Here is a 254,454-nt window from a genome sequence, read left to right as displayed (position 1 = left end):
GATAGGTTACACCTACTCACAAATGAAATTCTTACAGGACAAAAATTATTTCTGCGATGTACATTGTGGTTGTTAACATACAAGTCTGAACTAAGTAATTATACAATTTCAAAATCTTAGAATTGATGTTAATTATGGAAAACCTAAAAATTATTATGAAAGGATATAATCATAATACAAGCAAGCAGACAAAGACACATAACCAGATAATGGATCTGATGTTTCATTTTATTCAAGACAACAGGAGTTTACACTGTTTACAGTTAAGCCTGAAGAATGAGAACACAGTAACTCTTATAATACTGCAAGTTATGTCATCTGACCACTGCTATTTAATGTTTAGTTTAACACTGACTGGTTAAAACGGACACATTAATTCATCAGCAGCTTAGAGGTATTATAGAATATTACGCTCTGAAAATGAACAAATATAGCTAGTTACTTGTCAGTTTTTACAATCCCAGTCACTCAAATACCACTAAATATTACATTAAGTTTGCTGACAAAAAAGAAAAAAAAAAAAAAAAAAAAAAACCTTAAAATATTTTTTAAAAAACATATTTTACAAGAAGATGGTTCCAGTAAGAGCTTTAAACAATTGAGGCAATTAAGAACGGCATCAGTGACTTAAACGAGATGTAATTAAATTTTGAACAGTGGCTTCACTTATCAACTGTTTGTATGCTGAGGTTAAAGCCAGCCTTACACTGCTTGGTTTTTCACCCGGAGTTATTACATGCAGGTTATGCATGACTTACTAATCAAAATAGTAATTCTGCACAAATATGCTGCCGAGGCCCTTGTAGACTGGAGCGAAGTTGTAGATAAGAGCCTTTTCCTCCTCGCTGATGTTGGGGAACTGGTGCTGATTTTTCATGGCTTCGTACAGAAAGAAAAGCAACACATAACGTCATGATCAAAATGTAATATCAGGCAGAAAATTAATGCAAATAATACATCCGTGAGTGCAATACACATTGGTTACTGAAATTTTGGCTCAGAGTTCTTATTAAATAAAGCATAAAGAAACCAAAATATAGGATGCACTGTCCTACTTTTTTCAAGAAGTGCTAGACTGCTGAACTACTTCAAAAAATGTCAATCTTCTGCATTGAGGGAACTAATCGTTCTGGGTATTTCTAATTATACATTTATTTATCATTTGTTCTTTGAAGTGCCTGGTTTGCACACTAAGCTGCTTGCAGTGATTTACCCATGTATATAGCTGTGTAATTTTTATTGGAGCAATTCAGGGTAAATACCTTGCTCAAGAGTACTACTTCAAGAGGTGGGACTCAAACCTGGGTCCTTCAAATGCAAGGTGGCAGCTCTAAACACCAAGCTCCCCCCCACCCCCACATACCCTCGGAGACAAAGAAGATGGCAGTGTAGAAGGAAGCTTTGATGGCCGAAGGAGTGTGTGTCATGCCGGGCTTGTCTATCCACTCAAACGGACTCTTCTCAGGATGCCACTGAACAGCGTAGAACGGGTAGCGGTAAGCTGCAACACAAACGCCACCAGTCAGCAATCCCGCACAGAGACAGTGGCACTCTTAAGAGGAACTCGGTCTAGAAGTTCATTTAATACCATACTATTTACCAACAAAAATGTAAATAATTGGCTTCTTGCTGTTCAAACAGATTTAGGAGAGTACTCCGAAAGCACCATGCGGCCATTAGTAGTTGACAGCAATTTATTTACCGACCGTTAAATGTGTACGGTGAAATTTCCTAAAGAGTATAGGCGCAACAATACTGATTTGCAACAGTGCATTGATGAACTATTCAGTTATGTAGCTGTGAATCACTAGTTACATCAATATGTACAAAAAGGGGGAGGTATTTGTATCAGCCATGTAACAAACTAAAAGCTGCTGAACAATGCTGCATTTACTCATTCCGCTGACGCTTGTCTCGGGAGCATCTTAACGGGACTACGCCAGGAGGCGAGATTTGAACCTGCAACCTCCCCCACCGAAAGCAACAGCAGTAATTGCTACTCCGCCTTTAACTGGTTTCAGGATATAGTGCACCATAAGAACCAGGTGTGTCATGGTCTTCGAATCAATATTTTAACTCCGAGTCTACGATTAGTAGCCGCACCAATCGGACCCTGTGACGGCGCGCAAGGTGCCGCTCCGTTCCACGTACCTTCCATTGTGGAAATAAACTCCCTTCTCCCATCCGTGTTTGTTGACAGGACCTTATAAAACCTCTTTAATTTTGCATTCCGGCTATAATTCTGTTGGAGACACACGGTAAGTTTGAGAGCAGCGAAACCATTCTCACTTTCCTTTTATTGCAAAGTTGAGGAGGAAGAAGCTGCCTTCTAAGTAAACAATGCTGCAAATATTCACTTACATTGTGCCACAGGTTTTTAAATGGAGGTCATTTCCAGACAGAACTCCCCAAAATACAGTACAGAAAAATGTCTACAAAAAAAAAAAAAAAACTTTATCCTGGAAAAAAGCATAATTGATAATTTAACATTTTTAAAGCTAAATGACTAAATGTACATTTTGAATAAATGTACTTTAGAATACTGTCCCTTCCCAAACATCCAAGGCCCCATTCCTAAAATTTGCACACCCCTGCAATACCTTTGGAGTCTCTTGTTAGGGATTTACCCCGTTATACTATTTGATCTGTGAATACATAGGTGAGAGTAAGAGACTGATCAGAATGTCAGAGGACATAAAAGCTCATTTCTGCACCAAAACGCATCACTGCCAGATAATACACAGAGGGGTTGTTTCACATTTCATTACCATAAAAGCCCTCTTTATTTTATTCAAAATCTGTTAAATGCAAGCAGAGTTCTGGTTTGATAATATAGTTAACGGAGTAAATTATTTTTTGAGATCTTCGACATGAGTGCTTTAACGCAGCTGTGGATTATCAATTTCACAACCAGATGTCCCAGGTACCTGCACTGAGAGACTCCAGCTGTGGAAGTTAGATGTGATATTCTCCTCCGACAGAGACTGCAGCAGGTCCTTTGGGAAGTTCTTAAATAGTCTGCTGTTCTGTGCAGCTTTACAGAATACAGAAAAAAAAAAGGACAAATCACTGCATGTTACATTAAGTTTTATTCATAAATTGGTGTCCTGGCTTGATGTTTATCCTCTAATTAAACAGTTTTATGCCATTATAACAGTAACAATATTCCATCACCTATACAGACAATATTATTAGGTTTCAAAAGCTGCAGACAGGAAAAAGTGTGTGCTGCAGTAATTCAGCTCCACTATTCAGAAAAGTACTGTAGCTTACTTTGGGCTAGTAAACAAACAAAAAATAAATAAATAAATAAAAAAATTTGCCACCACTAAATGTCACCCTAACTTGACAGAGAAGGAATGAATGAGATTAAGTAAATGAGTTTTAGAGTATTTAGCCTGTTCCCATTTGACAATTCTTGCCACCTTCCTGCTTTAGCTGAACTCAGTGCGGAAGATCAATTCGGTGTCATTAAAAACATGCGCTTTTTTCCCCTCTAAGGATGAAAATCCATGTAAGAAAGGGACATTAAAAGGGAAATAGGGTCCTGTACCTGGAACGAAGGCAAGCGGCAGAGCTACCGCCTTCGTGTCCGTCAGCGTCAGGAGGTTTTTGCCACTGGTCAGCACAGTGAGCTGCTGGAAGCCCTGACAGGTGCCCCATATCGGGAAGTAATCCAATGCATCATTCGCCTGTAGGAGTGAACAACGTAAGACTATGAACGTTACGATCAACACCGAAAAAATCCTGCAAGGCTCTCGGACGTCTTTTATAACAAAGGAGCGTATGGGTGTGATCCCACCCCAACACCTGAAAAGGTATTCCATTAAAATTAGCCAACTGAACTGGGGAAAGTTTAAGAAATATGCATTTGGATTTATATACTGGTAAATAATGCATATAGAAAACTGACTATACATTACATTAATAGATTAATGTTCCCTCCAATTGAGTGTAAAAAAAATAGTTAAACTTCAGACAAGGTAAATGTTTTATTACCTTTATTGCTAGATCATAGAATATCTTTGACACTCTGCTGAACTCGGATTTCTGCAGATCAACATCTCCCCCCGGAAGCAGCAACCTAAAGCAGCAGTTACAATCTTTGACATGCAGCAGCGCATAATGTCTTCACAGAGATGCATCAAATAATTAAGAATACAGCATTAAAGCGTACCCGTTTATGGAGTTGAAAATCTTGACGTACTCTTCGTAAGTGCGGTTTATTCTGGAAATGAGGTTACAGCTCAAAATTTGCTTTGAAAAAAGACTTATATGTATATATTCATTCATTTCACAGACAATTTTCTCCAAAGCAAATTCCAACAAATTCTATGTAGTGTTACAAGCCCACACACCTTATTCACCAAGGTGACTTACACTGCTAGATACACTACTCACAATGGATCACTCATCCATACATCAGTGGAACACACTCACACACTATAGGGGGACCTGAACAACATGTCTTCAGAGTGTGGGAGGAAACCCACAGGGAGAACATGCAAACTCCACACAGACTGAGCAAGTATTGAATCTCTGTCCTCTCACACCACCCAGGAGTTGCAAGACAGCAGTGCTACCTATATATATATATATATATATATATATATGTGTATTATATACACACTCACGCATGCTTTTTCCAACTTACAATTATTCACCTATTCATACAGCTTGGTTTAGGCTAAGTATCTTGCTCAAAGCTTCTACAGCAGGAGGTAAGACCCAAACCTGCAACCTTTGGGTCCAAAGGCAACAGCTCTACCCACTACACCACCAGCTGTCCTTATCTGTGAGCCAAGGTGTAGGTACCACCCCCCCTCAAGAGGGTACCTGATGGGCACGACCCGGGCACCCGCTGCCTCCAGGTACTTCACGTAGGAGGCCGCGATGTAGGAGAAGCCCTGCGCGTGGGAGTCCCCGGGGATGTTCTCCTGTGCGGGAACCCCTGCCGCCAGAACATCCAGCAAGGATCAGATAGGTTTGAGACATGTGGCCTCCAAGGAGCGGTCCTCAATCACTCATCTTACAAGTGTCAGGTGTCGGGGGAGCAAAATAATGTGGTCAGAAGATACCCCATAGAGCTGGGCAGTAAGTACTCCGGGGCACGTGCCCCACCCCCACTGCCGCGCCTACGACCCGAATTAATACGCATAAAGGTGACAGCTGGAAAAATTCGAGGAAGGTCGTTATTCTACATATTAAATGTTTGTGTGCTAAAAAAAAAAAAAACATACGGCGCACGTTCAGTGTTTTAGCAACACATCTTTTTCTCTTAATGGAAGATGAAGCAGAAAAACAGGTGAGCAGATTATTTACTCTGCCTGGCTTATGACTCATCATGTTAATAAAAAATGCATGATGAAGATTAAATCAAAACCGCTGCACTGGTGACGAGGGACAAGACTCCAGGTCGTGGTTGTTTGTGGAAGGTTCGAGAACCATTGGGAGAAGACCTTCGGGGGGAGGAAAAAAAAAAAAAATCCGCTTTGGAAAAATAACTGAACAGGAGAGAGAACAGGAGCGGAAGCACAGTATTATCAGTATTACGACTGGTTTGACAGTAAATTGGACAAGAAGAAACGCGCAGCATCGCTGTTGTTGTCAATCAGTGCAGGCTTGTCATGATGAATGCGCTATCCGCGCGCGCGCACATGCACAAAGAAGTCAAAACTAATACTATGATAAACGATGCGAAAATATGACCCATGAATCACGCATGTCCTATTATGAGGCTGTGTGAAAACGAATCATGCGCAGACTGTCAGGTACAAAATTACACCGCAGCGCGAGTTCGAATAATAAGCAGCTGAAATATTAAGATATCGCCGCGATGGATGCGAAGCGCACTTGACTTGTGTTAATTTGCGAGCAGGTTCCGCACTCACCGATGACGGGTCTGTAATTGAGCTGCGAGGCGAAGGCTGTAGAACCGGCCGGAATGAGCAGTAAAGCGGCCGAGGCCGCCAGCACGACCAGGGAGCTCATGAACGCGCACTAAAGGCTGGAACGCTCTCCTGACACTTGATAGCGGCGCTCGTGCTCGTGCTCGTGCGCGCGGAGCCTATGCTATGCGGGTCCTGGCGTGGCCAGCGGAGATGCTCTGATTATACCGGTCCTCTTCTCCACCTCCACCTCCAGCACCCAGTCCCGCCCCCCTAACTATGCCATGGTGCAGCACTGCAGGTGGTCTTTCAACACCGATTAACTCCTGCGGGAGCCAGCGAGCCCTCAGTCGAGTCGAAGGATCTGGAATAACCCCGGCGATTCCGTGAGCAATGCAGTCCAGGCTGATGAATTGCTGCACAAATTTTTTGTTGAGCATCGGGACTCAGTACCGTAGTAAAGTGGCTCCTAGGAGCAGGACTGAGAGCCGCTTAGTTTACCACGGTGAGTCCAAATGCTCAACATGTACCTGTGTCACAGATTTGCTTGAACAGCTTTGGGAGGAAAAAGAGCAAAAAATGTTGTGATTATGTCTTATGCAGCATTCCCCAATTTTTTTGAAAAAAATGAATTAGAACTTGTAAACAAGCATGATATGGTCCCAGATGAAAAGGAAGCGACGCTAGCAATGAGAAGGAGCCACATTTTAATCACATTTGAATTGGTTTGTAATCGTTACAGGTTGATCCCAGAAGGGGCCCTTCTGCACCGCTCTTCGGCAGGGAAGTTTCATTTGTTGCAGCCGTGTACGTAAGTAAAATTAAGGAGTCCGATGAGAAACTGAAGAGTAATAAATGCAGGCCTTCCTCTCATCACTGAAAATCTGCTCATAAAACTACCTCTTAATTTTTAACATATTTGCATGGTCTAGTTCTTTTTAGAAGGGGGTGCAGTGGCGCAGTGGTGCAGTGGTGCAGCGGGTTTGACCGGGTTCTGCTCTCCAGTGGGTCTGGGGTCCGAGTCATGCTTGGAGTGCCTTGTGATGGACTGGCATCCCGTCCTGGGTGTGTCCCCTCCAGCCTTGCAACCTGTGTTGCCGGGTTAGGCTCCGGCTTGCCACGACCCCGCTGGGGACACTCACTGGAGTTTGGAGAATTCGATTTTAAGAGTTCAGTTCCCATGATATTGACTTTATATATTTTCTCAGTGCATGCTTTAAATGGATAAGTAAGGCTTTCTTTTGCCTTTTCCACTTTTAGGACTTCATAATTTTTTTTTTTCCCTTAGAATGCATTACCAAGGTAAGTCAAAAAGTATGTGCAACAATGTTTTAACTTTGCGATAAAAATGATGGCCGTTTTAACTCAGCCTTCTAGATAATGGTTTTACACTATGATAAAAAGTCACAATATTCTTGAGAAACTTGTGAATGGACACACACCTGAAATGCGCATGTGTTTTTTAGGATGCAAACTACAGGCACTCAAGTTTGAATTCTTCTTATATGAGAGTTTATTATGTTATGATGTGCAATTATGGAGTGTTTCTTAAGCCTGTACATTAAAACTATGATGAAAATAATGCTCATATTACATGTATGATCACAGATATGGAGCAAGGTTGTTACTTTGTTACTTTGTACTGATATAGCAAGAATGCTGTACAAATAGGTAAATCATTGTAAGAAGCTTGTACAAAAATTGAAAGTCGATTTTACAAAGGCAGCAGCTACACAGACAAATCATTTCCTTCCTAGAAAGTACCACAATTTTGTGGTACTCCAAATCTCAGAAAACTAGGTGTACTGTAGATATACTATTTAAAATATTTGGAAAATATTGAATTTACTGACAATTACTAAATTCACTATGCTGCAAGTATAGCATCTGTCCATTGTCATCAACCACTTGTCCAGAGGAAAGCCGGAGCCTTCCTGGCAACATAGGACACAAGGCTGAGGGGGTTGGGGGTACACCTTGGATGGGATGCCAGTCCATTGCAAGGCACCAAGCAGAACTTGAACCTCAGACTCACCAAACAGCGAGGTAGTATTGCACCACCACATCTGCATGTATAGCACCTTTGCCCCCATTATTAACTCTGTGATCAGCAGTTAAACAGATAATTTTTAATTGAAATAAAAACTTTGTTTCAGGTCCTGCATAGTTATCACTGCTGGAGGAGACAATGAAGGGGCTCCTGGATTTGGCCAATGAGCTGAATCATTCCATTCCATTCCATCTTCCTCCACTATCCGGAGCCGGGTCGCGGGGGCAGCAGTCTAAGCAGAGTCCTCCAGACTTCCCTCTCCCCGCACACCTCCTCCAGTTCCTCTGGGTAAACCCCAAGGCGTTCCCAGGCCAGCCGGGAGACATAGTCTCTCCAACGTGTCCTGGGTCTGCCCCGAGGCCTCCTCCCAATGGGACATGCCCGGAACACCTCACCAGGAAGGCGTCCAGGAGGCATCCGGAACAGATGCCTGAGACACCTCAACTGGCTCCTCTCGATGCGGAGGAGCAGCGGCTCTACTCCGAGCTCCTCCTGGGTGACTGAGCTCCTCACCCTATCCCTAAGGGTGCGCCCAGCCACTCTGCGGAGGAAACTCATTTCTGCCGCTTGTACCCGCAATCTCATTCTTTCGGTCATGATCCAGAGCTCATGACCACAGGTGAGGGTAGGAACGTAGATTGACCGGTAAATTGAGAGCTTCGCCTTACGACTCAGCTCCTTCTTCACCACAACAGACCGGTACAATGACCTCATTACTGTGGATGCCGCACCGATCCGCCTGTCAACCTGCCGCTCCATTTTTCCCTCACTCGTGAACAAGACCCCGAGATACTTAAACTCCTCCACTTGAGGGAGCAACTCCCCCCTAACCCGGAGGGGGTAATCCACCTTTTTCTGGCTGAGAACCACGGCCTCGGATTTGGAGGTGCTGATTCTCATCCCCGCTGCTTCGCACTCGGCTGCAAACCTTTCCAGTGCACGCTGTAAGTCTTGATTCGATGAAGCCAACAGGACCACATTCGTCTGCAAAAATCAGAGACGAGATCCTGCGGCCACCAAAACAGACACCCTCCGTTCCCTGGCTGCGCCTAGAAATTCTGTCCATAAAGATAATGAACAGAATCGGTGACGAAGGGCAGCCCTGGCGGAGTCCAACATGCACCGGGAACAGGTCTGACTTACTGCCGGCAATGCGAACCAAGCTCCTGCTCTGGTCATACAGGGAACGAACAGCCCGTAGCAGCGAGCCCCGAACCCCATAATCCTGAAGCACCCCCCACAGGATGCCACGAGGGACATGGTCGAATGCCTTCTCCAGGTCCACAAAACACATATGGACTAGTTGGGCAAACTCCCATGAACCCTCCAACACCCTAGTGAGGGTATAGAGCTGGTCCAGTGTTCCACGGCCAGGGCAAAAACCGCATTGCTCCTCCTGGATCCAAGGTTCGACTATCGGTCGGATTCTCCTCTCCAGTACTCTGGCATAGACTTTCCCAGGGAGGCTAAGGAGTGTAATCCTCTATAGTTGGAACACAATCTCCGGTCCCCCTTCTTAAAAAGAGGGACCGCCAGTCCAGAGGCACCGTTCCCGAGCTCCACGCAATGCTGCAGAGGCGTGTCAGCCAAGACAGCCCCACAACATCCAGAGACTTGAGAAACTCAGGGCAGATCTCATCCACCCCTGGAGCCTTGTCACCGAGGAGTTTTTTGACTACCTCAGCAACTTCAGCCAGGGTAATGGATGAGTCCCCCTCCAATTCCCCAGCCTCAGCTTCCTCTACGGAAGGCGTGTCGGAGGGATTGAGGAGATCCTCAAAGTACTCCTTCCACCGCCCGAGGACATCATCAGTTGAGGTCAGCAGCGCACCACTTCCACTGTAAGCAGTGTTGGCGGAACACTGCTTCCCCCCTCTGAGTTGCCGGACGGTTTGCCAGAATCTCTTTGAGGCCGACTGAAAGTCTTCCTCCATGGCCTCACCGAACTCCTCCCAAGCCCGAGTTCTTGCCGCGGTGACTGCCAGAGCCGCGTTCCGTCTGGCCCGCCGGTACCTGTCAGCTGCTTCAGGAGTCCCATAAGCCAGCCAGGCCCGATAGAACTCCTTCTTCAGCTTGACGACATCCCTTACCTCCGGTGTCCACCACCGTGTTCGGGGATTGCCGCCGCGACAGGTGCCGGAGACTTTATGGCCGCAGCTCCGAACCGCCGCCCCAAAAATGGAGGTGTGGAACATAGTCCATTAGGACTCAATGTCCCCAGTCTCCCTCGAAACCTGGTTGAAGCTCTGTCGGAGGTGTGAGTTGAAGACCTCTCTGACAGGGGCCTCCGCCAAACCTTCCCAACAGACCCTCACTATGCGTTTGGGCCTGCCAGGTCTGTCCAGCTTTTTCCCCCGCCATCGAATCCAACTTACCACCAGGTGGTGATCAATTGACAGCTCAGCCCCTCTCTTCACCCGAGTGTCCAAGACATATGGCTGAAGATCAGAAGAAACGACTACAAAGTCGATCATCGACCTCCGACCTAGGGTGTCCTGGTGCCAAGTGCACTGGTGGACACCCTTATGCATGAACATGGTGTTCGTTATGGGCAAACCGTGACTAGCACAGAAATCCAATAACAACTCACCGCTCGGGTTCAGATCAGGGAGGCCGTTCCTCTCAATCACGCCCCTCCAGGTGTCACTGTCGCTGCCCACGTAGGCGTTAAAGTCCCCCAGTAGAACGACAGAGTCCCCAGTGGGAGCGCTTTCCAGCACGCCCCCCAGGGACTCCAAAAAGGCCGGGTACTCTACACTGCCGCTAAGCGCATAAGCACAAACGACAGTGAGAGACCTTTCCCTGACCCGAAGGCGCAGGGAGATGACCCTCTCATTCACCGGGGTAGACTCCAACACATGGCGGCTGAACTGGGGGGCTATTAATAAGCCCACACCCGCCTGCCGCCTCTCACCTTGGGCAACGCCAGAATAGTGGAGAGTCCACCCTCTATCGAGAAGAGTGGTTCCAGAACCCAAGCTGTGAGTGGAAGTGAGCCCGACTATATCTAGACGGTATCTCTCAACTTCCCGCACCAGCTCAGGCTCCTTCCCCGCCAGTGAGGTGACATTTCAAGTCCCAAAAACCAGAGTTGGCGCCCGAGGTTTGGGTCGGTCGGGCACTCGGCCCCGACGACCGCCCAAATCACAACGCACCAGCCCCTTACGGTCTCTCCGGCAGGTGGTGAGCCCACCGAAGAGCAGCTCCACGTCATGGCTTCGGGGCTGAGCCCGGCCAGGCCCCGTGGGCATAGACCTGGCCACCAGGCGCTCGCATGCGAGCCCCCTCCCCCCCCCCGCCAGGCCTGGCTCCAGGGTGGGGCCCCGGTGACCCCATACCGAGCGGGGTAAATGAAAGCCTTGGTTTAATTGTCATCATAAGGGGCTTTTGAACTGCACTTTGTCTCGTCTGTCATCCAGGACCTGTTTGCCTTGGGAGACCCTACCAGGGGCATATAGCCCCAGGCAATATAGCTCCTGGAATCATTCAGGCACTCAAACCTCTCCACCACGGTAAGGTGGCGGTTCAAGGAGGGGTGACCTGAATCAGATTCTTAAAATATTTCATTTACCCCCTTACCTTCCTCTCCAAAACATTAACTGTTAACATGGACCTCCCCTCCTCCTCCTTTTGCAGGCGCAAAAAACACATGCATCACTGTCTTTCACGTCTCTCAATTCCACCGCTGTTCCTGATGGTGACACTGAGACTTCCACTCTTGTCCAATACCACTGACCATTACAGAGGACCAGCTGAAGAAAGGACTGAGGGGACCACACCTTGGCAAAACTGCAGGTTCTGACAGAATCAGACCCTGAGTGCTGAAACCATGTGCCAACGAGCTCTCTGTTGTCTTCATGCACCTTTTCAACTTGTTGTTGAGTCGGCTGAGACTTCTCTTCTTTGGAACATGTGGAGTTAAACTAAGTGCATTAAACTTAAAGGCATTAGTAAGCTAGAGGCTATGTAACGACTTGGTGAATGGGTCACTGCGACCGTTCCTTGAAAAAACACTTATTCAGAAAATGTGTATGAATGCAAAACAAAGGGTGTTCACACATGTGTTTAAGCCCATAAAAGTAGAGAAAAGTACTTCTTGCATGTACAAGAGATTAAGGTCAAGGTGACGCTGAGAAAAGGAAAAAAAATGGGAAACATCGAGTTGTGAAATTTGAAAAGAGGAAGACAAGACATGACATAAAATTAGGTGAAAGAGTACATGTGTAAGACAGAGCTGAGCCTGGAAAAGTACCATGTAAATGCCCATTAATGAATATGTAAATGATTGCATGAATTAAAAGAGCAGCCAGAGACTGATCGGGGAGACACTCAATTTCTGGGGTTCTCCCACTGGCCGATGTTGTGTTGAAAAGTCTTTGTGTGTCTGACTTTATTTCTTTCAGTTTCTCCTATGGCCGAACGGAAAGAGGAAAATTTTCTTTGACAAACACGTCCTACCTCATCCCAGTTTCAAAGGAGAGGAGTACTTATGGTCTTAATGACAAGACCAGCGGCTCTCACGTCGCCTATTATGAAGACCTTTGAAAGGTTGGTGATTGATTACATCAGACCTCTTGCTAGAGACTACCTGGATCCCCTGCAGTTTGCTTATCAGGCCTATGTTGGTGTAGATGATGCAATGATCTGGAAACCTCACAGGGCTTATTCCCGCCTGGAGAAAGCTGGCAGCATCATGAAGCAGGACTCTAAATGCACCTATGGTCTCTTGGATTTCAGACTACCGAATAGGCAGACCACAGTTTGTCAGGCTTCAGGACTGTGTCTCTGACATGGTGCTGAGCAACACATTTAAACCACAGTGAACAATACTCTCTCCCTTCCTGTTCATCCTCTACACCTCTGACTTTGAGTACAAGTCTGGGCTGGGTCACTTGCAGAAGTTCTCTGATGACTCTGTAATTGTATATTTGGCATATTGATGAAGTTAATGAAATGCAGTACAGATGTCTGAGAACTTTTTTTTTCCCCCCACCGTGTAAAGTGAACCATCTCCAGCTCAGCATCGATAAGACAAAAGAGCTGGTGGTTGATTTTTGCCATGTTAAAGAGGAGGGAAATGCCTTGTAACCTTATAGTTGTTGGAATTGTTAATCTATTTTGTTACTTATTTTATAATTTATTTGTTATTTATTTTGGTTGGGTATAACAGTAGACCTTGTTATCTGTCATGTTCAGCTGCTGGATGTGTGAATTTCCCTGCAGAGATTAATAAAATATTCTATCCTGGCTTAAATGGTAGTAATAATGTTAACCTATGTGGTACAATCAATAAGATCTAAAACTGGTTGCTGTGCCACATGCACCAATGACTTGCAACCACAGCAGCGCCACATTGCAGCCAGATAGCTTAAGAAATATTTATTTTGCCAAGAAAGCAACTGACCAAATTCCCTGATTTACTAGTTTTTCTCAGATTTCTGCTTTCTTTGTTCATGAGACTATTAAAATAAGTTTTTTTTTTTCTGTCTTTCAGATAATAACCAGTTTTATTCATATAATAAACTGGAGTTTTTTTAAAACATTTATCAAAAGCACATTTTCCATAGGCCTTTTTACGGTACTGTGAAATGTCAAATAACTAAAGATACAATTCTATTTGTATTGTAACACTGTGGCCTTGGAACATTTTAAAACCGCTTTAGGTTTTGCATGAAAATAATATGAAAATGTTCTTTCAGCTTGTATAAAAATAAAAACAATACTACAACTGTGAAAACTGGTAGTTTTCAAAATGTAATTTTGTTGTACAAAGAGTAGATCTGGAGTTTTGCTTAAAAAAGACTGTGAAATATAAACAAATACAAACCAATAAAGGCCACTAACAGCAATACTTAATTTTCCTTGCCTACATTGAAGGCCATGCACTGCTTCTTTCTAGCTTACTTTAAATGTTCAATGAACACGTATAAATAACCATTCACTATAAATGTGATTAATTAAATTGGTTATTAACTTGTAGAATTTCGTTTAATAAATGTGATCTCATTTTATTACACACACACACATTTTCAGAACCGCTCGACCCATACAGGGTCACGGGGAACCGGAGCCTACCCGGTAACACAGGGCGTAAGGCCAGAGGGGGAAGGGACACACCCAGGACGGGACGCCAGTCCATCGCAAGGCACCCCAAGCGGGACTCGAACCCCAGACCCACTGAAGAGCAGGACCGGGTCCAACCCACTGCGCCACTGCGCCCCCCTCCTCATTTTATTATTTCATATTAATTAAAAGATACTGTAGAAAGACTTCTACAAGACAGCAGAAACAACAAGGACATACAGTGGTGACCTGATAATTAAAGTGTATCATATAATATTAACAAATCTATAACAATAGCTCAGAGCTACACTCGCTAGGCTCTTCAAATGACGTCATGCCAATCTTTGTGGACTCATGTCCCTGGTACTCTCGCGAGAACTGACATGGCGGTAATACCGTTCTCATTCCTGAGACTTCTGGGAAATTTTAAAAGATGGCGGACGAAGTTGAACAGGTTTGTAAAATCTTAATGCCTTAAATTATGATGGGTATTAATTCATGTAAATTAAACACATTTGACTCGTTTCCGTGACTAATAGTCCATCAGTTACCAAGGAGATTTTGCTTAGAAATATAAATTTTGCGTCGAATCCACCGATTTGACTGCTGGAAACGACATTTGATTTGCTGAGCTCGAACGGATGGCAGCCGCTGTGTGTGAAATACACCTAGTTTCTCTGCAGTTATTGTAAAATATATGTTTGTACTTAACATTAATTTTAACACTGCATCATACGGATATTTTTATGTGTGGTTCTTATAGGTTGTTAGTGAGGTAAGCGGCTCGAGTTAGCTGCAACAACTTCTGAGTGAGTGAGTCTCGAGCGAGAAAATCAAGCAGAAAAAACAACGATACGATTTTACACAATTTTTTTTTTTTGCGTTTTGTGTTTGTGTTGCAGCAACAAACAACCAACACTGTAGAAGAGCCGCTGGACCTCATTCGACTGAGTCTGGACGAGCGGATCTACGTTAAGATGAGGAATGACAGAGAGCTGAGAGGCAGACTGCATGTGAGACATTCTCCTTCCTTGATTTTTGCTATAATACATTTACATTACATTTACATTTATTCCTTTAGCAGATGCTTTTCTCCAAAGCAGTGCACATCTCAGAGAAAAATACGATGAGCGCATTGCCTCAACAGAAAGAGACTTGGATGCAGACACATGATGATTCTAAAGCACAGTTAATTTGTCACATTCCACCATATGAACCAGTTTACATCACATGATTAACTCCATAAAAGGTTTATCCATTTTTGAACAGTTATCTCAGAATTATTGAACATAAGCATTTACACTTTCATTATGCACTTAAGAGATCATGGGGAAGTGAGTGAGAAAGAGGTGTTTTAAGACACTTCTTAAATGCAAAAGATTCAGCAGTTCTGAGTAAGAGGGGGATGTCGGTCCACCACATTGGAGCCAGAACAGAAAACTTTTGTGCTTTTGATTTTGAACCTGTTGTGCATAGGACCACCAAGTGGGCAAGGGTGGAGTACTTTAGCGGTCTGGCGGGCTATCAGGTCTTGTAGATATCGGGAGCAGTTCCATTGAAGCTTTTGTAGGCTGTAACAAAAGTGTTGAATTTGATCTGGGCAGCTACAGGAAGTCAATGCAGAGAGACGAGGAGGGGCGATGCATGGGAATGCTTTGACAGGTTAAACACAGCTCATAAAGCAGCATTCTCTATCAGCTGTAGAGGTTTGGTGGCAGAGGCAGGAAGGCCAAACAGGAGAGAGTCACAGCAGAATGTCTGTGCAAGTCTCGGTTGTGGCTTTGACGTGTTGACAGACCAGCTTGTCTGTCATTATTCCCAGGCTCTTAGCTGAGGAGGCAAGCAAAATGAGTCGGTTGTCCAGTTTGCTAAATAGTTCTTGAGAGGAAGACAGGCCAGCTGGGAGATGAAGGATCTCTGTTTTGAAGAGGTTGAGTTGTAAGTGGTGATCAAACATCCTAGGAGCAGATGTCAGCCCTTCTTGAAAGCAGTTCTGAACCTTCTTTTGTGTGTCGAAATGCTCTGTGCAGTATATGTTGTAGTGTATTCAAGGCAAAAAGTATTCGCAAAGTAAAGAGATGGCAATCAAATGACGGTCTTGGATGAAATATTGTTGCAGGCAACTCATCAGTCTAAGTTTGGAATTAACAATCATTTCACAAAGGCAAATTGCACAACTTTCAGGCATGTCAAGCTGTTACAAAGAAACAGATTAAAAAAAAAAGAAATACTGTAACACAGGACAATGTTTATACAGCTCCAAGATAATGGGTAAAGAGATGAGTCTTCAGAAGTTGGCAGAATTTTGGAAGGCAGGTGAGACTCCTGATGTTGAGTGGAAGGAGGAAGGGTGAATGGTTCCTTGTTCTTTGTGTGCTTGAGCGGAAGAGGCAGGGAGAGGAGGCAGAGCAGATTACACAGAGGACAGTAGGGAGCCATGAGAAACCAAAGTTAATGAGGAGTCACTTTATAATGGTCTCAAACTGGATTTCATTGTACATGGAAAACAAATGTTTCTCAATATATTGTTCATTTTTACATGATGTGCTCATTCTCACTTGTTAGAATGTTTTGCAGTTTAAAGCAAAATAGCATCGGTCTCTTACAGAACCTTTGCTGTGTGATAGGATGCGGGTTTAAATATGTTGCAGTCTGTGTGGAGTTTGTGTTTGCCATATTTGGGGTTTTCTCCCAGATGGTCAGTCTTCCTCCCATAGTTCAACAACATGTTTCAGGTGAATTGGTAACCCTAAATTGCCCTTAGTGTGTGAAAATAAAAAAGTGTTCATTTAAAATGGGAATCAACAAACCTAACCATTATATGCCCTTTCATTGGTGTGTTCAGTGTCACAGTAATCTATCTATATGGGGTATTTACTTTTTTAGCTGCTCTCGGATGGTGTCCAGCTGGCACGGTGTGCTGTGTGTCTGGCTTCCCTTTGGTAATAGCTGTCTTCTTTTCAGGCATATGATCAACACCTGAACATGATCCTGGGAGATGTGGAGGAGACTGTCACCACGGTGGAGATTGATGAAGAGACATATGAAGAAATCTATAAGGTATGAAAAACTGGAAACTTTCCAGGTCATTTGAAGTTTCCTGAACTGGAAAGTTTCCTGCTAGACAATAGGAATCTATAAAAAGATATTAACTTTGTTATCTTTCTGGTGCTCATTTAGGCATGTTTCCATCACTGCTAGGAATATTGATGGGTTGCTGTAAATTAGGCCTTGGGTCCATCTCTGCCTTACTCTATGTGGACTGAAATTGCATCATGATTTGGACAGGTGTCTTTTTATTGTTTGGTCTTGATGGATTTTCAGTAACAAAACAGTAGTGCTTCATAATAAATTACAAAAAGTCTGACTAAAAATGAAATTTTTATTTTTATTCAGTATTCATCTTTTAGACATGATGATATTTACTGTAGTTATGCTGATGCATAAAGATGTTTATATTGTCTATCAAAAACAGAAATATATTGAAAAATCTTCTCACTGTTATGATACTGTCCATCTGCGTGATCATTGGAATTATCCACTTTAGTGATCTACCACAGTTGTGTTGCAGCTGTGTACTTGCTGCGAGTAAGGCAGTCTGTCTTGTTGTTTATGTAATATTAAAACCTGTTTAAAATCACAATTTATTCCACATATACAAAATGTTTTCTGTGCTGACTGTTCAGCATCATACTTGTATGTTGGGTTTGCATCTCAAAACCTTCCACACTGTGACATTATACATGACTGAGGGGTCATTTTGTGAAAGCAGGTGTTTTCTCTTGCAGTCTACGAAGAGGAATATTCCCATGCTGTTTGTTCGGGGGGATGGTGTTGTCCTTGTGGCTCCACCACTCAGAGTGGGGTAGATTCTGTTTGTATGAATTATTAGCCTTTTTTTTCCTCAAATCAAGAAGGATTTACTTTTGGGCTGCACCCAAACTAAGCAAGGGTTTAATAAACATTTTGTTTATGATAAGTATACGCAAAAGCAACATAGTAAAGTTTTTACAGTTGGAATTGAGTTTGGGGTTGTACTATTTTTGTATTTTTAGTTTGTTATTGAAGTCAGTTGCATTGTCTATGCACAATAAAAAAGCAAAATCAGTAAAAAAGTTGTGAATTATTCATTCAGACTTTTCCAAGGATGTTATTTTGTGTAATAAAAAGTAAATTTTATTTTTACATTAAACTGAACTTGCCCTATTTCCAATGCGATTACTGAATGTTTTTCTTTGTATGTTAAACATTCACCGTTATTGTACTAAAAGTGCAGCAGGCTTAAAGCTAAAGGGGTGAAGAAGGTACTAGGTTTCTCACAGCGGGTAGCTATAAAGATAAAACTTTATCTTGTGAATAAGTGATTGCTGGTTCAACTGCATTTGTATCCTGGAGGATGTTTCTCCTCAATGACCTTCTAAATATTCAGCACTACAGGCTGGCAGAGTTGAAGATTGTAAAGATCCTTTAGACTGGAACATCTGATTACTAAAATCTAGTTACTGGCAGTCTTCTTGGAACACTACTTTGTGAGCTAGTTTTAAGCAAAATTATGCTTCACAATTTACGTTGAATTGTTACATTGAATCTGCAGTATAGTGACTTGAATTTTCTGTGCAAGAATATTAGCTCCTTTAGTTGAATACATTTGGTGGCACAATTGGGAAGTACAGATGCCTCTTTGCTGTGCTGTTGCTACCTGGCTCAATGTATGTGGATTTTGCATGTTTGTTTTGGTTGTCAGTGTGCTCCTGTTTCCTCCCACAAGTCCTACGTTTTTTTTTTTTTTTTTTTTGGATTAAACTGGTGACTCTAGAAATTTGGCTGTGTGAATGATTGCCTGTGTTTGCGCTGCAATGGTTTCTCATCCCATGGAGGCTAAACACTGCCTTATGCCATAAACCTTACCTGGGAGGCCCTAGACGACCAAAACCTAGTATTAGGTAAGTTTTGTTGTTGAAGAGATATTTAGTAAGAACCTTTCATGTCAATTACAGCTCTCGACTATAGCAATTTATACTTGCTATAGTCGATGGTACTTGCATTTATTCATTTAGCTGATGCTTTTCTCCAAAGCAACTTACAGTGTTAAGGTTACAATTATTTACCCATTTATACATCTGGGTCATTCTACTGGAGCAATTTAGGGTGCCTGCCTCAAGGGTGATTGGCCAGTAGCTCTGACCTCAATTATGATGAAGTGCTTTGAAAGGCTGGTCAGAGACTTCATCACCTCTTCACTACCTGACACTCTGGACCCAGTACAGTTTGCATACCGTCCCAGTCGCTCTACTGAGGATGACATCTCATACCTCCTACAAACAGTTTTGACCCATCTGGACACCGGGAGGGGAATTTTGTAAAAATGCTGTTTGTAGACTACAGTTCAGCAGTCAACACTATAATTCCCTCCAAACTCATAATGAAATTGGAGGACCTGGGAGTTTGCCCATCCCTATGTCAGTGGATCTCCCACTTCCTTACAGACAGACCACAAGTAGTATGAGTGGGCAGACATGTTTCATCCACCCTTGGCATTGGAGACCCCCAGGGTTGTGTCCTGAGACCCCTGCTGTACTCACTGTACACTTTTGACTGTGTGGCCACTTCCAACTCTACCACCATTGTTAAGTTTGCTGGCGACACTGTCATGGTGGGCCTGATCTCTGATAACAATGAGAAGGCCTACCTGGAGGAAATTAGGAACCTGGAGAATTGGTGCCAGGAGAACAACCTCATCCTGAACATGAGCAAAACAAAGGAATTCATGGTGGACTTCAGCCAGAAGCAGGAGAGGAGCTATCACCCCCTTAAAATCAACTGGGCCCCAGTGGAGAGGGTGGGCAATTTCCGTTACCTTGGTGTTCACATCACAAAGGATCTTATGGTCACGTCACATCAACACCCTGACAAAGAAGGCCCGTCAGCGTCTTTACCATCTTAGATGCTTAAGAGACTTCAAATAGCCCTCTGTGGTGCTGAGGAATTTATACATCTGTACCATCGAGAGCATCCTGACGGGAAGCATCACGACCTGGTTTGGGAATAGCACCAAGCAGGATAGGTAGGCTCTCCAGAGGGTGGTGTGATCAACTGAGCGCATCATCCGCACTGAGCTCCCTGATCTGCAGTCTATTTACAGCAAGCGGTGCTGGACCAAGGCCAGGCAGATGGTGAAAGACCTCAGTCACCTGAACACCGGACTTTTCTCCCTGCTGTGGTCAGGGAAGCGTTTTCACCCCCTGAAGGCCAACACAGAGAATGAGGAGGAGCTTCTTCCCACAGGCCATTCGGGCTCTTAAGCAGGATAACACCATGGAGTAGAGGCTGGACTGCGTGGACAAGGAGCACTAACTGAGCCAATGATATGCTCAGATCCTTGTCCGCCCTGCTCCATAACATTGCATACATTGCACTTTTATGTAACCTTTAATATTCAATATTGGACTACACATTGTATCCAGCTTTATTATTTATTCTTTCCTGTTTTCATCATTATATATTCCTCATATTTCTGAAGAGTGTTCCTAGTTTCTACTTGTTTGTATCGCCTTATTTATGTGTACCGCGGACAGGAGGAAAAGCATTTCACTGCACGGTGTACCAAGTATGGTTGTGTATGTGACAAAAACTTGAAACACCTTGCTCAAGGGTACTATAGCCGGAGGTGCGGAGCGAATCTGTGGCTTGTAGATCCAAAGGCAATAGCACTAACCACAACGTTACCAGCTGTCCCTACTTATAGCAAGTGTTTTTCTTTCTTCTATCTATCTATCTGTCTGTCTGTCCGTCCATCCATCTATGTTTCTATTCTGTTAAATGAAAACCATCATAAATTCAGTCCATCATTTCATAATCGCTATCTCATATCAGAAATGTGATGTAGAGATTGAAACTTCCAGAAGATGGCAGTATTCTATTACCTACAACATTGGTCATCTTGATGATTGAACCGTTGGAAAAGGAGCTAATGACTTGTGATAGGTTCTAAAATAGATTATTAAAATGATTTTGGTTCATTTTCTTTCTGCACACTTAATGTTAATAAGGATGCATTAGGATTCAAACTGGTTTTGGGTACAAAAATGCAACAGTTGAAGCATGGAAGATGTATGAAAACAGCCCTGTTAGGAAGTTTTTCTTTGTCAGTTTATTTTCCAAATCCATATTTAAGCCAGTTATGTCTTGATACATAGAAAAAATTGAATAATTAATAATTAAAGTAATTGTCCTTACCAGGAAACATAAATCGGATGCTGAAGTTGAAATAGATTTGGTACTTTTGTGTAACCGAGGCTGTCCTTTAGAATGACTTTTTGGTGAAATGGGTGTTATTTTCCAGATGTTATGGCCGTGTATGAGAAGGAAATGGGTCACTGTTTTCATCCATGAGTAGAAACTTCCCACAGACCAAAAATATCCTGCTCTAAGTGCTACTAAAATCCAGATAAAGACTGAGGTGTGGCCAGAATTATATTAGTAATATACAGTATATGAACATGATAACCCTCTGGTAGCCAGGGCTCTGGTGCAAATGCAGCATTAGCATTAAAGTTGTTTCTCAAACAAGGTTTAATTTTTAAATTTTTTTTTAAACTGTGACAACATGGTATATTTTAACATTTTTTAAGTGCGTACTTAGCGCTAAAGCATGTCGTCTGGTGAAATTACACATGTTGGGTGATATGTACCTTAAGGTGTACTAAACCCTAGAAGAAAAGCTTGATCCCAAAGGCAGTTGGAAGTATTTAAGTGTTTATTGATTTTCGGTGAACGCGGAAATGTTTAACCTCAACTGTCTGAGGCAGTATAAAAGATAAATAGAACAGGAGGTTGGAGGTTAGGTTTTATGAGAATATTGAAGAGCCAGAAATAGTCACCAGATGGAGAAGGAAGCGGGTAATTATTTAAACTATACACAGAAAGCAGGTTATGCAGGACCAGTTCGCCACTGCACTGTGTCTGTTTCTGTACTTTATTCATTATCAGCTTAAACAATGCGATACGAGAGGTTTTTGAGTGTAGAGTTATTAAAATTACAATGATACTTATGGAATTCCATGTGGTCTGTGGTCTCCTACCAGGAAATGTAAGCTTCTGTCCAAAAATGAGTGCCATGCTATTAACATATTTTTATATGTGTGTTTTATTGTACGGTTCCAGATGCACCCTGTATTTACAAAACTGCAATGAGGAATGGAAATTTACAGCTGTTTTTTTTTTTTTTTCCTCTGGATGCCTGAAGTATAATATCCACTAGCTTATTTCTTGGATGTTTGGCAAAGGTGAATCCTGGTAATTTCATTAACAACAGAAATATACTGTATTAGGAAGTATGTAAGTACTTCTGATGAACCAAAAGTTCTTCAAATAATGGTGTAAATTTACAGACTTCACAGTGAGATATTGGTATCATGTAGACTACATAAAGGGGTGTCAAAGTTACTGAATAACTGCAGTTATTAAATGGTACTGACAGCTTTCCTGTATGCACTGATTTTATGTAGTGACAGGTTTTCTCTAAGGATTTTTCAACCTTATTTCCCTATGCTGGACTGAGCTGTTTTGATTTAAAGCAAAAATTCATAAAAGGTCACTTAGGATGCTTTTTTAATTTATTCCTTGAAATGAAAAGCATAATATAGTAGTCCTGAGTAGTCGTTATAACCTCTTAGCTTTCCAGTGGAGGAATGAATTAAATTCACTCACTCACACACACACATTGACTAAAGCTGCTTGTCCCGAGTAGGGTCGAGACGAGCCGTAGCTTAACCCAGAAAGGCGGGGTGCGAGGAGATGCACCCAGGATGGGATGCCAATCCGTCGCAGGGCACCCCAAGCAGGACTTGGACAGCAGGCACAGGCCAAACCCGCTACCGCCCCCCGCGCCCTCCCAAAGAAATTCAGTGATGATTTATTAAGATATCTCTTAATGATGACCAAATTAAAGCATTTTACCTGCAGCTCGCTCTATGAGGAAGCACAGAGAGCCCGTGAACAGACTTTCGTCAGTTTCATTGAAACTGTTTTTTTTGAACCTGAAACAATAACAAGATGGAACAAACATTACTGTCACTGTTTTTACATTTACACTTATTCATTTAGCAGGCGCTTTTCTCCAAAGCGACGTACATCTCACAGAAATACAATTTGTGCATTACCTTAGGAGAGAGACATAGTTGCAGATGTGTAATTCTTAAGTACAGTTAGTTTCTTGCACCGCATGCACCAATGATCATCTCACGAGTAGCTGCATAAAACTTTATCCGAATATCGACAATAGCTGGTCACCTTCCCAGTAATTTTTTTTTTGAGATACATATAATCATTTCCGTTACAATACAGTACTAACTGCATAAAGGATTGATCTGGGCATGATCTTAAAGTTATAGTGCATATATTATATGTGTGTATATATAGTTAGTTCTTAACCGCTTGGCGTTTGCAGCACGTGGCATCATGTGGACTTGTAATGTGAGAGGTGTGGATCAAGCGCCAAGGTCCTGCTTTAGTGCGTTTCGCCAGGGCACCTGAAATCACCTGTACTGCTGCAGCTTTTGGTAAACGTTAATCTCGCAATCTAACCTTACAATATGGTCTACAGTAAGTACTTTTGTTTGTGACTCCCCCCCCCCCCCGCCGCGACTTTACAGTAGCGTCTCCAGACAATATATTTCTTTGTTCTGCCGCCCCAACCCACCCACACCCAGGGTATTTTGTAAGTATAATGCGTTTAGTTTGCTGGTTTATTCTGAGCCCCTTACTGCTCTTATGTACAGTAGACAGTGTGGAGAACATTACTTTGTGGTGTCTGCCCAGCCCGTCCCCTGCTGTTTTGGCTTGCTGAACTGCAGATGTGTTTCTGGGAGCTATTCATGGAAACATCCCATAGGATTTCGAGGAATGTGTTTTTCCTCAATGTGAACTTGAAACGGGAAGTTTTCCCCAAGAGTAATGGTCAGGTTTTTATTTTGTTTGTAGACCTCATAGACAAGTAATAAATAACTATTTCGTGAAAGACGGGATTTGAAAACACTTCTCGAGCGAAGTGTATCTCTTGTCTGGTGCATTATGCTTTTCGTCGAGTCGCTGAAGTGCAAAGTCCACACTTTTAACTTTTGCTTTATTATGTGCTAGTAATTCACTTTAAATTGGAAACTTGTCAGGATCAGCAGCTTGTAGAAAAACAAGTATTGTACAGCGTTTGCAGGAGGTAACACAAGCTGTGTGCTACTCCAGCTCTGGTGTGACACTGCTACCGGCTAGCGAGTATGGACGCTTGCTTCTAGGGTTAATTTGGACACTTGGACCAGTATTAAGACCTGGGGAGGCAGCATTTGTCTTCCTTAGATCCATGTTTGACTTAAAACACTGTATGAGTCACTATTGGATGAGGGACATAAACATCTCGGAAAGGACTGTTTATAGAGGCTGCCTTGACCCGGGACTCAGACATCCTTGGAAGTTTGTGTCCTCTAATCTTGCCACGGCCTTCAAGTCTCCCTCAATCCATTTAAGTAGGAGACCGTCTCAAGTGAACCAGACAGAAATAGGGATGGGGATTGGCAGAAAACGTGTCATTATTAACTCTTTAATCTCGTCTGTAGAATTGTTACTCCCTCAGGAGGAAAGAGATCTACTATGTTTATAAATAACAAATGCATACATTAACTGTTGAGAGGTGCAGTTACTTAAGAAAAATGTCATCCCAAAAGTAAATTCTGTATTTTTTTATTGCAGGATTTAAAAGCATAAATTGTCCCACACATTTGGAAATGGACCCAAGATGGTGTGCGCAACTCACACACTAATACTGTAACTATTCATAGTATGTAGTCAGTGATGTGCAGCAATAATGGTCAATGTACATGTAATTGTAAACTCACAGTATGTTGATTTTGAAACAACATTCATTTCACTGACACTTTTCTCCACAGCAACTTACAATGTTAAATTATCTATTTATACAGCCGGATAGTTACACACACACACACACACACACACTGGCTGAAGCCGCTTGTCCCTAGCAGGGTTGCGACGAGCTGGAACCTAACCCAGCAAAACAGGGTGCAAGGGAAACACCCAGGACGGGACACCAGTCCATTGCAAGGCACCCCAAGCAGGACTCAAACTCTAAACCCACCAGAGAGCAGGACCCAGCCAAACCCGCTGCGCCACCATGCCCCCACCGGATAGTTATATCACAGTAATTTACGGTAAGTACCTTTCTCAAGGGTACGGCAGCAGTAGGTGAGATTTAAACCAGTAACCTTCAGGTCCAAAGGTAGCACCTCTTACCACTACACTATCAGCTGCCCTCAGCAAGAAGCCTGAAGTGCGGGAAGTTTAACATGTTTAGGAGTTAACCAAAGTGAATGTATTCATGTTTTGCAGCATAGCCTATAGATTTATTTTGCATAAACAATAAACCCTGCTCCATTTCTGAACGTTGCCTCCTTCCAGCGAGTACATCCGAGTCCGCTACAAATTGCGGGAAATTAAGCCATGTAAATCTGGAAAAATACTGCTACAACGTCAAAGATTTCTAGGAACTTCCCACGATGTCAATATGAAGTATAAAGTAAGAAGTGTTTGTAATTAACTTAAGTGTAGCAGCTGTTGCATCATGACCAAACCGCAGTCATTCCACAACACTGTTATATGTTGTGGCTGTGTAATCTGTTACTTGTGCATGCGGTCTCAGTTCCAGTCATATATGATGATTTAAATGCCCTTATGCATTCTTGAAAGTTCTGTGCTCACCACACTTGAGCTGCTTTTCGAAAATCACTTTATTGAAAATTATGTGCCTCGTATGTTTTTTTTTTTTTACTGTTTGCACTCGCATGACATTATTTTTCCTCTGTGATTGAGGAAATTTGGACGCCTGTGTAAGTGGAGATATTTATGATGCTGAAGTCTCACCAGTGCACTTCTAGAAACCACAGTGATTCCACTGAAAGGGCTTTCCAGAGATGGGAATCCAGTGTATTGTTTGGGAAAGCAAGAGCTGAAACAGCTCCTCTCACTTCCAGGCTCCTCGTTGTGCTCAAAGCTGAACGTGTTTGTCTGAAAGCTCCCTACCACACAGCAACTGACACTGATAGACAGGAGGGACAGCACTTGTCAGAGGAGTCTGTATTTCCCCTAGAGGGCAATGATGTGCCTGGCTGGGCTCGAATCATCTTCCGTCATACTATCAGTTTACAAACATATATTTATTCATTTGAGTGATGCTTTTCTCCAAAGCAACTTACAGTTATTTTTAGTTATTTTCACAGCTGGCCAATGTTACTGGAGCAATTTACTGTAAGTACCTTGCTCAAGGTTGCTATAGCCAGAAGTGGGGATTGTACCCATGACCTTGTGATTCAAAGGCAGCAGCTGTAACCACTATCCTAGCAGCTGTCCCATACTGTACCGTACCGTACCACTTAGAATCAAAAGGGGTACATCACCACAAGATGCCATTTCTGAACAAGGACTGAAGCTAAGATTAGTAACTTTTGTAGATGTAACTAGTTGGAGGGTAGTAGCAAACCTCCTAAAAATTGCTTAGACCATTGTAATATAAAAATACCAATATTTAATGTGATATCCTTGAAGTCAGTGCCTAAATACAAGATTGGTTCATGTAAAATTTCTGTTGTTCATTTATTTACTTAGCAGACACTTTTCTCCAAAGCGACTTCCAATGAACTCTATGTGGTGTTATCAGCTCACACATCTTATTCACCAAGGTGACTTACACCGCTAGAACACTACTTATACTGGGTCACTCACGCCTGCATCAGTGGAACACACTCTCTCTGTCACTCACATACTATGGGGGAACCGGAACAGCATGTCTTTAAACTGTGGGAGGAAACCAGAGCAGCCGGAGGAAAGCCATGTAGACACAGGGAAAAGATGCAAACTCCACACAGACTGAGCGGGGATCGAACCCACGTCCTCTCGTACCACACGAGCACTGTGAGACAGCAGGACTACTTGTTGTACCACCTGTGCATTTAATTGATGCTATTCCCCCGAAAAGCTCTTTTTTATATTGTTGCACAGCAAGATACTTACAATAACAGCAGTTTAATTAATCAATACAATTAAATTAATTTAAATAGCAGGGCAATTTGTACTGAAGTAATTCAGGGTAAGTACCTTGCTCAGGAGTACTGCAGAGAGGATCTGAACCGAGGGACCTCACCACTTCACCACCAATATTTACATTCAATCAAAATATTTATGAGCATCAGTGAAGCAGTGCTCCAATGTTTATGTCCAGTACAAAAGCGATGCAGGATGGCAGTTATCATTTTCAAGCATTTTTAAAAAATTTTTATTAGATTTGATTTATTCACCGTCCGCCGCCCCCCCACTGGCAGCAGGAAATCTTATAAACAAAGCTGATTGCAGAGTTGTGATGTATAGGGTAAGGAATCAATTTTGTTTACAGAAAACAGATGAAGTACATTGAGAAAGTGGTTGTTCCCACAATTAACTTCCTGCTATGCAGAAGAGATGAAAGATTTTGAATGCTTCGAGGAGATAAAAGCTGTACAGTGCAGGCTGTACACAATAATAGCTGATAACACCACTTCCTTTCATGTATTATGCTGCCCAGCTTGTTTTGTGATATCATTGTTGCTAATGAACAAAACAGTCGGAAAGTATACTGTTAAAAGGAGATTTGGAAGGAAGCGACAGCCTGCTTTAACTGAATGAAAGGAAGATTAAATCTGTAACCTTTAAAAGTTTAAAAAAAAAAAAAAAAAAAAAAAACTACAATAGCAATCAACAATCCATTACAATAAGCAATCAACATTAGTGGCCGTTTAATCAGGGAAAAAATATACGGGATTTGCTGTTCATGTATAACGTTTTTCCTACCTCGGGTTTTTGTAAAAAATGACCTATTATGACTTTGAGGACACCTTTTTAAATCTGATCTGACAAATTAAAGTTACCTGTTTAGGGATTTTGTTTTACAGTTTGAAGGTTGTTGGTTTAAATCCCCCCTACTGCTTATCCTTTCATCAAGGGCCTGAACGGCTACAGTATTTATGGTCTGTTGTATAAATGGCTAAATCATTGTAAAGTTTCTTCTCTAATGTTGTATGCTGGTTTTTTGGTAAAAGTATCAGCTAAATAAAGGTTAATAACCTTTAATAATTATGGTTAAATAATATTTATATTTTCTACTCATAAAGGGTTTATAGTTAATTACAACAATCTGTATAATTAACATATATTGAAAGTACTTTTTATACTTAGTGTCACGGAGTGTATTTATATATATATATTGATTTTTTTGAATATGACAGTTATTGAAAAAAGTTATGCTGAGAGCCTTAGAGGAATTTCGGAAATCGGAATTGAAGAACGTTTAAGTCACAGAAGTCATGTAAACTTTTCCGACGAATGTAACATGACAAACTAAGATCTAGCAGTCTAACCTAGGGCAAAAACTGAATTATAATAAAATGGAAAGGAAAATACTGTCTGTTGAGAGAACTTTTAACAGCTTCACACACTCTTATTTACTGTAAAGATGACTGGGAAATTATGTAATGCTCTCGTGTTTTTAGTATTACTGTCATTACAGGACATAACCACCCCTGTCCTGTGTTGAGTTCTTACTTGATTGTTTTGGTTCAAAGATTTCAGCAATGGATGCATGTGCTGAAAATAAGACATTGAAGATTGGTTCACAGAAGTCACATGATTTGGAAGGTATGTTATATAAGCGTCGCAAAGTGCCTTGATTCATCCTTTGTTTATTGTCTTATCTACTGTAGAAATGACTGTCACATAACCACCAAGTTCTTCATGTTATTGGGCCTCATTAAGCATGGTCATTATTATGACATTTGCAGAGGAAGTATACAGATGTGGAACAGCGACAGTGAAAGAAATGGATTTAGACAGCTCTGAAAAGCATTTATTCATGTATAGCAAATTTTACACTGATACCTACATAAACATGTCAGAGTTAGTGAAAAAAATTAAGAAACACAAACATATTATTCATCACATGCACGTACACTCATAGAGCTCTTTATTAGGAACATTATACTAATACTAGATAAGGCCACCCTTTGCTCTCAAAACGGCCTTAATTCTTCGTGGCATGGATTCCAAAACATGTTGTCAACATAGACCAGAATATCAAAGGAATGTTTCCATGATTGCATCACGCCATTTCTGTCGATTTATCAGCTGCACATTCATATTGCGAATCTCCTGTTCTACCACAGCCCAAAGGTGTTCTGGTTTTGATTCAGAGCCAGTGACTTGGAAGGGCACTGAAGAACATTACACTCATTGTCATTTTCATGAAACCAATATGAGACGACTTTTGCTTTGTGAGATGGTGCATGATCATGCTGGAAATAGCCGTTAGAAGATTGGTAAATTGTGGCCATAAAGGGATGTACACAGTCAGCAACAATACTCAGGCTGTGGCATTCAAGTGATGATTGATGGTATTAACGGGCCTAAAGTGTCCCAAGAAAACATCCCCCATACATTACACTACCACCACCAGCCCGGAGTGATGACACAAGACAGCTAGGGTCCATGGATTCATGTTGTTGATGCCAAATTCTGACCCTACCATCTGTGTCCCTCAGCAGAAATCAAGATTCATCAGACCAGGCTATGTTTTTCTAGTCTTCAGCTGTCCAGTTTTTGTGAGCCTGTACTCTCTGTAGCCTCAGATTTCTGTTCTTGGCTGACAGGAGTGGAACCCTACGTGGTCTTCTGTTGTTGTAGCTCATCCGCCTCAAGTTTGATGTGTTGTGCACTTTGAGATTCTTTTCTGCTCACCACAGTTGTAAAGAGTGGTTACCTTAGTTACCGTAGCCTTTCTGTGAGCTCGAACCAGTCTGGCCATTCTCCTCTAGCCTCTCTCATCAACAAGACATTTCCATCCGCAGAAATGCCACTCACTGGATATTTTTTGTTTTTGAACCATTCTGGGTAAACTCTAGAAACTGTTGTGTGTGAAATTCCCAGGAGATCAGCAGTTACAGAAATACTCAAACCAGCCCCTCTGGCACCCACAATCATGCCACAGTCAAAATCACTGAAATCACATTTCCCTCCCATTCTGGTGTTTGATGTGAACATTAACAGAAGCTCCTGACCTGTATCTACATGATTTTATGCATTGTGCTGCTGCCACGTAATTGCATGATTAGATAATTGTATGAATTAGCAGGTGTACAGGTGTTCCTAATAAAGTGCTCCATGAGTGTATACTGCATATTTTTTTTAAGCATGTGTTTTCCTGAGTGGAATGGTGGTGATGGAGGAAATGTTGATGGCTCACAATTCCAGGGCTGTGGGTTTTAATCTGGCTCAGTCTCTGTGGAGTTTGGCCTAGGTGCTCTTGTTTCTTCCCACTATTCCAAGACAAGTGTATCAGGTGAACTGGTGACTCTAAATTGCCTTTTGTGTGTGTATGTGAGAGCTAATGAGTGTGTGTGATTGCCTTGCGATGAACCAGCATTCTGTCCAGGGCTTAAGCCCTGCTTTGCACCCTGTGCTTCTATGTATCAAATCAAACTCAAACAGACTGCGGGATAGCATCTCTTTCCAGGCTGTTAGACTCCTGAACAGTCAATCAGCATCCAGATTCAACAACTCATCTGGTTTTTGTTAAATAGTTTCACATAATAGTTATTAGTGTTACCCAGATCCTGTTGTGCTTTTTTTTTGCATGTTTTTTAACTTATTTGTAATCTTAGCGTATGTTGTTACTTTTAGTATCCCCTCCACAAGTTTTGTGGAAAAAGACATTTCATTGCCAGCAAGCACTGCTGTACGCTGTATTCTTGAGCATTTGTCACATAAACCTTTGACTGATTGATTGATCACCATGACCCTGCCCTGAACAAGAGGTTATTGGTATTGGATGCACTGATGTTTCTTTCCTCTGACCCCTGATATTATGTTAGATGTAAAGGTTGGTTAGATGTGTTTAGATTAAGGTGTAAAGAAAAAGTTCACTTTTACTCTTCTTTATTAAGGTGGTTTGACAGTACAAATTTTTAATTTTAAACCTTACATTTAAGGTCATAGAAAACATATCAGGAATAATTAACTTATATATATACAAGTGCAGAGATAGTTCTCTGTACACACTGTCTTTAATTTGACCGTGCCTGCCAGGACAACTCCTGCTTGCCAGTAAGCAAACCCACGAGAAGTGAATGTGCGTCTCCTTCAGTAAGGAGTGAATTAGTTAAGGTTTGCAAACAAGAGCAATAGCAAATTAGGCTTCTACAAAATAAAACTGGAGCAATGAAAAAGGTAATTAAATTGCCAAAGCCTATAGAGAGTCATGGGATTTTGGTTTAGCAAGCAATTCATTTATGATGTTACAATCTGTTTTGCACTTAACAAAACGTGTTATGTAAAACTGGAAATCTGGAACTAGTTTAAACTGATTCAGCCAACAGCCTTGGGAACTCAACCGCTTCGCTGCACATGTAAGTGCAGAGTGGATCAAAACAACATCGGAGCGAGGGTCATCTTCCTATACCACGTTGAGCTCACATGCTTTGTATTCTTATTGAATGTTCTCTTTAGATGTCATTTTCTACAGAGAAAGTATGCCAGAGTGCAATGTAAACAGAGCTAACAATGCATTTTTTTTTCTTTTTTTTTTTTTTTTTACATTAACTGTAAAATGCAGGCAGCTTAGCCAAAGAAAAACACTGTTAAATTGCATGCATCAATTCTGGTTAACCAAAAGTTAACACACATTTTGTTTTTGTGGAACGAGTGCCCTTGGCTTTCATCGGATGGATTTTCGGGGGCTCTGGGTTTAAAATCCTAATTCATTTTAATATAATTTTCATCAATCAACGGTCATAACTAGAATCATGTAATCAAGAGATATAATTTGATGGGTATTTGTATAAAAAAGCAGCAAGGAAGAAAAGAACTGGAAGGAAAGTAGCCTGTTTCTCAGATGTTGCAACGGCTCTAAAAATGCTTATGTGTAGCTGTTATGTGTATATATGATATATGCACATAACAGCTACACATAAGCATTTTTATGTGTATCCTATATATATGTGTGTATGTACATATATATATATATATATATATATATATATATATATATACACACACACACATACATATAGGATATGGAAATGTGCACATGCGTATGTTTTTGAATGCGTCTCCCACGGTGCAAAGACGGCTATGAGTGTGTGTCTGCGTCCTACCAAAACATATTGCTCAACAATGTAGGCTGTCATATAAAATGTTCAATACGAGTCTAAATGCTGGAGACATTTAAGATAATACCCCAAAGGAATTTACTACAGCCTTTCTGTTGGAAAACATCATTTAGCCGCAACTTAATTAGTTGCTTACTCTGGGAAAACAAAAACAAAAAATAAAAGAGTAAAGACAGAAGACATGCACATGCGCGTGTCAGGCTACATTTTATGTTTATATTTTGCAGACACACTGGGAGTAACTTTCATTACCCACACACTTCTGGCCTGCTCAGTGCTCACCACAGTAACTGAGTAAACAGCGGTAGGAGACATGTGACTATAACAGAGACATCAGCCCGTGTAAAATACAGCCTTGGCTCCAAGTTCATTGTCCAAACTGCCATTATTGTCCAAACTGCAGTTTGTCTTCATCTTTGACCAGCAAACCTAGAAAACGAGTGCTCTGGTGATGCATCCGCAAAATGATGCATTTTACTCCATCAGACTAAGTTTTCAGGAAATAATCAGTAGTATTTTTGCTTCACTGGCCCCCATACTCCTGCTGAGATTTCATTTTTTTCAGTATGAGACCCCATAGTCTCAGGAACAACAATTAGTGTTTAAATTTCTCGTTATCCTGTTTCCCTGGTTATATTTTAAAATTTTAATGCATTTTGCATGCTGTAACAGACTTAATAGAGAGAAACAGAGTAACGGACATGTATCCCATCACCACAGTGTCAGGACACAAAGAAATCTTCACTTGACTTCACCGTGGTTTATTTTGACTCCTGTCTGTGACGCTGGGACCAGAGCAGTACAACATCAGAGTTTGAGGGAAACGGTGATCTTCATGTTGACACTTGCAACGGTGGATAGAACTAAAGGCTCTAGGTTTGTTCTCCACTGTGACTAACAAAGTTGAAGGACAGGAACTTCAGCTTGACTGAATGTTATTGTTACCATGGACTTGTATTTTTCCACTTTAAGGAAGTGTCATCTAAGAAGTCTACTGGGGCATGCGGGCACTGTGGTGATCACACTTGTTGCCTTGCATTCGAAGAACTTGGGTTCGAATTCTGTTTGTACTCTAGTACCCTTGAGCAAAGTACCTACTGTGGATTGCTCCAGTGAAATTTCCTTAGCTGTATAAATGGGCAAATAACCATAAGTAACTCAACATGCAGTCCAATGTTATATGTTGCTTTGGGGGAAAAAGTAGTAAATAATAAGTCTGTGTACATTTCACTGCGGCTTTGGAACATCCATGTCGCTGAAACTGGCTTAACCTCTGGGTACCTGTGACTTTTCTCAGGGGTAACTAAGCATCTGTCCTGTCCATTCCTTGCGTAACTCAAAGTGCTGCTCCTCCCTTGTGAAGAATGCTGTGACTAATAACGACAGTTGGAGGGCAACAGTCGGGAGATGAAAGAGTGACGTCTTTAACTATACAAGTAAACTGTGAGGTTGAGACCTACCCGCTTCGATCAAAAAAAAAAAAACCATTTTGTGCTATGGGAGAGGAAAATGTAGTTAGAATTTTAATCACAAGCGCTAGATGTCATTCATAATTTATCCCTGGACTTTTAACAGGATGCTACAGAGATGTGTCAATAACATGACACAACAAAGCTGTAAAGCTGTAGCTATTGCTCAATAAAAACCAGGTGAAAGGTGACATGCCCCTCCTATTTTCTCGTTATGTTTCTTTTTCATTAAAATTTGTATTCGAAAGACCTGACTCTTTCTATTATTGTTCAATGAACTTGACCAATTACTTTTTTTCCTGTCATTTTCCCACCTTTCTAGGAGATTACGGGACAGCTGGTAGTGTAGTGGTTAGCGTTGCTGCTTTTGACCCCAAAGGTCGGCGGTTCAATTCCCACCTCTAGCTGTAGTACCCCTAAGCAAGGCACTTTCCCTGAACTGTGCTAGTGAAATTACCCAGCTGTATAAATGGGTAAATAACTGTAAGTTGCTTTGGAGAAAAGCATCAGCTGAATGAACAAATGTACATATTTACCAAGTTTCATTTATGAAAATACAGTATGTTGTGCATTATTGCTTCATAAAGATGAATATTTATGGTGTTTGTCCAAGTATCGTTTTATGTTTTGCTGATACCGAGGAGACATTATCTGAATAAGCCATGATCATACCAACATTATTGCTGTTGAAAGATAACTTAGGCTTAAAACTGACAGCAGCACAAGGCAATGTTTGCAAACATAAATGTTTTCTGTCCCTTTTCTTTTTTCTTTTAATTTATTTTACATTGAAGATTCAAGATTTAAGATCCAAGAGTTTATTGTCATGTGTACAGTAAACAGTTCGTTACACCATACAATGAAATTCTTACTCTGTGAATCCTCTCAGCAGCCTGTGACATAAATTGTAAGGACATAAGGAAAGAAAAACACGAGGCGCAAATTACAAATTTACAAAAATTACAAAATTGAAGTTCCACAAACAATAATAGTTTGACCCTTTTGGTCTCACTCACCTGTACTTACTGTACGTGTGATTGATCATCATTTTTAAACCTGGATTGTAATTACTGTATTTGCTTTAAGGAGATTACTTTGACGGGATATTAAGGAGGGAAAAAGGTGTCCTGCATGCCAGTGCCGCTCTGGACTTCACACACCTGGATGCCCTCCATGTCTCCAGTCAGATCACCATGGCCGTAAGATGTCCTGAAAGCAAGGTGAGGCGATTATGGAGCAGCAAGGTCAGTCTGCATGACAGACGGGCAGAGCTAATGTTATTTGTCATTTACAGTCTGGGTTACCCTTGAGGCCCACAGTCAGCTGTGCATCCAAGTTTTGACTGAAAAAAGGATTTGTAAAATGTCTGATTTGAAATAAAAATTCCCTCTTCATACTGTTTTCAGATTAAGCTCATTTAGGGATTACTGTGCACTGTAATTGTGGTTTTCAACTTAAATGCTATATCTGAAATATATATATAAAACAGGCCTTCCGGAGGTTTATGGATACATACTGTAGCTAGAGCAACGACAGCGAATGTGGTTTTTCGAATACAAGCACAGTTGTTGTGTTTTCAGCCAATAAGTCTGCTCTTGAAAGATCATTAAAGCAAGATTGAATAACCCTATAATCACAGCCCCCTACGTACCAGAAAGTAATAAGCTAACACTCAAAGTGATTACATTATTAACTGTTGTTTTCACCTTGTGATGTTGTAATAAACGTAATCGACCCACAGATCTTCCGCTTACATAGCACACAATTGCACTCTGATGTGTTGTTTTTATGACATAAATATGCAATAACGTCTGCCTTACCCTGAGGTGGGCTTTTGAGTTGTTGGAAGCATGTTGAGCTGCAATGTTACATACACTGAAGTGAGTCGTCATACCGCTGTAAAATCTATCGTAGCGCAAATAATTTAAATCCTTTAAACTGCCTGTACCGAAGAAGTGAAATTTTTGCATCCTTGACTTCCTACTGAGACTTTTCTGTGGCTGATATGGTGTTTGCACCATGCGAAGCTAAATCATATGTAGGAATTTTCATTTTCACGCAGTACTACTGCCTTTTCTTGATATTTTTCGGCAAGTCTTAAAGTTCTACTAATGGCGTATTCTCTTCTTGATGCTTTTCGTGAGTAAAAAAGGAAGCCTTATCTGGTTCCCGCTTTGTCTACGGCAACAGTGAAAGCATCTGCTCAAGAGGATTTACACTGGTATAAAGCAACTCAAGCACCGAGGCCCTGTTTTGCGCACTGACTTGAACTCGGTCCGTCTTTGGTAAACAAAGGTCGATAAATACCCACACACTAATTGTCGGGCTACCAGTCGGCGCTCCGGGTTCGGGAAGACAAGACGCCCCAAACCGAACGCTGTCATTAAATTGTTTTAATGAGGCGTTGGATGTGGAGGTCATATGGAACTCATCTTGTGTGCAGACTTCTCAGAACACGCTCGCTCCCTGCAAGTGTCATTTCCCATACTTGCGGAGCACTTTATGGGGAGCTTTGCCCTCACTGGCAAACACCAGAATGGTTTTTTTCTTCAGCGGGAAATTAACATGCCATTCTTCCGATAGCATGTTCTAGCACAAGTATTTCATGGATAGAAAACAGCAAGCAGGAGAGGATCAGAAGAGCAGTGGAACTCGGCACTGTTGTGGAAACGAACGGCCTTTTCCTTAGGGCATCCCGTCTCAGTGGGCCTGTGTCGTTGCTGAAGGCAAACCTTAATTACTCTAGTTGAGCTTATTGTTCTTCTGGTCAGTTTCTGGCCATAGCAACTTGATTGTTCTTCTTGCTCTTTATGGTTTTTTGAGCCCATGGTTCCTGGAACCCTTTGAAGTTACGCCAGCTATGGACCTCCTATGACCTGTTTTAGTCAGAAATTAAGTGAACAAACACAATAGAAAAAAAATAACCCACTTCCTGCAGACACCCAGTCCTCACAGAAAAACAGGTACTGTATTTTCTCTAACGGCAAACATCTACTGTGCGATGAGGAAGAAAAAGTACTGTAAGTAAAAATATATACTTTTGCACTACTCTATCTGTACAATTACTGTATTACAGTCATTGAAAGATGCAGAAATAAAGCAGGTATAGGTGTAGAGCAGGCCACAGCTTTAGAGTAACAGGTACGACTTGCAGGGTCAGTCCCACACAGGTGCATAACAGTACAAAATAACAAGCCCAACATCAACACTTAAATTGGTACAAGTGTACTATAAATGTAAATATACTGTAGCTCTTCCGCACCGCCGCCATGCATTGCATGTCACACGAAAGAGTCTCATTAGACCTTGATAGTACTCACATTAATCCTTGGAAGAGACTTTTTTTATAATCTTTAGTTTTCAGGAAGAAACAATGGCATCAAATGTTAGCTGCTTAATTTGATATCAAGTTATTTTGACCTAATTTCACGACACAATCAGTATTACCCCAACAAGCTTCTCTTTGTATCTCTTTCATGTCATTTCCTCAGTCGTCTTCTGTTCAAGGTATTGCCTCACGAATCCTGCAGGTATTTAAGCGTCTCTACCTGAGGAAAGCTCACTTTTCCGTGTTTAAAATTTAGCGTTGCATCCGATCAGCTTCCGGCCACCCGAGCGTTTCCCCTTTTGTACCTTGAGAGAGACACGAAAGGCTGTGTTACAAGACCGCTGTCAGCACGTTTACATTTTTACGTGTTTAACGCATGCTTTTCTCCGGAGTTACGTACAAGTCGAAGAATTTTTTACAAGCCATTCCAGATGGCCGTTCGATGCAGAATATGATATGACTTCTAGGAATGTAGGCTAAAGGCCATTTCTTTGTGCATGCTCTGGTACGCTCGCAAAGCTCCGATGAGCAGCTCCGCAGTCGTCACTTAGGGCCCGTAAAGCGCAAGTGACGCGGCTTTATGTGTGTTGTTTGGGAGCTGATGTGAAAAATGGAAAGCTACTGGTTTATTCTGAGATGCGCGCGCTAGTTGTGCGTGCTTTGAGAGCGCGTCGTCGGAGCCGGTGGAAAAGTACAGCCGAGCGGCACAAACGATATGTGTTGTTTATAAATCAGTAAACCTGAGCTGAAGTTATCATTGTTGACACTAAAACATGCCTTGTTTTTCCATTATAAACATATAAACAACTATAGCAATTCCAGTAAATAAAGCGACGTACATATATAAGCTCATGATCTCAGAATGTGGACGTCAGTCCATGAATGTGTTTGTTTGTGAGGGCAAGTTTTGCATTTTGCGTGCTGAGTGCAACAAACCGCAGACCATTTAGTGAATGGGCAGAATTTTTCAGCTTGCCAAAAGTTTGCGTTGACAACTTTATAGTTTTACTGAATTGCTTGTTTTGAAGCAAAGGTCTAATGGAAAAGCAGTATGGTTTGTGAGGTTAGGGCAAATAATCCTGGGAATTTCCTGCCTTCTCATGGTTTGTGACACACTTCATTTCTCTTCGTTTGAGATTCGGTCAGACTTACATTGGCCCTTCTAGAACATGCTGATATTCAATTAATTAAATGCCATTTTATCTCTTTAATTCCTATAAACTTTTGAAATATATGTACACTGCTCTGTATCAATCTATATGTAATCATAAGAGTATTTATGTCGTTAGCATATGAAACAGATGTGTCCCCTAACCAAAGCATCCCAGTTCCTGTAGATAAGTTGGTACTTGGTGCTGATGGCTTTGGTGGAGCTCCTCAGTGAACATTGACCTAAAGAGGTCATGATGTTATTTGGCCAGCGATTCAGCAAAATGAGGACCAGGTCAGTTCTTTCAAATTTTATTTAGATAATGCAAATTAGAGGTATGTAGTTACGTGTTTATATATTTAAACTCAGTGACTAAGGGGGGATGCAGTGGTGCAGCGGGCTTGGCCGAGTCCTGCTCCCTGGCAGGTCTGGGGTTTGAGTCCTGCTTGGGGTGCCTTGTGATGGACTGACATCCCGTCCTGGGTGTGCCCCCCCCAGCCTTGCGCCCTGTGTTGCCAGATTAGGCTCCGGTGTCCCGCGACCCTGCTCGGTTTCAGCCAGTGTGTGTCAACAACCAACACTACTCTTCACACATTTTAGTGAAGTTTTCACCTTATTGCTGGAATGTTGAGGACAGAATTCCTAAGCAAACCATACAAAAGACTTTCAAAATGGGCTAAGACTGCTGTGCTGTTTGGCCCTTAGCATTAAATTGGTATCAGGATTAATGGATTGGGATAGGTGCTGGGTAATGGACTGACAGTCAGTCCAGGAGTCATGCTGATTTATGATTGCATCATGCCGTTTTTGTTGTATAACAACTGTTATCCATAATTCTGGACTCCATCCAAAGCAGTCTTCGCTTTCATTCAATGCTTTGCATTACACAAACAAAGGTGCTGTGGGTCAACTGAGATTTCTGGTAACATTTTTTTCCCAGAATGAAGGAAGGCCTTTGAGGGGAATGAGGCATATGGTCTCGGATTAACACGTAATTATGAAAGAATACCAGTATATGACATCCAACCATAACATATGTACAAAAGTGAAATGTCTTACAGTGCAAAATGAGACCTTGTTAACATGCAATCATTAACATTTGGTGTGATTGACAGTGATTATCCTGCCTAATCAGTCTGCCACGCAACAGTAAGATGAATGTTATTTACACTGGGTTACTAGGTCAATGCGAGTTATTATCAGTCTCCTCTGTGATACCTGAAAATGATTTGACAGCGGTAATAGTCTTAGTAACAGACAGCACATTGAGCTAACAGAGAATTAGGTCACACATAACCAGGGTAGAAACAATAGAGTGCTCGGATTAGATGGTTTAATTTCCACATAAATGGATTACTGCACTGTATGTCTCTGTATAAATGTGTGTCTGAATGGGATGTATTCTCTCTTGGGAATTTGATGAGCACCTCATTGAGGAGAGTAGAAAAAAGGTCAGATTAAGCATGATGCAATTTAGAAGAAAAAGGAAAATAGTGGGATCCCATTGCACAAACTTCGCTGAAGTCCATGGATTATGAACGTAAATTATGGCGGAAGACATTAATCAATAAACCTACTATTCGTAGTAATAGTCTGGGGAAGTTTTTGCCTCTTTAGCAAGGGTTGTATAAAAATGATGTGCTGTGTGTGACCGTGGCAGTATTTCATATATAATTTCCTTGTTTTGCATACATATCATTAAACTTAACCAAATTACTATTCAACGAATATGTTGCATTTTCTACATGTGGGTTACATGTGCAAAGTTGTAGTATGGCTTCACTTAGATTTTTTTGTCATTATGATTTAAAGATTCCTAATAAAGGTCTGCACACGCCTAAAAGCGGTCAGTGTTTTTATCCAAAGCTCTGTCTGTTGTTGAATACACTTTTGCAATACTCAGTTTTATACTGCTTGGAAGAGAAAAAACCTTTACCAAATGCACAAATGTAAATGTAAAATTGTGAATTTAACATTCATTGACTCTATTTGTTTGAACATGTCCAAAACTTATACAAATGTTGACAGTTTTGAAAAAGGTCCCTTCAAAGCATCTAAACACAACCTTTTGATAAGCTGGACCATATAAATCGGTTCATTGTTTATCTAAGACTGCTGAAAACACGGAGAATTTTATTGTGTAAATGGACCGATTCTTTATTTTATTGATGTTTCGTGAAAGCCTTTGTGGTGTGTTATTGTAATTATTATTATGGCTTAATTATACAGACTGCATTCTCCAGTGCTTCCCGTTTAACAGGAGTGCAAGAGCCCTGCTTTTTTTGTGTGCAGTACCCAGTCTCAGCATCCCCCAACACTTTGTCATCTTGTCCAAAGCAGTTAAAATATCACCGCCTTTATGTTTTTCAAAATGTTTGAAATTCCAGAGCGATATTTTCTTACTTTAATGGGAAATCATCTGGTGAGTAATTACATTTCAAGAAGCTGTATTTCTAGTCCAGAGTACAGTAAAGCCTGCCCACTGACAGATGAAAGAACTTGGTTTCATGAAATATCAGCAGCGGGTTTTGCGTCTGGCCATTCCTAAAACCAGTCCTCCCAGACACTACGACTCCTTTGGTAACTGGTCGAATCAAAAAGTTCATCCAGTTTGTTGTTTCTATACGTTTAATAATCAAATGCTTCCTGCTTACTTCTTCATGCAGAATGAATCATATTTTATGTTTTAAAAAGTTTAATACATTTGAATTTAAGTTGCAGAGTCCCGGAATGTGCGGGGAGCTCCGTCACAGGACACCCAAACATGACGTCAGTTTAGAACCACTTGAGTTTTGACCGTGCACACAGTTTCTGAACACGGAGAGAACATACACAGCTGACAGAGACTGAACTGGGGAGGACTTCATCTTCATAAGCCTCGGGCTGCGAGGCAACAGAATGGCCATGTTTTGTGTACATACCCTGGAACCAGCTATGTGTTTCAAATGCTTTGGCAAATACGTCATACCTCAGAGCTCCGAAGTTAAACTAAGAAAATCTTGGTAAGTTATTTGATTGTTAAGGTAAACTGTAGTAAAAGTAATGTTTATCGAGGAATCAGAGCATCCTACTGCAGTTTGTATCCCATGGAGCAATGGCTGTCCGTTTTTGTCTTAGTTTATCTTTTTTTCCCTGTAGTCTTTTTTGTCTTTTCACACTGGAGGTATAATCCGCTAGCAATGTACGTCTGTCGCAGTCTCACTGAATATCCAAATCTGGATAGCCCCGAAGAGCAGGTTTTTCACAGCCTGCCTTGGGTGTAATGTACGTGACTTTTCTCCCTGACAAGCCGAGCTTTTGTGTATCGGCGACTCATTTACAGAACGAGACATTTCTCAACAATGGAAACACACTAGTCTCTTTTAGCAGCAATGGGGCATAAAGCATTGTGAAGGCATGTTGACATAACTAGGTAGGGTACTGCTTCTCCCTGCGATCTCTAGGAAAACAAGACTCCTTGGAAGGACTCCCAGATGTATAAATGTCAGCAAAACAGAGAATGAAGAGTAGGAAACTGTTTGTTTCGGTCTCTAAGTGATTGCTTTAAGGAAATTACCCTACAGCACCTTGCTGGTCTCCAAGGTACTGAGAAAATCAGTGCTGGTGGGTTTTCAGAGCAGCATTTACTCATGGTCAAGAACGTGTATCACAGGCCTTAAGTTTAGAATCACGGTTTTAAAATGTGCTTACAGGGAGCAGAAAGAGTGGAACAGAAACTGTGAGGTTTCCATGGCTTCCCTTGTTTTACCTAGCCACACTCAAAATGCCTTTATAAATCATGTTATTAATAGTAGTATTAATCATGGCGGCACAGCAAGTAGCGCTGCTCTCTCACAGCACTTGGGTGGTCTGAGAGGATGTGGTTTTTATTCCCGTTCAGTCTGTGTGGAGTTCGCATGTTCTCCCCGTGTCTGCGTGGGTTTCCTCCGGGTGCTCTGGTTTCCTCCCACAGTCCAAAGAGACAGAGAGAGTGTGTTCCACTGGTGTATGGATGAGCAACCCATTGTAAGGAGTGTATCTAGCAGTGTAAGTTACCGTGGTGAATAAGGTGTGTGGGCTCATAATACTACATAGAGTTCATTGGAAGTTGCTTTGGAGAAAAGTGTCCGATCAATAAATACATGTAACTCATAATGGCATGAAATCCTTTATATCTGTGAGGCCAAATCTTGCTTTCCTCACCAATCAGCTTTCCATTGTGCTGGACAGTGCTGCTTTTGGCTGACCTTTCATATGCTAATTCTAGGGAAAACCTGTATCTTTGCAAGGCTTTCAAGCTTGTGTGTACAGGTGCAGTATCAAGTTATGTAACTAAAGCCAAGGTCACTTGTAAAAAGTCAGAATTAGTAGGTGAAGTTCAAAAAAATAAAAGAAGCTATTTCCAAATTTGCAATGCGCGCACACACACACACACACACATCATCTGAAACCGCTTGTCCCATACGGGGTCTCGGGGGAGCTGGAGACTAACCCGGCAACACAGGGTGAAAGGCCAAAGGGGGAGGGGACACACCCAGGACGGGCCGCCAGTCCATCGCAAGGCACCCCAAGCGGGGCTCGAACCCCAGACCCACCCGAAAGCAGGACCCAGTCCAACCCACTGAACCACCGCGCCCCCCTATATTTGCGATGCAATAATATGCAATAAATAAAAGGTTAGTTTGGAGGCCTGCGGACAAAGTGAGGTTGTGGATGTCCGAGTGTGGAATCCCGTTCTTCCACTGAGGAGCTTGGGCCAAGTTCTACTTCTGTAAGGTCAGTGTGACTGCCAGATGAATATGAGTGAGCAGATATCTGAGGGATGAAAACAAATTTGGAAACATTTATTAGTAATGAACTTGTGAATAATGAATTATGAGATTCTCGCTGTTTTCATGCAAAAGCAGTATTGCCTCATCGAAGGTATATTTTTTATCAGTCACCGCTTTATTGGCGTCCTGTAAAATGATAAGATAATACACTGTAGTGCTGTTGGGACAACAAGTAAAAACACCATCCGAAGCACAGCACACAGTTTGCCTTTCCTACACAATTCACTAACCTTTACACAGCAGAATGAACCCCAGTAATAATTTTGTAACTGCTTTATGGAACAGTAGGCAGTAGCTGTGTTTAAATGATCGGCTAAACCGTTGGATGGCATAATTTATATCTACAAAAGTATGATGCACAATAATTTCTCGTCACTTTCACTTACGCCTTGCTCGTTGTGTGCTGTTCATTCATCAATGAGTTCAGGAGATTGAAATACAATAGGAACAGCAGAAGCACACAGCTGGACAAACAACAACAGCAGCGCTATCTTCGGTTCTTTGAATGAATCATCCCGAAATAATCCACGTGTTATTCTCCCCACAAAACGACAGAGTGTGAGGTAACATTTGGATTGCGATATTTCACAGAAGACCCAATGTTTCTGCTTGTCATTGCTTCATTGTTTCCTGCCGTCAATGATAAATTATTTTCGCTCGGTGATGATTCATCCAGGACCCATCCCGATGCTGTCTCCAACAAATGGATCATCTGTCCTTAGCCACAAGTCTACGCCAGCAGTCTTCAGATTTTCATCAACGGCTACGTATGTCTTCATACGTAGTAATCTGAATGAGCGTATATTTATATTTACGTATTCAAATCATTATAAGCATCTAAAGGTGCTGTCGAGACCTGAGATTAATTTCTCGGTGAACTTTGGTGTGACGTGTGCAAAAATATCCTGCATTCTGTGAGCCAAATATAGCCACCTAATGGTGCTGCCAAAAACACTGAGCTCGACTCATGTGCTCCTCCATAATGTGAGCATTTTGGAAAATAACTTCGTGAGGCGTTGCCTGCATCTGCGCTGCTCTGTGAGGAATTGTTAAACAGTCCATGATCAAACACGTTTGTTGACAACAGCATTTAGTGTTCTTGGATTACATTCATTCATTTATTTATTTATTTATTTTTTTATTTATTTATCAAAACACCCTGATTCCGAGGACATGTGGACGTTGGTGTGTTCCTTCTTGCTCCCCTCCCCCAGCTCTCGTTCTTTGAAGCTGACGGCTGATAACCAGTGTTGTCATTCAACGTCACCGGATTCCAGGAAGCAAGATGGGAGTCAAGTGGAGCAAAAGGACGGGCCCTTGGTGGGTTTGTCCTCGGGGTAAAAATGACTGGGGCTCTTCCCAGAGCAAAAAAAACCTTATTGGTTTATTGCTCTTTTCATTCCATAGCACCAAAACAGGCAGTCGTAATAAGAATCCTGGGAAATGCCACTTTTGACACCTACCGTATTTCTGGTTATAATGAAATGTTTGTTTCCGTGTCTTCAAAGCATTTGCACAAGTGCAGAAAAGTGGTTTAAAAAGCTTTTGTGGAATTTCGCCAACTTTTCTCTTTCTTACTCATGATCTAGGGAAGCAAGTAACAGTGGTTAGAGCCGCTTCCTTCCACTCAAAGGACTTGGACTAAAGTCCCCGCTCCTGCCGTAGTACCCTTGAGCAAAGTACTTATCCTAAACTGATCCAGTTTAAAATTACCTAGCTGTATGAATGGTCAATTCATTTTAAATAGCTTAACATTACAAGTTCCTCTGGACAAAAATTTCAAGTAAATGTGAACCTAATTAGATTTGGGGTTCTGTCATTGTTTGGTATTAGATACGTAGCAGCTCACATTTTTAGGTCGATGCCAAGAGAGTTCATTGCCTTTGGTAATTTCTGGAAACCTTTCACAGTCATCTTTCTGGAACCATTTCTAAATGGAGAAATTGAAGAATTAGAAAGCTCTTTACGATCATGAAACATATAAACGTAAATTACAAAAGGTATAACTAACAAAAGTCAGGATATTGTCATGGCTGGTTCCGGAAGGAAGTGGCGGACCCAAGCGCGGAGTGGAATTCGTGGTTTATTCAGGGAAATCCGAGAGATGTGGTCACAGGACAGGCGATGGGTCTTCGAGGCGCGAACGTCATAACACGGACAATCCAAAAGGCAAGGTCGGTAAAAGGCAAGAGGTCGTGGTTGATAAGGAGGTACAAGGACGAAGGATCAGGGTTACGGGACAGGGAAAGGACTCAGGGATCAGGGAGGAGTAGAGCACTAGTCAGGAGGTCACAAGCAACAAGACTGAATAAGGTTCCACGTCAGCTCCTGCTCTGACACTACCTTTTATGCCTGGTGTTACGCATTGGTTTGGTGGTGTGGGCGTGGCAGATATTCCCTCAGATTAACAATTCATTTCATGTGTTCCCCATTCTACCTCAGTCTTGGCAATTAACCAAGTAGACAAGGCCATAAATACTATAAGCTCTTTTGGAAAAATAAAACTACCCTCTATGATACTTGATACTGATTTAAAGAAAAACAGAAACAAACATCAAGAGAGCACCAAACTTCATTCTATACTGTGTATTCAACGGCTTTCACTCCCCATAAGTGCTTGTCTAGTGCAGGGTCACAACGATGCAAGGCTATCCCAGAAGCTCTAGGCACAAGGCACAGTAAAACCTGGACAGGGTTAGCATGCACACACTAAGGGCAATTTAGAATTACCACTAAAAAGGAAACCCATGTCTTTGGACTGTGGGAGGAAACCCTAACCCTAACACAGAAAGAACATGCAAACTCCACACAGGCCGAGTTGGATTTGAAGCTATGGCCGAACCCAGAGACCAGACGCCGCGAATCACCAGCATGCCACCATCTTCGTAGGATTCAGTGTTTGTGGCCAGCTCTGAGACTTAATTCATAACCATTTACCAAAGAGGTCCGGTAAACCTCCCTACCATTTACCCAGAACTAACACTCCTTTCACATACGCAAGAATGATTTCATCCTGTAATTGGTAATGGTATCTGGAAAGATATCAGGAAAGATAAAGTTTGTTTTCCAAATAGAACTCACCCATGCATTCATTAGATACTGCAGAGCATGTCTTCACAGGCGAAAGGGGTGTTTATTATTATTACCACGCCCAAATGCTGTCGGAAAATCAGTAGTAACACCATTTCACTGTCGCCAAACACAAAAATACATCCTGTTCACTTACGGTCCTACACAGAGCCTGTGTCAGAGAGCTGAGGCTCACGGCAAATGTGAATTTTGCCTTTAAAATGCTCAGCACCTTGCTGCAATCAATTTCGTCCCGCCACAAATGTTTGGAGACATCATTTGAACCCTTTCAGGTGCCATGGGTTAAACTGCTCGCACAGCTGGAGCTTTATGCCCCATTCTGAGCTCTTCATTTCTTCCTTGATCTCTTGTAATAGCAAAATTGTAAGCTTCCCAAAGGAGGAAAACAACCACATGATCTCTTGAACACAGTGGTGATCTGTTGTGTAATATCCCTGCAAATTCCAGTGATCTGTAATATAAAAGAATGAAGAATAAACCCTGGAACCCTCTTTATTTCACATTTCACATTATTTCAAGTTATTTCTCGATTTTTCGTGTTATTTCATCTTTGTTGTTTTGAGTATAGGGTTATACAGCATTATATAACAGTTTATAAGTGTGCCGAGTATAATTTCTTTATTATTGCGTTGTCACCCTTTCTTCTGTCATCCCTTCTGCAGTTGTGTGATGCAGTTCAGGAGTGTTTTATGTATTTTCTTTACAGTTAAGTAGTGTTTCGTAATAAAAAGGATTCCTTTTTAATATTTTTTCTTTTGCCGTCCGATGGAAATTGCGTAAACGTCATTGGATTAACACTGGAAAAGAAAAGGATGAATAGATTTTGTACAATACAATTTCCGTACCTTGGAAAAAACAATAGTAAGAACTTCTCTATTGGAAAGGACAGCTAACTTCTGCGCAAGTTGTGTGCATTGTTTCCCAGTCTATTTCTGTGTAGCACTCAGGTCATCAGTCTTGCTGTACAAGGCCAGCAGTTTCTAGATGTTTTCCAGTTCCGTTTATGACATTTTTCTCCAAAGCATTTTACAGTGTAAAGCTAACTACAGTTTTTTTACCCATTCATATAGCTGGGTAATGTTACTAGAGCAATTCTGGGTAAGTATCTTGATTAAGGGTACTATAGCACTCAAACCCACAACCTTTCAATTGGAATACAGCAGCTCTGGCCACAGTCAGAGCCTTAGTAATGATAGTGAATGTTAAATTGTATTATTCAGATCCATGTTGTTGGTAGTGGGGGGCGATGTGGCGCAGCGGTGCAGCGGGTTTGGTTGGGTCCCGCTCTGTGTCGAGTCTGGGGTTCAAGTCCCGCTTGGGGTGCCTTGTGATGGACTGGCGTCCCGTCCTGGGTGTGTCCCCTCCCCCTCCAGCCTTATGCTCTGCGTGTTGCCGGGTTAGGCTTCGGCTCGTCGCAACCCCTCTTGGAACAGGCAGTTTCAGACAATGTGTGTGTGATGTTGTTAGTAGTTAACTTAAAGAAGCACTTAAAACTTCCAGCAGAGAGAAGACTTGCACACACACTGGTCCTTTTAGGGTAAAACTGAGAAATCTGACTGCAGATTCTTACACTTACCTTTTAATTTGGAATTTGCAGACTTTATGTCTCAGAAAAGCAATCAGCATGAGCGCTTGTTTAGCTGCAGCTTGACTTCACAGCAGCTGGAGCGTAGTCTCGAATGAAATTTGAATTGATGTGATGTGCTGTAGGAATGATCAAGCTGCACATTTTTGAATGTTTGAAGATCTAAACATTCTAAAGGAATTTATAGGGTATATTCAATGATTTTGCTAAACTAAGGAAATTTTAGTCATTGGTAACATCTGAAGAATTGGACCCATAAGCAGCAAAGAGCCTGGGTTTTACGTTTTACTTTCAGAGCATGAATTTCCACCCGCATACCCATGTTGGAGGGTCACTGTGGTAAAACGAAATATTAGTAAATATGCCACTGAGCTGAGAAAGAGCAATTAATTTTCTACACAAACCATTCTCAGAGTCACTAGGGATTATTACTTTTAATTTAGCCAATGCCTTTGTCGAAGGCAACTTTCAATGCTAGATACACTATAATACACTACTTTCAAGTATCTACCCCATCCACATAAAATATAACATGTAACAAACACCATGGACCGCTAAGAATCAGCCTTTTGCCCGGAACATGTCTTTGGACTGTGGGAGGAAACCCAGTCAAAAAAAGAGAGAAAATGCAAAATCCATGGAGACTGAGCAGGGAGGGGATCAAACCCATGTCCAACTTTACAGGCCAGGCGCTGTTAGGCGCCCACACTACCCTGAAGCTTCTGTTACTTATGTGTGAGAGTCACTTCTAAGGTTTAAAAATGAGCGCTCAACCTGTATTGTACCGTGAAGCTTATTTTCATTCACTTATTAACTTAGTTTTCTGCTTATTTCATTTACTGATTTATTTTTCTTCTTTATATGCTTAGTTACACCACATGTGTATGTATGTTGAATGTATGTATGCATGTGGTGTTGTACATTTTATGCAGCCTGAACCAGAGTGACTTTCCCTCTGGGATTAATAAAGTTTCATTCATTTATTCAGTCTTCAGGGATTGGACACCACTAAACATATTGATATCTGGCACACTTCATGATCAGGTCCTCATAATAATGCACGTAATCAGATCGAATTTGACTCATAGTGACCACTGACACTGGTTTCCTTTTATCCCCTTCTTCCATGCATATCTTTGGGTTGAAAGCACAGGGAGAACATGCAAATTCCACATGCGCTGACCTTGCTTTGCCTGCAGCTCCACAATCCCTGTCGTTGTTAATAATGATTTACTTACCACACCCCTTCTGTGTTATTCTCTTTCCAGGGTATCGGAACTATTGTCAGTTATGTACCAAGCCCCATACCAACTTTTGAAGGGGTGCAAACAAATCTCCAGCAAGGGAACGACATTAAAAACTGGCTACTAACAATTATGAAGATAGTATTATACTCAAAAGCCCATATTCAATGTTAAGATGCCCGAACTGATCAGTTATATCGGACGTCTTCTCACAGTACCGCATGATTGAGCTTTGCTCAGTCACTGGCAGGAATATTAACACAACGAAAGAAAATAGTTTTTCAAACAACATATGGCTTTGACTTTTGAAAACGCTCTTCCACAATGTTTTTCAGTTTTACCTCTGCTCTACTTATGTTGTGGAACAGAAAAGTCATTTGCATACATTTGACTTGGAGTTATACACAAACTTAATAGTCAAATGCCACAATGGTTTTGACATTACCCCTGAGAATCTGGTCTCTTACTTATTATATAATTGTATTGTTTGTGAGATACCAAACAAAATTAATCTTGGTGAAATTATTACACCCAGTATTCATGGAATCTTCCAGAAAAAAATGAAATTCCTTAAAAAAGTCTTGTTTTGCACCCAATTTCAGTAAGTGAGCAGACATCACTAGCACCAGGGATTTTAAGAGTTGGCTGAGAGTAACATCATAGCACTAATAGTTACTCTGTGGCGATGTGCTGACATGTAATTACAGACGATTAGTCCTCATCAAAACTTGCTGTACGTGTCATGTTTAACAAAACTAAATTAAAGGGTGTTTTGAAAGTATATAGTTTATTCTACGTTCAATATAAAGATATGTCATATATATATATATATTTCATACAGATAGAGAAAGTACACCAAGAAATTGCAAATATGTCCATAGACATGGGGTGGGGGCTCTAGGAAAAGGTTACAATATATCACAGTCATGTTCATATAGCACTTCTTACTAACTTCCAGAGGGGTGTCCACGTACCCCAGAACTCATTAGAATTGTGAAACAAATCAAGTGTCAATTTTTCAAGTGAGAGCCATTTAAACCCTTCAGTCATCTACATATTTACAGAGGGAACTTCTGGTGTCGATCTCAACATTAAGATACATTCTATCCAATTTCAATAAGTGCTTGTCCTAAGCAGGGTCACGGTGATCCAGAGCCTATCTTCGAATGATTGGGTGCAAGGCTGAAGCGGGTCGCATAAAATGCATTTCTTTGCCAGACATTTGTGTCCGATTTCTCGTTCAAGCAATCTGGGTTTTGCACAAAGCAAGCTGCACACCTATAGAAGTGTGTTCTTGACTGCGCGTCTGAGGTGTGGTCCCTCAGACCACATGAGCTGCACTCTCAGCCTTATGATTAAGCTCAACCATAAGGTTAGAACCACTTAGCGATGAGTCGCTGGCTATTGCTCTGTTGGTGAGCATTTTTGGATCGCGTCCAATTCAGTAACTGATAGCATCAAAGCAAAAAAAAAAAAAACTGGTTCACTGTTTATTTCATGTAATGACATAAACATAAACTCATACATTTACTTTAGTTTTGCAATCATTCACCTAGCAGACACTTTTTTCTCCAAAGCGCCGTAGAACGGAATGCAAAAAAAAGAGCGTTACGTGCATTTTTCTCCCATTCGCATCCGAAGAATTTCCAGCACAGTTTGGGTAGAAAACGTTAAAATGGAAACAAGCTGTGATTAAAAGTGCGCTTTTAATGTGTTTACACCGAGATGTCCGAGCTGTAGACAAAAAAAAAAAAAAAAAAAACGCGATCGCGCACCAAACGGAGCGGGATGGTGTAATAACGGCAGGCTAGCTGTTTTCGGATTCGCTTCCGAGTTAATCCACAGCAAACCGTGCGTAAAAAAGTGCTGCCAGCACAGCTGTGCGGTGCGGTGCGGTGCGGTGCGCTGAGTGCTCAGCTAGGAAATAACACGAGAGATAATTCGAGAGCGCCCGCCGCTGCCGAAAGCCGACCGCAAGAAGCGCACCTTGCGCTGCTAATAAAACTGTTAACGGCTGTTGTGGCTTTTATTGAGGAAAGACTCTTCTGGCTGCCAAGTGTCTGCTGCACATGATAAGCTATTGATATCGCAGCGCCTCTCCCTTTTCCTGTTTAAAACGGAACCCTTACTGCGCACTTTCGCTACGTTCGACCTTCGTCTTTTTAAAGCTCCCGAATGCATCGCGTTTAAGAGTTATATATTAGTGAAAACACGGCTGACCCGTGGCTACGTGGTTCTGCCCCCGTTCACGTTTTTGTTTTTCTCTTTTTCTCCCCCCCACCCCCGAATTTATTAACGGTCATGTACAGAAAGGTCACTCGGGGTAACAGCGCAGCGCTACGGGGAGTTTCCAAATGCGAGGATATAGAGGCCGCAGCGTGGCACGGTGCGCTCCATGCATGCACGTCGGTGGTGACCTTCCCTTTGTCACCTAATACGTCCTCTCGGGGGAGATTAGGGGACCGCAGACATGATTCACCCCTGATGTCAGGGCCAATATGCTAATTCGTTCATTTCTCCGGATTAGAACTTGGAAGACGAAGGCTTTGACCTGGACGTGGAGGTATCCTTGGCTGCGGTTCGCGCCTGAAAATTTCCGCGTCACCTCACTTTCCACCCCTGTCGATGTCGAGCGCGCGGCAGGCCGCCTGTTGTTTTCGTCTCCTTTCCGCTTTCGTTTCGTCTCACCGTCTCCGTCGGCAGCATCGCTCGCTCGCTCGCTCGCAACCCCCCCCACCCCGAAGAGCGAGGACGGTTCGAGCTCGAGTCGTGTCGGTTTCCCGTGCTCACGGGGGAGCTGTGCCGCGGCCCTCGTCCGCGCCGCAGGCCGCGTCGAGCGTTTGTGCGCGGAGCTGCGTTGCAGCAGATAGCCATCGGCTCGACCGAGCGCGTATCAGGGCCGCACACCCTCTCTGCCTTCCATGCTCGCTGACACGTACTGTCTGGGGAGGTGCTGCAGAAGGCAGATAATTGTGAGGCGACGGGGAGACATTAAAAAAAGGAAACTGTAATCGGAGGAAATTTAGTAATCGACTCATCAAAACACGACTGTTAAACTGTTTACCTCCAGTTCATTGTGAGTTTATCTTAGATACCCCACCTGTTATTAAGCTGAAAACAATATAGCAAAAAAAAACAAAGTTATTTTTAGGTATAATTATAATGCTAACTGGCGTAATAGCTGTGCTTAAACAGGAAATGCAATGGAAAAGACAGGATGATATAAATCATATCTCATTATGTTATGCAAAACTTTACAGGGATGCGGCGTGTCAGTGCACATGTGCAGTTTTCATTCGCCCCGTCTATTGAAAAAGTTGACGAAGGTTGTATTATTAGCTCTATGCTGCGTGTTAAGCGGAACGTCTGTGAGTACAGCACACGTATTTTCATTTGTGTTCTCCGACTTCTACTGACATTTCTCCTCTACGTGAACAATGCATTTGAAATTTCATACAGGCAATGAGCCGAATTACTGATGAATCACGTCAGTTTCCAGTTCGGTTTCGACGAGACAGACAGACAATGTGACCATGTGACCGGATGATCAGCCCACTCATCCTGAAGTCAAACGTGTTCACATTAATATCTCGACTGTGTTTTTGACGCGGTTGTAATTCCGTTGTGTCGGAGCTTTACGTTGCAGCCGAGGGCAGCTTTTATCTTTTTGGTTTTGCAAGGAGCAGTTTCCAGACTGAGGGACGACCTCCTTCACTTACCGCTTCTTGCACCTGGCGGCATCAACAAAAGGCCGGAGTGAAACATCTGATTTGTCTGCTTTGCGAGAAGATGACACTATATCCAAAATCTGAAGTGCATTTATAACAGAAAAGAAAAAAATGTCATATTTTCATAAGTTTGTTGGACCCTCAGAACTCTCATATGTGAATCGTTATACCGCATATTATTCATCATTTGCTTAGCTTATTATGGACTTACGTAACACTGGAAAAAGTAAGTAATAAAAGTGTAGTGGTTAGCGCTGCTGCCTTTGCACCCGTAGGTTGTGGGTTCAAATCCAAATGGGGTAGCACTGCAAGTCGCGCTGTTGTCTCACAGCGACCAGGTGGTGCGAGAGGATGTGGGTTCGATCCCTGCTCAGTGTGTGTGGAGTTTGCATGTTCTCCCCGTGTCCGTGTGGGTTTCCTCCCACAGTCCGAACACATGCTGTTCAGGTTCCCCAACAGAGTGTGAGTGACACAGAGAGTGTGTTCCACTGATGTATGGATGAGTGACCCATTGTAAGTAATGTATCTAGCACTGTAAGTCACCTTGGTGAATAAGGTGTGTGGGATGATAACACCACATAGTGTTTGTTGGAAGTCGCTTTGGAGAAAAGCGTCTGCAGAATAAATAAATATAAATCCCATCTCCAGCTGTCATACCCTTGGGCAAGGTACTTACCCTAAAATTACCCAGCTGTGTAAGTGGGTGAATAATTGAAGGTAAGCAGTTCCAGAGAAAAGTGTCAGCTAATGAGTAAGTATGACAACTTTCTAGCTGACTGGAATACCTTGACACTTTCTTGTATTCTACAGTGGCTTTCAAGAGCAGTTTTTACTCAGCTACAGGAAGTTTGTATTGTTTTATTTATTATTTACCAGTAAACAAATAACATCTGTCTCACTGGCTGAGATACAAGCTATCAAGAAAACATAGTTGTGGTTTATAGTTACCTTTATTCATTTAGCTCAGCCTTCTCTGCAATTCGACTTACAATTATTTGCCCATTTTTTGAGTTGGGTAATTTTCTGTCGCAATTTAGGGTAAGTACTTTTGCTCACGGGTACTACAGCTTTAGACAGGATTTAAACCTGTTACCTTTGGGTCCGAAGGCAGCAGCTCCAAGCACCACACTATCAGCTGTTTTGTGCTATAGATGCTTCGAGTGGACAAGAATACACGCATCGATACTCCAATTATTGATTCAATATGATAAATGACATAGCGCTGGCCAATTTTTATTTATTTCGACGGCAGAAAATACAGTGTTTCTCGAAGAGTAGAACATTGCATTACTATAAAATTATTAGCATGTGTTTTTCTTGCACTCAACAGTTATAATTGTGTGAAATGGTGCTCTGACAGATAAAGCCAAAATAAAGGTGGAAAGGCTGCACGGAAATGATGCAGCGGCTAAAATTACAGATGCACGTGCTGCAAAGTACCACTTGTTATCGTTAATGGGGAAAGGTGATGACAGTATGGTTGAAATTCTCTGAATGCGGAGCCTGGAGGATATCTCGATCTAAAGTCAGAACGCCGAAAGGGAGCCGTGGAACAAGTTCTCATAAACCATGTGTTTCGGATTGCAACATATTACATTCTTACTAAACAAAAAAGGGTCTAAATCTATGAGAATTTGAAACTTACAACTTTTTTTGATCAGTTGGCCCAAACAGCAGAATACCAACAACATGAATAAGCCCAGGATGAAGAATCTAGAGGGCTGAACGAATGAACAAGGGACTGACTTCTAGTTGTTATTCCATGAACAAAGTGTCAGAGTTCTCAGCAGAGAGATACGGGATGTGTTTCTCCTGAGCCTCTCTTAGCTGATGTCCAACTTAACCACATGCCGTTGTAATCTTTGTATCCAAAAACATCCGGTTAGGCTCTATCCATCGTCTACAACCAAAAGAGCAGTAAACTGGGAAGAAAGACGTTGAAAAGACCTATAAAGACCTGCTCCAGCTCAATGATTATTATAGCCTCTGAAGGAATCCAGCTGAACCCTGGTAGCCTCTCTCCCTGGAAGCTGGTCTGGAACTCATTGTCCAAATGGCTACTAGATTTTACGAGAGCCCCTGGAGGGAGGCAGGACCTGTACCTCGGCACAAACACCACCTAGACTGTCTCATTCCTGCTTTGCTCTTGCAGGATAACCAACAGTCGGATGGGCTTATTTAGGTTTATTTTAGCTATGTCTCAGTACAAGTCTCAGGTGTAGCTAACTGGCTCTCATTGCCGACGTGTAGTAATCAGCTGAAATGTATTTTTTCAAAACTGCACTGCACAGTTAATTAGTAAGCATAATTATCAGAATATCATTATATCATGCTTTCAGTCACTAGCCCAGCGCGTTAGACCTTACAGTTGGGGTGAAAGTAATTTTAAGGCTGTGTGTCAAATATTTCGATCTCGTTTTTCCAGACAATGCTGGTTCTTTAACATCAAATATTCCCTTAATAGTGGGGGGCGCGGTGGCGCAGTGGGTTGGACCACAGTCCTGCTCTCTGGAGGGTCCGGGGTTCGAGTCCTGCTTGGCGTGCGTTGCGATAGACTGGCGTCTCTCCCTGGGTGTGTCCCCCCCGCGCCCTGCTCTGCCTGGCTAGGCCCCGGCTCGCCGCAACCCCGCTTGGAAGCGGCTTCAGACAGTGGGTGTGTGAGTGTGAGAAAGTATATATAGGACTTAACCCTGTCATCAGACTTTCCACAAACATATTTATGCACAGGTGAATCTAATCCAGCTCACATGATAACACGCCTGCAGTCTTTTTTTCTCACAGTAGCTGTTCAGTAATAGGCCAAGTTGCAATGTCGTGTGATGCTGCATGTTACAAATTTTACCCTCTGTATACTGTTGACAGAAAAGCTCTTTGGTTTCACTGACTTCTATGAGGCAGCAGAATAGATACTCATCAGTGCAAATGATTTAATGGGTATCACCGCCGCGTCCTGAAATAAGTTACGACGGGGGGGTTTGGCTGTACACAGAAGTTGTGAAGCAATGAAAGTGTTTGCTGGAAACATTGCACAGTTGCTGTCATGTAGACTTCTGAACAAACTTGTCACTCTATACAGTCACTCAGTATTACATCGTAGAGGTGAAAAACACACCATGCGTGCGAACGCGTAAGCTGAAGACTGCATAGCATAATGGTTGCCAGGAAACTAATTTTTAAGATTTTTCCACAAGTAAAGTTATGTTCTGGAAGCCAAACGTGCAAAATGATTGCAATGACTTTCTTACATATAAAATTTCCGTGGTCCTTCACCTGTGGTCACAAAGGAAAGATTTATTTGACATCAGAGTCCCACCTGATTTCTGTTTAAATGTTTACCGTAAGAGGAAGCCTGAGCGACTAGGGGCCAGAAATTTTTTAACTGAATTAAAGACTCGTGGGAAATCTGTGCCTTTTGCCTATCTGTAGGAAGTTTGGTGCGCAGCACACTGGCGGTGAAAAACATGCCAGTTTGCAGTTGTGAAGCCTGCAGAGTATTGCCAGATCTTATTAGCACGTATCCACGTGGTCTTTAACTGTGCGTAAGGCAAAGACGTTCAGCCACGCTCTAATAAAAATGTCACCGTGTTTAGCACTAACACGGTACCGCGTCTCAGCCATTTTGTGGCACGAGAAACAAACCTGGTGTGAAATTCCTTGAAAAAATACCAGTGAAGAAACAGCACGCTGTGATTTAAAAACAGGATGTGTTGTAACACCAAACCACAGCACCTCCTCCTCGCTGGCAGCGTGGCTTTCTCTTCTGGCGGCTCTCCAGAGCCGGACGGCGCTAGGCAGCAGCCCAGCCTTGCCACAGGTTTCTGGGTGACTTAATCGGAATATGTCTGTCTCCGAGCCCTAGAAGAAACCAAAGGAAACAGCAGCCCTTTTGTCTGCTGTTGACAGAGCCCTGGTTCAGAGCACCCGTTTCTCTTCGCGGACACAGGCAGCCACTGTCCGTCCAGGGCGTGGACGGCACGGGTAATGAAGTTGTACGTCTACCAAGATGTTTTTCTTCGTAACGTTCTGGTACTCTCAAAACCTGACCTCCGTTATGCGATATGCTGCAAGGCCCTCTTGTCCTCATGTTTATTAAGCTCGTTCTTTTCATCTGGCACATGTAACCCCGGATTCTTCCAAGATCCATTAAAGCTATGAAAAAAGAAAGCGGTCTTATTTATATTTAACTAGTAGTACAATGCGCTGCTTCTGCTCTTTTTAAACAAGTCTGTTTAACACTTGTGAACTGCCCATCGTGGGAACCAGTACTGGAGCAGTAAGAGTACACATGACGGAATACGTACTCCGTTAGAATGTTTGCTCTATTTAGCGCGCAAGGTCAATTTCTCATCAAAAATGGACAAAACTGCTTTTACGCACACAAAAAAAAAGGTAAATGAGAGTGCAAAATGTGAGATGTGCAGAGGTTTACATTAGTGTAATTTATACGAGTTAAGAAAAGAAATGAAATGTATGAGAGTGTACAGGCTAAACTGAGCAGAACCGTACAGAATAAACTTTAAATCAGTGCCAGTTTAGATTCCGCTGCCAGCGCTCACATGGCTAGCCGATGAGCAATGCTTAAATGTCCTCCTGTGCTGCTCATGCCTTGCAATAGATTTTGCATGTTTATTCATTAGCAGGCCCTCTGGGCTGGGGAACCCACGACATCACCTTATAAGGGTTCCAACGCCATTGCTTGGCGAAAGCACAGCCCCGCTGAGGAATGCTCTCACACAATTTGATGACACGCCCGTGAACACAATGCGCTCAGCGTGCAGAACAGCCGGCGAGGAGGTCACACAGAAGGGGGCACAGGGTTGAAACATGAAGAGCGCATGGAAAAAAAAAAAAAAAAAAAAAAAAAAAAAACTGTAAAGGTCAGCACGCAATGAGTCGAGAGCTCACGCCAACTTCAGTTTTCCTTGAAGAACCCAGGTGATGCTGAAGCTGCAAAGATTGGTTTCTTGGAGTTTTCACGTCCAAAGTGCAAAAATAGTGACACGGTAACGTAATAAATCATGCCGATGGTTAGAACAGCCCTCACTCTGGGCACAGATTTCCAGACCCGCCCCACTGGCATCAAGGGCTTTGTATCATGTTTAAAGCACACCTGTCACTCGGGGTTTGTGATTACAATTATAAGTCCACTCAGCTAGCTGCTCGCCCTGTTGGAGGAGCCATTAATGCAACTGGTAATCCTCCCATAACCTTGCATATGACTGGCAGCAAAGCAGAGAGCCGTCAGAGAGAGAACAGATGGACATGAGAGAGTTCTTATGGCTGGGAGGCAGCATGTCTTAGAATAATATCACAACGTACTTCTGCTGGCCTCATTCAGGTTTGGCCTACAATAGGCACTGCTGATAATTAATCTCATTCTCATTGGGATGAATCAGGCTGGAGCATTGTCAGTTTGTCCCCGATTAGTTATCATAAGTGCAAAACAAGATCCAGATTTCATTTTCTGGGACTCGTGTTGATGCATTACTCATTCTGAAATAATTTAAATTAATTCAGATTTGAAATACATTTTGTTTTCGTAAATATACGCTGGTAGCCCATAAAGAAAACCCAGTCACATGGTACGCCTAAGCCAAAGAAAAATATATCTGTGTGTGTGTGTATCCTGGTGTTCTGGAATGTGAAACACCAAAATAATTCATTTTTCAGCCCAGTCAAAATTTATACAACAACCAAGCAGTGTAATTTCAGTAATTGTCTCCAGGTGTTCAAAATTCAGTACAATACATGCTCCTGTCAGCCAATAGTTTTACATCCCCTAAAATTCTCAGGGCAGAGCTCCAAGAAACAAAAACACATTCCTGTGAAAGTGCATTTCTTTATCTTGCTAGCAATGAATAAATAAATCAATAGATAAACAACAAATAAATAAATTGATAAAATTAATAACTTGGGGATCCATTCTTTCGCCGGATGGAAACCTATAACATATTCTTCATAGATATAGTATTATTATTATTATTATTAACCATTATAATCTGACACCTTTGTCCAAAGCTACTTACAATATTATTTAAACAACTTTACACATGATTATATATCCCCCAGGGCATTCTCACTAAATCAGTTCAGGTTAAGTGTGAATAGGTAAACCAGGTAAACCTTCTGATTGCAAAGCAACAGTCCTAACCACTACAGTACATGCTGCCCCAGAGTATATATCTTAGCATGTACTAGTAGGCATTTTGAAATGTTATTTCTAAAAAGGCACCAAATTTTTAATTTAAGATGAGAAAAACAGGAAATACTTTTCATAGATTTTCTGGTATGCCGTGAGTATAAAGGAAAGCTGTAACTGGAGAAACATTTTCTGAAATATGGAAAGAATGCCGACATTCATCAGAAAACAAATACATTAGAAAGAAATCCAAATTGTATATTCAAAGTATGTGAGTTATTTTACTTTGTAAGGCCTTTTCTAATAAGGTGCTAGTCAACACTTAGGTACATGGAAAGCTATTTCCTTTCTCTTTGAACGACTTTAAACTGGCTGCACGAAAATATACCAACTATTCACTTGTAACAGATTTCCAGGTATGAGTCAAAGGTACAAAAGATGTTTTGTTCCGCCGTAAGCATTTATAATTTGTAGCTTGTTAACTTGGCTCTTATCAAGAGTTTGTTACTAAAGTTAATCAGTGTTGGCTGTGTACATTGGTGTAATACTGACCTAAAACTGCTCGACTTTTTATTGGCAGGGGTGGAGATCTCAGAAGTGTTGAGAGAGCTTTCTAAACTTGGAAGCTATTTGTTTCTGCTTTATATTGACCTAATGAAATGTCACCAAGATTAACCCAGCAGTTTACTGGAACTTCCTACTGTAAAGTGGCTGTCAAGGTTCACGCGGTTCAGTGCGTCCTCGTCCGTGGAACACCAGAATTGAGTGTAGTCGCAAGTAGGCGTAGTGATTCCAGTTCAAATAATACTCTGCCGAGAATATTATTCTACTGTACCCTACGACAACTTCAGCAGGGAAAAAGAAATACAACACACGGCTATCTATGGTGCGGCACAGGTTTTCAAGATGCATTACATAAATTGTCTTGACATTGACTATTTAAGTGATGCAGCAAGTGAAGACGGGGCCTAACGGCTCCTGAGCCGCTCATGTGGACAGAGGCTCAAATCCGACTTAGGGCGTATTCAATGTGTGTTCTCCCTTTGTTCACAACCCAAACCATTTCTGTACCCTCCTTACTGAGGAAACCAGTTGGTTGCTAAGTCAAATTCAACTTGACGGCACTTACAACACCTATGATTGCTTTGAATATAGATGCTCCTCGACTTACGATGGTTCGACTTCCGATTTTTTTGACTTTACGATGGTGAGCCGGCGATAGAAATTCAATAGAAACACACACACACACACATTTTCAGAACCGCTTGTCCCATACGGGGTCACGGGGAACCGGAGCCTACCCGGGAACACAGGGGCGTAAGGCCAGAGGGGGAGGGAACACACCCAGGACGGGACGCCAGTCCGTCGCAAGGCACCCCAAGCGGGACTTGAACCCCAGACCTACCGGACAGCAGGACTGTGGTCCAACCCACTGCGCCACCGCACCCCCTCAATAGAAACAGTACTTCGAATTTTGAATTTTGATTTTTTTCCTGTGCAAACGATATGCGGTGCGATAGCCTCTCGCGATGCTGGGCGGTGGCAGTGATCCACATCTTCCAGCCCACGTGGTCGCTATACAGATACCCCCCCTGTATCACCATTGTGTTTTGTGCATCCATAATGTCACAAACATGCCCATCTGTGTCTCCTGCTACTGGCGAGAAGAAGAAGAGGAGGACAATTACTCCTGAGGAGAAACTCAAGGCAGCAAGCCTGTAATGCCCATTGTACGAATGTTAGGTTATGATGTTCGGTAGGTTATGTGTATTAAATTAATTTTCGATTTACGATATTTTTGACTTACAATGGGTTTCGTGTCACGTAACCCTATCTTGTCGGGGACCACCTGTAAATAGTATTTGAAAAGATTCTAAGGCAGCGTCTAGATAAGTAAAACTGAATGTAAGAGGTTTTGGGCTGTATTCATGATGAATCCCACAGTTTAGTTTAGCAGTTTCTTAATGATGCAAAGGCATGATCCAGAGCGCTGCAGATGCAGGCAAATAAGTGAGCTCACAGTACTGAATCGGTAATACAGCTTTATATGTTACATTTACCCATAGATGACAGTATTGTTATATGGTATATGCCATTTAGAAATATGATTTCACATTAGTGTTTTACAGAAGCAAGAATACTTTGCCTTCTCCTTAATGATATTGAATTTTAATGATTACTGTCTTCTCTTTTAGTGCTTATCTCTACTCGTTGCATGTGTTATCAGCTCAGGGTATCAGCCCATACAGTGCTTTATTGTCTGTGTGACCCAGTCCTGAACTCCAAATATTTATTGCTTAATCTGTTATCCGCCGACACATAATGTTTGACAGAGAAATGCAAAAAAAAAAAAAAAAACTACAAGTTAATCAGTAGCATTGCATTTATTTAATGAAAAGTACTTTAAACATTCTTTTAATTTCCAAGGTTGAGTACAGTATTGTTATTGTGTATTTAATTTTGATCTTTTCTTTTAAATGCTTGCAATGCACAGTGATTTGCATTACACTGCCTAGTATTCAGTAAGATCCAGTGACTGGAAGACATGCATGCTTTCAACAGTGGCATATCTGAAGGGATGTCATGACCTCATGACCTGTTTGAGCCCCATTCTAGATTCTCATGCCCCCCTGCCTGTCTTATGTGACGCCCTTCTGGATCAGCTTTCAATTTGTGCAGCCAGATCCTACCAGGTTCTCCAAAACACATCTGCTTGTCTGCTGCTGCAAAGTAGGGGAAAGCTTAAAATGCATTGTTAGCGCTACTGGTTTTGGATCCAAAGGTTACTGGTTCCACTCTCACCTACAGCTGTAGCACCCTTGGACAAGGTATTTATCTTAAATGGTTCCAGTAAAATTACCTAGCTGCATAAATGGGTAAGTTGTTACAGGTACATTAACATTGAAAATCACTTTGGAGAAAAGCATCAGGAAAAGAATAAATGTAAATGCTGCTCTTGGCTCTGAAACAGTACATGCAAGGTATGTCTGAACTCATTCACCATGGGATACAAATCATAGCTGAATTCTCATTTATGACAGGTTCTGGCCTACCCAACGACTCAAATTGTCCATGACTACATCATCTCCAAGATATCATTGGCTTGGTTTCATATGGACATGTAGCAATTATGACCCATAATTTCACTCTTCCCGGAATTGTTGGTGCAATAGTCTGGTCATACTAAGGTAAAGTGTAAACTGTTCCAATACCTGGTATTTTCAATAACACTATATAAAGAGATGTAAAAGCTAGATAATGAAAAATAAATTTTGGAAAAACATATGCAGGTAGGGGGTGCGGTGGCGCAGCGGGTTTGGCCAGGTCCTTCTCTCTGGTGGGTCTGGGGTTCGAGTCCCGTTTGAGGTGCCTTGCGACGGACTGGCGTCCCGTCCTGGGTGTGTCCCCTCCCCCTCCAGCCTTACGCTCTGTGTTGCCGGGTTAGGCTCCGGCTTGCCGCAACCAAGCCGCCGTTTCAGACAGTGTGTGTGTGCACATATGAGGGTAGGTCAAAAAGTGTCCCCAGTATTAGATGTCTGGTTAAATACAAAATATTGTGTATAATTTTTGACTGTACCCTACAGATTCCTTTGAAATATAGTGTTGACTTTCAAGGGCACTATGGATGGCCAGGAAAACAACAGATGCATAGCAGGGTGAACAATGCATTATAGCTCAATCAAACCAGGCCAACACCAGAACCCCAGATATATAAATCCTAGGTTATCATACTCTAACGACCCATGTTACTGAAGAGCGTCATGTTCGAGTGGGAACAGATATTCATTGCAAATAGGTGTCAATAATGGCAACTGTGGGAAAAATGTAAAACAGTTGTCCAACCGCTGTGGGGGCTCACAGGGATTATAAGAGGAGTGTGAGAAGGTTAGGAATAGCTGAAAAGGGCTGGAAAGGCTGGCCTGAGGTGTAGGCCGTGAGAAAAAAACAGTCCTCGTACCGAGAGCATTATTTGCATTGAAACGTGCCGATACCCCTTGCTGCGTGCTGGTGCTCCAATAAATGCTCATAATAAACAGTGTCCGTGCATCCTTCTTTTCCCCATCCGAACCCGGAGTACTGCTCGCCACAATACTTTGACTATGCCATGCAAACATTTTTTTTTTCTTTCAAAAAGATGGTAACGCTTGGAAAGGTTTTGGGAAAAAGAAGAGGACTGTCAGCAACCAGACGAATGGACCCAGTCATAACAACTATTGATGCACCATTTATAAGCCTAACGACACATGTGGAGGACAGAACTGTCTGGAGACACTCTGTCTTTGTGGTCACCAAGACTTGACGCCACTTAACAAAAACAATGGCGGTAACTGTATTGAACTGTACCCTTCACTATTAAAGAACATTACAAGACCGCTTAACTCCAAAGTGCAAAGAGCAGAATTTTATAGCATAAAATGCATAAATTGGGTTTGGAAACTTCAGTGTTTTAAAGCGAGTCGTTACAGTTACAGTCAAATTTACAGCTATTGTGCTGGACAGAGCCTTGGCTGGGTTACTTTTTATGAAAAAACTATGAAGAATGAGGTCAGACCAGTACCCCTGTGCTACCTGCTGAGAAGTATGACACAGGCGTAAAAAAAGGTGTGCGTCGCCATGGAGACAGGGCTCCATAAATCTCCACAAGCCAGTAGATGAGCCCTTAAATCTGAAGAGTTTAGTGACATTCCCGCTAAATGGATACGGAAATTCTTACTCTGCATGTGATTCAAGATGTTTTGCCTTATTCCACCTCATTTTTCATTTTGTTGGAGAAAATAAAATCTGACATGAACAGTGTTCTGGCCTGACCTACTTTGCTTTCATAGCAAGAAAAAGTATGTTCTGCTGAGCTTCAACAGAGGTTCTAAGTAGATTGTGATATTTTATATTCAGAATACTGTGCAATTAGACTTTACTGCAGAATTTGACACAAGCCAATATGTAATGAAAATTTGGGAAGAGCATTATTGTTTTTTGTTATAGAGGTGATTTGATTATAAAGCTGACAGCTTTGGAAATAAAGTTTTAATTACTATTATTTTAATTATTCCATTTTTTACTTAAGAAATTAATAATACTGATAGTGAGTGTTTTCGTAAAATAAATTTCACTGTAGCTTATAGTAAGACTACTGTTTACCTCCGCCTGCAAAAACACTGAGCCAACAAACCACTGCCAGCATAGTTTTGCACAACAGATTTGTCATTTCTGTGAAAACACACACACACACACACACACTTTCTGAACCACTTGTCCCATAGGGGGTTGCAGGGAGCCGGAGCCTAACCCGGCAGCACAGGGCGTAGGGCCGGATGGGGAGGGGACACACCCAGGACGGGACGCCAGTCCGTCACAAGGCACCCCAAGTGGGATTCGAACCCCAGACCCACTGGAGAGCAGGACCCGGTCCAACCCACTGCGCCACCGCGCCCCCCTCTGTGAAAACATGATATTTTAATTACATTTGCTATAAATAATGATTTAGCATGACCTGACACGACATATTAATCATGAAACAAATATTTACAATTGCATCTTTCATAACAGAATCTTTAAAATGAGCTGAATAATGGGTGATCAGATCATATGAGGGTACAAAAAACAGAAAACAAAAAATCCCATTTTGCAATGAAGACTGGAGCCTTTTGGATACTTTTTTACAACAGGCCTTGGGGTTAATTGGTTAGTGGTCATTTCTAATGACATAGTATGTTTAATTTGTTACCCTGATTTGATTTTCAATGCTCTTCCAGTAAATCTATATAGAAACAAGACCTTTTAAGTATCTATACAGACCAGTTCTACATGTTACATCCCATATGCCACATATATATTCTTTGTACATTTAAATATAAATACATTTACAAATTATCTTGTAAATTATGCATTCAGCATTCATTGTGCTTAATTATTAGACAGAAGTCTTTCTGACAGTGTTTCATCAGCACAAAATCCCATTTTATTGATGTATGCCCCATTATACACAAATCATATACTACACACACACACACACCTTCAGAACCACTTGTCCCTCACGGGGAACCGGAGCCTACCCAGCAACACAGGGCGTAAGGGACACACCCAGGACGGGACGCCAGTCCGTCGCAAGGTACCCCAAGCAGGACTCGAACCCTAGACCCACCGGAGAGCAGGACTGCGGTCCAACCCACTGCGCCACCGCACCCCCCGATCTCTTTAATATTTACACTAAAACTTTGTGACCTCTGGGTTTTGTTGTTTAACAATAATAATATTACTTGCTTACGATCCGTGAGTGTGCTGATGGAAGAAAGACCAATGTGGTACATTACACAGTGTCTTTGTGAATTACATGCTTTACACAGCTAAGTCAGTGAAGCCAGTGATAAATGCAGCCATGGAATGTTGGCACATGCAGCGGTCACGTTTCCTGAGTGGGTGTCAGCCCAGCATTCCATTACAATGTTGTATTGGACTAATGGATGGCGCCACCACTGTTTTTTCTGTGCATTCTCTTGCCATTTTTAGCAGATATTAAAAAAAACGGCATCTTTCTTTGGTCAAGTCTGGTTATTCAGTTCTTATTTTTCTTGAAAACGCATGGTTTAGATTGACTGTTTACATTTACGTGTAATCCTTTTCCCAGTGCTTTCTCAAAGCTGATGTACAACACAGGGTATACAATAGTGCATTCAGCAACAGAAGAATGACTTTAGATAGAAACACACTTTTATCAAAGCACAGATTGTTTGTTTGATGCTGCCAACTTGCTCGTAGACATTACGCAAATAGCCGCCTACAGAAGCAAGTGCCCTGATGATCATAGAAGAATACATTTTTGCACCTGTCATGAGATTTGGAGAGAAGTGGCTTTGAAAGAGGTGAGTTTTGAAACCCTTCTCGAATGCAGAGAGGTATTCCTCATTTGACTGAAGGGGCAAAAAATGAGAACTGATATCTGTTCAGCTTTTGGCCACTCATGAGTGGGACCAGCAATCAACCAGAACCAAAGGTGGACAGTGCTCTTTCCTGGGTGTATGGGCAGATGGTCCCTTGACCATCTTGTAGGTTGTAAATGGTGTTGTCCAGTAGCCTCAGGAAGTCAGTAAAGAAAGAAATAGCTGAAAGATACCTGACAACAGACTTTGAAGGTAATCTAAGCATTTTACCAAATGTTAATGTTTTAGAAAAATATTCATGAAAATTTTTTAAGAGGTCTTGGCTGCACGGTATAGATAAGAAAGAATGTTGTTTGTGCAGTAAATTTGCATGTCTGTTCAATCTGAGCTGGGCTTTACCCACAGAAACCCTGACAAGTTCCACTGGATCACACCAGACTCAGGTAGGGCATTCACCCTCTAAAATAAATATTCATAAATAAGTTCCAAATCCAGTACATTTGATATGTGTGACATGTATTCTCCTGTTTATAATTTGAAATATGCTGAGAATATGTTGAAATTAGGCCAGGTACTCATACAATCATCACCTCCTATTGTTCTATTCTTCGCACAAACAGTAAAGGTTACCAAACTTGGAGCTTTGTCAACTGTGTTGAAGTCAAGTTCCTATGATAAACAAAGGACACTGTGACCCAGCTGACCAGGTAATGGTGTGAACCACAGACGGTTTATTTTCTTCAGCAAATGTCCCAGTGCCCTATGTGCAGATGCTTGACTCAAAAATTACACAAAAACAACAGCTGTTTTCTTCAGATGGATTAAGATAACAACATAAAAACAATGTTTCTGTTTCTACCATCTGTTTTCAAAAGACTTCTTCAGGTTAGAGCTTGAAGAACTTCATTTCCCATAATTCCCCCCTTTTCCCTTTGCCATTAGTATCCATTTTACCTAAGGTAAGACATGCATTTGTTTCTCCCTATAAACAGCACATTATAATACACATATTGTTACTATTCATAATTGCAGTGTATATATTGAAAATAGTGTGACATAGTGGTGCAGTAAGTAGTGCTACCGCAGCACCTGGGTTGGGTGAGAAAACATGGGTTCAATCCCTACTCAGTCTGCATGGACTTTGCATGTTCTTCAGGTTCAAGTGGTTTTTACTGTCATTCCTCTATATAGCTTGTGTACAGTGGAAGGAAATGTCGTTTCTGCAGGGACCATGGTGCAACACAGAACAGTACGCAAGACTACGCTAAAAGCAAATGCACAACAGTGTGAGACGAGAACATGAATCTTCCTGTATCTATGTGGGTTTCCTCTGGGGACTCCAGTTTCTTTCTGCAGTTCAGGTGAATTTGTGACACTGAGTTGCCCCTAGCGTATGAATGGGTGAGGGACTATGTGTGGCTACCCTGCAATCCCCAGCGTACCCCCTCTGTCGTTTTCCCAATGGTTTTGCGATAGGCTCCGGATCACTGTGACCCTGCTCAGGACAATGGGTTATTGAAATTGGATACATGGATGAATGGACATTCATTGTAAATGTTACATACCTTATTTAACATTCTCTTTACTTTTACATATTTTTTATAAACATAATCTTTTAATTACGAGTTGAGTCCATGAATGGGCAGATCATCTGGGGTTATCGGCACCTTCGATATCTATGCCGTAATAACTTTACTGTGCAGTAAGCTTCCGAGACTTATCGCCGACATAAAAAGAACAATTGGTTATTGTTAGTCTATTTTCTTCAGCGCAACTCATTAAGTAATGCAGGATAGTGGGACAATTGAACATCACTGATCTGGATTAAAAATGGGTACCTAGAAAACCAAAGCCAAATGAACTGCAATGGCCTTTTCTTGACCTTTATTGAGTGATGGTGTTACCTTTAAATGGTTAGCAAGCTTCTTTACGTGTGTGATTACTGCTTTTTCTACTTAACTTTATCTACAAATTCTTACTATAGTGTTTTGAAGCTTTATTTTATAGTATGTGAAATAACATCTTCTTGATTAGTCGGAAAATGTCTCCTTCAGCACTTGAGGTCTAAACAGCCAAAATACAAGACCGTTAAACCTAAAATTTTCTTTAAAAGTCTGCCAGTTAAACAACTGTTAGTAAGAAAGACAAGTTTTGTTTATAGAAATCATGTTGTAACAGAGCACCGTTAGTGTCAGTCATATTAAGGCACCAAAATTTTTGTATTTGTCACTTGGTCTTTTGTATTTGTTGTATAATCTAAAGTTAGAGATTAACATACTGTGTTTTCACTTAGGGACAATGATTTTGTTTTATTCCTAATTAATGTTTATTCTTAAAGCACACAGTTTCATGGGTAAAATTTAATAAATATCTTTAGCTAAATAAGACAGTACGTATCCAACACTCAGGGGCTAAGAATGCATTTGCCAGTGTGAAAAGATTTTTTTTTTTAAACTCTCTCACTGCTGAGTAGATTTTCATCCCCAGATTTTTTTTTTTCCACCTTGTAAAATAGGTGTTCATATGAATCAGGGAAATTAAACGGAATGTAATCCTTGTCATTAAAGTACAGTACTAATTTCTGCTTTTTCCAATTAATCAATTAATCAACCAATCAATCAACCAATCAGGCAAACATTCCTGCACCTGGATGAGCCAAACATAGCTCATCAAAAACAAGGGCAACGTGTTCCAAAATAACACGAAGAATACCATTGTTTGAATTAAACAGACATTACACAGGAAAGGACTCCAAACCCTGACACTGTCTTTTTACCTTTAATAATTTAACTCCTTGAGTGAAAACGAAACTGAACTTTGTTCTTTCAGCTACTCATCTCGTCTGATAATACACTAGGCAGCTGTCCCCTGCAATGCACAAGTTGTATTTAAAAGAGACAAGTAAATAAGAGAGTGCTGAGGTCAGTTTGAGTAAGCATTCAAAACACCATTTAATTTAATAAGGCACGTTATCCTGTCACACACAAAATGCAGGTGCAAATGAAAATATAAAGCAACAAGTGCAAAAAAAATTTCAAGCATTTCGAGATCACTTGACTTTTATATTTATGATGGCTGCATGGGTTAATGAAAATTGTAAGTATATACAGTATGCTCACATGATGTGAAGTTAACAGTATGTTACTTTCTCGCAATAAAACAATCAGATAGATTTCCAGTGCAATAAAACTTCAAGCGAACAGATAAGATATACTGTATAAGTTGGGTACTGTTGACAAAGCTTATTTAAAACTAATTTACATAAGTTAAAAAGTTTTTTAAATGATTATTAGTCAATAATTCAATACCAGATTCCATATTATGGTCTTTTCCGAACACAACATTTACTCCTGAGACATACTTGCCTATTGGCAAATTGTCATTTTAGTTTATCTTCTGTGTTACATTTCAAGTTAAATGGTCTGCAGTTGTCCAAATGATAATGTGATTATGCATTTCCATCTCCAATACTCCTTTACCTGCTTTACATCCTGCCAAGACTGTTGCTGCAAGAGTCACCTAAAAACAGCAAGAGCTGTGTCCTTGAATAATTCACTAACTGAAAATACCACCTCACCAACATACTCACTGTCTGTTTGTGTCCAGATTATTCACATCCATGAACACAAATAGTTGTTTTGTGAAAAAAGGAAAAACTGGGCTGAAAGAGCAAGGTCAAATGCAGAGGAATGCAATTAAAAGGTGAGGAGCAGAACATCAGCCCAGCTAAGAGGGCACCCCAAGGCCTTTGTCCTCATCTTGGGAACGAGGGATTTAGACAGCTGACTCACAAACATTCTCATCGTTGGATTAATTCCAACACTATAACATGGGCTATTTTTACTTTATTGTAGATTTTTTTGTGTGTTCCTCTAAAATCAGATGATGATGTAAGAGGAAATTGCCTTTAGTTAGTGTATCGCCACTCAAGCTGAAGTGGATGAGAGCAGGGGAGACTGAACGGCTGCATTATGGTGTCCCATGTACATTAGAACAGAAAAAAATATCCTTTCATAATGCAGTGACCCAACACAGTCTTTTTCATGGACTTTTGGGTCATGTAACCAGCATCAGCATGATTGAAGAGATTAATGAAACATCGTTGAAGACGCTCAGCTTGGCATTCAGTCAACAGCCATATTATTGACTTGGGATAACAAATGCTGCCATGTGCATCCTTTTCTGTAGCTGTGCACAGTTTTTTAAAAGTGTTAAAGCAAACAGTGTACTGGACATGGGCCTTTGCATGCAGTTTGACAGTTCAAGTCTCAAAATGTGTCCTTTTAACATATTCATCTGTATTCATGGATAAAACTGTAAGCCACTTTGGAGTAGAGTTAGCCAAGCTGCCCAATAAAAATATAGATTTTTTGACTTCTTTCATATAGTATTTCAGTCATGGATCAGTTTGTTTTATTTTACTGTGCAGGTGTAAGGTAAAGACAAGTTTATACTGTGTTTATCAGCCATGATTAAAACTATGAGCAGGTATCAAAATCCTTTCAAAAGGCCAAAGGCTTGATAAGAGAAAAACAGCGATTTAGAAAACCAAAAGAATTTATTGAATGTTTTGGGTAACACTTATTTGCTAATCTTAGCAGGCACTACCTAGTGATGGTGGATCACTTAGAATGACAACCAATTTGAGGAATCTATAACACTGAGAAGGCTCAGGACTTCATGGAGTACACAGGTCATTGTTTCAGATGTTCTACCAGGTTATTGTAGTGGGTGCAGTCTTCTATGCAGCTGTATGGAGGCAATTCGTGCCATGCAAGAATGCTATGCAATCTGTGGCCTGTATAAAAACTACTGCCGTTAAGACGGACTTTAAGATGGAAAATCAAGTCTGTGACAATATAGAATTGTGATAGTGAAAAGTATGCGTAGCAAAGGAAGTGGAAGCAAGACAAGATGGATGTTGAGTAAGTGAGCACCATAAATTTACATTTCACTCGTAGCATGGATTTATACCATTTTCTTGGTTTACCATTTTCCTTCTTCCAGCATGTTTTTGGCCTGCAAACATACAAATTCCATAACGCCTGAGTCGGATTCAAAAATATGTGAGCAGCTCATATGCTGTGAAGCACAACCATCACCTGCTGTGCAACCGTGCTGCTATGAAGATAGATATTGCTGGGGGGGGGTCTTAAAATGGATCATGGATGCGAAATACAACTGTATTGTAGTAAATATGGTGCAATAGTGGTACAATAACTTTATAGCTTACAAAAACTGAATAAAATTAAGACTCTGGGCTAACTTTAGAGCAATATTTGCCCCTGAGACCAGCTGCTTAAGTGTCCATGGTGATGAGATCTCAGTTGTCAGCAGCTGGTCTTCATTACTCTGGCAGGGAAGGGTTAGGCAGTGAGAAGCTGTCCATCAGGTTTAACCCCATCCCATGCCATGAGTGTATCATCCACCATCTTACAATAGGCTGTCTAAATTACTCATGCCTGTTTTGACATGCTGTTAGCACAACAGATGCAAAAAATTACATTCAGACACTCGAGAAAACTCATCTAAGAAGAGAACTGTAATAAAAAGAGAAATCAGAAATTTGTTTTGAGTTCACTTCTGACATGTGAAGATAAGCAACAGAAGTAAACCAACACTGTAGCCCTGGCCATCTCATTTTTGCATATTACAGATACACAAACATTATTTTTCAGTTTATAGATTGCATCCAATTTTGTGTGTAAAACAAAAAGATGTTGCTTTTTTGGAACTGATTATATTTCATCTGCTGCGGAAACTACGTACAGTATATTGTGTAGACTAGCAGAGGAAACAAATCATATGTTATAGGAACAGGACAGCATCGTACAATATAATAAGAAAGTCAGCAGTAAATGCAGGAATTATATTAATTTATTTTTATAAATGGTTGTGTAGGGGTTCATAAAGTACCACTCAAAATCAGTTTAATGGAAATAATATTTTATTTGTGTTCATACCCAAAGGCAGTCAGTAAATGTTATAAGATGAAATTGCCAGAGTAGCCATGGAAACCTCAGAACTGAGTCACAGTATGATGCTGGTCTTGTATAACATCCTGTTTTATAAGCCTATCTGTAACGGTTGAATTCCTCTGTAATGTGTGTTCTTTCCTTTTAGCATATTTACTGTTGTACCTTTTCTAATCTGTAACATAATTGCTCCGTTATAGATTTATGCACATTATCTAATTTGCATGTTTTCATTTATTTTGTCAGTAGGAATTGGGAAGTGGAATGCTTAAAATAATATCAAAAATGACAAATAGTATGGGGTAAGCAGAATTACATGAAGAGAAAAATGTCCTGTGTAATACCCACATAATCATTTACTGAATAGAATATATAGATATTGTCAGCTTCATGAATATATTTTTCACTGATGAGCATTTGCCAATAATCCAATTACATATTTATACTTTATTCTGGCCTACCCATTAATTTTCTTGTAGTGAGCAACATTTGCATGAACTGATGACAATCTGATCAATTTGTTCTCTTGAAAATATTAAAAACATGCCCAGCATGCAGATGTACATACATGAGCCTATAGTGTACGTCTGAAAGATGTGTTTTTGATGCGATATATTCTGATAATTGGTACATTAAAAATAAAACTGCTGAATTTGCCTGCTACCACAGAGGCATCATTATCTATTACTTTTTATTCGGTGGACATCTTTGCGCAGACAGAATCGTTTCAATATCCTGGTGCTTCAGAGAGTCCTGAGAAGCAATCGTGAGAGTCTTACAAGTACGACACTGTAATATGCTGTGGCCTTTCTGACATCTTTCTAAATCGCCAACAGAATGGTAAATGTGCTATCTAGGGAGCAGCCCGGCTTTAAACTGATTACACAATGATTCCTTCCCCCTCATGCAAAACTTAAGTTTGTTGCTTGTATATGAAAATTACGATAACATGCTTATGCAATTGAAATCAGAGACTTATGCTGCATAGATGTGTTTCCGCTTCATGTGTAATCACGCCAGGAGGCCTCTGAGGGAGACTGCAATATTCTGTCTTATTTTAGTAGCATGAAAGGCGGCAAATCTGTACCCCTTTGTACAAATGGCAACTCTAAGGGTTTTGACAAAAAATAAATTGTGTGTGTAAATTAATTGTTCAAGTGTTCCACTGTAGCGGGGCATGGTGGTGCAGCGGGTTTGGCTGTGTCCCGCTGTCTAGCAGGTCTGGGGTTTGAGTCCTGATTGGGGTGCCTTGCGATGGACTGGCGTCCCGTCCGGGGTGTGTCCCTTTGCACCCTGTGTTGCCGCGACCCAGCTCGGGACAAGCGGTTTCAGGCAGTGTGTTAGTTCTCCAGGGTAGTTTGGCTAATATCTGTTTTCACCAAATATTAAAAATATTTTTGGTAACAGAAGTAGTTTTATTTACTGTATGTCTGTAAAAAGGAAAATGACAGCTGCACAAAGCATAAGTTACCCTCAATGCCACAGTATGCTTTTGCATCATTTGGATTATAAATATTGAAAACACAAAAAAAAGTGCATAAGCTTTAAGAAGGGTGAAGTGTAAACATATTTTAAACTCTACAGCAACAATTCTGGATGAGAGGTAACTGATCGTCCTGCATCTGTCATTCACCTTCTACAAAATGCTATTCCTCATTTAGTGTGCAATCTGTTTTTTTTTACCCATACACCACTCCATTGCACCGGTTTGTCCATCAGCTCCCATCACATCTAGGATCCAGTTTTAGGACCCCCCCCACCGCAATGTAATTGTCTCTAATTTTATCCATTCAGTCTTCAACATTAAGCATCCAGACTCACTTCTCTCTTTATCGCCTGTGTGGTCAAGGAGCATGTTCTATTTTACCTGTTTAATATTAATAAAAGCTCTATATGCAGCTACTCTTGTAATATATGCTGTTAATAGTATCTGACAAATTGACTGTACTCAAGAATCTGTTTGTCACATACCCCTGGGGTTTTCACCTCCCAGCCTTGTGTCCAGTGATTATAGGATAGACTCCTGATCTCCACGAGGCCTGACCAGGACAAGTGGATAGTGAAAATTAATAAAATAAATTAATTTTTACTTTTATTACAACACCACCTAACAGGGAAATTCTCACAATTAACTGCAGAATCCCTCTCTGCTGAGCTATTCATAAAATACAGTATAACTTTCAATAATGAATATTCAGTCAAATGACAAATTCATTCGTAATGACATTGCTTAAAGAGAATTTTATTTATCGCTTGAAATTTTGAACTGATTTAAAGGTTTTCATTTTCCATTTTAATTTCTTTTAGCTCCTTTTCCAATTTTTCATGAGCGTTAAAGGTTTTTTCCACTATGAGAAAAAAGAAAATACAGGATTTCCTACAGGTGCTTGCCTGGGGACACACTGCTGTGAGATGTGCAGGAGAAGACATGTCACGTGCGGGGAAAAGGCTGTATGTGCTGCGTAACATCAGCAATGTTTGTTTTTGAACTGAAAATCCTGTTCTTTTAAAGTCTTTCTTGGAAGTGCGAGGATATTAAGCAACAAATTGCCTGTACCTGTAAACCCAATTTATCATAATTTCTCATAATTTGAGCAAAAGGCGAGGGAAGACTGTGGTCTTCTTCTATAGATACTGTGCTTGGTGTTCATCCTCTCCTTGAGACGAATGGTGTCTACTTTAATCCAGATGCCCCTGGAGGATTTTCATGTGCTGTTCAGTTGCTTTAGTGACTAGCAACAGCAGAGATACACATTTGACTGGGATTTTGTTTAATAAAATTATGTTGATGTAGGTTTCCAGCTGAAATCTGATATTTTTCTTTGACATTGGATGGTTTCTTGGTTCTTCTTGGTTCACTGGGAATTGAACAGAATTTCTATGTTTTCAATGGTCACGCAAGCATTTCTTGTAATTCTGAGTCACCTGGACTCATGGACACTATAATGCTTATGGTTGTAGAACAGAACTTCAATATCTTGTTTAATATTAGCAGGAGGTCAGTTCAAAATAACTCAGAAATCTCAACAGCTGAAAAGGCATGTAAGGAATTTTTAAACGATATGAGCATAAAATCATTTAAATCTGAAGATGGGGAGCAATTCTGTAAATATTTACCTTTACCATAGAGCACTTTCAGTATCCATACATTTAGATACATTTGAACTGGTATTCCTTGGAGAAATTGTGTACAACACATCAGAATACCATTGCTGATGTCTATTGGTCTTCACAGTCCTTGGCAAACTACCATGACCTCAGAAATTAGTATTCTTTACGTTCGTTTATGTCCCATTACAAAACGAATGAGACAAAGAAAACTATCAAAACGTTAACACGAACACTGTTTTAATTCTCAACATATCAATGGCACAGTGAATTGACTGAACTGCAGACAGTAACTTGTGTGTAAAGTTTGGGAAGAGGCACAGAATTAGTTCAAACTAGCAATAACATGTATACGTATAAGTGCAACCCATACACTCCATTTCCCTACCGTGCACAATATATGGATGCGCACACACACACACACAGTCTGAACCGCTTGTCCCATACAGGGTCGCAGGGAGCCGGAACCTAACCCGGCAGCACAGGGCGTAAGGCTGGAGGGGGAGGGGACACACCCAGGATGGGATGCCAGTCCGTCACAAGGCACCCCAAGGGGGACTCGAACCCCAGATCCGCCGGAGAGCAGGACCCGGTCCGACCCACTGTGCCACCGCGCCCCCCCTCTATGACCGTCACCACACCCCCCATGCACAGTATATGACTAAGCGTTTAATGCTGTCATTTTAAAGAATATATTGAATTTTAATTTCCCCTTGGCAGAAAAGTAAATAATGTATAACTTTGCCAACAGTTTTGCAATCTAAAGTAAAAGAGCTTAACTGTTAAACAGCTTACTTCAAAGAATGCTTTTTCTGCCATTTAATAAATCCCCATACGCATGGCAACTGATAGCTTTTGAAAGGTCAAGCATTTAAACAGAGCAGAACAAAAACCCAGAGGAAAAAAAAAAAGTTTTCATTCAGAGTGAATTGACACATGCGAAACACAGAGACACAGCAGGGGGTTGAGTAAAACCCATAGAAATATTTCAGGTACATTTATATCACCCCAAAAAAATTGGTGGAAATAAACACTGATTATGTATTTATGATAGTTTTGTGTTATTATTATTTTTGTACTTACAGTTACTAGAGCTTCATTTTGAAAAATATAACCAGAAGAAACTTTGACCCTGGAGAGCAGTATCTTCAGAATAACTATTCTGTTTTGGTCCTGTGGATAATGCATTGTGCTACCTTGCGGCAGCATTACACAGGCAAAAAGTATAGTAAGACATTTCACTTTTTTTTTTCTTTTAGAAAAATGTAAACATTGTTTATGCATGTTGTTCATATGATTTATTTTAACTGAACTGGAAAAAATGTGTCTCAAAGTAAGTATGAATTATGAACTGGAAAGTTCAGTTGTGGAAATTGTGATAACTTGGCGGGACAATGTGAATTGAGTGTGAGCTGGAGTGGGGTAGAGTTTACACTCTTTCTCAGAACAGTACAGTTTTCTAGGTAGTGAATTCTAATCAGTTGTCTTATGGAGTCATGTTGGCGAATTGTTGCTGAGATTATTGTGCAAATATTTACAGTCATAGAGCGGGGGCGTGGTGGGGCAGTGGGTTGGACCGGATCCTGCTCTCCGGTGGGTCTGGGGTTCAAGTCCCGCTTGGGGTGCCTTGCGATGGACTGGCGTCCCGTCCTGGGTGTGTCCTCTCCCCCTCCGGCCTTACGCCCTGCGTTGCCGGGTTAGGCTCCGGTTCCCCACGACCCTGTATGGGACAAGCAGTTCAGAAAGTGTGCGTGTGTGTGTTTATGGTCATAGTGTACATGTTGTGGAAAGGATTTCTGGGTTAGGTTTCCACCTGGAAACTCTAATGAATAGATTGTCTGGGGCTGTATCTTGTGTGTTCATACCATCTGTATTTTGTACCAAGGTGTATATCTTTACCTGCCATTGGACATGGCAGATAAAACCCTTATTGATACATTCAAACTCTTATCCTTTCCTCCCTTGATCAGACTTGTCACAGACTCTATAAGCGTTATGTTTTCCATACTCAGATTTGAAAGATATAAGTTTGATTTCCTACTTTCCATTTCAACATTGTTTCTTGAGAGGTCACATTGTAATGATGATGTTGAAAGAGAAAAAAAAAAACAATGTGTACAGTCTCTATATTATATACAGTTTTAGCAAGGCTTCATACCTGTTCCTTTAATGTACTGTGGGAAATATGGGATCATGGCTTTGATATGTATTGGCTGTAATAATAAATAGCTTTCTATCTTTTTCAGTGGTCTCCCTCCCTTTTCTATTAGTATTCAGGAACAAATTTCATTCACAGAATTTATCTTACTTCATTAAACCTTTAGAGGATTTTTCCAGGGACATCTTGGTAGTGATTTAAATGTAAGGCCTGTCTTGACACTTTGATACATCTCTTCTGGCAATGCAATGGGATACGTGTCACGCGGAATCGAGGACGCGGGGGCAGCTGGAGCCAAGTCCAGGATCGGTCGTCAGGAACCAAGGGATCAGGGAAGTTCTCATTGTTGGGAACAGGCGAAGAGTCAGTCGAGCGGCGGTCAGAGCGAGAGCGAGAGTCCGAGGACATGGCCGGGGGACGAGGCAAAGGGTCGAAAGTCGGGAAACGGAGACAGGAAGCAAGGGCAGAGGAAGACTAGAACACAGTGCAGGAGGGACGGTTGTCTCAGCGAGATTCTGTGAGTGTACGGGAGCTGAGGAGGGTCTTTTAAAGGCGAGCGCTCAGTCAGGTGCTTGATTGGTGTCAGCTGCTGTCGATTGTGGTGTGGGCGTGGACATACTGTAACGACATGCTTACTAGAATTGTGATTATTAAGCTTTATTAAGGTCTTTATTAAAAGATCATTATCACAAAATATTATTTGTCCATCCCTAAAAACCTGTTAAACCACAGACAAAAGTTTGTTTTTGTTAAAGACACAGAATGTAGGTTGATTATTTTTATACTGTCAGGGACGAGGGCGGGAGACCGAGGAGCTGATGTGGACCCAGTCGCGGGTTGGTTTATTGCGGTACAAACAAGGAGCAATCCAGGATTGTAGTCAGGGACAGGTGTGGGTCGTTCGAGGTGCAGACATTGCTCTTGGGATAATATCAGGAATCCAAGTCAATCAGGCGAGGTAGGAGATCTGAAACCAGGAAGGGAGCAAACAGGGAACGAAGGGCAAAGGGAAAAGAGGGACTGGAAGGACGAGGAGGTAAGTGGGGTTCTTTTGCTATCGCAGGAGAAGCGAGTTGACTCGAGATTCCGCAACCAGGTGAGCCGGGCCGGCTTCTTTGATACCCTGCTGCTCTGATTCAGGGCAGGTGTGGTTGATTGGCTCGTGGGCGTGACATGCACATTTTGTTATAAAATGTGTCTTATTGCTTTGGTTTACAAAAGAAGCACCCTCCAGAAATGGTAAATAATTCAAGTATATTTCACACTTCAACTAGAAAAGTAGACATAGTGCTGCATGACCACTCTTGCTAAATAGTGTTTCCCTTCACCTTTGTGCACTGCTACATGTATTTGCATTTTATGATTACACTTTTTCTTTGTCTGTGTTTTGCTGCCAAGTTCTATTCTGTTGCTGATTAAAATGAATTTATATCTATCGCCCTGACTTTAAACGCAGGCAAAGAGGAAATTCTCCAGTCACTCAATTACAAGGAAATACTGTCCTTTCTATTGACTGGTTAATATCAGATTGTCATTTCCTTGTTGCTTGAGAGAAACACTTCTTACTAAAAACATATCAACCATTTACTGTGTTCACACACACTATACTATGATGTAAGTCTTTCTTTCCCAAACCTTAGACTTCTCCTTTGGGTGCTTTAGGAGGAAATTACTCGTCTTTGTGTTGCGTGACTGCAGCAACTTTATTGAAATTCATGAACATTTACTCCCTCTGTTTTTTTACCTCTGATTTTGGACATTTAGCGAAGATTAATTAAACTAAATTCCGCTTTTCTTCAGCTTAAGCCTGAAAGGAGTTCTTCTTCGGCTTTCTGACTGAACTAAAGTTAATATCCAACTCTTTAGAGTCAGGTATTTTTTTGACAGGTTCCAGCTGATATTCCAGGCTTTTTATACATTCTTCTACTGCACTGATTCAAATAATCAACCTCATTTCTGTTGTCCATAATTGACCATTGTAAGGTAAAAGGTTTCCAGTTAGTGAACTTGCTCAAGTCTAGAAAGAAAAGAAGTCTATCCTGAGTTTTGTGCACCTACTCTTGCGGTGAACATCGGTGCTTAAAGTGGAAAGAAACAAACTAGGTTTATTCAAGAATCACATGTCTGCAACTATGTCTCTCTTTCTCCTAATGTAATGCACAAATTGTATTTTCTATGAGATGTATGTCGCTTTGGAAAAAAGCATCTGCTAAATGAATAAATGTAAAAAAGAAATGTTTTTTTTTTTTTTTTTAAAATGAAAATTATAATAACATTGTCTCAATGAGAATATTATAGCAAGTTGTATGGAAGATTGTTTTTTTTTTTTTTTGGTACAAAATAGGTCATTTATCATGTGAGGCAATTTTCAAAAGTCTTAAACTGTCATGTGAATATTACTCCTTTTGTTGTAGAGAAGCCCCACTCCCCTCAGATAACAGAAAAGGGAAGGATATTCACATGAATATCCACTGTGACCATCATGCATCATGTTGTGATGTAAGTCTGCTGCAGCACCCTGCAAGATGTACCTCTTGGGGCAGAAAGTAATTTGGATAGTTGTAATTTTCCAGAAATTACTGATTAAACAAATGATGAAATTATCCTAACAATAATTGTTGGCTTACATGGTCATGTGATTGCTTTGCTGAAAAAAAAAAAAAAATGAAAAACAAATTATTCATGTTTTTTTTGTATTCTGTCATTTTCTTACATCTGGTTTTAGTCATTAAACTGATCCTTCTGAAAATCTACTCCTCTCAATGAAAGCTGGGAAAAGCTCAGTTAGGAACATGTAAAGTCCTAAGCGAATTAGATATAGCTATATCTTAGTACTCTATACACAATATGAATTACATTTCGGAATGGGAATTTGGGATTTGTCCAAAGCTTTACCTTTCCTATTCATTTTTGTTTGGTTTTTTCAAAATAAATACATCCTTTATCTGCTGTCTGACTAACAGGCTAATTGTAGTACTCTCTCATTTTTGCTGTTGACTGTGCTTCATCAGACATTCTTGTTTGTATAAGAAATGAAATGTGAAGTTTTTTTGGAAGGTGGCACAACGGCATAGTGGATAACTCTTCGGCCTCACAGTTTCCGGGCTGTAGGTTTCAATCTGGCTCTATCTGTGAGCGATTTGCATGTTCCCCTTATGTCCACATGGGTTTCCTTCCACAGTGCAAAGACATGTGCTTCGGGTGAATTGATGACTTTGAATTGCCTGCATTGTGTGTGTGTGTGTCTGTATGTGTCTGGGTGTGATGCCCTGCAGTGGTCTAGTGTCTCCTTTCATTGTGTATCCTGTGCTTTTTGAGATTGAGTCTGAACTACCTTCACACTGGAGCAGTTCTGGAAGACAGATATACAGCATGCTTTTTTACCCATGATAACTATGTATTACTGTACCACCTTTTATGAAGTTAAAGAATAAGAAATTGATTTTAAAATGTCTCTAGCGATATACCTGTGCCAGACTTGAGATTCAGAGAAGTAATAATAATCTGAAACTACCAAAATGCATCTCTCAGAGGGAAATAGTATCTTTAGTCCACAAAGTACCTCTTGTTGTTCACTTTGCTTCACAGGATTGCTCCAGTTTGCTGTGATTTTCTTTAACTGCCTTGTGAGAATGATTGATTTGTTTGGCCTGCTGTGAGCTTAGTCACGGCAGCTTTTTACAAACTAACTGCAACTAGGCTCAGAATTGTTTCTGAAATGCACTAGACTTACTACATTATCATTTTGCGTTTTGGAATTCACCAGTCATGTTGTTCTTGAGGCAGGTGGGAAAGATTAAAGACTGTAGGGGTCAAATAAATTGTTCAGGAACATGAACAAGCTCCCAAAGTTTGGCTCATAATCAAGTAGTTAATGCCCTTTTCCTGTTTTCCCACTGAAATGCACAAACCACTTAAAATCAATAAAATCAGGCCTTAATTCCTTCAAGTGAAGTCAATGAACTGAACTCAGGCTTAATGATCTGGCACTCCCCAGGAGACCGGGCAATTAGTGCAGTAGGAACTTTTGTCTTATAAAATGTGACATTTTTTTGTAAATAGGTGAATTAAATGACTTCAGATGCCAGATCATCTCATTTAAAGAGCCATATGATGTGTAGGCTTAATAATGAGCTATATTTTATAGGCTTTTGTAACATATGATTGAGTATGAACTAACTCAAAATTGACATAGCATTTAGACAGCAGAGCTTTTTGTAAATGATGAAATCTGAAGTGATAGAAGCATGCATGACTGGAATTCAGAAATACAAAGACTGTGCCTAGGTGGTCAAAACAAGGCACTAGTTAGAAAAGGATAAGCATATTTTTGTGATACATTTTAGATATATTCTTTCAACAGTACGTTTTCAAGCTAGCATTGGCACTACCAGGTGAAAATGCATTGCACTTGTTACCAGTTTCATATGCAAGGTGCTCATTTACCTGTTACTTGCCAGAATAGATACATGCTGACTAGGAATCTTACTTGAAGCATTATTTTAGAGTTCCCCAGTGGCAGCTCCATAAATAGAGAGGGGCAGCTCTTTTCTATTTTTGGCATGAATGCATGTTTACGGTTCCAAATAATTTCCCGCATCAACTGCTGTTATCACACTAATCACTGCTTTAGGAAAAGGTTTGGGGCCGATTACTTTTTCCATTTGGGCAGGATCTCGAGCTGCGATGGAGTTTGGAGAAAGGGTCCCCTTCAAAACTCCTGTCTTTACAGACAAATTAATCTTTTCCTCAAAATTGAAGCTATATATTTGTGCTACTAAGACTTACATGGCTTGCACTAATAGTAATTTTTGTAAATTTGTGATTTATGCCCTCTGTTCTCCTTGTGTTTTTCTTGTGTTTTTCTTTCCTTATGTCCTTATAATTTATGTCATAGGCTGCTGAGGAGATTCACAGAGTAAGAATCTCATTGTACGGTGTAACAAACTGTTTACTGTACACATGACAAACTCTTGAATCTTGAATATGCTTGCAGTTAAATTTGGTGAATACATATCTTACATTTATTTAGCTGATGCTTTTCTCCAAAATTACTTGTAATGTAAAGATACTTAAATTTATTTACAAATTTATACTGCAGGTACACTGTAGGATAAGTACATTGCTGAAGGATACCACAGCTGGAGCTGGGATTCAGACCTGTAGCTTTTGGATGCAAAGGTAGCCGCTCTTCTTGCTATGCAAGCAACTGCCCTGATAAACTGTAATAACTAGCCTCATTTAAAACAGTGATTTGTTAGGTGGCCTTTATAGAGATTTTTCAAAGCAAATCCCATATTTTAGGGCACCAAATTTCAATTTCAAAGCAACTGAAGTCTTGGGTAAATTAAGTAAGAAAGAACACAACGTGACTGTCGTGTTTACACATGCTTGTGAGGTCAAATGAATCAAGGGAAAAGATTTTGTCCTTGCAAAGATGAGTGGTAAAGATGAAACTTTCCTTCATTGAATGTTTGTGCTTTCTTATATTCTTCCTTGTTGATTTGTGATGAACAAATCTTCACTGCTTTAGGGCTACTTTAATCACGGTAGGCAATCTCAGTTCAGTTTCATTGTCACATCCTTTTACATTGTAGGTTCATGCCATTCAAGCTCTACCTTGAAAAGTGGAAGAGTGTGTTGATGCTAAATTGGAAATAGGCAAAAGCACAGTTATGTTGTCTTTTGTAAAATACCACCTCTGTGGATCGAAATATTACTCATTGTTGTTCAACGTTCATAAGGAGACATCCCCTTACCTACATCCAAACTCAACATCTAGTACTCAGAAGATCCATAACAGCTTTCATCTGCATCTCTAACTCCTGCAATTGTAGACCCCAACCTGACTGAGCTATTCTTTCCCTCTAATTATAAAATTACTCTGGCATTGTTTCCAGTGTCCGTCTATCTACTTGGAAGTGCGTTTATTTCTGCTTAATCTCTCTTTTTGGCAGCACTAGCAAGTCAGATGCTTAAACCTCACATGACAGAGGCTGAGCCCTGGTAATATGGGATTAAACTGTACATGGTCACGTAAATAGGAGCCAAAAAAACACAGCAGAGCGAAAGGTAAAAATAAAAGAGTTGCTTTCCTCTTTCTCACCTCAGCCTCTTCTTTTCACCTTAGTCAGGGTTAACATTATGATTTCCAGGCTTCCAGACATAACATATACCTTTGTATGCATAAACATTGCTTCTTTGTAATTAGTCTGTTGGTAGGACACCTTACCTGTTAGATATTTCTTTACACAGCTAAATACACCTTTACATTTCCTCAACGTACATTTTCACATTAAGACACCAGTCCTTTAGTGTTTGGAAAACCTTTAAAGAGGCCAACTGGTTGCAAAGATTTAATCAAGTCCTGGCTTTACAGAAAGTGTTGCAAAGCCTTTTTGGCAGTTTTTGTAAACACAAAGGAGAATCTGAGGCTGGGTTTCATTCCAGTGTCATCAGAGATGAGGCCACAGTGATGTGCCCCTACTTGTACCAGTACTTTTATCCACTTTGCAGGCCAACAAGGGGCCACGCTCACACTAAACACTTCTGCTCAAAGGCAGACGGCACCTACAGCCCACTGTACTGCAAGGGGCATTGCTCAAAACTCGGTCACAGTAAGTTCTCGTACCACAAAAAACATTTGCCGTGATTATCCAAAAATTGGATTTAATATGCTATTATGGATATATTTTTCTGTCTCATTTTTTATGCATTTTCCTGCAGTTTTCAGCAAGCTATTTTTTACATTTTATATGTAGTAAACATTTTGGTTATATTCATATCCAGCAGTATTGCACTGTTTTTGTTTAATGTTGATGTTTGTTGGTTGTAACCAACCATAAATTTGTTCTTGTATTATTGCTTTCTTACTGTAAAGCACTCTGAGAACCTTCTGTTAAACACTGTGTAAAATGAAGTTTGTTGTCGTTTTTCTTCATTCTTACTAAAGGTGAAGCAAAATCTTTTTAGTCACCATGCTGTACAGTCATTATGATGTAATATAATAAACCACTACATAATTCACAAATTTTGAGCAAATATGCAGTTACTGTAAAAAAATGTTTCTTGTTTATTATTTCTTCCTGGTTAACTCAGACTACAGTTTTTTTTTTTTTTCTTTGTTGCAAGACTAGCCATTTAATGACATGTAAAGTGAAAGCAAAAACTGCAACTTCCTTCAGTTAGGCATCTTTCCTAGCATGTACACCGAGTCAGTCACATGGCTGACACCAGACCAGAAACAGGGAAGTACTGTGGGGGAACAATATGAGTCTGTTGCATGTGAGCGTCAAAGAAGATTACTCTTATTGCTACCCAGATGCTAACTTTACCGACGGGCTTCTCCAAGGTGCTAAGGTCAAGGAGAATCTCCTTGTCGACTTTCCACAGTGATATTTATACACAAGCCGTGACCCCTCTCCAGAAGAGAGGGAGCAAGGGCAGAGGCTTGGTGTAAAACCAAAACTAAACGCATTTATCCGTAGTACACTCACTGTTAGAATAGTACAGTGGTAAACTGAATGGATGTAAAGTATTTCTGCATGACTGAATTGCCTATCTAAGTTTAGACTAAACTCCCATAAATCAAAGGAATATAAAGCTGTATTGCGTGCTTGAGTTTTATTGGAACAAGTGATACTGCCTAGAAATGGACGGCTTGGGGACATTTAGATCGACTTTCAAAAAGTTGCACTCATCCCTTTATGGTACTGCATAGCGTCTTAAAAGTTTACATTCGCTGTTGACATGATGAATGGTGTATTTAAAGTAAAATAATGCAAATACTTGTTACTGTTATTTACAGGCAGCCTTCTATAAAACAGGAACCGGTACATGTTTTACTTTAGTCAAAGCAAGTTTTCTTTTCTGTCTTTATGTTTTTTGTGATGTATTTCCATTGTTTCTTAGATGCCATTGTACCCAAAGCTCTTCTCCTATATAATTACATACATTTTTTTTTTCTCTCAAGTTAAAAGCTTTGTAAAGCAAAAGGTCCTTTCCTTGATCCTTACTGACTAAATATTCTTCCTTTTATCATTCTCATATATCATTTATTTTTTTCTCTGTTTTGAATTTGAACGATTTGTTCAAGAACAGCACAAATATATGTCAGTCTTTTTACTGCAACCACGAGGCGGGGGGGGGGGGGGGGTCGGGGGGGGGCTGTTCTGTTATTTCCCCTTTTTACTTCCTTTTCAGCACAGTGGAAATGTACTGGCACACTCATGAAAAAAACAACACAAATCTGTAGCTGTCTAACATGGCTAGAATCTCATCTATACTTTGTATTTCTGTCAGGGTCTTATCAGAAATCATGGGAAAAATCACTTAATTCAGGCTATGGGATAATGGATTTGTGTTTTGAATGCCAGTTCTGTCAAATAATCAGAATTATTGTGTGTGATGATTAAAATTTGATGCCAGTTTCAGACAAATGTGCTATTATGTGTGCTAACAGCAATTTATATGAGACGCATTGACTGGTGCAGGTACTGCAGCATGTAACAGATCCCTCTTAGGGGACATCTGCAAATGAAAAATGCACTTCTCCTGCATGATGCTCTCCAAGATGTGCTAGAAGTAGAAGTTTCTGACACTTTTCCACGGAAAGCACTTATGACACCCAACCTTTATTACAACTTTGTTCTGCAGGGGTGTCCAACCCGTGGCTCGCCATCTCACATAATTGTTAAAATTAGATTATCATAACAAATTATGGCTCACCATATTGATGAGTTAGCCACTATTGTTGAGAACATTTTCAAAATTAAAGGTTATTGTTATCATTATTATTATTTGACTCACTCACTATTTTTAACCGTTTGTCAAAGTCAGGGTGACGGTTGTCCAGAGCCTATCCTGGAAGCATAAGGTGCAAGGCTAAGCAGGGTACACCCTGGACAGGAGGCCATTGCCATCTTTATATCAGACAATTGACTTAATAATAATTTGTCTTGTGAATGTAGTTAATGTATTTTTCGCCCTTGTCCAAAAAAGCTTGGACTCCCCAGCAGCACTTGGCCTGCTGGAATGCTTATTTGCACTATGATCATAATGGCAAATCATCTTTAACTGTAATAAAGTAGATGCTAGAAATGCATGGTGCATTTGATGTTTCCGAATGGGTTTGTATTATGTCAACGATATTTTAGTTATCATTGCCTTATAGTAAACTATGCAACTAAAATGCAGCCTATAGTGAACCTGTCTATACAACATATTAGTGTTAATGCCTATGAAGCAGCTGGAATGAGGTTTTTGGAAAATATGGACTTGTATTGTCCTCAGTGCCTCAACCTGTACTCACATGTAGCAACATGAACATGCAACTACTGGAAAAATACTGGATGTCGCAAAAAAAACATGTTTTCAATGCACAGGGTTGTACAGCTATGAGGGATCAAGATGTCAAAGTATGTATACGTCAGTGATTCATAGGGTTACTGCATAACTTTGGAAAAATAAGTTCTTGTTGATGGTGATTCAACACCCCACTCACAAATTTCAGAAGACCTGGCAAATAAGGTAAAAACACTCATATTGTGCTTGCAGATCTGTAAAGCCAACACATCCTATTGCTTCTGGGTGAAGTACATTCTTATATCAAGAATATTCTTGAATTGATTAGGTCAAAAGCAATATTTTTTTTATCGATCATGACGTGCCTATTTGTTTTTAAATTGTCTTCATTTTTCATTGATATTTAAGTGGAAAAATATTATGTATTTTGAAACTAAGCTTCAAAAGTCAGATGACACATATGTCAACAAGGACGTGAACCACGTTTATACGGAAGCAATATTTTACTCTGCATTTCAGTAAATACTGATAGATTTGAAGAGAAGCTCCTGAAGAGATATGATAGTTTTTGAAATCTGAACACTCACAAGGCACATTGCATACATATTAAAGGTGTTTTAATCCTCAGTCACAAGCGCACACTCAGTCCTGCTCCTCTTGGACTACTTTTTTGTGCTGATCAGTTTGCACAGAAGCAGCTTTTAGCACTTGTAATTTATCTATTGTTTTCTCAAAATGGAATTCATTGCATATTTTTTCACCTGTTTCCATCAAGCCAAAATCCTGAACTACATATTAGGATGGTCACATGAAAAGGCCACCTGGTTGGCAAAAGCTACAGGAAATGTGACTCAAGAGTAACTATGCAGCATGCCAGGCAAATGTTGCACAGATTTGCAAATTTGCAAATTGCAAATACATAGTTTATGTGGCTTTCTGTGGAAATCATTTCTTCACTTTTCATGTTCATGCTAGACTCTGATTTGAATTTGTATATTATGCTTTGAGTAATAACCAAATAGTGCTCTGTCTTTTTCTAAAAAGCTCATTGACTTCTGCTATTAAAGATCAAAAATATGTCAGAGAAGTTGAGAATACTCAGAGAGAATGTTATGTCTTCAAATGGAAGTTCTTTGAAAAAGAAAATATAGTAATTGAACAGGACATATATTCATAAGATATATACTGTACTATCTAGATAAATCATATCTAGCTGGATGATATACATCCATATACACACAAACATTTTCAGAACCACTTGTCCCAGACGGGGTCACGGGGAACCGGAGCCTACCCGGTAACACAGGGCGTAAGGCCGGAGGGGGAGGGGACACACCCAGGACGGGACGCCAGTCCGTCACAAGGCACCCCAAGCGGGACTCGAACCCCAGACCTACCGGAGAGCAGGACTGTGGTCCAACCCACTGTGCCACCGCACCCCCTACATCCATATATAGCAATAAAAAAATCATTTAATGGGCTATGAATGTACTAATATGCTTTCAAAGTACTCTGTACATCTCTGACTTTGTCATAATCTCTTAAGAAAATAATTTTTAAACTGATGGTTTGAAATATAACGTTTTTTTATGCAAAGATTTCACAAGAGAGGGAGACTCCATTAGAATCTGGTCTAAAAGACATCACATGATAGGGGTAAGTATCGTGTGATGAACAACTGTTTCTTTTTCTTAAAGAAAAAAATGTCTCCTGGGGTGTTTTTTTCCATTTAATTTGCCTTAATAATTTTAACAAACAAGCTGACTGTTTTGCTTTACCACAGTATCTACACTGATGAACTCCATGTAAAATGTGGTGCATGTTACTAGGAAATGAATAGATCATGTAGCAGATTGTCAGAAGTAGTTTGTAAAGCTTGAAATATTCAATGTTGCCATTTTGTGACAGCAACACATTAAATAATTCTGACTGTCCAGCAGCAGTAACCATTCCTAACACTTTTCTACATAATGGCACGATTCAGTGTAATGCGCTATGCAGTCTTGTATCTCTTTGTACTGGAATGTTTTATTGCCTTGTATCCACATAATTAATGGAAAGGTTAGACGTGTCCTGTAACAATGGATGGTAATGGAGATTGCCGGACTTTTGCGAAGGGGAGTAAAACCCTGTTCAGCTGTGCCTCTCTCCCAGTCAGTGCTAAAGGCTCACCTTAGCGCCACACACACTACACCTGAGTAAAATAAGGATGTGCAGGGTATGATTTTATAGAGCACACAACTGCAGCTTTGGATGTTTTTGAGAGGTGGACACGAGCTTGTTTGTGGATGGAGGAAAACAGGATAAGAGGTTTCATAACAGAACCATTGCTGCTTGTGGGTTCATTGTTCAAGGCAGTTCAAGGTAGATTAAATTCTTAAAAACAGTTAAAAATTAGCAAAAACATTGTTTAAAGTCAACGTTGTTTACTTTGGCATAAGGAAATGAAAGACAAATGTGAATTTGTGTCATTTGTTATTATTGTTGGTTTGTTGGTGGTAGTGGTTTTTAGCCATAAGCCATTTTATTCGTTCACCTTAAAACATAAATATGTAATCTAACGTACACAATTTTACCTGCAGTTGCTTATGATTTAACTTTCCTGACAATATAGTTTTAGACTGTAAGTACTACAATCTTGTATCAGAATATATTGTGTTTAATACATTTAAAGTACTGAATTGCTGATTCCAAGTCTTTTTACAATTCTGTGATATTATTCACACTATTGGGAGACTGATTTTCATTATTTTAATGTCATCTTTGTGAAAAGCACAGGAAATGTTCAACCACACAAGGCAGGCCAATTATATAATTTCTTTGCTATCACAGGCCTGATTTTAAAATGTTTTGCATAGGCAACCAAACACTTTCCCTCAGTTTCTTTTGTCAGGAAAACACCATCTGGCATTTAATATATAAAGAAAAACGCAACAAGTCAGTTTTTAGTATTTTTCTTCTTTAATTTCTTGCAATCCCTTTCCAAGAGTGAAGTAATCCAATTCAATAGCTAAATCATAAGATAAATAAGTTGTGTTATAATAGCTTACTCATCCACTTTTGATAACTGCTTGTTCTTGTCAGGGTCATGGTGGCCTGGAGTCCACGCCAAAATCAATCGGTGGAAAGCTCAGGGAGGGTACAACTTGGATGGGATGACAGTCCATCGCAGCAGTAACCACACACATTTATTCTGAAGTGAGAACTTAGCTGTATTACTTAGAACAGGTAACGTAAAAGCTGACTGATGTATGACAGAATGTGCTGTATTAAATAAGAGCTGATCTACAGCAGACAGTATAGAACGGCAGAAACGAAAGTGGTCCACTGAAAAATTGGCATTTCATGGGAGCTTCTCTTTTTTTGTCATCGCTGAGTTCATGTCTGTTTGTCCACACAGCTCAGACTGGAAAATGGTGATTTTACATGATGACATATTTTGAGTGCCAGAAAACCTGCAGAATATATATATATATATATATATATACAGTGTATACACTGCTATATTGTCAGTGCAACATTATCCAACCACTTTTTGTAATTTAATTCTTATTTATTTACATTTTTTTCTATTTATACTAGTATTTCTACTCTTGTCTTTGTATACTCTGTAAATATGTTATTTATTTATTTATTCTGTAATTCTGTGTCAGCTGTTTGTTTGTCTGTAAATACTGGAAGCATTTAGAACCACAGCAAATTCCTTGTGTGCGTCAACACATCTGGCCAATAAAACTCATTCTGATTCTGATTCTTATATCCAGATCATTTGATAAAATCTACACCAAACTTTGAATTTGACACTGTGCCTGAAAAAAAATCGCTAAACTGTGAAAACCATCTCAGGGTCTAGCGTTGGACTGGTTTCCACATTGCCATCTTGGCTTGTTGCATATATTGAAAACAACCAAGCTACTTGTTCACGTGAAGCACAACCTGTCCTTTCCTTCTGCTCCCGAGAAGCATAAAATCAGTCCTCCTGAGAGGTACAGTAAATTTGTGTTTGCTTTTGTTGCAGGATAGACAAAAACACAAACCCCACAGACCATGATTTCACCACGGTTTTCAGTGCTATGGTCATTAAATCACCAAGCAGCGAGACAGAGTAGTGTAGTGGTGAGCTGCTGCTTTTCACACAAAAGACACAGGTTTGAATCCCACTTCCTGCTCTGGCACCCTTGAACAAGGTGCTAACCCTGACTTGGCCACTTAAAATTATCCAGCTGTATGAATAGTGTAACAACTTACAAGGAACTGGGGGACCAAAAATATTAGCGATACTGTCTGGTTAAACACAATATATTGGGGACACAGATTTATCACTACCTATTTTAGCACAAATATGCAAGATTGACCAAAAGTATATCTATAGGCCTACTTGAATTCCCCTTACAAGTGATGAGTAAGACTATCTGAAAATGTGCATACTGAAGAAAGGGCATGGAATATTTTCTACATAATAAAAACTATCAAAGCTAACACACACACGCACACACACACACACACACACACACACACACACACACACACACACACACATTTTCTGAACCACTTGTCCCATACGGGGTCGCAGGGAACTGGAGCCTACCCGGCAACTCAGGGTGTAAGGCCAGAGGGGGAGGGAACACACCCAGGACGGGACACCAGTCCGTCGCAAGGCACCCCAAGCGGGACGCGAATCCCAGGCCCACCAGAGAGTAGGACCCAATCCAACCCACTGCGCCACCGCGCCCCCCTCAAACCTAACATTGAATACTAATTGTTTGTTAATAGTTAGTGTATTTTTTTCTTGGAAAGTTAATGTACCATAAACCTGAAAACATTTCCCTGTAACTATTAATAAGGAGATATGTAAGGCATACACACACACACACACATTTTCTGAACCACTTGTCCCATACGGGGTCGTGGGGAACCGGAGCCTAACCCGGCAATTCAGGGCGTAAGGCCGGAGGGGGAGGGGACACACCCAGGACGGGACACTAGTCCATCGCAAGGCACCCCAAGCGGGACTCGAACCCCAGACCCACCGGAGAACAGGACCCGGTCCAACCCACTGCGCAACCGCGCCCCCAAGGCATATATCATAAGGCATATATTGTTAATGTTATCACAGTCGTACAGTATACAGGGGGGGCGCGGTGGCACAGTGGATTGGACCGGGTCCTGCTCTTCGGTGGGTCTGGGGTTCGAGTCCCGCTTGGGGTGCCTTGTGATGGACTGACGTCCCGTCCTGGGTGTGTCCCCTCCCCCTCTGGCCTTACGCCCTGTGTTGCCGGGTAGGCTCCGGTTCCCTGCGACCCCATATGGGACAAGCGGTTCAGAAGGTGTGTGTGTGTGTGTACAGTATACATATATATATATATATATATATATATATATAAATTTTTCTACTTAAAAACAGTGCATGTATAAGGTGAGTGCTCGTGAAGTGTCATCGAAGAACTCCGCTAATGTTTACAACTGTCAACACCCACAGCTGCTGGTTATGCTATCTAAAGCCTGAAAGACTGCAGGTAAAGTAGTAAAAAGAATAATACAAGGCAATTGCATCTATAAACTTCGGGGTTAACAGGGTTTCACTGAGTGAAAGAGATACTGTAGCCAAAGGAGGCTCTGCAAACAATGAAAGGTTTAGGACTGTACAGAGCCAGACCATAAATAGTTTTGCTTGCCTTCGATAAGGATTTTCTTTTTTTAAACATCCAATCCTTGAATGAGTTACAATGCACAAAACGGGTCTGTTTCAGTGTTTCAATATCCTGAAATGTTCAGGATGACTGTTGACATCCAAGTGCTAAAGCGAAACAAAAATACATGTGATGACCATTAAAAAAAAAAAAAAAAAAAAAAAACAACAGTTTCATTTTCACAGAAGAGATTACATTTTCCAGAAGCCTCAACAACTCTTTCTACATTACACGTATCCCCACTGGAAAGAGGTTTTCTCATTTTGCCAGAACTACAAGCAAATGCTTTATTATCATGTTCAACGTGCCCGTTTGAAACACTCGGACACACGGCGCACCGTAAACTCTGTTAAGAACGCGTAAGCAATGCGTTCTGTGACATTCAGCCCTGGTGACTGTAAGTAAAAACGCGCAAATAGGGCCTGAGGGGTTACATCTGCTGTTTGTGAGCGTCTTCCTGAATACGTGCGTGGGAGTGTGTGAGAGAACGTTTCCATCGCTAGCGGTATTGACAGCGGTATTGGCAGTGCGCGTGAGAGCGAACGCGAACGCGAACGCTCATGGGCGGGAAACGCAGCACCTGTCACTTTAAGAAGACGCGCTCGCCTCGCGCGGGGAGGCTGGCCGGTGTTTTTCCACTCATGCTCATGTCTAATGGTCACCCATTTTAAGAGACAAAGGTCAGAAAGAAAGCCTTATAAATTAAATTTACTGCCCAAATTCAGCATTTCAGCGCCCCAGCATCGGCACACACACAGACGACCGAGAGGACCTTCCACCCAGGAATAAAAAGGAAACCGTCACAGGTAAAATAAAAAACAGGTTACAGGCAAGACATGTCACTGACTGTATTTTGTATTATTATCAGCAAAAAAGTAATGAGTATTTATGGCAATTAATTAATTTTTAATTTTTTTTAAAAAAACTTTTTTTATGAAGACGCTTGCGACACCTTTCCTCTCTCTTTTACTCATGATAATGCATATTTTTATTTATTCTCCATCCCTTATGATGATGTTGATGCTGTTTTCCGCGTTATATCTTCGGATTCCTCAGTCAGTACTTGCTGAAAAAGTGAACTTTTTTTTATTGTGTCCAACACGTACGAGGTTTGTACGCAGGAAACCAGCAGAATTTCGGAAAGGTGTTCGCTGATAGTACGGTACCTGTGTGCTGTGTGTGTGAAACTTGTAGAGCCGGAGTCGGAGACGCGGCTGGCGAACAGAAAGATCGAGTTATACGATATGACTTGTTATTGAATATTTTTGTATGGAGGGCAATGATCTTGTGTAGCATTGTTGTTGCGGAGGGGTAACAGGTTTCTGAGTGATGATGCTCATCGCTGAACACCACGCACGTACCGCCGTCCCGCTCATCTACTAGTCTACAGTTAACGCTGTGTTTCATCCTCCTTAGGCTTACACTCGTGCAATAAGCACAAAATATGTAGGGGGCCAGCGGTTGCGGCGGGATTATTAATTGAGAGACGTTGTTTGGAGGGGGTATTAATATCGTAGGCACGATATATATAAGATTAAAAGTGGTGAGAGGGGCTCTTACGGTGCATTTCAGTACATGTTGCCTTGTTTTCCTGATTCTACAGCGGTCTCGTGCGTTACGTTACGGAGGCATTACGCCGCCGCCGGTACCTCGAAGGGGGACAGCGCACGTGCGTGTAGTGTTTTTTTGTGCGTGTGACCGAGTATCGATCGCAATTTTGTGTAGAGTGCCTCTTAGTCTCCCCTTTTTTTTTTTTCCGATCTTCGTTTCTGAAACGCACCAGCAGTCCCACCTTCCGCTTTCGTCCGAGCCCGCAGCAGCAGTGCCGAAGGCTTCCTGTAATTTAGGCGACTCACCGAATAATTGTTGGTATGGAGTGCGTGATACTTCCTCAGAATTTCTCACATGACATTCGCTTATTTTTTTCTGCGCCTGCCTCGTTCTAAACCGTGTCATTCACGCACATCTATATATAGATAGTATAGATTAAATAAAATTTAAACACCAGCAGCACTGACTGACTTTGCGTGACGTTATCCCTTCATCATATCTAAGAGCACATGTACTGTAGTGGTGCTGCACTACAGAGTCATTAGTGTACAGTATCGGTGAGTTATTAAGGTACACTTATGTCATGAGTTACTTCTTAAGGTACTGTACTGTACTGTGGAGTAACGTACTTAATTTATTGGGGTACTGTACTTTAGCGTTATTACGGTACATTAGAGAATTACTGCAATTATAAGGGTACTTTATAGAGTTATTTACGGTATAGTACTCGAGTGACTTATTAGGTGCTGTCTGTGTCGACCGTTATTACGCTACAGTATTTAGGTGAGTTGTGAACGTACTACTTCAGTACTTTAAAAATTTGTACAGTAAGTCAGACATAGATACTCCTATTACAATAGTATTGTATTGGTTAAGGTGTAGACAGTACTTTACAGACACTAGCCTAGCGTATTACAGACATAACTTTGGGCTGTGAGTGAGTGAGTGAGTGAGTGAGTAAGTGGTAGTCGCTGTGGACGGTTAACGAACAACAAGACGACACCTATAAACTTGACAAACGATCTTTTTTTACCCCCCTCCCCCACCTCCCCGTGACTGTCACCGCCACCCTGACGTGACGTTTCAACGCCGTCAGTGTGTGCGCGCGCGCTCAGCAGCCCGTCTTGAGGTTATTGACACAACTTCGCATTTTTTTCGGCCCTCTCCAAATTCTTCCATCAATAATTCAGGCCTCATTCATTCTAGTTTGTTCCTTTTTTTGTTTTTTAAACGGGTTTCATAACTTTGGACCGAGATTGGTCGAGACAGATAAGAATGCAGCAAAATATAGGTGGATAGACACACACATACATACAACATTTAAAAAAAAAAAAAAAAAAGTATTAGCATTAGCGGTAGCTGTGGCTCTGCAATTTGGCCTGAAAATGAAAAGCACACAGTTGTGGCAGGTAGATGTCGCGCCTTCCACCTCGGCAACGAGGAACACCTGCGGCTTGATCAGGGTCCAGGCCCATAAAGGACAGCCCGGAGCTCAGGAAGCTGTGGAACCACGTTCAGCCTTATTGCTCACCAGCGCTGCTCGCATTGCCCTGGTTACCCTCCCTGACTTCCCTGTCCTAGCGCCTGTTCCTTGGCCCTCTTCCCCCCGACTCTCCTTGTTTCCTTCGACCCATTGCCCGATCTTCAATTCACGGTTTTTGGATTCACCTCGTAACGATGTCTGCTCCTCGGTGACCCTCGCTGCTTTTCTGACCGCGACCTTCGGATCCTCCCGTCGCCTCCTTGTGCGCCTCTGCGCCGCACCTGGGTCTGATGACCCACTTTCTGGATGGAAACATGATAGTTGAAACATGACAGTACACTTATAGAAAACAAAGAATTACAGCGGTGGCCTTTGGTTCTTTCGCATCAAACGTGCAAAAAAAAATGTCTTAATTTATTCCTTCATGATCCGTTAGTGCTTGTCCAGAGCAGGGCCACAAGGGTGTGGAACTTAGCCTAGAAGCACTGGGCCTGAATTGGGCTACACCCTGAATGGGACGCCAGTCCACTGCAGTGCAAACACACACATGGATTTAGAGTTATCACTTCCCTGGAAGCATGCCTGTGTGCTCTGGGAGGAAACCAGAGCAACAGAAACAGGGGAGAGCAAGCCAACTCCCCACACACTGAGCTGGATCTGAACCCAGATTCTTACTAAAGAGCCCAGGAGCTGTGTGGCACCAGTTCTTCCCTCTGTGCTGCCCTCCGAAACTATATTCCATATAAATCAGTATGCAGTTGTGGCATTAAAAATGATCGCATTGTCTACATTTTTAAAACTATAACCAAAGGGTTTGTAATTACATTTTAACAGTACATAGAGATGTACTGTGTTTTGCAAAAACAAGTGTAAAGAATTAGGGAAGCCTTCTAGGTAAACCTTGTAGAGCCAAACAGAGCAAATTCCAATGGGTTTTCATTTCCAAATCAAGCATTTTTAAATCCAAAAATTAGTTATATAATATCTACAGTCTGCTGTACCAAAAGGAAGTAGAGGAATCCATGCTGGAATACCGAAGTGCTGCTGGATTCCAGTCAGGAAAGAAAAAAAAAAAACACTTGCTTTCTACTAGACAGAATTAAAAAGATGTGACTCCAAGTAGCACATGTGTACTATATCTCCCGTGTTCTTCTCATGAGATGTTAGATGTTATATTTCAGTCTTTTTGTTAGCATTGCCATTAAATATCATTTGCATGAGTGCCTCTTTGCTGCTGCCCTTCAGGGAATCAGAATTTCTGCTGAAATAAAAATAGTTTGTCATCCTTACAGCTCAGATACCACTACCTCTCGAGTACAGCTTCCTGTGCAGCCTTCCTGTTTTATGTGCATGTCTGAGAGTGTGCACAAAGTGAAATGTTATTTTTTCGTTTTTTTCCTGAAGGTGTGTGATTGCAGTGTTTGTAATGAGTTGTTTCCTTAGAAATGAATAGATAGGATTACTAAAAATCCATAGGTACATGGTGTGGTCTGTGATTAACTAGCACAAATTGCCAAGGGGAGTCAGTGTATACAATTATAAATGCGGGTAATTTTGCCTAATAACTAGTTTTGGTTGCTGGAAAGATTGACATACTGCCAATACTGGAGCTCTCTGCCATGTGCATTATTTATTTGAGAATCGGCCAATGGAGACCATGTTTTCACTGTTATTGTTTTGTAATGGCAATGCACCATTGTCTTTGGTGGAAGTATCACTATTTTTAATTATTTTTCACCTCATCATGCTGAGAACACAAATAGAAAACTTCTAGAGGTTTATGAAAATTAGGTATTGAAAGAAATGTGAAATATGTTCTGATAGACTACGCTGAAAACATGGTTTTTATGTTTTTGAAGGTTCACAGTGCTTAAAATCTTTGTGATTGATGAAAAAAATCTACTGTTTTGTTCAGTATATAGTTTGACATAAGCCAAGGATGCAGTTCATATGTATATTGACATAAGCTATTTTTTTTCTTTCTGCAGCCCACCCTGTGGTGTACACTATGGTGACAGAACCCAAAATATGCATTGCACTGATCTGTTTTGGAGTCTTTGCTCTTCCACTGTCCACATAATCAACGCAGTCCAGGTACTGTAAGCTGCACTGCGTTCTGCAAATTTGCTTAAATACTTAAGTAGTTGCTTCAGAGTACATTTGACAGTTTACTTTTTGTTTAAATCAGTTTGGCTTTCTGTACTCTTATTTCATTATTTCATAAATTGGCATTCATGAAAATTGTGACGTTGGGCAGTTTTAATATTAATGCTACTTTGTATTGTTTAAATGAAGAAGAGAATCCATTTATTTTATGCATTAATAAACTAAGTAGGTGTGTGAACACCATCTTAAAGTGATAAACCAGAAGTTGCGTAAAGAGTGCTGAATGACTTATAGCTTAGATAATCACAGTCAGTCTCCTGTGAAGTGCCTCCTTACTTATACCTTTAATTACCTCCTTTATTTCCTGGGAGTTGGGGATTTACTGTCTACACACAGTGTCAATTATGGTAGATCCTGTAGAATTACCTTCCACTGTATGCTGTTAGGTGTTAAAGAACTTGATTTTGAGAAAACAGCTTTCAGTGGAAGCATTCAGCTGTACAAATGGGTAAAGTTGTATATCGGTTTCTACATAAGCACCTTGAAATTATAATGAATTGTTAAATAAGATAAAATATGTGTGGATATGTAGAGCCTTGTTCATGTGAAATGATAAGGTCACTTTAGTACTTTGAGGTTATAGCATTTCTTATGAAATATACCAGTAAGTGTTATATTAATTGGGCTGAGTAATCAGTGTAAGATGGATTCCAAATGCAAAACAAAATGATAATATTAGGTAGACAAGTGCCAGTTAAAACAACTGATGCTTTGGTTTACAGAACAGACAGATAAGCAGTCTGATAACTGATAAGGTACTAATAACACTGACATCAGTAGGAGCCTAGTGACAGTATAACATCCCATTCCAGCTTTACTTCATTGACAGTTTATTATCAGTATGGTGCTTTTCGCATGAGTTCACTGCCAGAAATAACAACGGAGAACCATTAATGCACTGCTAACTCTATTCATAGGGTGGCCTACATTTGATGAATAAACATTTTGAACTTTTTGTGCAGTTACCTAGAAATATCGCAGATTTTGCTGCGTTGCAGTGAGTTGCAGATGACATATGACTTCTTTCAGCACATATTGAATTTAAAATCACTGTATAGTGGTGGGGGTGCGGTGGTGCAGTCGGTTAGACCGGGTCCTGCTCACCAGGGGGTCTGGGGTTCGTGTCCCGCTTGAGGTGCCTTGCGACGGCCTGGCATCCCGTCCTGGGTATGTCCCCTCCCCCTCTGGTCTTGCGCCCTGTGTTGCCGGGTTAGGCTCCGGTTCCCTGCGACCCCGTATGGGACAAGTGGTTTCAAAAGTGTGTGTGTGTATAGTGGTTTCCGTAGAAGTTTCCCATAATCGTCCTTTACCTTTATTAGTAATAACTCATCACAATGAGGTACTTCTAAGACAATGTTTTTGGTCAAGGATGAACAGCCTATGTAATGGGATGCATCGAAAAAAGGAGCTTAATGCAATGGCCCTTAGGAAATGTACATGGTCTCAAAATAGGGGCCTTATGTAAGTGCCTAGTTACTCCTGTGAACTCCAGTCCTAAAGTCTGCCTTTTATACCCGCACAGAGTGTGTATGAATTAAACTTGCATGACAATGTCTCGTGGTCAAAGCCCCCTCCCCCTTCAACACACACCGTCAGCAGTGGACCACAGCCACTCAGCTGGACCTTAACAATAGTGAAAACACCTTCTTTGAATAGAAGCAAAACATTAAGAATTCTTACAGAACATTTTTGTTGGAAGAAGAACTGAGTTTATTTGCTTAGTGCTGTTTATGAGGGCCCCTCAGACGTGTGATCTAATGTATCATTAATCTTGAAGAGTTACAGAGGGACTCTCAAAATAAGCACAGGCTTGTCACATCAGTTGTTTACCTCCTTTGTCTATTTGTAGACTTCTGTGAAGTTTTGATTTCCTGCATATTTACATTAAGCAAAATGCTTTAATTTTATTTTTGCTTTGCAGCATCAGTTTGAGTTGTTTCTCCTTAGGTGTTTTTTCCTTTGTGAAATGTATGACCTATGCAAACACCGCTCTTCAATTCCTTGCCACAAGCTTAAAATAAACATTTCCAACTGATGCACAATGCCCCTTTTTGTTAATGGCTATACAGCCACCATGTACAAGCAGTGGAAACCGCTCTGTTCAGCCCTCTGATAACTTGAAAGAAATGTTCTTTTAAAAAACTTTGACCTGAAGTTACCCATTTGAGCATTTCTTCTGTATAGATATTGTTTTGTCTTGAGTCTATTTCTGGTTCTAACACTGCAAAACTAAATACTGTATTTAAAAATATTTTCCATCATGTGATGCATGATTTCTTTTAGTACTGTATATCTTTATGTAATATTGTTACAATGATCATGAAACAAAGTGAATGAAAAGTTTCTGACAAATTGCCTAAACAAAAAAAAAAAAAAAAAAAAAAAAAACTGGTAACCAAAAGCCCCTGAAGCAGAAACCCATTTGAATGCCAGTCCAGTGGAAATGGATAGAGGTGTGGATTGCGTTCCCGGGAGAGCTATGTTTGTGCTTGAGCCGACTATGTCAAGGAGGCTTGAATTACAAGTGCACACGATACATGCAAAGTGAAAGGTTCAGTCATTTCCATTGTGGAAGTGGAAATTTACAGTGCAGTCAGCTTAAACCGCGTCATCCTCAAATCAAAAGCTGTGCCCAATCTGCAGATTGCATTTAATTGTCTTTAGTCTGGGGGGGGCGGGTCTTACTGTCAGCACCGTTTATCGTGGGCTTAGCTGACATTCAGGCATTTGCTACAGAGGCATGGTGACAACTGAAGGAAGAGCACAGAAGAAACAACCGCTGCCATGAAGGAAATGTAAGTGAGCACTAGTGGGCTTCTTTGCTATGAGTGAGTAAAGAGGTGAATGTGGAAGTATTCTTGAATATTTGCCTTTGTGCATATTGTAGAATGTGAATTCATGCAAGTGGGAAAAACTATCATTTAAATTTTACGGAGATATATATATCTGTAGTTAAATGCTAACACAGTTGTAAGTTAGAGTGACCTATTTTGCCTTTATTTTATAAAATGTCAAGTGCAGAAGACTGAAATTTTTACATTTAAATTTTACGACATACTGCGCAGTAGAATTGTAAAAACCCTGAGATTGGATTGTCATTTTTTATTGTTTTCATGCAATGCAGAAGCAAATGGTTAGATAGAAGGTCTATTAATGTTAAGTCAGTGGATTTCAGCGACTTACGTAATGCCATTGAGTGAGGAAAGTGGAATTACTGAACGCTCAACAGGCAGGCAGAAGCTTGTGAAATTCACTGATTATAACCGGAGGAATAAAGCATGTAGAGCAAAGCTTATAAGAAGAACTAGAACCGTGGAATGAATTGCATTGGTATTTATATTATTTCTATAATAAGAATTTTGTTATTATTTCAGAAATGTTGTTTACTGCACAAAACAGACGCGCAAATTTTGTTCTACGGTAACAGATGGTTTTGCTTTATGAAAGACTGGCATTCGTTTGCTGTTAGCCATTCTTTTTTGAGCTTGTCTAAAGTCTCAAAACAGTAGTGCAGATAGAGATGGTGTAGTTATTCATAGCTGTTGATATGAGCTGTGAAATATGGTTTTGAACTTCATCTTCCCTGTCACTTGAGATAAATGTGTGTGCTTGCAGTTAGAGAGGTTCTTGACAAAATTCTGAGAAAGGAGTCTGCATTCGGGAACTTCTTGGAGAATTACATTGCTACCTGGGGACCCATAGGAATCCAGCACATTTACTCTAGAGCTGCCATAGAAATATGTCAGTCTGAGGCTTATCTTTGGCTGGCGAAGCTCCAGAGGTCTATGGCTGTGTCCCATCCATAAGCAGAAGTCCCTTATCCCAAGTGCACCATAGAATATTCTTCACCTTTCCAGTTAGGAGTGGTCAATATGGCAATTATATAATCTCAGAATGTCAAAATATTTGTTGATAACCCTATATTTTTCTCATAATGTAATGTACACAAATGTAAACCAAGTCTATTTAACAAAGCTGTAACCTTAGTTATTACATGTTGTAATGTTGTTGGTTGAAATATCAGTACCAAGACTTGCCCAAATATTCTTTTCTATTTGGTAACTTATCTATGGCAAACCCTGCTAACTGCAGTTCTCCATTGATTTTAGCGGAGAAGGACTTTTTAAGTCTACTATCAATTGACTTCTCATTTAAATGTTCTCTTGTTTTTTTAATTCATCAGAGAATCATTCCTTTGCCTCCAGAGAACGTTTTGGACATAAAGGCTGCTGATTTGGATGCTGGAATTTCTTTCAGCAGCATTGAATGCAAAGCCTATCATGTTTTTAAGAACCAAAACATTTCTTAAATAAGTAACCCTGCCCTTGGTACAGCAGTGAGGGAGTTGGTTGGATCTGGTCTGTCGTGCGAAATGGGATACCTAAGCTTCTTGGAATAGAGTCTTGACAGTGTAAACATGATGTGAATTAAAGCTGTGCACCCTTCCAGAGCAAAGTGTTTGAAATTGAATTTCATGTGGCCTGAGTCGTAGTGTTGTGCATCAAACAATGGAGAAAGGTTGGAGGGATAAATTGAACCAGTGTTGCTTCTTTGGTCAAAGCACTTTTGTGGTGGACGACAACAGAGAACATTTCCATGAGGGATGGTATTGCATAGCTCACAACCAGTCACGTGGAATTCTAGCTTGGAAGTCACCTGTGTTCTGCTTTCTCCCACAGCATGGCTCAGAAGGAGAAGCTTCAGTGTTTGAAGGACTTCCACAAGGACACCCTTAAGCCGTCGCCAGGGAAAAGCCCAGGCACCCGTCCCGAGGATGAAGCAGAGGGCAAGCACCCACTGCGGGAGAAGTGGTCCAGCAAGCTCGACTTTGTCCTTTCCGTCGCGGGGGGCTTTGTCGGTTTAGGGAACGTCTGGCGTTTTCCATACCTCTGCTATAAAAATGGTGGAGGTATGTGTTTTCTTTCTTTGTGCTTTTCTTTTTTGTGCATGTACCAGGGTATATCACCCTATTTTTCCAGCAACAGGTTCTGACACCTTAATTAGCTATGGATATTTCCTCTGAGGTCCCAGAGGGAAAATGTGTTAATTTCATGAATGTCTGAGCTGTCTCTTGGGTGCAACAAGACAATAGTTAAACACCTTCTTAAGTGTATTTAAGATGATTGTATATGTTAAGGAGGTTTGCAAAGTATTTCCTTGATCCTGTTTTCTTTCCACGGAGGAAAGCTTTAGCAAAACTTTTGTAAAATATAATAATAATATTTATTATTTATTTGGACATTTATTGATTTAGCAGATATTTTTCTACTGAGTAAAGTGCAGCTCAGAGTAAACATGTTTCACCACTAGGCAGAGAGAGACACGTGCAGACATGTGATTCTCCAAGTGCAGTAACTTAGTCTGGTACCACTGTTCTTGCCAGCATAAATTGCTCAAGTAGCTGCATGTGGAACTGACACTGAATATTTTTTATAACAGATAATATTTTGAAAGGTTGTGGAGTAGATAAGAGATCAGGAGAGAAATGGGTCCAAAAGAGATGTTTTTTTTAAACCTCTCCTGAATAATGAAAGGGATTCAGAAGTTCTGAGTGAGAGAGGGACCTCATTCCTCCATATTGGAGCCGGAACTGAGAACCTTCAGGATTTTGGTTTTGGACCTGTTGCGTGTTGGATCACCAAGCAGCCAGAGGTGGAGGAGCATAGCAGTCTTGCTTGGTTGTACCAAGTGAGCAGGCCCTGCAGATACTGAGGAGTAGATCCACTCATGGTCTAGTAGACTGTAACCAGGGTCTTGAACTTTACATGAAAAATCAATGAAGAGAGACAGAGTTGTAGTATTTGTGCCTAGAAGACTTCAAGAAAAAAAGTATTGTAGATATTGAACTTTCCTTCACTGTAGTAATGGCAATTTTTTATTACGTACTGAATAAAAAATGTTACCTCTACTCTTTGTAATTTTAGATCTCATGTTACATGTATTGAAAAAATACATTACATTACCTGGTTGTCCATGTGTTATATGGACTAATACTCTCCCGCTCTGACACTTCCAGGTGCATTTCTCATCCCATATTTCATCTTCCTGTTTGGTGGTGGTCTACCTGTGTTTTTCCTGGAGGTAGCTCTTGGCCAGTTCACCTCTGAAGGCGGAATTACTTGCTGGGAAAAGCTTTGCCCCATCTTTACTGGTGAGTGTGGAATTTCAATATCTTGGGACATTGTGTTTGTCTGGCAGGTTTGCAGATTCAGTCTATAATAATGAGTGTATGTGTTAGAGTTTTCTAACACAGTGGGATCCACAGTAGAAATGGACAAACTCCATATGTGTATACGTATTCAACACTTATTATAGACACCAACTGAAAGCTGCAGCTCAGACACATACAAAAAGATGTGCATTTAGAGACAGCAGGGAGCATGCACATCTTTTTTCAGCAGTCCTGTTTCAGTGTTCTTTTAAGTAGACTGCACCTCATGCTCAGTATTATAAACTAACCTAGGTGTCATATAAAACTCGTGCAATGATAAAGGCTACATGGCAAGCAAGTGTTTTGCAATGAATTTCAGAAAAGGAACAGCGTCAGGCACAAGTCATGGGTGGATTTGTATACTCTGAAACCTCATTGCATAGGTTCTAGTAGGGGCTTTGACAATCAAAAGAACGGAATCATGGACACACTCTGAAAAGGTTTGTCTACACCATCCAATCAAAATGGTGATGTATGGTCTGTCAGCATCTTCTTGCAGGATGGACATGTCTTCATGTTGTCTCTACAACACCAAAGGGTTCTCCAAGTGTAATAGTTTTGGGGTGCATTTTTACCAACATAGTTTTGATGAGTGCACCATTTAAGAAGTCACCATTAGCTTCTCTTTCCAGCCTGGTCATGTTCCAGAATCTCAATCCATAGGGTACTTGTCAGTGGGTCGCTTGAGAAGGACGATAATGAAGATGCTTTTCTTCAGTTCAGCTCCTTATCACCACACCTCTATACTGCCTGGCCTTCAATAGTTGTTTCCACAGCCATCAGACTGGTGGAACTTGAGGAATTTGTTGCATAGGGATGGCGCCACATTTGTGTAGACAAGTTCTTCTGTCTTGTTTATTCCATGCCACATCATAGTTATGCTTTCCTGGCTATACATGGTAAATATCTGCTTCATACAAACTCATTTATTTCACAAAACTCATTCAGTTTCAACAAAAATACATCTTAGCTGCAGTCTTTCTGACTTCACCTTTATGGTCGTATAAACCTTATATATTTAAAAATGTAATCCTCAGAAATAATAAAAAGTGGCTTTCTGACAACAGATAAATCTGCTCCTTGACTAAAAGAATTGTCTGTATTAACTTTGTAATTTAATACAAAATGTGGCTTAACCTCAGTTTGGAACCTGTGTATCATGTTTAAATGTTGTTTTTCCTTACATTATTATTGGACAGAAATGAGTAATTGTTAAGTGATGCTTATCGAAATATTCCCAGCACTCCAGAAGTGTCTGTTTGAACAGCATATGATATTTTAACAACCAGAAGAACAAGCAATGCTAATCATCTAACTAAACTTGCAATTTGTTTCAGCTGTAGGTAGCAGTGTTGTTGGTTAAGTTTAGTGCTTGTTTGGATTTAAATCTTTAATGTAACCTTTAAGTACATTTCTGGGGATTGCTGTGTTATATGTATTACTGTTTTAGGCATATTTTGAAATTACTCACAAAGAGATAAACTTCAAAATAATGAAAAACAAAACTTTCTAACATTGTGAGAACTGAATAGCCTACTTGAAAGAGAGGCTTTACTGTTTAAAATATGTTGTCATTGCAATCTTTATTACAGGAAAATGTGTACTCTGTGTTTGTATTAGCAAAAAGCCGAGCCTCTGGCCTCTTACCATGAGTTGTGAGGATGTCAACCCATCAGTGGTTTTCAGAAAATGCCCTGAGGGGAGTTTTACTTAGAAGAGAGACACGTGGCGAAGGAATACAGCTTCAGCTGAACTGTCAGTTGCTAGGATCCATATGGACATACATTCTTTTCTCTGTTGGCCACCTTCTGTGTTTTGTACCATACTGAACAGTATTTCCATTATTAGTCCTTGTTATTATAAAAGAAATACAGCAAACAATTTCACATCCCTTTTTCAGTTAGGCTCAGTTAAATTTCTTCTCTTCAATGTGTGTCATATATTTTTGAGTATGGAAATGTACAGTTTTAATATGTTTTTAAAACCCCAAAATATAATTTCCTCTTCTCCTAAACTGTACTTCCACAAGGATAAAGCTTGGTGCTTAAATTCATAGACACAGACAAATGCGTAAACACACAAAATCCTCAAGACCCAGACGTGTACACAGTGGGCTGATTTTTAAGTTACCATGGGAACAGCACTGGGAAACAGCTATTAGACCAATGCAACAAATGACATTCTTATGAACAGGAACCAGAAAACGCAAACGGAAACACATCAGTAAATGGAAAGTGATACAGATGCTTTTTGTGCTTATTCCAAGCTCAGCTTTTCGACTTTTGCCAAACTAGAAGTGCTATATATAGCACATACTGGGCTAAGGTAAGACTGGATGTCAGCAAGATGCTGGTTTTAGCCTGCAGCCTTAACTTTCAGCAGGGCAGGTTCCAGGTTTTCCATGCATCCAGAGATACCATGGAAATTTGTAAAAAATTTTGCAGAAATCAGTGAAATGTACTTCACAAAGGTAGGATGGTATGATGTAGTTCATTTGACTGTGGCAGCCCCAGATAATGCTTAAGTTACACTCCCAGTACATTTATTCATTTACTTACAATGTTAAAGTTACAGTTATTTTCCCATTTATACAGCTGGCCATGCTGTGATATTGTTGTGAGCAGTTATGTTTCAAGGGGAGAGTGGAATTACCTGGCCAGCGGACAAGGTGTGGTCAGGTGCAGGAATCATTGACGTTATTTAACAGGTTTAAAGTCATGGTCAAGTTTTTGTTTGCCAATTAATGAATCCAAGTCAGAGTTGCGAGTGTATAGGAATTTAGCCTTTCTTTCAGGGTATCACTGCAAATTTACCGGAGCTAAGCTTTGGTATTTTAGCCCTTTAAATATGTATTATGGTCGGGGTATAATAAGAATCCTCAGACAAGAACTGTGCATATCACAGGATATACACACACACAGATTTTCAGAACCGCTTGTCCCTTATGGGGTCACGGGGAACTGGAGCCTACCCGGCAACACAGGGCGTAAGGCCAGAGGGGGAGGGGACACACCCAGGACGGGACGCCAGTCCGCCACAAGACACCCCAAGCAGGACTCGAACCCCAGACCCACTGGAGAGCAGGACTGTGGTCCAACCCACTGCACCACCGCACCCCATCACAGGATATATTGACTTGTAAATCTACTCACTTTTAGTCTGGCTGTAGGTTCCTTTATTTCATCTCCTCTTGGATGCTGATTCCATATAGAAGCTTAGCTAGGTGGGTGAAAAACTGTGATGTCTGTCCTCTTTTTAAACTGTGGTCAAGCTTGATATCTGGACAACTAGATAACCAATGTGTGATACTGTGTGTAATGTCTGAATGGCATTCGGTTGACATTCCACAGTTGCCATGCATTTTAATGTTTAAAACCAGAGTTTCATTTTGTATTCCTTTGCTTTAATTTGTATTGTCCTTTGCAGTTGAAGAAAATGTCAGAATTTCAGTATGATACTTTTCTTTTTGCAGGTATCGGCTATGCATCTATTGTGATCGTCTCCCTACTGAACGTGTACTACATCGTGATCCTGGCTTGGGGTCTGTACTACCTGTTCCAGTGTTTTCAGCCTGAACTTCCCTGGGCCAAGTGCAACCAGCCCTGGAACACAGCAAACTGTGTGGAGGACACCGTCCGCAAGAACAAGACCCTCTGGCTGGCGGCCAATGGCACAAACTTAACTTCGCCCGTGACTGAATTCTGGGAGTGAGTACTGAAATAAATCAACCCACACTCCTCAACCCCTGCACAGCCCACCCCTGCTTCTGTTGCTATAATTCTTCTCCCTGCACTCCACTTCATCCTTTCCCTTCCAGTCCCTGCTCTTTCATGTGAGCAATTTCTGATGGCTGCGTGTACTCGGCCTCATTGCTAGGGAGAGCGGCTGCACACACCCTGCTAAGAGCAAGCAGTCCAGATTGGACAAGCTGGAGCAGGTGAAGTGCCTGGAAACTCCAGTCTAAACTCCCTTTCTGTCCTTTGTGCATGCCACTATGCCCTTTTTTCCTCCTCTCTAATTCCACTTTTGCTGCCTTCTTTTATTTTTCTCTGTGTAGTCAGTCTCTGCTGCCCTATTTTTATCTTTAAAAAAGTGTCTCTTCTAAAAACTGAGAGTATGCAAAAGGCAGGTATGCCATTTGCCCCTATGCTTTTTCTTTTGGAAGTATCTGAGAGCACTGTGTGTCACACACAGAAATGTTTTGCTTTTGTCACAGGAATAGTTTTTGATTTTACAATTGTTCAACCTGGCAGATTCCATCCTTTCTAAACAAAGAGTAACATTTCGGTTTGGTCCCTCTTCACATGACATGACGAGGTTATCTATTTGTATTGCCCGCAGACGTAACGTCCTCAACATCTCTGGTGGCATTGAGGAGATAGGTCCCATCAAGTGGGACCTTGCACTGTGTCTGTTGGGTGTCTGGATCATCTGCTTCTTCTGCATCTGGAAGGGAGTAAAGTCAACGGGCAAAGTAAGTGGGTCATGCTGATGTTTCTTTTCTGCACCCATAATATTCATGAGATTGCATTCCAAACAAAATGCATGGTGGCCAAACACACAGGCCCTCCATCATCATAAAGGATGGCAGCTTACAGGAATTTGACATCCTCCTGGCAGAGACTGTTGAGGGCTTTGGTGACATAGATCAGCTGCCTCTTTGTTTAATCCTGCCCAGCTCCCCGTTTGTTGATTGTTTTAGAACACAGTATATTTATACAGTGCACATTACTGCCACTGTCTGGAGAGTGTAACTGTTTTTCCAGGGCAGCGTGTCATGGTGAGAGTACAACAGTACAGATCATACACTTTAAATGATACTTCTATTACTATGTTTTGGAGCACAGCCCCACAGCTCTGTCACCATCTACGTCATGAACATTGATCTGTATTCCTGAATGACCATGCTAAGAAGGTTTTCCAGCTCTCCTTACACCAATGTAAAATCAGAAAGGGAGTTAAATGGGTTCAAGACTTTAAGCCTTATCAGGTTGTTCACTTTCAGCCTGGAATTAAAACCTCCTACAGGAGGATTTGGCTGCACAGGCTAATCGGGTAGATTAATGCACCATACACAAGTTTTAACTGGATACGACTGAAAATTTGATTTTGAACCTAGAAAATATTGGACTAGACCAGAGGAAGGGCGATGAGAAATTATGATGAATAATTATGAAGAAGAATATGATGATGTGAAATTTGTTCATCTACAGTTCTAGATTTGCTGTTAATACATAATTGTGTGCTGCTGAAAGGAAGAGGAATGTGACATCTGTCATATTGTATGTGATATATGTACAGAGAAAAAGTAGAATTAGTATTTTGAGTTTCAGTTTTGTGTCTTCAATCTTTTCCCATAGAACAATAGATGACTTTGAGCACTGATGATTTGGATTTGGGTGCTGATGTTTTTTTTGCCTATTTTTTAGGTTGTATACATTACAGCAACCTTTCCATTTGTCATGCTGTTCATTCTGCTGATCCGTGGAGTGACACTACCAGGCGCTGCTGAAGGGATCAAGTTCTATCTCTACCCAGATTTGACCCGCTTGAAAGATCCTGAGGTACAAGCCTGGGCTTGCTTCCGTACTGTCTCGCACTCTGGAGCAGAAACACTTTCAGTTTTGCGCTGTGCCTTTGTATTTCCACAGCTGCTGACCCCTGCTCCTGTAGTACACCATTCATAAAGCCCTTCTGCTGAGGACTCAAGCAGAGCCATTAACCCAGACCTAAATATGATAAAAATCATTAAGTGCTAAATAGTGAACTGGCATGAGGGGGGGGTGGGTGCCTGTTCTGGCAGTCGTGACTCATTATGCAACAATCTGGTGGGAGAGCACAAGGATGGTAAACACAAGGCTTAATGGGAATTTTTTTTTAAGGCGTTGGGAAAATGTTGGCTGTCTTTTGTAAAACTATATAGTCTGTTCCAAGCTCATGAGGCCAAACAAGCAGAAGACATATCTGTGTAAAAGTCTTATTTAGTCACTATAGCGAGGGTGTTGGGATGAATTAGAAAACCATTCTCAGTCGACTGCCTTTTTCCAGTTGTACAAACTAAAACAAACCAAGCTAATGCACTTTTCATGACCCTTCAAAAGAAGGATAGACTACAGTTTATTTCTGTTATGCTCCTGCTGTGATTTTATGTTCTGTTCCATTAGTTGAGATATAAAGTTTGTGTTGAAAGGGTGCTATAATGTGACTAACAGTAAAAGAGTAATAATATTTTCTACAGAAGGTGTTGAGATTTTTCTGAAGCAAATATTACTTTGTATTTCTCTTCCCAAATATAGGTGTGGATTGATGCAGGAACTCAAATTTTCTTCTCGTATGCCATCTGTCTTGGGGCAATGACTTCACTGGGGAGCTACAACAAGTACAAATACAACTGCTATAGGTGAGACCCCTTGCCGCGGGGGGGGGTAGTGATGGACTAGTGCAGTAACAAAAAGAAAGTTGGGGGACTTAGGTTCCTTTTGTGTTAATTAACAAACTTCATGACATATGTGTGACTTAGGGACTGTTTGCTGCTGGGAGGCCTGAACAGCGGTACCAGTTTTGTGTCTGGCTTCGCAATATTTTCCGTCCTGGGCTTCATGGCACAAGAGCAAGGGGTGGACATTGCTGATGTGGCAGAGTCAGGTACGAGGGTAAAAGTAGCAGTGATGGTGGGCACTGCTACTTAAACGAAAAGAGTCTGGTCAATCTAATTTCTAGAAAAAAGGCAAGAATCCAAAAAAGACACTCCAATCAACAGGAAAACAAAAAAAGACAACACTGAAATATGCTTTTCGGAACAAAATTAGCTCAAATATAAAGCAATAATAATACCTTCAGAAAAAGCTGCAATTAAATCTCTAGCAAACCCCAGAGGAAATCTAAATTAATTTTGGTTGTCTTTGCCGAAGAGGAATGCTCTAATCCTCTGTAGAAAGAGATAGAGCAGTGAAAATCTTGGGAGAATGAGCGCTCTTACTGGATCTCGTCCAGAAAACTAATTGTGGAGGGTCAGCTGTAAAAAAAAAACATTAATTTCTGCATCCAAACGATGTCTCTAGATGTTAAAATTTCTGTTCAAGGCCGATTTAACAACTACAAGAGTGGAATGGAAGTAATCCAAACTTGTCTTGTGCCAAGTGGGGGAAAAATACAATATGCCATTTTACTTTGTCGAATAATGGTGTTTCATCGCCTGTATCGGTGCCATTTTTGAAGAATCTGATGGAACCTGACAGTAGCAACTGGCTGATGCTCGAGGCGGATCCTATTGGTTCTTTCTCCCTCCCTTTTTGTTACCTTATGTGAAAATTTACTGGAAAACATCTCTACTCAGCAGGCTTGTTCCATTCTTTGGGCTCTAGCTTTACGACGGTAAACTTTGTGCTTTTATTGGTGAGAGTGCAAAACATTTTGGGTGTGTCAAAGTCAACTATACTAGTTTCCCAAGATGGTCAAAGTGACACTGCCAATGGTTAACTCTAAATTTATTTTTTTTTCCTTTTGATAATTAAGGAAATCTCTGCTTAAGGTGTGCTGCATTTTTTCCATGCACCCATGAATATTTGTAAAAATTTTTGCAAATATCAGTGAAATGCACTTCACAAAGATAGGATGGTACAATGTAGTTCATACTGCTGTGGCAGTCCCCTATAATGCTTAAGCTACATTCCCATTACATTTATTCATTTAGCTGATGCTTTTCTTCAAAGTCACTTACAATGTTAGGGTTACAATTATTTACCCATTTGTACAGCTGGGTGACTTTACCAGAGCAATTTAGGGTAAGTACCTTGCTCAAGGGCACTGCAGCCAGAGGTGGGGATTGAACCTGCAACATTGGATTCAAAGGCAGTAGTTCTAATCACTACACTATCAGCTGCCTCCAACCCCACTTCAAAGCAAGGCTTCAAGTGTCTTAGCAGAATGTGACATTTCCTTATAAAACTTGCACTCTTCCAACAGAAAATCCGTAATACTTGACACACAGACGGTGGTGAATTTTGAAACCATCTGAAGCTGGAACCCTCAGGATGTCAAACAAACTCAAAGAATAACATTACAAAATTACACACCTTGTGAAGTTTGATATTTCTGCACACTTTTCCGCCGTGAAACTGGAGTCCTATATCCTCTTCATAACTGTTCAAGTGTCAGCTAGATGTAAGGAAAAAAATTTCAGTGTGGTGATTTTTTCCAGGAAGTGTTAAAAAATCAAAAATTAGGGAAAACTGTTTTATTGCAGACATTCATTGTTATGAGACAGATGTTGAAGATGAGTTTACTTCTTTCTCAAATTATGGTGCTGTTTCATGGGTTCCCATTTTGGTGCTTAGTGTGCATGCAGTGCTGTGTTTGCCACGAGCCCTATCCGAGCGTATAGCTATGTACAGTACAGAAATGCCTGGCTAGATGTGTGCTCCCATAAACTTGAGATGGAGGTGCACAAAAAGAGATGTACAGCCAAACACTGTCTTGAGTCTTAACTGGCTCAGTATGCACTGGGATCTAGTCTGGGCACTTAGGAATGTATTAGTAAAATGAACAGAGACTGGATTACATAAGTCCAGATGTAAAACTGAGTTGGATGCTAATGTTGAAACTAAACCATATTAAGGTAAGCATTGCAAAGGTTATTGAACGTTTGCAGCCCTGGGGGAAGATGTAAAGTTTGCTTGACCTTAACTGCAGCACGTCTGCATTGGAAGTGCAGCTCCTAATTTACATCTGAGCTAATCAGTGTCCATTGTTCCGGTTGTTAGTAATATTGAGCTTGTTTAAGTTCCCTGTCATTTACTGACATGTTCTTGCTTTTTTGATATGGTCTTCTAGTAATAAATTATCGCAATGCATATCTGAAGAATGAGAAATGGCATAGAATGAGATTTGTTTATCTCCGTCGACAGTGGGACACTCCGTTGATTTTCATTAGTTTTCAGGTGCAAAGGCAGGAATGAGGTATAAGGACATGTGTCTGGATGCTATATTTTTATAAATCCTTTTGAAAAGTTTGAAGGAGCATTGATAAAGATATGAAGAGCTTTGCTTGAAATTGTTGTACCTTTGCCATGACCATGATCATTTTCACCCAACTGATATGATAATGCAAGATACTTAAGATACAAGGTCCTTACTTTAATACATTCTGCATAGCAAACATAAGTAGGCCGATATTCTTGACAGTCTTGTTTCAATTTGGTCTGTTCTGCTGTTAATTGCACGTGGCCTGGCAGTTCAGACCAGATTAAACCATTGACTATTATACTAACTGTCTCTTCTCCACTTCCCCCTCTCCCTCTCTTTGTTCTTCCCCCTTAGGTCCTGGCTTGGCCTTCATTGCTTACCCTAAGGCTGTGACTATGATGCCATTGCCTACATTCTGGGCTATTCTGTTCTTCATAATGCTTCTGCTTTTGGGTCTCGACAGTCAGGTCAGTCCCTTTACATGGCATTGATGGTGAACGGCTAGTTTATTACGTTCATGCAATATAATTTATCTGGATAAATTGTATTATTACACATAATGAAATGGTTGTGTACAATTCATAACTACACTTCTACTGTAGTGCAACCAAGAAATACCATAGGCTGATTTATCTGATCTGCTGATTTACCAAGTACTGAAAATAAAAATCAAAGTGGTGAGAGAAACATTTCCCTTCCAAATATTGTAAATGATACAATTTATAATCCTCTTATATGTACTGATTGAAGTGAAGAAACTAATTTTCAATGTGGAACTTTGCCAGAGGAAATGTCACTTAATATATTGTATTTATGTATAACCTATTTGTGACAACAATGGGAAATACAATACAGACAAATGAAGAAGCACATTACTATGATTTACAGCAGTAATAAACTGAAATATGAATGCGATCATTTCAAATAAATATTTAATATTAATAATTAGTCAAATAATGTGATCATACATAAAACATTATGCTCCCTTTGACTATGTTAAACCTAATTTATTTATTTTTTAATAAGCACACCTACAAGAAACATGATGCAGCGTCGCCTACAGAGTACAGGGAGACAGTGATCTTGCTTACATTGCTTAACATATGTTTTACTCATGTACATAGACTTGTGTTGAGTAGTAAGGAAAAAGGTAGAGAAAGAAAAAGTTTGGCAACTGAGTTCTGTCCGTTGGATCCTGTAACTATCAAATTTCCTGGTCCTAGTGAAATTGTACCCTTTGCTAAGTCAGGCATCCTCACAACTACAGTATACGCATGCAGGGCCACAACAAGGGGGCTGGGGAGTTTCACTAAAATTGAGTACACCAGAAAACAAGTGTGAAATGAGTCCCTTTGCAGTGCACTACAGAAAGGAGCTGTAGTAAACAGTTAACAAAGACAAATTTAAATTCATAATAAAGAAAACTTTCAACTTCAACAAATGCCAAAGAACAGGACATGGCTGAGATATGATTTTTAACTGGGAAAAACTAGATTCCAGAGATTTCAGATGATATGCCCCTGAAGTTCAGTTTCAGTACTAATTTCTACATTTCGTTAACAGTCTTCTGACATGTTTCATAAAAGGTGACATGACTGTATATGGTGTGTAGTCTGCAGATTGTGCATTCTAAAATGTATACCATCAGCAGAATGCTTAGTTTTTTTTATAGTAGAATGTGTTTAAGGACTGAACCCTGTATGCATATTTTTGGGAGGCTTAGCTTGTAAAAGCTCTAAGCCAGGAAGGACAAAGAGAATACCTATTTATTTCCCCACAAACAGATTAGTAATTCCATGTGATGTGATTTAAAAGAGTCCTGGAATAACATCAAAGAAAGAACAGCTTCATCTTTTTCAGCAATGCCGACAGACCTTGTTCATCCTTTGAAAACAATTTACAGGAAAAGTGCCCTTCGTCTATTGTACTCAGAAGATATGCAATGATTTATAGATCATTCAGATTGCATGCATGTAAAAACAGAGTTTGTAAGTAAAATTTTTAAGATAAGCCCATCGTTTTATACAGGGCTAATGTATTTTTCCAGTGTAGTTGTTCATAAGATAGTGTTTCTCACAAACTGAACACAGTTCCTTACAGCTATAGGAATTATAGAGAACTATTTGAACTGTACATATCATGCTATTCTTTTAATGTTTTTGTTTGCTATTTCTTTGTCTCTAGTTTGTCGAAGTGGAAGGGCAGATCACATCCTTGGTCGATCTGTATCCATCCTTCCTAAGGAAGGGTTACCGGCGGGAAATCTTCATATCTATTTTGTGTTTTATGAGCTATGTTTTGGGACTTACCATGGTTACTAAAGTAAGTAAACACACACAACAGTCAAGTTACCTGATGTCAATGATTTCATTTTTCCTCACGTGTATATCAAAGCAGCCACATGATTCAACCAATCAACCGCTTGTCCCGAGCATAGGCGCAGCAAGCCGGAGCCTACCTGGCAACACAGGGTGCAGGGCCTGAGGTGGGGTGGGGGGGGGACACACACCCCGGGCAGGATGCCAGTCTGCCGCAAGGCACCCCAAGCAGGGCCTGAACCACAGACCTGCCGCACAGTGGGCACTGGTCAAACCACCACACCCCCCTATGTGTTATTCAAGATATTAAAATAATAAAGTCTTCCTGAACACTTAAAAGTTCTCTGCCAACCAGTGTTTTAAAAAATACCACAAGGCTCGATCAAAATGAGCCTTCAGCTATACCCTTTATAGTCTCTTATCTGCCAGTATCTTTTTATGGACATGCTGTCCTCACTTGAGTTAGAAGTTTCCCAGGGAGGAGCAGGCACATTCCCAGAGCTATACTTGGAACTCCAGAACATCCGTATATCCATGCAATGCATCAGCATATGAGATTCTCCCACCCATTTACCACATACCACTACCCCCCCCATGAGCCAGTGGCAATGCCATTTTGTGGTTTGCTCACAGTTGCCTTTTCTTTTCCATGACATCATGTCCTTGTATCTGCTCTTTGTAAATGCACAATCCTGGAGCAGCTGATGGCCCCATCCGGCTGCTGAAAACAATAAGGCAACGCAGCAGTCTTTCCCCTCTGCTGCCAGACTCCCACTGCCTTCCTGCTACCTTAGACTCCAAATAACATGTGCATTGTCCATGAATTATCCCATGTGTCTGTGATTACTAAATTCTCTTCTCTTCTTTTCCCCAGGGTGGCATGTATGTGTTTCAACTCTTTGACTACTATGCAGCCAGTGGTGTGTGCCTTTTGTGGGTTGCATTCTTCGAATGTATTGCTGTAGCCTGGGTTTATGGTGAGTGAAATGAAAGAACCTTTTTGCCACTGTCTTGGTTCTATTTCTGTTAATGTGAAACTGAAATGTTCTGTGAAGAAGACCCCCCATTGTTTCTGTGGCTAGGAATAACAGAACTCTGAGATTATGTGATATGTTGTGGTTGCATTTTAACATTCTTGCTAAAATTCAAACTGCAAGGTAATTTAAAAAAATAAAGAATTTTCCATATATGCTGACATTTGTCAGATGATATGCCCCTGAAGTCGCTTGTTTATTTGGCTGTTTATCCTTTATTGTGACTAAGGTTCAGTGTTCTACATCCCATTAAAGGCAGTGTTATGGCTGTAAATAAAAAGAGCATGCTGGTATGTTAAAGGAAATAAACTCTCTCTCTATATATATATATATATATATATATATATATATATATATATATATATATAATTATTTTTTTCCAAATGAGTGATTCTGTTGCTATAAAAACACTAGGTGTTGGCTGTAGCCATGGAAATGCTTTGACAAAGCTTTCTAAGACCTTGAATGCAGATGAGTTTCTTGCTGTGGGTATCACTGCCTAAGGTTCATGGTGTGACGTGTGTTTATGAATTATGAATGTGATCCAACAAAGCAAACCTGGACCTTTAACAATGGTTTCTAATGATTTTTTCATGAAATACAAAGCATACTCTTTTTTTTTTAAAAAATTCTAGTAGCTAAAATGTTTTAGGAATGTTGCTTTGTGCATGACTTCATGACAACTGTTCTGCTTCTTCCACAACTAGGTGTGGATAATTTCTATGATGCAATTGAAGACATGATTGGCTACAGACCAAACGCATGGATGAAATGGAGCTGGACTGCAATCACGCCTGTCCTTTGCATGGTCAGTTTTGTCAGTTACAAGTATCTGCTAAAGAAAGTGTTGCTTTTACCCGTTTAGAGTCCACGTTAATGGCATGTTCCTTTTATGCTTTTAGAAAAAGATTAAAAAAAAAAAAAAATCACTTAATATTTGTGGGTCTGCACCCCCTCCCCACTGAAGTCTTCTCTAATTTGTCTAATACCATTTTTTGCTGAAACTGAATGTGCTGTGAAAATCCAGTGCTTCATTTTGTTCAGAGCTGAGCTCCAGATGGAATCGCCATCTGTCTACTAGTGACAGAGCAGAGGCTACATGCTAGATTAGTTCCTGGGGGACACAGGGGTGTTCACTCCAAGAAGAACTTGCCGACTGAACCCTTTTCTAATACCCCATAGATGATCTGTAATGGTAGTCTTCAGTGATGGTCATGCATTTGGGGTCTATAAATTTATGAATGATAACTGAACTTTCCTGACTATTAATTCACAGGAAAATAAATTATGTTCTGCTTTATTACTCTAACTGAAAGCAGTTGTGCTCATTGTAGCATTGTGCCAGTGTGTGTTTGCAGTCTGGTGCTCCTCAAGCCTAAATACATTTTTTTGTGCCATAGACTTTTATGTCTCTGATCTTTTACTGACATATGGGTACTAGATAACTTTGTAATGTAAGATTTAATTTCTGTGTTTTAGTACAACAGAGAAAAAAACAGAAATAAATGCGCATGTATTTTTCAAGCTGGGTTTAGCTAGATGAAGAACGTTCTGGTAATAGAGTCAGTGTGGCTGGTGTCTGAACTTATATTGCTTCCTTCTTTTCCGTCCATTAGGGTTGCTTTATCTTCTCCTTGGTTAAATACAAACCACTGACCTACAATAAGATCTACGAATACCCCGACTGGGCCATCGGTGTTGGCTGGACTCTGGCTCTTGCTTCCATGATCTGCATCCCCATGGTGGTGGTCATTAAGATTATACAGTCTGATGGACCACTGATAGAGGTAAGAAGAGCCTTTGTACACAACCTAGGTTAGTGCTGTCCTTCAAACTAGTGGTGCTTATTTATTTGTAAGGCTAATGTTCTCTCAAAGGACTTTTGTTTAATGAAATCGTGTTTTGTAATTTAGATGTCTAATGCAGATGCATTTCCCCTTTCTTTCTCATCTATTCTACCGTCCCCTGTTCTTGTCTTTGTCCACGCTCAACCCGTACTATCCCTACCCCAGCGAATCAAGGCGGTGGCTGCTCCAGTGAGGGGAGGTGCAAGCTCTAGGCCCCCAGACCATCACAACAAGGCTAATGAGTTGTCCTGCCCCCTGGATCCCAACGGGAACAATGACCTGATGAAGCCCACCCACACTATCGTAGAAACGATGATGTGAGCGCTCTCTATGAGAGGATTACAATAACTTGCTTTCCATGTTATATATTCGCTAACTTTGAAAATAGTCATAGGACCAGGTTTACATGTATCTGCACTAGGAGTCTTCATTTTTGTTTTCTACAGAGGATGTTACATGTTTTTTTTTCTGTCTGTGTTTTTACATTTTTTGTTAAAATATTGTAATTATCATTATAATAACTATTGCAGTAGCTAGAGGGAGGCTTAATCTCAGATGTGGCAGGGACTGAAAATAGAATTTTGATCTTCTATTTTTACTTCCTTTCTCTGGATCAGGACTAAGTTGTCTGTGCTTTTATATGGGGGTTAAAAAAGGGCCACAAATGAAGAAAGAACTATAGAGGCTTTGTATTTTAGGTAATGTCTCAATATTTTGGTGTATTAGGAAACTCAGTCCCTCCCCATTTGATATAATGTCTTTATGTTGTTGTGGAGGTGCCCTTGTATGTATGGTAAGATTATTTTCACTCGTTGTTGTTGTGAGACCTAGCTTTATGTCCACCTGCCAGGCCCCCTGTTTGGGGCTGGAAGGGTACTGTATTCCATCACAGTGACTACAATAACAACCCACCTAGCAAAGATACTGGCTTGAAGGACACTACTGCTATCCACCATGGTGCATTTGTGTATTCTTCAAAACTGTACATTGCACTTTACTCAGTGGGTCTCCCTGAACTCTAAGTGTATTTGTAATTTTTGTATTTATGGCCGGAAGAACTGGCAAGGCAGTATGAAGCACACAACATCACACTATAGTGATGAACACTTACTATGTATACCTCTCTCCACCTCTCGACTAAACGAATGGAAGGGACAGGGCCTTCCAGTAATTGGAAATATTTGTTATAATGTTTCTTACCAGTTTAAACAGACTGCTAATTGTCCCTGTATCATTTTTGTCAGTGTTTCAAATTTATGTAATTTACTCACATATTAATGGTCCACTCCTCCCTGACTTTCTGCATTGCCCCAGTGTGCAGCTTCATTTTAAATGATGCAGCTTTTTTAAAATGAAAGAATTAACATTTTATACTGAATTTGGGGGTAAGACAAAAAGAAATTGTATCAAAGCACAATTAAATTTTATATGCAAATACATGAGCTGCATTCTTATTGAAGAATGTGAGTGCCCTCTTCCACACTTTAACCAATGAAAACAGTCTCAATCTTTGTTTTATAGTACTCCTTTCAAAAATATATATTTTTTCAGTCACATTTGCCTTTTTGTATTCAAAATAATCTGCTCTGTCACAAATTATTAGTCTTTTCTGAAGGCAGAGTCAACCACTATATTTCATATTTCAACTTTTAATCAGCAAGAGCTTAAAATGTTTAATGTGCAATACTTTATAGGAAATGGCAATTTATATATTTTTTCTTTGTTTCTAGTAGGCGGTACTTTTGGAATTAGATTAAAAATCACACTGTATAACATAAATGAAACAAGTTTATTAGGAGCCAGTTGAATCTATTTGGAATTAGCAATGCGACAAAACCAGCTATTTCAAATCTCCCGGCTGTGTGTTTTGTCATTGGAAATAAAATGAAAATTACACGTTGTGGTCATTAAACTCTTTGCTGTAGATTGAATTGGCTCCTAAACTGTAAATACAATCCAGCCAAATATTAGTACATATGGGAGGACGTAACTTTATGGTGCGAAGTCAGAAAAAACTATGAAAAAACACATTAAAAGGCCTCAAGTGAGAAAATCTAATTTGCGAACATGTATGCAGTGCTGTGTACACAGATGCACCACCTCCCAAAGACCAGGTTGAGATGCACTTTTGGTTGAGATGACTCATTTTGTCAAGCATCTTCTGTATGAGCCCTACATTTAAGAATGTAAAATGGGAAAATGTTTTTAATTCATGAACTTTTAAACAAGTTGAAATGTTTTATTTTTTATAATTTTTAAACTAACCTGTAAGCAAAAAGTGTATTTAAAAACAGGTTTTACAATATCTAAAGCTTTTTTTATTTCTAAATAAACATTTGTCTTCAAAAAAAGGTCTTTCTATTTTAATTTTAAAAATTTGGTTAATCCATGGAACATGTAAAAACATTTGCACTTGAGCACTGTCAGCACAAGGATTTACCATCTGCCAGCCTGCATCTAAACAGTTTAAACTGACTGGTAGAGTGACCGTCACCCCCCAAGCAGTGCCCAACTGGTGTAAAAATATTGACTTCAGACAATTTCACGGCCACAGCAATTTCAAGCCAGAAAACTAAAGCACATGCAAGATTAAAGGTGCCAGACACAGGCAAACATTAACACTTGGACTGAGTCCTTTATAGTATGATGTCAATGTTTGAGACCCATTTTAAAAAACAAACAAACAAAAAAAAAGAAACAATGCACTGCTGGGTATTTTTCCACAAACCTGAAAGATCCCTTGCAAAGAGTTTTGCACCTGAATTTAAAATGCGTCACCTAGCTGTACCTCCGTGCTCAGGTACAGTATCTAACACTTGGGACAACTGCACAACAGAAGCACCTGGTGAATGAATGTTGAACAGCTGAGAATATAGAAAGTGCGCTGTGATGGACAACCACGAGGTCTCAGGATCTGACAGTAGTCCCAAACCTCCAGAAATACACTCCAGTCACAACCAATAAATAGAATGCGTGGGGGGGGGGGGGGTCTTATTTCGGAGAAATGAAACACAGTAGTCTTTTCGAAGATTCATCAAACATTTCTGTATTTTTCTTGACTGAACTAAAGGAAAATGTCAACCTCCCGTATGATATTTTAAATAGATGTATAGTGTGACAGAGAATACAGATGAGTGTTTGTACAGTTTATTGACCTTGCTCAGGTGATTGATGAGTTTAACCATCATTTGAAACAGGTAGAAATAACGGTATTTCAACTGGAAACACTTTTTCACAACCTTACGTGTAGCCTGTCCTATAGGTTCTTCTGTTTATAATATTTTAACGCATTCCTCTCTTTTCTTCATACAATTAATTCCTGGAGCGGAAAAAAATTGCAACCATTATTAAATTCTGTAACTGTATTTGCTGGCTGTTTTGCAGTCGTGCTGCTGGTATTTATTACAAATTAGCAGAAAATAATACATATGATATTGAAAATATTGTTACAAATGTTTTACAGTTCTTTGGTATCAGTGCGGTCAGTTTCTATTTTCTGAACTTTCATAAAAATAACGTTTAATCACATCTATTCTTTGCTTTGATAGATGTGCAATTTTGACATCATGGCTGCAAGAAGTAAAACAAAAATATTTCAGCGTTAGAGTTTACTCTTAAAAGTTTTCATTTCTTCGCATATTGTTTTTGTTATTTCTCTTTTCAGTGCCAGATCTATCCGCACTCAGAATGTTTTTACTGAAGACGTTTGTAATTTGACAACTTTATGAGGAAATTTGACAACTTTATAGGGACAAATATAAAAAAAAAAAAAAAAAGCCAAGGAAGCATTTTCTGCATGAGTGTTTTTAAATATCTTCCATTCAACTAGGATGACATGCTGATGTGTCTCCAGTTCTGGGAGTGACCGGGTGTGAGACAGGTAGGGGTGGACTTATGGAGTTTTATTCCAACATAAATCAAACAACGCCACAGCAGCCCCTGAAACACAAAAAGGGACTTTGATCTACAACGGCAACTACATTTAGCCATAATTCAACATTCCACTCTCTACTGTTTGCACTCAGCCTGCTTAAGTACCTAGTAGACTTCCTTGGCTGCACCTGGTCCTCATCTACTACTCAACTGGGATCAAGGGCAGTACTCCTGTATTCCACACAGGAATACTGCATTTTACCTTTTTTTTTATTTTCTCAGTTCTCATATATATTTTTTTCTGGCATGGTGTATTAGGCTTGAGCAGGCTTTTCCATTTATGAGGCATTGTTTAGAAATTACTGTTATAGTCATTATATATTGCATACAGATTACATCGGGGAAACGGAAGTTACACATTTCACCCTAAACTAAGAGGAATAAACTTTTTCTGTGTGTTTTGAAACATACTGTGTTGCACTGTGTATAAACAGGCAGTTTCCTTTAAAGAAAGCTGCATTCCTGCATGATTTATGCTCATTGTGTTTGTCTTGGCGACTCGCACAGGAGATTCAAACTTTCTCCACTACTTCAGGAAACGCACAGAGCCCTGCTGCGAGCGCCTCTGCTCTGCAAGGTAGAGCCAACATCTTATGCCTAAAACAACAGACATCGAAGCAGATGCCATGCACTAGACATTGCTGGGCTTCTTCTCACTCAGAGGAGGTCAGAGCTCTAAATATCCACCTCCTTTGGGAATGTAGCACTGCTTTATTTAAAAAGTTTTCCATTGTGCCTTTGCCAACATGCTCCCAGAATTGCATTTTATTTTTGTCTTGGCTGCTTTTTCTTAGGGAAGCCAATAACTCTCTGAGTCATGCAAGAAGTGGAGAAGTACAGCTTCTTGTTCTCATTCTTGCTTTGCAACTTGCCTGCAACCCCTGTACCGCGGACACTCCTGCAGGAGCATTTCACTCAAAAAATATGCATTTTACAGTTACCTCGTATTTCCGAATAAAACTGAAACTTCGGGTTGTCTGATCCTCTCAACCTTCTTGGGGTTTTATGCTTGAGGAAGTACCTTGGGCAATCCATACTCGCACCTGGGTGATATAGTACTGTACATCTTAAATCCAAAGACTGGGGCTTGAGGAAAGGTTCAGTGTGAGCATTTTTGCCATGAACTACAAACCTTCTACACAGCAGTAGCATGAACCTGTGTACATCCTCACACTGTCTCTAATCGTTTCTTTTGAAGGAGTGAGTCTGTCTTTTTGAAAGTTTTCATTTCGCATCGCTGCATTTTTTCTTTCCGATCACCACCAGGTGCCTGGTAAATGTGTGGAAAAACAGGAAGCAGCTAACTAATGGTTTGTCTGTGATGCGGCCTGGTCAGTGCTGAAAAATCACAGGTTTAATATTAAAAGTAGAATGAAAGAAAGAATGGTGTCAAACCGTAACCTGCACTCAGAAGAAAACAATGATGTTCCAGGAATCTGTGTAGTGCATTGCCATTGGGGCAGAGCAAAGATGACATTACATTATGGGAATTTTAAGAGACCAGGAGAAAACACTTTCAAGTGCATTGAAGCAGGGCCGCTGTTGGCTTTAAACTTTTTGTAGGTATTACATGGAGGTGAGAAAACTGGCTACCATAATAATTCATAGCCAAAGTTTACTATCCACTGTGAATTTCTCAAGACCTGTATCATTCAAGCTATTCTGTCATCCTTGCTCACTCACTTTTGCTGCTTGTCCTGGTCAGGATCATAGTGGTCTGGATCCTATCCCAGAATCATGAGGTAGTACACCCTGAAAACATACTGACACAATATGAACAATTTGGCATCACCAATTCACCTTCATTTGTTAGTTTGTTCAAAAACCGCTCATCTAAAGCGCATTTGATTTGCATCATCGCCCGCTTTTTCTAATTTTTCTCCCTTTTTGGCTTTATTTAAACTCCCTTTCTTTATGCTACCTCTGCGATCTTTCCTTTTCAGTGAAACCATGTTCCTTGTGGTAGAATTAACATTAACACACTAGTCCAAGCAACAATTCAAAGTTGCAGCGAGCCAGAGCCTAACCCAGCAACACAGGGCGCAAGGCTGGCAGGGGAAGGAACACACCCAGGATGGGACACCAGTCCATCGCAAGGCACCACCAAGCAGGACTTGAACCCCAGACCCACCAGAGAGCAGGACCCAGCCAAACCTGCTGTGCTACCCTAAGAACCATTGCAAATAGCTAGCAATTATCTGAACAACTTTCATATCTAGAGAGACAGAAGCGTAAAACTGCAGTTTCCCACATCCAGAAATATACAACTTTAACTGCTTCACTTGCTTCCAAGAAAATTATTTCCTTTTCTGCTTTCAAACTTTGCCGTCATGTTGGGACTGTATGACCTCTGACATACATATATACTTGCTGGCCACTTTATTAGGTATGCTTTCTCATTAATGCAAACAACCTACTCCTCCAAACAGTGAGATATGCAACTAACCTAAGCAAATTACAACATATGGACAGGGGTTACTTTTGGACTAAGCATTAGAACGGGCAAGGCGTGATCTAAGTGATTTTGAACATACGGTATGGTTGTCGACATAATTAGCATCTCGAAATATCATCACAAGAACAGCTACACCCCTGGGATTTTTATCCACTATGCTGTTATAGTTTACATAGAGTAGTGCGGTAAACAGAAACATCCAGTCAGCAGCACTTCTGTGGGTGAAAACACCTAGTCAATGAGAGCGGTCGCAGGAGGATGGCCAGAGTCATTAAAACTAACAGAACAGTCACAACCACAAAAATAACAGTTCAACACAGCAGCGGTATGCAGAAAGGTATTTCTGAATGCCTAAATCCTGGCTCTCCCAAGTTACTTTTTGTGCTTTGCTTCACATTAAAAACACTCTTTCTGGTGATATTAATAACACCACAGACTCGCCGAAGCACTTCATTTTCGCCAAAAAATGTCTTCTTATTTTGGAATGCTTTGGTCTTTCACAACTTGACCTGAGGCCAACCAATGAAAGACGACACACCCTGGACTTAATCACTGATTTTCTCGAAACATCGTAAAAGGATCATTATTTTCTTCACACAGAAGACACAGCGGGAATCCTTATACTTTAAAACTAATAAACAGAGAAGAACGAGCACAGGAAAACATCACTGCTCTCTGTTTTTTTATTAAAAGAAAGTAATCGGTACAGTCCCATAATAAAGAATAAACATTTACATTACCATTCAGCCATTCAGCTAAATTGGTGAGTCCAATATTCTTCTGTTATTGTGCTTAGGTACGAGAGAAAATCTCATATAAAAATACTATACAGAGAATAGATCTTTGATATTACACATTTAAAAATACACATTAAATATCAATGCATACATATTTTAAAATTTAAAATGCATAGGGATGGACACATTTAAAGCCTCAAAGCTTATGTAGAAACCATGAAAGCACACACTTGGCTTCCGTTTAAAATTGCGTATAAAAACACTCATTACCTCTCAACATCATACACAGCACAACAAGATACTTACTGTATGTGTGACACGTTAGGTATTGTGCACTAAAAAAGACTGAACATAATTCAAAACAGTGTTGTCTGAGCAGAGGTGAGGGCTTAAAAAGTGCCCTTGTTCTTCTTGGACCCCAGCATATGAGTGCATATCACAACCAGAACAGAAATGCACAAGAAATAATGATTTGCTTTGTTGGACAAGGATACTCTGTAGCTGTTTTCATCACGTTACATTATTCATTTTCAGAAAGTACAAGGAGAAGGCTCCAGCCAGGTGAAAAACAAATCTGGAGATTTTTCTTTTGAGAATTCTTAAAAAATCTTAAGAAACAATGGAGGCTTTCTGCTTTACTGGAAGTAGATCTTACTTGTGCTTTCCAACAAGAGAGAAATAATTCTGGGGCCGGGGGGTAATGCTTTATAATCCGCACATAATCACGTTTAAAAGGGAGTTGGCAAAGGTATGGTAACTCCAGAGAAGGGCAACGGCAAAAAAAAAAGAGAGAGAACTGTAGATTGGACTTTTTTTTTTTTTTTTAACCGTACACTTAAGTAATTGTTCTAAAATGTTTAGTTTCAAAGAGCCACATCTTTATTCTACAACATTAAGACTGACGATTTGTTGGAGGGATGACTGAGAAACGTACTTTTAAACTTATTCAAGCCATGTCTTTTTTTTTTTAAGTTTCTGCACAGTACACAGGTGTTATTGTATGCTTGTATGTATATCGCTATAATATCTGTATGCTTGTGAAGGACACATTTACTGCCGTTGTGTGTAAACTGTGCAGTGTGTGTATGCGGGAGATATTGACTCATTGCGTCTATATGTAAGCACAGCCGTGCGTGCTTGTGTGTTCGTCGTATAAAAAAGCCGCCATGATTTTAACACAGGGTGACTCCCAACTGTCTACATTTCATGACACTAGAGATTAAGAAGATTAAGCCGGTTGTGGAGTATCAGTTGAGTGGAAGGAGGGTACACTTGGAAAACCTATATTACTGACACATTACCCCAAAACAAGTATTTTGAGACACCGTACCAGTACAGGTGATAAACTGTAAACATGCATCATGAGTTACAGACTTCACGAGTTCCTTTAAAAAGGTTAATTAGAAATACACACTGTTCGCATAAGCAGTCATTTTTGCTCAACCAGGGACCAATGCAATCACTAATTCAGTGTCTCATACACAGAAGCACAGGGCGCAGGCAATATAAAAAAATTAGAGGACTATGAGACATACTTACACACAGCAATAATGAAAAAAATACTGTTTTTCTCAAAATAGAAATTAAGTACACTCATCCCCGGTTGTTAAGTCTTTAGATTTTGCAAGTATCTGATCCAAGATTGTAAATACCACTTATTGTCACTCATCAGTCCGGATTGTCAATTATATGGTCTGCCGCATTCAGTTCTGGCCCATGACATTCAGTCCTGTTCCAGAAAATAAATTATTTAAAAAGCAGAAGAAAAGAAAATTCATTGTTCTTACCTATTCCAAATGCAGACTAAGAAAATAAAATAAATTACTTTGGGAGAACAAACTGAGGAAAAAGTGAAACTGCCTTAGAGTTTATTTTTGCACTTCTTCTCCCTTAGGATATTAGGTATCATTTAGGCTGATTTTGGGGTTGACTTGGAATGGGATTGGAATGAACTGGAATTTTCCCCATAAAAAATAACGGAACAAGTAATGTCATTATCTGGTTTTTCGATATTTGGTCTGTTTTCAGGAACAAATTAGAACTGGCTAATGGGGGATAAGTGTACTTAAATAAGAATTAAGTATGGTATTACTTTCACATTTTGCTTTCCCTGCTACAAACACCGCATTAATAGCATATATAAGCATATTGAAATGGGATGACTGTGTGTATGAAGTTTTCTTGAGCACTAATTATTTCAAATTGCTACAAAAGTAAGCACTCATTTTTGTGAAATCACAGCTCCCAGAGGTAGAATTTCCAACCTTGATTCTGATGAGTCACAGCCCAGATGGATATGTATAAGCCATCTTAGTGACTTGTGAGGACTGGTTTCAAGTGAAGCAACATGTCGATCACCTTTTTTTTGGGTATTTAATATACATTAACGGTCAAAAGTTTGGGTACATATGGGCGACCTTGGCAGTACTTGTATGATGAATTGGACAGAAGGTGGAAATAAAGGAACCCACAAATGTTCTCCATCTCTGGGCATTGCTGCAGAGGAGCTGGGAAGATGTGGGCTCATTTCCTGCTCAAACTTGTAAACTGAATGCCTCATGAAAAAAATTTCTTTCCAGCAAGTTCAGGGATACATTGGAAGACTCAGACACTAATAGTGGAATAAGCTGATTGGATCAGTCCAGATAAATTCCATTTGTTTATTATGATTTCCATTATGATGTCCATCTGTAGTTTTGGACAAGTGACTGGTTAAGTCATTGATTAAGTTGGCCTCAGCCCTTGAGAAGCATGTCTTTGGCAATACTGCCTTCTGTGATTTTGACACATTCTGTATCATCGGAAGATGATGTCCTGATGCTGGGCTTCCAACAACAAATACCTGTCATCTGCATAGACTCCCCGCTTCTCCCGGTACATTCAGAGGGCTGAAGAATTCTGGGAGTAGTCTTTTTCTAAATGGTCACAATAGGCTTTTGGCTGTTGCCGCTTTTGGAAAGTGCTATAGTTTCCTTTCCTGGTGCAACACAACACTGAAGTGGGACAGCTAATAGCGTAGTGGTTAGAACTACTGCCTTTGGATCCCCGCTTCCGGCTGTAACACCCTTGAGCAAAGTACTTACCCTACAATTACTCCAGTAAAACTACCCAGCTGTAAAGATGGGTAAATAATCGTAAATACCTTAACATTGTAAGTTGCTTTGGAGAAAAGCACCAGCTAAATGAATAAACATTAAGTGGGAGACTAAGACTGCAAGAAGTAGTTTAAAAAAGTAATATTTGGTTCATGACTTCATTATCTGCATTATCAGATTTTCGATTCCACCATCTATACGAGTGGTTAGACCATCACCCAGCTGAGTACAGCGACACCATTCTACTTCAAATGTAATTTCATTAACAAACAATTATACATTTCCCAATAACTTCAAACAGCAATGTTTTTAACGTAAAAAGCATACCTCCTTAAACGATCATTATAGTGTCCTAAACATATCATAGTAGATGATGGGTTTTTAATGGTCATATTTGAAATGAAAACTATAATAAACAGTCAGGGCTCATTATAATGTGTACAACTGCATTTTGGAGGAGATAGAATTTACATGACATGTACAAATGTGCCTAGAAGAACATCTGAAAACAAGCCATAGTGAACTTATGAATTTTTATTCTCCATAAATATTTCCAGACCAGCATAACTTACCTCGCCTGCCAGGTGGGGTTGTTCTGCCTGTTCACACATTGCACATTTTTGGTCACCTCACAGGACAGTGAGAACCATATATTATTTACGATATTCTGATGGTCACATCTGACGTAAGTAAATATTTTAAAATACATTTCACTTCTTTCAATTCGTCTAAGGTCTTTAGAGATCAACATTGTTCATTGTATTATAGAGTAGACCATGCCAAGCTAAGGAGAATAAAGGTCGCCCTTAAGGGTCACGTCTAAACATCCTAACTTTTGTTCCACATTTCAGTTTCTATAAACATACACAATTTGTGCTGAGCGTACAATAAATTGAGCAGGCAAAACCATTATAACTAAGAAAACTTAGTTAATCTTTTGCGTGAAGCTCAAATGGTATTTGAAAGAAAAAAAAAAAGATGGAATTTTAAATAGAAGCCTGTAGCGCTCATTGAGTAATAGTTATCGTATTAAAATTAAATGTGGTATTTAACAGCTGCGTACTGTGATTGATAAGTCTTGCTTGTTTCTTTGGGACACGGAAATAACACTCTGCTGGAATGTTTAAGAAATAAAATGCAATGCAATATCCTTCCTGGTATTTGAAAACTCAGCTGTATTGCTTACCACTTTGCCATTCTGGTAAAACACTACGATTAAAAACTAAATACCCAGTAGCTGATAGAAACTGTTATATTTCAACCAGTAATACCCACTGCAATATCTGGTCACATTTTTGCACATCAGAAGTGCGTTTGTTATCCAAAGATCACATTCTTCTATTGCACACTGATCGGTGAAATTGTGAAGAGGCCTTAACATCGCATTCATTTTAAGAATCATTAATTCCTCACAGTTTGTAAAGGAACCTTCTTTTTTTTAAAGCTGTCCACTGCGGGACAAACGGAGGTGAGGTTTCACAAGCCTGTGATATGTGGCTTTTCGCTGAGTTAATCAGGCTAAAAAGCACTGCGGTGACCTTTCAAAGAACAAGGCTGGAAACTGGACCAGAGTCAGGGAGTGTGTCATGCCCAGGTTTAAGAGCACTCCTTGGCAAGGTGACTTTAAAATAGAGCAGAGCAATGTATGCAATGTTTGGCAAGCAACCGTGAGCAACAATGCAGACTCACGTTCACATGAGTTTGCGGAGGGAGGAATGTATTCCAGGGTTTACGATTAAACTGCATGGAACGGGGTGGGAAGGTGACAACGTGACAGACACTCGAGGGTGACAGGTGGAAGAGGACGGAGGGGCGCAATAAGATGATCGAGAACAGCCAGTCCGGGTGAGCCCATAAGAAGCCTAGACCTTGAGTGTGTGGCAACGAGCGTGTTCGTGCGCTTCCGCATTCACTCGCTTTCCGTTCGATGCGCAGTCGAAGAACAGGGCTTGCAAGAGTCATCTTAGAAACCGTGAATTTCACCCACGGCAGAGAAAGTGGTGACTTGGAAAAAAGTTCACAATGTCGCAATGCGATTCCGTTTTTCTTAAGCAGTCTTTGATCAGAAGCTCAACAGTACCTTTGTCGCTTTGGCTCCAGTGCCGGCGGCCCAGCAGTCTGCTTCCCTCCTTTGTCTCCGCACGTCTGGGCCTGACTCTCCAGCCCAGCAGCCAGGGAGTCTTCTGCACCTGATGGCGCCCACAAACAAAGAGGCTCCAGTAATTGTTCTGTGTCTCAGAGCATGGGTCTCTTGAGTCTATTTTTTAACTCCTTTTTTTCAAGGGGATGGAAAGTGCTAGAAAGGAAAACAAACAAAATGTTGACGACATGGAAATTAAAAAAGGAGCCTTTTTAAAAAAAACAAGATAACTCCCTGCTCTGTTTTTATGCAGGGACGGGATATTAAGCCTTCAAGGTGGGATGCGCTACGCTAAATTATAGCGGGACGTCAAGCGATGTTTCCTCTGCTGCTGCTCTCGGTCACAGGTCCATGGAGCTTGTCTTGTGATCTCGGGAGTTTGGGAGGGTGGAGGGGGCCTCCTTGAAGCCCTGCGGCTGTCCCGTACAACCCTGGGACAAGGGGTTCCTGCTAATGACCAGTTCCAGCTTGTCCCCTGCTTCTGTGATGAGGGGAACCGCCAGGCAGCAGTCGAAGTCTCGGGTGCGAACATGGTTCACCTGCAAGCAGTGAAGGTCAATGATGAAAACAGGCTAACTGTTATCCTAAAGTGGTTCTTCTGAAGTTCTTGCTTCTTTATTCTTGCATATACACTTTCGTTATAAACAGACTGTTTGTAATGGACCTTAGAACTGATCTGAAGTCTCGGAATGTCTCTGACGGACATTTCTGTGCATGAATATTTGAGTGCTTACTTTTAAATAAAAAGAAGCACTTTTATTGCACATCAGATTTATCAAATCAGGTGATAAATGAGACTTCAAAGGGACTTTTCCATTAAACACCTCCTCACTAAAATTTCGCTTTACTTCCACTCGTTTTAATGAGACCATTCCTTCAGTGTATATCACATTCATTATAAAAGCCTCATATCAGACAATGTTTAAAGTTCTCTACAGAAAAAAAACATCTGAGGGGGAAAAAACATGATAAAAGTTTGTATTCTTTAGTGCACATCCCAAAAGAAGAATTAATTGAAAGCAAGAGCTAAAAATTGTTCATAATTCAATAGCTCTAATTATCAAATAAGGTCTAGGATTAAATATTAATATACCATTAGCCCCATGCTGATGATCATTAACCAGGTCTAATTACATCCAGCTACTCTGAGTCAGTGTACACTTGGTCTGTAGTCTGATTCTAGGCCTTTAGAGGAAAAACCTGTTATTAAAATATTGGCCATGATCAATCTCTGAGCACAAATGCATATTTTAATTCCTTCTGGACCAAACTATTTCAAAAGTTTGTTTTTTGCAAGTAGCTGAGGTTTAGAATATGTATTTATTTCAAAGAGCTGGACCTTATTAAATGTGGTTAAGGCTTAATCCAAACCATATTTGTTATTTCTGTTTCCAATTTCCCCTTTTTTATTTCATACTCTTATAAACATAAGAAAACCTAGGAAATTCAGAACAGATTTGAAAAATGCACATCCGGAGGTAAATATTGATCTTATTAAGGTCTGCCACATTTAAGAAGTGTTGCAATTACTTTACCAAACATGCTTAATCTTGGATTCTTTGGCCGAAATTCACATAGTTATATACGCAATTGACAAAATTCAACACTGGTTTAATTGACACCGGGTCCCTTCTCGGTACCATCAATTCATGCTCGGAAACAACCCATGATTTTTCATTTGTTTTAATCGAAGAATTTAATGTTTTCTTTAAGGAACCTTGCTAATTACTCTGGGAGATGGCTGAAATTACATACCATTGCTGATTTGTTTTGGGTAATATGCATTAGTCAGATTTTAAGGGACTTCAGATGGTAGTTTGATCAGAAATGGTTGGTGTTTTGATTTTTCTGTGACCATTGAATAGCTCTTACTGTAGAAAACTCTAACACCTTCCCTCTCCCTGTCTCAGGCTGTGCTGAAATTTAGCCCCAAGGACTACAGGGTGCTCAAATATATGCTAAACTGTGAAAACATGGAGAGAAACCTTGGGAAATCTCATTGAAGCACGGTTGAGAATTTCTTTGTTTTTACCTGGAGAATCCTGTCGTAAGGCTTCAGCCCCGCTCTGTCTGCTGGGCCCTCAGGGCGAATCATGTTAACGTAAACACCTTTTTCCAGGAAACCATCGGACACGCTGAAACCAAAGTCATCACTTTCCGGGTCCTTCATCACTGTCACCTGAAAGCAGCCGCAACAGAAAGTCCTTCTTCACTCTAATGAAGTCTTACAGAGGGACTAACCTAAAGGGGAGCTGTAGCAGTTCCCAGCTGAAGGGCCCAGGTTCAAATCCCACCTCCTGCTGTAGTACCTTTGAGCAAGGTACTTACCCTAACTTGCACCGGTAAAGCTATCCAGCTGTATAAATGGGTAATTCCTTGCAAGTAGCCTAACAGGGCAAGTCTCTTTGGAGAAATGCACACACACACACACTGTCTGAACCGCTTGTCCCATACGGGGTCATGGGGAGCCGGAGCCTAACCTGGCAACACAGGGCGTAAGGCTGGAGGGGGAGGGGACACACCCAGGACAGGACGCCAGTCCATTGCAAGGCACCCCAAGTGGGACTCGAACCCCTGACCCACCAGAGAGCAGGACCCGGTCCTGGTTCCCACCTGTTGTGACTTCTTTTATGTGTTGACCTGTTTGAAGATAAAGAGGGCAGACCCTGTACCTTGTGCAGCTCCAGCGGGGTTGGGGACAGGATCTCTTGCATCTCCTCCTTGATCCTACGTGACTCCCATGTCTTCTCGGACACACGCAACGTACTCTTGGTCTTGGCCTCACTGTGCAGGTGCGAGGTTTTCCTCAGGGGACTGCTACTGGGCTGGCTCACCGAGTCCGCATGCGACTTGCTCCCATCTACTCCGAGGCTCAGAGCGCTGCCTGTCATAATCGATGCCTACAAAGAAAAGGAGTGCAGCCATTTATTAACATATGAGAATTATCCAAAAAAATCCTCTACAAAACAGGCTATGAGTGAAAGTTATTTTAAAATGACAAATAAAACATTCTTTCATTTATACTGAAATATTAACCAACTACTTTATGGCAACCATTAAGTCCATTTTATAATCTGCATAAGAAAATGTACAGAGTATTGACTTATTACGCTGTTTTAACTAAGTAGTTATACCATTACAGGATTTAAAAAAAATATATATGCATATTAAAATTAATCCTGATTGTCTTCATCTACTTACTCAAAATTCTGGCATTCATGGTTCTTCCTTTGCTTACATGTTTGAACAGCTGTTGTTTTGGGCCTAATTTTTTGCATCTCTTTATCATGGAATAATAAAAGTTCTTTGGTCGAATCAGTGACTTGGACAGAATGTCACTAAATTTAGCAGCGACTGTTGTGATTGCGCATCAAAACAATTGGTTATCAATAATGAATGTGACTCAACAATAGCTATACTTCCGAGTGCTATTTAACTGGTGTTAACTGAAGAAAAAAAAAACAAAATAACATCACCTTAAATGTTTATCTATGTCTACATTCATTCATTTGTTAGACACTTCAAACAACATTTACACATTCCTGGAATCAACTGCTAAGCTCATTAGAGGTGATTTGTACTCTCACTGTTGTGTCTGTGTCTGAGATAAACTCTGCTTCCTTGCTCACAAACCATAAAAATGCAGTACAGCTGAAGATCTCATTAGCAGACCACAAGCATCTTTCAATGGCTCCCAAATAATCAGCTTTAAAATCTCCAGCCAACTCGTTCCAGTATTAAACATGGAAACATTCGGGTATTCCAATATTTTTAACTGTAACATCAGATAATCATAACCAACCAACGTCTATAACCGCTTGTCCTGAGTAGGGTCGCAGCGAGCCACAGCCTTACCCGGCAACACAGGGTGCAAGGCTGAAAGGAGAGGGGACACACCCAGGATGGGATGGCAGTCCATTGCAAGGCACTCCAAGCAGGACTCAAACCCCAGACCCACTACACAGCAGACACTGGCCAAACCCGCTGTGCTACCATGGCCCCCTCTAGCTAATCATAATCATTATTAATTATCTTAAATACCTTCCTCCTGCATTCCATGAGATACGGGGCTTTCTCCTGTTATGTAAATTGTGGAATTTTCTCCACAAGAATATTGGGGATTGTCCTGCTCTGGACAGCTTTAAATCCAGGGTCAAGACCTATATGTTCAGAATTGCTTTCAGATGCCATTTGTCTGCTCTGATTTTTTGGTCCTCTTTCCTCCAATCCAAACTTCTTTCTTGCCCATCATTTATCGTTCTATTATCTTCTGTTTGAGTTGTTTTATTGCTATAATTTAAAAATGCTGATGCATATTTTAAATGCATTTGGTTTAGGGTTTTAACCAATATAATTTTTTTTGTAACGTAAAGCACTTTGAGAAGCAGCAGTCCGGGTTCTCCATGTTTCCAGTATGACAAGTTTTCAAAGCAGTGCTTGAGCAGATGAGACTCGTATCGAAGTCAGAGGGATTCGGGCTTACGTATAAGAGCACATGGTTAATGTGGATTTTTGATTTCTAGCCCTAAGCACGTTGTTGTGTAACTGCCAGGGCTATGGTTGGCAGTGAGAGCACAGGGATCTGTGTACCTCAATCTCCCTCAGGAGCTCCGACTGCCCACAAGTTTCCAAATCCTCCAGAGCTTGGCACCAAAAAGTATCCTCGTGATCCAGAACGATGCCGTCGTTGTGCTGGTGGCTCACATATCTGTGTCAACGTAGGAACCAAAACACGTGAGCAAGCCCTGCTGCCCAGGGTCGCTGCCAAGGCCGCAGAGAGAGAGAGAGAGACACGAGTGGCACGTCTGCTCCTGAGGATGCCAGATAGTCATGAACAAGGGAGTGAGGCTTCCAGGCCTAGCTGGAGGAGGAGATGCGTTTATTTACAGCAGCCAAAAATGTGCTTGAGAATCAAGAAAAAACCTTCATGCATTTATTTTAAAAAAGTAACACACAACAAGGAGGGCCTTCAAAAGTGAAGCGCAGAGAAGTATTGTATGTGAAGGTCATAAAAATACAAAAAAGAGCACAACAAACAAAACGGAGGTGTCCTCAGAAGAGGGTTCGAAGGTTTGGGGAACACAGTTGGTGTAAAACAGAGCGACAGTAAAAATGTGCAATTTATGGGTAACACCAGGAGCCCCATGGGCTGTTACTAAGGCAGATGGAGACAGTGACTCAGAGCTGAGAGACAGAACACCTGAGAAGAGAGAGAAAAGAAATACAGACAGAAATGGGAAAATAAGAAAGGATGAAACACAAAGCAGGGACTCTTTGCAGAGCATTTTACGCAAAACTTGCTGCTAGTTTTCACTTCCGCTTTTTACTGCATTTCATCCAATACCAGCAACTTCACTGCAAATTTTCAACTCTCAATACATTCAATAGCATTAATCTAAACTTCACATGCAGGACACAACGTTGTTTAATAAGCAGGCTAAAAATACGAAGGTCAGACGTGCACGCGTAAACAGAGTGTTATTTTTCTTTTCCCAAAGTCCCCAAATTTTCCCAGATATTTTCTCCTAGACGTTCGTTATAACCTTGGTGAATATGACCCAATGACAAATTGAGATATATAAGCCAAAAGTGTGCTTTTGTACTTGTTTATGTTGGGACTCGTTTCTTAAAAAGTCCCTCTGCCATAAGTCAAGAGGGTAGGAGGACATCCACTTTAAATTATTTTGAGGATGCTGAGTTCACCCTGAATAACTCTGGTCACTCATGATGAATCTTGGAGGAAGTCCAAGAAAATGGCAGGAAACGTCCCGTGGTCTTACCCTGTTGGTTTGTCCCAGTCGTCTTCACTGAAGCCCCCATCACTGAAAGGGTAATTCTTACGGCGGGCTGTGGGGGGTGTGGTGCTCCTCTGCTTTGCACTACGCCACTCATGAGGGTGCAGGGCAATGCCGGCGGCCTGGTGGACGTAGGTTCCTGTGGCAGAAGGATACAGTCAGAACGGGAGAGACAGAAGGCCTCTCTCATCAAGGCTAACCTGCTGTTAAGCCAAGGTCCAATCCACACAATGACTCCAGCAGCAGCGTAGGCAGGATATCAGTATAGCATTTATTAAAAATCATAAGACGTTTTTGAGGGAAACAGGGGCTTTGACCTGAAAATGGCCATTTCCGCCCCACCCGCATCTCCGGACGTGTTCCACCAGCCACGTCCTCACCCGTGCTCCCGTAGCCGGCATCAATACCGGAGCCGTCCCACGACTCCATGGCGGAGTCCACGCTGGGGATCGTGGTGGAGTAGATCTCCGAGAGCTTGTTGGTCTTCTGCGAGTCTGTGGTCTCGTCCTCATTGTCGCTCAGGTCATTCTCCAGCTCCTTCTTATCAGCCGGGTCTGTGACAGCCAAGAGAGAGGCTCGCAATGCCGCACTTCACAGGCCATCGCCGCATTGCGGGGTCACGGCAAGCTTTCATCAGGGCACGGAGCCCGATCGTTCAAACTGTCAGACCCACATAAACACACCCCCTCATGATGACCTTGTCACTCTCTTATCATTGGGGGGGGGGGGGGGGGGGGGCTTCATAGTCACTTCAGCTGCTGTAATAAATCATTCCTGAAATATGAAAGCTGAAACCGAATGAGCTTTCACTATCTTTAATTGATGACTTTTTTTAAGAAAAGGTTTTTTGTTTAATTGATTCATGGGAACATAGGGGTGCGGTGGCGCAGTGGGTTGGACCGCAGTCCTGCTCTCCCGTGGGTCTGGGGTTCGAGTCCCGCTTGGGGTGCCTTGCGACGGACTGGCGTCCCGTCCTGGGTGTGTCCCCTCTCCCTCTGGCCTTACGCCCTGTGTTACCGGGTAGGCTCCGGTTCCCCGTGACCCCGTATGGGACAAGCGGTTCTGAAAATGTGTGTGTGTGTGTGATTCATGGGATATTCTCTTTTTCTTATCTCAAAAATATCCCTACAAGATAAGCAAAACACGAAATCACACACAAACTGACATTACTGATGCAAAAGTCTGGTTTTGTCTTTGAAACATGTACTACCTGCTACATTTCTTTTGTATAGTGTTCCTCAGTTAATTGACAGTACAGCCCCTTTCGCTCTGTGGCTCTTTGGTATGAGACTGACTGCAGGTGACACAAATTGCAGGTGAAAAAATTCTCAGAAACAGAGGGTATTACAGAGCCTTACATCAGATTGTTCCACAAAATTCTCACCTCCTGATGTCTTTTTTTTTTTTTTTTTAAAGCAAAAGTTTTCTCTCTCTTTGTTCAACTTTCAGAGATTAAAAGTGAATTTGTGGAATTCTTGTACGACTGCTCATGTCAGTCGTTCTAGACAAGAGCGTCAGCTACCGAAAGCGGATGAAAGATTAACGTACAAGTAAGAAGGCTCACGGAAGTAAAAAAACAGGGGCTGGATGCTGCACTATGAATGGTTCCACGAGTGCTCACAGTAAGGATGCCGCTGCTCGCATCCGCACACTTACTGTCAACCTGCTTCTTGATCTTCAGCGTGACCGTCTCCCCGGCCATCTGCAGCAGGTGAATGGCCTCGCTCAAGGGCTTGCCCTTCAGACTCACGTTGTTGATGGCCAGGATGCGGTCTCCGACGTGGATTGCCCCTGTCCTGTCAGGGGAAATGGAAATGAGCGCTAACGGCATGAGTGCATCCTGCAGAGCGACGCTCTGGAGCACTAGGAGAATGGGGCTGCTCAGTGCTCCCAGTGTGAAATGTAAATTCCATTAATAAAAAAATAAATATACAAAAAAAAAAAAAAAAAACGCTGGTTTTCCCAGAACAACAATGCACATGCAAAAAATTGTCAATCATTTCAAACATTTAAACTTAAGTACGACATACTGCATATTTTTCAATATAGAAATACGTTATAGGGAATTTCACAGTGTTCCTTTCATTTTTTTCCCAAATCTTACTGTATGAATGGTAAATCTGAACTTTGTCATCTGTGACAGATGTCTTGCTACAACATCATGTTATATACAGTGTATATGGTACAAATACAAAGGTGTTATTTTGATAATTGGATCATTTATGTTTATGACATAAATAAGGTCACAAAATCACTGCCCATGTCTTTCACTCTACAAACCACACTGACACTATACTGCTACAGGCGCTGGGTAACAATGATTAAGAGAAAATTAACACAAGATGACATTTATTTATTGTAACATTAAGGCTTTATTTACACTAGTGTAAGGGTATTCATGTTAACACTTAGATATAGATAGATATAAATATCTGTTGTTGTTAGGTGTCATCGAGTTGGTGTCATCTTGTGGTGACTTTATGGATAGTTGAGTATTACTATCCATAGAGTTTTCGTGGCAGGGTACGGAAGTAGATTGCCAGGCTTTTCTTTCACACGGTTAATGTTGGTGTTTTTGCCGTTGTTACTGAAACGTGATCCTCTGCCGTCGACACCGACCCATACTGCAGCTGCCCAGTATGAGGTTCACTGCTCTTTGTCTCACTGCTAACTATTGGTCTTCCTGACAAGGTTGAACCCAAAGGAGTGTTACTCCGGTCAGTGCAGCCCTTTGGGTCATGGCAGTGCACAAGCCTGACCACCACAACAAGGTAGCCGCTATCAAAAGACATAGATATCTAGACTATAGATAATTACAGTCTACTACAATAAAAGAATCCGGGGTTGAATATCCTCATGCAGTAGGACCCTTGAGAAAAGGTACTTACTCCAGTAAAAATGAACCAACAGTGCAAATGGGTACATAGCTGTAGGTAGCTTAACATTGTAAGTCAATTTGGAGAAAAGCACGAGTTAACTAAATAAATGCGATATGGACTAATTATAGTCATGTATTTGCATTAGTACTACAGTTTCATTTGTAATTTACATATACTGTAATAGATGGTCCATTGAGACTGTCAACGTGATTGGAAGTACATATAGTTGATTTTGTTATAAACTGAAGTGTGTATCTCGGTTCCAAAATTTCTAATACAAGTGTCTGAGGAAAGCCATTGTGCAGGACAAAAAATGCCAGTTATGGAAGCAAAATGACTGGATATCAGGCAAAAAAGTGAAGCAGTTGCAATTAATGAGAAGGCTGTAAGGAGGGGAGATGTCTTCATAAGCTGTGCCAGCGGTGTCTCAGGGACTCAATGTAGGAAGCAGCAGGAGAGCAATCCATACATGTGATGTAGAAGCCAAACCAGCAGAGGTCCTCATCTACCTTAGAAAAAGAGAGCTGAGCTCTCAGCATTACAAGGAGACATGGCGCGGGGTTGATATCTCACCTCTCTGCCAGACCCCTTTTGGTGAGGCCTGAGATAACAATGGGGTCAAAGGGCTCCTCTGTGCCCGAGATGGTGATCCCCAGGGGTCCGCCGTATCTCTTGAGCTCCACGGTGTAGATGATGGAGCCAGAGGTCTCCTGCTCATCTGCAGCATGCAGAGACAGTAAGCAACGCACAAACTCTTAGAAGGCCATTGCGACAGCATACAAATATTCCGCTGGAACGTGTCAATAAACAGGAAAATTGACAACATGCTTGTTGACTCAAATTTGTAAGTAGGTCACCGGTGATGCCTGTCTGGAGATCCAACAAATGTAGGGGAATGTAGGAGATTTTTTTTTTTTTTTTTTTAAAGCAAGGGATACACTTTTTCAAAAGCAAATGAAAAAAGACTGTCAAAGCCCAAGAGTTGAGTAATCTGCTAGTCTGACTGAAGAGAATGGCTTTCAGATCTGCCAGCAGAGATCCCAAGGCTGTTTATATGGAATGTGCATAGATGCAGGGTAAGAGAAAAGGGAGGCTGATAGAGAAGCTTCAAGCAGCGGCGCATCAATGTGCAGAGATGCGATTTCTCCGCTGAAGAGGGCACGGGACGCATCGCGCCCCCCCCGAGAGGACGGCACAACCGGCCACCTCTGCCCTACGGATATTTAAATGTCATTCGCTTACAGGCATCTGAAACAAACGATTTTAATGAGCACACTTCTGCCTCAAGCGCTGCTTCTGGAAAACAGATTTGTTTAAGATTTGTGGCTGCTTCACAGAGACATCTGTGTAATCCTAATCCAGATTATTATCGGAACGTAATTAGAGGACAGTTTACAGTACATGGCGGCCTGCCGTTGCATTAGAAAACCAATATGCGGATGCTGACGTGAGAGTGGCTTTCGTAAATCTCAGTTTGGGTGCTTTTTCTTTGGACTGACCTTTTGCTGTAATTTGCATGAGGAGACGCTGTGTTTACACTGCGATAAAATGTTAAAAGTCGTATAAAAAGAGTTTACCGTATGCTCGGTATGGTACGGCTCAGTGTTTTAGTCACGATAGGGAACGCTTTCTGCCGGCCCAAGCCTTCACCGCAGGTGAAAAACAACTCGTGGACATCGGCACCCTCCAAGAAGACGAGGAGGGAAAAAGCCAAATGAATGTGACCGTTTTTTTTATAGATGTTGTCCCGCCGCAAATGAAGTCCAGAGTGGAAAGTCCAGTTTTGTGACAGCTACAACACAACAGTTTACAATACAATTACAGGAATCGCTTGCTTCCAGTTCAGTTCGGTGAGGTCAGCTAGTTTTTCTCTAAGGACATTTTCTGATGCTTTAAAATAATTTTTTTTTTGTTCAGTATAAAAGCTTTCCAGATGATTTTCACGGTTTTGGACTTTGCGGCGTCTCTTGTCTTTATTAATGTCATATGCTGTAAAGCTCATTCTTATGATACTGAAAGATTTTTTGTCTGTTTTATATCTATTCCCACTTAGGAAAGGATGAACTTTTACCACTTTTCCTTCAGGAATTAACAAGTTTTTTTTTTTTTTTCTTCCTTAAAGATAGAACTAACCCCTGGAAGACAGTACACTGCATACATGGTACTCTTGGATGTTCTGCTCCTCCAGTGAAATATTTCTTTCTTTTCAGTGGGAAATTGAAGAAAAAAATACAAACAAAACGGGCAAGTTATTTATTTCTCCACTGACTATCAAACATGCAAACATTCTCTGCACCCATCCTGGCGCATGCATTATTAATGATGATGGAAGGCACTTTGGAATGAATTCCTTTAAAGCAATATTCAGCTCAGAAGAGCACATTGTTTCAAATTCCTAAGGCCACTCGAAATGTAGAAATAAGAACGCCGCTTAGATGGTGCGCCTGAGAGCGAAATCTGTCCACATGAGCTGTTGCCTTTTCAGTCTCACCGGAGTTGTCCTCGTCCTTGCGAATCTTGAGTTTCACCAGGTCTTCGCTCTGCTGCAGGAGCTGCATGGCGTCCTCTATTGAGCAGTTAACCAGGCGGACATTGTCGATGGCCAGCAGCTTGTCTCCTGGCTCCAAAGTGCCCGTTCTACAGAGAGAGGGGCCGACAGACACGGTGAAAAAGAGACACTCAAAACAAAGGCTTTCCCTTTAATGTCCCCCGTAAAGTTGTGTGGCCAGATTCAGGTGTACTGAAGGTCGAAATGAGAGCTCCTCCTTAATTAAACTGCCATCAAATAAGTTCTGTGCAAAGGCTGGTCATCTCCGGACATGGAGGTTCAGTTCCACCCAGTTCTCCAGGTCTCCTGGAACATCTAAGTGCTCAGAAACAATAAGGACAGAAGTCTGAATCTGGTTCTCCATTGCCCACCTGGAGAAAAGACACATAAAAGTCCCTCCAGTTAAATAGGCCTGTTCAACACTTAAAACTCACACACACTTTCAGAACCACTTGTCCTATACAGGGGTCACAGCCAACCCGGTAACACAGGGCATAAGGCCAGAGGGGGAGGGGACACACCCAGGACAGGACGCCAGTCCGTCGCAAGGCACCCTAAGTGGGACTCAAACCCCAGACACACTGGAGAGCAGGACCCGGTCCAACCCACTGCGCCCCCCTCACTTAAAACTCTTCAGCTGAAATCAGTTAAATGGATTTTAAGTGTTCAAGATAAATCTAGATACCTCAGTTGTCATGGACCGAGATACCGCAGGTGCCTCTACCCTTGTAAAACAACACGGATGATTACTATGCGAGTGGGTGGCGTCGGGGGTGCTCTGGTTTCTCGGTTTAAGATGTTGTTTTCTTCAGATCACGCTGTCAACGGCTGTCATCTTTTGTTCAATAAATTCTGTTTGCACTTCTAAGACCGTCAAAGGAAAGGATTGTGAAGTAACAAGGTATGAATTACAGACAAGGTGAAATGAGCAACAGCAAACGGCCCACCTTTCGACTCATTTATTCGCATGAAAAGAGGTGTAATTATGAAGACTGATGGAGAACACCGGAAAAAAAAAACTACCGTAATTATAAGCAGGCGGATGGCGTACCGTGCTGGCAGTACGCGGTAACTAAGGGTATGATGTCTCTCCCTGGTGGACACACTAGTAATTACGTCACCAGACCGCAGACAGAAGATGCTTCAAAACTGTTTGATTAACAACTCCTAGGCTAGGAAAAAGTCAAATATATAACATTTCTGCTTTAATGTACATTTTATCAAAAGAAACCATGTCTTTTAACTAGACCACTACGGAAATTAGAATATGTATAAAATGCAAATACCACCTGCATTAGCCAGTAATCATGTAAATCCTTGCTGCAGCATTCCACCACCTCGGAAAACATAAATATATATAATAATGAAATATTTAAAATATATGCTAATTTGTCACTTTGTAATTACATAATCTCAAATTTTGCCATTATACAATTACCGTACCCCGGAAGTTGCCTTCAGCAGAGTCTAATACTTGTTCTGTCCTTATTGTTAATACTTAGGGTTACAACTGTTATTTGCAACTGATTTATATTTCACTACAGCTTGTTTTTTTAGATAATTCTAAAAAGACACTTAAGTAAAGCCTTTATAACATTTATTTATATCATTTACTCTCTGTATTGTTTCGCTCTTTAATTTAGGATAATATTTAGAAGTTCCCCTTTTTCACATTTCCTTGCTCTGTTGTGAAGGGATTACTTAGTACGATTCTGATACATTCCTGTCCTATTCATGGTATAGGGGCCACGTATTTTTGACTTGCTCATCCATTAACAATTTAAATTGAATTGAAAATCTTGAGGAGCTACAGCTGCTCCTGGAGCAGGACACAGACGCGTGACTTGATTTATTGAGCCCATGATTCCACGCAGAGCAGAGACTGATTATGTCATGACATTTTATCGTCTACCACTGCCGTATAACTCTTCAGTGTCGTATTACGCATATTAAATGGCCACATCTGCGTCTACGCTGCCCAGGTCTTTGCTGTTGAATTGTTCTTTATCGTGCAGAAGCGATCACTCTGCTGTATCTTTAATCACAAATGTCAGGCTATGTTATTGCGTTCTCGGCCGAAACACTTCTAAATGTGTACCTTAAAGTGGCCTCCATTTGAATGAAATTAATAAAGCACATCTCCGATCTGACAGGCCGTGACTGGGCAAGGATGATCCCTTCCATCTTGGCACTGTTAGGTCCTGAGCTGAGAGCTGAGACCACTATACATTGCTCCCGCAGCTGATCCCGGGCAGCAGTGAGAGCAGGATGACAGATGCATGCTGGGAGATTCGGGGGTGTTCCGTGGGTGGGTGGGCTGGGGAGGGGGGGCACTGATGACACATCACATACCGGTGGGCTACGCTCCCCTTCTTAATGTCAGAGATGATCAGAGGCTCTCCAGGCTTCTTGCTTGCTGTTGAGCAGAGAGAAGAAAATTACATTATTTTCCAATCCCACCCCCCCCGCCACCTCACACACACGCTCACCAAGCTTAAAAACGAATGATCCTAATCCCTCCAGGCTATATGAGGTTGCCTGGTGCTATTCTTTCAGGATTCCTTCAGTTTGTCTATCAGCGGCAATGCAGACATCATGTACGTTTCAGAAGGTCGCAGTTAGATTTATTGCGCTGCGTCTGCTTAAAGAAGGAACAAAAGTCATATTTTTGCACCGTCAGCCTTATTCAAGCCTTATTACTGCTCCTGGCTGTTATTCTACATACTGTTCCTCCGGTTCCCAACAGGAACAACCTTAAGCATATCCACAACTCTCCACATTAGCATGTCAATATGAAGTGTACCTTGCAACACAGTGGCTAGAAAGAAATTGCGCTTGGAATAAAAATGGTATCAATGGCAAACAAGAAAAATAGGTAAATATAAAACATTCAGATGGAATAAAAAGAACAATCAAAGTTTTGCTGAGCTTCAAAATGGAATAGAAGAGTAACTTTAACCATTTTTTTTCTCTCTCTCGCTCATTGACCAGGTAATAGACTCAGTAATGGATTTAATGCCTTGACAATAGATTTAATGTATCAAAACTTATGAGAGCGATAGCAACGGCTATCATCGCCTTCGCAGAGAATGGACTGAATAACACACAGCCTCTTGATTAATTTAGGTTGATCAGCTTTTCATCTGTATTCCTCCCCCTTTCACCTTGTGTTCAGGAAGGAAAGAGAGAGGGTCCAACCCTGCACGGCCTAAAATAAACACACTTTTCAACAACTTTACACAAACGCTGCTACGAAGGCTTCATACTTTCCCCACGGGGGAATTATTGACGTGCGCAGTGAACTTATTGTAAATATGACCGCTGCTGGGTGGTCTGCAGTAGACCCTCCTTGGAGAGAATCAGCAGCTGAATGTCGAATGTGTGAGCACAAGGTCACGGAGACGGCACTACGACGAAAGGCGTATTTTTTATTAGTAGGAGCTGCTTCGGGACCACGTCCGTAAACGGAGACAACCACTGCCTCACACGACAACTTTGCTCGGAAGGGATTCAAACATCTGCAAATTTTTTATTTATTTGCAACGACGACTCAACTTTCAGCGCTTTCGAGTTTTTCCACTTTTCACTGTGAAAAAAAAAAAAATGCATTCCCTCAGTAATTTCTTTATTTTCCCTGTTAATGAGGATACGTGCAAAGTAAGGTACCGTTTAATGTGAAACCTGATGCAGTATTTGCATTATTAAGTTGATGAAATTCTCTCTCAGCAATTCTGCAACTCTTTGTTGTCCAAAGAGCAAAGCTGTTCTTTGCAAGAAAACTTGTACTTGAGTACAGTTAAAAATATCTAACTTTAATCCAAATATTTTTTACAAAAGAGACATTTAATTCCTTACAGGAGACCTGCTACGTCGTGTTAATTATGCTAAATGTGGTCGAGGCAACGAAACCAGGGAACCTGAAGGAAAACTGCCAGCTAGTGTTCACAATGGCCGAAGGTGGAAATAACGTCTGGTGACACATTATATTAGTTTGAGCGCAGGTTAAAGAAGCATAAAAAAGAGCAGCGGCTGCATCTCAGCAGAGCACTCCCTGCTCTCGGACTAAAATACAGTGAATAGGTGTTGAGATCCGCTTTTCATGGGGAGAGGACTGACAAGCAGCTTAAAGTTAGCCTGCATTTTTTAGTAAGGAGCAATGCACAAAATCCATCCTTGTAACAAAGTCCATGACCTCACAAAACGATCTTCATTCTGATGGGCGGTCATATATCACTTAAAGGGGACTTAGTCTTCAGAATTTTCTCAGTAAACCTTAATGACGTCAATCGACGAGAATGCGATAGTTTGTAAGGCCGGGAAGAATTCCGTCAATCATTCCTCTGCTCCGTCGCAAAATTGCACAGTCCAAAAATGCAACCAACAGTGCACAAAAATATGATAGAAATTTGATTGATATATGGGAGCAGACAGATGCTGATAAATGTTTTAACCCTCGGGTTGTGTTGCGGTCAAACTGAACACATTTAAAACTTATCTATCATAAATATGTGTTCTTTCATCTGACATTCTCCACACTATTCATCTGAACACATAAAATTAATGATCACCAGTTTCATTGAATTTTACACGTTTTAATCTTATTTTTTTTTTTTTTTTTTTTTTTTTTTTACATCTGTTGCCAGCCGTAGGGCACGAATGAGTGAGACTATAACAAAGAAGGAAAAGCATCAAATGGGCTTAATTCGACAAAACACTGATGAAGGGAGGTGCCCACTTGACAAGGTCAATGATATACCTCTGTTGGCACTCTCTGGTTGATGTGGTGGTTTGGGGAGGAGATTAAACTGCCTGGTCTTGAGTCATGGAGATGTATGATGACAATCCTAGATGTCTTTCTCTGTGGCCTCACGGTAAAGTCGGTTGGACTGGGTCCTTGTGTACAGTCGTAATATGCACATGGGGTATAACAGATCCTGTGTATGTTGAGCAAATTAGGTGACCATCTATGCTTTGGAATTGTTTTATAATGGTGCGTCCAAAACTGAGAGGAGAGCTTCATTAAGAAGTTGTCCTAAACACAACCCAAGGGTTAAGATTCGCCCTTCTATAATGACTCTTCACTGAGTGCTCCTGAAGACCATTGCGCTGTCACGGAGACTGACGATACGGGGTGTGACTCAGGGGAAGATCAATCTGTTAGCCAGGCACAGAGGCAGTGTGGAATTTGGGTCCTTGGAAATCTGCACTTACCGCTGATGGTAATGCCCAGCTCCACTCCTCGCTTCTTGGGCAGCTTCACATGAAACGTACCACTGCTGGGGACGACGGACTCTGGAGGAAGGGGTCATTCACACATTATTGTGTTACTTAACATTATTATGGGTGATTTTGTACATGACACACCATTGAAATCCTACACATAAATGTGTCCCTTCGACTATCATCTCTGTATTATGCAAGTCAAGTTAAAATACCAAAAATCAAAAGTGCCAAAGTTCTTCATTTTGGCTCCACTGTGGTGGGATGATCTCCCTACTTCACTCAGAACTGCTGAATCCTTCTCAACATTCAAGAAGGGTTACTTCACTAATCCATAAACTTACACTATGCCACTTGTCACAAATACCTCTGTATTTCCTATAACTTTAGATGCTGCTGCTCATGTAATGTTACCACTAATACCCCATGTTTTTAAAATTTGCACAAATTCTTTATTTACACACACACACACACATTTTCAGAACCGCTTGTCCCATACGGGGTCACAGGGAACCGGAGCCTACCCGGTAACACAGGGCGTAAGGCCGGAGGGGGAGGGGACACACCCAGGACGGGACGCCAGTCCGTTGCAAGGCACCCCAAGCGGGACTCGAACCCCAGACCGACTGGAGAGCAGGACTGTGGTTCAACCCACTGCGCCACCGCACCCCTTCTTTATTTACATTTACATTTTACATTTATTCATTTAGCAGACACTTTTCTCCAAAGCGACTTACAACGGATACTATGTAGTGTTACTAGCCAACACATCTTATTCACCAAGGTGATTTACACTACTAGATACACAACTTACACTGGATCACTCATCCATACATCAGTGGAACACACACACTCCCTGTGTCACTCACACACCATGGGGGAACCTGAATAGCCTGTCTTTGGACTGCAGGAGGAAACCCACGCAGACACAGGGAGAACATGCAAACTTTATACATCTACCTATGCAATATATGCTTCTTTTTTTTTTTTCAAAAAAAAAAAAAAACATTGACATCAGACAAACTGACTGTACTTTGATATGTACATCTTTCTGTCTGGTGAAATGAAGTTTTGTTTGTCTGGGTTGTAAGTTGCTTTGATGAAAGCAACCATGGAAACAGTGAAGTTTTTTTTCTTTTTTTTAATTCTGACATCTCAATATAAGCATTAGAGGGAATTTGTCATACCGAAAAAATTCACTGGCAAGTGAAAATGTATGCTGGCTCCATGACAAGCCTCTGGTGCCAGCAGTTCTCCATCAGATTTCTAAACAAATTAAAGCCCTATCTCTCTGCCAGATGCACAAGCACTTGATCTAGGTGAATCACTTCTATATCATTCATGTACAACTTCTGAAATCTATAAATCTGGTTTCCAAAAAATCTTCTGACTTGAGAAACACCCGTAAAGTGATCTCATGAGTCCCATTCTTTACCGCACACTTTTTTTTTTTAACTGAATCAAGACCTTAGTGCAGCACTATATTTAAGTGACCCTGGTGAGAGAAAAGATAATGTAGAGAATTGTGATTACAGATATAATTTTCTCATGTTTACTGTTTACGAAGAGAGGAAAAGGGAAATAAAATGCACAACCTGCTACATCAAACTCTATCTCCAGGGTGACCTTGTTAGCTAAAGCAGCATCTCGCAGCAGCTGATTTGCCTCCTCCAGTGTTCCGTCTTCCGTGGGGATGCTGTTTATGGAGAGCAGTCTGTCTCCCACCTGGAGCAACCCACACCTGTCAAAACAAGTTTCAGCATTTACATTTGTTCATTTAGTTGACGCTACTCTTCAAAGTGACTTACAGTGCTAAGCTCCTTACAATTATTTATGCATTTATACAGCCAGGTAACTTTCACAGGAGCATTTTGCTCAAGGGTACTACAGCAGGTGGTAGGATTCGAACCTGTAGCCTGTGGGTTAAAAAAAGGGGAGTAGCTGGTAGCATAGTGGTTAAAGCTTCTGCCTTTAGAACCAAGGTTAGAGGTTCAAATCCTTCTTCTAGCTGTAGTACCTGTGAGCAAGCTACCAATTGCTTTACTAAAACTACCCAGCTGTGTAAATGGAGAGGTAATTGTAGGTAAATTAACACTATAAGGTGCTTTAGAGGAAAGAATAAATGTAAAAGGTGGCAGTTCTCATCACTATGCTGACCCTGTGTGAAATCTTACCAAGTGGTATAGGCATTTACTACACCATACATTCTATTGAAGTAGCTCCTGTGAAATGCTTAAAACAAAGGTACAACGAGAAGGCATCCGCTGTCCACCTGTCATTTTTCTAAATTTCAGGACTGTAAAAACAACAGTACAAAAGAAATGCTGCTACACCCAAGATGAAATCTTATATGGTGTAACTCTGTGCAATACACAAGTAAATTTTACCAATATTTCACGAAACTGAAAAATTAATAACTATGCATGCAATGCCATTGACATCTCTCCTCAATCTCTCCTTCAGCCCTTTACTGAAGACCTCCCTGAACAAGTGTGAAGTGTGAGAGGAATACTGACACTATTTTCAATTAAATCCATGAGTTAGCATAGCTTTGCCTTCCATCTCATAATTAATGAAGTAAAGTATGCAACCCACCATGATGATTAGATTACTTTCTGCATGTTAATTGAAGATTAATGCAAGCACACAGATGTTACTGTATTTTTCAGTTTTATTCGTAGCTTTAATAACTGATGGTGAAAATAGCATGCAGTACCATAACTCAATGAGCCAACATCTAATCATGGCTTCAAGGATTTTTCTAAATAACATGAACCCAGGCTACACCCATTTGCGAAAACTTCGATGAATTCTATTATCTGTAAGTATTAAATGCAAAAGTTACACTGATGTACTGTAGCAAGCTATACTGAGTGTGAGTTCAATGCACAGTCGGCAGGAAAAGGAGAACTTGTGTCGCGCTGCAATTGGGACCTATAGCTGACTCAGACATAAGTGGACAGGAGCAGCTATAATAGTGGCAAATGGAATCTACTGGAGGAGCCCGAAGGCCCGAAATGGGGTCAGGACACTCGGCGACAGCTGCGATGCACAGATAGGATTTAATCGGTGGAGTTCACCGAACAACTCACAGACTCGCTGAAGAGACGCTCTTGTTTGAATAGATGAATAACCAACATGGCAGTACAAGGAGGCTGAAATTACTGATAACTCAGTGAGCACCGCTCTATGGCCAATGCACTGCGATTATAGGTCTTGTCCACATGCAAAAACATTTAAATCATTCGCAACGATTCCATGTCAGATTCTCGAACTAAAACAATGTGACTGAGAGGTCCGGTCTTGGCACTTTTCCCTTCTTGCTGTCATCCGCCGGCAAACAGCTGCCTCGCTTGGGGCATTCAGTAGCTGATTCACCAGAGGAGCCTCGGGGCAGGACCGGCCGGGTGGGTGGCTGGAGCGGAGAATTGACCATGTGATGGACGCGTGGCTCCCGGAGTGCAGCCAGAGGGTGCTGAACTCTGGATTCCATTAGCCACCCGCTGACCGATTGCTAATTATCAGCTCCCTGCACACAGTATAAATCAATAGGCTCCTGCTCTAGAACAAACCTGTTCTGCATGTCCTGCATAAATGGAAACTAATAAACGGAAGGTAATGCTAAATTCACAGCGATGCGGCGTGCTGAAATGAAGAGAACGCACTTCCTAACCCCAGTGCATAACTTGACCGTGATATCTTTTTAACGTGTGCTTCGCTGCCTCACCAAGGTCTCCCAGACCGGAAGAGGTAGACAAGGACGACGTCCTCCGAGACTGAAGTTCACACCCTGGATATGTTGCACTAATGGGAAATTAAATGAGCAGGCAAAGATGGTAATAAGCTCTGCAGTCTGAAGGCACACTTTTGCAAACAAGATATTGACGTGTCTCAACTCTCGGTGTGTTCAAAGTTAAATCCCAACGTTAGGTATCGCTGAGAAGAGTAAGTTCTTCCGTCTTCATCCCAGCTGAGTCTCGACCCAGATAAGCAGGTAACATCAATTCTCATGCAGCCAAACTAACTAGCGAAGGACTTCAAGCCAGCTATGTAGGAAATTACTTTTTCATTTCAAGATCTTGACAGCCTAGTTGTTTCAAGAAGGATCAGTGCATTGTACCACCTGTAATTTAAGAGGACCGATTTGGAGGAAAGATGGCCTGATTTGGGAAAATCTCAGCATGTCTTTAGCAAACTCACTCTCACTGATGTCTGCAACAACTGGAAATGTTATGTGTGGCCTGAAAGCAAAGCTACCCATGAGGCTTTTCTTGTCAAATGAATATGAAATGACTTCATATCAGCTATATAAATGAACTGCAACAACAACAAATACCAAGCCGAAGTAATCTTCAGTGTTGCTTATTCACCAGAGCACCAGATTATGAGCTGCTTTCTGACCACATAAACCTTTGAATCCCAATACCTGCTTAAAACAACGTAAAACGGTTTAGCAGTCAGTAAACGGAAGGCAGCGTAATTTGTGTCCTAGGTCACACATTTCACAAGAGAGGTCAAGCGTGGCGAGGCAAACCGCAAGGACAAAAACATGACACGTTCGTTCAGTACAGTCAGATGAACTCAGTTCCTGTGTCGCATGGCATCTGAGTCACCGCTGCTTTAGGTGCGAGGTCAACCGCTGTTGAAGGTAAACATCCTGCAGCCTTTCCCTGTTGGATCGGGACCTGTCACAGCTGCGAAAAGACCACCTCCTGCAAGCTGGGGGCAATTTTAGAGCAATATTTCCCTTGTGATGAACTAACGGTTAAGGACTGGACTCGTGACCGAAAGGTTGCTGGTTCCAGGAAAGGCACTGCTGCCGTACTCGTGAGTGAAACCTGAGGGGCTCCGGTGTATTAGGATGTAGTCTGAATGTGTAAAGCTTGGATGTACATGTACAGGCAGCCTGATACATGCACAAAAGAATCAACTGAGCAACTGTGTGATGAGCAGTGAAATAGCCTCAGCAAACGAGGCACGGTTCTGCCCAGGTGTCAGACACACTGTGGAGGGAGAGCGGAGCTCCAGGTGAGCGTGCGTCACACGGTGCCACCTACTTCTCGGCAGAGCTGTCCGGCTCGATGAAGCGGATGAGCGGGGGTGCAGAGAGGGTCTCCGTGGCGAAGATTCCTCCCTGCAGCTGAACGCCGAAGCCGTTGAGAGGGTCGCCCCTTAGCGTGATCTCGCTGGTCTCTGTGTGCACGATCTGACCTCCTGGGCCCACAGTGCTCGACGCCAGTGAAACTGCGGGTGCGCAGAAGTGGTGAGAAGATATAGGACACAAGTAACAGATGCAAGAATTATAGAGATTCATAAACTGTTATATGGTTTATACGTTGTTGAAGCTCATGTCTTGAATGCAGTTCTCAGCTGAAGTTCTGCATGGAAAAAACAATCATCTTCTAATTTTCCAATTAAAAGGTTAGAATTTGATGTGCTAATTATGACAAAGCAGCTTAATAATGGCCTCAATAATTGCTTCAAGCAAAAGACAACTGCAATATTATGAAAATTACCATCATTATTCCAATAAATCCATGTCTAGTGTATTAGTGCAAAACATTTACAGACTGTTAAGCTAGATATTTACACCTTAGCATCTTTCCTCTAGATATTATGCATAATGATAACACCTGAAGGGCAAGAACTGTATTAGGGAGAAACAAAATATCCCATTTTTATGAAAAACACCATACAAAGTAATAAAAGTATAACACCTCCATTGTTGGTTATGACTGCACTAGCCAGCCTTACACTACTGGAAACTGTGATTAGAGTTTTGTAATTTTCACTCATCATTCTGTACAGAAGCAATACGACTGGCAAGGCTGTATAATTCTGGAAAAACACTACAAGTGAGAAAACAAAGTGAGAACCATGTTAGGCAGCGTATATCCTGGATGAAGACATTTTGTTAATTTTGCTCATGGATGTTTATGATAAAAAAGAAATAAAGTGTACTTCCAATGACCTTCACTCTACAAATCATGTGGAGACTTTGTCAGTGGAGGTGCTGGAGAACTTCATTAACAAATACTTGATCTCTACTCCTTCTGTAGTAATCTTGAGCAAGGTACTTATGCAGATCTGCTCTAGTAAAAATACCCTGCTGAATGAATGGGGAAACAACAACAATAATAATAATGATGATACATTTCTGGTGCAACATTAAATTTGCCTTAATCAAGGGTCCTGAACAGCTGAGACTGTCCGTGTGACTGGAAGTAGGAAGTATATACAATAGTTGGCTTTGCTTCATAATTAATCTGCATGCTTTGTAGAGTAGGAGACATAGAAGGCAGAAAAAAAATTCCTTGTGTGAAAGTAAAATGTGCGCCAAGCCTGGAAAAAAAGGCCACTGTACTGAATAATAAGACCACCAATATGAAAAACGAATATATATTATCATTTGCTTTTTTGTTGTATGGGACTAGATTTTAACAAATGTGTAAAAAAATTATTTGTACGCTCTGCACCAACCCTATAGTGGATGTTTTAGTTATGCTTGGCAATATACTGATCTATGGAATAAAGTGTCATACATTCCATTTTGAACATCAAATGGAGAAATAAGGTGTGTGTGTGTGTGTGTGTGTGTGTGTGTGTGTGTGTGTGTGTGTGTGTTAGACAAATGTTGACTACTAACGCGAGCTCTTGTGCTCCTTCTTCCTCTGCCTCCTCTTCAGCATGGAGTTCCTCGGGCTCATTGGGGGAACAGGCCGGGGCAACGTGCTGGAGTTCTGGCTGGTGAATCCCGAAGTGTTGGTGGAACCAGGAGAGAAGTTTGTGGACACCAGAGCTGTGGAAAGAGAAGGCCACGGTGCCCCACTTCCACACTCCACTCTTAAAGTAAACACAGCGGTCAGACTAAATGCTCATTCTGATGTTATGGTCAGTGTGATTTATAAACATGACTGCTTCTTATAATTCAAATAGACCACACAGCTCCTGGAATGGCCCTGTTATTTCTGCATCTTAAGGAAACACACACTTGTGTTACATACTGAGTTGAGCCCTGCTCTACCTGCTCTACAGTGACAGAGCGAAAAACACAGCACGCTGATGGAAGGGTAAAAATTCTCGGCCGTGCAAACAGAAGGAAAGGCTGCTGACATTTGGAGTAGTCCTGGCTGCTGGGTGGGTTGCTCGAGGAGGTCCATGTGGTGGTCTTGCAGTGAGCTGGGAGCTGGGTGTGGCAGTAGTTCACGCATGGGTCCCAGCAGTGGGAATTGTCACTCTTTTGTATTTTCACTAGAAAGAAGGAAATAATCAGTGTTATAAATACATATACATTTGCATATTTTGCTTTTACAGTATTTTAGCTGAATTTGTCTACATTTGATTCATGTTTCTGCCTTAGGGAAGCATATGGCATAGTAGAGTCATTGCATTCCCACAGAAGGACCCACATTTGAGTCCCTTTCCTGCTTTAGTACCCTTGGGCAAGGTATTGACCCTGAATTGGTCGAGTAAAAATGACCCAGATGTACGTATCGGTAAATCAAAGTAAGTAGCTTGCATTTCGCGTCTTCAGAAGCCTAATGAAACTAATGAACGTTGCCTTGGTCAGATGCAGCTAAATGAAGTGTAGACGCTCTATGGATCATAATGGATTGCAAACTTAATCAAAACATGTATATTTCACTGCATATTAGATATGTTTCTAATTATTTAATTATTGGGGGACAACTGATAGCATGGTGGTTAGAATCTCACCTTCTGCTGCAGTACCCTTGAACAAGGTATTTAATTGCTTAAAGCCTTAATTGCTCCAGTTAAATTACCCAGATGGATAAAATGGTAAATACTTGCAGGTACCTTAACGCTGTAAGTTACTAAGGAGAAAAGTGCTCCCGAAATAAAATAAAAATGTAACGTAAATTTAATAAAAATATGGACTAATTATAGTGATGTATTTGAAAGCTGTTCAGAACAGAGCTAAGACAGCAACATCACCCCTCATCATTAGGTTTTAAACTGCACACAGTAACAAGAGGTACTGTGGCTGTGCCTTAAAATTGAAATAGCTCCAATCCTGATTAAGTTTTTATTGAAATGGAATATCATGCCTCATACACTGAGAAACTGAGGTAATTCATAGCAATAAGTAGATTGTGGGACTGCAAATTAGCTTAGTTGAGGGCCATAGTATTTAAAAGGAATCACACACATTAATAATCCCAGTGTGAAACATCTCGCCTTAAACTGAATCTCTTTGTGGCTCCTTGTTGCCATTTTCTCTCATCACATTAGAATAATAATACCTCTGATTGAAAAAGAAATGCTCATGTGAAGTGATGTGGGAACTCATTTTTGCTTGGCTAATGAAGTGTTCCTTGCCAATGGCACCCTTTAATGGCGTGCAGACTATGAGCAAGGTAAAGTCTGTCTAATTCACTCATGGCTCGAACTGCGAATGTGAAATGCTTCTCCCCGGGGTATGTTCAAGAAAAACAATGGTACTTGCTAGCCGCGAAGTGATGGGACCATCAGAGAGCTCCAATTTTATATGCAAAAAATCTTTCCTATTATTTTGTTTATTTAATCACAACTAACTTGAATTTTAACCCACTTTGTCTAGGTGGGTATTTCAATGGCGTTGCGGTTACCTTTTTCCTTTGCTCACGGGTACCATAGAGCAGAGCCATCTTACCACAACACATGCATTCATTCATTTAGCAAATACTTTTCTCCAAAGCAGCATACAGTTTTTCTCAGTATTTGTCCAATGACTTCAGTCCAAGGTGAATTGCAATGGTAGATGTGCCATACTAAATTACCTATTATTCAACAGGGAAGTTAAACACAAACACAGGCACACTAAGGATAGTCTCCAGTTCACCTGAAACACGTTTTGCACTGTGTGAGGAAACCAGGGCACTTGAAGGAAACTCATGCAAACTCCACACAGAGAGAGCTACATTCAAACCCATGTTAGAACCCATGGTCCAGGAGCAGCTGACAGAGGCTACCACCCTGAAAGCTGAAAGTTGCTTGTTCTAATCCCCCTCTTTGGGATTAACCTTAATTACTCCAGTAAACACACACACACACACACTGTCTGAAACCGCTTGTCCCAAGCAGGGCTGCAGCGAGCCGGAGCATAACCCGGCAACACAGGTTGGAGGACTGGAGGGGGAGGGGACTCACCCAGGGTGGGACGCCAGCCCGTCACAAGGCACCCCAAGCGGGACTTGAACCCCAGACCCACCAGAGAGCAGGACCGCACCCCCCTCCAGTAAAAACATTGTGCTGTCTATATGTTTAAATAACTAGAACTTCTTTTTAAGATTCTGCCCTTGAAGTCTGGGTCCTTAACTAAAATTGTTTCTGCTACAACATGATACATATGTTCCTGTAAAATCTTGCATCATGGAAAACTAAGTAATAAAAATCACAAGGCTTATGGGAAAACCAGGGTTGGGGCAGACCACTCAGAACGTAAGCAAATTCACAACCAAAGGACCACCAACTTTAATAAAAATCTTAAAAAGTCAGCAACAGTTTAAAAACGTGTTAAATACACGATAAGCAAAGAAATACTACGGAAAGCACCCGACATTTTATCGCCCATACTCTTCCTTGGGCACATTCTTGATACCTTGCTGATAATAAAATAATAAAGACCAAAAAATTGAAAAAAGATTTTGTGAAGGTAGCGGGAAAATCGAGGAGAAACTCGCAATCTGCACTTCCGAAACATGAATGTGGGAGAGCTGCTCGTCGTGTGTACTCCTCCACGGGTGCGTTAGTCCAAGTTCAATTCTGATTTACTCAGTGCCTAAAAAGGTAGACATGTTGGGCAAATAATCACGTAGTGTCGCGTTATAGCGACACGGTCTCGCTATTTCCCAGTCGCTTATTCGCTTCGCGTTCCGAAAACTGACTGTAGACACTACGTGACACAAAAGTGCTCCTGAGGTGGCACCGGGAGAGTGTTGTGATTTAATAAACGCAATCGACATCTGACCCCTACAGCCTCAGCCTCGCTGATGCCTAAATAGTCAAAGAAATGCATTCTGGTACATTGTGTGCAGCTGCTTAAGTTTGCAGCGATGGGAGATCCGAGACACCGGAGCAGAGCTTGGCCTGGCTTTGCAGAGCGAGAGATGCTGTTTCACACCATGCCGTGAACTTTGAAGTGTTTCTCTCATCCTCCACCAGCCTCTTCAGCCACTCCTTAAGGAGACAGGTGATGTAAAGCGGAGCGTGACCAATATCGATGTTTAATTCGGGGAACGGACGGGTTAGTGTTCCCCACCAGCTCTGCGCTCACAAGGCAAGTGTTCAAAGAGGAGTTCAAATTTTAGTTGGGGGGGAACTGTAATTATGCTAACAGAGGGGACCCCCTCTTATTTAATCTGCACTTTTAAGCCTAAACGCTACTAAGCGGCCTTAAGGAAGGCTGGAATGATCTTTGCCTGCTCAACTTGACACTTTACTTTTTCGTAGTTTTTCCAAAAAGTAGACAGGTGTGGAAGAAAAAAAAAAAAAAAAAATCCACTGTCACTGAAATCTTGAGCCACCAGGTTAGCTGTTCAAATCGTTGCAGATGAGAACCAAAATGCGAGGAGAAACACGAGAGAACAGTACCTCGTCTCTCCACCACATTTAAAACGGTAAATCCTCACTTCTCACAGCTTATACTAAGCTCATCTAGTGCGGCTCTCTGGGAAACGCAACTCTTATCTTTATTGAGGGAGAAAAGTTTCCGAAACGATGACACTGAAGTGTGCTATAAAAACTGATGTGACAGCTCAAAGCTTAAATCCCGTAAGGAGATTAGAATGCTCACTTTTTAAGGCAACATCAAACATTTATAAAGTATTAATCATACCAGGAGGTGTGGACATATTTACAGCTTATGAGGAGTCCTTTAATTGTTTACAGGGGACAGAAAAGACACTGAACAAGAATCACTCGTACATTTCTCTCAGACACCATGTAGATGTTGCATGGAGGTAAACCTCACCAGGTGGACCGTAGGGCGTGTGCTCCTGGGTGTGCCGTTATTTGTATGTCACGCCCCCAGGATCAAGCCAAGCGAGCGCACCTGCAGCTTGTTGACCCGGCACGGTATAAAGAGAGCTCCGTGACCTGCAGATTCTTGCAAACCCCTCCTTGTGTGGATTGTGCAGGATCAGCGTTTACTCCTTGCCTTCGTCCCTGTTTCGTGTTCTGATCTCCTCGCTTCTGACCCTCGCGTGTTCGCTTGATTACCGAGTCCCGCTTCGCCCGATTACCGACGTCTGCGCCTAGAACGTCTATCTCAGTGAACTCGACCTGAAATAAAGCCGACCCGCACTTGGGTCCGTTACCTGACCTCCTGTTTCCAGCCCGTCTGTATGACGGCATGCTATCTGATCATGGCACTGTAGCCTGAGATGAGCCTGAGAAGGATGCAGCTGTACAAAAATCCTTCACATCACCAGCTTCTCACTTATCCGTTATACTTCCATCACTTATGTTTTTTCGGTATGGTCTTTGCGCATGTTTTATAGCAGGTTTATCAATAATGAGCATCAATAAATTTCGTAATTTTTTTAATTTTAATTTGAGTAAAATAAAGCAAATTAAGTATTTTCCGAAACGGTGCACTTTTGAAATTGCAGCCTCACTTTTTCAACCTTGAGGTCCAAGTATAAATGCATCTTGCTTGTAAGGCCGTTTTGATTTACGTCAAATAAACAAATGTCTGAATAATTTAATCAGATGTCATTTTCCATTATTTTTGCACTAGTTACTCATAGTGTATTGAGTCTTGTTCCACACCTAGGGACCCTAAAGCAAGCTGGTGTAGAGGCAGTCTCAGACACACGTCCCTGGAGGTGCACTCGATTATATTTCACCACAATGGAAGTCAAAGCAACAATCGACCTGTGACACAATGGCGTCTCGATAGGAGCAGAGGAACGACAAAAGGTCGCGCCACTATGGAACTCCCAGTAATAATCAACGGACAACATAATTTCACTGACGACAGAACTCAGAATGAGTTCTTGTAGGGTAACGCCGAGGGCATCGCCAGTAAACACGTGCAACTGCCAATACGATCAATTCTTTTTTCACCTGGTTTCACAAGGAAAGGATGAGCTTGTAAACCATTGATTTACTGCTGTATGAAATAACTACAATATCTGTGGCCTTTAGGGGCAGTTCGTGGCTGCTAAGCAGCAGAAGGCCAGAACGCACTGTTGGGCACACGGTAAATCACTTGAGCTAACAGGGGAAAGGAGCACGGGCTGTGTCCCATGAAGGAAAGTAGGGGTGAACTGCTGAGACCGACATCATTATGGTAAAATGCAGGCTGAAACAAGGGATCTTGACTGAGTGACATAACACTGGTAACCACAGCATCACTGCGAGTCCTCACTTCATATTCAGCCTGTCAGACCTTATGATGTTAGGGAATACAAAGGAATGCATCCCCTACAATTTGCATCTACTTACCTTTAATCTTGTCTAAGACAGTTTCATCTTCCCCTCCACCCTTGAAATCCTCAGGGATGCGAATTTCAAAATTTCTACTCAATAATAAATAAAGTATTTGGGGGGGAAAAGCCCATCCCTCTGGAATATAGAATAATTAGGCAATTATAAGACTGTTTTTAAACTTCCTTCAACTAAGACTTGTCTTGGCAGGGCAGCCATAAATATTTCCCCTTGTGCCAGACGTGATATTGCTTTTGATAACAACTCTCTTTATTTTGCAATTCACTTCGTTTTCTTAGAATAGGTTTAAAGCTTGAACTTGTGAGAGAGGAAAAAAAAAAAAAAACTTTGCTATACTCCACTATATTATGTGTTATTCATATGTAATTAGGATATTCATTCAAATTGTAAATGTAATAGTCATTAATTGAAGAGAATGTATGCTATTTATAGTAAATAGGTTACATTTTGTTTACAATAATTTAGCATTTTGCCTTATATCGGAACTCATGACCTATGATGGTTACTTGTAGCCATTACCATGTCATATTTTCCCCTGCATTTTTGACAATTTCTTTATCTTTCACTCACATAGACATTTCAAATCATTTTCAAAAGACAGCATGTGCTTACCATCTGTTTTACCATTTTAGTACAACTACAGCTGTAAATTACTTGCATGTTGTTGCAAGTTCTAAGGAAAATGTAGTGTTCACTTGGAAAGTGACATTAGAATATATGCATTTTATGTTTTAGTGCAGAATTGTGTGTGTGTTTTCTGTTTTGGAGTTCTACACATTTGCTCTATCGTATCAATATCAATACGAAAAATGACTCCATATCTTCATATGAGGTCACAAATGTATTAGGTGGCCTGTAGTTTCTTTTTCTGCAAATTGTTATGAAGAATTTCGAGACTAAGCTGCTTCACATCAAATCATGGATTGCAATTAAGACTTTTTTCATTAAAGAGTTGACTCGAATGGTTGCTCAGTCAGCGGAATGTAAGAGAGGACTTGCATGCTCTCTTTAGCCAGCATTAAGTCGATGTTTTCCTGACACATATGCTTACATTTCAACTTTATTGAAATCCGTTGACTATCGCTAAATCTGGAACGGGACCATGTCTAGTGCTTCACATTTGACAACCAACTTACTTAGGCAGAACAGCAGACATCAATCATATTTTTAAAATCACTTGGAAATCTCAACTCTAACTCATCTGTCTGAAAATTTCATGTCGGTGGGGTTACTGGTGAGCATTCCAAGGTAACAGCCCTACTCCTCCGCACATCCAGTGCCCTGGCACTCACCTGTGTCCTGCGGTTTGCTGGGCAGCCGGGTGTGGTGCGAGGGCAGGATCTCCAGTTTGGCCACCTCTGAGGTGCTAGCCAGTAGCTGCGTGGCCTCCAGGAGGGAGCAGTGCTCTGTGCTGGTGCCATCAATGGACAGGATGTGGTCTCCTGGATGTAGAGCTCCACACCTGGCATGGAGGACATTCGAGAAGAGTTCCAGCAACAAAAGGTGTCTACTGCCAGTTTTATTTAGATAGTATATGAGAACCATCTACAATGGACAGGCACCTCAAGCCTTGCACCTTGTGCTACCAGGATAAGCTCAACGTCACCAGAACCCTGACTTGGACAAGCAATTATGAATAGTAAGTGAGCAAGAGATGATTTCCAGTGATTCAGAGATAGGCTCCGAACCGCCACGACCCTGATCAGGACAAGAGGTTAATGAAAGTGAGTGATTGAGTAATAAGATATAATAATATCATATAATAGGATAATTACACACTCCTCTAAATAAAAATTCAATTTTACACAGACGAAAGCTCTTGGAAAATGAACAAAAATTCCCAGATTCGACTCCGCAGAGTATCTCTTCCGGACTTGTGAACGATGACCGCAACAGTGAGAAAAGCGCAAAAGGCCGACTGGGTCACAAACCAAAGAGCAACGGTGAAGTGTGACACACGTTGTGTTCATTGCCCACCTCTCAAAGGGACACTCACCTGTCCACAACGCTGGCTGCCTTGATCTTGTCGATGACGATGACCTGCTTGTTCCTGTGCGTGGCTGTGGTCAGGGTGATACCTAGGGCGGTGCCGGGGGACTTGGCTATCTCCACCAGCAGGGGCCCGGAGGCGTTTGTCACCGTGTCTGAAGAGGGGTCACAAACACACCAAACACACTACATAACACAGGGCGGCACTTCGCAGTCTGCTCGCCGTGCGCATAGCAGCTGGCTTGGTCCGATCCCGTGGCCCACTTAGGCAGCCGGCCTCAGAGTCAGATCAATCAGAATCCACAGCAGTGGAAGAGAGTGTGTAAATAAGTCGGTGGCTTTTCAATTAAAGGCAGAGCAAGACTTGGAGGTGGGACACGGAGACAGCTGCTGACCCCTGGGCCTGCGCCGCTGTCGAGAGCGAAGGCACAGGGGGGCGTTGGCCGGGAAGTGTGCCGCCTACCGCACGGATTCAGAAACTGTAAATATGGCTTTGAAAGAACACGGAGGACGGCCTCCTGTGAAAAGTCTGGTCTGTCAGAACTATCACAGCGGCCTTTAATTGTACGGTGCCAGGAAGACGTGCTCAAAGCCAGCATCGGTGCTGTTTGTTCATGGCTCAAAGGTCAGCGGGGTCGGCTGCAGAGCAGCTACGTCGCTTCCCCCGCAAAGAGCAACGAGATGTTAAGAAATGGGCTACTTAAATGCAACAAACAGAAACCACCAATTAAAAGCAGGCCATAAACACCGCGGTTGCACTTTTTCAGCCTTCCACTTGTGATAATACAATGCTCTGCTGAGATTTTTCTCAAAAATTCCAAGACGCACGGAAAACTTTCACACGGCAGCGAGGGGAAACAATTGAGCGTAAACTAATAAACAGCACAGCATTTCCGCCAAGAAGGCCTGCTTCCCACAAAAATACAAAAATATTCATGAGGTTTGTGGTATCGCTCACTCCGCTTCTATTTTCATCTTCCCTTATTATTGTTTTTTCTTTTTTTTGTCGTGACACAGATTTCCCTTGGCTGAGGATAGTCAACAGAATATCTCAGTATCCCATTGAGGCTGCTGGACTGTCAGCATCTCAGACAGTCTCTCTTTCTCTCTCTCTCTCTCTCTCTCTCTCTCTCTCTCTCTCTCTCTCACACACACACACACACACACACACACACACACACACACACACACACACACACACACACACACAGAACTGTCGCTGCAATACTGGGATTGAAGGGTGATATATTAATAATCTGCACTGGTTCTATCTCCTGCTTTTCTTTTAAAGCCTGTTCAGCCTTTTTCGGAGGATGCTCCCTGTTCCCAGCTCACCCATGATGGAGACGTCGTACTCAATCTGGAAGAGCGCCTCCTGGCCACACTGCATTAGCACGGCTATTGCGTCGGCATGGCTGGCGTTGTGCAGGGCCATCCCATCGACACTCAGCAGGCGATCGCCCACCTTCAGGGTCCCTTCTCTGTACAAGGATGTAGAAACATCACATTCTGTTATGAGCCAGTGGTACACATTAAACTTTAACATTAATACTCTCAAATTTGAACAATTCTGAATTCGTCAAGGTCTGTGTTGTGGCACACTGACAGGGAAACTGGACTGGTGATGAAGGAGGAATGCTCCTATTGAACCCCAAACAGTCTCCAGCTGTTGAGATGTGTAAAAACTGTGACACATTCAAACAGAACAGACACCTAAATACTGAACAGAAAAGAAAGTCACATGAATCATGTTCTTAGAACTGAAAAGGCGAAATGAATTTGAATTGATTGAGTTAATTTAATTCAGCGTGCGGTGCCGGGGCTCATAGGGAAACATAAAGTAGGGGAAGGCGGCTTGTGATGTGAACTGTAACTGAAAGGTTGATGCTACCTCCCTTCAGTGACTAAGATCCCATGGGAAAAGTCCACAGCCCCATGGGTGAAGGAAAAAAAAAGAGAATTAAAGATGGAAAGGGGCACATTCTGTTCTAATTTCTGCTACCTGTCACGTTGTATTCTTGAATCTGTACGTCTCAGTATGGGGCTGCAAGTAGTGCAGGGTTTAGCGCCTCTGCCTTTGGACTTGAAGGTTCAGGTTTGAAACCTACCTCCTGGTGCAGCACCCTTGATCAATGTACTTAATCTGAAATTGCTCCAGTAAAAATTGCTCAGCTGCATAAATGGATACATCATCCTAAGCAGCTTAACACTGGCAGTTGCGTTGCAAAAAAGTGGGGGAAAAAAAAAAAAAAGAATGTGAATACTGTACTCTAAAATAAACAAGGAGAAAACTAGTGCATGAAATGTGGTGCACAACAATAATGTACTGAAAGAAACTCCTGTCATGTTTTGTGGTTCCCTGTATCACTTACCCAAGTTGTGTTTGTGGTCCCCCTTATTTAGAAAGAGTTACACTTCAAACATTTTATGACTTATTTCCATATAAAGAACCCCAGTGTGCAACAGACTTGGGAATGCAATGTTTACACACATATCGCAGAATGACTGAGCTGATTCTGAGGCTCGTCTCCGCATTACCTGTCCGCGGGGCCTCCGGGCCTCACGTAGGTAACCACCAGGGGCCGCGACTTCTGCCAGTCTTCATGGGAGCCCCCTAAGCCATGGACACGAAAGGTCCACTTCAACCACCCTGCTCAGAGCACTGTCACCACAGTGTAATCGGGTCCACGCAACCGTGCTTCCAGAACAAGCCAGGGCTGTCATTTCACCAAGGGGAACTTCAAATGTACACGCGTGACATCCTGACGCCAGGCAAGCTGAGGACAGGCGACAGGGCGGTTGGCACGGCAATTTTAATTCCGCCGTAGCGTGCCGCCGTCGTGGTTTATAGAGGAGGCGGCACATAAACAATAGTGCTCAAGAGCAACCGGGAGGCTGTTAAGTCGAGCTTCACGGGCTGTTTGTGTACCGTTCAGCCAGGCGGCAGGGAGTGGAGCACTCTGAATAAAATGACAATAAGGGCAAAGAGCACTGTGGCACAACTGATGCTTACCTCTCATGACAAAGCCAAAGCTGTTGCCTTCTTTGTGCAAACATATCTCGATTGTCTTGGAAATGACACCTGAGGTACTGTCTGGTGCTGGGAATGGGGAAAAGAGGGCGAGAGAGAAAGAGAGAAAGAGAGAGAGAGAGAGAGAGAGAGAGAGAGAGAGAGCGAGAGGAGGCCTTGTTATCTCTACTAAATCACAACTTTTACAGGGTTTCTGCCCCTGACAGCAAATGAAAAGCAGATGACTGGACACAGATTAAACCATTTCAGAAGGTCAGGGTGATGGAAGATAGCTCATTAAACTGATGCGCTCGATGGAGACTAACTTGGCCAGCATAGCTAGTGAAAACTGAGCCCAGACCAAGCATTTCGGTGTCAGTCATGAACATGTTTTGATAAAACAAGTAGATAAAGAGAAACTAATGCATAATATAGTATTTCATAGAACAGAAATAAACAAAAAGACTTAATGGAAAACTTACCATAGGTGTGTTTTTGAAAATGAACTTGAAATGTACATAAGCATCGACAATAAAGAAAATGCAAAATTGGAAAATGCAAAATTGCTTTGGGCTCATGAAAAGTAGAAGCTCACATCTCAAATGATCCATTCTAACTGTTAGATCCAACCGAGAGCAGAAAGACCATTTTTCAGTTCTACACTGATGGATGAAGTGGGTTACGATTGTCAGCATGAACACAAATAAAAACGTGAACCAAAATTCACTCAGCAGCAATTTAAATGGAAATCTGAGAGAAAATGTCTTCATTTTACCTGTGGCTTTAGCCTCTTCATAGGAATGACTGAAAGGCACTTGCTTTCCTCAGAACTATCCATCATGAGCGTTCACTTTCCCTACCTGTTTGGTCTCTCTCAGGTCTCTCTTCTTTATAAAAGGAGAACTTTAAAGTGCCTCTCACTTTAATAAAGATGTACAGCTCTGATTTACCTTGTTCTGGGTTAGACCCCCGGGTGTAAAAACTATAGAAAACAACTACAAGAATGATCTTCCAGCAACAACTCGAAAACTGAAATTGTTGGTCTCAGTAAACTGAATTTTGTCTTGAGGGTTAGTAGCTTTTATTGAACTTTGAAAGAATTTAAAAGCCTTAATCCTAATTCATTTCATATCAGTCACCCACTAGAACTTTAGAAATAAAAGCAACACATTCATAGTGCATGACAAGATACACTTCATTATTGCTATCTCCTTTAAAAAAGGCATACTCATATGTTGACATGTGTTCATTATGTACATTTCTTTTTTAAATAGCAGAAATCCAAGAAAGGTGTTTCACCACCCTCACTGTCTGAACTGGGGCTGAATGTGAGATGCTTGTTAGGTAGACCTCTTTACCCATAGTAATAAGGACATATTTTCCACAGCAGTGCATATGGTGCCCAACAGCACAGCCAGAATACTCAACTGCCTACCAGAAGGGGGCAGCTCGTACTCCACCTCCAGCACCACACGTTCACCCACGTTTTTCAGCAGGCTGATGATCTCGTCGTGCCGCAGCTTGGTCAGGTTGATGCCATTTACCGATTTGATGTAGTCTCCCACATTGAGCTGATCGCTCCTTGGAAAACACACATCACAGCTTGAGTCATAACTGTTGACTGTGAAAGGTGCTGCAAACATAAATAAGCTTACAAAATAACAGCACAAAATGTCTATAACTGTAAATGTACATAGCCACCTATACAAGTCAGATGGATTTCATGCCATCAGCATTAAAGGCCCTTATGGATCAGCAAAATAAGACAACATGGCTGTAAAAATAGTACCTGTCTACAGGATCTACCTTGGCGAATTAAGAGTTAATTACTAATAACTGGACCTTTAAGGAGTAAAAATTAGTATTAAGGACTAATGAGTCAACACACACACAATCTCTGCAACCGCTTGTCCCGAAAAGGTCACGGCAAGCCGGAGCCTAACCCAGCAACACAGGGCACAAGGCTGAGGCGGGAGGGGACACACCCAGGACGGGATGCCAGTGTGCCGCAAGGCACCCCAAGCAGGGTTCGAACCCCAGGCCCACCGCAAAGCAGGGCCTGACCAAACCTGCTGTGCCTCCCCGACCCCCCTGACCCGAGGAATCAAAATGTGAAATATTTGGGTTTAACTGCCAAGTATTAGTAAGACACAGAGAGAGTGAGCAAATGAGTTGTATGTGTGGTTCCCACTGTACAGCAAGGAGGTGGCAGTGTCATGCTCATGGCAGAGTTGGTGATTTCCTCAAAGTGCATGGCAGCTGCAACCAGCTTAGCTATCATAACACACTTCAGAGGAATGCCATTCCATGAGGGTTTCAGTTTTTAGAACACTTCTTCGATCTACAGCAAAATAATAACCCAAAGCACACTTTAAATATGTGGAAGAACTGTCTGGCAAAGCAAGAAAGTGTAGGACAACTCAGACAAATGGCCTGAACTTTAAACTTTAAAACATCTAGCAAGTCAAACATTTGACTTGTACATATATCGTGTTTTTGCACCAGTGATAAATATCTGTACAGCAGTACGGTGGCCCAACCTTCGGAACTGGGAATTGCATATTTTATATGTAGCATCCACAGGGATTCAACATATGCTTATTCAGATGCTAATTACAGAGAAAATGCAGTTTATTTACACTCTCTTCTGAGTCACTACGAGCTGGCACAAAAATAATACAGTACAAAAATACATTGCCACCCCAGCACTAATTTCACCATGGTGTGTTATTCTCTCAGATTAAACTGACAGATTCTAGTACAGGGAGTAAACAGATATGCAAAAAAACAGCTTCTACAGTGACATCTGTCCTTTTTCTGTGGCGAAGAAGATTTTGTCTACAGATTGTTTATTCAGCCATTATCTGCAGGCTAATGACTCTACTGTAAATTTTCACAGCAAGCTGAATACCACAAAGCCCATTAGACAGAGACAGGGAAAGTATAATAATGGCAATTCATTACACCTTTTTTTTTCCCAGATCACACCGATCTTTGCAGATCAGGTGTGCAATTCTAATTGACTGGATGTAACAGTACATATAAAATGCATTCAGTGTGCATTTAATTGCACAGACTGAACCAGCTTAAATTATGTTTAATTCTGTTGGTATTTCTTAAAGAACAATTATCCAACCCATGAACACACACACACACACACACACACCTTGTCCCATACAGGGTCACAGAGCCCCACCTGGCAACACAGGGCCCAAGGCTGGAGGAGCAGGGGACACACCCAGGATGGGACACCAGTCCACCACAAGGCGCCCCAAGTGGGACTTGAACCCCAGACCCACCAGAGAGCAGGACCCGGTTCAACCCACTGCACCACCACACCCCCCATGAATATGTAGTTAACACAAAAACGTATTATAAATTGTATCCAGGCAAAGAAAAAGCTTCCTTGGTTTGGATTTTTTGCCTTCTCAGGTTTAGCATATCTTGTAAAATTTCAGTTTCATTTCATAAGCACAAAAACTATACAATTATAACCATAATATTGTTATTATGGCTAATGGTTTAAAATATACATAAGGCACAACAATGGTCGAATATGAATGTGACCTAATTAATACAGCTATAATAATAATTAGCCCATATTTTTTCCTTTGAGACAGAATTGGTTAAAAAAGGTCTCAAACACACTTACACGATCAAACACACACCAAGCTCTGAAAGCATGTAGTATGTGCGTTACATGACCAAAAGACTACGGCAGCCACTTTGTAGCTGGACCCCCAAAGAATTATTTGGCTCCCTTTCTTTTTCGTTGGGGAGCTTTTTGTTTTCCTCTCCTCCATGGCCAGCTTGCTTACTCTGTTGTTAATTATATTTGTTATGACTGTTTTGATTTTGGACCATTTACAGCATTGTTGTTCAGTGCTCTGTGTTACTGTGGTGAGGAGAGTGTGCTATATAAATAACTACACTGAATTATTCATCAACCTTGACCTGTAAAAAAAAAAAATATCTATTGGCATAGCAATGAGTCTAAACTGTAATTATAACAAACTTGTTGAAGGATACAGATTCAAACAGACAAGTGCCTTTCTATCTATAGAAGCTTAATTGCAACATATCAGTACAGTAATTTTTATGAATATGGACTTTTCTTCAGAATTTGCACATACACACACACACATATTTGTTTAAAAATGATTCTGAGAGATGAGCCAAAATTTCACCTTAAATAACTCACACCGGCTACAGTGGTTTCCCTGCCCTTTGTGCTAGTGCAGAGAGGCCAAGCAACGATCACACCCAAAGGGGCTGTGTTCTTTTTATGCACATTTTTGTATCATCAGCTGAGTCCTTTAACAATCCCTTGGAAATGTGTCCTTAAGAAACGTTGGATACTTCTTGTATGTCACAATGAAAGGCTGATACACTTTGACTCGTGGGAAGCTGTTGAGCAGATGCCATAGAGGAGAAACACATCTTCTCAGATAAGCTGTACAGCATGCCAGCGGCTGAGTTGCCAGGTTTGCGACGTGTCTCCAACCCAACATCTCACCTGGCAGCCAGTCCCCCTGGTCGCAGGTTGGACACCCTAGGCTTCCCATCCTTGTCGGTGCCCCCAGAAATGGTGAGACCCAGGGTGCTGCCCTCCTTCTTGATAAGCTCCACTACCGTCACGCCCCGCAGCTCTTCTACCAGCAAGCACAGAAAGAAGGATACAACAAGCGAGAGAAAAGAGTCGCTCACATATCTGAACATCTTGGGAGCACAAAACATCGGCATCTTTGACAACAATTTAAGAATTACAGCACCCATCAAAAGTCTCTGAACATTCGCTGGAAACTAGTATATATCCACGAGGCATTCCGTTCATGCCTTGTTTGAGCATGAATGAGCCCACAGCTTCCCAGCTCTCCTGCAGAAATTCCAAGACGTAGGACACCTGTGGGTTGTTTTGCTTTCACTCTTCTGTCCAGTTCTTCTCATAGAAGTATTGCCCAGGTTATCCAAGTGAACTCACATTTTGACTGGTAATGTAAACAGCTTTTTTTTTTTCTTCCAACTCAACACATAACACACATACTAACAGGCATGAGCATTTTTTTTTCCAAAAACAAGGCAAAAACTTGTACAAATATCTGATTTATTTCTCTTTTTTTCTAGGCAGCAGGTGCAGTGAGGGCTGCTGCTGCATTGCTATGATTGGTGACATGGCATTGAGTTGCCCAGGGCCACCCGGAGAGCTGCCACATCTTCACATCATCCCTCATGAAGGCTCGACCATGTTGTTAACCACTGGCTTGAGCACAACTGTGCAGACAGATGGAGAAACCAGCATGCAGGAAGAGAAGAAGAACCAAAACAGGGGTGGTTCACAGGTTGCTTGTTAAAATCTAATGCAATAATACTGTGTACAATATACATAGTGAAAAAAGAAAAACATGTAGTCCATTAACAGGACAAGAAAAACAGTCTGGTAAAAGCCTGGCTCTTCCAATTACCAAATCGTGTTCATTAAAGGAGTTTCAAAATGTGCCAACAACAAATCTCTGTCTTAAAATGGGATTTCAGATATGCTTTCAAAAATATATAATTTATCATTAGTCAGAAAAGAAAAAAAAAGCTTTCATAAAAAGTTGACTCCTAGCTCTTCTCTTTTAGCTCTGTCTTGTGATGAGTTCCTCTTCAGTAATACAAAGTGATTGCAGTGAAAATGGCACGGTGGGGAATAGCTGTCCCAGTTTCTGGGCTACGGGGTGAGGCTCACTATCTAAGAACCTGGGAGATCAGAGGCCTATACAGTAAGATGGGAAAGAGCTTTGGACACATGGCTAATTGCTCAACCGTCCATGCTTTAATGTCACAGATTGTACCGTGTGACACGACACGAGAATTAAAAATCCAGCAAAGTGAACCGAGTTCACACACCGACGGTGCATCATCAAAGATTTTCACAAACAAAGCCGCAAATATCGTCAGCAAGTAAGAAAATAATCCATTCTATAAATCACAGCTAAAGCTTATACAAATAACCAAGTCAGCTTGGTTTGTAAAATAACTTGACCTGCAGCAATAAGGAAAAATATGCAGCACATATTTTTGTTACAGACCGCAGGGCAACAACCAGACAACAGGTAATGAATGCCAGTCCACAGGGCGACACAATTGTCAGAGTGCAGATAACATTCAAAGCAGTATAATCCAAAACCAGACACAAGAAGTTGATAAAATAGCTCCCATTTAATGCCCTCATATACTATGGGCATGCAGAAATACTACAATGTAAATTATTTGCCCCTGGACAGTCTGAACTTGAGAGTTTCATCTTTTGTAGTGTACAGCAACTATGAAGGATGGATGAAATACTTGGGGTTCTTCATTTCCATTAAAATGCTATCAAGAGTACATATCTAATGCGTTTGAAGTCACACACAGTAATTATAACAAAAACAACCTCGGAGCAGCCTACATCTAAGCCTCCGGGAATATTCTCAAATTAATGAATTGAGGAGAGGATAAAAATACTTTGGGTCAACAATCATCTCAAATACCCTGAGAAAGCAGAAAGTTAGTGCTGCTGACCCCCGATGGCAGCGCAGTTCTCTGTTTCAGATGTGTGATAAGGAAGTGAACAAATGCAACCCCTGCAAAAAGGGTCGTCATGGACACAGGAAGATCAAGGCGATTGTGCAATGGCTCTTGCTTCTCTCTCTCTAACACACAAATACACATACACACTGTTTCGCTCTCCAGGGCAGCTGGAAATGCGTGGCATGAAACATCTTGAACATTGCTGGAGGGAGGCTGAACATGATCTGACTGTACCTGGGATGCTGTGTCTCCTGGAGGCCAGGGAATTGTCAGTCCCAGCAGAGTCCTTGTTCCCCTTAGAGTAAGGGCCTTCATCTGCAAGCGGAAGAAAACATCATCTTTACACTCTTCTACAGCCCGGCGGTGCCACAGCTGTGGCCGGACGCTGATGACCTGGGGGAGTACACACAACTGCCCATTGAAGCTGACCAGTGAGCCGTTACGTGTGCAGAATGAAAGAGTCGGTCTGTGTTTTTTGGATAATGTGCATTAAATGGTTAACAGTATACTCTGGGTGGATGGTGGACCAGAAAAAACAGGCAAATTGATTGCACTATACAGTACTGGTAGGCTTCAGCTGCCCATAAAGCTTGAATTTTACAGCAAAGCCAAACATCCATGTAAGAATCCAGTCATATTTTTTATCATATTATGATAAATTCAGAAAAAAAATTGAAATGGAACCTTGGACAACAAAAAAACTTGGGTAACGTATCATGTAAGCAAGAAACTTCAAATAAACTTTATTAACAGCATTTCCCACATTGCAATTAGATATCTGTTTCTGTCTTGGGTTTTTAGGCTTTTATAAACTGTAAACATCAGTCTTATGTAATGAATTTATATGAATATCCATTGTACCTTTGGCACTATTTCATATCTAGCTTTCCTGCTGGAGCGTTTGAACAAAACATTGATTGGCTCTTCATTTTATGAACATTTCTGTCATGAATTATCAGCAATACAAACTTTTTTTTCCCAACAACTACCTTTTTTTTAAAAAAATGTATCTGAAAATGTGGGAGGAGTGTATATAGGACCACCTTAGTTCAATTTACTTCCAGCACTTACAGCTCGTGCCTTGTGTTGATCAATAAAAACACGACAAATGTTGGACACAGATATAGGGTTATAAGCTGTGCCGAGTTTGTGTGAATATATTTACGTTGAGTAATTTTTAAGTAGTTTTAGCTTTAACTGCAGTTTAAAGTTACCTTTAAATGTATCTTAAAGTTTAAAAATAAAATAAAGTCTCGCATACATTTTTATAAGAAGCATGTACAAGGTTTTTACAGAACCTAGCTAGTGATTAAATTAGGTGATTAATATGTGTATTATTGACCCTAAACTGCTTGTAATATAAGGCTAACATTGACACTGGTGTCATGAACAAAGCAAGTCACGAAGAGTCTTGCTGTTCCATCTGAGTTCATGGAGAGAAGCTAGTGTAGCTACTTTGTCTTAGGTGCTCTTTAGTCAGACGGTGCTAGAACACACTGTTACAGCAGGATGTTTGTTTGAAAATGTGCAAGAACCACAGAAAGGCAATAATTTTCCCCTATTTGTACAATAGTTACGATATGCATAAATGACTTTCCGAAAGAAACAAAAGATTACATTTACTATCGAGAACAACAAAAAAAGTGATGTTAAACCATGTATGTTCAAATACACTTTGTTCAAAGATGATGACAGCCTTATTTTGTTATATAATTAGCTTTAACAAAATGTAAAATGTCACTTTCCCTTCATGTTATTTTATGCAATTATAGTGAGAAAAAATGGTATCTGTTCCCAAACAAGATGTCGTCCTTTCCATTATGCTGTTTGTTTATCGGAAGTATGTATGAAGTGGTTTGATTGTGTCTCAGAGCCGCAACTAAAATTCTGACCTACTTATTGTATTCAAGTGTTTTTACTTTCCAGGCAGCAACTGATTTCACCCCTGACTGCATCCTTTGGTGATATGAAGTATTTGTAATGAGTAATGGATCAAAGTTAGGCTTCAATGTCATCCTTTGTGCTCTTCTCCTAAATAACATATTTCCTGGATGGCTGCCCATCCAAGCTCAACATGCTGTTCCTTCCAGCAAAATCTCTAAGTGAATGATAAATATTGATAAATATTGTGCTAACTACTTCCAAGAATGTCACAAACCTTGACAACTATCTCCTATCTGCAGAAGTTACGGTATATCTAACTACATCACAATTCATGAGATGTTTCAAGAAAGGTCCGTGGGACAAGGGGTCATGTTTCTTAAAAAGTTGACAATTTCTTTGGTGTGAGTTACAACCCTTCTTGGACCATACTGGTGACACACAAACACTTTGTCCATTTATTTATTTATGCTTTTCTCCAAAGAAACTTACAACATTAAGCTAGTTACAATTATTTGCCCATTTATACAGCTGGGTCATTTTACTGGAACAATTAGGATAAGTATCTTGCTCAAGGGTACTGCAGCTGAAGGTGGGATTCAAACCTGCAACCTTTCGGTACAAAATAGGCATGAAATTCTCATTTATCAGACCCAGGAGTCCAAGGATTATCCCTAGTAACTATAAGCAACTGCATACTCCTCTGCTTCAGTACCAAATAGAGTTCATCGACAACCTCTCTGATCCCAAATTGTCCTCAAATCCTTGCCAAGTGCATTCAGATGCAGAGTACAGTGTTATGCTATACTTTATAGTACTATTTTACACTACACAGAATACATTATACTACCCAGAGAACTATATTATATTGCCATATTATACTATTATGATTTTATTGTAATACTTTATATGGTACTACTGTAAAATGGGCAGAAAGTAGAAGATCCTGATCATTAACACTGTGATTATCACTTGACAACAAAAGTACTATAGGCCACTATAGGCAACGTCAAAGCAGCTGGTCCTCTACCTTATTCAACCATATCTCACAAAAAAACATTCAGCTTCAAAAGTCTCCCTCAAAGCCTGCAGAATGTCAGTGGAGTTCTCCACATGAGAAATTCATTTTCCAGCACGTTTTTCCATAAATCTGCTACACTCAGTAGAACAGAACTAGAAGGTGCATGAAGGCAACACTACAGAATGTCGATTTTGATGAAATAAAGCTGGGATCTGAGCAAGACTTTGTGCTTCTCAAACCTAAATCACGATTTTGTTTGCCGCGATCTAGAGCGATACACTTGGGCATACAGTGGGGTTTGAAATGATTAATAATTTATGCATGTGTCAGTATTAATTTCTACAGGATTTGTAACATTGATCCTGGCTTTACTTAAAACTCTGGGCTTATCATCAATTACTGCCTGCATGATGCAGTAATGTCTGTCCCGGTTTAAGATGCCTCGATTTCAGGCTGCCACTGCGCCCCGCTGGCTCATCTGTTCTCAGCCCTGGGTGATGTCGGCCGTATTGTGCAGGAGCGCCACTGTTGACGTAGTGTTGGCAGTAAGCTTGGCCCAAGACTCAAAACTTGGCATGGGTGATGCAGAAACCCGACACGTTTAACTCCAGTACAGAGATTAATGAACTAAACTCTCAAATTCTGATGGAGGTGGAGCTCAGTGTTCAAATTTAAACCTTATGAAATTAAACTTCATGCAATAATGACACACAGAAAGCAGCAGTTTCCCTTCCTACTAATCCATTCACTGCACTTGGGGAGACAGGGTCCTATGAACTTAGAAGAGGAAAATTCCATCAGAGGCAAAACACTCTGGGGTAGCAAAACAGGATGGGATGCAGTTTTTTAGTAATAGATCATATTCATTGTAGAACTTACAGAAGATATAAGACTGATGTTTTCAATATGCTTAGTCAAAGTAATTGCTGCTTTCAGCTGCTCAGAAATTTAAGTCAACCTTGGAATAGCGGTGCTCTTGGCTTTTGTACACTCAATGTCTCACTCTTCTAAAATACGCTGCTTTCATATCATAAGAAAATGGCAAGAAATTCCTTTGCTGTGTCATTAACTAAAAACCTTGTCCCTTTCAACCTAATTCACTACTAAAATTATTAAAAAAAACAGGATACTTACAGGAATGTGGAGGTGTAGCAGTGTAACTAGCAAAAAATGACAATAACTATAAGGACTGAGTCTGTAATTTGCCATCTATAAAATTATTTACATTACATTTATATTTGTTCTTTAAGGAGATGCCTTTCTCCAAAACAATGTTCATCTCAGAAAAGAATGCAGAAAGTGCATTATATCAACAAACGGAGAGATGTAGATGAAGACACACGATTCTTGAAGTACATTCAATTTGTCTCATACCACCATTTAACGCAGTACACATTACACGAGTAGCTACACATAGAGTTTTTATTTCTTCATTCAATTAAATGACTAAATAGATAACTCAGTGTACGTTTGTCAAGTACAAAGACGGCCGAGGATAAGTGAGTCTGAAAGAGATGTGTGATCATACGATTTCTTACATAATTAAATTGGCAACAAAAATGCAAAAAAATATATTTAATAACATTTAGAACTTTTTGTCTTTTATCAGATGGGGCGCGGTGGCGCAGTGGGTTGGGCTGCAGTCCTGCTCTCTGGTGGGTCTGGGGTTCGAGTCCCGCTTGGGGTGCCTTGCGACGGACTGGCGTCCCGTCCTGGGTGTGTCCCCTCCCCCTCTGGCCTTACGCCCTGTGTTACCGGGTAGGCTCCGGTTCCCCGTATGGGACAAGCGGTTCTGAAAATGTGTGTGTGTGTGTGTGTGTGTGTGTGTGTGTGTGTGTGTGTGTGTGTGTGTGTGTGTGTGTGTGTGTGTGTGTGTGTGTGTGTGTGTGTCTTTTATCAATGCTTTTTCAGTACATACTCTTAACAGTATTTTCATGCTCATAAAACTATACGTTGATATGGTTGGTGCAACAATTTCACTATGTGCTATGTGTGTTGCTTCAGTCTGATCATCTACTGTATGTGGAAGTTATATTCTCTGATAAATGCTGCTAGAACACTTTTGTCGGAAATGCAATTAAATGTTTTTAGTGGAGTAGCTTTTTTTTGCCCTTCAAACCTTCCTCACAATGCATACCCCAACAATTAAATGTCCCACAATTAGAAGAAAGATGAATGCCTAAGCACTAATCTGAGAGACGCTGGCTCTTTTCCTTCGTTCAGATAGCAAATTTAAACATAATTACCATACATTATCTATAGCTTAGCAGCTGGGAGGCAATGCAGGAAAACACAGCTGTGGCAGGGATGATTTACAGTATGTCTTCAGTACTGGTTCAATCTAGATACAGAAATACACAAGTGCACATTAAAACAAACACGAACAAATAATTGCCCATCCCTCAGCAATAAGTGTCCCTTTTCCCACACAGTGGTCAACATTTCAAAGCTTGATTTTAATAAGGTAAATGTAGTTTGAAAAAACCCTCTAAATTTTTTCATGTGTAATTAATATCGTTCCGGTCAAAAGATTAAGTCCATGTTGGGAACCTGGGCAACACTTGTATGGGAGAGACTAGGAAGAAGAGTAAAACAAAGGAAGAACCCATGAATATCCTGCATCTCTCGGAACTGCCGAAGAAGAGCTGGGAAGACGCGTGGGCTCATTTCCCGATCAAACTCGTTATCCAATGTAAGTGCGCTCAAACTTTTGACTGGTACTGTGTTACTTGCTCATGTAAAATGGAAAAGGCCTTTTTGAACGACAAAGACTTCAAGCAGGCATTTATGTTTTTTTTTCAGCGCATTGACTCTACCGTACATAAAGTTCTTACCAACTTCAGCGTGACAAGTTCATCGGTCGTTTTACACCCACAGCACAGACCCAGGTAAGAGCAGCAATTTGTATTCAGCTGGAGAGCTCTGCTTTTCATCACTCCTTCTATAAAATTTCACCCCGCATTATAAAGCTGATTAAGCGCTGACACAAGCAAGCAGACAGCCGTCACCAAAGGTACAGTAGAATATTCTCTCTGTCACATTCGCATTTGCCATGTACAGTGGCTCAGCTGGAGCGCAGATTGCTGCCGGTGGATGTTCAGAGCCCTTTCATTTAACCGAGTGTTCAAAACGGTTCGTTCGTTTTCTGTAGTTATGTCATAATTAGTGAAAAACTCTTCTAACCAGAAGCATGTAACGTGTGGGTTGAGGCAAGTTTCCTGTTTGGTTAATTGACTTCTCTTAATGTCACTTCCATTAAGATAAAAATCAATCACAGTCTATGTGCGTGCGTCCCGACGTTTTTCCCTTTCTTTTCGATTTTGTCGCCAGAGGCACGGTGGGAAACGGTAATCTTTTAATAGTAATTCTGATGAGTTAGCGCATGAATGAGGCACACAAACCTCATTGACTTGCCACTGCACCCATTTCAGCGGCACAGCTTGGCGTCAAACCACCACACTACAAGACACAGTTATGACTAACGGTCTGGATCACATCATTCACATGCACAGTATTCGCTTATTTCCACTGAGTGACGTCCAGGGGGCGCTGTCATGAGGGGAACTGGGGATTCAAAGCACTACTGAGCACATCACTCCCTTCTGATGAGTTTCCTAAAGTAAAGTGTGGTAGACAACAAGAGTGGACCAGCCCTTTATTTCTTTTATATACAGTATTATCCATCCATCCATCCATCCATCCATCCATCCATCCATCCATCCATCCAATAAAATGGTTTCTCTAGAAATTCTTGAGAAATAGAAATGGGTCATTTAACATATTCTGACATTATAAATCTCACATTATTAAGTAGTTGGGACCATGCCTTTGCAGTGCATACATTGACTAACAGTGTTTAATTTTTGACTGCTCTGATGAAAATTTTTTCTTCACAAGATGCTGTTTGGTTTTGCATTTGACTGTGGCGAACGAGATGTGTAACTGATTACATCTGCAGTGTTTGGGAGTCTTATTACCCAATACATGTCTGCATAATTATCCCAGAGGAGAGAGGCTATTCCACTTCCTGCAAAAAAAATCTATTTATTTCAAAAATCTGACCCAGAGAGTATTGAACATTACAAACAGAGAATCAATATCTTTGACATAGATACTCTGCATTTATTCATAACATGACTGAGCCTTTACAAGTCAATCTCTGTGTTTTAACAACATAATAACTGAACTCAAGAGCTAAGCTGAGGGCACATATGTTATTTTCCCCCCAAGTACAGGTACAGGCTTAAAAAGAAGCTGCCTGTGCATATTTTGGCTTTTATTGCTTATAAAATAATAAATGAGTCCATCTGTGTTCCTTAGATTAAGATAAGGCCATCACCCTAGGACATTCCAGAGACATGCTGCAATCAATATTTTACATTTTAAATCCCAGCACACATTATCAAATTTGAACATATGCCACTCAGTACTGAGACAGAATTTCTGGAAAAAGGTATATTATTATTATTATTATTATTAGGATAAGATAGTATACATAGTGCACAGAGCAGTTTTCATATGTTGCAAGGGTTAAATTCCTTTTTTTTAAAAAAAAAAAAAAAGCTTACTATGCAGTATGCTACAAAAATCATTTTTGTTTGTTTTATTGCTGCCGTGCCTGTTATTTCAGAGAACTTTCTGAGTGAAGAACCTCTCAAATTATTCTAACACAGGTAGCCTAAGACTGAAAAAACCTATTAACCTGCATTTGTTTTTTCAGTCTCAGATAGAGATACACATCTGATTTCAGTGTCATGGGGCCCCGTGCAATATTCTTCTTCAGAGGTAAATGTACCACTGTGAATACCTTACATGTACATCTACAGAGGACCATGAGGGAAAACAACATAAATGGCACAGGCTTATAAGACCGAGCTAAAATTTACTTTTAAAAATATGTCAGGCAATTTTAAGATCAGGAAATAGGGTTAGCCTCTGAAGTCCAGACCATGAGAAAAAATGCTCTACAAAAAACACTTTGCTCTAGTTCTGTACCGCGGTACACCGGGTAATCAATTACCAGTTACAATCACAATTTTATTAATATTATGTTGCATAGGGCTGTTGGTAGATATAAAGCTGAGGTATATAAGTAATTGTCAGCTTTTGTTTATTACACATAAAGATGTTCTGCTTACTAGAAAACATCTCACATATTTGTAACAATTATTTTATTTATTAGAATTTTTTAAATACAGTGCATTGTTCAGTATAGGACTCTACTAGGACTGAAATCTGTAGCAACATCCAGTTCCAGCTATCCTTGTCTCTTACAGAAACAATTACTTATGGTTCAGCATCCGACTAATTTAACTGCGTTCAGGATTTTGCTCAGTTCCAACAGAATCACTGCAAAAAAGACATGAAACTGAAATGTCCAGTTTTTTCCATAGCTGATGTTCAGCATAATACAAATGTATTAATTTTTGTTATGTGCTCACAGTGAAGACCACTTTTACAGCAAGCGCTTTCAGGTTCAAAGAAACATCCAGGACAGTCCAGGCATTTTTTTTTGAATGATGACCAGTAAAACTCAATGAAATTTCAAAAGATAAAAATTAAATGATATACAGAGCTGAGATGCAGTTAAGTAGAGGTCAGATTCCATGGTGTTCACCTTTGTCCTCTGTCTCTACTTCTCACTGGCTCTGAAGGTTTTACACATTCCAAGCTTGGAAACCTGCCATGGTCTGGTGAAAAATACCATGGTCTAAACAATAAAACATACCAACATTTCTTCTGAAAAAATTTTTATGTCTTTTATTCATTCTCACACCATCAGCTCATCTGCTCCTATGACAAGTGAAATGACAAGTATCCATTCTAAGTAATTTAATTGCTTTCCTTTATAAAATAAAGGTTACACCCATGACATATTAGTGTTTAAAAAGACTTTGGCTACCTGGTTTAATCTTAAAGTTATGCATTTTTTGTCAGCTATTTGACTCTATTCACAGATATTACAGATATTCACTTTGACTGGCAAGGAAGTTATATTCTCAACATTGAATTTTGACGCATGCAAATATTTTTCAGAGACCATAGTAACCAGATATGAATTTGAATTGTTTTTGGTTTATAATTATATAAATTTACCAGAATAAACTGTAAACATTAAAAAAATCCTCATCCAAAGATGTCCAGTGATACCCAGATAAACATTTTATATAACAGAACAGTCAGGTTCCCTTTAAAGTCATGTAATAAAACAACAATTCTCATCTGTAGGCCTGTGACCTGACGCGGGGGTTCGGTGGTGCAGTGGGTTGGACCACAGTCCTTCTCTTTGGTGGGTCTGGGGTTCAAGTCCTGCTGGGGGTGGCTTGTGATGGACTGGCGTCCCATCCTGGGTGTGTCCCTTACACCCTGTGTTACCGGGTTGGCTCTGGTTCCCTGCGACCCTATATGGGACAAGTGGTTCTGAAAGTGTGTGTGTGATCTGATGTGTTTTTTTTTATTTGAAAAGAATACTAATTAATTGGCCTTGACTGTATTGTTCCTTGAAGCAGCAGCGCAATCGGAATCATTTTAAACACACCAATTCCTTGCTCGCTGTATTATCTCCACTGTCTTCAATGTAATTTGTGCAGAGCAGTAACTTTTATACTGAGTACATTCATACAAGTGCGCAAATTCATTTGTGCTAATATGCTCCTACTTGTTTCATTTGCAAGGCTGAAAACATAAATTAATTTTGAATTTAAAGCAATGGAAAAATTATTAGACTGAGCAAAACTAATGATGGAGTACGTAGCTCTATTGATATAGTCACTATTTAAGCGAATTAGTGCTGTACTTATTGTCTTTTATGAGGCAAAAAAAAAAGAAAATACACAGCAGCCAGCTTGCATTTATTTGTTTGACACTTCTTTCCCAAAGCAACTTGCAATGCTAATCTACTATTACTTAGCCATTTGTACAGCTGGGAATTTTTACTGGAGTGATTTTCAGGTAAGTACCTTGCTTAAGGGTACTACAGATGGAGGTGAGATTTGAACCTGTAACCTTTTTTGTCCACAGGCAGCATTTCTAACACCTGTGCTGCCAGCTGTCCCCTTAACTTTGTCCCCTTGTGCTGCACTAGATGACTATTTTTAAAGTATTTATTTATCTTTTCACCATTCCACATGTTCCTCAGCTAATGTGTTTGGATTAGTGTGGTTTGAAATATTCAATTTATTTAGTGAACAAGAATAATTAATTACAAGTGCGATTTAATTATTCAACGATAATTAATTATAGGTTCAGTTGGAACAAAAACAGCTGTACACAATGGTTTCAAGGAGCAGGGTATAAAACAAGTAATTTAAGATACAACTCAGTGCTGAGATGCTGTTGCTTACAAGTGTATTATTTATAACCTAAAGTGATCAAAGCAACAAGGGACACAGAAATGCATAATGCCTTCCTTTAAGAATTAAATTGACTTTGGTGTCTTTGCCTAAGAACCCAGGTCCAAACACTTTCAAGGATAGAAATCAACAGAAATACATAACATATGCAAATACAGCGTAAATACCCTTGTGTGGTAGACAATTTACTCAAGAGCGCAATGCATAAACAGTACAGTCTAATAATTGTAGATGAAAAAATGTTCGGGTTGTAATAAGAACTGGAAATTTTGATCTGATCTTCTACTGCTACCTCAACAAGACAAATTTCTGCATTTCCCTGTATCGAGTTTATAATAACAGCACAACAAATGCCAGAGATGTCAAATTGTAATGCATGCTGCAAAAGAGACAATCAACTCTTTTCGGTCTCTATCCACTAGGATTTTTATACTCACCTGAGCAAACATTAATAAATAATGGCTTTTTGACACTGACACTTCCAACCTACTGAGTGACTGATTGACTTAAGCCACTAAAGTGACTGTATTTGGTATATCAGACCGTTACAGGACAGACAGTACACTGTGCACATACTGTAAGGAAGTCTTGCTCTTGAGCTCAACCTCTAAGTCACACTTGTATGACAGATGAAGACCTCTTCTCCAGACTGCGCCACATATGCCGTGGATGACCAACACCAGCAAGCAGAAGGGTGATGAAAGATGGATGACCTCTGCATCTGCTCTCTTAAGCATCTGCTGACACAAAGTGCCCTGTAGACTGAAGCATTTTCATCCCAGAAGACACCTTTTGAGTGGTTATCAGGAAAAAGTCTTGGGACTAAGAAGGTTTCCTAAAAGGGTATCATTTTTGGAATAACCATTCATCTAAATGAATACATATGAGATAGGCAAAAATCAGTAAACCTGCCACAGACCCATATGGAATCACCAGGATCCTTCGTGTAGAACTGGGCACACAGAGTTTCAAGGCTCGTAAGGGAGATGACAGATGTTTTTCAAATGGAGAAATATCTATTCATAGAAAAGATTTATCACGAAACCACAGCTCGTCTAAGCCTTCTGTTGCAGAGCACCCAAAATGTTCAGGTGCCAGATCTTGGGCCAAGCTTAGACACCCATGAGCAACGCCTTTGCTGCTGCACCATTCAAAGTTCTGCTTTTACCTTTTCACGATACACTACTTTTGTGACCTAGGACTGCACAAGTTCACACAATGTTCCTGCCATCGCTGCCTTCTGCATGTCTGATCCAGTGCCTGTGTGTCACATTTTGAAAAGTGTGCTCCTGTACCTACTCCTGTAGCTACTAATATCTTGCAGTGATCTTTTCTTGTTTTTTTTTTTCCTTTTTTCCGAGACAGTTATTTGTGAAAAGGCAGCCATTTCTGCTGCCTTTGTGACTGAAGCACTTGCCTACTGTGCAGCAAAAAATTGCACCCTGGTTCAAATCCCCGGAGCTCCCTTTTCCCAGCTACATCAGCTTTTAAACTCAAAGCACAACACGATGAGAGGACAGCACAGCAGAGATGTGCCTCTTTCACATGTACAGACACCGCAATTTGTTTTTTTTTATTTTATTATTGCCATTTTTCTGTGATTTTGTTGGTAAAAGACATGGTAAATTTGGAATGATACAATGATATCATGCAAAATAAGCAACAGTGGTGTCTTTATGGGAAATTACCATACAATTTTAGATTATAAAACAATTACCAGTGACAGAGAAACATTAAGAGGTTCAGGTTAGTCCAAATGAGTCTTCTAAACAATCTTTTTCCAGTATTTTTTCCCTGCTTAAAGGCTTTTTACAGTTTTCTTTGTGCCATAAAATGTGCCAAAATCAAATAGTGTACCTGTTGCTGTTTATTTAATGACAAGTAAATTCAAGAATATAAAAAAAAAAAAAAAAAAAAAAAAAAACTGTGCAGTAATTACCCACATTAAAAGGAGAATGGCACCTGAAAGAACATAATTACATTTTGTCTGTTTTCTTTTGTTATATTTCCAGAATAGTATTCAAAAAATAAGGGAGCATCAGAAAAACAACCTGTAATTACCTCCAATAATTGCTTGCAAATTGCCGGCTGCATAGCCCTAAGGTTATTCGCTGGTATAACAGAAAGAAAAGGAAGATACTGAACTCCTCAGAAAATCTTTATGAATACTTTCTTATGTAGAGGAAGGAGTAGTTTTCTGAAACACTAAAAACATCTCATGGGAGCAGAGAACAGCTGCTCTGAACTAGTTGGCTTGAACAAGGTGAAAAATCAAAGATGTTGCAGACTTAAAAAGCAGAGCACCCCCCGAAGTTTGGACAAAAACTCAGCGTGATTTGAGAACTGAATAATGGTTTGAGGGTTTTTGCTGAAACATAAAAAGTACACAAAGCCAACCATATCGAATGCAATGCACACTATTCCTAAGACCTGCAATAATAACACGATTCTTCTGAGGCATCACGTTTCATTGCCAGAAACGATCAATACACTTTTATTGATAGGAAACGCTCGTTTACAATTATCTTGTCACTTGAAAGCAAGAATTCCAAGAGTAAGTAGTTTTATATGGATTCTGGGGAGAAATGAAAATTGTCCAGCACAAAAAAAGCGTTCATACGACAATATAAATTATCCAATTGTTGTCTGAAAGATTTGATACATTTCAGCTCCAACATTAGCAGTAAAAACTGGGCACTTTTTTTTTTTTTTTTACCATAATTACTTTTCACTAGCCTGAAATGTTCATTTATGCAGCGGGGTATCTCCAACATGTAGCACTGACGCACTCGGCAGGATTTTTCTTTAAAAGTGCAACGCCAATGATTAAATAATGTGAAATTATTCTATGGGTTAACTAAGGTGACATTGTTCTACATAAAGAAAATAAACAAAAAAATAAAATTTCTACTTTAAAATTTGTATGTTTTCCATTTGACAACATAAAGCAAGCTATGTAAATATAAATAAGGGCAGTGTCACTGATCTACAGCCCGTTTTTACTGAATTCTGTGTACACGTGTGGCAACTTTACTGGTTTGTCAGGCAATGTCTGCGGGATTTCTGGATTCAGCGGTCTTCATTCAGGAACTCTTAGGCTGGGCAAGGTATCAGGAGAAGGGAATCAGAGCTGGTCCTTCTCTGTGTCTCACTCCAGGATGAGTCCCTTCTCACTGTCAAGCTGGGGGCTTAAACAGGGGAGTCATGGCAACTGAGTGTTCGTTGATGGTAACTAGGTGTACGTGTCATGGTGGATACGTCTAAGCGTGGTATGTTTACCAGCGTGGTAAGCAGCCGTACTGAACAGTGAGTGTGTGTGATGTTCCATGTACGGTCGGTTACGTGCGGTGCTCCATCCCATATGCACGCCGATAAGTGCGCGTGCGCCGTCTTCCTTCGTGGTTTTTTAAGTTGTCTATACGTTCAAAGGAGATGCTTGTAAAAGTATTTGGTGCAGTATCTTCTGTAACACTGTCTCATTATTCGACACTTTCCAAACCCTGATTTTCACAGGGTTATGGGCATTAAACTAAAGAGCATTCTTACATATTATGGCCAGTTTTATGAGCAGTTTTTATGGGCATATCATACATTCTTAATGAAGAAGAAATGCAAATGAGGAAAATGCAGAATGGCCTAGATATGTATTTCATAAATTACTGTCAACAATAATAGGTCTTGAAAAAATAATAATGGCTGCAACCCGCTAAATATTTAAAGCATAAACATTGCCAGGCCAGTTAAGATATCAGTTTAATATTTGTGGTATAAATACGTTGGTTTTTCGGGAGTAAGCAATTTGCTGTGAATGTAGAGCATTTAGTGTGTTCGCTGTCCTGGAAATTAAGAAATATACAGTAAGTCACAACTGCAAGCCTCAGTGGTCCCCAGCAAGTGTGTGTGTAAGTGTGTCACACACTACATCACGTGCGAAATCTTAAAGTCTGTTTTTTGCTTCTGGAGCAGCATGGTGTGATGGATGTGCACATTTGAAAGGTAATAGAGGTTTACAGATTTCTTCAAGCTGCTTACACAGCCGGTTTAAGTGCGGCAGCCACTAAACCCTGCAGAAGTTCTTATGCACGGCTTCCCAGGTAACGGGAATTACGCAGCGCGGCGGTGAGCTGCTGCTCCTCTCCAACTTAGCGGCCGTCATCACTCAACACATCCAGCCTCCGCGGTCCCTGCTGGGAGAGCATTAGGGTGTGTAGTGTAGTGTGACTCCTACTTCTGCTCCAAACCTAATGACTTTGTTTGTCAAATACCACCACTTTTAAATATACATGCTCGATACATCGGAGTGTATATAAAAGACAAAACCCGATACTTTGCTGAGCTGTTACTTGGATTTGGTTAAACAATGCTGAGCAACATATTTCCTCATTTCCCTGAGATGCACTGGCACCCCGTCCAATGTGTGCCCTGTGTCACACCTTTTGTTTCAGGGATAGGGTCCTGACGACCATGAACCTTCACAGGACTGATAATAGATGAAAAAAAGAATGGATTTTTTTTCACGACAAATTCATTTGCTCTCATGTGTACTCATGTTCGCTTGGGCAACGAATCCAATGAAAACCCGAAACCAGCATCTTAGATAGAAGAGAACTGATAAAGAACTTTGAGTAGTACGCCCGAATTTTTATGCAAGGTACTGATGAAAGTAAATGAAAGCTTTGAAATTACTTTTCTAACATCAGCTGTACTTCTTACATTAATAATATCTTATAATAATATCTAATACTATTTCTTGTTTTTTTTTTTTTTTTTTTTACCCCTTTTAGCCTGAAGTTAGGGTTTTAGGTTGTCTCGCTTTTATCATGTTAATACATTGCTGCAGTGCAAGACTGGAGGATGAATTACAAATACACTAAGGGATTGCAAATGTCACTGTGCTCTTGGATGCTTCTGCACGTTGTCTCACATAAACATTGCTGATAACTAGCACAAAAGCATATTTAAAATGATCAGAGCTGCTTTGAGCAAAATTTTGCATCCTTCATCAGCTGCTTAATATACTCCATATAGCAAATCAACATAGAGCAACAGATTGCGCTCAGTGAAACACACGCTCACGCACGCGGAGAGGTGCGAGTGTCGCGCCGCAGCAGCGCCAGGCTTACCGAAACTGTTCTTAACGTCCCTCCTCAGACCACACAGCATGCTGGCGGGCTGTCTTGCGAGACCATCCAGCAACAGGCAGCCTCTGATTGTTGGCTTTGGTCCTCGAAGCTGGGCAGACGGTCCCACCCTCTCACCCGTCTCCCACAGAGCAGATCAGGCGCTCTCCGCTAGGCGAGCCCTCTGCAAGTCGAGCTGCGCTGAGTCCTCTTTCATCACTCCTGCTTTTAACCAACAAGGAATGGCTTCTCTTCTTCTTTCCCCTCGACCTGCTTCGGGCTCGGCGTGCCAAGCCAAGAGGCGAACAACCATCAAAGTCAACGGCAGCAGCGAGAATGGCACGCAGGCTCCTGGCTGCTTCTGCATTCAGCAGGAAGAATTTGTGCAAACTCAAAGAAATCAAGCTTTTGTTATATCCACAGTCGCTAATAATGTCAAGAACTAATAAATAAGATCACCCTTTACATTATACTTACAGTGCCCGTTGGCATTTTCTCACAAAAAAAAAAAAAAAAAAAAAAAAAAGAATGAATGAATGTTACTTCAAAATGCTCTCAGCTTGTAAGTTTTGTCTTCTTGCAGAATCTCCATTACATCTCAAACTCGCTTCAAAACCAGAGTCATTTCACAAAAGCCGCACTGAGTCTGGAATAAACCCCCGACAAGCATTTCCCTCCTTTTCAGCACATACCTCCTTTGAGAAGGAGAAACAAAAGAGGCTTTCTCCCTGCACTGCCGTCACCCCGTGGCCCCTTTTAAAGGTATTGTTGCTCTTCCTTCCAGTTCTGTGGTATTAAATCACTCCAGCATGCGCATAAACCCACACACACACCGCACATACATACACACACGCAGTGTGTGCACGCAGTTTAACCCTCAGCTTACCATCATCAGTTTCTGAAGCTCCCTCCTGGGCAGGGGAGCTTGATGAAGCAGTCGTCCAAACCCCCCACTCCCACCCCCGCTCTCTCAGAGGAGCTGAGGCTGCCCGCCCCTGGCCCCCTTTTGCCGTGTCTTGTCTCACAGTCCTCCAGCAGTGCATGACAAAACAGCCTAACCCTAACAACTCACTCATCTCTCCATGAGTCACCGTTGGCACTCATCGATACGCTGCACGGTCACGTCAGCCCCCCGATGAGACCATGCCACTGGGGGAACACTGCGGAGCACAAGATCCAAGGTGTTCCCAGATATCCCACTTAGCTGTTAGCAGGACTGCGCGTCCGGTTTAAGGTTGGACTAAATGGATTTGCATACTGTGCTAAAGCCCATAAAGAACATTTGGAGAAAAGATGCAGCACTGCAGGCTTTGGGAGCTTGAGAAGTACAATGGTTGAGAAGACAAAGTCAACAAAACTTCTACCGCAGGGACCAGTAGTATCTTTCCGGAAAGCAACCGTTAGAGGAAAAGTGATATTGCTATTTAGCGACTGTCTGAGGACAGGACAAAATCAACAAGCACATAATAACAGCAAGAGAGAAAATCAAATACCGTCTGTATAAAATTCACATTCTCTTTCAAAATGAAACCCCCACATCGCCGCAAAGTTTTCATAGAAATTCCGAATAATGGAATATGTTCGTTGAGAGGGGGAAAAAGAGGAATTTGCAACATATTTGAAATGGATCAGGACTGACAGCATTAAAACTGAGAGGCAAAAAGCAGGTTCTTTTTCCCTTTAATTCCCCTAAGAATGACTGGCCGGACTCCAAAGAGAGCAGGAGTCCCAGGGTGTTCCCATGAATCCCCCGCCAACAACCTGTTCATTCATCAATCTGTCACATCATATGAGACCCCCCCGGACAAACAAAGTCTTCCATTGATGCCTACACTGCTTTCATCTTGCATCTACCGTGCGAAAACACCCTGGGACTCTATCAACTAGCAGCAGGGACAACCAACATGCCGCTCTCACACCCGCTTATCTCTCGGTGTTTTACATGTACCGCAATTTTCTGTAGCAATCAGGATAAACTATGGACATCAATTAAAATGAGTAAATGGAATAATTGAGAGCAGCAGGAAGAGCAGCATTCAGGGGGGACTGAGTACAGTTTCTCTGCAGCTGAACACGTCGACTTTGCCGCTTGTTTTTACCCCCTTTCTGGCGCTTCAGAAGGTGTACCGTACCCTGCTCAGCACGGTCCGATAAGGAACACCTTTGCATTGAAGAGGGCTTCCATTAACCCTCAATTACAATGCTGCATATTAATTTTGAATAGTCATATAAACTGCAGAAAAGAACGCAGTTTTTGTAATCCCTGTATTTTGATTTAGTCTGAACCAGTCGATAATGACCTATTCCTTTGTTATTACAGCAGGCAGAAATGAGGTAAAATAAGCACAAACCTTAAAATGGTAAAATGGTCCTTGATGTAACCCAATAAAAAGAAAATCTGTAATGTTAAATCATTTTATTTATTCACCTCTTTACTCAGTCTTCCCTGATAAATAGATGCTACTTTATATTAATGTGTGTCTTTATATTCTGTCACTCAAAGAGCAGGCAATTGTTTCAATGCTGCAATATTCACAAACTGACCGAACGCTTTCTTCCACCGTCTGGAGATATCCTTCCAGACAAAAAAATGAAATGGAAATTGGTTATTTTCAAATTACTTTTCATGAATGTCTTACTTCACTTTAAGCTCTTCTCAAACATTCCTGACCGCTTAAACAGGAGTTAAAATTCTCATCTGAATTCCTGTATTTATTTATCAAAAAGCACTTTGCACAAATATATTCAACAGTGTATCCTTAATAAATGAGCTGATACATCAAACAGTTCTAAAAATATTCATGCTTAGAAATAAAATATTTTCCTGACTCCAACAATCCCTACTTAATATAAATTCATATAAAAAGTAAAATATCAACTCTGATGCAAAATCACCTTAAAGTGACCTGGGTGTAGGGTTAATTTCTGGATCGCTGGGGAATATAAAATAATTCTGAAACCTTTGAACATTGGTCTAACTCTTTAAAAAGAAAGCTTGAATAGCGCTATTTGCAACTTAATTTGTTTTCCATTAAATGCAATTATGCAGCAGTTGAGGACATGGACTCGTAACCACAGCTTCAATCCCCTCTCATGTGAGCAACTTAGCAGCAGTATAAAAGGGTCAAATAGTGATTTTCCTAGGATCAGTTAATAAACCCATTAAAAAACACTAAAAGCCCACTGTAAAAAACACAGTAAACCACTCAGATAATAATCTACGCTATAAATCATACATGCATGTACACATCATTCCATCATTCGCAATAAATAAGTTGTTATTTAGAAATGATCATATTATTTAGTTATATTTAACTATCTGTACATTTCAGTATATTCAAATTCCCTGATTGGACAGTATGGAAAAGCCCTCTGCAGTGCTATAGAATTACCTACTGTAAACTAAGGGGATATTTTGAAGTATTTACACTTTTAAGATGCATATTCACATTAAGATAGACGTCCATTACTGAGAAAATCCTGCAACAAGGTTATAAACATTAAATTAGTTTTGTATTAATAAAATACTACAGTACTGCAATGATCCTCTTAACACAAATCACACATAAACTACAAGCTCATCAGAGCAAAAATTCAAGTTTCACTTTGGGATGAAGGAATGAGGTTAATTCCTTTAATTCCATTCCAATGTATTGTATGAATATTGATGGGGCTTTAATTTAAAAAAAAGTAACACAATTATTATAGCTTCAGAAACAAATTACTTCATTCTGCCAGAGTCTGCTAGATTTATGAAGTCTGTAAAATTGTATTCATACTTTAAAGCCCTGTGATCACAGCAGTTTAAGATGACTACAGTAAATTCACTGTGCATTGTACCAAACACAGAATTGTAATAGACACTTTTAGGTCATGCACACACTTTACACATTACAAAAGTATATTCATGATACAATTATTGTGTCTTCCGTTTTGAATCTAAATGATTTTTTTTACCCATATGTAGTGAAACATTGATACGTTCATATTGTCGACACAGTACATATTACATTGATTTGATTACACTCGTAATGTATATCTAACACTACAGTGTACTGCTGATGCCACCAAATTGATTTGGGACTTCTGCCCTCAATGTCCATTTCATATAAAATTAGGGAAATTTTGTATTTGATGGGTCATTCAACATTATTCAACAAATAAAGAAAAACAAGGGCAACAGAACACTAAACCAATGGTGTGTGGAAAGAGTTGGACTCTACTACAGCACTACTTTACACAACAAGCATTACAGAGCAAAGTACCTGATGAAAAATAATGACTTCACAAACACATCAGTGGCCATAAAGAAACAAAAAAAAAATGATGCAAATGATGACAAAAACAACAACAACAACAACAACAACAATAATAATAATAATAATAATAATAATAATAATAATAATAATAATAATAATAATATATGATGTATCAAAATATATATATATATATATTATGTGGGGGGGTGTGATGGCGCAGCAGCCATGGCCTTCCCCTCTTCCTCCAGCCTTATGCCCTTGCCAGGTTAGGCTCTGGTTCACCACGACTCCCCTCGGGACAAGCGGTTTCAGTCAATGTGTGTGTGTGTGTGTGGTTATTAAAGTAGGATTGCGCTAAAGAAGAGTTAACATTTTGTTGCATAAAATAAGAAATTAAAAGATAGAGTTGAATTTTTTTTCCAGTATATACAAGCACAGAAAGAAAAAACACAGCTAACATAAACATATTTCATAATGTTTTTAATTCTAAAAATTACAGAAGTCCAACTTGTACATTTCCTAAACAGATCTTAAAAGTCCAGAGTGGATTTTGTGCACAGAGCAGATTTCATATATTGCAGTGGTTACTTCGCGTGACGAAAAGCACAAGTATGCCTACTGTGCAGTATGCTTATAAATCCTTTCTGTTAGTTTTATTGTTGTCGTGGCTGTTACTTTGTATTATTTCACAACATTCTCTGCAAAGAACCTCTCTGAAATTTTTCTAACACAGAATGAAAAAACTTATCAACCTACATTTGTTATTTTTACAAATGCACACACATTATTTTACTATAACGGCCAGGAGCGAAAGTAATTTATCATCATTAGGCAGTACCTGATCGGCCAGTTATCTTTCTAGAAGGATCCCAAAGGCAGTGCAAATGGGAGACACTAGTGTGGCCCCTTTAGCTGTAACCAAGAGGAACTGTGCAATACCTGATACAAACTGGAGATAAACACATCTCCACAAAGATATCACAATGACTCTTTCTAGATACTTTTTCTTTTAAGTTTTAGTGCATTTTAATGGATTTTTTAACAAAGTCAGTCCTAAACAGATATTAACCCCAACCTTGAGAAGGACTTAAACTAATCACCTTCCCCACAGAGATAAATCTCACTTCATCACACTTCACAGTTTGCATTTGCTTTTATTGACCCCTGAAGGAGGTTTAATTTAAAAAAGGAACATTTCATTTCAGAGAAGTTCTTTCTAAATCTAGACCCTTACAGACTGACTGACAACACCATGAGCAGAAACCCTGAGATCAACCAACCAAGAAACTCACAGCACAAGAGTGACATGTAGCTTTGATATAAATTATTTATTTTGAAAATCCTCTTGGACATAAACATGAAGAAGAAATCAAATTTAAAGAGAAAAACGGTCACCATAATATCAAACAAAGCAATATTATGTAATTTACATCTCCTCCTGTGAAATAGTGCATAATGCTATAGGTTCAAAAGGGGGTGTAATGGTGTGATGGCACAGTGGGTTTGACATGTTCCTGCTCTCTGGTGGGTATGGGGTTCAAGTCCCACTTGGGATGCCTTGCAACAGACTAACATCCCATCCTGTCCTGGGTGTGTCCCTTCCCCCTCCAGTCTTGCACCCTGTGTTACTTGGTTAGGCTCCAGCTTGCTGCAATCCCCCTCAGAACAAGCAGTTTTTGTGTGTGTGCTACAGGTTCAATGCAATATGTCATTTATTTAAAAAAAAAAAAAAAAAGAGCATATACATTCTAAATTCAAAACTCCCTTCATACAGATTGTTTACAATGTTGTTCCAGTTAAAGGCATTCTTGCTTGTGATTTAATGACCCTGCTTACTAAGAGAAGGAGAACAGTCATTAGAGAATCAGCAGGATCCTGAAATTTCAAATCTAGACACTGTACTTGAAATGCAAATTGCTTTCTAAAAGATCCAAACTATTTCCCAAATTAAAGCTGATGATGTACATTACTTATTCTCGACATCTGGTACAACGTGAATAGGGGCACTGAGCAGATTTCAGAATAAAAAAAATCATTTGTTATTGGTGTGTTTTGAGGGTTTGTGTTTTGTGGCTAAATGACACTTTGCATTGTGCTGTTTATTATTTTTAAGAAACAAGTGCGATAGACAAAAGAGGAAATGTAAACTTTTTGATAGAGTCAGTTCAATTTGCTATGTACTGATGTACCTTTTGGGTCCCATGCGTCTTGCACATAAATACAAATCAAAGAGATGATCTGAATCTAAATTGAGGGATGCAACATACAATCATCAGGTCGCTGGTGGGTAGTCTGATCGTCCAGCTGAGTTTTGGTTTGAGGGCTGCGCTAAACATTGCCAAAAACCAGACTGCCATATAAAAACCTTCAACTGAGTCTGTTTTCCCCAGTAGCCCTTTAAATCTGTGTTAATGTACAGTATCACATACGCATCAATACCCGATGTGGTCCTTCTTACCTCATGTAAAGTACTGTCTCCCTTTCGGAGGTGAAGCATGCCTTAAGAAGGTATCCTCAAAGGCCTATGATTATGATTGTAGCTTTTTGTCTTTCCTGTTTTCTCTGAACAGATGTCTTTTTGTATAGAGAAATTACCAATTACACACAGTCCACCCCCAGAGGAAAAATCTGCAGCTTCAGATTTAATCACGGCCCCGTTTGCTCGTTTTTGAGTTATTGTGTACATGCTTGTCGATGGCTGGGGAACGATGCTGTAAATTAGTACGGCTCTACGAGCTTTTGCAGTGAGCGGTGGCTCTTTTTCAGACAAATGTGTATGGAACTTGCCTGGTGCCCTGAAGGCTGCATTGCTACCTTTACATCTTGGAGGACAGCATCTCGGATAATGTCCCTTTGGGGAATACCTGAGCACACACTGTAGTGTAAGGTACCAAGGTCTTCATAGATAAAAGGATATAAATATGTTATCAAGCTAACAATGAGGACAGTAGATTGTTTAACTCCAGGAAGGAGTACCACTGTTCCAAGTAGGAAGGTAAAACATCCAACTGTCTAAATCGGTAAAAAAAAAAAAAAATACAAGAGTCAACTAAGCAAAAGACATTAACATTCATGCAAATCAGTTTCATAGAAGAGAAAGGCTGCTTATTATTATTCAAGTTTATTTGAAGTAACACTAAAATAAAAAAATAAATCTTGCAGTATGTTCTGTTTCACACTGTTTTTGAATTACTTTTCTGAACGCAGGTCAGCTGTTGTCAATAAAAACAATGCGATAAGAAAATGCAAATGGCTAATTCTGACACTTCTCTGCCTTTACCTATAATGCCTTTTGTCTAATTTCTAAAAGTATAATGTATCTATGTATGTACGGGTCAAAAAAAAAAAACGATGAGGAAAGATACCTTTTGGAACCTGGTCCGTACAGTATCAGCTTTGCAGTGTCATTAAACACCTTTCCAATTTTCACACATACCAAGAAACACTTGGCATGGAAAATAATTACAATTACGTATATCTGCAAACATGAGACATTAAAAAGTGTTGCCTGTCCTTGGGGTATTCATATAAGAACCATTCTGCTTCAACAATTCTGCAACCTCCTGCAGAGAAACAAGGTCCGCTGTTTAGGGATTACCACTCGGGTGAGCCCGAGTCCCCATCTGAGATCCCACTCCCTTAACAGCAAAATATAAATTGTTTAATAATTGCCTACAAAACATTTAATAGGATGTGGTGTTAATAATACAATGAATGCAATTTAAAGAATTCTAATTCATTAGATAATACTTATTACAGGATCCTGTTACTTGTGAAAGAAAACATTGCGTGCTGTCTATAAGGTTGCCATATCCTCTATACTCCAACATCAAGGGACCTCAAGTGGTTCAGAATGTATACGTAATTATATTATACAGTTTATTGCATAGCTACGGGGGCCACAGTGGCGCAGTGGGTTTGGCCGGTCCTGCTCTCTGGAGGGTCAGGGGTTCGAGTCCCGCTTGGGGTGCCTTGCGACAGACTGGCGTCCCGTCCTGGGTGCGTCCCCTCCCTCTCCAGCCTTATGCCCTGTGTTGCCGGGTTAGGCTATGGCTTGCCGCGACCCCACTCGGGACAAGCCGTTTTGGACTGTGTGTGAGTATTTTGCATATACTGTACATTGATATTTACTTCAGAGAAATGGCACAGCTACTCTTCAAAAGGACTGCAAAAAAGGGCAAGAAACAGCCATGCAGACTTGGTAACAGCAAAAACCACTAGAGAGAAACTGAGCCAGCAGTTGTTATAGGAATTAAAGGGCACCATGATCTGTACATCGCATACTAACCACAAATACAAATGCATATGACATTTTCTGTATTGAATGACATTTACTGTCTATTATATCTTGTATCAAGATAATCTATGAAGCTGACATAAAAGGGATGAGTGAAAACTATTTCTATTCCATAACATCTAGTACGTATAACAAGAAATTAAAAATTATCATCTGATTTCCAAGACAAATCAAGGCATCATTTTTTAAATATTGATGGATTAATTAGACATACTGTTAATCAAAATCAAATACTGTACACAGAAATTTCACTGAAATTTAAAAAGAAATAAATACAACTTGAAATGAATGAATTTAAAACATGGATGAAAAAAGATTTTAACTTTTAAAAACCCCATACTAATTTAGAAGGATAATACAAATACAAGTAAAGCAGATTTAGACAGTATGCTATAACCCTCTCATTGGCTATCTGACCTCTGTATGCGCTATTTACTTCAAATAAGAGTGCATTGACAAAAAGGACGCAAAACAAGCTGAACTCGAAACGAAAGATCCATCATTAGGCGGTAATGAAGATAAATTCATCCTGTCTGACTCATTTTGGCAACATGTACTTACACAGTACTTAAGGGCCATTACTGAGTACAGATTAAAATTTGAAGAACTACTTGCATTAAGATGTTTACTTAGTGACACAGTAGTGAAATGAGAGCGAATTTACCAGGGACTGGACCGTAACAATGGGTTACTTATGTGACGCTGGTCGACTGAAGGAGGTAAGAAGATCCCAACAAAGAAACTGCCTTCTTCAGCCAGATTTTCTGAAAATCTAATATGACCACACTGGGCAGGCTAGTCAGAGGTATGCACATCTAGGCAGGAGCCCTCCAACCATGTCAAAGCTTCTTGTTTTCATATTTTTCTTTCACAACAAACCCGTTCCACATGGAAGAATCAGAGTGCTTAGCACTGTAGGACGTCAAGAAGCAGACGAAATAAAAAGATAATGCATTAGCTGTGTCCATCATGAGGATCAGGAACAATTAACAGTGAAAATCATGCAATCATCACAGGACACTAGCCACAAAATCGGTGCATCCCGTCAGAATACGCGGGACACAAAAGAGCTATAAACTTCATGCACGTCAAAAATGATTAAACTCCAGAAGACTGACCAGGTGATGAAGTTCCACCAAACAGTACCAGGTGAGACCCTTGAAGCTTAGTGTGTCACTGCTGCTATCTTTAAATACATTTATTCTAAGAAAGCTAGGAGAAAAATGATGGGAGGGAGAGTCTGCATGGGAATATGAAGTTAATGCATCTAATCCTATTGGACCAGTCACTTGTCACTGAATACCACAGAGGACAGCAGAGATTTTAACTTCAACTTCCGCATAGAGCTGCCACATTCACATTTCTATACGGGGATGATGGCTCCACTCCGAGGAGCAGAAGCATATTCTTGGTAAGAGATTAGTAGTCAACTTGTCACACATAGGAGATGGACTGTTTGCATCAAACCCCCCCATTATTTGTAGCTGCAAGGTCTGAGCGTGCAGCAAAGCAGGGTGCACACTGCTGTTCCACAACATAGAATACATCCCCATCATCTCCTGCTAGAAGTGTTGAAAGGCTACCCAGACCTTTTGGAACTCCAGGACACTGATATACAGGAGGCAGTCCACCTCCCAAAACAGGACATTACCCCTGTGCCGTCCAGTGCCACAACCAACCATAACATGATGTGGATGGGGAAGGAGATGTCTTTCAATTCATACAAGTTTTGAGAAGCTGGCTGTGGGTTAGAATCCTGGAAGTGACCACCTGAACCTTCTCTTTTGGCCTTCTTGTTTTTTTCCCACCAGGATCTTCTTTTTTGTAGTCCTTATGAAGTTAGTCCTTCACGACGTGGTATTCTATCTACCTGTTTTCCTACTCGCGTTACATCTACAGATAGCTACTGGAATATGTGCACGCTGAAAATGACAGCATCAAACAATGCAGCAATACTCATTAAATATTATGCTTGTATATAAACCCTCTGATATACAGTGCACTTTTGTTTACTCTGAGTTGTACTTTGCTTTGGAGGTAGCATCTGCCAAATGAATAAATGTAAATCTACAGCACTAATAATGTGTGTGAAGAGTTTGTGGAGCACATTTTATGGTGAAAGAATCAGCCTGTTTTGTATGGTGCTAAAAATCTTACGAAATCCATTCCAATGTAATGGATCATCCATCGGTCATAATGAGCTTGTGAACTGCCATTATTTTAATAACACAAAACAGGAAAGAGTTTGTCTTCATAATCAGGTTGAAGCAACTAAGAAGACCAAACCCATAACTATTATTTTAAGTCAAGTAGTAAACTCTGTGATCTCCAGAAAGCAATCAATAACTAGTGCGTTATTTATGACGGTGTTGCTTTTGAACTAATGCAAATGTTAGCGGCATAATCATAAGGGAACAAGCTCTAGAAATACAGAGATTCTTCCGAGTTCCATGTTACTTCCTTTCAAAGGGTTTTAGAATACCTTCCTGAGCTTTTAATGCAAGCTTTATTGTTAATAAAATGGTAATTAATCCCCTGTGAGAAGAAAGAGCAGTACAAAACATAAATTTGCATTGAAAAGACAGATGCCCATGGAGGTAATGCTGGCTGGTCATAGTAACTGACAGTTATTACACTAGAAATTTCTTTTCAAAACTAAAGCTGGCTACTTCAAGTAATGAGTAATAGACATTATTTCATTCATTACTTCCATTCTAACTATTTTAAATTCTGCATGGTTAATAAATTTATTTCAACCTATATACGAGCATAAGTAAAAAGTGTCTGCAATATTAAATATCAGGTCACAGGCAAATTATTGTGCATACTTTTTGACTCACCCTTGTAGAAACGTAGCTCATACAGTGCCTTACAACAAGCATATGTTTTGCAGCGTTGTACATCAATTCTTCACATAACCGAGTTAATTAACCCTGTTAAATGACTTATGAAAAAAAAATGACATGGGGAAAAAAAAATAACTGGTGCCTGGATGAAAAATACACGTCACCTACAATTAATTAAAATACCAGAATAAAATGTTTCCTGAATGATAACACCACAAACATGTTGTAAATATCTGTAAGAAAACTATTTTTTCTAGCTTCTTTTTTAATATTATATTTCATTGATTATTTGATCATCAATTACTGCTTATCCAATGCAAATTTGTTGAGCCCCAGAATCTATGCAGCAAGCTTAGGGTGTGAGGCAGGGTACATCCTGTATGAAGGGATTGTGGTAATTTGGCTCATGATTGTTTATAATACAAAGAAACTGAAATTCACAAAATCAATGTCTTTCATTCTGCCAAGCACATCAACACTTTGCCGTTAGAGGTACTGTGTATGTAACAAATATTTGATCCCAACTCACTTTTAACTGGAGAGAATCGTCAGCTGAAAGAATTAGTAATAACAGTATTATGTCTGTTATTTCATTTGTGACCTTTTATATGTACCTCAATTGAGGGTTGTAATTGTCTGTGCAATAGGACGTAGAAAGTGAATACAGTTGTTTTTTTTTTTTTTGACACGGAAGAGGCATAGTGTCCATCTGCTTTCCAGTTTAAAACACACACAGACAATGAATAAAATAAATAACTGTTGTGGAAGTAAAAATATTACATAACTGGGCAAAAACACTGTACTGACTAATAAGCTTATATGAAGGAAAAATGATGTATGTGTTCATAAACCACGGTGTCAATTTTTTTTTTTTAGTAATGGACCCCTTCATAAGACAGTTGTTTCTATTTGCGCACAGTACACATAAAAAACACTTTACTCTTTATTCACTCTAGCATCCCTTGACTGGAAAATAATCTTTGCCTAAAATCTAAATGCTTATTTTTAAAGAAATACAAAGAGAAAGGTGAATGTTGAATTTTTTTTTCTGAATTAAATCATGAAATTATTTCAACTATTCATCAGTTTACACCTTGATTTCTTGTGACAAAGATGTGCCAAGAAAAAAAACAGGAATTTTCTTTTCTCAGTACAAAAAACTTGGTTGGATCTTCTGAAATATACTGTACATCACAATTACTTTTCTCAGCATAATGACTTGTTTTTAATAGATATAATCCTTTTGAACATTTGGCATTTTTCCCTTTTCATGAATATTACATCCATAACAATAAAATTGGTCTCTTATTCTTTCCCTGCTTAGTGACTTAATATTTTTCTCCATTAGGTTGCCCTCACTTTAAAAAAAAAAAAAAAGAAGTGTTAAAAATTGATTTCTGATTTCGGCATACTTAATTCAATCTGCATACTTTGAATTTTCAATCTTACTATTGCTGCTTAATGAAAAAATATGTCTATGCAACTATATCACGAAAATACAACGGACTTTGGGATCACTTTAAATCTCCTGTTTAATTTCCTACCACAAACACGCTCAGCCACAGAGAGAGCTTTGAATGCGACTGCTCATTGAGGCTGACCCCCGAGCCAATGACAGACCATTTCAACGGCAATTGCAGAGAGATTACACCCATTATTGCCCAGCTAGTGATTTATGCAGTTGGCAGTAGATCTTCCTCAATAATTACATACAATGTGGGGATGTGAAGATGTCCTCCTACAGAAGAGGGCTGATGGCAGTGCTACTGTGCTTCCTGAGTGTACCAGCACTTCCTCATTGTTTCTCAGTTGGAGCATATCAGCTCACTGCTCTCTAATGGGAGCACTGGGGACCACGCTGTTAGCAGTGAGGGTGACAGAGAGAAGAGCAATCAACATAAATTGACAGCAAACTTCCGCCCATCTGGGATGTAGCCAACACTATGGGGTAGCTTTGCAGGCTGGGATCTCATATATGAAGATATCAGAGGAATCATTTTCGGTAAGAAATTCTTGTCAAGGAGACTGTTGGCAGAGGCACATTGAAAGTTCAAACCTATTGACAACGCTGTGGCTTCAGTTTCAGTATTTTCAACCACAGAAGCGAATTGGCAATCAAAAACATATGAGTATGGCATTATCACATACAACATGTGATAAACGAAGGGAACGCCTTCACTGTGTTTATGTGTGAGTGAATCTGTGGGTGACAGCCCTACGATGACCTGGAGTCCTGTGCGGGATATACCCTGTCTTGCACCTTGTGCTTCTGGGATAGGCTGAAGACAAGTGGGTTGGATGGATGGATGAATGGATGGATGGATGGGTGCCACCAAAATTCAAAACTATTTTATTCTAAGATATGCCAACTCAAAACTACAGCTTTGTTTTTGTGCAATGTGATAAACAAAAATCCTGTTAATAGAGGGCAGACTTAATTCCTCTAAATTTGTACTCGTGATATAAAAAATATCTAAAGCAGTACCAGCATAATTCCTCAGGAACACTGACTGACTGAGGAGGCTGGTGACGATGGGCATCAGCTAATTATTTTTGCACGATCAGGTGAGATCAGAAGAAAGAACGCCTTCAGTCGCGAAGAAAGACTACATTATCCTTGCGCTGTTGCAGTATTTTAATCAGTCAACCTTCTTCCTGCTAAAACTCAGTTGTTCAAAAACCTCATATGCAGTATATTAAGTTCTAGTAGAAGAACCCTTAACAAGTGTTGCTGCACCTGGATAACCGCCCCATTGAGAGAAAATAATTAACAACAAATAATTAGAACCCGTTTAAAAGACAATAAACAAACTTGTTTTCAGGTACGGTTCTGTGCACGCTACTTATTGCTGAAGAACAAAGGAAACGTGAAAGCTTATTGAAAAATCTCTACACAAAAGTGCATTTCTCCCTGCTATGCCAACATTTAGCTTAGCCCATTTGGCCATAGGCGACCACAGCGAGCCAGAACTTCAAAGTATGTCCTCAGCCCCTCTTCCTTTCAACTCCTTCATCTGCCAAAACTCAGCTGGGAAGACACTGCCCGCTGAGACAATGCATAAGGGATGAGCCTTCTGTAGACAGCTGCACTGACTGCAAAGTACACAGAAACATGCAGAAAAATCTAACTTAAACCCGTTCCAGGATTTCAGTTTGTTTCCCCACTTCCATCCCGATAAGCGCCTCAACACGGTTCAGCAGGTGGTTTATAATTTATGATATTATTTCCAAAGACTCATTTTCAAAGTACGGTGTCTTGCTTTGGACTCCATTCAAGAGAGAGCACCGCATGACGAGATTTGCACAGAAGCACAGCATGACATCCTGAAAACTAAGGCTGACACTATAAGCCTTTCAAATGAAAAATTAAAACATTATTAATATAATTATGCATTACTTGTATTGATTTTTATCATTAATATTTATCATCGGAGGAGATCGGCAACGTGCAAAAATGTTCAAGACCCTCTTTATGGCGGAGGGGTGACAAATATTCTATTATTATTTCAGGCTACTTTTATCATAACAATGACATGTTAAAACTACTTACCCTTTCGAAGAAATGTGTTCACACATGACGGCAAACTCTTTTACAAGTAAGTTTAAAAGGTGTGGAATACCGCGGTATGGAATCATTGTAAGCAGTGTATCTAGCAGTGTAAGTCACCTTGGTAAATAAGGTGTGAGGGTAGATAACACTACATAAAGTTCATTGGAAGTCGCTTTGGAGAAAAGCAACTTCCAAATGAAGCAATGAAAAGACATCACTTTGCTCATTTGTTATCCTGTCTTTCAAAACGCATTTCTCTAGAAAATCTGAAACAGTTTTTGAACTTTTTTATCATTGTTAACATCTGTGGAAAACATATTTGCATATTTATTGTCTTAATTTTAATATTTATGAATTGTATTAGCTGAGAGACACTTTCTCTTTTATGTAGTACATAAGGGAAAATGACTATTTAAATGTCTGAATTTATAAGTCTGTTAGCGAAATGCACTTCTATTTATTCAGTTGTACTTCGCTTTGGAGACAAGCGTCTGCTAAACGAATGAATGCAAATATAAACTGAATAAATGTAGTTAAACAAAAGGATGAGCTTTGAAAAACACGCTGCACTCATTGTCCATCACTATCACTAGACATACATAAACTCTATTGTCCTGTTGCGTACCTTATGCCACACTCTATCTAGCTCCTGGTCCAGGCTATGGTGACATCTCACTGGACTACTGCAAAACCCTCCTGTCTGGTCTTTCGGCCTCTGCCGTTACCTTGCTCCGGGAACCGTTTTTGACCGCCACGGACTTCCTGTGTATTTCCATCGTTCATCTCTCTCCACTGGCCTCCTGTGGGCGCCCATGCTGGATGGTCAAAAGATCTACACCGCACCACCGAAAGGACCTGATCTGTTCCATCAGCCCAGCAAGAGTGCTACGCTCTTCTTTCAGACTCTTTCTTCTTTGATCCTGCAACAATACTTGACATATTTGCTATTTGTATCTCAATTCTGCAAGCAGCTACTTGTAATGTCGGTCAGCGAAGGCGATACCAAACAAACACTCTGTGCATTTAAAATCCTGCGTTTGTGCCTAAAGCCATTCGCCTGTTGTGGAATGCACTCTTACATAGTCTGGAATATGAACATCATAACTGCTGAAATTATGATGTACAGAATGGAACTTGGCGTTATTATTTTACATTAACAAAAATCCAATATATTCATTTTACATCTTAATATTTGTGTGTACTGTCACTGCTGTGCAGAAAAGGGTGAGAAAAAAACAGGTGAAAACCAGCAAACTTTGAAGAGAATACAGAAAGACAGTAACAAAGTAAACAGGTCGTGCGGAAAAGGGTATTAAAATGCACAGAAAAGTAAAAAGCATTAAAAGTTGGAACTGCACTTCAGTGTAAAAGAAGGAAATGGTATACTGAATTAATTTTTGAATCGATACTTTGCAGCTTTACCAGAGGGTTTAATGTATCAAACAAGTTCACTTGTTAAACTTGCAGCAGGCCTACAGCTAAAGTACTTTTTCTCCAAATGAGTACAACCACATGCTTTTATGATCAAAGCATAAACTCGCGAGATAAATGCATGATGTTACCTAACCTGGCGCGACACAATGGATGCTGAATTTCCCCCACGAGCAAAATGACTCCATCTGTACACCACAATCCTTTGGTCCTTACAAATAACAAAGCAGGAGACTTGAAGATTAGCAAAAATGCCCTTTTAGCTTGAAAATATTCTCATATTACCTGGAGAGGCTTAGATACTTGGCAGATAATTACTGTTCAGGTTTTTTTTTTTTTTTTTTTTAATTCATTAACAATATATGATTGGCTCTGACTTGCAACCTGAAGGCTACTGTTGTACGCTGCTGTTGTACCCTTGAGCAAGGGAGCTCAAGGGGAGCTGCTTCAGTAAAATATAGAGCTATCTAAATGGGTAAAATCCAAAAAAAGAGCAAAAAAATGAATTTACTCAATTTTCCTGGAATGAGAGTGCATGTTAATCGTCATTAGTCCTGTGGCAGGGCTACTGCACACTCCTTTTGGACTGTGAAGGCTAAGTCTGCAGCAGATTTGGACTTTTTCCATTTTTTCTCTCCTTTTATCCTAAAAGAAGGTAGCCCCAAGGGTCAGGACTTGACAGAAGGGACCCAACCAAATTCCGTGGCCAAAGGCAGCTTTCTGAGGCCATCTGTGAAAAGTGCAACGAGTGTCAAGTGCAGTTTACAGTCAGCAGCGCAGCCGAGGTGTCTGAACAGTCAAGTTTATATCAAATTCCGACACAATGACGGATGAAGACGCAGAGCGATTGTGAAAGCAAGCCAGCGCTGGTGGGAAAAGCACAAGTCTGCTAAATCTTAACGCGTCAACCGGTCAATGGAGTAGATCGATCACCGTCATTGCAAATCTATTTTGCTTTTCCTTTCCGAGGAGATTGCGTCCTTATGTTTACTGGTGCAGCTCATGCTCAAGGTATAATTGAGATGTGTGTATAGCAGGTGTACTATAGTGTGAACTGTGTTATATTTTCTTCTCCGCATTAATCATCCCTACGTTGTTATGTGGCAGCGCTGCACAGCATGTGTGTCACAACAGGATCACTGTCAGAGATCACATTGGACAACATCCCTGACGCAAAAGCATGTAGCAGCGGCAAGAAAACAGCTTCCTTGACAAAAAAGCAAGATGGGTAAGAGGTCTTTTTCATCTTGCGGAAATAATTAAACTGGGGAGTCCAATCACCCATATCTATCCATATGTATTCCCCCCGGCCAAAACAAAAGCAAGAGTACCAGCTGACACTGAACTGGTGACAATAAATTGGGCTTTATGGCACATCAAAGTACAGGCGCTCACAGAAGGAACTTCTGCAGTGTGTGGCTTTTTGGCTTATTTAGAAAAATTTCATCAAAGGAGCTGGTTGCACCTAAAAATGTACTTGGCAGCTCCATGCCGGTTATGCATTGTTGATGCATACATGACCAGGTCACAGAACCAAGTCCTCCCAGAAAAGATTGAATACTTTAATTTACACTTAACTTCTCAAAAAGGACAATCATAAAACAGCTTAATGCTGTATATCGCAAAGTGGTTATGTAACACAGGCTATTAATGGCAAGTCTTTTAATTTCAACAGTAGATATTAAAGTGGTTTCAGAATCTGCTTGTAATTTTATTCTTTAATGAATAAGAACGATAACAATTAAACAATAAGATACGGTATGTCTTTGTCATGCCCTTGAATGGCATTTTGCTCCAGGAAGGTTCTCCACACCAGCCGACACTCTGCTTGACATTAAATGTGTTTCAAGATTCCCAAATGTTTACAGTACGATGAAAGAGCGTTGCCATTTATTACCAGCTTTCCAGTCAATCTACAGTATATAGGACAAGTGCAAAAATAGCCCACTTCTCATTTTTAAATCTTTCACAAATTCTGATTACATGCTCCTAGGCAACAAACTTTGATTTGCACTGACCTAGACTGACATAAAATCTGCATTACACCCTGTGGTGGAAACCAAAAGCATCACTTTATTGATTGTGTTACTAATCAGTAGATAAACAACATTCATTCTCATTTTCCTCTTTAACTGGCTTCTAGCTCAGTGAAATGATGCAGAGAAAACAATAGGATCTAATAGTGATTTTCTTATTCAAAAGATGTGAGCGATGGATGTGATCTCTGAATTGAAACATCACTTCATGTAGTAAATTAAAGCAGTCTGTCATTCAGAGTCAGCAGTACATTGAGATGAGAAATGACAACAGAAAGGAGCACACGGTCATAATGAAAATCTGTGCATAGGCATATTTATGCAAGGCATAGCAAAAATGTTCATAACTCCACCTGACTAGATTAAAAACTATTTTAATTAATGTAAAGGACACGAAGGACTGGCATGCCATCCAGGGTGTGCTCCTCCTCAGCCTTGCGCAAAATGATTCCAGGATAGGTTCCAGATCCCCGCAGCCCTGACAAGGACAAGCAGTTAATGAAAATGGTTTGATGCATGGATGCATGAATGGATGGATGGATTGATGGATGGATGGATGGATGGATGGATGGATGGATAAGGAGGTAAATGTAACACAGAGCATTGTATGTACACCACTACGACTAATACTAACTAAATCAAATCGTTAAATTTTTATTAGTCTTGTTTCTTTGCAGTTACAGTTTAATCCTTAGAATCTATACTATTTCACTCTTTTTTTGTAAAGCCAGCGTTTTTTTAAACCAGATTTTGCATCGCTCAATGGATGCTCATGGCAGTGGCAAGGAGTGAGGGTAAAAGTGGCAACCAGGTTTCAAACTCATGAAACACTGAACTTCTTGCTGGACTCTACCCACCATCCCGTTTCAGCGACACAGCAGAGGAGCTATACTGCATTCTTGTGGTCATCATATCAACTGCTAGACTTCCAGAACAAGTTAAGAATCAGTGAGTTTGTAGTTTGCTTATTATTTCTGCAACTTCATTACACTATGTGTGTTTCAACACGTATCTGTTGAATGAAACTACAGCATGAAATAGGGGAAAAAAAAGAAAAACAAATACACACGACATACGTCTAAAAATAACAGGTGAGAAATAACTTGACAGGTGTAATGAGGGAATAAAAATATATCAGTAATAGCACTCAGGGGAGTTATACATATATATTAGTAGGGGCAAATTAGTCCCACCTTTACCGCTATCAAATGCAATATCTTAAGTGGAAATAAAATGTGAAAACATTCAACATGTAAAATATACACATATTGTTGTCAGCTGCATAGAATCATTCAACTATGCATCAAATTTCTCTGTTAAAATACAGTTATAGTAATATAAGTAATACTATGGAAACAATGAAAGAACCTGATAGATCATGTTTAATATGATAGACAGACAGACATAGATAGATACACACACACATTTTCAGAACCGCTTGTCCCATACGGGGTCACGGGGGAACCGGAGCCTACCCGGTAACACAGGGCGTAAGGCCGGAGGGGGAGGGGACACACCCAGGACGGGACGCCAGTCCGCCGCAAAGCACCCCAAGCGGGACTCGAACCCCAGACCCACCAGAGAGCAGGACTGCGGTCCAACCCACTGCGCCACAGCACCCCCTGAGATAGATAGATACTTTTTTTAAATTTATTTTTTTGGATGTCCGTTCCTCTAAACTTAGACTTGTGAAGGTGCCGATAAAATGTGACCCTACACTCTGTCACAGCGCACGCTCACGATTAAGACCCGCCGAGCGCCCAGCACGCGCACCCCTCGGGTGTGTTTGTGGGGGGGGTAACGGCACGAGGCTCCATCCCCTCCCCTCCCCGGCGGAGGAGCACATGAGCAGCACATAAACGTGTGGAGTACATACACTTTAATGGTTTAACTATGAACTTCGCACTTGTTGTTGTCGGAATGTGGGCTGATCTGCTCTGGTTTCCCCTCAGCCCTCTTTTTCATTCCCTGCAAATCCACTCCGCAGCGGACGGCGTACTCTGTGTTTGCAGGCAAACTTCGCATAACGCCAGAAGAATCTAGTATGAAATAAATAACAAATTTACATTTTGATATATTTCCCCACCGACAGGAGGCAGTTTGCACCCGCGGTAAAGAATGGCGAGCCGGCGCACGGCGCTGCGCTCCGAGTGTCCCTTCCAGAACACATGGCGGCGTTTGACATGCACCGACCGGGCAAATGGTTGGTGTCTCACAATAAAAAAAAACACACACATCGATAAATAACACATTGTTTACCAGAGCTGTCACAGTGATTTACCCCACGTCGGCCCTTCATCAGCATTCAAGGGTTTGCAGCAGCTGCAAAGCGCGCCGCTGGAGATCACCAAAGTCCTTCTCGCGTCATCAGCGTTCACGGTCACTTGACCCGCACGCCTCCTTCTCTGTCATTAATCTCCCCATCCAGGAGAACACACCTTGCAGTGAGGAAGCCTTAAAAAGCAGCGCATAATCACCCCCTGCTGAGTTGCCCGAGCCCATGACCAACAACAAGGAGAAGCGCTATGAAGAACTTTTAGAGCAGATCAGCTTCTCAGCTCAGCTCTAGAGGAACTATCTCATCTCAGGCTTGACCACATGCACACCTGACAGGTGACCTGTCACCTGCCTCTGACACGACGACCACTTGACTCCCCGCCAGGTGCCACGTTGCTCTCCGCAGCGCAGGACCTCCGTGTGCGGGAACGAGCGCTAACCTGCACGTTTCGTTTGTACCGACACATTGTAGCGAAACACTGTATAATACAGTGTATTAAAAGGCTCCAAAAACGTGCACCGTGGTGTCACGCAACATGAACATCAGCGCATCCTTCACGTGGCAGAAGAAGAGAGCTGGCAGTGGAATAACGCAAAGATACCTTTAAGCGTTCTTCTCCTTAAAATAGCTTGAAAGAAAAGCATGATTTTCCAGTCGTGTCTTGCGGCTCCGATATTATTCCTCCCGCGATAAGCGTGGAATAGACGCCCGTGGGAAAGACTCCCGCGCGCCACTTGCCTCTCTCTCTCTCTCTCTCTCTCTCTCACTCACCTCATTCTACTCCGAGACCCCCCCCCACGCCCCATTCGTACCCACCCGGACCCCTAACGAAGCACACCGGGAGTCGGTCGGCCCTAGTAAAGCACTACACTATCATTTATTAAAAATCCGCATTCGCACGAAATATAAACAAGCTTTCAGAAATGATACTTATTGTTATAGCTATTGATTTATTGATTTCCTTCTTTTTAAAAAGAAATAGAATCAGTGCCCTGTAGTGGATCATTTATCTTTTTCATCTTATTAACTGCATATTATGCGAAGTCACCCTTAAAATAATCTCCCTCACTCTCTCCCCCATCTCTCTCTCTCTCTCTCTCTGATTAATAAATGCAAAATGTATGCTCAAAGCCTTCGGGACTTTTCATGCCCTAGTTTTTCATACTTTCCCCCTGTATTAAACTCGAAGATAAACGAGTTTTTACGGTAAGGAAAAATGAACTTTTTTTTCCAGATCTTAAATTGACTGACCGCTCCTAACAGGCCCAATGTCATCTTTTCATTCTCTGGCAAATTCGCCCTTCAACCTTACCTGCTTTTGGGTCATTAAAGTGACCATTTTTGGCATTTTAAAAGCAAAAAAATAACCTGGCCTAACCCAGGATAACTTCTGCCTTCTGAAAAAGTTGAAGCAATAAAACAAAACATGACTCCAATCCAATGCAGTCATTAGTACTTTTAATGTATCTGATGTCTTTGCCCAAGGCGACCAACAGTGTTGGATAATCAGCTTTACAGTGATTTGCCCATTTGTACATCAGTATATTTTTAATCGAGTAATTCAAGGTTAGTATCTTGATCAAGGCTATTACAACAGGAGTGAGATTTGAAGCAAGAACCTTTGGGTTACAGGCAATAGCCCAAAAACCTACACTACCTGCTGACCTGCTGTAATTATGGAGAGATACATTTGGAGAAGGTAACTGCAAGGTGGCTTATTTCACTGTGACATTGCCATGCACTCCTGGATCTTTGGCTTGGAGTCAGTGTGGAGTTTGCATGGCTCCCTTTTGTTGGCATTGTTTCCCTGCAGTTATTCAAAGTGATGCCCTTCAGGTTAACTGTAACTCTAAACTGCCTTGTCTGAGTGGCCTACGAGTTTGCATCCAATATGAAGGCGTCCCTGCTAAATGTTCTTTCCCAAAAGCAGTACGACTTTGATCAGCTCAGCTGTTACTGAAATTAAGACAGATGGAAAAAAGTGTTTCACATACAACAGCTGAGACTGAATTAAATCACATGTCATATGCCATGTAAAGTGGAACCGAAATAATTTAAAATTGGCTTGCCTGGACAAAGTATAACTCCAGTCTGTAAAAACACTCTACAAGGGCATGTTAAACCAACTGACTGGTGACATTACTGGCAAAAATATTATCATGTGTTTATGTCATTTCTTGTAACAATGAAGTCCTCAACTCTGAAATGTCAGGAAATGGACACTTATGGGTGATAGATCCAGAATTATAGCTTCAAAGAGCAAGAAGCAACCCACACTCATTTCTGTGATTAAAACTAGAAATTCAAGAGAACTAAATATTAATATAGTTTTGAAAAGCTCGTGTTGAATATGAATCAAAGTTTTTCCCTCCTTTCCCCACTATCTGTTTGTGCTGTCCATATAATTTGTGTTCCTGCACTTTCTTAAAGCCTATCACATCATTGAATGGTCCCAGCTTGCACGTCCATAAATATAAAACATCAGTACACATGCTGATGATTGCTTGACAGCCAAAAATAGTTTTTGTTTGCTGAACCTCTATTAAATTATACATATGTTCTAGAATAGTGAATATGGGCTGTTTTTTATTGTTCTTTTCAATTTTTTAAAATTGTTTCACTTGTTTTTATAGAAGGGGGGTGCGGTGGCGCAGTGGGTTGGACCGGGTCCTGCTCTCCAGTGGGTCTGGGGTTCAAGTCCCGCTTGGGGTGCCTTGCGACGGACTGGCGTCCCGTCCTGGGTGTGTCCCCTCCCCCTCCGGCCTTACGCCCTGTGTTGCCGGGTTAGGCTCCGGTTCCCCGCAACCCCGTATGGGACAAGCGGTTCTGAAAAGTGTGTGTGTGTGTGTGTGTGTTTTTATAGAACAATAAAACTTCTGTTTTCCTCTGTCTTTTCTATCTTCAGCATAACTACGCAGTCATGCATTTTCAGTAACTGCTTGTTCTCATCAGGATCGTGGTGGTCCAGAGTAACTATCAACTAACATATAAAAGTGGGAAAGGCTGCAGTTGTGTGATTTTGGATACAAAGGCAAAAAACCAGCTGAACAAAGGCTTTAAATAAATATGCTTATACAGAGCAATTATATAAAAAAAAAGAAAAGGGATTAAAAAAAAACAAAAAGAAGATAAAGCTTAGGGTATGCTTTCACTTTTCTTTCCGTTTGCGCTTTCCTCTGACACATGCTTGTTTACAGGCACACTGAACCTTGAGGAGATCAGAGGATGGAGGTTGGGAACCTTCAAACCATGTTTATGTACTCTGTGCACAAGAGTATCGTATCGGATTGATACAAAGAAATACCGACCTAATTAACATAACTCAAAATTGAGTAAATACTCAAGACAAACATTTTCTTATAATAATGCTTAATCTCTATGAATGTACAAACAGAGAAGCAATGGCGCACAGCACAAATTAAACACATGGTATTTATTATACTGCAGAAATATTTACTAGACTGTGTTGTCATCAATCCATGTGGTAAATGTTATTTTACACAAGTGCCCAACGGCAGGATGTAATTCATGTACAAGTTAAAGCGTTTTTAACATATATAAATATTTTTGCCTGAAGGAAGAGAATCAAGAATATATTGAGTAAACTGGTATGGGATCAAAACAAGATGGAAAGCACCAAGCTTTGCTTTTTGTCAAGCACAGAGCAGTACAACTCACGGAGAAAAGTAATTGCAATAACATTAGTGAATGGATGGTTGTGATTTTACAGAATTGCAGATCAATTCTGATTCAAAGAACAAAACAGTCAACAAAAAACAGCAGAAAGCATTTTAACATTTTTTTTCTTGCTGCGGGTGTTTTTATGACAAGAAAAGAGAGCTAAACTCAGCTGACAGTCCTTTAGAGGAATACGAGAACGCAACAGCTCGCATTTCAAATGGTGACTGTATTCAAGTATAAAGCCTCTTACATATAAAGGATATAAATTGTCATCAACATCCAAAATTCACTGAGGTTCAGCGATTCTGAAGAGGTCATCATTAATTTTGACTGCTTTCAGACGTCATACCGCATCTTGTTTGGACTGTACCTTTGCAAACCTCTGACTTGCACAAGACTTTTATAAACACACCTAACTTGACCTGACAGTCCTGTGTACCAGAAATTTAGATGAGACGCATCGGAACATTACAGTTTTTTTCTAATTTAAACAGACAGTTTTAAATGCTTAAGTTATTACTCAGCATCTCCAAAAAGCATGGAGAGTAACAATTCCTTCAAGGCAGTACTGCAAGGTAGGAAAAAATGGAAGTAGTTTTATTTTACAGAGTATTTCTTTTGGGCCAAGTAGAGATATGCTTTATATTTTTAGACATTCATTACTATAAAAGACACATTTTTTCATACATTACACTTTTACACACTCACACAACGCAATAGTGGAGAAATTGAGGTGACTTGTCTTGAGTGGTATAAGAATAGTTTCATAAACTCAACTTCTTTACAACAGTACCCGCTGTTAAACAGAATGATAAAAATACTGTTCTTGCGTGTGAAATCTGCAGGTAAACTTTGGACAGTATGGGACTCAGAAGGTTGGTGCGGAAGAGTTACGGACTGATGACTGGAGCAACATTAGATGCAAGTCTGCTGCTAGAAACCAGTTACTGAGAGACAAATTAAGTGCATAAAATGAAATGTTTGACTGATAGACTCATATGATTTTATCTGTCTGGTGATGCCCACTGATTAAGATCCTCTATCCAAATCTATGCAAATTTCTTATTTCTCTATGACGACTCTTCAATGATCAACAAAACTCACAGTCAGAGGTACTTTATGGGATCGTTTTTGCCAAATATTGAATTTTTTTTATTTATTTATTCAACAGCAATGTAAAACAACAGAACTGGGTCACAACAACAGAGACACTAAATCAGCATTCTTTGAAAATACAAATACATAGAGATAGCAGTAAACATAGCCCAAGGAGAAAAGGTTACCAAATTTAGCAATTTTGGTCATGCAAGACTATTGAAGCAGTTACAAAAGGAGACTCGAACTTCCAGAATTCAACTTTTATGGTGGAAGTCAGTCAGTTACCTCAGTTAATCCTTTACAGTGCATTCAAAAAGTATTTAGACCCTTTCTCTTTTTTCACATTTTTTATGTTGCAGCCTTACGCTAAAATTGCTTAAATTCATTTTTTCCCCTCATCAATCTGTACCCAATACTCCATAATGTAAACATAATATTTTATAAATTTTTGCAAATTCTTTAAAAATAAAAAAACTGAAAAAGGCACAGATCTAAAAGATATAGCGAACTCAGAAGATATAATGCTTGCACATCCAGTCTGACCTAAAACATTTAGCAGGTACACATTGGCCCCAAGTCTCAAAGGGATGCTGGGTACATGTACACTTGCACTTCAGACGTGTGTTCTCTTCCTTGTCTGTCAAAGATGTGAATCTCAGTATACCTTAACTCCAAAGTACCTATCCCAAACACTGCTGTAGTACCTTCAGAAAGGTAGTTCAATTTTTCAGTAAAAATAAGGTGAATAAGGTGAATAAATGAGGGAATAATTTTAAGCAAGCTTACTATTAGAAGCACACACACACACACACACACATTTTCAGAACCGCTTGTCCCATACGGGGTCACGGGGAACCGGAGCCTACCCGGCAACACGGGGCGTAAGGCCGGAGGGGGAGGGGACACACCCAGGACGGGACGCCAGTCCGTCACAAGGCACCCAAAGCGGGACTTGAACCCCAGACCCACCGGAGAGCAGGACTGTGGTCCAACCCACCGCGCCACTGCGCCCCCCTACTATTAGAAGCATTATAAGGTAAAAAGTTTTGTTACAATTGATAGATATTTTATCTATATATTTTATATAGGTATATCTTGTATTAGTTAAAACACACACACACACACACACACACACACACACACACACACACACACAAGCCGCTTGTCCCAAACGGGGTCACAGCAAATCAAAGCCTAACCCGGCAACACAGGGCGCAAGGCCGGAAGGGAAGGGGACACACCTAGGATGGGACGCCAATCCATTGTAAGGCACCCCAAGCGGGACTCGAACCCCAGACCCACCAGAGAGCAGACACAGGCCAAACACACTGCACCACCACACCCCCTTCGGTTAAAACTGTATTTTTTTTTTAAAAAAAACCTAATATTTCTGGTGGTTCCAAACTTTAAGAAGTTTCATTTTAACCAAAGTAACTCGATATTTGCTCGCAACACTCTAACCAGTCTGTCACAGTTCTCCACCTCTAGGCACTTGATGGTCTCATGCAGAAAAGGTTCAAATTCAAAAGCATGAAGGTTTTTGGTTCTGGCTCTGATGCGGTACAACGACCTCCCTCTCTCACTCAAAACTACTGAATCTCTCTGAACATTCAAGAAAGGTGTCAAAACATGCCTCTTTCAGACTCGCTCTTTCACTGATCTCCTATGGGTCCAATAAATATATACTACATCGTTTAAAAATAAAAACCTATATCTGCAGCAACTTGCACGATGTACTGTATACTGGTTTATACGGTATATAATGTTATAAATAGCTGTTAAGTTGGCTTAAAAGTCTTTTTCTATATAGAAAGCCCAGAAGGGATGGGCAGGCAGTGGCACTTGGACCCCCAGAGTTTCTTTCCTCCATTGCCTTTCCGTTGGGAGTTTTTTTTTTTCTTTCCGCTGTGGCCAGTTTACTTACTTACAGCTACATACAGCTTTAAATATCTTGTAATTTCCTGTATAGCTAACCTTTCATTTGTGTTTTTCTCCTGATCCTTTGTTCAGCACTCTGTGTCACTATGTAAAAAGAGCACTCTATAAAAATCGATTTGAATTGAATTTAATTAAATTTTTTTTTGATACAGATCTCAACTGTAGCTTCCTGTAAGATCATAATTAGATGGAACAATGTTATTTGTTATATCTAATATTTGAGATGGTGAAGGCTCACCATGATGTCATCTGTATATTTTAAGAATTTCCTTAAGATTCAAAGTCTACCCAGAAAATTTAGTTTTCTTCATTCGAGCTTGGAGTTGTCAGGAGGTACTTGGGAATCTCAAATGGACTATCATGACGGTATACTATTGCTCTTAAAACACATGTCTTCTGAACAGTTCAATACATTACGCCCTGAGAATGATATCAAAATGGTAGCATATTTATTTTTTAAAAACCAATAAATGGTCAAAATACTGTTTTTAAAGATGAGACTTTATATTGTATTTATATCTTGAAGATCTCCACAAATGCTGCAATCTCTTGGCAACATACAGTTTACTCAAAGTAAGGTGTCTTTCAAATCAATGTGTCACATGTGACTTTTTTGATAATTTGACCACAGAACGGTAGCTAAAAACAAATTGGTTTTAGATTGTACATTGTCATTTAAGTTGTGTATAAGCCCAGTATTTCAAAATAAAATATAACAAACCTTCCAGTTTCTATTTGTGGTGCCTGACCAGCTGCTCGTTTCACCCATCAACAAGCTATAATTTGCATTTGTGTTTAATTTTTGTTGCTGTTGTTTTGTGTGTCTGGTTAATGCTAGATGGGTGCTTGAGGCAAACAATATGTAAGGAAATGCCTACCGTGGTTGTAGAGCATCGATTTGGGCATTAACAGATGTTTGCCAACGCATTTTAGCGGGGAATCACATCAGTTGCAAACACTGAGTGTTTAATGTTTCCAGCTTGCAGGAGTTTGCAATTTGACACCACAACTGTTTTCTGACATAAAGCCGAATGACCGCTGGGGAAACTTCAACTGAGCAAATTTACATTTGCAAGTATTTGGGGTTTTCGCCCATGGAGATTAGCCAGGGTTTCAGTATCCAATTAGTTCCCTCTTATTCTATGTCCTTATTCACATACTAGCAAGATTATTACTCAAATATAAAAATGTGTTAAACAGGGTCTTTACAGAATGGAAACTTCAGTCCTGTGTATGCATGATCTTAAAAGCATTAGTTGGATAATCAAAAAGTTTTAGGCTATATTGTACATCCGCATCAGATCAAAGTTTATGTATTTCATTTGCATTTGAATAAGTGGTTTTGACATTGTTATTGGTAGTTAAGGTGTCTCACAGGCTCTCATGTGTGGGTAAGGACATGGGTTCATATGTGACTCAGTCTATGTCGAGTTTGCAAATTCCCCCCATTATCCTGTTTTGTGGATGTTCTCCAGGTGCTCTGGTTTCCTCCCATGTTCCAGTGACAGAATGTAACATGTCTTGCACCATATGCTTCTGGAATAGGTTTCAGACCACAGCACCGGACAAGCAGTTATTGAAGATGGATGGATGGATGGATGGATGGATGGAACATCTGAAGTCTGAGAGAGGATACTCCTATTAAAAATGAACACTTTGGATTCTGCCCAGCAACCATACTGACATAAACAACTAACAAACAACAACTGTGTGCCAATCACTGTCACTGGAAACCCTTCTACACTGTGGAAGTTCTCAGTTCAAAGACTTTCCAACCTGATACCAGAAAATTCAGTTCTGAGTTCCTTGCATATTAATATTTATCACTAAAATTTTTTCTTGTTGACTTCTTGTAAGAACTCACAATTCCAGGATGCACTGGCACAGAACAATATACTTTAATATGATTCACAGTAAAGACAATGTGAGGGAAATTCTGGTAAATTCTTCCCACCAAGGTTATTGATAAGTCATTTGTGGTCTGCTTTTCATTAGTATATCTAAGTAAAATTTCTGTCTACAAAATAATATATCCTTTCCCACTCAAAGGCAGGGGATAAATTTCACTATCTTTGAAGTAGAGATTAATATTTCACTTTAAATGTGAAATATGTATCTCTATTGAAGCCCAGACAATAAGTATCTCAGAATTCATTATTTATCAGTGATCTAGAGAGTGACTTGACATATCTTTTAACATAAGCTGAAGCGGAATGACACTATTAAACGGCTTATTTTTGACAGGAAAGAATACATAATTTCATCTGACAATACTTCTCCTTCAATAGGCTCCCTGTGCTTATGCCATAGGGGGAATGACAGAATGAGATGCACAGGCAGTTACTTTGAGTACTGACATGTTACATAATACGCATTGATCATATGCTCATAGTCATGTTTTATATTCCCTATATAGATCGTGATTTTTTTCTAATTTAGATTCACTACAAGGGAATCAGCAACAAACAACAAAGTGGCTGGAATATACGAATCTGTGAGACGAGGTTAATGCGGTTTTTATTAATGTACTGTTCTGCTAAAATGTGACCACAGGCAACATTCACATCAGTTTGTTCTGGAGTGTAAGATGCTAATGTGAGCAATTTTACTTTTTCTTTAGGGTAAAACACAGAACAATTCGTTGCTTTATTAGCCGCAATTCAATATTTTTGGGGCTCAGTCACAACATTTAATTGCCACTGTTCTAATGGGATATACACTGATCAATTTTTGCGTAACCTTTTCACTCTGTTTTTTTCACTGTTTGCCTCTGGGGAATGTGTCAAGCAGAGAAAGTATAGCAGGTAGGGAACTACTGATTAATTATGTTTCCAAAGTCTAATCCATGTCTAAAATAGTATGGTGAAAAACAAGTTGTTCACTTAATTTCCCAGGCATGTTTCTTTTCAGAAATTCAGACTTTGCCATATTATAAAGCCAACTTCCCAGCTCCTAATAAAGTGATAATCACCAATTAACCAGGAGCTTTTAACAACTTAAGCATGTTTTTTGTGGTGTTCTACAAATCCCTGTAAGTTGTATTATAAACAACCCTATTAATCTTGTCATTGTCAAAGACATCCATGACGCACGGATAATAATGTTGTTTACCGCTCTGCAGACCTCCTTATGCAATGCTTTGAAACAACCATGGATTTACAATTTGTATTAAATCAAAGGTTCAGAAATCAGCCACAAGAGAGCTTGCATTTCTAAATGTCTGGCCAGTAGGTTACTGCACCCATCCATCCTAAGGAGCCTCCTCTCTGTTTAGGGTGACGACTGTCTTGAGTGTGACATGGGAAGTGTAAGGAGTGTAAGGTGGGAAATCCCTTGGAGTTATACAGTTATGGTATTTCAGAGTCACAGAGTCAGCAGAAGAGCAAGAGAAACGCAACCGAGAGAGCTAGCGAAGATTTTACTCTCATTTCTGCCTACAGCAGAGATAGGCAAAAACAACCCAAGAGGGTCACAGTCCTACAGGCTTGTGAATTACCTGTTACCGATTTACACCTTTAGTAAAAGGGGACTGTGTGCATGCAATAACGTAATACTGTGCAAATGTTCAGTTGAGAAATCACTGCAAACCCAAGCCTATTACGGCTTATGTCTTTGTCCAAGTCCATTCATGTGTATTCAAGTTCCAAGTTAAGCTTCATCGTTACACGTACTCAACGAGTACAGTGCAAGTCTTGTGCTACAGTTCCCTCTTCCTGCAGTACTGTACACTGTGAGCTTGGGAGTATGGGGAGGGGGGTGGAGGGTTATAAACAAAGAGAAAACAAAACAACAGAATAAGATAATGTAGGGCAGTGCAATACAGCAGTGCAAAGACAACACAATGCAGGAGTCTAAAGACAGGACAATAGCATAGTTTACAGTACTGGGGAATTTAATACAGGGAATAGAAAAGATTTATGTTCAAGTAAGTGGCTTAAGAGTGCAAGGTGGCACTGTGCAAACTGACAGCAGGAAATGACTGTTGAAGTGCAAATGGCAGTACGGTTTGGCAGTAACAGTTGAACGGATTAGTAGTGTGATATAAGTACGGGGGGCAAAGGAGATCACCGGTGGTAAGAGTTCTGAAGGCAGCTAACAATGTTGCATACTTACAATATAATCTCCTTTGGGCAGCAATAATTTGATGACAACTATCGATGAGGTACAGTGCTATAGGGACACAGTGGTGCAGCAAATTAATGCATGTGTCTCACCATTGCTGAGCTGTTTGGTGGGAGTGGGCTTCTCTTGCCTAGGAAACCATGAGAGGAGTCACTATGAGTCAGCTTTGACTCAATGGCACATCCATCACCATCATCATCATCATGACGACAGTGGTACAACACACGGTGTGCCTGTTTGACATTAGCAAAAACAATTTATAAGATCAGACCTCACCAAAATCAGTTAAATAGCACTTTATGTAAAAGTTACAGCAACTGTTAACAAGAGCTTAGTAAGACAGATATATTAGATAAATGGAACATGCTGGAAAACTGTGTCTGTGAAGCAAAGCTCAGACTATATGTAAATGTGAGGTAACTTTTCCCTCCAAATTTTTTTCCACAAAGTCATTATTGCAGAAGAGGTAGTTCCTTCTGCAGAATGTCCTACTTTTTAGGCCTATGAATAAAGATACACATCCATGCCCAGGCTCACTGTCACATCAAAAACATTCAACGTACAACATACCATTGCTGTGTTCCTTAATTCCACACTAGGAAGTGTGTGTGTATGTGTGTGTATATGTATGAAATACGCTGACCACTTTGCTACCTGTGCCATTTTTTTTTCAAAACCAAGTAGCACAGAACTGGGGCAAATGTGGAAAATCCATTTTTGCTGTTGCCCTTCGTTTTCACTTTGGCCTTTCTACTTAATTGCAGCTCCTGCTGAATGTATAAATATGGCCAAGAATAGAAGCTGTGGCTTTAATTAGTTGGACACTTGCAGTTTTCCCCTTCTCTACATACAGCAGATATGCATGGAAAATCCTCTGGGAAAAGCTTCTTAGTAAATTATGTTTAGGAGAAAGCCGTACAATCCCACAGTAGCAAAGATCAAACCCCACAGTGGGACTCACTGCCGACACTGGGTTTGAGGTTCCAAGGCTTAGCGCTATCTCTTGCTAGATTACCCATAATTGCACTGTCCATTCAATACTGACATCACAAAATTTAACCGTACAAATTAAAATTAAAAGACAAACTTAACTCTTGCGAAATAAGAACTTTGTGAAGTAATCAAGTAGAAAAGGTGTCCTGCATCATTCGCCAAACTATGAGATGCACCTGGTACATTTTCACTAACTGAAAGTGCGATAGTGTGATGGGTTTTGTCCCAAACGCTGGAGGCCTTTCTGAATTTATTGGGTACTTTACACATCAGTTCTTTACTTGGTAATTAAGTAATTAAACTAGTAGTGTGATTACACTATTATTTATTTATGTGAGCATTTGGGAACTATAAAAAAGAAACAGCAAGGGCATAAAGAAAGGCTCAGTCAATGTACAAGGTCTTCCAAAAACTAGTTACATTTATTTTAAACCTGTCCAAAGTACAGTAACGTGTAATACTATTATACCCTACAAGATGGCACTACTGGAAAATAAAAAACATGAATGGGAAAGAGATGTTATACCCTTTTTCCTCAGTTTTAAAGTTATGTTGTTTTTCAACACTCAGCAGGTAAGATATGGTAGTGGTAAGAGTTGTCATCTTACAGTGGAAATGTACCTGATTCGAATCTCAGTCCTGCTGTTGTAAGCTGGATGACAGTACTTACCCTGAATTGATACAGTAGAAATTACTCTGGTATATAAATAGGAACATAACAGAAAGAATAGTAGTACACAAAAGACATTGTTAATCAACTTATAAAAAAGTGTGAGCTAAATCGACAATAGCCTTGCATGTCATTAGGTAGTGTATGAGTGATACTTTATCTATAATGGCTAGAAGGAAAAAATAATGAGCAACAGCTGTGATATGGTTTTGACCCATAAGCAAAGTGGTTTACACGTTTATGTTGCATATAACAGGTATAAAGTAAAATTGAAGTTTGTTGCAGATTTTTTCAAAGATTCTGCCCCTCCACAGTAAAATTGGAATCTCACAGCTCTAAATAGTAAATATGTAGTGGGTGATTCAAACACATACTTTCAAATTAATATCTTAGCTGTATTTAATGCACTGCAGCGGGAGAATGTTTCTGTTAAAAGCAAAGTAATGTGTGTATATTTTCTCTGATGTCTAGTGACACTTCTCACACAGTCCAAGTGCATGCATTATATGGCAAATTGAAATATTTCACACAATACGCACTGTGCATTTCATAGTGAGACTATGTCCCTTTCTTAAAGGGAAACAGAGCAGTATGAATTAATTCAATACCTGCAAAATGCTGCTTTCTTTCTCCAAAGAAACTTAAAATGTTAAGCTACCAACAATTATGAACCCCCTCAGAGAGCTGGGTAATTTTTACTAGAGCAATTTAGGGCTAATACCTTTTGCAAGGGTGCTATAGCTAGAGATGGGATTTGAACCTGCAAGCTTTGGGACCAAAGGCAGCAGTTCTAAACAGTACACTATGAGTTGCCCCCCCCCCTTATTTTTATTAATGGGCTAATTAATTCAGCTACTGGCAAAAATGCATGCATTAGCAAGAGAGTCAGCACAACTTTTATTTCACAAAGTATGTTTCGCATATATTTTTTTTTTAAGTATGTAATTAGTAGTCCTTAAGTTCTATAAGACTGTTATAAAACAGTGACTTCCTTTGATATATAAATAAGCAGAATCTCATGGAGCAGAACTGAGATAAACAAATATTGACTGATCCACCATGCTGACTGAGGAATGATTAGTCACCACTGGTTAAGATTTGTGTGGTTACTCCTCTATTAATCGATCGTCCACACTGCAGTGGAGCCGCAGCGCTTCCTGGGGGATCGAGGAGGAGAGGTGCTCATGCACAAGTCCGAACAAGTGGTGCCAAACTGAGCGCATGGTCTTCGGGGAACCACTCTGAAAAGAGAAAATTAGCTGACCCAACACTAACACTGGCGCAAAACACAAAACAAGGCAAAAACACAGCACTTTTTTTTTGTAGATTCTTGCTGGAACATGCAATCAGGATTTACACTGATAGCATTGGTGGCTCTAGGTGTAGAAGCAGTTGACAGCTTTTGCCTCTTGGAATCAATAATCAACAGCAAGGGATCTAGTGGTCGAGACACACACCGAACAAAGGCACTTGGCAGAGCCGCAATGAAAGATCTGGAAAATCTGGAAAAGGCCTTCAAATGTGGCAAGGTATCTACAAGAATGAAGATCAGACCTGTCTAAGCAATGGTGTTTTCTATAACAGTACAGGGAAATGAAAGTTTGACTAATGGGATAGGGAAAACACTTACTTACTACTTACTACACAGACTTATTTCAGCTGTGGTGTTGGAGGAGAATTTTAAGGATGCAATGGACAGGAAAACAAATAGATGGATGTTGGGTCAAATCAGGGCAGAACTGTTATTAGAAACAGGAATAATGAAACTGAGGTTATCGTACTTTGGACATGTCATTCGAAGATTGGATTTTTTTCAATTTTCTCTAAAAATTCTTGGGGGGAAATGGAAGAAAAAGCAGAGAGCAAACAAAAACCAGGTGGATGAAGTCAATCACAATGGACTATGGCTGTACACATCCCTCGTGAGCCTAAGAACACTAATGGAAGACCAGTCATTGTAGAGGGAATCTATATAAGTGGTCATCAAGAGTCAACTCAACATCGTTTAAAAAACAGCATTAGTTGCTCTCCTTATTGTTGACAACATTAATTTAAACAGACATGTAACAGGCAGTCTCATTCACAGGCATTAACAAACAAGCTATTTATTTGACCCCAGAAAAAAAAAAAAACTGGAAAATATTCAACCTATTATGTCTTCATTAGCGTAGCAGATACATTTATAGTAAGCAGCCTGCATACTTTATTTCATTCACTGGTAAGTTATTGTATGCTAGTATAGAAACCTCAGCCTACATTTATTCTGTTTTTTTTTATGTGAGTTTGGTCTATTTGTGTTTTTTTTTTCTACATGTAGCGTACAAAAATGGAGAGCACACTGTGGAAAGGCCATTCAGTCTGTGAATGTGGGGAACACATAAGACCTCATACTTTACCATAGTGAGTGATGTTACTATTTTTATTCTGCATTCTGAATGACATCTTTGGATGAAGAGAGAAAAGTGAGGCATTACCACCAGGCCCTCACACAATGAATGAATGATGATATTCAGTATGTAAAGATCCGGTCAGTAAAAACACCTTCCTTTCCTTGCACACGCAGTTCTTTGTTCATTACTGCTACCGCCGTAGGCTTTTACCACAGTGTTATATAACAACTGTTGATATGCAAGGAGTGAATAAGAAATTGTGTGTCTCACCCTTCTTCACTACTCATCTGGTTTAAACAACTTGCAACATCCTTTACTGAGTCTTGCCAAGTGTTTATCAGAGATGGTTGAAGGGCTGTCAGTGATGAATGCTTACATCTTGTTCCATGTGGCCTGGGGTTCTTCAAATGACTAATGGTGTTGCAACTAAACTGATCTGCTTGAGCCCATTCTCTGAATACTTTGTCAGTGTCTCAATTTCAATAGCCAGTTCATGAATTGTTCTCAGATGTCTGAAGAAGTGCAGGGTTTTGTATAAATGGCAAAACGCAGAAGTGCAGAGTTAATTAAGACTAATTACTGATTTATTTATGTGCTAACATATTAATCAGTGCTATATTAATGCAAACTCTGCTGATGTTCTGTTGAAGGACACAGCCATTTTCACACTGAAACATAACATTACCACCACAATGGTCATGCTCTGCACAAGAGGTTCAGCTAATTGAATGAAATTCAGTGAGAAACAGAATATCCAGTGTAAGGGTGTAAATTGTCATTCGCACTTTGAAATTGTGCTTACTTGCTGTTTTCCAGTATGTGCTAGTTGTGTCAAGTGGCTCCACTGATGGGATCAAAAATTCAGCGCTCTGCACAGACACAAGTCAACACGGCGGCGTCTCCGACGCCACAGCCTCTTTGATCACAGAGGCACCAGAACTTCTCGATCCCACCAGCATCCTGAATGTGGAGGCCCAAGGGGATACCGTTCCCGTCACCGGGAACAGGAAGACGGAACAAAACCACCCCCTCTAACAAACACACCTCCACAGTAATGCCCCTCAAGCGGCAGTGAGGAGAAATTGGCACATTTTGGAGTCTCAAACCAATAAGATGTGTCTTTTTATTGCTCACATATATTCTGTGCCTTCAACTCTTGGCGTACCACGAACAGAAACCTCAAATGCAGGTGCAATAAAAAAGTGTTACAAAATGCACAAGGAGTTAGTGTATACTGAAGAGCCAAGTGCTTTGTTAAACTGGAAGTATGTTATAAAAGAAAATATAACAATATTTAAGTGATTTTTTGCCCTTCTGCTGCTCTTGATACAGGTAACAGTAAAAATGTGATTAATAAATGATTTTTTTAAAGCTGACTTTATCCAAGGCTGTGTATAATTTTTTTTTTTTTTTTTAACACTAAGCAACTCACAATTATCAACCTGTTTATACATTTATACATTTTTACTGCATCAGTTATCACTTGATCAAAGTACCACAGTATACATAGGAGTGATATTCATACCAGGAAAATTAAGATTGTAAGGTAACAGTTCTAGACATTAAACAACTCACTGAAATATTCTTACTTCTGCTGTACATACTACAAGAGAACTATATGAATTATTGAATTAATACATAATCTGAGATCATTCATCCATTATCAATAACTTCTTGTCCAGTGCAGCGTGATGGTGATATTCCACAAGTTAATGGGACTAGGCAGAGTACACCCTGGATGGGATGCCAGTCCATCACAGGAATATCTCTCTCTCTCACACACACACACACACACACACACACGATGAGCAATTTAGAGTCAACAATCCATCTGAAACATGTCTTTGTACTGTGGAAGGAGACCCTTGTAAACAACGTGAGGACATGTAAACTCCGCACAGATAGAGCTGGATCTGAACCCACATCCAAACCCAGCGCCCAGGAACAGTAGCACCAGCACTGTCTGCACCCCCACGCCATCGAGAGAACAACAACATAAGAATAAAGCACTGTAGAAAAAAAGTCTGGTTGTCTTTTCAAATAAAATGAAATGTATACCAATTCTTTGCCTACGCATAACCCATAGAGGACACTGAGATGGCACGGCCCACCAGGATATGCAGCACGATGATTAGACCAGACAACGCTGGAGCCCTCTTCCCCAACCCAATGTTACGTCACTACACTGTCTTTAGTTGAGCAGCTTGCAGGTCAGATGCTATCTGCTCCATGCAATGATAAAAGATTTGCGTGACTGTAGCTATTAAGTCAGATAAAGAAAGAGAGATGAAGCAAGGGGGGCAAGGAGGAGTATTTATATTCCAGGTTCCAGTTATCTCTGCCTTTCTGCACCATGTGAAAGTGCCAGAAAATGAGAAATGAACAATCACAATATGGAAGAAATGTATTTCAAGAAGTGTGTCGGAAGCACTGTACTGTATTTCTTGATTTCCAAAATGCCCTGAAGCTTACAAAACACATGCTGCTTTTCTCAAATCCTCATATACCACCCTATTAATAATAACTCACACATCTCATACAATCGTAGGAAAAGAAAATCCCCTTTGATAACTTCAAAGACAGCAAGTAAATGAGAATACAATACAATTCATTTAAATGTATGAAGCGATCCACATAGATGTCAATGTCATTTTCAAAGATAATAAACTAAACATCTGTCTGTGATTTGTTTGCATGGAACCTAAAAGCCAATTATTGCTTCAAAAAATGTTCTGTTTACTTAATGGCTTCCAATGTATGGCGCTGAAGGCACCTCAGAAGATAAAGCAGCAATTCTATCCTAATCACAAACGTGGTTTGTATACAGAGAAAAACAGGAAGAACTCCTTGGCTCATTAAGATGGTAAAAACAATGTCCTACCTGAGGGAATCAAAGAGGAGTCGCACTGGAATACTCTCCACAGCGCTCTTCTCATTAAACACCAGCAGAGAAATCCGAACAAATAGGTCGGCTTATCTGGAGCCTTCTAAGTCAATCGAACAGCTCATTACTTTGTGTATATGGGGTTCTGCCTCTATTAATTAAAGAGCTCAACAATTTCAAATCAAGGGGAACCATTTCAGGAACAAAGAAGAGGAGACATGGGTAAGAATAAAGGAGGGGGAGCAGAGTTGGGTGGTAAATAAATGTTGCCATAACCTACGTAGAGATGCTCTACAAGCCGCTCTTTAGCGGGATGCAGTATCCTTACCTCGTGAGACCCATTTGCAGTGTGTTATGCCTTTCAATTGTATTTCCGTCTAAGACCCAGACACAGAACTTCAATACTTTGACAGCTCTTGGCAACCCTTCTGGGAGTCATACCAGAAAAATACATCTTTTTTCATCTTGAATAGGAACATTGCTTTATGTATCCTAAGATGGGCTGCTTTCAAAAACTAGGAAGAACAGTAATAAACGCATTCAAGGCAAGCACAATGTACATTATGGGAAGTATCGTTTCACACATTCAGTATTCGACTTTAAAAAGTTTGTATTGCAAATCATGCATTTAAGATGGAAAGTACCACTATTCATTACAAGGAAGCTGTTTTCCTGTTGAAAAAAACCTGAAATATGGGGGAAAAGTAAGTCCCTGATTCAATCAAACCACCAGATGATCATTCTTATTCTTTATTTACTTCTCAGCAATAAAACAACTCCTGAAGAAAAACAACCACTAAACTCATATTGTCTAAGTGTTAAAAAACAGTTCTCTTATTCCAATTCCAAGACTGGCTACAGCACAGACTTCCATACATCACATTAAGAAGTGATTGTTGTAACAAATGCTTGACTCTTATAAATGTGCACAGTGTATAGAATGGGCTCACACTTGGTTCTGTTGCCTAAATAGGAATGCAGTCACGGTAATGGTGAGATTCTTTGCCCTTTTTCAAGTTGCACTTGTAGGACCTCACAAAAGCGAAAACCAAATTAGCACTTTTAGTCACGTTAAGGATCCAAATTATGACAGTAACAGGGATTTTTGCACTCGCCAGTACTTTCCAGCTTGTTTCAGACGGCATTTTTCAATAATATTTAAGAAATTAAAGTTTCCTCAGCCTAATATCCAGCCAAAATCACTACATCTAAAACTGGATCATCCAGTTCTGTAATATGTATGCAATTCACATATACTCAGAAATCCTTACTAAAGCTGAGAATTCTTGCACTGCTTTCCCTAAAAAGGTACCATCAGAGAGAATTTATGTCCTAATTTCAAAGGGAATAGAGAGCAACAAGTAGACTGTGAATCATGAAATATGGATTAAATAACCCTTTTATCAACAAGCCTTCAACAACACCCTTCGATCAAATGCTGTGGCTAATCCCATCAAGTAGAGTAATGCAAACAATAGCAATTTATTCTGCACCGCTGAAGCTGGGATTATATAAGGACTCTAATGTGGGTATTTTTAATGCATAAGAAACCCACTGGTAAAAAATTGGTTAAATCTAAGAGTATGTTTTGACTGATTTCAGTGTAAAGTGAAACTTTTCTTGAAAAATTCTGCTTTTCATCACTCAGAAAATAATGAAGACTGATGCTGAAAAGCATGACCCATGTGGATCATCATGTTTCACCCCTTTTGCTGATGATCAGGCTTTAGGATCATGCTGTATATGATATGGTCTGGGTTCTGTATACACTTGGAATTTGTAATTTTATGTTTGGAACAAAGAAATGTTGAGAACTTCAAGCAAAAAAAACTCACTGCACTGTGCATCTATTACTAAGGAATTTATGCTACTTAGGTTACCATGCTATACACACTATGACAAATGAAAGAGGTACTTGACAACAGTAGTAGCTCTGTGATCAGGAATGACATATAGGTTGAAATCCTTTAAAAAACAGTCCTGGAGTATAAGCACACATGTGGTACCATGGCTAATGATGGGGAGTTCAAGTATATCAGCAGATACTTTTTGGAAAGGTGATGTAGCCTCCACTGTCTGCATAGGAGAGCGTCTGGTTTTACAGGGGGTGCATCTCTTACACTATTCACAAATGTCCCGTGACATGAACGGCTAGTAACAGAAATGCTGTGCGCATTCCAAGACTATGTGCACACAGATGCCCAGCCAGAGGATTGGCACGAAGGAGTTTGACGGGATTCCAGAAAGTGCATTCTAGTCATTCTAAATTTAAACCTGCATTCTAAATTTAAATGTGACCCGGTCAAATGCCTCTGTGACAGGATGGGTGTTGAGAAGACCCGAACCAGGCCATCACCCACAAGGTGAGAGTATGGCAGAATGGTTCAATAAAACACTCATGAATCAGTTGGCAAAGGCACTCAACAAGCTGTAGAGCAGAATGACTGCCTCAACTGAGTACATTTAGCCTATAACAGCAGTCCTCACTCTACAGCTGGTTTTGCTCCTTCCTTTCTCATACATGTAAGAGAAGCTAGAATGCTCGCCAATATGCTTTTCTACAGCAACACAAAACGTACCTCCAGTCCAGGCACCCCTGCTAAATATGCTGCACATTTGATATACAAACTTCAATCAACAAAAGCACAACTATGACAAAATCATTTAAAACTTCCCAACAAAACAGGTGATCTTGTGTGTTTGAATGAGCAAGAGCAGAGACCTGCTCCTTGCTGCAAAGATTTCTGTGAAGTAATGGAACACTTTGGATCCACAAATTTTGTCCCTTGTGTAACTTACAGGATTCACAATCTGTTGGAGCATTTTGAGAAGTCACACACACACACACACACACACACATCCTATGCAGGGAGCCAGAGCCTAACCTGGCAACACAGCGCATAGGGCTGGAGGGGGGAGAGGACAGACCCAAGATGGGGCACCAGTGCATTGCAAGACACCCCAAGCAGGACTTGAACCCCAGACCCAGCAGAGAGCAGGACCCAGTCAAACCCCCTGCACCACCACGTAAGTCACAAACAGCACATTATAATCAACATGCTGATGTAACCCAAACAGTGTTTTTATTCCTGCTAATGTAACTTTGGTTGCGAAACTTTGAAAGCCCTGGCACTTTTATCATTTTCTTGGACTTGTCAACAAATTTAGCGTGACAGCTCAGTCACTTATACTGCTCGTATTAAGTTTGACATAAACGGGTCAAAAGAACAAGAAAGTGTCTTCAGAATTCAAATTTTTGACATTTGTCCAAACACTTCAGAGGAAAGCCTATGAAAGAGCTCAAGAAAAAGAGTTCCAGTGGAATTCCCATGTAGGGACTAAATCCTACTCATAAATTTACGTTTACGTTGTTTCATTTAGAATACGCTTTTCTCCAAAGCGACACACATCTCAGAGAAAAATTCGATGAGCGCATCAAGAGAACTCAAATTGTGATCAGTTTCATAAGCTCAACTTTTGTACAAGTAAAAGAGGTGTAACGGTGGTTTTTCAACAACAAAAGCAACAACTGGAAAGGTGCACAGGGAGAAACAGGAAGTGTATTGTGTATTGAAGGATTTCTGATCAAGGCATCCACAGACAGAAGTCTGCACTTTGCTGTTATTGTATCTTACCATACAGGTTCTCTTGGTCAATTTCAATAAAATATAGCATATATGCTGCCAGTCAAAAGTTTGAGTACACTAACCTGAAACCACGGAAAGCACGGAGGTGGCTGGGTCACTATCAGGAGATGCTTTGCCTGTCACAGAGTTGGTGATCTTTCCCAAGTCCATGACAATCTCAATCAGACCAACTATCATGCACATTCAAAGGAATGCCATTCAATCAGGGTTACAGCTAGAGTCCTTAATTTTTCAGCACCATAATGACACAAAACACAGTTTAAAGTTGTAGAAAACCTGGCGAAGGGGTGAGAAGAACAACATAACCACAAGGATGTAAAACCATTTAGTTATGAGGAAAAACTAGCTTCCAGCCACTATTTTAAAATTTTTAGCTTTAACTGCACTATTTCCACATTTTATCTGACATTTCATGAATACTTGTCAAAACATGTATTGACTTTACCTCAATAAACTAATAAAGTTTGAAAAAAACATTTGCACAGGCAATTCTCAGGCAAAATCTCATGCATAAGGGCACTATCATGCCGTTTTATATCACATGCATTTTGCATTTTATTTTATTATAGTTTTAACATATTACTAAAGGATTTATTCTCTACTCTTTGTAAATTGCACATACTATTGGTCTAATCTCTCCAGCTACTGTGTATCTGTATCAACCTTAGTGGTTAGGGCAACACATTGATTTATAAAACAGCATCAAAGAGGGCTTGGAAACTTTGTTAAGCAACATACATAGTTCGAATCACAGCATTGACTGCAAAAGAATTATCTGAAAGCTTACACCATAGAAAATCATTTAAATGTAAATGTAAATACTAAAATGCCATGTGGGGTACGGTGCAGTGGGTTTGACTGGACCCTGCTCTCTCCCGGGTCTGGGGTTCAAGTCCTGCTTGGGGTGCCTTGTGATGGACCGGTGTCCTGTCCTGTCCTCGGTGTGCCTCCAGCCCTATGCCCTGTGCTGCCGGGTTAGGCTCCGGCTCTCTGCAACCCCCCCCCCCCCCCGCCGGGACAAGTAGTTTCAGTCAGTGTGTGTGTAATACTCCATGCACAAAATGTGCAATCTGTAACTGCACTAGACTCAATGACCTGAGGAAAGTTCAGGCCTATGGAAAAAAATTAAAATTTCAGCTAAATCAGTACCAAATGCATAAGTGATGTTCTTCTGTACCTTCTTTTTCAACACACATAAGTTGTTTCTGTAATATGTTTTGAGGAAAAGAATATCTTTTGAAATACTCAGAATATTGTTATTTCTACAATGAATCATTTCTCTTGTTCCGGCCATTTCTCTATGTCACTAGCAATTCTCATGTTGTTTCGTATTGTTCACCCCTTGTGTCTGCTGCAGTATTTATACTTCATAGTATTAAGCAATGTTTCGGAGGAAATCTTGGGCTGGCAGTTGCAGAACAAGTGAAGTTTCAGGCAGGAGAATATGGGGTAGTGGAAAACAAGCTGTAATTAGAAAAAGTAATATAAGAACAAATTGAAATATTTCAGAATTTGCATCTTCTTTGTTTAATAGTGAATTAGTTTTTAGATTTGCTGACCTGGTGTCAAACACACCTAGTGGACACTAGAAATACACAGAGAAATTTATATCTGGAGGAAATCCTAGTAAATTATGGAATTTCCATTACAGTTAATCAATATGTTATGCAAATGAGTATATTGCCCTGGAAAAATTTCCAGCACATGTGATTAAATCCATTCTTAAATTGTTTATTAGAGCTGGTTAGTTATTAATTTGTTAAGTATTTGACTTTTGCAGAGGACAGTGGAGCTTTTCTAGACCCCAAAACACAATGTCTGAAGGTCACGGTTTTCCTTGGAGATTTAATTTTCATCTGTCATCTCTATGTATCTGTCGAAACTCAACTGTGCGAGTAATGAATCTATTTCTTTGAAAGTCAGATTATTAAACACATGAGTGAGTGCGACCAGAAAGTTTGACAAACACACTGCAGATTGCTGTTTACTGTCTTGTTAAAGCGCAGACTCTCAACATCATTCATTATTATGAGAAATTTTCAGTACAAGTTCTGCCGGGAAGAGAACAGAACGGCGCCCAGATGTTCCAAAAAGGAATCGGCGAAATTGTATTATTGTGCTTATTAAAAGAATCGGAGCAGGGTGAAGTTTCAACTCCGTATTTCCTTTGTTTCAAACATTTGCAGAAATGATTTCCAGCCAATTTGTGTGTTTTCCCGACATTGACTGTTCTACGCCGGTATTCCCAGGATCGCAGCTTTTCCCCCCTGAAGGTGACACACATGACATGTTGTAAAACCCCCTGCTATTGATTCATATGTAATGTTGCGCAGCCCTAACCCTAACCCGTCCAAGACAGGAGCGGAGACACTTGACCCTCGCTGGAAACGCTCACACACACGCTGCTGCGCGCCGACCGACGAGAACCGGCGACGGAGAGAAAACGCTCCTCCTCGCTCTCTGTTCGCTGCTCCACACGGACGGAGACACTCCGACTCTCCGCCGCGCTTCGCCGCTGCCTCTTCTTCATTTAGTACGAGCGAAGGTGCAGCAACTACAAAGGGGATATGTCTTTATTTCTCCGTGAGCCTCATAATAAATCCCGATGCAGCCCCCCCCCCCCCACGAGCCCACGAGCCCACAGCAAACCTGAACAGGACACACAAAGGGGGATTTAAAAGCGGTGCACTGAACAATACCCTTGGTCCGCCGTCGGACGACCCCCAGCCGGCACTTGAGCGAAACGGAAAACATCTCCCTTTCTCCTGTCCTTCTCCCCTCATGCACTCACTGTTCAAAAAAAAGTATATAAATAAATAAAAAAGGAGAGGCTGGGGGGGAGGAAGCTTCGAAGTGCCGCCGCCAGTCAGTCACATGGCTGCACTCAGCCGCGGAGTGTTCGCGCGGTCTCTGTTCGCCAGCGGCCAAGGAGACGAGAAAGGCGTCTCGCCGTTTCCCCGACTCGCTCCCCCGCGCCTTCGGTGGCCGCCCGCGACGGACGGCTGGGGAGCTCGCAGCGCGCGCAGGTGAGGTGAGCGGGTAGCAGCCACGAGCCCGGCGGATCGACTCGAGCGCAGCCCGGGACTCGGGAGGGCGAAGGAAGGGAGTACACTTTAAATCCAGTTAAAAGACTGCAAAGCCCGAGAGCTCTCCCTGTCATTAATACGAATCAATATTTATAAACCGCCTCCTCCCGCGCTGGCTACCTCCGCGTCCCTCCCTGGCCGCTCTCTCTCACGCGCGCGCACAGATGAGAGCCAGAGTCGAGTCCGTACAATCGCATCCTTTGCTCGTCCCCCCCCCCCCGTGCTCGAAATCCCCTGGAAAGGCGGCGTGATGAAGCGCAGGGGACGAGGGAGGGAAGAAGGGAGGAAGGACTCGGAACCGCCAGGCTGAATAACCTGTGAAAGCCGCGAACTTCAGTGCGTCTGCCGCTCCGAGAAACTCCCACGTTTCCTGAGAACATCAGACATAAAGCAGACTAGTGTGTGCGTGAAGAATGCAGCGGCACTAAAGGGTATCTGGTGGGAAGCACATTCAGCTTTATATTCCTCCATCTTGCTGTTCTCAAATACACTTTGAACAATAAAAGAGAATGGAAACAAATGAAATTCCCACATGTGAGCGTTTGTTGTAATGCAGAGCGCTTAACTGTATGTAATTAGCACAACTGCACAGCGCTGCGAACTCAACAGAGGCAAGATCATAAATGAACATTTTACACATGCAGTAATTAAAGGTTTTTTTTCCACGCAAGCAAGGAGGCCAAAAACCAAAACTGTTTAGTTGGCAATAACCTTGGAAGTCAGAGGGTTATAAATGAAAAGTAATCTGTATCTATAGGATGCCACATGGAGGAGAGTGATAATATGGATACAATGGATCATCATTTTAGGGGTTCTGTACGGACAGGACAGCCAGTAGCATAGTGGTAAAAGCTGCTGTCTTTAGACCCAAAGATCACTGGACTGAATCCCACCTCCAGCTGTAGTACCCTGGAGTAATGTACTCACCCAAAAATGCTCCAGTAAAAATTGCCCAGCTATATAAATGGATGAATAATTCTAAAGATCTTAACATTGTAAGTTGCTTTGGAGAAAGTAATCAAATAAACAGAAATGTCTTTACAAAATGCACACATCTCTAAATACCTATGGTATGAATTATTTTTACTAATAGGATCATTTGGATAAGTGTCATAGTAACTTGAAGCTCACAAAATATTAAAAGTTCCAAAGTGATGACACCGAATATTATGGTATAATGGAAATGCCAGTCTTTTTTTCTGTACATTATATTTTTCACATCACTGTTGCTTGTGTTGTGAAAGTAGCAAGGTGATAACTGAAGGATGTCTGTGATCTTCAGAAGTAAATCAGTGCATTTTTTTGGGGACACATGTTGTACTCATCTATGCAGTTTCTCCTGTTTTGGGCACAACACACAATCTAAACCTTTCTTATTCCTCCCACTGACATTTATTCACTCACAAAAAGCTTGCAGCCAACTATCGGGTTCTGGTCTTCTCGAGGTACTTGTAATTTATATAACAACTCAGTTAAGTGAAAGTATAGGTGATGTACAATTTCACAGATTGAACTGTTTTTATTAACATTCTTCTGGAGCTTTGCTAAACCAGGAGGTACAAACCATCACATTTTCCATTGGCTTGGTACCTGTTTCCTTTTACAGAAGCTGTTAACAGAAACCTAGCAGGAAGAAGCTGCAAAGAACTCTTCTCACATCAATATGCAATGCCATGACCCAAGGCGATAAAGACTTCCCACAGACGGTAAGAACCCTGCTTTCCTGAAGTGGAAAGAACCAGAAAGTAACAGCAGTTTTGTTTTGTTTAGGTCATTACAGTTGTTATGTTTGTTATGTTCCACAGAAATTAATCTTCCACCTTTTATACAAGATGCAAACAAAAATGTGACTTATCTTAAAACTATAAACGGAATGTTTCCCTACTCTAATTCTACTAAGATAACACAGTAAATGCATATATAACAACTAGATGTGCTTTCCTTACATTCCAAATCTGTTTGTGGAATTTATGTTTGAAGTTTCAAATAATTCACATGAAACAAACAAGGCAATAAACATTAAAGGACATTAACTGTTGCACTTTGACGTTTATCTGCTGATAAGTGTGCTTTCTGTGATTTTCAGCAAAATGAGTAAGTGTATTCTATATTGGCACGGTACCGCACAGCTCCTGAGCTGCTGAGTGTGCATGAGGTTTGACTCCAACTCAGTGTGTGTGTGGAGTTTACACGTTTCTCCCCATGTTTGAATCCCACTGACATGCACTGAAGATGACAGTTGGAAACCACTTCCCGTCCTCTCTTTCCAAGAAAATCACTCGATTGGATGCCAAGAGTTGGACCCAACTGGCTGGCACCTTCACCACATATGCCTTGATATATACCTCCATACATCACACACTGAAACATCTCTGTTCATATCCTTCCTGTGGAATAAGTCGGGAGTCCTACTGAATGAAGATATTTTCCATTATTTCATAAGTCCAGATAACATTAAATACATTGATGTTTTTCTTTTAATTTTTAACTCGGTTTTCTATACATACTCACAAACATATTAGAAGCTTTAAGTTATATTTTAAAGGTATACCAGACTCATAAATTCTACATACAAGATCTTGAAGTGTGGCAGCAGAGAAAATACACATAATGTACTGATACACCTCAATAAAGACAGCTGCATCTTCTTCAGTACTAAGACATAGGGATGTTTCCTGGCTCTACTTCCTGGCAGTCATCACTGTTCTCAGCTAGCAATGTGTTCTTGTACATAAGTGATCAGAATACTAGTCCAGTAACTGCTCATGTATTGCTGCCAATGTTCTGCCCACATATCGCTAAGCTTTGTCATAAGACAGTAGAGGTCTGTGAAAGCATGCGGGGTGCCCAACCAAGCTCAGAAATGTCTCTACTCAGTGTACACTCACTTGTTTAGAAAACAAAGCTATGAAAAGACACACACATTTTCAGAAGCGCTTGTCCCATACGGGCTTGCAGGGAACCTATGAAAAGACTTGTTTCCAAATAGATGAAGGGATAGAACAGCAGCAGGTCTCGAAAGACAAATTCTAAATCACTTCGTCTGATCACGATTAGGTGGAGGGATTCAACCAAAAACATCTCCTCTTTTAAAACATTGTCCCTGGCCCTCTGTACACTCAATTGTTTATAAGAGAGAGCCATGAAAAATTTTGATGGCCCTTACTGAAGACTATCTAATGGATCTGGACTATGTTACAGGAATAAATGTGCGTGGCTCTCCTGTTATAGATGGCCATCCTTTTCAAGGAGTACCCTGCTTATTCTTCCAGGATAGGTGTTGGGCCGCTGTGACTGACGGACACGCAGTTGAGTGTGTGTTACAAGATCGCTGTGTTTATTCACGTCTGCAAATTTTTTTCCTGTTAAATTACCAGCAGACACTTAGTTTATAGAAATCTGCTGTTTGTGGAATTAAGAGTTATTCTACTTTAATTAATATGAGAACTGCTGGTGTAGATTTTAACGCTAGCCATAACAGTATATTCCAAAAACTGTATAAACAAGAACAAATTTCCAAATATTCCTTGATTCAACAACATGTTTCACTTGTTTCTCCATCAGCAGAAAATAAAAACCTATCTATTAACAGACATCATAATTTACTAAAGGCACAGCAGTGAAAACCTCTTCTTGAAAGCAGGAGAGAAAGGGATTCCCTATTCCTCTAAACTGCAGCATAACCAAGAACAGATTATTCTACCTACAGTCTATAACCATCAATATTGCAGTCCAGTATATATGCTAATATTTGTGGTATTGACCAAAGTTTTGTCATTTTACATATTAGTTAGAAAATCATTTGTTACACAAATTATTTCTTGAATATTTTAAGTTTAATCAAAGAAAAGAATCAGCTAAAGGAATCAATAATAATGATATTGACTCTAATATTTCAATTGTGATATCAGACTGATGTTAATCAATGGCTGTGATTCGTTGAGGTTGTCAAAGCGATAGGAAGTAGCTCTTTGCGCTATGCATAATTTATTATACATAGTTAAATGGATTTATTGTTTGCTGCAATTTTCCCATGAGTCTTCATTCCCTGTTTATTTTATTGCATTTATGTTGAACAACTGTTGTGAACTGATTACTGGGGATGGGAACTGTGTTTTCAGGAATCACCTTGCAGGGTTGGCAGCATGCATGTCTGCTCCATCTATGTTAAGTTGTAAAGAACAGTAAGCCTGTTGTATGAAAAAGAAACCCAATCCTCTTCAAGACATTACATGTTTCACAAAGACACACCATAAAGTAACAAAACCAAGAACAACTAAAACTTGAAAAATGCAGTGAGAAGAACTTTGACACGATAAAAACAGCTAAAAAAAAAAAAAGTCATGATTGAGAGATCTAATTTATTAACCACGGTAAGGCGATTAACTTTTGTTAATGCTGTTACTGGAGTGATTTATTTTGTCTGTATCATACAGGGAATTCATTTTCACCACTGTTTGCTCTGGAGAAATTCCCACTCTACCCTGCATCTAGCAAATCCCATTAATCTTCCGTAAAATTGGACTGAGTACTGTAAGCCTTAGTGTGGCAAGTTGCAAGGCTGCACATGAAACATAGTAAAATACTACTTCAGCATGATTCAAAACAATTCAGATTTCACACATTAAAGTTAACAACAATGAGTCTGCTTTAACTCCTTCTCTGGGGAAATGTCTTTTTGTTTTCTGGGTTGTGAAGTGACTAATTATGGTTTGGCCACAAATGATAAAATACAATGAGAACACAACACAGGTCATTGATTACCATACTGTAATTAAATCATTTGCAGCATTACATGGGACATCAAGAACAAATTTGCACATCTAGCAAAGTCGAGAGCCCAGCTGTGATATGACATGGAAAATTTGTGGTCAGAGTACAAAACAGCTCTACATTGACTGGGAGACTGGAGGGATTCTAGAAACCAGCAATTGTAGAAAAGCTATGCAAATACTCTTACTAGTTAGTCTCCATGTAGTGAAAATCTATCCCACGAACAAAGGTGAACAAATACACTGAAAAAGATTTAAAAAAACACATTCACCTCTCAAATCTCTTGTCCAACCAGGTTTCCTGCTGTTAATAAAGCAATTAAAGACATAGACATGTCATATGGACTAATTCATAGGAGGGATCATATTGCAATAAGCAATATGTTGACCGTAAACTCTTCCACCTTATGATGCTTCTTTCAGTTTTAAAAAATTAATTATTCCTAGATGAACATCAAATTAAATCTATTTTTTTATGTAAACAAAAAATAATCAAGAATGCTGGTAAACATAACACATTCATTTTTTGTTTTTCCCCATACAGTTCTGAAAAAACAGAACATGAAAATGGTATTAGGAGCAGATAACTCCCCTGAAATATGCATAATAATAGAAATTTCATAACCACTAGGTGGAAAAAAACCCCATCAAATCCAAATGAACTGAAACCGAATAAGCTACTCTTACAGACGAAACTTAAGTGCTAGAACAATTTAGTGAGGAAATTCCAGATGGAGAAAAATAAAACCTTACTATGTTTCACTGAAGAAATAAAATAATCAGCTTCCTGTACCTTCATTACCTTTTCAAACCCTGCAGCCATGCAAGAGAGGGAGAAGCTTGTCCCTTCTCACTGTGCCAAATCTCAGAAGCTATCAGTTGTCTGTTAATGGATAAAGCCTGTTCTTTAACAGTGAGGTCAAGATCAGGGTCAGACGAGTCAAGTGAGGAAGCAAATATTGATCAGCAATTCCTGGCAGGCAAACTAAAATCTTTTAAAGGAAGAGTGAGTGATAAAAATAAGATTTCAAAAGAAAACTTTGCATGCAAACAAATGAAAACTTGACTAGCGGTGAATTTCGGAAGTTCTGAATGCAAAGCAGGTAGAAGCAACTTTAGGAAGCCCTGAGGAAGAGCCTAATCCTTTCCAAGCTGCTTTGTTCCATTTCTGTGCTCCTCAGCAGTGGACGCCTCTGGAAACCGCAGGGCTTCGGGGCAAGGCCAATCCACCACAGCCTGCGACCCACCAGCGCCTGCACACACCCTGCTGCTCTCGGTCCCATCAACCGCACACCCTGCCCAGTTGCTCCATCGCTTCCATTTGTCCCCCTCTGAAATCAGATCCTGTTCCCACTGATGCAACATAAAGCAACAGCAATTAAAGGACCCGGCTGCTGCCCAGTTCCCGGTAATGACACACCGCACACGGGCTATGAACCTCATAGCTATCAAAAGGATCGCAAACATCGAGGAACCTGGGTCGCCCAAGAAGTAACACGGCCCGGCAACGGCGCAATTTTCTGTTGTTTTCCCGTGCATTCGCCGACCGTTTGCGATATCATCACTCGGATAGCGCGCACAAACCGAAACACGACTGCGGTACTTAAAAGACGACGATTTTGTCGCTAAATAATTGTTCCAGTTCTTTCCCTGCATCTACTTGTGCCTCCTTTTCAGTCTCGCTTTATTCAAGGTGCAGCATTAATAAGCCATTTTTTGGCAGAGGAGAAAATTACTACCTAAACAACACTGGAAACCTTTTAAGCTTTTTCTGTTAAAAATAAAGTGCAAACTCATCTCTGGAAAAGGAGGCTCCACTTGTTCTCTCATTGAAAATACACTGGTATTTTGCCAAATACCCATGAGTACAACGCGAGGGAGTAGATTTTTTTTAATGTATATACAGCACATTAATAAAAGCTGCCAGAATCTCTTATGAATAAAGAGTATTAAACACTTTAATCTGCATGATGACTCACATCTGCTCTGCAAAGTGGCTCTGCTCTGCATCTCGGCGAGATGGCTTTTAAAAAAAACTACCTTGCAATTACCGTTAACCAACATTGGGACCCCGACTGCCCAAGTCGGCCTCTTGGCAGCAGCGATTTTCGAGCTCCACTGAACTCACGAGCTGCTCTAAATCAGTAAGGTTATACCACAGCTTTGATCACATGTGACCTGTGGGGCAAGGAAGCATGAACTCCATATCTGACTTAACTTTGGTTGCATGTTGACTTTGGTTTCATGTGCTCTGAAAAACAGCCCACCTGATGGCGAAGACTGCACTTGCTTAATGTGCTCTGAAACTGGCTCCATGTGATTTATTTTTGTTGTTAGTACTCACTCAGAAATAATTGCCTGTCTCTGCCTCTCCCCTTCCCTCTCTTTCCCTCCTTGCACTTACAAATGAGATCCACATTTTTTTTCATTACTGTATCTCCGAGCCCGACGATAGGAGTGCTTCGCAGAGAGGGCTGCACTTTTAAGCGGCTTGTTGCCAGTTAATCATGTTCTGCAGTTGCACATCATTACAGAGGGGAGGGGAGGGGAGGGATGGGGTGGTGGTGGAGTGTCGGGGGAACCACAGCCAAAGCACAGCGTCATACGAAATGCAATCAGCGCTTTGTCACTGATACAAAGTCATTAAAAGAGATGTTATTCCTGTGAGATTAGTCATTTAACAACACCAGAAGTGCTTGTTTGTTTACGCACCTGAAAATGCAAATTGCAGAGCGTCAAACGGGTGAAAAAACTACCTTATCGAATATCTCTGGAATATCCATAGTTTCAACATATTTATCTATACAGTCACCTACTGCCCACCTCTTTGCATTTCACTCAATGAAAAATACTCAAATAATAAAGTGCGCAGAGATTGAAATGCTTAGCTTGATGAATGCAGCTGTGGAGTGTGCCATCACTGTCCTCACCACACTCTTCAATTTACACTTTTAGAACACACACAAACTACTGCAATGCAAGCAACAGAGCACAGGGGGCCACATCCTGAAAAGCTGCAGGGCATGTTGGATTTGCTCACTCTCAGCTCTCAATTGCTCTGTTGATATGGTTAACTGGGTGTTTTGTCACCTCACCTGGTACTTCACATAGCAGTCATGTACAAATTGAAATCTATTTTCTGAAGTCTTCAGAACTTCACCCTTGAAGACCAGAGTTGTCCATCTCTGCACTGGTGCATGCTATGTTCACCCCAGTGAGTTTTAATGAGATGTCTGTATCACATCCAGTGTAGAAACATGGCTATAGGGAAAAGGGTACAGTGCATTAAATTCTGTAAATGGGTACCGGTTAAAAAATAATATCAAGTACTGGACTCCTTAAAGTGTCACGCAAGCCCTTTGTAAGACTGCTGTAGTTAAAAAAAAAAAAAATGTTTTTCTTTTTGAGAATTTATAACCATATGGTTACAGTAGACCCAGATAAACAAGGTTCCATTCAAATACAAATGTACATCCTGTGCTGAATTGTACTTATGTTTATACATAGCTCATTCAGGCCCAGGGTGTATTAACATCCAGCTTAAATTTTCATGGCCATTATTAAAATGTTTTGTATGTAAAATATTTTAAGCTCAAAATGTATCTGTAAACACTTGATATTTATTTAATATGTCCTAATGTGTCTATTTCCATATTATGATTCTATTTTTATAAATTAAATTACTATTTGCAGTAATGGCAATGATTCAGAAATGTGCTATTCAAAAAGAAGCAAAGACAGTGTACACAAGTAATTACAGTGACTGAACATTAAAATGCCAAATTTTAGCTTAGTAATCGTAGTATAAGCCAGTGGTCACCTGCATTTTTCTGGCTCACATAAATAAATCCTTACATTTTGTAATAATTTCACAGTCACCTGCGTATTTATTTTACAATTCATCTTTGTAGTGAGCTACTCATGTAATGTGTGGCAGCAAAAAGGGTGATTTTGGACAAACGGCACTTTGAGAATTGTGTGTCTATATCTAAAACTCTTTTTTTGTGAGATACACTTTTGTGTGCAGTGAGCTGCATATCATCTTGGAGGAGAGTGCAAAATGAATAAATGTACAAAGCATTTTCATTGCATTGATAACTAACCTTTAGCCATAAAAAATGCAAACATGCATAGTATCTAAATACTGACACACAAATACTGGCACTATCAGGAACTGTCCCTCCTGCTCTTTAAATATGGCTATGTGCATGAGCCCTCAGAAATCGCCTACAGTCTGACTACTCGTTGCCTTTCCACTACGAAATATAAAAACATGGATATATTCAGCGAAAAGTGTTGCCATGCAATAGATCACAAAATATGCTTGATGACATCTGCTTCACAGAGTAAGCAAGCCTGTTCTTCCAATCTGGATCTGGATCGGAACACAGTCAATGTTCATCACTGTCTAAGACCGTTAACCTCAGCGCTTCCTTATGGTAATTTATGTTCTACATTAGGTGAGGATCAAAGTCTGGAATCACACTCAGTCTGGAAGTGTTCTAACGGGACTACAACACTTTCTGGGTGAAGGGATGATTATACGCTAATTCAGTTGCTATTGAAGAAATGGTTGCACTGAAAAATCAGGACTATGTATAAATAGACAGGGTCCATTAAGGAATCTGAAGCGTTTATTTCCTGTTTAACAAAGTTTTCTTTAACGATAATTTTAAGATGAGTAACAATTTTAGTATCTAAAGTAACCTTTTATGTCAACTCTTTGACACAATTTAGCACACATATTCCCAGTAGGAAGAGGCTGCAGACAAGGTTCTCTTTGGCCATTACTATTTACACTTGTGATTGAACATCTGGCAAAAGCTATTAGGAGCAATAAGACTATATCTTGTGTGCGAGTAGGAGAAGAGGACCATAATTTTTCCCTTTATGCTGACAATTTACTCTTGTACCTGAAGAACCCTGAAACATCAGTCCCAGCAATTCTGCGTGTGATATCCTATTACAATAAACGTTCACGTTATAAAATTCATCTTCCTAGGTCGCTGGGACAGTAACTGAATATTCCTCCGTATTCTAAACAGTGCTATACATTTCCACTCGTATTAGGTATATGAGAATTCTGTCACCCCTGGTTTAATAACCAACTATATGCCACCTTTTCACTGCTAATTAGAAAGGTTAAAGAGGATCTGGCTGCATGAACCTTTTTACCTATAAAAATTAATCCTGTTATGATGAATATTTCATCCTGACTGCTTTATTATGGAATTTGTCTCATTTGTTCACTGAATGTTTAAAAAATTAGATACCTTGATTTCAAGATTAATTTGAAACAATAAAAGGCAGAGGATCAAAGCATACATGGGCAGGGCTTATTTACCAAATATGAGCCTTTATTTGTTAGCTGTACAAATTCAGTAAATTATTACTTGGTTCCAGGATAGATTAGTTTCTTTGTGGATTGGCATACAGTCCGATTCATGTCACCCAACATTGTTAAGATCTTTATTGAGAAATTCCATTAGATTCCATCTTTACTTTTTGTGGTATCCAACACTCTTGCAGCCTGGAGATTCATTAGGAGATACCAAGAGATTTTTGAATATCATTTTGGTCTTCTATTGCCCTTAACAGTTTTAATCTAAGGGAGTGATGGATACATCATATGTAGTTGGAGATCAAATGGTGCTACATTTTAACCAACCTCCCTCAGCATCCAATATGAGAACTTCAAGTGAATTCACAGAATCTACCTTATCCTAGTACAGCATGATAGGATATTTCAGGTAACACCTCAACTCATCTCAGTTTTAAATATGCATTCATTCCCAGCACTTTGATACTTTTATTCTGGAGATGTGATGGGGGAGAAAAATCTTACTGGAATAGTGTACACTCAACCATTCAAAAAAAAAAAAAAACTAAATGAAATTTAGTTTGATTTGTTCCCCTCTTTATTCTTGTTAAATTATATGCCAAATTCATTTTTGATGACATGTAGGCTGTACTGCCTTCAGTAAAAGATTGTTGCTATTTCCACAAAAACACCTTGCCCAGTTTCCATTCAAAGCTTATCTTAAAATTGCAGGAAACAGTAAATGCTTATGCATTGAGTACTTAGTGTTTTAAGTCTTGCATTAACATACAACACTGAAAATGTTGAAAGGAACAGACGTCAAAAGGTAAATTTGCCAGAAAAGTTAGGCAATTAGAAAGGTAACTAATAATACAGTTTGGATTCCACATAAGCACACCCCCTATAAAAGATGTTTGAAGATATACTGGAGGTGCACACTTCACCCGAATATGAGACATATGAAACTTTTCACCGGAATGTTGGTAGTCCTCTAATGATGTTGTGTGACATGCAGTAACTCATGAAAGCTGTTTATTTCTTCCAGCCATCATACTTTCTACACCAGAGCAAACTGTTATAAAACATCAGATCATAAACCAGATGTCTCAAATGAATTTTGAGCAAGTTTTTACAGCCCTTTTAATTTTGATGCCGTTACAATGCATTTGCATTGCATGCATTGCAAGTATCATGCGTAGAAAGGGTAGCATGCATGGGTTGGCATACCGAGAGCAATCCAGAGTCACCAGTTCTCACAAACAGCATGTCTGTGATAAGTGGAGCAGCCAGAGGAAACCCACATGAGCAACAGTACACAGCATAAAACCCTAGCTGTATTTGAGCACTCGACCCCAGAGCTCTATGGAACAGCATCAACTGCAGCATGGTAAACACTTTGCAACAAACATTTTCACAGCAGAGCAAGAAAGACAGGGAGTGAATGAGAGCTGTAAAAAAAAAAAAAAAAAAAACCTGTGACCTAAATCTACACATTTACAAATCTTATGTGAGGCAAATAAATATGAAATTACATTTGGAAAGTATAACATATTTTTAAGGAAACTTGAAGGTGAGGAAATCCAGCATGTGTTGCCCATCAGATGTGCATAATGTGCTGCACTGAGCACAAGAGAATTAATGAACGCAAATAAAATTATAACATTTTGCCATTTCATCTGCCATTATTTTCTGTCACTTCAGTGATTCATGACACTGCTTAGTATGCAGAACAACAGATTGTAAAATGCATCTCTTTAATGCAAAAAGCCATTAATAGACATGTTTTTAATCTGCACCTGACCTGAAAAATTACCTCCTACTTATGCAGTGAAAGCCTAACTGAACAGAAAAAAAAAAAAAATCATCTTGTGCAGAACTGAAATGAAAGTCTATTATAGACCCTCTCAGGAAATTTGCATGTTTTCCATATCCTTCTTGCAGTCTTCACTGAAATCTCTCCCTGGTTGGGAATCAATGCTTTAAGAACGACATCACCATCATCTTTCTATAGCCGCTGAATCGGTTTACGTTTATTATCAAAAACGGCAGCCTTTTTCCTTCTTCCAGCATTCACAGTCTACGTGTGTGTGCTTCCTGAAGCAAACCCCTTCCACGGTATCTATTTCCAGTGCCTGAGCTAAAGGTTGACGCTTGGAATTCTGCCTTAGGATGCTGTTGCTGCTGCCTATTCCCTAAAGGATGACAAAACAAACGTTCTCCTGGATTTTATTTGCTACTCTATGCTGCAGCTATTGTCAGATTACAACAAGGCAGACTTCCCAAAAGCTTTGGGCAATATTGTAAATGGGTGAGGGGAGCTTTTATTCGATTTATGGTGCTAATATTTCACTGGATCTTGTGGACAATCTGAGTTTACTTGTTTAGAAGAAAAGAAAACGAGGCCATCCCATCAGTAAATAACGTATTTGCCATCTTACTGGGAGTTGGTGGGGACTGTCTGGTGATGTATACTCTCAGATGATCATAAATGACCCCACCATCATAAACCGAAACACAAAGCCCTTGTTGGGATCTCATATCCTCAACAACTGACTCTGTTATCCACTGAGGTGGCCTTCTCACACACTGTTTTGTTCTTGAAACTGGGCGCATGAGTTTTTTAGGACCAAGGCAGAAAATTGAAAAGGGGCCTCAAAAAGACCAAAATATTAACTATGAATTTTTAATATATATATATATTTTTTTTTTTAAATCACCATGAAAGGGAAATAAGACCAGCAGGGTCCAGCAGAATTGTTCTAAATTTTCACCTAAATTATGCTTACCTTGATTCATCTATGCTTGCTGGAAGCAAAATCATTAATTACCTTGTTATACAACACCTAATAGCAGTAATCAATTGAGGCAGGTTTTTTTTAGATCGAAACTGTGGTAAATATTTAGTTTTTTTTTTTTTTTTTTTACACTTGGGCCAGATAATTACTGAATTTCATAAAATAACAGAAATTCCACACAATGAAAGATTAAGTAAAACACACAGATTAAAGAAACACTATTTTCCAGCCATTTTACTGCTGCACAACAACGAGATACCTTCAGCACGAGTTCTTTTATTATTAACTTTTCATTTGTGTGGCTTATCTGAACACTTTACAGCCTTTCATCGCATCTTTAAATGAAGAAATGTAGTTAACTCTTCTGATTCGTACTTGGAAAAGATAATCAACATCAAGCTCTCAAATACTGAAAACTAACAAAACCAGCAACATGACATTCTTTTACTTGTAAGACAGGTCAAATACTTGGTTAGCAAGTATTCACTGTCATAACTAGCTGATATTATAACAAAAAACTCCTTATAAAACAGTACAAGGACTCATGTTCCCAGGTCATAATGATCATATAAACGAAAATGCCTACAGAAGCATTCTTGATTTTCTAATAGATTGAGGACCCCTACTACGATACAAATAAGTACCTTCAATGTCCCATTGGTTATCTTGAAACTTTGATTTGTGAGCTGGAAAAAAAAATGGTGCTGAGATAGTAGTGTAATCACAGAATAAATGCTAATTCGAAATGCAGCAACTGGATGTGGGGCTTTTTGTCTGCTAATTATAAAGACAGCATATGTTTCACAAATTTAATATGAGCTGTACAGCAGTGCACAACAAGCAAGTATATCTTGAGAAAGGATGGTGTGTACAAAAATACCAGTAATATTAGTACTATTCTTTGACTTAATTATACAAGAAAGCAAAGCATCTACAGTCAAAATTTTACAACAAACAGGAATGAGTGAGTTTGGAATATATAGAGGAGAACTGGACTACACAGATTTTAAAAAAATAAAAAAATAAAAACTTGTGTTGTCACAGCATGCAATGAGGGGCCCCTTAGCAGATCCAAGGCTGTAAATAATTGGCCCTTCTTTGGCCAAAAGCTTTATTTATCCTTCTCCATACATTTTTGGTTTGTTGCAAAGCATCTTTGTACAGTTCTATAAACACCGGAGTAACATATCCAGTACTTTGTTCAAGGGTACAGCAACCTTCAGGTTCCATGCCTGCGCTCCTATCCTACCTACTGTGTATCTGATACTTTTAGTATCAGAACATTAGTGACATGTTGGCCATGCATTTTTTAAAGTGTGTGCAACTTGGAGTCATGAAAATGATGATCTGAGCACCAGGCATGATAGTGACAGCGCAGGATTTTGACACTCAAATGTTCGTTGCGCTTGCAGGCTTTCGCAACACCAAAGGTACTGTGACAAGATGACACTTGTACTTTTCACCTTGTCAAATTTAGCATGTACACATTACCCTTGTCATCAAATTATTTTGCAAAATGATAGCAAACAGGTCATGCTGTTGAGCAAGAGAAGAAGGATGCTTCTTCTGACACCCCTAGTTCTTTTTAGAATACAAACAGAGTTGGGCTATAACGGAATATATGTACTGGCATCTGACTTTAGAAACCTACTGACTGTATTCAGGTCACATTAGGTATCTTATTCCTGGGATTAAGCTCGTTTTCTGTTATAAAACTCAGCAGATTACCAATGAATTTTAGAAAAATACAGAATAAATTAAGACTCTAGTTCTAATGTTTGAGAACTGTCTAGAATTTTGTTGAAGGCAAAAATGCATTACAAATTACAGCTAGTAAATAGCTGATTTTTAAATTCAGCACTACAACTACTGTGACAGCTACATATGTTGGTATTTCAAGGTGGATACCATTCCCATAGAGCATAGGTGTGACTTATCTTAGTGAGGGGTCAGGAGATAGTTTCACTTTTCCCACGGGTGGCTTTTAGGATTTTCATTCCCTCTAGGAAATGCACCGATAATACAGAAGTGGTTAAGGGAAGGAAACGTGCCTGGCTGCGACGCTGGTTACAGGGAGTTTCTGTCATGGTTAGCACTAACACCAGGTGAAGCCCTCCCTACCTTCTGCTCACCTTTCTGGTTTGTCACATAACTGTGAAGTTAATGATTATATGTTTGCTTCTGTAACTGTTAACACACCACCATGCTATTTCCACTTTTTTTTTTTTTTCTTTTCCCTTTTTATACGGTTGTTTGGGGTCATTCAAGAAAGAGCAAGGAGTTTCCTGTGGTCTTGTGTTTTGCTATAGTTTGTTTGTAACATTAGTCTTACATGAGGAGCTCAAAGTTCTTCCTTAGCATGCAGACGAATAATTTGACACCATATAGTCACACAGTCAGATAGGTACAGTTGACATTTTCATCTAAAGCAACTTACAATGATTTACCCATTTACACAGCTTGGTATTATTGCTGCATGAATTTTAGGGTAAATACCTTGCTTAGCAGTACCGCAGTAGAAGGTGGGCTTTGGATCTGCAACTTACAAGTCCAGCGTTGGTGGCACTAACCATTACTCCACATAGCACCATAAAATACCATAATACTCCATAGTACCAGAATGCCATGTTAATCTTGTTATTATCTGTCTTGTTTATGGTTTGTTTCCTGTTGTCTGGATTAATGTATTGTATTATTTCAATGTCAATGTTGGAATTGAGGAATTGTCAACAAATTCTGAGCCCAATTCAAAACTGTCTCTGAAGTCATGTGTCCAGCCCAGCAACGTAGAAGTACAAAAGATTCCACAGATTCTCAGAAATGCTTAAAATTGTCTTGTATATCCATCTACTTGAAGACATCGCGCCTTTAAAACTCACTATATAGAGTATGTAACAACACATAAAAAAAGCATTTATATTCTTTTCATCATTTACAGACTATGTCAATTCTTCACTGGTTAATGTTAGCATAAAATCGGGGATGAGTACCATATAGTCTCTAGCTGTACTAGAAATGAAATACAATTATTTACAAGTAATTCTGAATTTGTTACAGACACCTGCTCTATTTTGAATGTCAAGTGTAAACACACTGACGGAAGCCTGGATCTGGACTGCCTCCTAAGAGTTTAAGGCCCACCTGTTAGCTGCTGATCCCACACAGACTACTGGAATAGATATTTACCTGAGGTCTTGTCATTATACAGAATAGAGACAACAGATTCTCCTCCATTTTAGCCCTTTCTCATTTCTTACCTGAATGATAAAATACCATCTCTACAAGGCCAGAGCCTGTGATATAACCTACTTGAGGAACAAAATTCGTTTTGGGAATGTGAATTTTTATAATATAAGAACAAGTAATGGTGATAAAATAATAAAACTAATTAAAATTTCATGCTCATGATTTATCCAAATGCCAGAGCTTTCATAATTTACAGTTACAGTATTTAGTAAACAGTATTTTCAGTATTTAGCAGTATTTTAAGTACCAAAAGATTCAAGATGAGCTCTGGCTTAACTACAGTAAAAAATTATCTGGAGTAGCACAAATATATGCTGGTTTTGTCAATGGCTGAAAATGGTTATAAGCGAGTGAAAGTGCTGCAGTGGATGGCCAAAATAGTTGGGTTACTGCAAAGTGATTACTTTTGGGCTTGGTAAGGATGTGTTGAGCTCGACCAAAAAGCCTGGGTTTTCCCTATAAAAGCCATGGCTGTGGTTACCATGGCAATGTGCTGTAATATTGGGAGACAGGTGCATCTTACACCTGCAATCCTTCTCCATCATGTCTAACTAGAAGATTTGCTGCTGGTAAATATCCTTTCTGACACACACCCCATTTTAGTAAGTGAGTTGAAAGACCAGTTATCTGTTAAAATCAGTTGCAGACAATCAGAGATGCTCAGAAAAACCGTACAATCTCTAGGAGCAACACAGCCGCACCTGAGCACGCAAACACGGTTTTAAAATTCAGGGCTTAGATGATTTCAGTATGTTAAACGAAGGTGATTACTGCATTAGCAGTGAGACAACACAAAGACTAGTGTTAATATGTTTATTGCATTTCATATCATGGGCAGTTATGTCAGTCCATGCTATACCCATATTATATATACCTTTCTCATTAACACTGAGATTTATTAAACAGTAGTGGACTCCCAGGTACCCTGCACTCTGCCAAAGGAATGGAAATATCCATGATATATACACCATGCCTACACCATTCCTAATGAAAGCACTCACCACTGAAATGTAAAACAAATCACACCGTCCACAGATCAGCTTGATACCACACCGTTTTTTTTTCATACAAACCATCCAAAGTTTAAATTTAGCTTTATGCTTTGATCTCATCCTATCTAGTATTTTGTCTGACCAGTATTATTTTTTAAATAACTATGAACAAACTCTGCACAGGTGTGGGACTTTGATCAGTATTTTTTGGAGAAATATAAAAAAAAAATTCTTATGCATTATGAATGAATTGCATAACCGCAGAACCCTTTTGCAACCAAACTCTGAATCTGCCATAAACCTCAGTGATTTCAAATTCCTTTTATACTAAAATTACAAACAGGTGCCAGAAATAAATATTTCTCAAGTCAGACTTTCTTCAAGCTTTAAAGAGGAAAAGTTCATTCATGTGCTCGTTGGCAGGAGAAATTTTTAATAGGTTTTCTTCACTGATCCATTACTAGGAAATGTGAAGATTTCAAGAGCTAAATATGAACTACTGAATCTGACTGGACAAAAAGGAGGTAACACATTCAGACTGCTGAGTTCAGTGAACAGTGTAACAGCATGCACAGATTTGGAATAAAGCTCTGATTCTAGGGGTGCCTGTGGAAAGTCTTGTTGCACAAATTCAAGTATGTAAAATAGACTACAATAATCACTATTCCAAAAGAAAGTTGTAAAAGACTTTTTATCAAACTAGCTCCAACTGTGGAATATGTATAGCAAATGAAATTAGGCTATTATTTTCAGACACATTTACAGTTGTAGTCTTCTGTAATTTCACGCTGTTTCAAACCATTATCTCAGAATTCCAACTAATGCTGTAGTTTTGGGGTGATCTTAAATGCCCAGCTGCTTCCACTTTTTAAAATAAATCTTTTTCATCATAGGTTCTGCATTGTCATACCAAATAGTTGGATAAACCACCCAGAATATTAAAGCACATCTAACCTTACATAATCTAGTGGAAATGTTCTGTCTTGGAAACCCTTGTATATGATTGCTTACCTTTTGATTGAACTAAACTGTCCCTGTAATTAGTAGTGATTAACTTCAATTACCCTGCTGACCAAACAACTAGAATAATTTTAAACATGTTGAACTAACAGAACTTACCGAGAGCTGACCACCATAGGTTTTGTAAGTTATGATTTGGTCAATGAACAGCTCAGAAGATGAAACTTGTGAACTAAAAGGCAGTGTAGAGAGGGGTTCTTCAACACATTACATATATTTATTATTAATTAGTTGCAGGTTTGAATCCCACCTCCAGCTGTGGTAGCCTTAAGCAAGGGCATTGGTTAGGATTACTTAATCTAAACTGCTCCAGTAAAATTACCCAGCCCTATAACTGGATAAATAACTAAGCTGCTTTGGAGAAAAGCATCAGCCTAATTAATAAATGTAAATGCAATAGAAATTGCTACCACACTTCTACTAAAAGATTGAGGTTGAATGTTAAGAAATTGCATAATATATCGAAAATGAGAAAGTTTCAATTAGTATATCCGTGTTCTCATGTAACAGATCTGACTAAGAGAGAATTAGGGAAAGGAGGTTGGGTCTATCCATTATCTATTCAGCTACTGTTTAGCACAAGCGTATGGTCAACACCCGTAATTTGGTCAAAGCATCCATCCATACCCCGATACCTATAGGAACTGATCATCCCTAAACTGCCGCAACAGTTCTACAATGTGCCCTCTCTCCCACTGAATCACTGAATCCTTTCCAGCATTCTAGAAGGGTGTAACATCTCTTTTGGACCCACTTATGAGTGCAGATCTGTATGATGCAGATGCACACTGCTATAGAGAAAAGTGTTGACTTTGTCAATAAATGTAAAAAGTATGGGCAATAAACAAATCCAGTGCAAGTTTAGATATAAACAGTGGAATTAAAGCACAAAGGGACCACTTTGCACAGGGATAAGAGCAATGGACAAACAAGGAAAAACACTAGACAACCTGTTAGGCTAGTTTAACAGCACCCCAGCAAAAATAAGAAGCCTCCCAATATCACAAAATTACTTCAACAACAGCTCTCCAACACAGTTCCTTAACTCCTTCAACTATTTCAATGTCAACCTGTTAAAATTCTTAACAATGATGCAAAATCTTATAAATGCCAACCACTTTTCTAGACTATTTAACCATTTCATTGTCATTATAATAAACGGTTTCAAAATGCACGGAAACATTAACATTAATTCTATGTATTAATTCTATTCTAATTTGATGTAACAAGAAATTTTCTGGGAGAAAGGTCAAAGGAGAAGCATTTGCTAAAAGCAGATAATTACGTACTTAATTTCTGAAAATATTTGTATTATAATTCTATAAGATGCTCAAAAATGTTACTTTCAGCAAACACTATAAACAGCCAGTATCACCACTTTTTGTTAATGAACAAATATTGACCTGTTCATATTTAAAAGTCTGAGATAGTTTTTTCATTCCTATGTAAAGTTCGAACTTGAGATCTTTTCATTTCATCAGTGGTGGTACAACTTTGTTAAATTTATATATTTTTTAGTGAAAACATTAATTTTTTTTATATTGCAAGTATTTTTCAGACTTGTGTTCTGCTGCTGTAACATAATAATTTCCCTTATAGGGATCAATAAAGTATATCAATCTATCTATCTATCTATCTATCTATCTATCTATCTTAAGATTCACTATCCTGATATTTCTCTAAACGAAAAGGAAGATTTATTTGAAATGCATCGTCGTTTCTGTATATCGATACAAAACTATCTTTGCAGCTCAATGCATTCTTGACTAGTTTTGTATGAGCCAACAGATATGGCTTAAACCTTGTGTTGGAAGTGAGTGACAAAAGTGACCTGCTCCTTTTCAGCTCCTTGGCTTCAGTAGCTTTGCTGCAATTGCTCTCTCTAAGGTCTCCAACTCTTCACTGCCGTTACTCCACTTCTGGATTCAGCTCAATTCAATTTATTTTATATAGCACTGAGCCAGATACATTAGTCTTGTCACATTTCCACCACATGCCAGCATGATGTCCAAGTCTAAGATGACCAGAATAGTTGTGCTAGCTGACGAATTTTTCTTCATTGCTGCTAACATTAAAGACAGCTGATGAAAGAACTAAAGTAAAAATCATCAGCAGCACTGGTAAAATATGTATTTAGCTGGGACAGCTGGTCACATAGTGTTTACAGCTCCTGCTGTAGGACCCAAAGGTCATGGGTTCAGATTTCATTTCTAACTGTACTACCCTTGAGTAAGATACCCACCTTAAATTGCTCCAGTAAAAAAAAAAAAAACTAGCTGTACAAATGGGTAAATAATTGTAGGTAGTTTAAGTTTGGGGCGCATGATGGTGCAGTGGGTTGGACTGGGTCCTGCTCTCTGGTGGGTCTGGGGTTTGAGTCCCGGTTGTGGTGCCTTACGACAGACTGGCGTCCTGTCCTAGGGACAAGCGGTTCAGACAGCGTGTGTGTGTGTGTGTGTGTGTGAGTTTAAGACTGTAAATTGCTTTGAAGAAACGCATCAGGTAAATGAACAAATTTAGCGGAGCGGCTGCATCACAGCATCCCAAAGCAGCTTTGAACTCATCTTGGTCCATGTGGAGCTTGCATGGTTGTGTGGGTTTCCTCAGGTGTCTTTGTGGCTGTAGCGTGTTAAACTTTCACAGTGCTCTGTTACATCAATAGGTGTACGATTATAGGGAGTTAAGTGCAGTGTATCTAACACCAAGGCACCTTGGATGAAGGTGTCAGCTAAGTACTAGTTAATAATCGTATTGGACATTGTGCATATTTAATAGAACTGGCCCACTGTGTGGTAGATGTGGGGTTCGAGCCCTGCTTCGGGTGCACTGCAACGGACTGGCATCAGTTGTAGCCGTAACATTGTAAGTCGCTTTGGAGAAAAGCATCAGCTAGACATTAGTTGGTTGCTTGCTTTTTTGGCACCTTTTCGTGTATTTGTGCATCTACTCCGCTAAAACAAAACAAAGTAGTAATAGCAGGCAATCATGAAGATGTGATTTTTAAAAGAATTGTTTTAGAGTAGGCAGTATAAATGTTTAAACTGTGTGTGTGAGCACAGTATATAATGTATAAACTGGACGACAAAGTCTGAAGCGTTACAGCAGTTCAATTCCTATGTTCATCTTGAGGAGCTTAAAAGTCCCACACCTCTTTTTTTTTTTCTTTTTAACCCCAAACCAACTGACCGCATTCGTGTGACTCGAGATTTACTAAAGCGTCATAAGAATATAACCTGTGTCTGATTCCTGAGAATGTTTCATTGGTTTTTTTTGTTCGGCGATTAGCGCTCCCCAATATCGCTATACATCAACTCCATTCATGTGTGACACTTTCTTTCTATTCCTATATTGTTTCACCCAGTTCCGTACACTAAAATGAACATGACATTAGCAAAGGAAGCAACATCGGTGTCATTTTCATATCTATGTGGATGCAGAATTGATGTGTTGAGGAATATGGATGGAGCGATCAAACGGACAGAAAAGGTGAGAATGCATACAAGAAATGATACACCCGAAGTATCCAGTACTCAACACCCAGCGGACTGAAAACACAGGAGGTCAATACAAAAGGGAAAGGGGATAAAAGTGCTCCAAGCTAAATGCCACTGGCTGTCTTGAAGATGAATCTAACTTCCCTGCCTAATTATTGTAACATTAAACTCCCATTCCCCTTGTTCTCCAGATCCCCACTATAATATTCAACACCACATTATTCTTTTCTAGACAATGCACAGCCCTGTGTGAACCTGCAGCCTAAGTGTTGCCCCCTGGCCAAACAATAATGGCATCCCAATAATGAAAAGCCAAAACTTCCAACGAATAACGGTGCAAGTTTAGTCCTGAAGGAGGATATCCAACTTTACCTCCATGTGAGGTATTCTTTGCTCCAGGTAAAAATGGCAAAACGTCTAAGCTGGGTACAATCAGACGCCAGGTTGAAGTCTCTCCTCCCAGATATTGTTTTATTTCATGGATGAAACACCATCAGTGCAAGAAAGGGAAAGGTGAAGCATATCAGCACATCCTTGTGATATTAGGAGCACAGAACAATGACAGACCCTTATTCACCTAGAACAGTGTTCAACCTCAATTTTCTACATTCTTTTTTTTTTTTTTTTTTTTTAAAAAAAAACATAACAAAGATGGTAAGATGCTGCTCTGAGAGCAAGTAATGTGGACACCCTGTGACACCACTAAACCATGTCTAGGAAGCATTTACTGCATATGCACAGCTGGCGACGGGAAAGTTTTCCCGTGGCGGACTTACCTCCGATGCAGAGGCTGAGGGAGCACAAGCTCTCCTCGCAGGTCTCCGGGCTCCCCGCCTGGTGCTGAGAGCCTCTCGGCCTCTTCCTGGGGGACAGCCTCCGCACGATCTTCAGCACCCGGTTCACTCTGTCCATCCCGCCCGCCCCTTCCCTACTCATCGATCGGCCGTCTCGCCTGTCAAAGCCCCAGCTCCCCCCCCCCCCTCCCCTATCAGCAAGCGAGGCGAGGAGGAGCAGCACCGCAGCCGTGCCTTTTCACCCGAAGCACTGAGAGCGAGAGGAAAAAAGCAGGAATTTAATCCAGCCCATTATTGCAGTGTGAAGCCTCAACCCACTGCTTGAGAAAAAAAACAGCTGGAATCCGCCTGCGGGTTTTTAACCATGCCCCCCACCCTCGCTCTCTTTTTTTATCTCTGCCTTGATCTTTTATGATGTCATTTTCCTTATTAGGGTGTTAGTCTCTCGTTCAGCTTCACGTGGATGTTTTAGCATTCCGAAAAAGATTAATATGCCTGTGTTGATTTTTTTTTTCTCTATTTTATTTTATTTCTACTACCGACTGCCAGCATATTTATGGAAAAGTAGCAGAACGTGCAGAAGATGTGTACAGGAACAGGGGGCTTTGCTGCAGTGATTGAGGAGCCACCACTGCCAGTGGTTCCAGTGAAGGAGTCACAGCCAGGAGCACTGTGAAACTTTGACTCATCCACTAATCTCCAGTGACTAACCTTGAACCGTGGGCTGTTCCTTCGCTTGTCAGCTCTCCTCGCTTTTCTCTTTCAGTGCCTTTCCCCCCGGAGGGAGCACTTTTTAACTGTGATTTGGGAAGGTATTACTAATGTTGCGCCCAGATTTAGATTAATCCGCTTGTTCAAAATGAGACTGATGGTTTTAGTTAGGCATAAGGTGTGCCAAATCAAACACAAAGGAAATGTTACATTTATGTGATACATCCCAGAAAAAAATTTGAAAGTACTATGAATATGTAATGTAAATATGGAATCGAACATTTCAATGCTTGTTCCAAAAAGGGGTTCCATAATATCGCACACAGCTGATAAATAAGGTTACTCTTCAACATAATATTCCCTTGAATATTAATATTATGCATAAGAAATGCCTAAATGGAAAAAAGTGTTCTTATATACAGTGCATCTTCCCTCCCTGCAA

At 40.5% G+C, this 254,454-nt stretch overlaps 4 protein-coding genes and 1 long non-coding RNA gene across 8 annotated transcripts; 3 read left to right on the top strand and 2 right to left on the bottom strand.

The window, feature by feature from the left end:
• Positions 1 to 550: 550 nt before the first annotated feature.
• On the bottom strand, positions 551 to 6,365 carry LOC108931250 (gamma-glutamyl hydrolase). The gene is made up of 9 exons (XM_018746919.2): positions 5,892 to 6,365; positions 4,837 to 4,951; positions 4,178 to 4,228; positions 4,000 to 4,084; positions 3,554 to 3,692; positions 2,928 to 3,034; positions 2,152 to 2,242; positions 1,364 to 1,501; positions 551 to 879 (listed from the first exon to the last, which is right to left on the bottom strand). Exons 1-9 carry the CDS (start codon positions 5,989 to 5,991, stop codon positions 758 to 760), a joined length of 948 nt encoding a protein of 315 aa, XP_018602435.1. The 5' UTR covers positions 5,992 to 6,365; the 3' UTR covers positions 551 to 757.
• An 8,045-nt stretch (positions 6,366 to 14,410) lies between these two features.
• On the top strand, positions 14,411 to 18,116 carry lsm3 (LSM3 homolog, U6 small nuclear RNA and mRNA degradation associated). Its single transcript, XM_018746939.2, has 4 exons — positions 14,411 to 14,455; positions 14,904 to 15,014; positions 16,966 to 17,061; positions 17,790 to 18,116. Exons 1-4 carry the CDS (start codon positions 14,435 to 14,437, stop codon positions 17,868 to 17,870), a joined length of 309 nt encoding a protein of 102 aa, XP_018602455.1. The 5' UTR covers positions 14,411 to 14,434; the 3' UTR covers positions 17,871 to 18,116.
• Positions 18,117 to 66,050: 47,934 nt separating this feature from the next.
• On the top strand, positions 66,051 to 66,661 carry LOC108931293 (uncharacterized). The gene is made up of 3 exons (XR_001965901.1): positions 66,051 to 66,117; positions 66,295 to 66,381; positions 66,550 to 66,661. It is a non-coding gene; the product is annotated as an uncharacterized LOC108931293 (long non-coding RNA).
• Positions 66,662 to 92,424: 25,763 nt separating this feature from the next.
• slc6a6b (solute carrier family 6 member 6b) lies at positions 92,425 to 119,703 on the top strand. 4 transcript variants are annotated; one of them, XM_018747034.2, is made up of 15 exons: positions 92,432 to 92,714; positions 96,931 to 97,036; positions 101,788 to 102,017; positions 103,125 to 103,259; positions 106,792 to 107,026; positions 107,661 to 107,793; positions 108,749 to 108,883; positions 109,616 to 109,719; positions 109,840 to 109,964; positions 112,638 to 112,750; positions 114,468 to 114,605; positions 115,476 to 115,578; positions 116,343 to 116,443; positions 117,252 to 117,422; positions 117,648 to 119,703. In XM_018747034.2, the coding sequence occupies exons 3-15, from the start codon at positions 101,789 to 101,791 to the stop codon at positions 117,801 to 117,803; spliced, it is 1,878 nt and encodes a 625-aa protein (XP_018602550.1). In that variant the 5' UTR covers positions 92,432 to 92,714; positions 96,931 to 97,036; position 101,788; the 3' UTR covers positions 117,804 to 119,703. The 4 variants fall into 4 exon arrangements, with proteins under 4 accessions (XP_018602567.1, XP_018602550.1, XP_018602541.1 ...); XM_018747043.2 differs by lacking the exon at positions 92,432 to 92,714 and adding an exon at positions 94,228 to 94,242; XM_018747025.2 differs by lacking the exon at positions 96,931 to 97,036 and having other exon boundaries at positions 92,433 to 92,714.
• A 9,001-nt stretch (positions 119,704 to 128,704) lies between these two features.
• grip2b (glutamate receptor interacting protein 2b) lies at positions 128,705 to 253,419 on the bottom strand. The gene is made up of 24 exons (XM_018746863.2): positions 253,284 to 253,419; positions 170,523 to 170,603; positions 168,253 to 168,388; positions 165,172 to 165,317; positions 163,740 to 163,826; positions 163,265 to 163,340; positions 162,062 to 162,207; positions 160,734 to 160,881; positions 160,030 to 160,199; positions 153,398 to 153,535; positions 152,931 to 153,083; positions 151,342 to 151,528; positions 147,880 to 148,025; positions 146,276 to 146,356; positions 143,417 to 143,480; positions 141,008 to 141,153; positions 139,090 to 139,234; positions 137,294 to 137,433; positions 136,018 to 136,191; positions 135,623 to 135,776; positions 134,433 to 134,550; positions 132,515 to 132,742; positions 131,875 to 132,021; positions 128,705 to 130,381 (listed from the first exon to the last, which is right to left on the bottom strand). Exons 1-24 carry the CDS (start codon positions 253,417 to 253,419, stop codon positions 130,184 to 130,186), a joined length of 3,345 nt encoding a protein of 1,114 aa, XP_018602379.1. The 3' UTR covers positions 128,705 to 130,183.
• Between the last annotated feature and the right edge of the window lie 1,035 nt (positions 253,420 to 254,454).

The sequence above is a fragment of the Scleropages formosus genome, chromosome 22 (genome assembly GCF_900964775.1).
Source record: "Scleropages formosus chromosome 22, fSclFor1.1, whole genome shotgun sequence".
Taxonomy (NCBI): Eukaryota; Metazoa; Chordata; class Actinopteri; order Osteoglossiformes; family Osteoglossidae; genus Scleropages; species Scleropages formosus.
This window is presented reverse-complemented; position numbering and strand designations above follow the sequence as displayed.

Excerpts from the sequence above, each read along its gene's own strand:
- LOC108931250 (XM_018746919.2), bottom strand. The coding sequence starts at position 5,991 with ATGAGCTCCCTGGTCGTGCTGGCGGCCTCGGCCGCTTTACTGCTCATT. Across the intron at positions 3,035-3,553 it reads GCCGCTTGCCTTCGTTCCAG|CTGCACAGAACAGCAGACTA; the intron begins GTACAGGACCCT and ends TATTCTGTAAAG. Across the intron at positions 1,502-2,151 it reads GTTTATTTCCACAATGGAAG|CTTACCGCTACCCGTTCTAC; the intron begins GTACGTGGAACG and ends TTTGTGTTGCAG.
- lsm3 (XM_018746939.2), top strand. The coding sequence starts at position 14,435 with ATGGCGGACGAAGTTGAACAG. Across the intron at positions 15,015-16,965 it reads AGCTGAGAGGCAGACTGCAT|GCATATGATCAACACCTGAA; the intron begins GTGAGACATTCT and ends TCTTCTTTTCAG. Across the intron at positions 17,062-17,789 it reads CATATGAAGAAATCTATAAG|TCTACGAAGAGGAATATTCC; the intron begins GTATGAAAAACT and ends TTTCTCTTGCAG.
- slc6a6b (XM_018747034.2), top strand. The coding sequence starts at position 101,789 with ATGGCTCAGAAGGAGAAGCTTCAGTGTTTGAAGGACTTCCACAAGGAC. Across the intron at positions 107,794-108,748 it reads GAGTAAAGTCAACGGGCAAA|GTTGTATACATTACAGCAAC; the intron begins GTAAGTGGGTCA and ends CCTATTTTTTAG. Across the intron at positions 115,579-116,342 it reads TGCTGTAGCCTGGGTTTATG|GTGTGGATAATTTCTATGAT; the intron begins GTGAGTGAAATG and ends TTCCACAACTAG.
- grip2b (XM_018746863.2), bottom strand. The coding sequence starts at position 253,419 with ATGGACAGAGTGAACCGGGTGCTGAAGATCGTGCGGAGGCTGTCCCCC. Across the intron at positions 160,882-162,061 it reads GTACGACGTCTCCATCATGG|ACACGGTGACAAACGCCTCC; the intron begins GTGAGCTGGGAA and ends ACCCCTCTTCAG. Across the intron at positions 135,777-136,017 it reads TGCCGGCTACGGGAGCACGG|GAACCTACGTCCACCAGGCC; the intron begins GTGAGGACGTGG and ends CTTCTGCCACAG.